The sequence below is a fragment of the Chiloscyllium plagiosum genome, unplaced genomic scaffold (assembly GCF_037043375.1).
Source record: "Chiloscyllium plagiosum isolate Xiang-an unplaced genomic scaffold, Cpla_swu_hap1 HiC_scaffold_8, whole genome shotgun sequence".
NCBI lineage: Eukaryota > Metazoa > Chordata > Chondrichthyes > Orectolobiformes > Hemiscylliidae > Chiloscyllium > Chiloscyllium plagiosum.
In genome coordinates, this window is record NW_028270146.1 from 46,701,822 (window position 1) to 46,990,179 (window position 288,358).

At 40.3% G+C, this 288,358-nt stretch overlaps 5 protein-coding genes, 1 long non-coding RNA gene and 1 other non-coding gene across 12 annotated transcripts; 4 read left to right on the top strand and 3 right to left on the bottom strand.

The window, feature by feature from the left end:
- Window positions 1–28,740: 28,740 nt before the first annotated feature.
- On the bottom strand, window positions 28,741–40,559 carry pkdccb (protein kinase domain containing, cytoplasmic b). Its single transcript, XM_043698469.2, has 7 exons — window positions 39,943–40,559; window positions 36,257–36,379; window positions 35,221–35,492; window positions 33,699–33,778; window positions 33,511–33,618; window positions 31,760–31,936; window positions 28,741–30,030 (listed from the first exon to the last, which is right to left on the bottom strand). The coding sequence occupies exons 1-7, from the start codon at window positions 40,513–40,515 to the stop codon at window positions 29,933–29,935; spliced, it is 1,431 nt and encodes a 476-aa protein (XP_043554404.2). The 5' UTR covers window positions 40,516–40,559; the 3' UTR covers window positions 28,741–29,932.
- Window positions 40,560–51,987: 11,428 nt separating this feature from the next.
- On the top strand, window positions 51,988–52,060 carry trnak-cuu (transfer RNA lysine (anticodon CUU)). The gene has a single exon. It is a non-coding gene; the product is annotated as a tRNA-Lys (tRNA).
- A 455-nt stretch (window positions 52,061–52,515) lies between these two features.
- On the top strand, window positions 52,516–100,296 carry znf839 (zinc finger protein 839). Its single transcript, XM_043697449.2, has 8 exons — window positions 52,516–53,830; window positions 61,680–62,597; window positions 72,055–72,186; window positions 78,111–78,203; window positions 81,032–81,187; window positions 85,993–86,130; window positions 91,656–91,794; window positions 99,070–100,296. Exons 1-8 carry the CDS (start codon window positions 52,712–52,714, stop codon window positions 100,179–100,181), a joined length of 3,807 nt encoding a protein of 1,268 aa, XP_043553384.2. The 5' UTR covers window positions 52,516–52,711; the 3' UTR covers window positions 100,182–100,296.
- Window positions 80,069–90,107, bottom strand: LOC148149389 (uncharacterized). The gene is made up of 3 exons (XR_015757890.1): window positions 90,017–90,107; window positions 81,836–82,011; window positions 80,069–80,158 (listed from the first exon to the last, which is right to left on the bottom strand). It is a non-coding gene; the product is annotated as an uncharacterized LOC148149389 (long non-coding RNA).
- Window positions 100,297–102,425: 2,129 nt separating the features above from the next.
- On the bottom strand, window positions 102,426–117,311 carry cinp (cyclin dependent kinase 2 interacting protein). Its single transcript, XM_043697451.2, has 5 exons — window positions 117,189–117,311; window positions 113,461–113,635; window positions 110,330–110,456; window positions 106,992–107,121; window positions 102,426–102,975 (listed from the first exon to the last, which is right to left on the bottom strand). Exons 1-5 carry the CDS (start codon window positions 117,193–117,195, stop codon window positions 102,773–102,775), a joined length of 642 nt encoding a protein of 213 aa, XP_043553386.1. The 5' UTR covers window positions 117,196–117,311; the 3' UTR covers window positions 102,426–102,772.
- A 294-nt stretch (window positions 117,312–117,605) lies between these two features.
- On the top strand, window positions 117,606–232,281 carry tecpr2 (tectonin beta-propeller repeat containing 2). 6 transcript variants are annotated; one of them, XM_087989782.1, is made up of 21 exons: window positions 117,656–117,704; window positions 118,470–119,493; window positions 122,159–122,392; window positions 122,674–122,802; window positions 123,413–123,541; window positions 125,067–125,224; window positions 128,353–128,671; window positions 149,802–149,934; window positions 158,520–158,966; window positions 160,577–161,598; window positions 162,294–162,477; window positions 162,750–162,923; window positions 177,475–177,655; window positions 179,422–179,563; window positions 184,391–184,631; window positions 187,254–187,343; window positions 191,422–191,655; window positions 201,771–201,919; window positions 219,656–219,797; window positions 222,493–222,642; window positions 229,012–232,281. In XM_087989782.1, exons 2-21 carry the CDS (start codon window positions 119,389–119,391, stop codon window positions 229,167–229,169), a joined length of 4,521 nt encoding a protein of 1,506 aa, XP_087845908.1. In that variant the 5' UTR covers window positions 117,656–117,704; window positions 118,470–119,388; the 3' UTR covers window positions 229,170–232,281. The 6 variants fall into 6 exon arrangements, with proteins under 6 accessions (XP_043553382.2, XP_087845908.1, XP_087845910.1 ...); XM_087989784.1 differs by having other exon boundaries at window positions 118,470–118,973; XM_043697447.2 differs by lacking the exon at window positions 118,470–119,493 and having other exon boundaries at window positions 117,606–117,704.
- A 41,587-nt stretch (window positions 232,282–273,868) lies between these two features.
- On the top strand, window positions 273,869–275,223 carry ankrd9 (ankyrin repeat domain 9). Its single transcript, XM_043698471.2, has one exon. The coding sequence runs from the start codon at window positions 273,979–273,981 to the stop codon at window positions 274,888–274,890; it is 912 nt and encodes a 303-aa protein (XP_043554406.2). The 5' UTR covers window positions 273,869–273,978; the 3' UTR covers window positions 274,891–275,223.
- The last annotated feature ends 13,135 nt before the right edge of the window (window positions 275,224–288,358 follow it).

The window sequence follows — 288,358 nt, forward strand, 5'->3', positions numbered from 1 at the left end:
AAAGAATCATTGACAGAAATTTTATTGCTGCTTCAGCTGAGTTAAGATAACTCAACACATAATTCCCAGGCCTCAGTAAGAATAAGTAAGGCAAGGTTTCCACTGCTGTTTGATATTCATTAGCTCCAAGTAGAAAGCATTGGATAGGGAGATATATAATTTGTCACATTGTACCTGACTTAGGAAAATGAAGAGTTTACAGATTCTTGCCATCTTTTTAGAGCTTTTTGGATATTTGTGTGACGAGCAAGGCCAGTATTTATTGCCCATCCCTGGTTGCCTGTAAGATGGAGAGTGTGCTGATAGATTGTGCAACAATAAAACTGTCTGATCTGTCCCAGATGCTTCCACACTTCATGCAACTGATAACTCATGCAACTCCGTCTTGGTAAATGAAAATATTCCACCATGTTCCTGATTCATTTCTTGCAAGTGGTAGAGCAATTTTTAGTCTGGAAGTGACCCGTTCACAACAGAATTCACAGTCTGTTCTTAAATCCACAACATTTATGTGGCTGGTCCAGTTGAATTACTCGTTACTAGTGACACCAAGAAAGTGGGTGGTGAGACATTCCACAGAGATAATGCTATTGACTAACAAATGGAGATACTCAGATTCTGTTTGGTCATTAGCTGGCATTGCGTGGCATAAATTATACTTGTCATTTACCCTGAAAGTTGTCAAGGTTTGTTGAATGTGGGCTTGAATTTCTTCATTACCTGAGGAAATACAAATGGAACTGAACACTGTGCCATTGAATACAAAGAGAAGGTAGTTAGGTTTTCATTAGTTGTTGAAAATTTTGTTTTACTTAATAAAAGTTGGATTGATTTTACAACTTCTGCTAAAGTAACTATTTTTAAACTGATCTTGAATTATCCATTTTAGGGACCAAATAATAATCATATATTAAAGTAAAGACTCCTAAACTTACCTTAGAATCACATCAACAAATGTCCTATACTTATGACGTAACATTGAAGAAATGTTATTTGAAAGCAATAGTCTACATCATACAGCTGCTTCTAGATTGTTCAACAATTTAAAATAGTTGCTGTAGGAGTAATCATGGTGCTTTAGTCTTTGTTGTTTGGAAAATAATTTTCCCTGATAGTGAACTTCATTTACCAGCTCAGCATGAGTAGGGATTAGTAAATCCCATTGAGTTTGTATAACATTTAAAATTGTGAAAAGTTGCAAGCATTTTCTGACAATTTTAATACCTTTGTAGTTAAATGTCTACATAGTACTAAGGTAGTTAACTGGACAAACAGTTGCATCCTTACTCCAAGAAATTACAATGCATACTATATTAGAGAATTACAATCCTACTGCCTTCCTTTCAATAGCCATAGAGTCCTACAGCACGGAGACAGGATCTTCAGCCCAAACCGATCCATGCCGACCAAAATGTCCACACTAACCTCATTTCCCTATACTTGGCCCATATCATTCTAATACTTTCCTATCCAGGTATTTGTCCAAATGCCTTTTAAATGTTGGTAGTATACCCACCTCAATATGGTGGCTCAGTGGTTAGCACTACTGCTTCACAGTACTAGAGACCCAGGTTCAATTCCAGCCTTGGATGACTGTCTGTGTGGAGTTTTCACATTCTCCCTACGTCTGTGTGGGTTTCTTCCCATGGTGCAAAGATGAATTGGCCATGCTAAATTACCCATAGTTTTCAGGGATATCTTGATTAGAGGAAGCATGGAGTAATCAGTAGAAGGGAATGGGGTCTGGGTGGGTTACTCTTCAGAGAATGAGTATGAACTGGCTGGACCAAATGGCCTGTTTCCACAGTGTAGGAATTCTAATTCAAATTCAACCACCTTCACATTTTTACACAGAGAGTGGTACACATGTGGAATGCTCATTCTCTATGTAAAAATGTTGTACCTCAGGTTCCCTTTTATTCTTTCCCCTCTACCCTTAAACTGATACCCTCTAGTCCTTGATTCCCTAATCCTGGGAAAAAGAATGAGTGTATTCCCCCTATCCATGTCTCTCATGATCTTATAACACCTTTATAAGGTCCTCCCTCAGTCTCCTACGCTCTAAACAAAAAAGTCCAAGCTTGTCCAACTCCCCCTATAACTCAGACCATTGAATCCTGGCAACATCCTTATAACTTTCTTCTGCACTCTTGCCAGTTAAATAACATCGTTCCTATAGCAAGGTGACCAAAACTGAACACTATGCTGCAAGTGCGGCCTAACCAACATCCTGTATAACTGCAACATAACTTCCCAACTTCTATACTCAATGCCCTGACTCGTGAAGGCCAAAAGCCAAAAGCCTCTTCACTGTCCTGTCTACCTATGACTCCCCTTTCAGAGAACTGTACACCTGAATTCCCTCTGTTCCATTACACCCCTTAAGGTCCTACCATTCACCATGAAACTCCTACCTTGATTTGACTTTACAAAATGCACGACTTCACGTTTAACTACATTAAACTCCATTTGCCATTTCTCGGCTCACTTCCCCAGCTGATCAAAGTCCTGCTGCAATTTCTGATAACCTTCCTCACTGTCCACGATACCGCCTATTTTGACATGATCTACAAACTTACTAGTCATGCTTTGCATATCTCATCCAAATCATTGATATAGATAACAAACAGCTATGGGCCCATCACCAACCCCTGAAGTACACCACTAGTCACAGGTCTCCAGTCTGACAAGCATCCTTCTACTATTACCCTCTGCTTCCTGCCATCAAGCTAATTTTGTATCCAATTTGCCAGCTCTCACTGGATTCCATACAATCTAACTTTTCAGAGCAACCTACCATGAGGAACCTTATCAAAGGCTTTTCTGAAATCCATATAGACTACGTCTACCAACCTGCCCTCATCAACCTTCCTGGTCACTTCAACAAATAGCTCTAATAAATATGTGAGGCATGATCTCCCACTCACACAAAGCCATGCTGACTACTTCGAACCAAACACTGTCTTTCCAAATGTATGTGTATGTTATCTCTCAGAATCTTCTCAAGTAATTTATCTATCCCAGTTGTACTAGGGGTTATAATTTTTTCTTTATAATGAGATTTGTTTTGCTTACTGCTTTTTTATATACCTGTTTTAACTTTGAACACTTAGAATTCAAATGTTACCAATGAACGAATTGCTTTTATCTGCCAGCTCCTCAGAGTGAATTGAAATAAAATGTATTAAACTGACTCGACCATTTGTTCAAAGGAGATACTAAATGTGTACATGCAGGGACGAAGTGACTTCGATCAGCCACGTGAAATACAGCTGTACATAATTGAATAATTCAAAGAGGATCTTTTTATGTATATATAGCTTTAATCTTCCAACCTACTTAAAGATTTAAAACTGACAGGCAATAATTTGAAACTAGAAAAGGCCTCTAGCAGAGTGGCCACAGGCCAATAGAATTATTGTACATACATTTTAATTAACATCTTTATATCAAAAGAGAAAATCTTAAACATTAATTACAAGGACATACTTGATTTTTGAGCAACATTATACCCACAAAATTACTGGTAACCTTGTTCTGAGAATCTTTCACTGAAGATGAACTCTATAACTTTAGTAATGTGCTTTACAGCAAAAAATGTCAAACACAGAACAATGTGTAATTTCACATTGTGATTCCCCATGAATGCAAGCAGTTTTTATACTTTATTGGATTGTTTTCCTTATTTGGAAAATAAAACATTCATTCAAGAATAATAATAGGACCTCTGAGGTTAGATGGAGTCTGGGGAAAAGTAATTAATTTTTATGTGTTCAGTTGTTGCAATCACTAAGACAACATTTTTAACTGCTTTAGTATGCTTTCCTTTTTGCTGTGCTGTGCAGAGGTCTGGTCTCCATGGAAAGGTGGTGACTTGCTTTCAGGGCTCTGTCAATGGTATGTTTCAGTTGTTAGCTAGATAATACATTACATTAGTCCAGTACAGTGCCGAGGAGTGGCAAATGGAGTTTAATTTAGATAAATGTAAGGTGCTGCATTTTGGTAATACAAATCAGGGCAGGATGTATACACTTATTGGTGAGGTCCTGGGGAGTGCTGCTGAACAAAGAGACCTTGGGCACAGGGTCATAGTTCCTTGAAAATGGAGTTGCAGATAGACAGGGTACTGGAGATGGCATTTGGTACACTTGCTTTTATTGGTCAGAGCAGTTAGTATAGCTATTGGGAGGTTACATAGCTATTGCAGCTACACAGGTCATTGGTTAGACACTTTTGGAATACTGCATTCAATTGTAGCCACCCTTCAAAGATGTTGTGAAACTTCAAAGTATTCAAAAAAGATTTACAAGGTTGTTGCTAGGGTTGGAGGATTTCAGCTATAGGGAGAGGCTGAATAGGGTGAGGCTGTTTTCCCTGGAGTATTGGAGGCTGAGGGGTGGCCTTATAGAAGTTTATAAAATCATGAAGGGCATAGATAAGGTATATAGCCAAAGTATTTTCCCTGGGGTGGGGGCATCTAAACCTAGAGGAGATAGGTTTAGGGTGAGAGGGGAAAGATATAAAAGGGACCCAAGGGGCAACAGAGGGTGATGCATGTATTAATTTATGATATCTGATCGGCATGGATGAGTTGGACCGAAGGGTCTGTTTTTGTGCTGCACATCTCTACAACTTTATAATAACATGGAGGCAAATATCTAGGTACCATTCTGTTCTTCTGTGCAACAGTTTGATCAGGATCTGAAACTCTCTATGTTAGTGATGAGTTAAAGCAGTACACAGTTACCCTGTTGTCACATGTTATAATGAAATGGTACATCAGTTTACTGCATGATTGGCTCCGTTGAATGCTAATTCTGGGGCATCATTGCACCAGAAGGATTTGAATAGATATTGTGAAAGACTATGTATAAGATCACTTGGTGTCTTGCATGTTGAAAAATTGTTGCATTGGTGACATGACTTAAGCAGAACAAGGAAACTTGGTAAGCAGTGAAGAGGGAGAGAGAACTTGCTTCAGGAGGGTGGGAAAGTCACATTTCCCTTTATGCTGGGAACACCAGTGGCAGTTACTATTGCAGTTTAGCCATTCTAAATTGTAAAACTGTGTTACCCTACTCATTAGGGACAAAGTCACCAAAGATCTGTGAGTACGTATTCAAATGACAATGGCTGTGTGAGTTTATCATATGTGACTTATGTGGAGCAGGAAGGTTCCCAAGCTGTGATTTGCACAGTGTTTGCTGGATAAAGATATGATGCTAAAATTGACCTCAGTTGTCCTCACTTTGGAGAGAGAAAAACATCCAAGGTTTCCATACAATGATTTTGTTCGAAATGTGAGGGCAGGATCAGGTTGAACTGGTTTTGAGGAAGGGTCACTGGACCCGAAACGTTAACACTGAAGCTGGCAGAACTGCTGAGCTTTTCCAGTGATTTCTGTCTTTGTTTCAAGTTGAGCTTCAAGTTGAGTTGGGGATAGCTGCTAAAACTCACTAACAGGATTTTCAAGTGAACAAAACTGCCACTTCAGCGAACTAAGAAAGAACAAGCTACATCAAGAGAATAATTACAGGAGAGCAAGAAGTCAAAGGTTCAGCTCACTCCTGGAGAGAAACTAAAAATCTGTGACACATCTTAATAAGACCTTCATAGTTCATCTGATTCCCTTTGTGAAATTGCAACTTTTTGATTGACCATCACCACATTTATAAACCTACAAGCTATTTGTGTCTTATTCAGACATGAAATCTGGCACCATGATAGTTTGAGAATGGCACATAAAAATGTGTTTTTAATTAGAAAGAGCATGAGGTTTAATGAGGGTTTCTTATGCATATGTGTATATACAATTTATACACATATGTCTATGAGGTTCACTCATGTCCATTAGGGAAGAGAATCTGTCATTCTTACCCAATCTGACCAACATGGACTCTAGATCCACAGCAATGTAGCCAACTCTTAAATACTCTCTGAAATAGTCTAACAAAGCACTTAGTCATATCAAACTGCTACACAGTCAAAAAGGAATGAAACTGGCTGGACTGCCTCACATCGAACAAAGCATCAGAAGTAATGCAGCACATCCAGCTGTACTGGCCCTGCAAAATAGCTACCACAGAGAAGGTCGAGAGAGGCAGATGCATGTAACGCCACCACCTGCAAGTTTCCTTCCAAGCCATAGACCTTTCTGACTTGGAATTATATCATCATTTTTTCATTATTACTGGGTCAGCAGCTTAGAACTAGTTTAACAGCATTCTAAGTGTCCCCAGAAACTCAAGGACTGCAGCAGTTGAAGAAAACAACTCACCCTCACTTCCTCAAAGTATGTAGAGTCACAGCATCATACAGCATGGTAATTAAGACTAAAAATGGGCCATTCAACCCTTCAAGTAAAATCATGGCCATCAATTTGAGTTCTGAATTTCACAAGCTTTAACGTTGACTTAGTTCTGCCCAGTGCACGTTTTTTAAAATTGAAAGTCATGTTTAATGTTGTGCCAAACCAGATCTCAGGCAGCTGTTCTTGTGAGAAGCTCACAAGAAGTCTGATTGTTTTTTGGAGGACTACCAGAAAGGGTTATCTTTGCTCCAATAGAGATGGGTAATGTTGGTAATGCTCAGTACATCTGCAGTGTCTATGCCGAGAGAGAAACAGAGGTCAATGAGTCTTCATCAGAATGTGTGAAGTTTGTGGACCTGAAGCAATAACTCTGTTTCACTTGCCACAGATGTTCCTGGCCTCCTGAGTATTTTCACATTCTCTGTTTGCATTTTAGATTTCTAACATCTGCGGTGCCTTAGTCTCCTGCTTAATGCTCCAAGTTAAGTATTTTTAAGTCTGATTGGTTTCAATTTAAACTGAGAAATCATTTTTCATTCAATGCAAAGTGTACTATTTCTGTTAACAAATCCAGTAATTTGGATGTGTTGCGTTTGGGCATTATATAGGGCCAAGTTCAAAGAAGTGAGTTGAATAATAAGGACAATCAAGCTGTTTGTAATTATCTGACAGAGACATGGTTGTAAAATCTATCACACTGACACCCGAGCTTTTGACAGGTTTTCTAAACAGCGTGTAAAAGCCAAGAGATTTTGCCAAATCTATCTAAACAGTTCAAACTCGGTGTTACCATAATTCAGGGCACCCCAAAGTTGTGAGTTGGGGTAGAGATAATGGACCTCAAAGCAGGGAAAGCATCTGATTTCTCTACTTGGGCCTGGTAAAGTATTGTAAGTGGACTGAAGTGATAACTTTATTGAGCATAATAGTCAAGTTAACAGGAACTGAATGTAGTACAACAGAAAAACTGTACAACAAAAAGAGTTCCACTGAATCCCTATCAAAGCTTTTCGTCAGAATAAGGATTAAGATTTGTAAAGCTTGTTAATGTACAAACCCTACTGCCTGTATCAGAATGTCCTGATCATTATCATCCTTTCAATTAACAGTAGATCTTGAAACTGTCTGTTAGTATAGAGGTCTGATAGATCACACATCTTTAAAAAAAACTACTTACTCAAGTTGTAACTTTCTGATGACCTGCAAAGATATACAGGAATTCTTTTCATCACTATTACAGTTAATTCTGTGAGTCTAGCACACTCATACCATCTCACTTTCAACATATTCTTAATAACACAGATATATTGTTGAACTTGTCAAACTTTTCATAAATTAAAATTCAGAAATTTGCACATTATAACACAGTTCCAAAGGAAGAGGGTGGAGGGTGGGTGGGGGTGTAGTGGGGTGGAGGTAAAAAGACAGATTTGGTTCTGAGAAAGATTGGACTGAGTGAAAAAGACTTAAGTCTAAACCATTTCTTTTCATTCTAAGCAAAATACATTACTATCTTGTAATGGGTACATTCATGGACTAAGGTGAAGTAAACCAATAATGAGGATGGCAAAGAACTCCGGTTAATGTGAAATTGACAGTATGACAGTGAGTACCAACATGTCACTTGAAATGCATGAAAATGGAACAAATAACTACTCTCTGCTGTAAGAGTGTTTATAAAGAGCTACACTTATGACCTCCCATTGATTTACTTTGTCAACATTTCTTGCTTCACAAAGAAAGGTATGAGTGTAAAGAACTTAAAAGCTGTAAAACAAAAGTGGAATTGTATCTCAAGGTGCAAGCTAATACAAAATAAACATTCTGGATGATTTACAGGGACAGGATAATGACAGCATATACAAAGACAAGGCAAATTAATTTTCTTTTCAGGTAACTCAATGTTTTTCATTGTAAGTTTTTTTGAATTAAGAGCTACAAGAATCAACAGTACTTGGATGAAGATAAGAAAAATCCTTACTTGGTATAAGCCTTGTCAATGATCCCTAATGGTTTCTTAGCAAAGAAAATCTAAGTAGAGATGAATTCCACAAAACAGTGTTTGCTGACAGGCCTGAAAACATTCCTCTGTGAAGTGAATGTTTATTTTAGCAACAATGGGACAGGTTTTCCAGATTCCTGATCCTGATATCAAGTTGAAGTCCACATTAAAAAACTATGAGGTATCAGCAGTGGGCACCTGGAAGTGGTTTTGTAGGAAGTGATCAAATTAAGTGACATCCTCTGGGAGCCCTGTTCAATAAGAGATTTCAGGTCCTTGACTTTTCTGCGTTTACGTTTTGAGTGCATGCCGAGGCATGGGGCAGACTCCTGAAGCTGATGATCAAATTAGAGACTCTCCAACACAAGTACATAAATAGAAAAAGAGCACATTTACTAGTCTATCATCCACTGAATCTGCTATTTGCAGGCATCAACTTCCTCCCTCAGATCTAGCTTCTTGCACAATGATGTAGGGTAGGAACATACCAACAAACAAGACACAGTGGCTGTGGGTGAGAAATTGCTCTCCTGCCTGTGTCTACAACCCAACTGAAAATTTGGCTCAATAGTACAAAAGTCATAATTATCCATAAGTATCTCTGTCAAATATATACTACACATCCTGGAAATTGCATTGGGCATTCAAGAACAATACCTGCAGCAACTCTAGCAAAGCTTTGGGAGTTGAAGAACCATGATGTTTGCATTTTAATCCAAATCATGTGCTTAGCTTGATTTTTCAAGTTGCGAAACTCTGTTGGTATTTTTGTTGTATCACAATATCTGACTTTCATTCCAGTTTATAGTTCAGATGGAAAAATTAGTAGTCTTTTACAATTTGCAACTGGTCTTTAAGTACAACCTGCCACCTTTGTACCCAGCACATTCCTGAGAAAATCTGTGGTGGCATAAAAGCACCAGTGCTGCGAGATTTTAGCCTACTCCACATCCATAAGTTTTCATTGCATCGATCCTGACAGGCTCTCAATTTGAAACATTAACACTGTTTCTTTCTGCACAAAAATTGCCCAAAAAGCTGAGTATTTCCAGTGTTTTCTGTTCCCATCAGAAATGTGTCAGGTTTAATATTAATTCTATCTGACTCACTGGTGGTGAGAGCGCAGAGAGATTGAGGAGGTGTGGGGGGCAGCGTAAAACATTGTAAAAGCTGAAAGAACTGTGGACGCTGTCAATCAGAAACAAAAACAGATGTTGCTCGAAAAGCTCAACAGGCCTGGCAGCATCTGTGAAGAGAAATCAAAGTCAATGTTTCAGGTATGGGACTCTTCCTCAGAACTGATGGTAGCTCGGAAAATGTCAGTTTACATGCAGATGATAGGGTTGGGGAGGAAGTATGGAGTAAACAGTAGGTGGAGACGGAGCCCAAAGAGAGAGAAGAACATTTGGATAGACAAAGAAGTCAGTAATGATCTAGCTGGGAGGACAAATAGCTGTTAATGGAGACTGTTAGTGCAATTGGTAGTGTGTAATGGCAGAATATGTGATAACAAGGCCTGGTGTGTATGGTGAGGGGACGAGGACTTGGGGAAGTTCAGGCCTTAAAATTATTCAAGTCAATATTAGGTCCAGAGTGCTGCAGAGTCCCCAAGTGGAAAATTGGGTGTTGTTCTTCCAGCTTGAGTTGAGCCTCGCTGGACCACTGCAACAACCCTGAGCCAGAGATGTTGGCCAGGGAACAGAATTGTGTGTTAAAGTGGCAAAATATTGTAAAGTATTTGGCACTGGAGTAGTTTGCAATAGTGGACTCAGGCAATTCCATGAAAAAGGCACAGCTAGAATACTAAAAACATTTCTATGATCTAAGGAAAGATATAGTGGCATTGGAGGCAGTGCGGAGAAGGTTCATTTGGTTAATCTTGGGTTTGGAGGGATTTTCTTATGAGGAACCATTGAGTAGCTTGGGCTTGTAATCACTGGAGTTTAGACGAATGAGAGGTAGCCTCATTAAAACATTTATGATTCTTAGGGGATTTGAGACAGGGTAGATGTGGGAAGCTTGTCCAGAACCAGAGTACATAATCCCAGAATATGTCCAAAGTCTTTTGGTTTTATGGCTGATCACCCCATGGGTACATAGTGCTACCATTGTCCTTATTATTGCTTGTTAGAAATGGATGAAAGGATCATCCAGGGTCTCCATGCCTGAGACCTTCTTGGAAATATTGGTAAAGGTTTTGAGTGAAGACAGAATCAGACTTGGCAGATGTGTATCTTGCTATTGTTTATCTTGCTGGCACTCATCAGCTCCAACATTGCCATGTAGTTTTGAAGCAGCTTTACTTATATAAGATATCCTAAGATACCTCAAAAAACAGTTATCCAGTTAGGAGGAGAGAGTCGGCAGGCCTAACTAATAGGAAAATGTTTTGCACTAACACAACACCTTCCACAAGACTTTATGAAGTGCTTCACAGCCAGTTTTATTGAAGGACACATGGCAGCCAGTTTGCATTCAGCAAATCCTTTAAACATCAAGCTGATAATGACCAGGTAACCTGTCTTTTGTGAAAATGATTGAGGGATGGATATTGGCCAAATCACCAGGGATATTTCCCTTGCTGTTCTTTGAAACCATGAGATTGTTGACATCTACCTGAGCAGGTAGGCAGTACCTCTGTTTAACATCTCATCTGAAGGTAGTGCCTCCAATATTGCAGCATGCTTTAAGCACAATATTGCACTGCTAAGTCAACCTTAGCTTAAGATGACTAATAACAGATGGGAAGAAGATGTTCTTGACTCTATTCATATGTGTATACACACGTTTATATCTTCTGCCTGATGAAAGTGGGTGGAAGAGGGTATAACCAGGATGGCAAGAGTCTTTGATTATGTTGGCTGCTTTCCCAAGGCAGCGGGAAGTATAGATAGAGTCAATGGATGGAAGGCTGGTTTGCGTGATGGATTGGGCTATGTTCAGAAAGCTCTGTAGTTAAACCCAATGGCTACCACATTGAACCACAGCTGTCAGTGCCATGACTTATCAAAAAGAAGGAACAAATTGAAAGTGGATTTTGAGGATGATGGATGAGTTTAAGCAGTGTTTTTCAAAGGGTGACATGTACAGACCTCAAGTAGAGTCATAGAGATGTACAGCATAGAAACAGACCCTTCGGTCCAACCCATCCTAATCTAATCCCATTTGCCAGCACTTGGCCCATATCCCTTTAAACCTTTTCTATTCATATACCCATCCAGATGTCTTTTACATGTTCCTGCCAATAACAGAGGAATGCTGGGAATTACACTCCAAGGTGATTGAAGATGCACCATAGGGCAGATTGGGCTGCTGTAAGGTATTTACTAGGATTTGGCACTAGAGTAGGACACAGTCGTGGATGTGGGAAATTCCATGAAAAGGCGCTGGCAAATAAAGTGATTACACTCTCTATGAGCACCATATGTGGGTTAAACTTTCCGCCATCCCTGCGCCATACAAGAGGAGGCAGGGATTCCTTCAGATGCAAGCTTCTGCACCTGGATTCTTAGGAACTGCCAAAACTGTGGCATGGATATACTTGATCTCCTCTGGATTAAAGCTGGGCTTTCCAGAAAAATGAGGAGGAAGAACAATTTTTATCCTTGTAATTTATAGTGTAGCCTCCTAACTCAGAGAGCCATCCTCAGCATGGATGGTAAATTGATCAACACAGGTGTGCTTCTGGAAAACTCTCTCTGAATCTGAAAGTATCACTGAGGTCAGTGACAGAGTTAGGTAGTGGGTATGATCACATTGTAATCATGAGGAATCCACTCTACAGATCTTTTATATCAATCAACCAGAAAGAAATCATTTTCTTTGGCAATCTTGTTGGGTTTAACAAGATGGGAGCTGCCAGCACCAGGAAATGAATACTTTCTTATTTCTGGCGATCCTAAATTATACTAGCTGCAGAGTAGTGTCCCTCCGTTTTAAGAGTAAGTTTCAACTTTTGTCCATTGAATTTAATAGAAGATAAATTGACACTCATTAAGAATCATCCCCCTTACCCTGACATCTGATATGATATATCCTATAAATCTGATGGTACATCTGATCTGATATGATATATCCTATAAATCATCACTGTGATATTTCCCATTTCACACAGTAATTGTTCAATGGCTTCTCTAAGTGAGATTGCAATGGACATCAGATATATTCTTCTCATACATGGGAAGTGGGTGTTGCTGGTTGGGCCACCATTTATTGAACACATTTTAAGGAGGTGGTGATGAGTTGTCTTCCTGAACCACTGCTGTCCATTTGGAGTGATTTTGACTCACCAACAATGGCGATATATTTCCAAGCCAAGGATGAGTAGCTTGGAGGGAAACTTGAAGGTAGTGGTATTTCTATTCTTGGGAATGTTCTGTTGTCCTTGTCATTTGGAAGGTGCTGTCTAAGGATTCTTGGTGAATTTCTGCAGTGTATCTTGTGGATGGTACACACTGCAGCTACTGAATTGGTGGTATTGGGAGTGAATGTTTGTAGATGTGGTATCAATCAAGCAGGCTGCTTTGCCCTGGATGAAGGCAAGCCTCTTGAGTGTTGTTGGAGCTGCACTCATCCCGACAAGAGGGGTGTTCCTGACTTATGCCTTGTAGATGGGAGATAGGCTTTGAGGAATCAGGAGGTGAGTTATTCACCACAGAATTCCTAGTCTCTGACCTGCTGTTATACCCAGAATATTTATATGGCTAGACAAGTTCAAATGTAACCCCAAGATGTTGACAGCAGTGGATTCAATGATGTTTATACTGTTGAATGACAAAGGGTGATAGTTAGATTCTCTCTTGTCATTGTCTGGCATTCGTATGACATGAATGTTATACACCAGGCCTTATTATCACATGTTGAGAGTGTGTTGCTGGAAAAGCACAGCAGGTCAGGCAGCATCCGAGGAACAAGAGAATCAATGTTTCGTGCTGGAGCCCTTCATCAGGAACCTGAGAACATGGCTGAAGAGCTTCAGGGCAGAGGAGAGGACTTGGGGAGTACAGTGAGAGAGGGACTCACTGAGATCTTTGTAGAGAGAGAAGAACTTCTTCAAGGTAGGCATCCTTGGAAGAGGCTTTGCAGTAAAGTGAAATCAACGAGGAGAATGTGAGGATTAGATTAGATTAGATTAGATTAGATTACTTACAGTGTGGAAACAGGCCCTTCGGCCCAACAAGTCCTCACCGCCCCGCCGATGCGCAACCCACCCATACCCCTACATTTACCCCTTACCTAACACTACGGGCAATTTAGCATGGCCAATTCACCTGATCTGCGCATCTTTGGACTGTGGGAGGAAACCGGAGCACCCGGAGGAAACCCACGCAGACACGGGGAGAACGTGCAAACTCCACACAGAGAGTTGCCTGAGGCGGGAATTGAACCCGGGTCTCTGGCGCTGTGAGGCAGCAGTGCTAACCACTGTGCCACCGTGCCGCCGATGCTGGAGATCAGAGCTAAAAAATGTGTTGCTGGAAAAGCACAGCAGGTCAAGCAGCATCCAAGGAGCAGGAGAATCGATGTTTCTGGCATTCCTGAAGAAGGGCTTATGCCCGAAACATCGATTCTCATGCTCCTTGGATGCTGCCTGACCTGCTGCGCTTTTCCAATAGCAGTGCACTCTCAATTCTGATCTCCAGCATCTGCAGACTTCACTGTCTCCTTGTCATCACGTGGTCTGCTATTACACATAACCCATTGTTTCCATGACTCGACCCCAATGGCAGCTATTCATTCTTCTAGGCTGACTATTATTCACTCCTTTGTCTGTCCAGTTGTTCTTCCCTCCCTTTTGGTTCTATTTCTATCTTTCATTTACTCCTCCCCCAGCCCTATCTTCTGCTCAAAAGCCAACCTTTTCCTACCTACCATCAGTTCTGAAGCAGGATCACTGGACCTGAACATTAACTCTTGACTTCTTCCAGAGATGCTGCTGGACCTGTTGAATTTTTTCAGCAAATTCTGTTTTTGCTTCTGATTTCCAGCTTCTACGGTTATCTTGTTTTTGTTTGGCTTGCTGCATTTGGATTACTGTATATTGTAATACTAGGTTAACACTTCCTCAGCTTGTTTCACCTGACAGACAAAAGATTTTTATCTCATCAGTCTACATGCATTTGACTCAGGTTCTGAAAAATAAGAACATAAGAAATAGGAGCAGGAGGAGACCATCTGGCCTCTCGAGCCTGGTCCACCATTTATTAAAACATGATTGATCTTATTGTGGCCTCAGCTCCGCTTACCCACCTGTTCACCATAACACTTAAATCCTTTACTGTTCCAAAGTCTGTATATCTTTGTCTTAAAAATATTCACTCAACTGTTTCACTGGGGAGGGAATTCCACAGATTCACAATCCCTTGGGTAAAGATGCTCCTTCTCAACTCAATCCTAAATCTACTCCCCTGGCTATGCCCCCAGTTCTATTTTCACTCACCAGTGGAAACAACCTTCCTACTTCTATCTTAGTTATTCTCCTTCATAATTCTAGGTTTCTATATGATCTGCCCTCATTCTTTTAAATTTCAATGAGTATAGTCCCAGTCTACTCAATCTCTCCTCATCAAGCAACTCTCCCAACTCTGGAATCAACCCAGTGAACCCTCTCTGCAACCCTTCCAATTCAGTATATCCAAGTGAAAGGTCAAAGTAGTTAACTACTACAATTAGTCCATCTCACTAGAAAAGGATAAGAAGGTGAGAAGCCATGGACAAATTGCAAGTGAGAACAAGAATTTTAATTTAGACCTGAATGGGGATTAAGAGCCAATGTAGATTGATAAACACAGGTCAAGGGACGAATGTGACTTAATTGGTGACAGAATGTTGGCAACAACAAGTTGAAAGGATGGAAATTTATGTTGGATCAGAAGTCAGCTAGAAAATAATTGAAATGGTCAAGACTGAGGTAACAAATTCATTGATGAAGATTGCAGCAGCAAATGGGCTGAGGCAGGGCTGAAGGTTTAATTTTGTCATTCAGTCCTACCCTATGGAACAGGCTATTTGGTCCATCGAGCCACATTAACCCTCTAAAGAGCACCCCACCCAGACCAACGTGATCCCTGTAACACTGCATTTCCCATGGCTAATCCATCTAGCCTGCACATCACTGAACACTATGGGTAATTTAGCATGGCCAATCCACCTAACCTGCATATCTCTGGACTGTGGGAGAATGTGCAAGCTCCACACAGACAGCCATGTGAGGGTGGAACTGAACCTTGGACCCTGGCACTATGAGGCAGCAGTGCTAACCACTGAACCACCATGCCACCCTAAGATGGGCAGTTTTACAGTGATGAAAGTAGGGTCATTCACCTAATGAAGAATGGGATAAAGGATTCAGTTTATGGTAACATGCAAAGCAGTATGAAGATTTGAACAGTTTGATTCATCCTGAGATAATAGCTTGTGAGAGTTATCAAATCAGCAAGAAGATGATACCATTTTTAGTAAAAATGGAAAGGGAAGAACACTGGTAGGCAAGGATGGAATTTATCAGGATGATCCATGTTTCTAGGTATCGAGGGAAGGATTTTTTTTATTCTTGGACCACTTAAGGAAGCATTTATCTGCTGTACCAGAGTTACTGGAATTACTACAAACTAACATTAGAATTGTCCAGAAAAAACAAGACCCCTGCCAAGTACTTACAATGCCTACCATGTCATTCCCCTTGGCAGCATGCAAGGATCCAAAAAACTCAAAGCCAAAGACATGAAAGGCATTACATAAGTACAAGTTGTAGTTGATAATAAGATCAGCTATATACACTATGTAGCAAAAGGAAAACAGATGTGAATTCTAAAGCTATTAATCATTCTGTATTTTTGTACAATGTCGACAACTTGTATTTATATACAGCTTTTATTGCAGAAGAAAGACCCATGTTGCTTCACAATCAATAAGATCTACTAATAACAGTCATCTTTTCTTTTGGGCATAACTTGACACTCGATGCTTATCCCATGGATGGAAACTGGAGGCCATAACGTCCACAGCAACCCACTTTCAACTATCAACTTCAGTCACTGGACAGTTAATGACAAGCCAACAGCAAGTGCACAGAAACGAAAGCCCAGATTGACCCTGGAGATGGGAGTGGGGCAGATTCAAGGACAGAGATGCTGCTGGCAAAGTTTCTCAAATGGATATTGTCAGTGTTTAATCACACTACATGGGGGCCTCATGGAGAATACAATCTGATGGGACTCCAAAGTTTCAAAAGTGTCAAGATATTGCTGAGTGTAAAAGTTCTCTTCAGCCAGTCTCATTGCCTCTGACAAACTTAACTCAGAGAATAGGCTAAAAAGTCTTACAATCACAGAATGCATCCTGCAGAGATGCCGGAGGAGCGTACACGCACAGCTCCACTACACACACATGAAGTCTTGTGTATCTTCCTCTCAGGTATCAATGAGTGGCAGGAGGTTCTTTTCTCACGAGATGGCAAAACAAGTATAAGCCAGGATGGATATGAAAGAGATTGTCAGCACCAGTGGGGCTGTAAATAGGAGCTGGTTGTAATGTTGGAAAAGGATGAATGACCTTCTACAATAAATGAGTAGGGAAGCCACTTGGCAATGCCAATGAGTGTCTCTGGGAGAATATTTGATGTGACTGGGAACTTCCTGCTGTGTATGCATAGTTTATTGCATGAATGTCCATCGTGCACCATGGGTTACGTTGTTTCTATACTTGATTGTGTTGGAGGTGCAACTGGAAAGGCACCAAAGCAGTAATTTGTGGTGCAGGAAGGTTGGTAATGAGGAGCGTTTCCTTGAGCAACTACTCCATTCAGACTTTGGTATCATTATTTTACATTTGTCTTAAAAAGAGAAGAGCACACGTTGTCCATGAACACTAATGACAGATGGTGGAGTGTCAAATTTCATAACAGTGACCTCTATGAGGGATGACTTGAACTGACTGGCCAACAGGACACGAGATTCATTGCCAAAGGAGAAGCAGAATTTTTCAAGAGGCTGCTGGGGGTGAAAGAAAGCTCTTGGAATAGAATCATAGCATCCCTACAATGTGGAAAGAGGCCATTCAGCCCTTCAAGTCTGCATTGACCCTCCAAAGACCTACCCACTCAGATCAAGCCCTCAACTCTATCCCCATTATCCTATATTTGCCATGGCCAATCCAACTAACCTCCGTTTCCCTGGATACTGCAGGACAATTTAGCATTGCCAATTCATCTAACCTGCACATCTTTGGGCTGTGGGAGCAAATGGGAGCACCCAGAGGAAATCCATGCAGACACAGAGAATGTACAAACTCCACACAGACAGGTACCCAAGGCTGGAATCACACCCAGGTCCCTGGCATTATGAAGCAGCAGTGCCAGCTACTGAGCCAAGATACCTCACTATCATCATTTCAAAAGTTACAATGGTGACTACAATAGTAGTTATGAGATGGCTAGTTATGAGATGCAGTTTTGGTATTTTCAAATTATTACTTGGAAATAGAGAACTTGAGTATTGCTGAAAAAAACACCCACTTTGTTGGAGTTTTATTTACCTTGTACTCATTCAGACACTTTGCAATGTGAAGAGAATTTAATCTCTTTACATTACTGAGAAGAGAGTTCTGCTTTGTTGGCAAATGGACCTTGAATTTGAAGAGACATTGCCATGGAGAATGCACTAATTAAATAATGACTGGCAGTTAACTGCCAAGCATAATTTAAATGCAGTATAAAAATTTCAGTGTCAGTGTGATCCTAGCTATCTAGAGTGTGTTTCACAAAGGCTGGTAGATCACATCAAACAGGTACACCTGCATCTGTTCACACAAACAAGATATTGAGACCCACTCAAATGTTGACTAGTATTCCTTCTAATTTTCTTTCTGTCTGCATGAGCCTCTAAAGTCTATGTGTGCCAATGACTTCCAGAATTGGAAGTCAACATTACATTCAGCGTGCAGATGCCAATCGCCATGTGTGAAACCCTGGAGTGGCTTTGCATGTGTGCGGCCATGCAGCTTAGCGGGACCATTGATGACCATCCTCTGAAGATGTTCAACAGGTGGCCAATGTTGAAGCTTCCGGAAGGAATGCACATCAGGGCACAGAGTGACGAAGTCCATTGTTAACAGATTAGCACCCCAAGGTAGACATTTTTTAAAAACTTTTAATTCCAAAATGTGTTTTTATTTTAAAAAGAAGGCTATTACAAAACAAAATAGCTGCAAGTGGAATTCACTAACTGTCTGGCAAACTGCTGTGTGAAGTTAGTGGAATGTCTCAAAATGCCACAAAACCTTAAACAGACAGAGACCTAACAAAACGATGTTACAAGGATCTGACCATTTCCACAAAGGCAGCCCCCAGGGCCACAACTTTGAGAACAGCCCTTTTTAAAAACCCTGCCTTGCGTGTAAAACAAAGGAATAGACTCACTCTCACTCTCACTCTGAGGACTGGAATTCAGTCACTGTCAGTAGGAGATGGGTCAGCATAATTTCAACCAACCCATTCTCTGGAGCATTGGAACTGAAAGGTGTCTTTATAGATGCTTATAAAATCATGAGGGGCATGGATATGGTGAATAGCCAAAGTCTTTTTCTCAGGGCAGGGGAATCCAAAACTGGAGTACATAGGGTTAAGGTGAGAGGGGAAAGATTTAAAAGGGACCTGAGGAGCAACATTTTCACACAGAGGGTATGGGATGAGCTGCCAGAGGATGTGGTACAATTACAATATTTAAAAAAGAACCTGGACAGGTACATGAATAGGAAGGGTTTAGGGAGATATGGGCCAAATGCTGGCAATGGGACTAGATCAGTTTAGCATGTCTGGTCAGCATGGATTAGTTGGACTGAAGAGTCTGTTTGCGTGCTGTATAACTCTATGACTTTACGACTGTGAAATTAGAATTTTGAAATCCACAACTCAATCGCCAATGTCAATGCTATGGGTGCCACCTAATAATGCTTTCAACATTTTCATGCCTGCTCTTCATGAACAATTCAGACAGTGATCTGTATTTTTTAAAATTTCACCTCTAATCTCTAATTTGCATGCAGTTTGTGTTACATAATTATCCCTTTCCTTTTTAATCATTAATAAACTCACTCTTTTGCTAATTCAACAAAGACTTGTTATATTAGCTCCTTATAATGCATTAGTTTATTTAGATCTGGAAAAAAGGTATTCACAAGGGAAGGAATCTTTTCTTGAATTAACACTATTGTAACCTCCTACACTACAGATGAACACCCAAGGGCAACCAGTTCATGCCTCCTCAGCTGGGAGCTTAACAATTTGAGATATCACATCTGGAACAATAACAAGCTGGGGAACCTTGCCTAGGATTCTGGTCATGAGACTGATTCAGCCATGAATGCTGCAATCACCTCGCTTCATTATGCAAGACATTCTCCATTAAGAGATTGGTGACCTTCATAGAGAACCACACTCAGCAGCTCAATCAGGAGGCTCTGACGAAGCATTCAGACTTATAAGCACATCTATTGTCAATGATATTAGCAAGGCATAGCCTGTGCAAGAGAAGAGCTCGATACCTGGAGTGCTAGCAAGGTTCCAGTTCACTTATGATGAGCAGGGAGGTTCCCATTAGTGTTAGTGGATGAGCCCCAGCTCTCCATATTTGGACGTTCTCTCTGGGCCCTGGATGGTGACAGCGGTTCCTCTGCTTCTCTGCCATTGACATCAGTGTGTCATTTGCTGCGGTGACAGGAGACTGTGTCACTGTGCAGCAATCACTCACTTTATCTGAGCCCTCACTGCCACATGACGCTTGCCGGACCAAGAGGAGACTAAATTCAGCAGCTGACATCCAACATGTTTGGCAGCTATGAGAGAAAAATCGCAGCACAGCACTCAGAAAAGGATAACAAAAGCCCTTTGAACATTAAAGGCTGATAGATGGATGTGGGAGAATCTCAAACTAAGCCAGAGAGCTGTGGAGCTTAAATCACTGAAAGGATTTAAAGAAGACATAGATTTTTGGAATATCTGAAAAGTTGAAGTCTCTGATGAGTTGAAAAAGAGGTTGAGGCCTGGGGCAGGTCATCCGTGATTTGATTGAATGCTGAGGCAGGCTTTTGGTTCTGAATGGTTTACTCCTGCTCCAATTTCTTACAATCTAATGTTCACAGAATTTTCGGGGGTGGAAAACAACCCTATTATCGCTGAAGAAACTTCAGTTCACAGAAACCAGCAAAGTTTGTTATAAGGTGCAGACAAGGAGAAAATGATTGAGCAGCACATGCCACTCAGGTTCATTGATCAAACTTTGACTGCAGTTGCTCTGGCACAAAATCAGCCTGGTTAGTAAATTGTAATAGCAGATTCAAATTTGAAGTCAGATGCTGAAACACAAGTTCAAGGAGAATATTTCAATTCTTCATCTTCTAAGGAATAATTATTAGTACCAGTGATAGAGCTAAGTCAGCAGCAACTATCAGGGGGAAGTCTGAAGATGGGAACATGTTGGGTTCATCAATAAGACAACTTAAGAGGGTGAAGGAAGATGTTCGACCTAATCAACAGGTTGAAATAAAGAGTTTATGTACGTCAATACAGATGTATCAGCAGATTGACAATGAAGATTTGCTTGCATAGATTGAAAATGGGCTGCATGCAGTTCTACAGAAACCAACACTGAGATGGAGGGCGAATGTTCACAGCTTCAAGATACTATCAAGAAGAAACTACCTTGCTCTGAGATCCAGAAAAACGACAAAAAGAAAGTAAATATTTCAATGGAACAGGGTAAAAACAAGGACTGCAGACTCTAGATTAGAGTGGTGCTGGAAAAGCACAGCAGGTCAGGCAGCATCCAAGGAGCAGGAAAATCGACATTTCGGGCAAAAGCCCTTCATCAGGAATGAGGCAGGGTGCCTACAGAGTGGAGAGATAAATGAGAGGGGTGGGGGGTGGGGAGAAAGTAGCATTGAGTACAATAGGTGAATGGGGGTGGGGATGAAGGTGATAGGTCAGAGAGGAGAATGGGGGAAGGTAGCAAAGAGTACATTGGGTGAATGGGGGTGAGGATGAAGGTCAGAGAGGAGGGTGGAGTGGATAGATGGAAAGGAAGATAGGCAGGTAGGACAGGTCATGAGGGCAATGCTGAGCTGGAAGGTTGGAGCTGGGATGAGGTGGGGGAGGGGGAAATGAGGAAATTGGTGAAATCTACATTGATGCCATGGGGTTGAAGTGTTCTGAGGTGGAAGATGAGGCGTTCTTCCCCCAGGCATCGGGTGGAGAGGGAGCAGCGGTGGAGGAGGCCCAGGACCTGCATGTCCTCGGCAGAGTGGGAGGGGGAGTTGAAATGTTGGGCCACAGGTTGGGGTTGATTAGTGCGGGCATCCCGGAGATGTTCCCTAAAGCGCTCTGCTAGGAGGCATCCAGTCTCCCCAATGTAGAGGAGACCGTATCGGGAGCAACGGGGGATACAGTGGAACAGCCTCCTACCATGAATGAACTCCATATGCTTATTAGTCCCTTAGGTGATATTGTTGGGCAACTACTTGATTCAGCCATTGTTCCACTGCAAAAGACATTTGGGAGAGTAAGAGTCTTCCAAATAAGGTAAAGGACCAAATACCTGATTTAACAGGAATGACATTATTAGCAAAGGGCATCCAAGGAATAAAACAAGAGTGTGAAGAGAATCTGTACAGTTCATGTCAGCTCAAGAACAGAACCATAGACAACAATCTCAAGATAAAACCTATCATTCTTCCAAATCTGCACAGAACGCATTTTGAGGTAATTATGAAACATCAACAAGTCCAGAATTTGTCAAGTCAGAGACTTGGGGAGAGATGGGACATTGGTCAATGTAATCACATACATGAATGCTAATAATGGGAAAGTTATAAAGTAATGGTTCTGAAAGGGTTAATGTTGAAAACTGCATTAAACATCACCCAACCTGATGATGACATACGGGTTTGGGTGGGGGTAAGACAAAACATCTTCTCATCGAATGCAAACCTATATGCACAGGTCTCCTCATAGACTTCATGGCAACACCTAATGAACTAATGAAACATGGAAAATAGATGCAGGAGTAAGCCATTCTGCCCTTCAAGCCTGCTCCACCATTCATTATGATTATGGCTGATCATCCAACTCAATAACCTGCTCCTGTTCTCCTCCATGTCCTTTGATCCCTTTAGTCCCAAGCATTATATTTAACTCCTTCTTGAGATCATATAATATTTTGGCCTTGAATGCCTTACATGTGAACAAATTCCATCGGCTCACTACTCTATAGATGAAGAAATTTCTCCTCATCTCAGTCCTAACTGGTTTACCCCGTCCCTTAGACTTACCCCTTAGTTCTGGACTCCCCCACTATTCGGAACATTCTTCCAGTACCTACACTGTCTAGCCCTGTTAGAATTTAATAGGTTTCTATGAGATCCCTCCTCATGCTTCTGAACTCCAGCGAATATAATCGTATCTAACTCAATCTGTCCTCGTAGGTCAGTCCCACCATCCCAGGAATCATTTTATTTAGCCTTCGCTGCACTCCCTCTACAGCAAGAACATCTTTCCTCAGATAAAGAGACCAAAACCTGCACACAATATTCCAGATGTGGTCTCACTAAGACCTTGTATAATTAAAGGAAGCTATCCTTGATCCTGTACTCAAGTCCTCTCGCTATAAAGGCCAACATACCATTTGCCTTCTTGACACCTGCTACACCTGCAAGTTTATCTTCAGTGACTGGTTTACAAGGATATCCACGTCTCATTGCATATTCCCCTCTCTCAACATATAGCCATTCAGATATAATTTATCTTCTTATTTTTGCTACCAAGGTGGATAACCTCACATTTATCCATATTAAACTGCATCTGCCATGCATTTACCAACTCACTCAGCTCATCCAAATCACATAGAAGCATCGCTGCCTCTTCCTTACTTGTTCCACCTAGCTTTGTGTCATCTGCAAATTTGGAGATTCTAAATTTAGGTCTGTCATCCAAATCATGAATATACATTGTGAATAACTCAAGTCCTAATACTGATCCATGTGGTAACTCACAAGTCACTGCCTGCCATTCAGAAATTGTCTGACTTTGTCCAATCCTGCCATTGTTTTCCAAATGCTCAGCTATTCTTTTATAATGGACTCTAACATTTTCCCCACTACTATAATGACTTTTATGTTAAGGTGGTAATTGTATTGGACTCTCCACAAAGATCCCCCAGAGATCCTAGCAAGAACCCTGAAGTGTAAAGGTTAAGGACAACATGCTCTTTCAGTGCTTCTAGCACTAGGTGCCTTCTCATATTGTTCCATGCTATGTTTTTATAAATCATCTTGCATATTAAAGTTACTGTCATGAAAGGCTCTTCTTCTACTCTACCTTGTACGTGTCATGTTCGGAGTACTGTCTGTAATTTCTTCCAGCAGGGTAGTGGCACCTCCACTGAGCTCATCTCTCAAGCATCCCTCACCGGCCTCTTTCCCTTTCAACAGCTCCTGGGCATGCATGTTGGCAAAAGTATTGCTGCTGCCTCCTGCCAGCTGGTGTCCTCTCCTTCCTTTTCCCTGCTCCTCAATTGAGTAACTTCCACTAGAATCACTCTTTGGCTCAATGCAGATTTAAGAGCTTCAACTAAACATTTTCACAGCATGTTCTCAGGCTCCCTAAAGATATGAGCTTTTGAAATATACAAGAGGATGTGACAAATAGCAATTGATGAAATAAAGAAACAAAGAAAGCCTATCAGACTTGTTGCACTCTTAGCGTCAGATTCCTAACCCCATGCTCTGTCATTTTGCTGAGAGCTTTTACCCTGCCCTTATTTAACAAAGAGCTGTCTGTCACAATTTGCTTTCACTGCTCAGCTCAACTTCAAAACTGCAGAGCTCCATACAATTTAATTCAATTGGCCAATAAACTGTAGATGAATTGGCTTTTAACTGAGTGTTCGTAAGTCTCTGACTTTTGATTGTGATCTTACAGATAGCGAACACTATCAGGCATGGTGAAGTCAGAAACTTCTCCCATCATCAGTCTTGATTTTATGGTGTACCAGAGACTTCATGGTGTACCAGGAAGGAAACTTGTGCACCCCTGCCCCACTCAATTCTGTCCCACTATTAAAGTGATGTGGACCAGAGTGGACGTATTGGATCAATCAGTGGCACCACCCTTTCTCAGAGCCAAGATCTCAAATCAAGTCTAGAACTGGATTGAAGTTTAACTTCATTCTCCACTTTCCCTTTATTGCTATGAATAATTTTATTGGCTCCAGACTCAACTGCTCTAATTTAATCTTTTCTGTATAAACCTCTGTGACATTTAATCCTTTTCAATATTTCTACGGCCTTGCCTTCTATAGAGTGAGCAATTTAAAACTGAAGTGAAAGTGGGTGAAACCTCTACTTCTTTTGAAACCTCTATCTCAGAAGGTTACGGAAGCTCCACTGTTGAGGAAGTTCAAGACAGAAATCCATAGATTTCTTGATAATAATGAAGTCAAGCGGTATGACACTGAAATAGATGATCAGTCACAATCTAAATGGATGATGAAGCAAGCTTGATGGGCTAAATAACATACTCCTGCTTCTAAACTCACTTAATTGCTAAACAATTCAATCCAGCTATGTAGTGTCCCACCAAACATTCGTATATACACTCATGCATGCATTTTCCTCACTTCCCATTTGGTGGCCTTATCGAGCGCAACCTGGTTCCCTTCTCTGGAATTCCCTGCCTAACCTCCACTGACTTAACTTGGTTCTCTTCTCCACTGCAAAGCTTTAGAAATTCAGCTCTTCAACCAAGCTTTAGTTACATCCTCTTCATTGCTCCTTTACTGCTCATTATCTTTAATCCAAACTCGCCTCATCAACTAAGTATCATGCTGTGCCCCTCTTGTCCATGCCAACTGGATTCTACCATTTGCCGTACCTGGAAGAATTTGCCACTGCCAGGTATCCTGGAATTGTCCAATATCCCTGGCATCTGTGATTCTTTACAAAGGCTATTGCACACCTAGAGAAGGACTGTCAGTCAGAGCTGCTCTGCACAATTCATGACATTTGCCCAGATATAGCAGATAAGGAAATGTTGGCATCCTATGATGCAGACAAGGCATCTGACAGTCCTGATGAATGAGGGCATGTAGGACTGGCAGAAGACACAATGCCATCAGACAGTGCGATCCTCATCCAAGGTTCCTACCTGGTTCATTCAGTATCAGCTGTCTGAAGGAATGCTCAGTCAGTCAAGGAAGGTCAAAGACCTTCTTCAAGATCAAGGTCTCCATGCTGTCAGCATAAATGTCATCATCTGCTTTCACTCTATTTCTCCTACTGTACCTCCTGCCTCTGAAGTCATGGTCTCCTACTGTAACTATTGCAATCAACATTTTCCCTCACTCGCTCTCACCTACCATTCCTACCTGTCGTGCACATTATTCAACACTATATGCCCTCTGTGCTGCCTATTTTCTCCCCGGGACACCTCATCATCTTCCCTCTACCTGCACCAGCATGAACAGCTGTGCAACAAGTTTTCATCTCCTTTTATACCTCCCTTTCTCTCATTCTAGAGTAAACAGTCCAAAAGCAGGCAGAAAGAACCATGACAGTACTGGGCTGCCTGACAATGGGCTCCTCACACTCTGCATGAAGAGAATCCAAACTCTGACTATCCATTACCAACTGGTTGACTGTGTCCAAGCCTCTGGACTGCTGTTGTTGTCTGCTATTCTGTTCTATTGTATTGTATTGTATTGTATTGTATTGTATTGTATTGTATTCTATTCTATTCTATTCTATTCTATTCTATTCTATATGGGACCAATTCATACAGAGCTCTGAATAACATGGGCTATAGCAAGAAATCTAGGAGAATCACATGAGAAGTTAGGAAAGGACTTTCTTGATATTGAGAACAATTTGTTGTATTTTCAAACAGAGTCCGAGGATCAAGTGACATTCTTGCGAGGGAGCACTGTGTCCTCTGCCAGTCTTTCATGCCCCCATTCATCACAACCTCCAGGTGCTTTGTCTGCATTGTGGGATGCCAACCTGCCATGTCTGGCTAAAGAGTGTTTCTCTGAACTTGATTGAGACCTTCTGACAATTATTACAAGCTTCCTGAGTATGTGTCTACACTAAAATGACAGACCACAAAAAGATAAGCAAAGCAGGAATGATAAGAGCATCCAAAGTGAGTGAGTTCTGAGAGGGTAAACAAAATTGAGATGCAGCCTGATCCAATTTGTGAGGTGGGTGCCTGCTCCTGCAGATAAAATGTCTCTATAGCAACATTTCTGTGATAGTTGCCAGTGACCCTGAATTCCAGCTTTAAAGTGTAGAAGTGGAGTGGGAATAAGCCATGATGACTTAATGTCCATGGAAAGCAGCTTGAGATGTTGGTGCATGGCGTCCAAGAGAAGCAAGCTGCGAGCTAAAGTCATCAGATACCAGCCCGACATTGTGTTGAAAACTGTTGATGTCTAATTTCCTTGCAACAGGTTATAGGATAGGAAGCTGCATATGAATGAGTTAAGATTTGTAGTTAATGAGACTGTAATAAACAATAGTTCCTCTTAATAGGCAACTTGCCGCTCCCTAGCAAGAATCTCACTTTGATGCCTCAAACTCTGTTTAAAAATACAACAAATTGTTCTCAATATCAAGAAAGGCCTTTCCTAATTTTGCATGTGATTGTCCTAGATTTTTTTGCCATTGCCCATGTCATTCAGAGTTCTATATAATTCAGTCCCATTTGGAATAGAATAGAATAGCAACTTATTGTCATATGCATTTCTGCGAAAAAAAAAAACGTTTATAAGTCACTGTAACATGGCACCTAAATTAATAACATAAATAGAAGACATAAATAAGGAGAATAAAATGTAAAAGTTCATCACAGTTCAAATAGTAGCTCCATGGCTCCATTGGAAAACAATCGGTCAGGCCAAGACTGCCAAACTAGGCCGAGAGTGCCCCACCATGTCACAACAAGACCTCCACGCTGGGACTAGACCTCCACACTGGGCAACTGGAAGGCCCAAAAGCAGCCTGGTACAATTGCAACATTTAAAAAGCATGAGTAAATGAATAGGAGGGGTTTGGAGGGATAGGGGCTGGGTGCTGGCAGGTGGGACTAGATTGAGTTGGCATATATGGTCGGCATGGACGGGTTGGACCGAAGGGTCTGTTTCCAAGCTGTACATCTCTATGACTCTATAACTCTATGAGATCTCCATGCCAGGACTATTCCTTCATGCTGGAATACCCAGGAGCCACTAAAGAAGATTTCCATGCCACGATGAAACCTCCGGGCTGGGACAAGACTGTTGGGATAAGGCCGAGACCACCCCTCCTAGACAAGGCCAAAACACCAGGATACCGCCAGACTGGGAAACCGTATCACCAGGCGCCATGGCAATTTTGCAATTCTGGGCCACTGCAAACTCCACACTAGGTCTGGGCTGGGAGAAGACGCCTTCCATCAAAGTTATTAAAAGTAGGTAAGGTACCATAATAAATTGACATGATTTGGAGATGCCGGTGTTGAACTGTGGTGTACAAAGTGTCTATCTATGTGTGTCTGTCTGTCTGGGTTGGGGGTTGTGAGTGTGAGAAAGTGTATGTGCGTGTGTGTAGTAAGTGTAGAGTGTCTAAAGTCTGTGAGGGGGTGCATGTGTGAGTGTGGTAGTGTGTGTGTCTGTAAGGGTGTGTGTGGTGTCAGTGTGCACGTCTGTGTATATGTGTGTCCGTGTGTATAGGAGTGCCTGTGTGTGTGCGTGTGCATGTGTGTGTGTGTGTAGGAGTGTCTGTGTGTGTGTATAGTGCAATGGTGGTCACCTGTAATGTGACATGAACCCATTTTGTCTTATATGCAGGGGCCATTACCAAAGGTTATTCCCAGTGTGGCACCTGATAGATATTCAATGGATTGATTTGTCTGTAGCAGGGATAATATATCAAGTTATGTTTTGCAAGAGGAGGGAACTAATTAATTTCTTGCAGGAGAGTTCCTTGTTTCCTTTCTATCTCCCCTAGAAATTCCTGCACATTGAAAACATTCAACATTTTAAAGAATTCAGTTTGCCATATTATTAAAAAGAGCTAACTTTTAAAAGAGCATTTAAAATAGATCAGAGGGTGCACAGAAGTACTTTATGAACCTAATAATGGATTCTTATCGCAGAATTCCTAGTTTATTTCTCTCAACCACACAGGTCCCCGAAAGTACTTACAGAGTTGCTAACAGCTTAAACAAAGCACCTGAGTTCAAGAGAATTGACAAGAGCATCTAGTCACTATGGGAACTGTTTAGGATCGATTCTGCAGAAAAAGGAATTGTCAAGTGAATGATAATTTTCACAATCCTATTTTCTTTGATAAAGTTCAATGATCATTGGAATATTTTAGAATGAATATTACAAAAAGGTGCATCATACAGTTTTAATGAAGGCAAATAACCTTACCAAGAGTAAATCAAAAAGTTACATTTTTCTCAATTTGTAATATTATTACTATAATTCTCTGACAAAATGAGTTTTCATGATACTATTTGTTAAAGGAAAAATACCCCTTTATACTTGTTTCTGTCAGGTTAGTTTTATTTTCTGCAGAAGTCAGAAAGGCATAAAATACAAGTTTGAAATGAAACTTTTGAACATATTACACTTTTTCATAGAAAATACAACTGTGACCTTTAAGGCCATTATTCAATAGCATTCTCAAAAATCTCCAGCATAGCTCAAGTTTTTTTCACTTTCAGTTTTCCTTCAGAAGCTTTGTGAATTTGGATGCTTGTAGGAGAAACACTTTTCTTCTCCCTTCAATTTGTCTTGTTGGAGATTATGACCACTTTTCCCTGTCTCTTCCAAATTTCAGGACTGTGCATGTTCCCAATCTGTCACATGTTGTTATGCCTTTCTGAATCCACATAGCTGTTCTTTATGTGTGAGCATGGGCCAACCCATCACAGGTAAGTCCAATCTGTTACCTTTATTTATACTGCTCCCCGAATGTCATCCAAGTTTGAAGACTCTGGCCAAGACTGTTCTCCAGATGGAAATACTGTATTGAGATCAATTGTAGAACCTCGACTAGCCCAGCTTAAACTAATATGTCAGCACAGGAAAGGAGCGTTGCAGGATGCAGTGCTGATTCCCAAAGCATAGCTGGTCTATTAAGCAAGTATCTAATTTAATGCTGTCTCAAAGTTCGAACTCTGAAATAATTTATATTACAAATGCAAGTGAGTCAACTAACCCTTCTTGAAAATGGTTAAAGCAGGAATGTTAGCCTGTTTGAAACAAATTCATACTTAACTTTGTCATATATATTATTGCAATACTATTGGCTAAATTCTATCACCTATACTAATTAAGAAACATTTTCCTTAAGACTCATATCATAATTTAATATTTTGGAAATCATCCTCAGATTGGTGATCATAGCACATCCTCCTATCTTTAAAGTGAACTATATCAATGTTCTCGCATTCAGCATCTGGTCTAAAAGTCTTGGAAAACTTGGCATATTGATCAACCAGCAGTTTATGAATTGCATTTAATTCCTGAAACTATAATTAGTTTCGGATTTCTTTCAAGATAAACTACTTCTATGATCTTGATTCTTCACATTGTTGCCCTTAAGCTTCTTGACTTCATGTAGACAGTTGAATTACTATCCAATACTAGCTTGGTGCTGCTTCTGAATGAAACCAAGTATCGCCCTGTAGAAAAATACATCAGTTATTAACTTGACTGTCTTAAACTCCCAAAATTATCCCTTGCTTTATTTTGTACCAATATTCCTACATTAAATCTAAACAGAAAAATCAAACTTTTCCATCTGTATAACAATCACCATCAAGATAAGATAGAGTTAAACAATGAAATATCATGCAATTTGCTACAGTCACTAATCATCTTAATTTATAAAGTTTAATTCAAACTTTAACCACGTTATTCTACTTAGTTTATAAAGGCAGAAAAGTACCAACATTTCCTTAGGTTCTCATCATTGTTAGTAATTCAAAACATTGTTATAGCCCGATAATCACTGCACCACAAATACATTTGAGCACATTTGTGTGGAATACTGACCTTCTGCACACAAAAAACACATGAGGAAACAATGTGACCACAGCTCTCGCCTTACATTGCTCAGTGTGGTGAGGAATACCTGGACCATGCATTTCTGACTACATGTTTTTAAATTTCTCAAGGCATGTTTGGATAAGCCAATTGGAATATTTTGCAAGAAATAATATTGTTTTTAATTTAAGCCATGACAAAAATAGCAGTGACTGAATTTTTTGCCATTTACAATCCACTGAATTTCTATCTCTTAGAGTAATAAGTTGCTCATGGATTTGACTCAGTTTAAAAGGATTGAGTTAAACTCTATGATACCAACAAAACCATATCTAAGTTGCTTAAGATTTCTTCGATTCACAACATGATTTTGCTTGCTGTCACATGCACATTAAACAGTTCACTAATTGGTGAATCCAGTAAAATATTTTTAATATTGTGTCCACGAGAAATGATCAATCTCACAGATACAATTTACTGTTACTAGATATTATACATTTCTTTCCCCCTTATCTGAGGTTGACTTCATCATGGAGATCTCATTTGCAAAAAAAAACTGCACTTACAATGTTGCCAGAGATTACAACTTACATTGGAACTGCAAGTCAGATTCCAAAGTCAGGCTAAGAGATCAACTGGCCCCACCTTTTTAGCTCAGCATCTTTAGCATTCTAGTGAAGTGGGAACCTGAAAGCAATGTTCAAGGTGATACTAATGAGTAGCTAAATGCGTGAGCATGCTACGTATCTTGAATGTTCTTCTCAGTTGTGACCTCCATGCTCAGACTCTTTATTCAAAAAGAAACATCAGCTCCTTTTAAAGTCTCCCTGGCTGTATTAGGGTGTTGGAAGCCATCATTCCACTCATTAAATTTTCATGTTAAGTCCTATGTTAGCTAAACTACTATTGCTACACCATTAACATACTTGCATGTAAAGTAAAACAATTCTGTCTTGTCCTGAGTAATTAAATTATTATCCAATTGCCTGCTTAATTCCTGTCTCCATTATTTTGTCAAAGTGTGCACCTCTGACTTTTCTGCTGCTGTCACACAAAAACAGTTGGGCTTAGTGAAACCAGTCCTCAACTGATAATAATTATCAGTTTATTATCATCATTAATAAAAAATCAAAGTTGAATCAATTCATTGCCTCCTGAATTTTCATGCTACTTTCTTTTCAATTTTTAAGTTCTTAATTTCCTAACAGTGTCATAATGGCTTTCACTTCTTTATACACATTATTATGAATAAATCAGATTCTCTCTGCTAGCACTGACTAGTGGACTATTTCATGAGATATTGATCCCTATTGAGCTTGTCATAACCTGTATCTATATTCAATGCAATAGATATGATAACAATACCAAGCCATGTTTTCTGCTGGGTAAAAGTGAAACTTTGGCACTGTTGTTGAGAGTGGCAGATTGCAGCAGCCTCCTCTGTATTGTGGACAGACAGCAAACAACCCTGGTGGTTGTAAGATGGCCAACATTTGTAGTCCAAATTATCATGAATGCGAAATCCTTCATATATCTTATAATCTGAAAGACAGTAACAGGAAAAGTGTTACACCTTCACATTTTTAATTTCACGCTTTGAAGTCACATTCCAGTTTGAAATACATAATTTTAGAATTGAAAATCTGAAATTACTTTGTTCTGTAATTCATTTAGGAGCTCCAAACACACAAATCATTGAATTGGGCCTACTTAATGAGCATTTATAACAAAATAAAGCCTTTGAAAAAACCTGCATACCTCTCTTCTGAATTGAACCTATTTTTGTAGTGATTTATTCTGGAATTAATTCCACAACTTTGTGGTACAAAATCACAAATGCATAATGTATATGGGATGAAGCAAAATCATATGGGTTCCAATTTACTCAGTTGCTATACCACAAAGCATTCTCTGGACTCAATGAAATATTACTCTTTCTCCACATTGGTAAATTTCAAACATAAAATGAATAACATATTTAATAGACAGGGACAAAGTACAGATATTAAAACAGCATTCCTCATAGCATGGCCACTACTCAGTCCTGATACGAATAACCCTATCTCCCGAGGTGCTGCATTTTGGAAAAGCAAATCTTAGCATGACTTAATGGTAAGGTCATAAGGGGTATTGCTGAACAAAGAGACCTAGGAGTGCAGGTTCATAGCTCCTTGAAATTATAGTCGCAGGTAGATAGGAGAAGGTGTTTGGCATGCTTTCCTTTATTGGTCAGAGTATTGAGTACAGGAGTTAAGAGGTCATATTGCAGCTGTTCAGAACATTGGTTAGGCCAGTTGTGGAATATGGCATGCAATTCTGGTCTCCTTCCTATCACAAGGATGTTGTGAAATTTGAAAGGGTTCAGAAAAGATTTACAAGCATGTTGCCAGGGTTGGAAGATTTGAACTAAAGGGAAAGGTTGAATAGGTTGTGGCTGTTTTCCCTGGAGCATCGGATGCTGAGGGGTGACGTTATAGAGGTTTATAAAATCATGAGGGGCATGGATAGGATAAATAGACAAAGTCTCTTCCCTAGGATGGGGGAGTCCAGAACTAGAGGTTATGGGTTTAGGGTGAGAGGGGAAAGATATAAAAGAGACCTAAACAGCAACTTTTTCATGCAGAGGATGGTACATGTATGGAATGAGCTGCCAGAGGAAGTGGTGGAGACTAGTATAATTGCAACATTTAAAAGGCATCTGGATGGGTATATGAATAGGAAGAGTTTGGAAGGATATGGACCAGGTGCTGGCAGGTGGGACTAAATTGGGTTGGGATATCTGGTCGGCATGGACAAGTCGAACCAAAGGGTCTGTTTTCATATTGTACATCTCTATGACTCTATCTATGATTTCTTTCTGATGATACAAAAGTGTATTTGGCCCATTTATAATAATACAAGGTTACATCGGTTCCAATACAAAGAAACATGTGTTTTCTTTTCCATCTAAGTTTGTACAGGTTGATATGCTTATAGAAACTGTAATTGTACTGTTGATTCACATAACTGTGGCCAATCAGTTACATTAAGGATTTCTATCTGAAAAGTTCTTGTTGTCCCTACTGAAGGAATAATAAATTGAGGGAGAGGAAAGAACATTAAATTCACAGCAGTACCTTCTAGCCAGGACTGAGAATGATTAATGCGGGGCAATCCAGATTTGTAAAGATACAACACTTCTTCAAAAGCTTCGAGTGTTTCATTAATCCCATATTGTAGGTCACCTGAGGGTAATATAAATTACAATCAATAATTAGTATTGTGATTACACTGTGGAATTAATGCAAGATAAAGCAATAATTACCTGTTGCATTCATAATTTTCCACAGGAGAGGTCTTAAGGTAGAGGGTGCACCATAAGGCAGCAAGTATGTTAAAAAAAATCTTTTAAAAAAATGAAAAAACATTATTGGAGAAAATACAGTCAAGGCAACATAATATTGAAAGATTATTAATACACAGGAATAATAGAAGTTAATTTAATCACATGTTTCAGCTGAAATAGCAATAAAATTGTCAGTGTTGTTATAGGCCAGGCATTTAAAACATTTCCCTTAAAACATTTCAAGAAGGTAACCCAGACCCTAATTTTCCAAGTTGTTTTAAGCAGGTGTGAGGTGGATATTCCAGGAGGGATGCAGCTGGTCAAACCACTCAGTTTTAAACAAAACAGAATTTACTTACAGACTACTGAATGAAACATAAGCAAAAGAAAACAGAATTTAGAGCAACAATTATTTGAAAACCTGACACAATATCTGCCTGCAACTTAACAAAGAGCTGCTCTGATTTCCTGCAACATCCCAGAAACACATCCCCTTGGCAAAAAGGTAAATTCAAACACAGGTTCTTACAGGAGAGATGTCACAGAGAGAAGCAGCAATGGAATCTCCTTTCACTCTAGCAGCAGTTTCTCTAGGTTCCCAGCTAAAACTAAACCACACTAGAAAAACTCCTGTACTGGGAGAACAGGCCAATCTCTAAAACCCTTTTCCTCAATTGTTGCCTTCTGTTAGCCATAATTAAAGTGACCTAATCCCAGACAAATTGGAACCTCGGCCCTTTCAACCCCACTCAAATAATAACCTTGTTAAAGGGGCAGCATCATCACAGTGTTCACTTTCATTTGTCCACTGAAGGTGACAACAATTTTTGGAGAATGCATATCCACACTAATGTGATCCAGAGATTCTGTCAGTGAGGCTGTTTCTCCAAAGAGTGCAGGATTGGGGCAGCACACTCTGCCTCCCACCACAAGGTAAAATCATTGGAAAAATCATTCAAATTGAGGAAAATGTTCAACCACACTGCTGATTTTATTGCAAAAACCCGGGAAAAATATGCAACATATTGAATGAGATGATACTAAATGGTCTACTACATCACAACTGCTCATAAGTCGCCTCGTTGACCTTGAGAAAGCGAGTTTTATGTTCATGGAACATAACATTTCTCAATACTGATGGTTAAAATGTACATGTATTGAGCTAATTTTAAATGTTGTTTTGAATTTCCATCACAATCCGGTTGAGAGATTCAGTTTAACAGCCTGGTTTGCTGTTTGTGGTCATTTTCTTGCTGACACCACTGATGGACACTCCTGAACATCCCTACCAGCACCGCCAGATTTAAACTACCATCAGGAAAAGGGAAAACAAATTCCACAAGATTGTTAGACCTTCCACTGCCGTACTCAACATCCAAGTTGTTACGGAGACAGAAATGACCACTTATGTTCACCCACTATACTAAAATGACAAGAGTACTTCGAAAGTTAAGAATGTGAGAACTTTCAACATGATAGAGACAAAGCCCAGCTTTGATACCTGAACGCGTTGTAAAGATTTCTCTTTTCATTTATTTTATGGCATTTCCCATCTGCTGCACATCGCAGACTGAAACTCCTGGTGGGAAATTCAATGACACAGTCGCTGTCTGTTGTACAGGGAAGTTCTTCCGTGCTGACGTCGTCCAAATCCGTCACTTTAAGCTCTCCGTCCACAAGGACAAATTGACGCGGTTGGAAATCTAACAGAAGCACCGATCCAAGTGGCGAGTGAGCTAAGTAATGGAGTAGCTTCATTAGGCTCAGGCAAATCTGAAACATAGTGCAGACCAGGCCAGCATCAGGAATCGGCAAACATACAGGAATCAAGGTGACATCTGCCAAACAGCCCTTGGGCGCTCACTGGCATCTAAAAGTACAAACGTTACCTGCGTTTTTTTTTCTGGAGAATCAGCAAATGTACTTTGGAGTTTGGTTTGATTTTTGATTTGCCTTGCTTTAATATTCTTATGAATTCTCTACTTGCCACATATATACGGTTCAGGGGTTCAGCTTACCTTCAGAATGGAACACGGAGCTAAGAAGAGCAGGCTAGTTACTGCCAAAACCCAGGCGTGCAGAATGGGCACTTTGGATCAGTTCCCGGCAGAATGTCATCTTCATTACGATGCAGTGAGAAATTCACGAGATATCGCAGGCGCATAGACTAAATGAGCGTTTCAACCATATGTTTTGGTTATGAAATTGCATGAACACCATTTTCTTCCTGAGTTTTGTCAGTGTGTTTGCCTGACTAAATAATAATTTATCTTCACCAACAGAGCTGAGTTTAGCAGGATATTTTGAAACTGTCAAATACGAATGTCTTGGAGGTCAGTTTTATTACCACGTTATCCTCATTAATGGTAGATTTAGAAATGATTTCTTTTTCTTTGCAACTTCTCTTTATGATGGTTTAAATGAGTTTTTTTCGCCCCCCCAGGGACATCTACTCCACAGAACTGACATATACTTAACACCACTCTTAACCGGTTTAATGCCCAGAAGGGATTGATAATTAGGCTTCCATTTCTTACCCTAAATCTCTCCTCCCAAGGAGTTTGCAAGAGTTGAATCATTTCCACTGGAGCTCCCTGTTCCACCACCGCGGTTATTACAGGTCCATCTTGCAAACTGCCGGAGTAGCATTGACCGTATAACTATACGGGAAAAAGGCAACATCCTAAACACACAGTAAAGGACGAACAATCTAAGCAGTGTCAAAATCATACAAAGAAATGATAAAATTGCTTGTCCATACATATTCTGTTCAGCAAACACAAAAGTTCCATGTATGTAAAAGTTTAATGTATATAAAAGTCCTGTGTATATAAAAGTTCCATGTATGTAAATGTTCCATGCATGTAAAATTCCATGTATGTAAATGTTCCATGTATATAAAAGTTCCATGTATGTAAATGTTCCATGCATGTAAAAGTTCCATGTATGTAAATGTTCCATGCATGTAAAAGTTCCATGTATGTAAAGCCTTTAAATATTGCAGACAACAATCCCAATGATTTTACAGAAGCGCAAATAGAGAAGAAATATAGAGCGAACCAAAAGTGATGTTAGACCAACAGTTTATTTAAAGATGGAGATAGAGTCATAGAAATGTACAGCAGGGAAACGGGCCCTTCTGTCCAACTCACCGTAACAACTAGGAGCAGCAGTCGGCCGTCCAGCCCTTCCAGCCTGCTCTGCCATTCAATAAGATCATGAATGATCTTTTCGTGGCCTCACATTCACTTACCCGTCCTCTCACCTTATCTCTTGATTCCCTTATTGTTCAAAGAATATCTACCTTAGCTTTAAAAATGTTTACTGAAAGTGGCGCCAACTACTTCCCTCGGCAAGGAATTCCATAGCTTCCCAATCCTCTTGGTGAAGAAGTTCCTTCTCAATTCCGTCCTAAACCTGATCTAATCTAATCTAATCTGTAAATAATCTAACCTAATCTCTAATCTTCAAGTTATACCCTGTTGTTGTAGTTTCACCTGCTAGTGGAAACATCCTCTCTACTTCTATCTTATCTGTTCTTTTCATAATTTTATATGTTTCTATAAGATCCCTCTCAATCTTCTGAATTCCAATTAAAATAATCCCAGTTTACTCAGTCTCCCCTCATAAACCAAATCCCTCAACTCCAGAACCAATCCAATGAACCACCTGTGCACCCCTCCAGTGCCACTATATATTTACTCAAATAAGAGGATCAAAACTGCACACGGACCAAAAGTGACCAAACCTCCTCCATACCGACCAGATGCCTTAAAATTAATCTAGTCCCAAGATATTAAGAAGCGTCATAAAGGAAAAGAGAGGTGGAGAGATTAGACTGTACAGAGCTTAAACACAGGAATCTAGAGGGTTTCCTTTGGATGATTTCTGTCAAATAATAATGTCAGCAAATTAGATGGTGCAAAACCTTGTGGAGTTTTAAGCATGTAGATTGCGCCCACTTTCTGCTGAAGGATCTAACATCCTTGCTATTACTTCAGCACCTGCCTTCTGACAAGGTTGACCACACCCCAGGTCGCAAAGGTGTCTTTCTGCCTAATGAAGAGATTCTTGAGATTGCGTCAGATCCTCAAGGCCTTGGGGTCAGCGCTCACAGTAACCCAACGTCAATCAAATCAATATTATGCCATTGGCACTACTTAATTCCAACAACCACTGAGATTACCATGAAGGCTTTCCGTCTGAACCTTCTCGTGCGCCCGCTTAACATGTCTGTAAACCATTGGGCTCACATTGAATCTTCCTCAGTTTCTATTCCAGCCTAGCTTTGTAACATCAGTCAATTTGGATACATTTCACTCGGTCTTCTCATCTATGGCATTGATATAGATTGTAAATAGCCAAGGGTGAAGCACTGATCCTCGCATTACTTCAATACAGCCTGCCAACCCAAAAATGACCTGCATATTCCTAAACCCTGTTTTCTCTTTGTTAACACATCTTCAATCAATACTAATATGTTACCTCAAATACAGAAGTTCTCATTTTGTTAGAATAATCTCTTCGGTTACAATTTAGCTAATGCTTTTTGAATTTCCAATTACATCTAATCATTCCATCTCATCTATCCCATTGTTAAATCAAAAATTCTAATTGATTTTTGAAACATGATTTGCACATCATATCGTCTACACACGTAAAGATTTTTAAAGTACCACATCCTTAATAAACTAACATTTTTATGGTCACCTTTACATTCCTGGAACACACTAAAATAGAACGCGCTGGAAAAACTCAGGGAAGAGAAACAGAACTAACGTTCCGAAGTTCTGAAGAAGAGTAACTGGACTCGAAACAATAACTCCATTTTTTTCCCACAGATGCTACCAGGCCTGCTGAGTTTCTCCAGCAATTCCTCTTTTTATTCGTCTCCAAAAAAGTTCTACTCGTTCTGAAATTCTGACACGCTTGTAAGTTCCCCTCTGATCCCCCACCGCCCTGGCGTCGCAATTTATCGCCATTCCTTAGTTGTCACGAAGTCAAAATCCTGAGACCATCCCACCAACCTCCCAAAAAGCATTGTGAGTGTCCATACACCACTACTGCAGGGCTTCAATAAGGCAGCTCGCACTATCTTCACTGAGGCAGTTAGAAGTAGACAATAGACAATAGACAATAGGTGCAGGAGTAGGCCATTCAGCCCTTCGAGCCTGCACCGCCATTCAATATAATCATGGCTGATCATTCCTAGTCAGTATCCTGTTCCTGCCTTATCTCCATAACCCTTGATTCCACTATCCTTGAGAGCTCTATCCAACTCTTTCGTAAATGAATCCAGAGACTGGGCCTCCACTGCCCTCTGGGGCAGAGCATTCCACACAGCCACCACTCTCTGGGTGAAGAAGTTTCTCCTCATCTCTGTCCTAAATGGTCTACCCCGTATTTTTAAGCTGTGTCCTCTGGTTCGGCACTCACCCATCAGCGGAAAATGGGGCAGAAAATGCTGGACTAGCGAGCCATGTCCATGAATGAATAGCACACAGTCTGTCTTTATTGTACCAAATTCCTGGCTGTGCTTTTGTCCCTGTATTTTAGAAATTGCAACTTAATTGTTTGCCGTTAGAGCCACCCGTTTAGTGACTGAAGAGTGAAATTCTGTTTCCGTCAGTTTTATCAGTTTTGTTTTCTGCGAGGGAAACCTGTGAATGAAATCTCATTAGTCGTTGCAGAAAGTTTAACTGATACAATGCAGGCACGCGAAGGCAGACGATGTGTTAGTCAACCGAGCAATAATAGATGTTCTGTAACTCACAACGCATTCCTCGCTGAATAGAGCGTGTCAGGAACTAACTAATGAATGATGCGAGTACAGTTAATATGAGAGTTAAATACACAATTCCAATCAACATTTACAATCATTCATTTGCCATGTGCCTCACTGTTTTGATTCAGTTTAAATATCACAAGGGCTGGACTGGAAATAAAAACTGAAAGAATTGTGGACGCTGGAAATCAGGAACAAAAACTGCTTAAAAAAAAGCTCAGCAGGTCTGGCAGCATCTATAGAGAGAAATCAGTGTCAACGTTTCGGGTCCAGTGACCCTTCCTCAAAACAGTCAGAGAATTGTAAGTAAATTCATTAAGTGAATGAAGTCTTTTTGAATGTTCTCAGGCGCGCTGAAAACATTTACGTAACGCGCGAATGTTGTCTAAGTATTAGTTCTTTCTCTGTACGACAATGTTCAGGAACAGCCCGGATTACCTGGATGATATTCGGATGTTGGAGCTTCTGGAGCAGAATCATTTCCTTGATGATTTTATAAGCTGCCAGTCTGAAGCAGCCTGTTTGCTGTCCATACCGCCGGAGACAGCGCTTCACTTCATCACCCTGACTGTTCACCGTTTTCAGGGCGACGGCAGTGCCGTCCTGCAGCGTCCCTTTCACCACGCTCTTAGTATAACCAGAGCCCAGGAATTCAATTCCCGTGATATTCCTGAAGTCATTGCAGCCCACAGTCCCTTTGGAGAGATTCCCAACAGCTCTCCGCGTTTTCTTATTGAAGCCAGCCTCAGCTCTTCCCAGCGAGGATTCCTGAAAGTGGGAGGAGGGTTCGGGGAGAGATTCCCAGTGAACATCTTGATAACGAATGATTTCATCCACCCTGCCTCGGAGTGCGTTCGCCAGCTCCCGCTGGCGGGAGGGACGAAGCGACTCCTGCTCGTCAGAAAGCGCAGCACCCTTTCGCCAGCGAGAGCGACCGGGGGCTTTCAGGGTCAGCAACGCCAGAGTGAGAAGGAGAACTGCAGAAACAGACACGGAGGAAAGCTTCCCCATCCGGACTGTCCCTTGTCCCGGCCTCGCTGCCGAAATGTATTCGCTTGTTAGCGCCTGTCACAGAAAACCCAACTAGGAAAGCAGCTATTTCCAACAACATCCCGGAGGTGTGTCTCTCTCTCCCTGCTCCTCCCATCCAACAGTGCAGACACATCCTCCCCAGTGTGCGCAGCCCCTTCCACTGGTATATCACTGGCAGGTTTCACTTCTTGTAGTATCATGGTTAGACTATTGAGGGAACGGTGGCTGTGGACATTTAATATGCTATTTCGAATCCTTAATTGCTTTACTCTTGTAACTGCATGTGTAGATCGTGAAAAATACAAGTAAAATCGCCCTACCTCGCTATTTCCCCCTTAATCTTTTCAAAACCAGTCTTTCCATCCAAATCTTTGGTCACATACCATTACCTCTTTTCCACGCTGCTCAGCACTCCTTCCTTTTAGCCATCTGATATGCTGAAAGGCACGAACGGTTCAGATGGAGAAGCTAACTCTGAAAGGCTGAAACATATAGGAGCGAAAATAGCACCAGGAGCAACCATTTGGTCCATGCATTTTTTTTTTAAAATGTGTTCATGGAAGATGGATGTTGCCAGCAAAGTTATCACTGCCCAACCCTAAAGATAGAGTAGAATAGTAATGGTATTGAACTGGACTGATCAAATAGCTGGACTATTGATGGAGAGACATTACCCATAAGGAATAGGAACAGTAGTAGGCCATTCGGCCCCTGGAACCTCTGCCGTTCGAAAGAATGATGGCTGATCACATTCACTTTCTTGAGTTCTCCCTGTAACCCTTGATTCCTGTTTGGATCAAGACCCTATCTCAGCCTTTATTATACACAAGGCCTCTGCTTTACAGTTGTCTGTGGCGAGGAGCGGCAAAGACTCATGGCCCTCTGAAGAAATGTCTTCACATCTCAGCTTTAAATAGACGCTCCTTTATTCTGAGGACATGCACATCATCACATCTCGGGATCTAAATTCAAATAATTAAATGAATATGAAATAAAAGCCTTATAACAATAACAATAACTATGAAAATATAGAGTTGTCACATTAAAAAAGCGTGAAAACAATGTCTGATTTATGAATGACCTCTCGAGCAGAAAATCTGCTGTCCTTACACAGTCTGACCTTTATGTAATTTCAGATGCACACTCAAACATGGTTGATACTTACCTGCCCTCTGAAATGGGTAAGCAGGAGAATCAGTTACATACAGTACATACATACAGATATACAGCATGGAATATGCTTCGGTCCAAGTTGTCCATGGTGACCAGATATCCTATATAAATCTAATCCCATTTGCCAGCATTTGGCCAATATCCTCTAAACCCTTCCTATTCATATACCCAGCCAGATGTCTTTTAAATGTTGTAATTGTACCAGCTTCCACCATTTCTTCTGGCAGCTTATTCCATACACACACCACCCTCTGTGTAGAAAAGTTGCCCCGAGGTCCCTTTTATACCTTCTCCCAATCACCTTAAACCTATGCCCTCTAGTTTTGGACTCCACCACCCTGGGGAAAAGACCTTGGAGAAAGTGAGAACTGCAGATGCTGGAGATCAGAGTCAAAATGTGTGGAGCTGGAAAAGCACAGCTGGTCAGGCAGCATCCGAGGAACAGGAGAGCCAATGTTTTGAGCATAAATTCTTCATCAGGAATGTTCACAATTCTGATGAAGAGCTTATGCTCAAAATGTCAACTCTCTAGTTCCTCAGTTGATGCCTGACTGGCTGTGTTTTTCCAGCACCACACTTTTTGACTGGGGAAAAGACCTTGCCTATTTACCCTATTCATGCCCCTCATGATTTTATAAGGTCACCCCTCAGCCTTCGATGCTCCAGGGAAAATAGCCCCAGCCTATTCAGTCTCTCCCTATAATTCACACCTTCCAACCCTGGCAAGATCTTGGTAAATCTTTTCTGAACCATTTCAAATTTCAGGACGTTCTTTCTATTGGAGGAAGACCAGAATTGCATGCAATACTCCAAAAGTGGCTGAACCAATGCCTTGAACAGCCGAAACAGTATTCAACATTCACCGTTTTCTGCTCAAAGGAAAGTAGGGATGAGCGGCAAATGTTGGTTGACCTGGAAATGGCCTCATTTAACAACTGAGTTAGAAAAGCATTGGCTTGACAATGTGCTGGGGAGCTGTCTTTCCTAATTCTTGCAATTTGCGTGGTGCAGGTACAGCAATGGTGTTGTTGGACAGGGTGTCTCCATCTTAGACAGTACCTTGAGATTGAGTAGCCCTTTTGTCCACTCCTTTGTTGTAGTTTGTGAGATGGTTAAACAGCTTAATATTCGATCTACACACTCTGGCACAGGTGGGGCAGGTGGTACTTGCTGGAGTGGATGGCGAGGTGGAACGTTTGCACATTCCATCCTCTGGCCTCCACTCTGGCCTCCCTGTCAGTCATGCTCAAAATGGTCAGCTCCTTTGAGGATTTTTTTTGCTAGTTTAAACAATCTTGAGCTAGAGATTCTCATCTTTTGGTGGGCATAATACTTTTTTTTTTCAGAGAAGTCTTGGACATTGTGGAAGCATTTCCTTGCCCTCATGACAACCACTTTACTTGGTGAAGTTCAGAGTCAGAGAGCTTGTTTTGGGAGTCTTGTGTCAGGCATGTGGATGATGTGGGCTGCCCAATGCAGCTGATTGATTGTAAGTAGTACCCTAAAGGAGTCTTCCGGGATTTTTGGACAATTGTGATATATTTCCAAGTGAAGAGAATGCATGTAACCTGGAGTAAATTATAGGTATTGGTTCTCTCTTAGTTCTTCTAGGTGATAGAAGTTGGGTGTTTAGCTAGTGTTCGCTGTTCACTGCAATGCATCATTACATGGTACATTACATATGTTTAGCACTGTGGATTCGTGTCAGTTAAGCAGTTGCTTTACTTTTAATGGTGTCTAGCTTGTTGAGTGAAGGTCCTGACTCCAGTTCTGAAGAATTGTAACTAGACTTGGAATGTTAACTCTGTTTCTCTCTACAGATGTTGCCACACATGAGTTACTCCAGCAATTTCTGTTTTTACTTGTGTCAGATCTCCATCATGTCTTTGTTTTATTTTAAATTCCTGCTGTATTTCTCTCTCTTTCTGGAATTGTAATTGTTACTTCTTAAATTCTAAGAAATTCTGGAACATCAAAACCAAGTAAACACTGTCCCTTTAACCATCTCTTTTAAAACTCGTGCTATCAAATTAGGCAGATTAAATTATCAAATTAAACAGGTTTAGAGGCTTTTCATCCACAATTTTCTCCAGTATATTTTTATTAAGATTAATTTCTTATTCTGAAGCTCCCTCCATCTCCAGACTGTTTTTTGTGACTTAAGTCATGAAGGCGGACTCAAATTATCTGTTTAGTATCATTTTTGAATTCCCCATTATAATTTCTTATTTCTGTAATTTCTTACTTTCATTAATCATTTCCTATTCATATGTCAATGGAAGCTCTTGAAAACCAGTTTTGATATCTTTGCTAATTTACTATAAAGTTCTGTTTTATCTTTGTTAATCAATTTTTGATATTGCTTGATAAATTCCAAAATTCTATCAATTATCTGCCTTACTGTACTTTTTGGCAAAATGATAAATTTCTTCCTCAATTCTAATAGTATGATAACAGATTTAAGGTGACAACTTCATTTTTACACAATGAATAGATGTGGAATACCAGTATAGCTGGTATTCAGCAGTAGCTTATAAAGAGAATTTTTAAACATGGCAGAGATTTAGAAAAAGAGTGGGGAGTGGGACAAACTAGCTTGCTGTTCAAAAAGAAGCCAGCACGGAGATGATGGGCTGAAAAGCCTAGTTTTCTCACTTCACACTTATAATTCTTCTCCTTCCCATATGTAAATTAGTTTGGATATTTCCACATTAAGCATGACCCATAAATATCATTGCATTCAGAAATGCTACATGGTATCCTTCTATTTCATATATAAGAAACCCTGTTCAAAAGAAACTTCAATTTTGATCAAAACAAACATTGAGTTAAAAAAGGACATGTGTCCAGTCATGTTTAAATATGTCTAGATTTGAATTATTTTGAACAACCATATATAACATTTTGTTCTTTCTTTAAACTGACTTGATTTTAATTGTTGTGAATTTTTTGCTCAGGAAGTAAGGAATGTTGGTATTTTTCACTTTGCACACCTGACACTAGATTTTAACACACGCTTTGAGACCTTGATGCTCAAACAAAAAGATCTTCTGAGCCCATGCTTGTTCTTTAAAAAAAAACTTCAAGGTTAGCCATTATAAATATTAACGAAACATAACCTTAATTGTGTTTCGATAATGAAATTCAGCCCCACTCAGAACAGCATAAGCTGCCTTGGCAATTATCCAAATTGATTCTCTGTCAATTGACTTTATTTTACAGAATGTCCTATGCACACCACTTCTAAGTGGTGCAAAGAGTAGGAACTAAGCCAACATTTTTTTTAACTGACAGGAAGCAGCTGCCTGACTAAAGGTGACACTGCAAAATGTAAAATAAAGTGCTTGTGTGACAAAAAACAGTTTGGTTGATTTTAACATTATCTTTCTTCTTTCCAACATACCTCTCCTTCTCCCACCAAGCAGCTTCTCTCTATCACCCATCCCTATAACTTTCCAGTCTTACCCTAATCTTTTCATCACTTCCAGTCAAAGAAAAGTAGCACTACATACAAGTCTCTCATTTCTGGTTGAAGCTCACACCCTGTCCCCCTATACACCCTACCAATATCCTCTCCTGTCACTGGCCTGCTTGCCCTCATTCACGTGGCAGCCTCTCCCAATCCTCAGTGTAGGCCTCATTGCAGAACTCCCCCATTCCTCCAGATCCTGGTGAAGGCCTACCCCTCCCCTGCCCCCAGTCTCCTTGCAGTTCTCCCCCTGCTCCCACTGCTGGCTTCCCATAGCTCTATTTGTAGCCTCCTCTACCAATCCTGGTGCACACAACCAACCTGTCACCCTCCCCATCACCACTGGTGTAGGCCTCCCCGCACTGCTCTTGATGCAAGCCACACCCTACTCCAAATGCAAGCCTCTTGCAAGGTCCTCTTTTGGTGCATGCCTATGCCTTCCCCATTCCATGATCCCATTCCTAGCCTTTGTCCCTACTCACACGTTTCTTCTCCAAACCCCTCATCATCATCACATGCGCTCATTATGACAGCACAGTGCACAAGATGCTGTGACTGGCACATGCTCAGACTCTGTCTGAGCTCTGCACTATCCTGTCCAGCTAATGTCATGGGCCATGTCATGTACCATAGGCATTTTTTTTTTGCCTTATGTAAAATTACTCCATCCTTCATATAGAAACAAGTTAGGCAGTTTTGTACTGCAGACTGTTACTCATGGGCTCAGTTTCCCTGAAATTCATTTCATAATGTATCCTAAACCTAGCACAGAGGTGAACATTAATTCAGTAATTTTGGGCTGGAATTTATTTTTACTTTCTTATACTCTTTTAGTTATTATTGTATTATTATTGAAAATAATAATCTTACTGCAGTTACTTTTGTAGTTAAGACTATAATATTGGACATTAAGGTATTAACATTAATGTTTTATGATATAAATAACTCCTTAATAGTACTAATTTTGAGTGTTGTGGAAAAAGAAACATTTGTCCAAGTTTTTTTGTATTGTATTCGACAGGACATTTGCAAGACCACCAATATAAAGGGCATATTTTATATTGTGTGAGAGAATGACGATTGGATGGCAAGTGGAATTTGATTGGGAGAAGTGTTGGTGTGAAGAATGCACTTGTTAAATGATGATTGTCAGTTAAATATCAAGCTTTGTTTCAATTTAAACCAGGCAGTTTGACCCTGATTTATCAAAACATTGCACTGAGGCACATTTTATATTGTATGAGAGAATGCTGATTGCTTGGCAATTGCACTTTGATTAGGAAAAGTGTTGGTATGGAGAATGCACCATTTAAATGATGACTGCCAGTTACATGCCAAACTTTGTTTGAATTTAAACCAGACAGCTTGACCATGATTAGTCAAAGCATTGCACTGAGGCATGAACTGGAGATTGACTGTGTCTATTTCATTTAGTCAAAACAGTTGCAACGAATATACATAGATAGTCAGTACCTTGCCTGTCGCGAATAGCCAAAAGAATATGCTGTTTGATACAATGTGCTAGTCTTTGGAATATGCGGTCTACATACCTAACATCACATCAGCACTGAAATTCATATACCTTTTCCTGTACCTTTAACTTTGGCCTTGTTTGTTTATTCAGGTGTCTGTTAAAAAATCTTGTTATAATATTATAATTGCAAAAGGAAAGACATGCTTTTATATAGTGCCTTCCATGAGTACAGGACATTCCAAGGTACTCTAAAGCCAATTAAATGTAGTCACAGTCCTTGATGCAACAACCAATTTGCCCACAGAAAATGCACATAGAAAATAATATTATGATAACCAAATAATCTGTTTTTTATGTTGTTGGCCATGATATCAGGGATAATACCTCCTGCTCTTCTTCAAAATAATGCAGGGATTGTTTGGGTTCGCTTGAGCAGGTAAGTGGGATTGAATTTTAATGACTCTTCCACAAAGAATTGTGATGTTCTCCTGGTCTTGACCAGATACAAACATTTCCTTACCGACCATTACTAAGACAATATCGCGTTTTTGCTTATGGAACCTTATGTGCAAATCGACGTTCGTTATTCTCTACATTACAAAACAAGTACGCTTTGAAAGTATCGTACTTCATTGGCAGTGTAACATTTCCAGATTGCACTGAAAGGGGAATGCAAATTCTTGCTTTATCTTGCTTTCTTATTGGTACAATTATTGAAAATTGAGTTTAAATGATGTGATAAAAGCTGTATTTTGGTTAGCTTTAATTTTATTCACAAAGTAATTGTAATTATCTGTCATGCTTCTAATTCGGGATTTTGATCAAATAGCAAGCGTATCAATGTACTTCCTGCAAATCAGTGAGTCAACCTATTAAGAACCCCTTCAGACACTTTTTGTAGTGCATTCTAATTGTGCTGCCTATGACCAAACTGAAACAAGCAGCTATACTGTATGGTGACTGTCATTTTGGTTGAACTGGCTGTCAGACAAACAGTCTGATAGTTGAAATAGTGGAGGCATGGAGAGAGCTAGTGGTGCAATAGAACTGGGTAGCATCATGTGGAAATTGATGTATTTTAGAATGCCTGAAAACAAAATATACTGGACATCACAGTGGGTCAGAGAGTATTCATGAAGAGAAAGCAAGCTAATGCTTTCAGTCTAAATGACGCTTCATCAGAGTTGTATTTTAGAATGTCCTCAAGAGGCAACATTTGATGCTAAATAGGAGACCTAGGACACAGCCAGGGAAGTACGAGAGGTAACTGTGCAGGAGCAGGAAGCAAAGATATAAGAAATGAATTTTTGGCTACAATTGGATAGTTAGGAATGACACGAAGTGAGAACAATCTTACCTCCCCTGGGCAATGCTGAAGAGCTGTTATAGGAGGATGGTCTATCATGTCCAAGACTGCAGGTAGGACCAGAAGTTTAACCATCAGAACATGCAGGAATGAGAAAGTCAGTTGATGACTTTCTGTGCAAGGGAGACTGATTTGGCAATTATTAACAAGTACCAAATTGTTTAGAGGCCCCTTTACGCTGATTATTATTACACATAACTTTCTACGAATCGATTAACGTGTCATTTATGTTTTGATGCTCTAATGTTCAACTTATGTCTCCAGGACAATCCAGATCAAAGATGAAATGCGTGTCTGCGCAGAAATACAGTGATCCAGGAATAAAAGTGAGAACTTGATAATAGCAAACGTTTTAGTACAGATGCTCTCTAATTCCCAAAAGAAAGGTTCGCTTAAAATGATTTCTGACGTTAGTTATGAGTGCGCTCATGTGCATCCTATGAGGAATGTAAGGATGGGAACTGAGCTGCTGATGCTGAATTCATTTCCGTCCAGGTATTTGATTATTCAGCTCATTTTTATTTGCAATGTCAGCAGCTGGGAGCTACTTTTTAAAATATATTTTTGAGGATTCTGCAAGGTTATTTGTTTCCTTCGGCTTGCCGAGTATCCAGCTTGCATCGACTGGATGATGTGGAGGAGGCATTTCAAATCCGCAGAAACCCTTTTTAAATATTTCACTGTCAAAAAGCTGCTTATGTGGCACAGTCAATTGCAAAGTGCATAGATATCAGTTTACTGTGCTTTTGGCAGTTTTCGACAGCCTCTTGCTGAATTGATATTGAGGTAGCGTAACAGATACTTTGTTTTGCCGGTAACCACAATCTCCGCCCCAACCAGAGGAAACAGGGTTAAACTTGACTCCTGGGTCCTAGAGACAATAAGTAAATTGATAGATTATTCGGCAGCTTTGAATTCGTGTATTAGATTAGATTAGATTACATTACAGTGTGGAAACAGGCCCTTCGGCCCAACAAGTCCACACCGACCCGCCGAAGCGCAACCCACCCATACCCCTACACCCACCCATTGCCTAACACTACGGGCAATTTAACCTGGTCAATTCACCTGACCTGCACATCTTTGGATTGTGGGAGGTATTGACACACTTCTGTTTTGGAAGGCATGCTGATACAAACCGAGATGTGACAATATGTACTTTGGTTGTCCCTGTGCCTCAGAAAGAGTACTACATAAACCTTCGTGGTCTCACCTGGCCCCACCTCTATTTTAGTCGAAGAGTGTGGTGCTGGAAAAAGCACAGCCGGCCAGGCAGCATCCGAGGAGCAGGAGAATCGACATTTCGAATGATCATTCCTGATGAAGGACTTATGCTCGAAATGCCTGATCGCTGTGCTTTTCTAGCACTCCACTCTTCAACTCTGATCTCCAGTATCGGCAGTCCTCACTTTCTCCACCTCTATTTTAGCCTATTGGTGGCTGAAATCATTTGCTTGCCTTCACCATGTTTAGACCCGAGTGTTCCAATACTCTATTTCCATTTGTCATTTTAAAATCTCTTTAATAGACACAACACTCATAGTTCTGCTGCCTAGTCATGTCCTTCTCACTCACTGATCCAAATTGCTTCCTAAGCTACCAGTGCTTCAAACTTAAAATTAACCCTTGTGTTGAACTTTTAAAATTCAGCCGTAGGATGTGTGCATCACTGGCTAAATGAGCATTTTTGTTTTGCTTATCTCTAATTGCAGTTGCAGTTAGAGCTACTTTCTTGAACTAATGCAGCCCACAGTGATGTTAGGAAAGGAGTTCTAGGATTTTGACCCAGTGTTGATGAAGGAATGGCAATATAGTTCCAAGTCAGAATGATGTCTGGATTGGACGGGACCTTGCAACTGGTGCTGTTCAAATGCATCTGCTGCTCTTTCCTTCTAAGTGGTAAAGGTTGCATGTTTGGACAATGCTGTCAAAGGAGACTTGATTTGTTGTTGCATCTTGTAATTGTACACACAATTACCAGAATGCTTTGGTGGTGAAGGGAATGAATTTTAAAGGTGATAAATAGAGTGCAAATAAAGTAGGCTGCATTGTCCTGAATGATGTTGTGATTCTGGAGTGTTGTTGGAGTTGCACTCAAACTTATAGATGGAGGATAGGCATTAAGGACACAGGAGGTGAGTTGCCACAGAATTCCCAGCCTCTAACCTTCTCTTGTAGCCAGCTGTTCATTGGTCCAGTCAGTTTCTGAATGTTGGTAGCATGCAATTTAGTGATGGCAATGCCATTGAAAGTCAAGGGGAAATATTTTGATTTTATTTTTAGCAGAGATGGTCATTGCCTGGCACTTGTGTGATGTGAATGTTACTTACCTCTTATCAGCCCAAGCCTCAATGATGTCCAGGTCTTGTTGAATTGGACACAGACTGCTTCAGTATCTGAGGAGTCATGAATGGTGCTGAACATTGTGTAATCATCAGTGAACATCCCCATCACTGACCTTATGATGGAAGGAAGATCATTCTTGAAACAGCTGAAGAGGTTTGGGCATAGACATCATCCTGAAGAGCTCCTGCTACTGATGTCCTGTGGTTGAGATGATACTTCTCCAATTGGAACTGTCTTTTGTTGAGTGTTTTCCCCTCAATTCTACTGACTCCTTGATGCCACACTATCAAATGTGACTTTGGCATCAAGGTAATCAGCTTCCCTTCCTCTCTTTTGAGTTCAGCTCTTTTGTCTATGGCAAAATACTAAGGCAGTAGTTAAATGGCTGTAATAAACAGAGGAACTGAGTGGACCTGACAGGAGCCAAATTGAGCATCTATAAGCAGGATTTGGAGGTGCCGGTGTTGGACTGGGGTGTACAAAGTTAAAAATCACACAACACCAGGTTATACTCCAACAGGTTTATTTGGATGCACTGGCTTTTGGAGTGCTGCTCCTTCAACAGGTGGTTGTGGAGTGTAAGATCATAAGACACAGAATTTACAATAGAAGGTTACAGGGTGATATAACTGAAATGGTATATTGAAAAAGACCTGGATTGTTTGTTAAGTTCTCTCATCCTTTAGAATGACCATGTTTGTTTCAGTTCTTTCAAATATAAATCCCAGAACTTTTTTTTAAAATTTACATTCTCAAGTGCACTTTAACAATAGGTGTCATGTCAGCTCAGATATTGCATTGAAGGTGTGAGGTTAAAGTCTGTCTGTCTCCATATTCAGACTGATTCTATTTCTACAAAAGGATTTACAGAAACTTATTTGGATTCATACAGTTTCTGAGCAAAATAAAATGTAATTCTGCATGTGCTAAGTTTGCATGATCACTTTCCGAACCTCTATCAGTAATGCTCTAACACTGACAGCAGTGGAAATGTCAGAATGTTTTCTCATACCCTTTCGGTGATATCAAAATCCAATGAACTATGTTTCTTCCACGCTTTCAGAAGCCACATGCCTCGGATGGGAAAAAAAATGTGCTCGACTGACTTAGTTTGCCAAACACAGACAAAAATATACCTATTTAATGTGCATTTTGTACTTGGAACATATGTGACAGAAATTTGAAAACCGTGCTGAAAAGATTTTCATCCCAAAGAAATCCTTACCGTCATTAGTTAATTCGTCTATTTCTTCATACACGTATCAAATTATATTTTTCAGGATTGAAGTACATGGATCCAAATCACAAGAGACAAATTAACAAGTACTTATTATAAGTTCTGTTGCAAAAACTAAAATCTCAATTTAATTTTACTGTCTCCTTAAAAAAAATACAGGATGAACTTCTCGCAGTTTGTTGTACTACATTGTTAAAACCTATTATAAATTATTTATTATTCCCTTCAGCTGTGGTTTTCCAAATCCATTAAACTTTTAGTCGTGATGGTTAACATGAAGTGCGTTAACCAACATGTTCAGAAAGCAAATCCGTGTAATATTCCGGACAGTAGGCATTTAGGAAAAGTAGATGTTATGAGGCATTCTATCAGTGAATACACACAGTGCCCGGCTAGCTCAGTCGGTAGAGCATGAGACTCTTAATCTCAGGGTCGTGGGTTCGAGCCCCACGTTGGGCGACTCATTTTTTTTCTTCTCAATTATATCTCAATTATTGTGTCAAGGTATAAAATAATATTGAGATATTTCAAATATACTTCTCGCCGATTTGTCATTTTTGATCGTTATTATGTTCCTCTTTCCAGTTACCCCCCCACAACCCAAAAAACATGCTTCTGCACACATGTACTGAAATGGGATCGCACGTAATCTTGTTTTAATACAGGCCGGGTGGGGGGAGGACGCCTCCTCATAATTATTTTAGGTTTTACTGGGGACGGATATCTGGGCCCCTTCGCAGCTCCTCCTATTCCCCATCCCACCACATCTTGAAGCATCATTTCGTTTTCCTTCCCCCACCCCCTCCCTCAGCAACCGCAAAATCCTGACGTCACAGCCGCGTTCTTTTTCAGCTTCGCCGGCTGCCGTACACCCGCTTTCCGCCATGTTGTCTCGACGCCTGTGACGTCCGCATAACGACTGCTTTTTTTGTGGAAAGGGATTAATCTTTCTCGCGTCCGTTTCGCCGTTTTTTTCGGTTTCGGTCGCTGTTCGGGGCTTGTTTTCTCCTTTTTCGACCTCGGCGCCGGCTCCGGGTTGAAAAAAAGCTCGATAGAGAAATTAGTGTTGGCGCTCCCGACTCCCTCTGCCTGAGAGCCAGGGCCGCCAACATGGCGGACGATGAGGAGAACAGGCTGACAACACAAGAGGGGGCAGCTCCCCAGCAGCATGGCACCGACAGCCTGGAGACTCTGGTACAGCAGAACCCTGCGAGCACGGAGACCGGCTGTGCCAGCGTGCCCTGTAAGCAGTTCGATGCCCACTCGTGCCAAGTGCTGCCGGAGGAGATCGTGCAGGTTGTGGTGGGAGGAGGAGGAGGAGGAGAGGCCACTCAGGCGGTCAGCACTTTAGCCGATGGTGCGGGCGGCCTCTTGAACGCCAATGGCATCATCAACTCTTTGGCCGAGGCCCCTCCAGTTGCTGGCACAGTGGCAGCGGTGGGCGCAGGTGACTTCACGGTGGCCGCGGAGGAGCTGGAGAGCATCTCGATCGAGTCCACCCCCAGCACTATTATTTATGTGCAGCCCGATGGCACTTTCGTGGAGGGCACGGGGCTGACCCCGGAGGAACAGCAACAACTGGTCGAGCAATTGGCAAAGCAACAGGGACTGGTAGAAGTAAGCGAAGGCGAAGCGGCTCAGATGTTTGGTAGTCATCATCAGGAACAGCAGGAACATGCCCAGTTTGTGCAGCATGTGGGTCTGACAGATGATCTCCAGCAAGTCATCGCTCACGTTACAAAGTCGCAGCAACAAGCGACGCAATTCAGCAAAAACAATGTTGTGCAATTGAACTCTGAGACTGCTGAAAATCAAATTCTACAGAAGACCAGTTTTGCATCATATGTTCCTCCGGAAACTCGAGTGCTTTCCACAGATCAGAACCAGATGTTACAAGTGCCTGAGTGCAATGCTACGATGCAGCAGGTGCATGCCAGTGTTCATCCGAGTCAAGTTGTCCAAAGGATAGATTCGTGCAACCCAACCCAAATTCAGCAAATAAATATTTCCTCCCACTCCTCTCCAGTGAACCGGCCTAGTCAACCTAAGATTCTAACGGCTGTTTCACAGCAGCCTGCTGTCTTTACTCAGCCGTTGACAATCATTCACAATGCAACGCGACAGTTGCAAAATGCTGCTCATCAGGCTGCTCTACAGCAGAGTATACAACAAAGCATTGCACGTGCACAACAAAAAATGGCTCCATTGAGAGTTACACCCTCAATCCAGGTACATGCATTTTTGATACTTAATTTCAAGAAACAATAATTCATAACTTCAAATGTCATTTATTGTGTAGTTAATAAAGAATTAGAGAACACTTGCTACATCTATATTCTATAGGCCTTGGTGAGACCGCATTTAGGATGTTGTGTACGTTCTTGATTGATCAGGAGCGATATACTTACACTAGTAGTTAGAGGGATTTTATTTTGTTGCTTGAAGGGGCTGTCCTCTGAGAAAAGTTTGAACTATAGTTGATCAGAGCTTAGAATTATTTAGTTATTGAAGCATTTAAGATTTCTGGGGCTTTCTGGACAAATCTAAAACTAAGGGCATTGTTAGAAATTTATTTACTCAAAGTAATCAGGTTTTGCGTTTTCATTCTCAGTCAGGAGGAGAGACTGGGTCACTGAATGTATTCAAGGCTGTAGTTAGACAGATTATTGATCAACAAGGGAGTCTTTGGGTGTGTGGAGTGAAAGTGAAGTTAAAAGGCCACTTTTGTCAGATCAATGATATTGAATGGTGGAGTAGGCTTGTGGGGCTGGATGGCCAACCCTTCCTATTTCCTGTGTTTTGGTTGTTCTGCACTTTGAAATGCCCTTTCAAAAATCCTACCTTTCTATTTATTTTCTCTTACTCAATTGTACTCTTGTATACCTTTAACTTGGTACCCAAAAGACCACTATTCTCTCTCTCCTTCCTTGTTTTATTGATACATTCCTTCACTTCCTTAAGTGCATGGGATACAAACTTGAAAAGTATGGCAGACAACTGGCAGTCACTGCCATTTCTAATGGCCAGCTGAAACACTTGTCAGGTCCTGCTCTATTCCAGAATCATCCAAGAATGCAAAGATAACCTGTGGCTTTTTTATTCTCCCTTATCAACCATTTTCTGAGACCCCTACCCTCTGTTCTCGCCATCTTTCTCTCCAGCAATAAGCGAAAGGAGCTCATTAACCTCTTTGTCATTAAGATTGAGAACATTCAAACAGCTGACACTACTGCATCTCTCCCTCCAGTAGTCTACCTAGCTAAACTTCCCTTTTATGATGTCCGTCTGCCTGGCCCTGAACTCGTCTTTGTCTTGTTTCTATCTTATCTCTGTCATGCTGTCACAAAACTTATCTTGTATTTGGATGTCATTCCAAATTCAGTACAGTAGCTGCTAACTTGATCTCTCTCCTTGATGACAGTCTGATATTCAGCCAGTTTAGTGTAGCATTTGATCCTGGGATGACATTCTAAACTCCTGTTTGCACTATAACTAAGACTGTCCGTTTCTACATTGCTTGAGTTTGTGCAGTCTTAGCTCATTTCCTCCAAAAAATTCTCCTTAATGCCTTTGTCATCACAGTCTTCAGAAAACCAGATAACTTTGGGTGTCTAGGAATACTTGGGACTGAATAAAAAGTTACAAAGGGAGCAAAACAGCAAAGGCCGTAGATGAGTATAGAAAACGTAGGGTGGACCAGAAGAAAGCAATTATGAGAGCAAAGGCGGAACATGAAAAATTGCTAGCAGGCAAGATTAGAGAGAATTCTAAAATATTCTACAAGTACATTGAGGAGAAGAAAAGGGAAAGATTGGGACCTATTAGGAAATCTTTGAGGAGAAAGTGAGGTCTGCAGATGCTGGAGATCAAAGTTGAAACTTTATTGCTGGAACAGCACAGCAGGTCAGACAGCATCCAGGGAACAGGAGATTCGACGTTTCGGGCACAGGCCCTTCTTCAGGAAGCTGAAGGCCATTCCTGAAGAAGGGCCTGTGCCCGAAACGTCGAATCTCCTGTTCCCTGGATGCTATCTGACCTGCTGTGCTGTTCCAGCAATAAAGTTTCAACCTATTAGGAAAACCAAGCAGATAATTTGTGCAAGAAAACATAGGATATTGGTCGAATTTTAAATGAATATTTCACATCTTTCTTGGGGGAAGGAGAATGCAAGTACAGAATTTGAAGAGATGGACTGTAATCCATTTTGGGCAGATTGATATAAGAAGTAAGGAGCTATTGGAGGTTTTGGCAGGTGAGCAAAAGTAGACAAATTAAAGTGGCAGGGCAAGTTAATAGGATAGTTAAGAAAACATACGGGGCACTTGCCTTTATCAATCGTGGCATAGAGTATTAGAGCAGGGAGTTCATGTTGGAACTGCACAGAATTTTGGTTCGGCCACAGCTGGAGTAAAGTGTGCCAGACTGGTTGCCACATGATAAGGATGTGATTGCATCTCCTCCAGTACAAAGGGGATTCACCAAGATGTTGTCTTGGATGGAGCCTATCTTCTACGAAGTGAGGCTCAGTAACAAGGGGATATAATTTTAAAGTAAAAGGTGGGTCTTTAGAGGTGATTTGATGAAAATCCTTTTCACCCAGAAGGTGTTTGAGGGGATCTATAGTGTACTGTCTGGATGTATAGTTGAGGCAGGAAACCTCACAACCTTTTAAAGTTTACGTAGATGAGCATTTGAAGAGTGATAACATTCAAAGTAGCAGGCCTAGTGTGGCAAAATGGGACTAGCATAGGTAGTAGTGTATTTTTGGCGATACGGACTTAATGGGCCAAAGGGCCTCATTTGTATGATTCTATTGCACTGTGCTCCCAGTTGGACTCCAAACTCTGCCCTCTAAATTGGAGGTCATCCAAAATGCCACCATGTCTTATCATGTACTGAGTCACATTCCTGCTTGCTGACCTACATTGGCCTCCAGTCCAGCAATTCCATGACTATTAAATTCTCATCTTTATATTCTTATCTCTCCGTGGCCTCATGTCTGGCTATTGTTCCTTGAGTCCCATAACTGTTCAAGATTTGTTTCTTGCTACTTGTTTATCCTTTCTTTTAATTGCTTCACTATTAGTGCTGTGCCTTCAGTCGCCTAGGTCTCAAACTCGCATCTCTGAAACCCCTCTGCTTCTTACTTATCATCCTTTAATGTACTGTGAGAAATCTACTTCTTTGGTTATCAGCTCTATTTGACAAGGTGCCTCACAAAATGTTAAGTCATAAGAGCCCACTGTGTTGAAGATAGTAAATTTGCATAGACAGGGAATTGGGTAATGGGCGGGAAACAGCAAGTGGAGATAAGGGTTCTTTTTCACGGTGACCTGTGATGAGTGGGATACCATAGGGATCAGTGCTGGAACTGCAACTGTTTACAATATTTTTGTAATGACTTGGAGGGTGGAAGGAAGAAAATGTGCTGAAGCCAAATTTACAGATGATACAGTAGGTGGAAAGGCTAGTTGTAAGAGGGATCCAAACAGTTTACAGAGAGGTTTTAGGAGATTAAGTAAGTGGGTAAGAGTTGACAAATGGAAGCTAATGTGGAAAAATGTAAAGTTGTTCATTTTGAAAGGGAGAACAACTGTTGAAAGCTGCCATACAAAGACTTCAGGGTACTTGTGCACAAAACATAGAAAGCTAACACACAGGTAATCAGAAATGTTATGGAATGTTGGTCTTTATTTCAAGGAAGATTGGACTATAAGAGTAGGAAAGTCTTACAAGGTGCTGATGAAACCATGTCTAGAGTACTGAGAGTTGTTTTGGTCCCCTTGTTTAAGGAAATGTATCATTTCATTCGAAGCAATTTGGAGAAGGTTCACTAGAATGATCCCCGGTATGGAGGGATTGTCTGATGAGCAAAGTTGAAGCAGGTTGGCTCTCTACTCACTGTTGTTTAAATAAATGAGAGAGATTCTTAAGGAGCTTGATAAGGTAAGTGCTGAAAAAGATGTTTCCCCACATGAGAGAGACTAGGACCACAGGGTGTAGTTGAGTAAAGGGGTGCCTATTAAGGCTGAGATGAGGAGGAATGTCTTTTCTGAGGGTTGAGTCTTTTGAACTCCTTGCCACAGTCCTGTGGGAGCAAAGTCCTTCAGTATATTTAAGGCTGAGATGAATCATTTCTTGATTCTTTGAGGAAATCAAGGACTGGGGGAAAATGCAGGAAAGTGGCTATGAGGAATGTCAGATCAGTTATCATCCTACTGAATGGCAGAGCAGGCTTAGAGGATTGAAGGGACTTCTGTTCATATTTCTTATGGTCTTATGGACCTCCATTGATTACATTGCTTAGAATCATGTTTTCTTTTATAATGCTTTTGTGAAGTGGCTCAAGATAGTTTCACTTAAAGATAATATATAGCTATAAATTGTTCTTAATGTTGATCTTTGGAGTCTTCTGTGAAACGTGACAAAATTTAAAGTCCGGTTTCGATCCGATTTTGGATGGTTATTTTCTTTCTTTGAAATGAAAGCTGTGACAAGACTGCACATTAATTGTAATTATTCCGAAAGTGCTGGTTTGCTTATTAGGCATCAATCCTAAGTATGCAATATTGATATAACTAGTCCTGGAGATATAAGTTACTGTCATTTACTCCAGCTAATCCAATGGAAATTATACCAGATGTTACAAAAGTTCACTTCAGGTTCTGTCAAATGTTAATTATTCGATGTATCCCTGTACTACTTTTCATATTAATTACAGCCACTGTCGTTATTGCGGTTCTTCATTTAAGTACTTTGGAGGATTGTGGAGGTTACAAGAAATTATTATTGCTAAAAATTTGAATATCTGCATTTAAGTTCAAACTGCTTCCAGTCATAATTTTCAGCTGTAGCTATTCTCATTAATTATGAGGAACATGATGCAAAGTTCAAAACCACTACTACTATTCTTATAGTGAATCTGACAATCGCCTTTTGCCTATTTTTGGCATAACAACCACTGAATCCCCATTATCCTTCTCTTACCTTTGCCAAACTTAACTAGACCAGTCATGTAAATATTATGGCTATAAGAGCCGGTTAAATGTTGGGAATTCCGTAGTGAGTAACTTGCCTCTTGACTTCCTAAAGTCTGTCCAGTTACAAGGCACAAATCAGGAGGGTGATGGGATATTCTTTTCTTGCCTCAATGAGTTTAGCACCAATGATGCTCAGGAATCACAATATTCACAACAAAGCAGTTAATTCCTGTCCAACCCCTTGAACCTTCACTTCCAAAACAACTAGCATCACAGCAAAGTATACAGGACCATGTTGGAGATGCAATGTAGCAAATCAGCAAGACTCCTTCGACAATACCTTTTGAAATGTGTGAAGAACATTTGAAGCTAAAGAACCAGGGCTGCAGATGCATGGGAGCAACTCCATCTGAACATTCCACTTCAAATCCTGAGTTGGAACTACAGTATTTTGCTGTACTTCCATTGCTACTGAGTCAAAATCTGAGAACTCTCTGACAGCACTGTGGATGTACTTATATCAGATAAATTACAGCAGTTAAACATGGTAGCTCATCACCAATTTCTTGAGGACAGTTAGATGTGGGCAATAAATGCTGGCCTTTTTCAGTGTGTCAACATTCTGTGAACAAATATTTTTTAAAAATTTTGCATAGGTTGCTTGTGAAAACTTCACTCCAGTTATGTCAATGTGACCTCTTGTAAAATTATCTCAGTGCACCTTCCAAGGGACCAGTGACAGTCATGTTGTTTCTTTTGACCTGACGTGCAGAGACCCGACTGAAGTGGTTATATTTTTATCACATTTGTACTGTCGGTGCATTGCTATTTCAGGGATTGAATTGATGTAGAAATGTAGAATTAGTGCCTAACCTGATTGCTACCTACACGGCTTGAATGCTGTACATTGTGTTTAAGTATGCATGTGCCTTTATTAGTCTTGCAATAACTTGAAATTTATTTTCCTACTTTAGTCATTAAAAGTCAAACTGCTGCACACCAACACTGCAGTGCGAATACAGTGCTGTATTGATTGATTACTTGAGTTTTATAATACTGGATTTGTAGGTAAAATTTAGTAAATTCAGGATTGGAGCATTGTTAGAGTTTGAAATTCATCCTGTCTGAGCACTTATTTGAAGTTTCACAGTACTCAAATTTGTAGTCACTGGCACCAAACCATATTATGAAAAGAATGGAGGGAGGTCACAGGAGGGGTTAAACTAGTGTAATTCCTTGGAAAGCTCTTCTGAGGCGCAACATTGTATGCATAACATTTAAGGATAGAACCATGTATAAGAAGTATTTTAATCATTCGTTTTAAGGAGCTTTTTTTTTCACCCAGTGTATGTAATTGTGCTCAGGAGAGAAAATGTTCTTGTTTGAAGTCGTAATTTTAATTTTAATTTCTAATTTTCCAATATATTGCATATTTGACCATGCCTATTCAAATTCATGCACTTAAGACAAGCATACTTTTTTAAATGCTGGAATTGGGTTCAAGATTTTTATGAGCTAGATTCCTCATATGATGTAAAATTGATTTTCCATATATTAACATGGTGCAAGTGCTCATACTGCATAACTGTAGATACAGTACATCATTAAGTAAAAATTCAAGTGTCAAATCTGAAAACTTGGTAACAAATTATCATAGCAAGTTTGTTTCAGTGTGAATTTTCTTCCAATTATCAAATGCCACGTCTATGGTTTTTGTTAATGCAGATTGATTTTTAGAAAATTACATTGGCTATTGATTAATGATGAGTTACAGAATTTTGGAATTACGTAAAATTGGGTTTCAGAAATTTAGTCTAATTTGCAAAATAATTTGATTAAAATATAATTAAAATTTCTTGTGTATATCTTTCCATTTTGCATCACGAAATACACTTTCTGGACAGTTTTAGAAAATATGTGTTGTCCTTCTATGTCTTTAAATGCGTAGCATACGTTTTGCTGATCTATAAGTTGTTTTCCCATAAAATTGGTGTAATGTTGGAAGAGCTTGTAAATTTATTTGACTAATTGTATCGTGAGCTCAGTTAGTTTTGTTTAATTTGAAACACTTCTTCATCTTTTCCATCAAGCTGAAATGTGTGACACTGAAGATTTAAAAGACAGTATGCTTATTTTCTGAAGCACAATTTTAACTGTTACATTTTATTTTCTTGGAGAAAAATCATACTGGATTCAAAACGTTAACTTTGTTTCTATCTCCATGAATGCTGCCAGACCTGTTGAGTTTCTGTAACAATTACGTTTTTATTTCAGATTTCCAGCATCTACAGTTGTTTGCTTTTCTTTGAAAATAAAATATTGCCAGTTTTCTGTCTTTGCCTGTCTTACTCACTATTGAGCTCTAGTGGCCATTCTTTGTGCAAACCTTGGAATTTTCACAGGGGCATGTTTGGGGAGGTTTTAAAGGTTGGGAATATTTGAATAGGATGAGAGTAACCAAAGAGAGTGTTGGCCTTGCAGAGAGTGGGTGTAGGATTAATGATGGAAAATAAAGAAATATCTAGGGCTTTGAACAGTATTTTGTGTTTTCATAGTAGAAGATTAAGAAAACTTCCAAAAGGGTTGGGGCACGATCTTAAAACGATCGCCATCAACAGGGGAAAGGTGCCAAAAAAAAAGTCGAACCTAAAGACTGACAATTCCCAAGGCCTGCATCCTTGACTCTAATGTGCTTGCACTGTTAGTAGATAAGTGGTTATAATAATTCAAAATTCCTTGGATTATGGCAAGGTCCCAATGGATTAGAAAATAGCAAGTAAAATACCTTCATTTTTAACCTTTGAAATCAATATGGTACTAGACCATTGAATTTTGTTACCTTCGTTGTTTATCAGTTTTAAACTGGTTAAACGTTATTCATAACTGTTATATTATAAACCCATTAAAAAGCTACATATTTCCATTATTAACACATTTGTTATTACGGAGGACAATGTTGCTGTTGTATCCTGGCTGAAAGAAGTTCATTCAGCACTCTGACTTTGGACCTTTCTGATCAGTCTCATTAAATAATTGCACTATATTTGTGAACTTTTAAGTCAGTGAATACTAAGTTCCCTCTCTCTCTTTTCTTGCAGCATCAACTAGAAACTGTCCAAGTTCATATACAGACAGTTCAGCCACAGGAGGAAAAAGATCGGCCCATGCCACCCCTAGCTGTAGTACAGTCCAAAACTGCAACATCTGGCCAGCCGGTTAACAAAAGGACCACTGTTTCAGGGGGAGTTAATATTTCTGGACCCCAGATCATTAGAATCCAGCCAATTTCAACATCCGGAACACAACAGTATATTTTGCATAGTTCTTCAGAACCTCCCATTCAGCTACTTGTTCAGCGGCAGCCTCCTCCACTTGCACCCGTAAATGCCATTCGTGTGATTCCAGGAGTGAGCATCAGTGGACAGACTAGTATTGCGAATACCAGTGTATCTACCATTACAACAGCTGTAGGAAATTCAGTTTGTTCCAGCCATACCAAGAAACATGAACCTAGTGATAAATCAAAGGAGAAAAAACCTGTGAAGATTAAAACTCGATCTGGTCGAATATCACGACCTCCAAAATACAAAGTAAAGGACTACAAGTTTATAAAAACTGAAGATTTGGCAGAAGGTCATCAGTCAGACTCTGATGATTATTCTGAATACAGTTTTGATGAAGAAGATGTGAAAACGAAAGTGGATGAGCCAAGCCTTTCAATGCCTTGCTCTTTCAAACCCAAGAAGTTCAAATGTGATACTTGTGAAAAGTCCTACATTGGAAGAGGAGGATTGGCTCGGCATTATAGACTCAACCCATTGCATGGACAGCTGGCTCCCGTCTCTGAGGAACAGAGAACTTCTGTGGACAAATCCAATGGTAATGTGATTATTGGGGATAACGAAGATGATAGGAATGGTCAAATGAACCCTGAACTAGTAGTATCATCCATAGGTACTGACACTGCATCTGTAATGGTGGACAGCACAGCCCCTTCTTCCCAAGACTTCCAGCAGGTGTGTAATGAAGTAATGAATTCATATTTTCTGTTCTCTGTTCTGAAAATGATGCACTGGAGCATGGTTCCAGGGCTTTTGCCAGTACCTACTAAACTGGGTATTCTTTTATGTGACTGTTTAGATTGGGTCTGAGGTGGAGATATCACAGAGTAACTCAAATAACTCAGCACAGATTTGTGATTAACCTTGGAACCTTCCTGGTCAGTTTAGCTAAGTATGAAAATATTCATGCATTCATTGCTTGAGATATTGAGAGGAACTGTTAATTTTCAAAATTATTGTCACTGACTAGGAAATGAAATATAACAGTGGAAGATACACTAAACATAATGTGTTAACAATTGACTCAATTTATAAAAACTAAATTCATGATTTATTTTATCTTTAAAAATCAATTTGTCATTTATTATTTTGAATTTATTGAGTGCCTTTGAACCTACATTTTGGTGGTCTTAGGTATTTTGTCTTCTATATTGACCTTGAGTGTAAATTGCTTCGAAACTGTCACTCTTTATGGTTCTGCATTGTTTGCTCAGTGTTTCAGTGTTATTCTTATGGTTGAGACTTTTATTGAAGCCTGTCTGGATATTGGTGTTTCATGAAAGTGCTGATGGCAAAAGCAATTAACACTTGAGTAATCATTTTAAACAGATATAGTGGAGGAGATGCAGAAATACTGATAGAGTAATGTAATTTTATGAAATGACTTTGAAAAATTATGTCCTGAAGGTTTTAATTATCACAGGTATTGAGAAGAAGTCCTTTTCTTTCTGATCCTATAAGTGGTCTCACATGTTATAGAGTCATAGAGATGTACAGCATGGAGACAGACCCTTCGGTCCAACCCGTCCATGCCCGACCAGATATCCCAACAAAATCTAGTCCCACCTGCCAGCACCCGGCCCATATCCCTCCAAACCCTTCCTATTCATATACCCATCCAAATGCCTTTTAAATGTTGCAATTGTACCAGTCTCCCCCACTTCCTCTGGCAGCTCATGCCATACCTGTACCACCCTCTGTGTGAAAACATTGCCCCTTAGGTCTCTTGTATATCTTTCCCCTCTCGCCCTAAACCTATGCCCTCTAGTTCTGGACTCCCCAACCCCAGGGAAAAGACTTTGCCTATTTACCCTATCCATGGCCCTCATAATTTTGTAAACCTCTATAAGGTCACCCCTCAGCCTCTGACGCTCCAGGGAAAACAGCCCCAGCCTGTTCAGCCTCCCTCTATAGCTCAAATCCTCCAACCCTGGCAACATCCTTGTAAATCTTTTCTGAACCCTTTCAAGTTTCACAACATCTTTCCGATAGGAAGGAGACCAGAATTACATGCAATATTCCAACAGTGGCCTAACCAATGTCCTGTACAGGCGCAGCATGACCTCCCAACTCCTGTACTCAATACTCTGACCAATAAACGAAAGCATACCAAATGCCGCCTTCACTATCCTATCTACCTGCAATTCCACTTTCAATGAGCTATGAACCTGCACTCCAAGGTCTCTTTGTTCAGCAACACTTCCTAGGACCTTACCATTAAGTGTATCAGTCCTGCTAAGATTTGTTTTCCCAAAATGCAGCACCTTGCATTTATCTGAATTAAACTCCATCTACCACTTCTCAGCCCATTGGCCCATCTGGTCCAGATCCTGTTGTAATCTGAGGAAACCCTCTTCGCTGTCCACTACACCTCCAATTTTGGTGTCATCTGCAAACTTACTAACTATACCTCTTATGCTCGCATCCAAATCATTTATGTAAATGACAAAAAGTAGTTGCAGAAACCGTATGAAACAGTAGATTTAAGGAACAGATTTCTTTCTATCATTACTGACTGTGGAGACAACAGAACAATCTGGTGTCAGTTGTTCCCAACAGTGGTCCAATGCACGATCTAGAAAAATATGAAGGGAAGAAAAGACAAATTGCAATTTGAAATTGTTAAAGAAGAATTAAGAGATTTTTAATACATTGACTATATTCTTTTTAGGTTAACAAGTGTTTGTTTTAAAATAACTGCTGTTTGAAACTTGTGCCAAAGGATATTCCAAAGAACAGTTGAAATGGGAGAGGAAACACGATGGCTGAGTGAATTGTGGTCATCGCAGACTTTATAACCTGCTGGCCTCAGGAACACAGTAATTGTCTGTTCCAGTGGCATTCAACTTTTTCTATTTTCAACCACTTGTATGTAGTTTGATTTCTACTACAGTGTGCTAATTAATTTAAATGTTAAGCATTTCTGTGTTATTCTGAATTCAGATTTTTGCAGTGGCAGGAATTTTTGCGGGCTTGTACTAAAAAGAAATATATAATACTTAATCAGACTGCATGTAGTAACAGTTTAAATTCTGAAAGCAGCAGACTATGTTGGTGTTTCCAGCTGTGTAAGTCAATGTCAGTATTTGCAGGCTAGCTGCTGACGTGCCAACAGTCATTCTGTTGATCTGTTTCTGCTAACATTGGAACTTCTGAAGCCAATGTATACACTAACCTTCTGACTAAAATGAAGTACCTGTTCAGTCTGGATCAAATTAATTCTGCTTTCAGTACATTTTTGTTCTTGTAGCTTATACCAGTTCTTTCAAATGTCCACCCTTTGCCTCTCCATTTGCCAGTTTTTCAGCTGTCATTGCTAAATCATTCGTCACCTTTGCTTCAGCAAAGTCGGTATCCTCCCTTTCCAGGAAGATTCATGAACATGCTGTCAACTCCAAAAATTTCCATCTTTACAGCAACCGTTTTGCTTTTTGGAATGATGTTTTTGCCCATGCTGTAGTACTGAAACTGCCAGGGCTGCTTAGCTCCTGATATCATTACAATCATGGTCCAAACATGGATAAAGGAGCTGAAATCAGAGATGAGATGAGAGTGCATTCCTTTGATATGAAGGCAGCATTTGACTAATTATATGGTTAAGTATCAGCAAATGATTCATTGCGAAATGTCTGGTACCATTCCTGATTCTCCAGATATTGAACGCTGTTCATGTCCATGTGCAATGAGACCTGGACAAATTAGAGGCTTAACTGATGAGTGGCAAACACCATTCACACTACATGTGCCAGGCAAAGATTATCTCCAACAGCAAAAAATCTATCCACCCTCCGTTGATATTCAGTAGTATTACCATTACTGATGCCCCTCACTGTCAAAATCCTGGGCTTAAGAATTGACCAAAAACTGACTTGGCAAGCCATATGAATGCTGTGGCAACAAAAACAGACCAATAGCCATAAGTTTTGCATCCAGTTCCTCCCCTCCCATTTTCCCGTTGACATCACTAACATGGTGGTGCTGGAGAAGCTGAAAGGTCTGAATTGGTTAAGTCACCTGGACAAGACTGACAACAGCACAGAGTTCTGAAGGAGGTAGCTGAGGAGATTGTGGAGGCATCGGTGATGATCTTTCAGGAATCACTGGAGTCAGGGAGGGTCCCAGAGGACTATAAAATGGCTAATCTAATACTTCTGTTTAAGAAGGGTGGGAGCCAGAGACAGGGAGTGATAGGGCCAGTTAGCCTCTAGTTGGTAAGGTTTTAGAGTTCCATTATTAAGGATGATGTGGAGGTGCTAGTGTTGGACTGGGGTGGACAAAGTGAAAAATCACACAAACTGGTTTATAGTCCAACACGTTTATTTGATGTGGAGGTGTGGGTGTTGGACTGGGGTGGATGAAGTTTAAAAATCATGCAACATGAGATTGTAGTCCAACAAATGTTTTTGGAAGTACAAGCTTTTGGAGCACTGCTCCTTCGTCAGAATTTAAAGTCAAAGATGTCATAACTGATGCGATATATTAAGCAAACCTAGATTATTGTTAAGTCTTTAATCACTTAGAATGGGGTTGCAGGTTTTGGTCATAGAGTCATAGAGATGTACATCATGGAAACAGACTCTTTGGTCCAACCTGTCCGTGCCGACCAGATATCCCAACCCAATCTAGTTCCACCTGCCAGCACCCGGCCCATATCCCTCTAAACCCTTCCTATTCATATACCCATCCAGATGCCTTTTAAATGTTGCAATTGTACCAGCCTCCTTCAACTCCTTAAACATACTCCTTCTGGTTTTATACTCTTCTAAGGATTCACTTGATCTATTCTGTCTATACCTGACATATGCTTCCTTCTTTTTCTTTACCAAACCCTCCATTTTTTTTTAGTCATCCAGCATTCCCTATACCTACCAGCCTTTCATTTCACCCTGACAGGAATATACTTTCTCTGGACTCTCGTTGTCTCATTTCTGAAGGCTTCCCATTTTCCAGCCGTCCCTTTACCTACGAACATCTGCCTCCAATCAGCTTTCGAAAGTTCTTGTCAAAGCTGGCCTTTCTCCAATTTAACAATTCAACTTTTAGATCTGGTCTATCCTTTTCCTTCACAATTTTAAATCTAATAGAATTATGGTTGCTGGCCCCAAAGTGCTCCCCCACTGACACCTCAGTCGCCTGCCCTGCCTTATTTCCCAAGAGTAGGTCAAGTTTTGCACCTTCTCTAGTAGGTACATCCACATACTGAATCAGAAAATTGTCTTGTACGCACTTAACAAATTCCTCTCCATCTAAACCCTGAACACTATGGCAGTCCCAGTCTATGTTTGGAAAGTTAAAATCTCCTACCATAACTACCCCATTATTCTTACAGATAGCTGAGATCTCCTTACAAATTTGTTTCTCAATTTCACTCTGGCTATTAGGGGGTCTATTATACAATCCCAGTAAGGTGATCATCCCTTTCTTATTTCTCGGTTCCACCCAAATAACTTCCCTGGATGTATTTCCGGGAATATCTTCCCTCAGTACAGCTGTAATCAAATAGACCACCCCCCTCCTCTCTTGCCTCCCTTTCTATCCTTTCTGTAGCATTTGTATCCTAGAACATTAAGCTGCCAGTCCTGCCCATCCGTGAGCCATGTTTCTGTAATTGCTATGATATCCGAGTCCCATGTTCCTAACCCTGAGTTCATCTGCCTTCCCTGTTAGGCCCCTTGCATTGGAATAAATGCAGTTTAACTTATTAGTCCTACTTTGTCCCTGCCTGCCCTGACTGTTTGACTCACTTCTTTTCTCAACTGTACCAGTCTCCGATCGATCTCTTTCCTCACTATCTCCCTGGGTTCCACCCCCCCGCACCTTACTAGTTTAAATCCTCCCAAGTAGCTCTAGCAAATCTCCCTGCCAGTATATTAGCGCCCTTCCAATTCCGATGCAATCCATCCTCCTTGTACATGTTACTTCTACCCCAAAAGAGATTCCAATGATCCAAAAATGTGATTCCTTCTCCCATACACCAGCTCCTAAGCTATGCATTCATCTGCTCTGACCTCCTATTCCTGCCCTCACTAGCTCGTAGCACTGGGAGTAATCCAGATATTAATACCCTTGAGGACCTCCTTTTTAAATTCCTGCCTAACTCTCTGTAATCTCCCTTCAGTATCTCAACCTTTTCCCTTCCTATGTCATTGGTTCCAATGTGGACAATGACCTCTTGTTGGCCCCTCTCCCCCGTGACAGCATTCTGCACCCTCTCTGAGACATCCTTGATCCTGGCACCAGGGAAGCAACACACCATTCTGAGTTTTCGCTGCTGCCCACACAAACGTTTGTCTGTACCTCGGACTACAGAGTCCCCTAACAAAGACAAATTATGACATAACAAGTGTCTCAATGGGTGCTTCTATAACAAATATTATTCTGTACTTAGATCGATTGATCTCTTGGAACCTGACATACCCCTCATTGCATTAGAGGCAGTCTCAATACTAGAAACTTGGCTTTTCGTGCCATGTTCCTCTGTGAATCAATCACCCCCTACATTTTCCAAAACAGCACATTTGTTTGAAATGTGGATAGTCACAGAAGACTCCTGCACTAACTACCTACCTCTCTTACCTTTCCTGGAATTAACCCATCTATGTGACTGTATCTGCGACTTTTTCCCCTTTCTATAACTGCCATCCATCACATGCTGTTGCTCTTGCAAATTCCTCATTGCCTTGAACTGTCTCTCCAACCAATCCATTTGATCTGATAGGATTCTTAACCAAAGCGTTTATTGCAGATGTAATCCACACTAACCCGTAAACTCTCCTTAAACTCCCACATTTGACAAGAAGCACATATCACTCTACTAAAGGCCATTTTTGCTCCTTCACAGACCTCGAAAATAACACCGTCTTATTCCTCTATAAAACACTGCTCCAGGTTAAATTAATAGTTATAGCTTCTATTTTAAGTTGAATCAAGAAACATATCTCAAAAAAGATATAATCAAGAAAGAGTCCACTCTACTCACTAATGCAGACTTTCTGTAGGCCACATTTCAACTGTTCACTTATCTGATTCTGTGCTGTGACTTCACCCAAACAGTTCCTCCAAGATCATTTGTGAATTTCACCGTTTGTTAATTTTCCCAGACGCACTCCGATGTCCAGTGATACATGAATTCAAACAGCAAAGGCAGTAACTGTGCAGGTTCACCATGATGATTCATTAATGTGTAAATCCAAGCACTTCTTTCAAGTCACATTCCCGCGATAACTTAAGGTTTTAGAAAAGAAAAGTGATAACTCAGCTCAGGCAATGCATTAAAGGTGTGCGCTTAGAGTCTTAAAGTAGGAATTTATAAAATGCCACATGGACTGACTGCCGGGTGAAACTTACAGATATTGAGAGGCCTGGATAGAGTGGAGGTAGAAGAGATGTTTCCACTAGTAGGAGAGACTGGGACACAGCATCCGAATGAGGGGCTGACCCTTTTACAACTGAAATGAGGAGGAATTTCTTCAAATAGAGGGTGATTAATCTGTGGAATCCATTGTTGCAGAAGGCTTTGGAGACCAAGTCATTGTGAATATTTAAGATAAGGATAGATAATAAGGGGATCAAGGATTACGGAAAGAAGGCAGGAGAATGGGGTTAAGGAATATATCAGCCGTGATTGAATGGTGCAGCAGACCTGATGGGCCAAATGGCCTTACTCTGCCCCTTTGTTATGGTATTTTTGTCTTATGGTCAATCGAACATCTCCATGGCACAAGTCAGGAGAATGATGGAATACTGTCCACTTGCTTATCTGTTTAATGCTTCAATAGCACTCTCTTGGGCACTTTCGAAGAGAAAGCAACCTGCTTGATTTGCACCCCACCCACTGCAGTAAACATTCACTCCCTCCACACCAGTGTACAGAACCCCAGCATAGTATATCACTAAAAGGTGCACTACAAATTTCCAAGGTTCTTTTGACACCACCTTCCAACCCTGTAACCTCTACCACCAAGTTGTGGAAGTGGAGCAGATGCATTTGGCATGTCAGCACCTGTGGTTCCTATCTAAGCTGCTTCGAACTATATTGTTATTTATACTGAAGTAGCATCCTGGAACTCTCTCCCGAAAAGCACTGCAATACTTTGACTCAGTGTTGGTTCAAAAGGTGGTTCCTAGATCATCTTAAGTAAGGATGTTGGTCTAGCTGGGCATCCACATCCCGTGAAAAGACAGAAATTCTGGATGTCTTTCTGTGATTGTGGTGCATTAGTCCCCATTGTGTCTTAGAAACCTTTGATGTGATTGAGTTGTTTCCTCTGTGTCTAGATTAGTGTGACTTCACTTTCATGTTTCAATTCTTATAATGTGATTTATAATTTGAGTATTTCTACAAGTAATATTCCTTCTCACCAAGAATATATTATCTGTTCTTTCCTCCACGTCAAATACATGGTAGGCTCTGGCTACATCATTCTCTGCCTATTCTGATATTGTGTCAAATAACTTGGCAATACCAGCAATATTTCTCCACAATTATCCGACATCTAGTCTTAATAAGCCATATATTCCAGCTGGTGTGGTAAGACTATGGTATTGCATTCTACACTTGCCACTGATTTCATCTACCCTGCTTATTGCCTTAGAGTTCCCTTAGAGATTGTTTCCCCAGCATCCTCCCTTTACATTGTATTCCATCTTCTGCAGAGACCACCTACTTCCTGCCTTTACTGTACCTCAGCCATCTTGTATTAAAGTCCTCATCCATGCCATTATTACTTTCAGAATCAACTGTTTTAGTGCTACCCTTCTGCATTATTAACTTCAGCTGACCCAAAATGTGCTGTCCTATGGCAGGAACCTCTTAACGAGTACCAATATGCTTGCTGATCTAAGTTGTTTCCAGATCTAAGAAACTGTAACTTGTTTTTATATTGCATAATAGGCTTGTCTGACTGAAATTTCCATTCTGACTTTGGCCTGTTCTGCAATCACTGCCCTCAACCCCCCCAATTCTTCTTTGGCACCATTTTGCCATTTAAGTTTAGTTGTCTATAATGTATTTTCTTTCAGCACCTAGTTACTTTACATTTTTCAAACAGTCACATGCATGTTATTTTTCTTCGCTAAGCTTGTGTTACTTTCTGGCTACTGCACAGCTTAACAGGAGCATTGATTGGCACCTGTGCTTTTAGCTTCATTCTCTGTGATTCTTACGCTTTGTTCTTTTAATACTCTATGAACTTCTCTTTGATCAAGCTGTTGATTGCCCATCTTTGCTCCTGGTGCTTCTGTGAAGTACCATGAGCTGTTAATTTCTGCAGTCTAAGTGCAAGTTGTTGGATGACCTTTTTATTGATGTGAAATGTGACCATGAAAGTTTTCAAGTTTAAAACAGAACTAACATTGTGACTGGTTTACATTTAACACGCAAGACTTAATTGCTCATTTGCATGCATTTGCACTACTTGTTTTCTCTTATTTTGTGCCACTTTAGATGTTACATTAATTCTTTCCATGCATATATAAATATGCACTGTGGTTAAGATATTTACAGAGCCCACAATGTAGTTTATGTGCACTTACGTTAATTTTAAATGGAAATAAATGAAACTTTTTTTTTCTTAATCAAAATTCTTCCTAGACTTATAATTTTAATGTATCTTAGCATGTTTCTAATATTTAATTCAAAGGTTGGTGTTGAGATGTTTAATGAGAAGGATAGAATGCATAATGATATGAACATTGTGCAGGTTATTCTGATGTGAAGCAAATGCTATTTTTGGGTGTCTTTGGTTTTTTTTGTGTACTCTGTTTTTGTTTTGGGCTAATGTGACTAGTATAATTTATTCAACTGGTTATTTACTTAGTCCATATGTAGTAGTTAGCTCATTTAGCTCAATGACTGGTTTGAGAGGCAGACTGATGCTTGTAACATGGATTCAGTTCCCATACTGGTGTATCATGAAGGACTCTTTCTCAACCTCTCTCCTCACCTATGATAAAGACTGGTAGTTTATCTTTACTTATTGGCAAATCATTTCATTATTCAGTTCCCTATGTTTTGTATCCAGTAACACTGCAATATTTTATTTGGAATTGAGTATTAGCCATGCCTGTACAGAAAAATAATTTGATTATTCGGTAACATGAGGTAAAATGTGCAAGTTTATTTTTCCTATAGACTGAAAAGGTTACATTAGCACGACATTTTCCTGGACGCCGACGGACTGTACGACGTGGTCGACCTCCAAAACATCACAACAACACTTATCATCAAGAGCAAATCCTGAAGAGAAAAGCAAGAATAAAAGAGGTATTTGTTTTTAGTGCACATGGCTTTGGATAAACCTGGTGCAAATTTTTAACTTCCTTTCGAAGCGTTCTAAAGTATTTTGTGAATCTTCAATATAATGCAGACCTTCTCTCCAATTTAATGTTGTGATGAATTTTATGTGAAGTGTATTTATTACTATACTTTCCATTGCATGAAACACATGGAGTAAATTCTGGTGCTGAAGATTGGGAGGTGAGAAGAGAACAAGCAAAGGAAGAGAAGAATGGAGTAAAGAGAGCTGAGAGAGTAGTAGATAGTGATGGGCGAAATGGAAAAGAGGTGGAAGGATGAGGGTGGGTTAGTAAATTTGCTGATGACACAAAGGTTGGAGGTGCTGTTGATAGTATCGAAGGCTATTGCAGGCTGCAGCACGACATAGACAGGATGCAGAGCTGGGCTGAGAAATGGCAGATGGAGTTCAACCTGGATAAATGTGAAGTGATGCATTTTGGAAGGTCGAACTTTAATGTTGAATATAGGATTAAAGACAGGATTCTTGGCAGTGTGGAGGAACAGAGGGATTTTGGTGTTCAAGTGCATAGATCCCTCAAAGTTGCCATTCAAGTGGACAGGGTTGTTAAGAAAGCATATGGTGTTTTGGTCTTCATTGTCAAGAGGATAGAGTTTAAGAGCCACGAGGTTTTGCTGCAGCTCTACAAGTCGCTAGTGAGACCACACTTGGAATATTGTGTCCAGTTCTGGTCGCCCTATTATAGGAAAGATAGAGGCTTCGGAGAGCTGCAAAGAAGGTTTACCAGGATGCTGCCTGGACTGGTGGGCTTGTCTTACAAAGAGTGGTTGACTAACTCAGACTTTTCTCTCTGGAGAGAAGGAGGAAGAGACATGACATGATCGAGGTATACAAGGTAATGAGCGGTACGGATCGAGTCATCATTTTAAGATATTAGGAGGAAGGTATAGAGGAGACGTCAGAGGTATGTTTTTTACGCAGAGAGTTGTGAATGCATGGAATGCATTGCTAGTGGTGGTGGTGGAAGCAACGACGTTAGGGACATTTAAGCGACTGCTGGACATGCACATGGACAGCAGTGAATTGAGGGGGTGCATGGGTTAAGTTATTTTAGATTAGGAATAATCCTTGGCACAACATTGTGGGCTGAAGGGCCTGTTCTGTGCTGTACTCTTCTATGTTCTGTGTTCTATGTTCTATGATGCAGAAGAGGGGAGAAACAAAGAGTAGGTAGAGAAAGGAAAGGATGAACGTTGAGATTAGGAAAGATAGTGTGAAACCATTTCCCGCAGGTGGTGTAACTGGAAAGAGTAAAATGGAAGAAATGATGGTGATTGCAAGGAGTGGTTTCTTTTTTGTTGTGGGGGCTGGTGTGAAGGAAATGAGAGAGAGTGTTTGTCTTTGCAGGGTTAAAGAGGGAAGCTACTAAACAGAGGATTTGTGCTTTAACTTGGACTCTGGAGTCGTGTATTCTCAGTAGGAGAGAGTGTGATCAGTCAGAACGGAGAGCGGATTGGAAAGGAGAGAGAACTCGGAGAGAATATGGAGAGTCAAAAAAATGAAAAGACAAGGGGAGTCTGTCAGCCAAGTGAGAAATCTGAGTTTCGGATTTTCTTCACATAGTATGTCTAGCTTAGATGAAAGTTGTGTCAAATTCCTTAAACGAAGTTTCCTGTTTGCCTGAAAATTGGTGGATGTGCATATAGTTTGATCAATGAAGGAAGTCTTTACAAAACCTCTTTAAAAAGGAGAGGCAGTGTGAGACTGACATACAGAGATTTAAGAAGGAAATCTCAAAGACACAATTGCAAATACTGGAGCAATAAAGCAAGAGATGCCAAGAGTCTGTTATTGAAGGAGCACAGAAATCTTGGAGGGTTGTAGAGCTCTACAGATCAGAGTTAAGGAGGAGAAAGTGAGGACTGTAGATGCTGGAGATCAGAGTTGAGAAGTGTGGCTCTGGAAAAGCACAGCTGGTCAGGCAGCATCCGAGGCGCAGGAGAGTCGACGGTTCGAGCATAAGCCCTTCACCAGGAGTTCCTGGTGAAGAGCTTATGCTTGAAATGTCGACTCTCCTGCTCCTTGGATGCTGCCTGACTGTGCTTTGCTAGAGATAAGGAGGGTTAAACTACGAAGAATTTGGAATAATCGTGTGAATTGTAAAAATGAGATTCCTAGACCAAAAACCAATTTGGAGAGTTAGGGAACAAAGGTGTTGGGTCATTGGAAATTTGACCAAATTAGCATAGAGAGAACAGATTTCTTTTTGATAACCTCGTGTTTCTGGAGATGGAAGACTGTCAACCAGCTAGAAAAGTGTTGAAATAATGGGGTCTAGAGGTGACAAACGTGTGAATGAGGATTTATAAGGGTACGCATAACCGATAAATTGCATTCCACCTTGCCAGTGGCAATTTCCTTTTTTCTTTCTCAAGACCACCCTTCTTTCATTCACAATTGATGATATGATTATGAATATTTAATCTATTTGTTTTGATTTTTAAAACTTAAAAGTATATGAATCAGTGTTGCATAATGTTGCAAATACTGCTTCACCCTTTTAATGGCAATACTCTAAAATTATTTTACAAGGTTATATTTGACTATATGTTCGTTCTTGTTTCTGTTGTCTTTTTCCTTTTTAAAATGTTGTCATACATTTTTTAGAGTCCCTCTATTTTCTAATAAATCTTTCCAGTTCTTTTCCAAATGAATTCCAAAGATGAGATTCCTGTCTTCCCTTGGGGTAATCTGTCACTAACATTTGGTTGTATATTGTTTTTACCATGCTTATGATAGGTGCAATACTTTGCAGTGTTTAGGCCCCTTATCACTTGAGATGTGTGGCGTTAGTTAGAAGTTTATTACCAGAGTATGATACGATTATAGGAAGTATGTCATTTGCCCGAAAAGCATCTTGTAAGCAAGAATAAGAAGCAGACAGACGTAAGACTTGAGATTAACACCAACATGTTGGTGGCTATCAAGAAATTTGCAAAACATGGCACATGAAGGAAACACAATTTTGATGTTACAGGGTGTTGGGCCTGATGTGGTAAAGATGCAGCTTTTGGTGCATATAGATTTATTGGAGGACAGCAAACACCTATTTAATTGAACTTTGTGCATTTAAATTTGAGACTGTCTTTGCTGCTGTAAGATTTTATGGAGCTAGCTGCCTACATCACAAAAATCCTGTTTAAACAATTTTAGTTTGTAATAGCACATAGCATCTCATTTAATTGATCACTGATATCATAGCATGACAAATCATGTTTATAAAAGGCATTCACAGAGTGTATGACACTGAAACAGGCCACTCTTCTAACCAGTCCATGCCAGATGTTTTCACTTTATTTGGGTTTCTTTCTATTCTTATTTACCTAGCTTCCTCTATAATGCATCTACTAACAATGTTAAATATCTCACAACACCAGGTTATAGTCCAACAGGTTTATTTGGATTTATATAAACATGTTGGACTATAACCTGTCGTGTGATTTTAAACTTTGTCCACCCCAGTCCAACACTGGCACTTCCACATCATGTCTACTAATAACATCAACTGCTCCCTTTAAAGGAATATTCTACATTCTTCCCATAGTCCTGCAATCCCTAATCTCAAGGATTATTCACTTCTTTTTGAGGGTTTGATTGAATTTGCCTTCACACTTTCAAGCAGTGCATTCCAAATGCAAACCACTAATTGCACATATATGTGTTTGCTTTACCATTATTTCTTATGTCAATAATCTTTAGTTTATAGTCTCACAATTTTGAATACCTTCATCAAATCTCCTCTTAATCTTCTCTTCTCCAACATAACAGCCCTAACTTATCCAATGTACTCATAGCGCTGAAGCTTCTCATCCCTCGAACCATTCTTCTCTTTTCTGAACCATCTCTAATGTTTTCATGTGTTTCCTAAAATGTGATCACCAGAACAGGACACAATACTTTATTTAAGGCTGAACCAATGTTTTATACAAGTGTGGTATGTTGTTTTATGGTATTATAATGTTATTATAATTTGGGATTAGGATTTGAAATGTGTTTTCATTTCTGTGAAGAATGACTTTTATGAGAGGTCAAAAGGTTATTTGGAATAGTGAACCAGAGACCATTCCTCAGGAAGGAGGAAAGATTCTGAGGGATAAACCAAGGAAGTTAAGGGGAGTTTTAAGTTTATGGAAAAAGCACATAAGGAGGCAAAAGTTAAAGACTGAAATAAATTCCAAGTCTAGGAAAGGAGGACTAAAAGATAATAGAGAACAAGCAATGAGGGCAAACCAGCAGGAAATATAAAAACTGAAAAGAGCTTCTTTAAACATATAAAAAGCAAGAAAGACGTTAATGTGAACATAGGCCCCATAGAAAGTGAATGTGAGGAGATATTTTGGGCAACAAAAAATGTGGCAGAGGTATTAAACAGATATTTTGCATTACTCTTTAAGATGGAAGATATTTCAAATGTCCCATTAACATAAAAGAATATGGGGGAGGAATTAAGTACCATCACCATTCTAGATAAGTACTATTAGACAAATGAATTGGGCTAAAGGTATATCAATCCCCTGACCCTGATGTCTTGCATGGGCGAGTTTCGGACCAACAGATATAGTCGCAGAACTCAGAGTACCAATGTAAGACTGAAGTGAGGAAGAACGTCCTCCTGAAGATTGTGAATTTTTTGAACTCCTTGCCACAGCTCTCTGTGGGTGCAAAGCCCTTGTGTATATTTAAGGCTGCGATAGGTAGGTTTCTTGATCAGTAGGAGGAATCGAGGGTTACCGGGAAAAGGCAGGAAAGTGGACGAGATGATTATCTGATTAGTCATGATTCTGTTGAATGGTGGAGCAGACTTGAGGAACCAAACAGCCTACTCCATTTCCTACTTCTTATGATCTTTCACTTGCCCATCCTTCCAATGATCTACGTCCTCTTAAAGTTTATTATTATCCTTACAATTCATAATATTTCCAGATTTGTGTCATGCATAAATGTTTAAATTGTCCTGTATATCCATGATTAAGTTACTAATACATATTAAAGAAAACTGTTATCCTAACAAGGAATCTGGAGATTCTTCTAAATTTTTTACTTGCTCTAAAAAAAACAGTTCAGCTCTAGTCAGTTTCCTGGAACTAACCAAATTCAAATCCATACAATGTTTTCTTCATGAGCTCTTTGCTAGCAATTCTGTGATGTTGCATTTCATCAATATGTTGTTTATTCTTAATGAAGTACCCTATTACCTCGACTCCAAACCCAACTTTTGTTTTAAAGTAGTCTTTTCATTCTGGTGCTATGGAGCTGACCTACTGAAATTTCAACACTTAGTTTTTTTGTTCTAAAGCTTTCTTCAACTTTTAATGCCAGAATGCTTTGTGGATCAAGAAAGTTACTCGGTGCAGTAAGGTCATTACAGATCTGATAAAAGGTCCTTGACCTGAAATATTAACTCTGTTTTTGTCTTTATAGATGCTTCTGAGTTTAGTGAGCATTTTCTGTTTTCTTTCTAATTATGAAAGTTCAACCCGCAGCAGGATTTTAAAACTTGTTTTGGAGCCGTGGGCTAGTCCATTTTCATAGGGCAACCAGATTGCATATAGACAAACCAGAGAAGATAGCTGACTTCCTTCCCTAAAGGACATTAGTGAATTAGATGGGTTGTTACGACAATGGTTGATATTTTAATTCCATACTTTTAAAAGTTATTGAATTCAAATTTTGCTACCTGCCATGGTGGGATTCAATCACATGATCCCAGAACATTAGGCACTGTGGATTACTAGTCTAGTTACTTTGCCAGTATGCAACAGCTACTTTAAGTGACTGTAGGACATTAATTTTTTGACTCAACAATGCTTTCATAAATGTAGAATGCTAAGTTATTCTGGCAGCACAATAATTAAAGTTATGTTTTAACTAGCTGCTCAAACAGTGTGATGACGAGGAATTGATGGAATTGGCTCTTCCTAGGCTTACAAAAGTCATTACTCTCTGGGAATTTCTGTTAATGAAGGTAAGCCACATTATTCTTGAAGCTTAATACTGGGTAACGCTGTGTGTTACATAACTATGCAGTGAAAATTCAAGTCTAGTGCTGAATATTTCATCCACAAAAACACAATGATCAGAATGTACTTTTTGTTATTAGATCCAAAATAAACTTTGTTTCTCATAAGACTTCACTGTTGTAATCTGCCATTCCAAGAAATGCACAGGTTGATTTTCTAATATAACTGATATAAAACATTTTGTATACTTTCCTAATGACTTATTATTCATTCAAAGTTCTTACAGTTATTGTAGTTTTAATGTGGAGAACTATAGCTGTGAAAAATCTGACAATTTTAAAAAAAAATCTATTCTCAAAACTATTTCTTCCCATGTGCTATTTTATGTTGAAGTACATAATGGTTTCACTGTAGGCCAAATAATCGGATATATTTTGGAAAAGTATTAGCCCAAATTTTATGGTTGTAAAGTGTGACTATTTTTTGCTGGCCTTCAAGAAGATTACTGATGACGTGTTCATGATCTCTGTAGCTTTCTGCTTTATTGGGTAGCAGTTTGAATCTGGTGCCAGGTCAAGGAGATATCTTTGTTGTAGCAACAGTGATGTCATGAAGTAAGTAATCGACTAATCACATTCAAATAATGAGATGACAAACAAGAAATTTCGAAGTACTTAAAAATCATGAACTTCTAAATATTCAGATATCGAAATATGTAATTGACAGATTAAATTGATCTTTAAATAAAGATAAACTTTGATAATAAGTTATACTTATTAAAAGAAGTTTGACATTCCCAAAATACGTAAATGGCTTTCAGGGCCAGTGAAGGTGTTTACCTGTAATAATGAAGCTCGCATGCCATTAAGATCCTAGTTGCACTTTATTCAACTAGATTAATCTTTCTTTCTGAAATATTTACATAGTGTGATTAATACTGGGGGGGGGGGGAGTAGAAATACTGACACTGGCTTTGGGTTTCCACATCATCTTGTCTGAGAACTGTCACTTCTTATTGAATAATGAACACTAACAGTTCTGCTTTAATTTATGACCACACAGTCTGTGCCCATTCTGTAATTCATTATTTTATTCATCCAACCTTATTAATACCATAACATGGGAAGCTAATAAATACCTTGTGCTTTTTTTTTTAGAGATAATAATGTAGTTTCCAGTTGTTGAATCTGTTTATTAAACTTGAATGTTTAAAAAATTTCCTGTTTGCTTAAAGATGCATTCCTTCCTGGGCTCCCTTAGAAATAAACAAATAGTTGCTTGGTAATATTTGCTTGCGTATTGAGAAGTTTGGTAAATTTGTGATTCTGATGGGTGCAAAATGAAAAGCTTCAACAGCGTGTCTCTTTTCTCACAAGTAGACAAATGCTGCTTGTTATTGCAGACATACCAGGCTTTGGAGGTCCCTAAAATAGATCTTTTTATTTAAAAGTTTCAAGAGTGCATGTGTACACTCAATTCACAAAGTTATTCATAAATCCACTATTTTGCAAGTCTTTCTGCCCCTATTGCAAACTGGAAATAAAGGTGACCGAGACAGAATTCTTGATAAGAATTGTTATCATACATCAACGGTGATGGTTTTGTAAAAGGACTGCCATACTGTGATGCAGTACTCAATGATAGACCTAGTAATTAAGGTGAGGAGTTTTGAGTTTTCTTCTTAACTACTTCCTGTCCTCCCCTTCAAAACAAATCTGAAAATAACGGGATTGTGGTGCAGTCACCAGTATAGAACCTTCCTTTCAATTAAAATGTGAACATTTGTTTTACCTTGGCTTTGGATGCGAAGAGGTCCATAGCTTGTTACTAATCCATTTTGGTTAATTTTTGAATTATTCATCTACAATGAAGAAAATGTATCTCATCCTGTTGGTGGCTCTGAATGCAAAACACACAGTTGAATTGTTCTGTGGTGCTTCGTCTATCGTCATACGGCCACCTGTCAACACAGAATTCCTTTTGAGCAGGAACACTTGAAAATTGTGACAAGTTTGTATTCACAGATTTTAATGGCTTCTGAATGATAGACTGAAATCTTCTCAAGCCTTTGGATAGGTGGAGTCAAAACAAATGCTAGGAATACAGAAGATCTGCAATCCCCTTTAAAAAGAAAAGGCAAATTAAAAGGCAAAATGGAAACTCGTTTGCACCAAACGGTTAAAACCAAAATATTCATTGTTCTTTTCCCATTCCATATAGAAATTGATCTATATTTCGAGTAATAAACATGTACAGCATGGAAATGGACCCTTCAGTTCAACTTGTCAATGCCAACCAAATATCGTAACCTAATCTAGTCCCACTTTCCAGCACTTGGACCATATCCCTCTAAACCCTTCCTGTTCATGTGCCCTCTTATACATTTCCTATTATTTGAATTTCCTTTTTGATAAGGGGCATATACATGAACACATCTTGCATTTGTAGTTTTGCATTTTGTTATTGCCACAGTAACAGCAGCTGATTGATATGCTTAACAATCTTTGTACCTAGGAGCTCATTATGAAGGAATGCCCTTTTAAGGTTTTTGCATATCTCCCAAGCTTTTGTATTGGAAATTAAAATACTGTGGATTCAGGAAAAAAAGTGCTATCGATCAACTTTGGCCTGATGAGAAACTTGTGCATGTAACAAACTTCTCAGTTGAGTAATCATTTTGAAATGCTATTATTCTGTCTGGTAATAACAGTTACTTTTTTGTTGTGTAGAGTTATAAAAACTGTACAAGTGAATTTTTGGATATTCGGGTCATATAAATGAAAGTTTTGCTCTGCAGTGTAATTGATTTTCATGTTTAGTGCTGAATTCCTAGGTGGAAAAAGGACGGCCTGCCAGACCACAATTTTCAGATGTGTATAGAGAATTTGAGATGCTACATAAACATGTGAAGAAAATGGCTGATGAGCACTTAAGCAATTCCAATAGGATGATAAATCCTCAACAGCCCTTGCAGATCTCTTGTACACAGGTGAATGCTTTTTACTTTTTGTTTATAGGCCATCAAACATGAAAATTACAGATTTGTTTCTTAAGTTCCCTTCCACCAATTATTCTGTTGTGTCTTTTCTGCATGAATATATTTAAGGCCAACATATATACAAAGGAATAAGTAAATTCCTCAATTCATTGGTCACTACTGGTACCCGCCTTGTTGCCGAGTGACAGTTTTAACTTTGCTTGGTATTACTGCTGATCCATGTTTACATGCACTTATGTTAATGGAGCCTACCTTGTGCTGTTTTTGATCATTTGAAAATGAAGGCAGTAAGCCTTAGGGGAATTTGAACTAAGACAAAATGTTGTATTTTGTGCACTTGAGCATCAAAATAAAAGTTTAAATGAGAATAAAGCATCTCTATGAATGGTCTAAGAAGGAGCCTTTGTCTCTTTCAAAGTAATTTTACTCATTCTAAAGCCGTCGTTTGGACAAAACACAAATTAATTCCTTTGGCAAACATATAATTTTGATCCTTGCTCAAAAGTGGAGAGCTGTCCAACCTGACCTATGAGGTGAAGAAAGCGTGAGCCTCCGAAACCTTGTGTTTTCAAATAAACCTGTTGGACTATAACCTGGTGTCATGGGATTTTTGAACCTGACCTAGCTCAGGTTACTCACCTCCACCTTGGCTGGCTTCCCCATCTGCTCCAAAGTGGAGGTGGAGTTTGGGAAGTCCTCTGATTCCTTTTCAGTGTGGCTGAGGGATGTAGCTGGGAGCTGGCAGTCCCAGTGACTCAGCCATAGTAGTAGGCACATTGGCCTGAAGCTGAGATCCCACGTAGGCTATGATGGAGCTGGAAAATAGCAGTACAGACAATGCTGGCCTGGTTTTGTAGAAGATTTCAAACACCAGTGTTAAAGAAAATGTAGTACATAGAGCAACCGCTTTCCAGATACTTTAAAACATGCTTTTGATGTCTGTATATCATCATTCCTTCCAATGACTTTAGAGATTTCAGTTTTAAAATGTTAGGGCAGCAATTATTGTGAAGTAAGTAAGCCTGTAACTAAGGATTAAGTGACTGAGCAGTTTAAAAGAGTACAGTGACTGAGCATCCTGAAAGAAAGTTAGCTAAGCGAAGAGGATATGTAAATGATAGATCATGGCTAACAAGCATCAGTGATTTTTTTTTTAAGTGATTAAAGTAATAGCCAGGGGAATGTTGACTAAATGGCTTTCCAAAAGACATCTGATAAAGTTTCTGCTAAGAGACAGTTAGCTATAGTTGAAGCTTATGGAATTCAAGTTACAGTTATCGACTCAGTTAGGAAATTGGCTCTGTCAAGAGACAGAGTAGGAATAATTGGCAGGTTCTCTTAAATGGCAGAATGCATGTGAATAGTTCCACAAGAGTATCTATTCAGGCCTTCATATGTAATATTTGGCTGTTATACTATCATGTCTATCAAAAGAAGAAAACCCTAAGACCCCATATTACTTTTTTTACTTGTGTTATGACATGACAGCATTTAATAAGAGCTGGTGAGATTTATGAAGTAGCCCTCAGAAATCAAAGAAAAAACTAGCACATGAGAAATTCTCTAGTGGAGCCCACAGGGTGAGGAGAAATATTTTGATCTCTGGTGCCAAGATGTCAGTGATTGAGTGGAGGTGGTCACTTCAGCACCAAGGCTCCCTTGACATCTTCTTTCGAGCCCGTGATCTCCACAATCTAGTATGATAAGGGCTGCACATGCATGTCACGGTCTTCAAATTCCCCTACAAGCCATAAACAATCCTGACTTGGAACCCTATCACTGTTCTTTCACTGTCATAGAATCTCTGCAGTGTGGAGGCAGGTCATTTGGCCCCTTTGAGTCCACATCGACCCTCTGAAAAGCATTCCACACAGACCCACCTTATCCCTGTAACCCTGCATTTCCCATGGCCAGTCCACCTAATCTGCATATGTTTGGACTGTTGGAGGAAACTGGAGTACCTGGAGGAAACCCAGGGAGCCAAAGGGACAATGTGTAAACACCAGACAGAAAGTAGCCTGTGGCTGAAATTGAACCTGGGTTCCTGATGCTGTGAGGCAGCAGTACTAGTCATTGAGCCAACATGCTTCCCCTGTCACTGGGTCAGAATCCTGAATAACACAGTTGATGTACTTGCACTACGTGACTGTATTGGTTCAAAAAGGTGGCTAACCACTACCTTTAAGGGAAGTTAGGTATTGCCAACAAATGCTCATCCACCCAGCGATGCCTACATTCTGCGAAACAATAAAATAAGGAACAAAAAATCTTTGTTCTCTGTCAAAGGCATTAATCAAAGTGCTTCACAGAAGGTTATAGAACAAAATTGGGCGCCTTGTCACAACAGGCAGTAGTAGGGCAAATAGCAAGATTTATGTCATAGAGGTAGTTCTGAAGAAGCATTTTAAAAAAAGAAAAATAGGTTGAAAGTCTCAAGATTATGGAGGGAATTCATAGCTTAAGGCTTGGGTAGCTAAAGGCATTGGTAGGGCATTTAAAAAGGTTGTTCTCCCTTTTTGAGCATTTTCAATATTAGTATTCAGGTCTGACCTTCCTTTTCCATTCTGCTGAAAAGTTATTGAAGTTTAAGTTAGTTTCTCTCTCCACAGATATTGTCAGACCTGTGAAGTATTTCCAGCATTTTCTGCCTTTTATTTCAACGGAAATGTGGACCAGGAGCTGATGTTACTAGGTCTGCAGTTTAGTGGGATTAAGGTCACGAACTCGGGACTTAGATCTCATGGACCAAATGGATGCAGAGGTGGTTCAAGGGAAAATGCAAATTCAGGGATTGGATGGTTTTGTGGAAGAGAGGGCATCAGCAGACAGTTAATTAGGTGTTGTTTGTGGTAAAGGTGGAAGAGACAGGAGAAGATTTTTAGGTAGAAGTTTGCGGCAGAGCATAAAAGCTTGGAATTATCTTTGACTTGCATCATTATTCGCTCTAATAGACGAGAGCAGGACTTGTTCAGTGTTTATGTGTGGTCCAGCTGGATCTGATGATGACTAAACCAGTTGTTTGCTACATCTCTTCAATCTGCATGTATTGGAATAAGGGAGCCAAGTTGTTGGCTTTGCTGGAGTAGTGGTCAGTTAACTGAATGGCAGTGATGCTAACAGTATCCATTCCTGCACCAGCTGAGGTAACCACAAAGAACTTTCTTCCCCCCCCCCCCCCCCCCCCCGAGGTGTGGTGACTCCTCAGGTTAAACCACTCCTCAGGTTAAACCACTGCCTCTCCCTAATGAGCGTTCTGTCCTGTGGTCTGTTAGGACGATAGCAACCTTACATTATTTTAATGTTCAGTTAATAGACATTAATCCTTTTAGGAGATGAGCTATTTTTCAATAGCTGTAGAAAAATTGTGGTGACTGAATGCTAAAGATAAGACAGTTGGGGTTTTGAAAGTACACGTGTAAGTATACTGCGGCATATTTTTACCAGAGGTGGAAACAGAAGGTGGTAGAATTCAGGTGTGGAAAGAGAGAGAGTCATACTAGAAAGTGATCCAAAGTGGTCTTATTCATTGTTGAAATGATGGGAGCAATAAAATCAAAGGAATGGCCATGAATAGAAGTTGAAATACTAACATGGAGAGATGAAATTTAGGGATACGAAAAAGGGTAGTGTAAGAGAGCACAAGTTGAGATGAGGTTGAACAATCAGGCTGCGAAGTTATTCAACAAAGAGACTAAAGGAGGAAAAAAAGGAATGAAGGTACCTCTTCGAGAATACATTTATGCTTGCTAGGAGGGCAGTAGAGAAAAAAAATGTTTATCAGAAAAATTCCTTGGTAGAATCGTGGCCTATTTCAGTGCTGAATTATCCTATTTGGCCCAGCAACTCCATGTTGGTAATTTTGTCCACATAAGCTGTCTTATCGAATCACTCTCCCCTGCTTTTATTCACATGATTCCTTTCCACACCCCACACCCAGAACCAATCATTTCATTATTTTCTTTTATGTTCCTATTACATAGCATAAAGCTTTTCATGTAAATAATCTTCACTTTCACTTCTATATCCTGAATGAACACTCTTTCCTCCTCAGTGTCCTTTTATCCATCTAAATTCTTATCTGTCGTAGATACATGTCCTGGTCTTTCAAAATAAATGTAGACCTTACTTGTATTTCTTCAACATTAGTTTCTTAATCACTGTTGATGGTGGTAATTAAAGATATAACAAGGATATGTAAGCAAAATATTGTGGATGCTGGGAATTTGAAAATAAAGCAGGTGTTGGAAACAGTCGACATCTGTGCAGAGCAAGTTCTAACATTTGAAGTCAGTAGCTGTTTTCTTTTTGCCCAAGACCTCCCAGACTTGGAGTATTTCCAACATTTTCTGTTTTGTTCACAGATCTCTGACAGATACCAGTTTGTGTGAGCAATTTCGATCTCATTGATTACTTCACCATCAAGATTAAAATATATTGTCCAAGATAGGCAAAATGTAACCATTTCCTCTCTCCAACTTAAACTATCATGACAATAACTTCCTTAAATAAGTTTTCATTACATTGTTAGTCTCTTTTAGTGTTGGCATTCTAGATGTTTTGCGTTCCAGTAACAGGCTTCCACATGCAAAACATGGCGAGAGACATTCTATGTGATTTTAATACTTTCTGTTTAAAACATCTTCTGTCCACCACAGTATTCAATGTAAATAAAACCACTTTTTACTGCAACATATTAGAGTTCACAAGTAGTGTTTAAATAACTAGAACATTAAGTTTGTTTCAGGAACTGAACAAAATTAAAGCTTATTGATGTTTCTTTCCTATAAATGTTCCAGGTTGCTGAGTCATTAGGAATAACTGAATATACAAACAAAGAAAACCAGCAAGATGCAAGTGTGTCCCTAACCTACAGATTAGTCACAGTAGATGACCAGAATCATCTCAATTCATCAGGAGAAAAGCATAGTATGGAGGTATTTGAAGGTTAATCATTTGATGCCGTGCAGTTTATGTATGTTGACTTTAATTGTTTTGTTGCTTACTCTTCTAAAAAAAATATTAATATCTGTTTAAATATACTGAGATTTGAGATGGAAAAACAGAATTCATGTTCAATATAACTGCAGTTGAAAGGTCCAGCAAGTAGAATATTCCAAACAAATTGTAAGGGATTTATAATCCCCTCTTTAAGTTCAGTATGTTTTCTTTGCTTTTTTTTAAAATCAGGTATTACCAAGTGCACCATCCAGATTGTTTTGTTCAACCAGTAGATGCATTGATTGTAATTTTCCAAAAATCATTGCATTTTTGAAGAAGTAACAAATAGTTGGAAAACTGCTAATGTCACGTCTCTATTCAAAAAGGGAGAGAGGAAAAAAAGTGGGTAGCTGCAGGTCAGTTAACTGATCATCTATTGTTGGAAAAGTATTGGAATCAATTATGAAGAAAATTGTAACAGAACATTTGAAAAATCATAATCTAATCGAGCAGAGTCAACATGGTTTCATGAAAGGGAAATCATGTCTGTCCAATTTATTGGAGGTTTTTGAGAAAGTCTGAAGAGTGGATAGAGAGGAAGTGGTAGATATTTTTTATTTGGACTTCCAGAAGGCATTCGATAAGGTACCTCATAATTTCTTATAAGAAAAGAACATATGATGTTGGAGGGAATATATTGGCATGGATAAAAAAATTGGCTTATCTGAGGAAACAGTGAGTGGGGATAAGTGGTTCTTTTTCAGGTTGGTGACATGTGATCTGTGGGGTTCCACAAAAATCCATTCTGAGACTATAACTGTTTACAATATGTATCAATGACTTAGAGGGAGAAAGTGAATGTACTATAGCCAAATTTGCAGATGACACCATAGATGGAAAGGCAGTTTGTGAGAGGGATACAAACAGATTACAAAGAGATATTGATAAGTTAAGTGGGCAAAAAGTTGGCAAATTGAGTATAATGTGCAAAAAATGCAAAGTTCATTTTGGAAGGGAAAACAATATTATTTAAATGGAGAGAAATTACAGAAAGCTGCAACTCAGAGTGGCTTGAGGTTGTTTATGTATGAAACACAGAAAGATAAGACACAGGTACAATAGGTAATCTGGAAGGGTATTAACTGCTCACAATGTGGTCTTGTCTACCTTGGGAAGACAAAACGCCAAGTAGGTAACTATTTTGAAGAAAGTCTTTGTCCTGTCAGCAAAAATGACCCCAGGCTTCCTTAGCCAACATATTTGTCACCGGCTTACTGCAGTGCTCCAGCAAAGTTCAATGTAAGGTGGAAGAACAGCATTTCATTTTCCACTTGGGAATCCTGTAGCCTTCAGGACTCAATATCGAGTTCAATAATTTTAGGGTGAGAGCACCTTCTCCCATGTCTTTACCCTAACCCCCACAAACAAGGCCTCATGATAAATAACCCATTATCACCTACTAATTATCCCTGTTAGCAGCTCTGAAGTTTCCGAGGGTGACTTTCACCCATTCCTTTTGTGTGTTGTCTCTGGATATCCTCTGTCGCACTCTCTGTCACATCACTGAGGGTGAAGGTTTTCATACGAACATAACTAGGAGCAGGTACAGGACATTTCATCCATGGATCTTGCTCTACCATTCAATAATATCATGGCCTCAACTTCACTTTCCTGCCTTGCCCTTATTCTCCTTTGTTTAGTTGTTAATCAAAAATCATCTCTCGATCAGCCTTTAATATATTAAATGAATCAGCTTCCCCTGCGCCATTGGCTAGAGAATTCTAAACATTAGTGAGCAAACTTCCTCCAGCCTCCTTATCAAAGGAAATTTCCTTGTTCTCACAGTGTCCCTTATTTCTAGATTCCTCCATAGGGAAAACCTTTTTGACAGCAATTACCTTGTCAAGCTCTCTTAGAATATTCATGCATCAATAAAATCACATACCATTTGTCTAAACTCCAGTGAGTTCAGATCCAAACTGCACAACTTTGTAAGATAACCTGGTTATTTTGAGGAGTTTCCCTGCTGAATTTGAAGTTTGTGGCAGAGGCATTGTTGATGGAATTTCTTTATCACTTGTTTCTGCCACTAATAGATAATGCAACACTGGAGTACAAGAGTGTAAGGACAACTGGTTTATGTTAAAACTGTGCTTTTCTTTGTTGTCAAATGGTTGCTAAATGAGTAAGCCATCTCTGAATTGCCTCCAATGCAAGTAAGTATCTGCTTAAATAAGGAAAGCTAAGCTTTAGGTGTGATCAATGCCCTGTGCAATGATAGCAATTCCTTATGTTTATGGTGTACTCTGTTGTTGTTAAAGTTTGCCTTTATAATTTCTTATTGAACCTGCATGCTTATTTTTGTGATCCATCTATGAGGACACCCAAATTGCTCTGTATGCTAGCATGCTGCAGTTTCTCTCCAATTAAATAGTAATCTGCTTTTCTATTCTACCCCCTCATCAGCTGAACCTCAGATTAACATGTACTCTGACACAGATTTCTTGCATGGATTACCTTGGAACTGAACAGGCTGATTCTCAACCTTCACAACTTTGGGCATATGGGGCAGGACATCCTATGAGATAGTGGGTCATGAAGTGCAGGATTTACTTCCTTTCTTTGCTTCTCTGCTTCATTTAAGATGATGTAATTCAGAGTGATGCAGCTTGATAGGCAAGTCACCATTTTGGACAATTGGTGGTGACCTTCTCCCGGTGATTAATTTCAATGCTGCCACACTTCAAGGAAAGTTTGGGAGTGCCATTTGGATCATTTTCTTTGTCTTCTGAAACATTGGGCAAATGAGAGTTGACAAAACTAGACTTATCTTATTAGTTCATCAAAATTGATTTTGCAGGTGTTTTGTAAATTGCATATTTTGAAAATTTTCTTTATGCTGGCTTTAAAAAGGACACTAGCATTCCCCCTGAATCTGAAAAAAGCTGAAGAATGTGGCAGACACATTGCTGAGGGAATTGCTGACCTATTGCGGTCACTGCGGTACAGGAATTTGACTGATGCTGACATAATCCAAATGGCCTCTTTCTGTGTTGCAGATATGAGTCTATGAAATAATGAGGGCATATTAAAAAGGCTCTACATTCAACTTCTTGTAGATTGGTAGAATCAATTTGGAGGAAGTAGCTACAATGAAGAATTCATTTGTGAGGTTTCGATACAGTTTCCTAGAATAGTTGTGGCTCAGACTAGTGAACTGGCTGTTTTGGATCTTGTAATGTGTAATGAGGCACATTCGATAAATGATTTCAGAGTGAAAGAACCCCCATGAAACCGATCATGACGTGGTAGAATTTAGCATTACATTTGAGAATGGGAGAATTCATTGGAAATGGCTGTGCTCAATTTAAATGTGTTATAAAGTAATGAGGGCAGAGTTGGTTGGAGCAGACTGGGAAGTGATTTTAATAGGAAAGATGGTTGAGGAGCAATGGCAGTCATTTAATAAAATGGTTTATGACTCCCAGCAAGGTGTATCCCAATAAGGAGGAAATATCCTAGGAAGGGGATTAACCAAGGAATTTAAGGATAACATCAAATAAGAAAAAAAAAATGTAATGTAACAAAGGTCAGTAGTTAGCCAAAAGATTGGATAAGTTTATAAGTCAATAAAAGATGACCACAAAAAGAAAAGATGATTATAACTAGAGGGATGTGATGGCTGAGTGATATTATTGCTATGCTATTAATTTAGAGAACCAGGTAATGTTCTGGGACTCCAGTTTGAATCATGTCGTGCCATGCCAGATGGTGGAACTGTAATTTGGTATATGAAAAGAAAACTGTAATTAAGAGTTGAATGATGATCTTTGTCAACTGTCAGAAAAAAATCCCATCTGGCCCTTTTAGGGAAGTTTTTACCTGGTCGACATGTGACTCCAGACCCACAGCAATATGGTTGACTATAAACAGCCCTCGAGGCAATAAATGCTGACCCAGCCAGTGATGCCACATCCTGTGAAAGAATGAAAAGAAAACTATGAATGCAAACTAGCAAGTAACATAAACATTGACAGCAACAACTTTTCTAATTAGTTAGAAAGGAAGAAAGAAGCCATAGTGATTAATAGACTCAGTAGAAAACAAGGCTGGGGAAATAGAGTTGAATACATAGTCTTATCCATCTTCATGATGGAGACTGCTTTTTCATCCACTACCTTCAGCATTCACTGCCTTCACTGGTGCACAGTGGCAATACTGCTTATGTTCTATAAGATCTTATGCAGCAACTCACCAAGGCTGCTTTGACAGCAGCTTTTATACCCATGACTACAACCAGCTAAAAGAACAAAATGCTTGTGAATACCATAATCTGCAAGTTCCTCTCCAAGCCACTCCCTATTATGACTCGGCAATTATTGCCTTTTCTTCACTGTCGCTGGGTCAAAAACACTACGAAAATTGCAGCACGTGACTGTTGCTTTCAGGACAATTTGTGATGGACAATAAGTGCTGGTCAGGGCAGCAATGATCGCATTCCCTTGAGTGAATTTTAAAAATGGATAAAGTAGGTAGTGAGGAAGCAATCTGAGTTTTAAAAAAAAAATGAACAAAAATTAGTTGTTATTTGTTTGCAATGCTAAATAAGATTATACAAAATAAAATTGCTTCAAATCAGGGTAGAGTTATCTCACAAATTATGGAGTAGACGACCAGAGATTAAGGTTCTGCTTTTCACTACGTTTTTTGAAAAGAATGCTAAAATCAATATGAAACCACAGGAAATGATCAGGAATAGGCATAAATGTAACACATTCCAAAAGTTACGATTGTACTTGTGCTGCTAGATTCACCTTGCCTGTGAAATTCCACTAATCAGAATTGAATAATGCAAGTATTCTTACTCTGTGGATTTATTGAATTATTTTAGGATGGACTCTGACCAAAGTTTTAAACATTGTTATAATTAATTGTGTCTCAGTATGACTTGAAATCTGTTTTCTGTACTCCTTTGGAAAGGCAAATGTAAGTGCAAGCTGTTGTAGTTCATCATCGCTCTTGAGATTTAGTGAAGTAATTTTATTGTATGGGCAATTACAAATGTGCAAGTTAACTGATTTTCTAAATGCTGCCTATTATATCATGCTTTCCTGTGAAGCATTTCATTTGAATATGAGGAAAATACTGATTTACTTTATGCCAATGTAAAGAAACAGATAAATATTCATTCATCTCGTATAAGTTAAATAATCTTTGCTAATAGTTGGCGTTGCTTTTTGTATGTAATAGTTAGAACAAAGAAAAGGCAGGTTTCTTTCCTGGCACAGTTTTAGTCTTACAACATCTTTCACATTCCTCTCTTCAGTTACATAATGTTCTTCATAATACAAGACTAGCAACCATGTTTAAGCTTGTCTCTTTAGATATTAATCAGCAGCATGAACAGCTACTTATTCGTACTTCAAAAACAATCTCGTGATAATTGCCCTTGAGAAATGTATTGTGAAAAACTTGTTAATGAAATTGATTTCCTTTAAACTGGCTTTATGGTGTTCTTCAGAGAGACTTTGGAACCTTATCCCCCTCATCAAAACGAATGAAAATAGATGACGCTGTAACTGTGACTGAAAACAACTTCAACCAAAATGGAATAGAGATAACTGGTGAAGTACAATTACAAAGCTTAACTACGGAAGAAGGTAATGTTTATATTGTCAATCATTTTTACTTAGGCAGTTATTCTTAGATAACATTGCCATTAACTGGGAAAGACACAACATGAAGTCCAGCCCTGGCTGACACATTTATTTGGTAATCAAGGTACATGACTTGCTTCCTAGCAATAGGTTTTGCACCTGGCACTTTATGATTACAAAACTTAGAACAAAACATTTTCCTGTAACTCAAACAGTCATAGCTTCATATTGGATGCTACAAAGTCATGGAACATTATTTCAGTAAACTTTGCATAGTCGGTCACCTAAGAGATAATTTAAAAAGTAGCCAATTTGGTAAACTGGTGGGTCTGTTGTCATCTCTTCTTCAAAATCCCCAACTATGACGACTCTGTCCTTAATAGCACCATCCCATCTCCACCCTTCTTTCCTTTCAAGTTCTTAAATATGCTTATATTTCAAATTCGTGCCTACCTTTCCAGGGCTATTTTTGAATTCTCCAGTTGGCTTTCTGTCACTGGCTACAATGCTCAAACAGGCCCTTTTTTAAAAAAAAGCACATATTGCATCCTACATCAATGTGACTATGGTGAAATATTGCACTTTGTCCTTCTCAATTCATCAAGAATTCTTTGATAGGGATGACAACACTGTCCTACTCCGCTACCTCTTATTATAGTTCAGTGGAAATCATATATTTTTACCCAAAACAAACACAATGCTGGAGAAACTCAGCAAGTTTGGCAGAGAATGCACAATTGAGGGGTTTATTTTCCCATTCCTGCATTGTTACCTCTAGATCCCCAAAAGATCTATTCTTGGTCCTATCCTATTTTTCATCTGCAAGATACTCCTTTATGAAATTACTTAAAAGTATGTCAGGTTCCAAGTGTACTGATGATGCCCAGCCACTCTTGTGCCTCCAAATTTATAGATAATAGATAAATGGCAGAAAATGTAACTTAGTGCTGTGTGTTGGTCTTCACAATGAATGACAATAGATGTCTCCCCTGAAATAATAAATATCTAAGGGTCTCATAAATGTGGAACTCAAAGTAAATGCATATCAGTCAGAAGGTAGTGTTGGAGAAATTAATGGATTGATGTTGTTACATTTACATTGGAATATTGAAAGAGATAGCTGATGCATTGGTGATCTTCTTTCAAAAGTTCATTAATTCTTAAATATTGTCTGCATATTTCCAGGTTGCAGATGTAACCACTGATTAAGAAAGAGGGAGAGAGAAAACAAAGAACTGTAGATCTATTAGCCTGAAGTCAGCAGAAGGGAAATTGCTAGAATATTATAAAGAATGTGATTACTGGATATTTAGAAAATAATGCTAGATTGGACAGAGTCAACATGGATTTACAAAAGGAAAATCATGTTTTTCAGTCTGAGTGTTTTGAGAATCTTACTAGCAGAATCAATAAAGAGGAATGAATGGCTGTGGTGTATTTGGATTTTAAGAACACTTCTGGTAAAGTCTAACATAGGAAGTTAGTAAGCCAAATTAAAGCATTTGAGATTGCAGTTAACACACTGGGATGGTTTGAAGATTGAATAATATAAAGCAGAAAGTAGGGATAAATGGGTCATTATCAGTTTGGTAGACTGTGACCAGTGGGGCATTGCAAGGAGTCACAAATGATTTGGATATAGGAGTTGATTGTGTAATATTTCCAAGTTTACGATATATAAAATTTGATGAGATTGTGATTTGAGGGGGATGCTAAAGAGAATTAAAGGGGATTTTGACAAGCTGAATGGGTGGGCAAAAGCAATGACAGATGGAATATAAGGTAAGTGTGATGTTTTCCACTTTGATGATGGTCATTAGCAGTCACGTGTTAACAAATATGACTATTTACGTGGGAAATTCCGTATCACTGGTTATGGGTTTATGGGTCCTTCCACAGCTGATGAGCCTGATGGTAGGTGGTATTAGTCCTTCGCCCTTGAGATTATTGGCATTCCTTCCACCGGTTCCTTTTCTATACTTCTTGCCACCAGGTGTTGTTGAAGAATTATGTCCCTTGTACATGAGTTTTCTCCAAGTTGATTTCTTCTGAATGGGGATCTCCCATGTATTGATATCTATGTTGCATTTCTTGAAGGAAGCTACAGCAGGGTCTTTGAAATGCTTCCTTTATCCTCCTCTCATTCAAACCTTCCTTGAGCTGGGTGAAGAAGATTTGCTTTTGGTAGTTGGAACTTGGGCATCCTAAGTACATGGCTGGGCCAGAGGAATTAGTCACAGATGGCCGTGGCCCCAATGCTGGTACTGTTAGCTGCTTCAAAGCTGTTGATGTTAGTCTGCCTGTCTTCCCATCTGATGAGGAGAATCCAACTCAAACAATGTTGATGGTAATTCTCAAAGCTCTTGATGGCATCTAAACATCTATAAAGCACTGAAACTTACAGAGGCATCACAGAATCCCCACAGTGTGTAAAGAGGCCATTTGGCCCATCAAGTTCGCACCAACCCTCTGAAGAGCATTCCACTCCCACCCTATCCCCATAACCCCACACTTTCACCTACCCTGCAATTCCTGCACACTATATAGGGCATTTAGCATAGCCAGTCCACCTCATCTGTATGTCTTTGGACTATGAGAGGAAAGAGGAGCACCTGGAGGAAACCCATGCAAACTCCACACAGACAATCTTCAAAGGCTGGAATCGAACCTGGGTTCCTGGTGCTGTGAGGCAGCAATGCTAACCGCTGAACCACTGTGCAGCCCCAGAGTCAGAAGATGATTGCGTTATTAGATTAGATTCTGTTAGATTCCCTACACGCCCTTCGGCCCAACAAGTCCACACCAACCCTCAGAAGAGTAACCCACCCAGACGCCTACCCTATATTTACTCTTGACTAATGCAGCTAACACTATGGGCAATTTAGCATGGCCAGTTGACCTGACCACATTTTTGGATTGTGGGAAGAAACCAGAGCACCCAGACAAAACCCACGCAGACATGGGGAGAAAGTGCAAATTCCACACACACAGTCACTTGAGGTGAGAATCAAACCTGGGTCCCTGATGCTGTGAGGTAGCAATGCTAACCACTGAGCCACCGTGCCACCCTACACAAAGGTATCTTCATGGAAGACATGGTCGAGGACTCTCATCCTTAGCTATCTAATGGTGGCACTTGCAGATTGGATATGATATTGGATCTCTGCATCAATGTCAGCTTGAGATGTGGGGTAGCTTCCCAGGTAGAGAAATTGTTACAAGCTTAGGAGCATTTTTATATTGATCTTAATGGAGGGATGTACTGGAATTTGACCTGCGTTGGTTGGTTTAAGGTTTGAGTCTTCCTGAAATTGAGGCAGAGACCAATTCTTAAGTTTGCTTCTGCGAAGGTGGAAGATTCTGTTTGAAGATTCTGCTCCAAGAGAGCAGAGGTGACTTTGCCATCCGCATACTGAAGATTCACAAGTGGGGTTGGTGTAGTTTTCTTTGAGGTTGAAAAGTTTTCCATTTATTGTCTAGACAATGTCCACACCACTGCGAGGCTTGTTCTTGACCAGGTGAAGATGGAGGAAAGGGTAGGGGTGGTGAGACATCCCTGCTCAACACTAGCCTTGAACCTCAAAGGATTCTGTTGTCTAACCATTGGTGAGGACTGTTGCCGACATGGTCAAGGAGAAGATGGAGGATGTTGCTGAATTTCACTGGACAGCTAGTTTTTGATGTGGTCTTCCATAGCACTACTTGATTTACTGAATCAAAAGCCTTAGTCACATCAATGAAGTCCATGTAAAGTAGTTGTTGGTGTTCCTGGCATTTTTCTTGGAGTTGCTGAGGAGTGAAAAACATGATCATAGTCCCACAGTTTGGTCAGAACCAACTCTGGCTTACAGAAATGATTTCCTCTGGGATTGGGAGAAAGTATCTAGTGAGGATTCAAGTGATGATCTTCCTGGTAATGGAGAACAGGGAGATTCCTTTGTCATTCCCACATTCCACTTTGTCTTCTTTCTTGAAGATGGTGGTGTTGGCACATCCTGAGTTTGTCAGAGATTTCTTCTTTGTGCCAGATTTTCAGGAACAGTTGGTCATGATGTGGTAAGCTCTGCTCCTCTAAATTTGAAAATCTTAGCTGAAATCCCCTCAATATAGATGCTTCAACTTCTACCATGCTAGGTGGGAATCCAAGATCTTCATTTATGGGCAGTTGGGGGATTTCCTCAAATGAGTCCATATCAACGACTAAATTGTGGTTTAGAGGTTCTTTTGATGTGTTTTTTCCATTGGAGGCTGATATTTTCAGTCAGTCAAAAGGGTGCCATCCTTACTCTGCACAAGTTTGAGGTCAAGGGTGTTAACTCCATATATTTCCTTGGTGGCACTGGAGAAACCCTGGGTGTCATGCTTGTCAGCAAGGAGTTGCAATTCCTTAGCTTTCTTAGTCCACCATTGGTTCTTGATTTCCCTAGTTTTTCTTTATAACTCTGCTTTTGCTGTTTGATGACTTTTCCTCTTTGCCTCAGTGCTGATATTGTTTTGCTCATGTTGAGTGCTCTCCCTCTCTTGTTGATGAGGTGTTGGATGATGTAGTCATTCTCGTCAAACCAGTGTTGGTATTTCCTGGTTTTGTAGCCAATGATTTCTTCACAGCATGAAATGATAGTTGTCTTCAGATCTTTCCAGATTTCTTCCACTCCATTAAAATGAACTTTCTAAACATTTTGGTGAAGACATTGTTGTAAGTTTGCTAATCTGCTTGGCTCTTGAACCTGCTCAGCATTAATATTTTTTCTGAACTGTTTCTTTGTCCTCATCTGCTTCTGGTGACATTTGATGGACATTGAGGAGCATATAAGCTGGTTGTGTGTTCCGTAATCATCTGCTTTGGTAATGAGCACATCCTTTAGATCTTGGGATTGCAAGGTGAGCGTAACAGATTCTGGAAAGGGCAGAAAGTAGTGAAGAAAACGTCTGTTCCTATTCCAAGAGTGACATGACTGAGTGAAACTCCTCCACCTGCCTGTCAGTCCAGAGCTGGAATTTCTAGATGTCTCAATCCTGTCCCCATCACTTCTCGCCATAGGACTTGTGTTGTCTGGGGAAGTTGCATTCTGTTAGGTGGAGGGGACATTGTGTGGGACATCATTTAACAGGGGAATGCTGTAGCACATCAGATACACTGTCCTTGAGAGAAGTTAGATCCAATTCCAGTGGCAATAAACTTCAAAGACCGAGGATCTTCCTACAGCTGCAGCCTTCATCCACTGTCACAGCTGTTGATATTGAACAAGTGTATTCTGCCTGGATCTCCGTTGAGGACTTGTTTTAAATTTTGTTTTGTCTGGTTTCTCCCCTCCGACATTACCATCATGGGTGGCTCTGCCAGGACTTGAGAACTTATAACAGTACCACTTTTGAAATCAACATAACACTCGAGCATCTCCACCACAACAAGGTGACAATCCACAGAAATGAAAATGCAGAGTATTTCCTAAATGGTAAGAGATTGGCAAGTGTTGATATCCAAAGGGACATGGGTCCCCTTCACTAATCACTGACTGCTAGAGTGCAGGTGCAGCAAACAATTTGGAAAGTAACTTGTATGTTAGCCTTTATCCCAAGAGGTTTTGAGTAAAGGAGTAAAGAAATCTTCCTTTAATTGCATGAATCAACGAGAGAGTGTCTGCAACATCTGGTACCTTAAGGAAGAATTGCCAGAATACTTGTCATAGAGGGAGCAAAGTGAAGGTTCACCAAATTGATTCCCGGGATGATGGGACCCTCCTGTGAGGAGATGGAGTCTGTATTCCCTAGAGTTTAGAGGAATAAGAAAGTATCTCACAGAAACTGACAGAATTATTAAAGGTGTAGACATAGTAGACACAGAACAGATGTTTCTCCTGCTAGTGGGATCTAGAACATGATCTTGAAACAAAAGGCAGGCTATTTAAGACTGAGATGAGAAGGTGGTGAATACTTGAAATTCTCCACCCCAGAGGGATGTGGAAGCTCAATCATTTTAGTAAGTTCTGGCAGAAATTTATGGATTTCTTGATACTAAAGGCCTTAAAAAATACAAGGCCAAGAATAGGACTATGGTGTAGAAGTTGATTATCAGCCATAATCCATAAAAGTTAGGCAGACACTGATAAAACATTTAATTATCTTGGGGCAGTGACTTGAAACAAATTCAGAATTTCCAACTTAATCAATCGAAACTTGCATGTCCTTTCTAACAGAGTTCTCCATTTTAGGTTTGTTCACTCCACTTACAGGAGTTGTATGATCCTTTGATCTCTCTACCTATAAACTCTGTGTTGGTGAGCCCTCTTTCACTGACGAAGGTGCGTCACTCTGAAAACTTGTGATTTCAAATAAGTTTGGACTATAACCTGATGTTGGACTATAACCTGATGTTGTGAGATTTTGACTTTGTTCACCCCAGTCCAACACTGGCACCTCCATCTGATAATAGAAAAGCAGGCCTGAGAGACGGAAAAAGGATTAGAGTAAGCCATTGTTCCTAATCAGAAGTCTAAACTTCATAGCCAAGTACAAGTGCCTGTGTGCAAACTCTACCTCCACAGGCATCCTATGTGCATCATGGAGTTAAGTCCATACTTTGCTGCTCTGGGTCTCTGATGATTTAAACCTTCGTGTCTTAATTGCATTCTCATAAGGGTTTTGCCACATCAGTGTGACATATTTACAGCATTTCTAAGAGAGGATTGCATTTCAATGCAAAAATGTGAACCATATAAGGCTTTTCTGCTAACTAAGAGGTAATTTGAATCAGGCAAACTATTTGTCCTGGAGACTTTTATACATTTAAGCTGTATTGAATTCCCCCAGAAGATAAAGAACAGTGTTGTAAACACTCTACTGCATTTACTACTTTGTTTACATTGTCTTAGAAATGTTCAGCTTCTTTTAAAAATAATAGTATTGAAATTATTACTTAAACCAAACCAGAAAGTGTTCTTGCCTTTGGATACTTGGCCCTTTTTATTTTACACCTGAAGTAAATTTGTAAGTTTTTTAACTTCTGCATTTCATAGCATATAACTGACCAGACAATAAATGCTGTTGCACTGTTAAGAAGTTTTAAAAAAAAAAATCATTATTTATTTTAAACCAGAAGTTTTATTTGGGTGGGTATTAAGTGGCAGAGAAATTGAAGAAAGATTGTGTGCTTTAAGTACTATGGCTGCATGAACTTTGTTTGACTTTTTTGTTGTAATTATTTACATGCAGCTGTATTGTATTAGAAAGTTTAATGTGTTTGGTGTATTTACTTAAACAAGATTTTGTTTTTTTTAGGCCAGAAACAAACTGAATGTCCTACCCTGAATGCTTGTGGGGCACAGACAATGTATGGACCAGCAGATGATCAAGTATTTGACAAGCATACAGATGATGGAGTGTTAGTTTCTGAGAATAACATTAAACATTCCAGTTCTGTAGAGCAGTCTACTTCTGAGGAATTGTGCTATCCGGTATCTCAAGTAACATTATCCAGTACTCAACTCCCTATGTTGGAGCAACATAATGAAGTTCTAAATAATAGTATAGAGGGACAAGATGATTTTTTGGCAATGGACACAGATATTACAGCAGAGGAATTGGTTCAAGAACAGTTGTCTTATCAAAGTATTCCAGAGCAGCTGAATGATACTGAACTAACCTCCACAGTACAATCAGAGGATGAGATGACAAGTCAGAATTCACTTCTTTCAGACGTGGCTAAGGGCAACCAAAAAGGTTCTGAAGCAAGCAACTCTGTTCAGATTTTGCAGCATCAACTGGGCAACCAGGATCCACTCGGCAATCCAGAACAGGCTGAGCACCTAAATGATTCTGATATAGCAGACCAGATGCAGCAGCTTGAAAAAGCATTGTCTCAGGATGTGGAGGTTTGCAGTTCTGAAAGTAATAATTTACAGCAGCACCAACCTGAACAGACTTTTGAAGCTGATATTTCTACTGAAGTAGATCTTGCTGGTCAGGTATCTCACGAAGAATTGAATGGGTTGCAAGTAGTGAATCACAATAAGATAATAGGTCACTTTGAACAGAATACTGATCAAAGCAATCAGGAAAATTCCGAAGATATTTTAGCAAGCACAGTGACAGAAGACGGAGCATTAGAATTTCAATTACCTGTTGGAAGTCAGGAACTGTTGGCTCAGGGACATGAACAGATATTCATTCAGACTTCCGAGGGCCTAATTGTATCACACGAAGGAACCGCTGTTGTGTCACAGACATCTGAAGGCATTGTTATAGTAACTAATGCTGATGGCACCACAATGCACATACGAACCCCTGATGGTGTTCCATTTGAAACTGTAGAAGCACTTCTTGCAATGGATTCAGAAGGACAAAGTGAAGGTCTGTTAGTTACACAAACGCCAACTGAAGTGGAACAGTAATTTGGTTGGTGTTGCCCCATCTCAGAAATAAATAACTACAAGAAACTTTGCTGTCCACTGAAATAAGAAAACACAAAAACAGAGCTGTAGTTTTTTTTTTGAAACAAAGTCTCAAGTTTCTTCCCGGTTGTTACATTGAACATTTATAGCATTTTATGTTGAACTTTATTGTCCCACAAGCCAACAAGACTGGTACAAAAGTAGGTGTAAAGTTTCAAGAATGGTTTACCTTGAATGTGGCATTATGCTTGGCAAGATATCTGTAGGTGTGAATGAATCCGGGTATTTTTGTTGAAGTATCCTGGGAGATAGATGTAACTACGATGGACCAGAAAATGTGATGATGTTGCACTGAATTTGAATGTTTTTTCTTTGCATTTTTGACACCTTATTGATTATTGAAAATGACCATTTTGCCAATATAGTGTTTGTATTCATTCTATTACCAATTCTTGAAACTGCCATTAAAAGGTGAATTGTACTTCCATGAAAAAGTCCCATGATTTGCTTCACTAATTGAAATATCTTAATAATTAACTTTGTAATTCATCTTAAAGCAGGAAAATACAAAAATTAATCTGTCCTTAATGTGTTACAAACTATCAGCTGTAAACTGTACAACATTTCAGTTCATTTAAATTTATGGAAGGCCTGCAGGTTGCATGAAAGCACTTGGTAGTTTCTGATTTAAAGTAGTGAATTTAAACTGCCGTTTTCAAATACAAGCATGTTTTGTTCTTTCTTTATTGTTTTACTGATGTAGACATTGTGATCACTTAATCAGGTTAAGAACTTATGGCCAAAAGATTTGGAATTAACTACAAAGATTAGAGAGCACAGTGCTTTTAGTACCAGTATTAATTTAATTGGGTAATCTACAAATGTTCAATTTAAAAGGTAAAGAAAACCATTTGACACTGTAATGAAGTTGAAGCTTGGGTTTTGTATGTGAAATTTTTCAAAAATATTATGATGCCAATGTATTTTTGGACTCTAAATGTTTTATTTTATGATCGGGTTCATGTATCTCTCTTTATTCTCAATTTAAGGTTTGGAGACAAATGTTTATGAACTGAGTTTTTTCTTTAATAGTAAATTCCTCTAAGTATATTCCTTTTTTTTCCAAACTTCCCTTTACCACAAAGACATTATCCTTTGTATTGCAAAATAATTGGCTGAAATGTCTAATTTTTAGTTTCCAGTCCTTTATCTGTAATTTTTATAAATAATTACAATTTTTGAGATGGAGCAGTTGCAGCCTGTAGTGCTTAGTTAATACTCAGATGTAAACTTTGTTAGAGAAAAGATGAAAGTCAGTCCTGTAATTTCTTGGCTACAGAATTGCAATTTTATTCAAAAGGTTTTCAATAGTGCCCTGTACACCTTCCTTTTTTTGCCCCCCTTCAACTGATGAAAGTGATGCGTTTAATGTGAAACTTGGTGTCCTTCAGCATTGGTTTAAGAGGATGTGTAAATGGGAAAGCTGCATTACTAAGCTATGTACATATCAGCTCATTCATTACCTGTGCAGGTCGTTTGTCAAGTGTGTATTCAGACTGTGTTGTGCATGTTGGTAGTTTCCGGTTTCTTCAATGTGCAACAAACCTTTATCAAAGTGCTGTAATTTGACTGTTGTAAATAATGAAAATATTTAAAGATTGATATGAAGATAGTAGAAAATGGAATTTATTTTCGATTTTTAATATACAGATATTTTGTAATGTCTTGCTTACCAGTACATTGTAATCTTGACAGATAGCTTTGTTGCCTTAATTGGGGTGTTTAAACACCATTAGTAATATTCTTCAGCCAATTGGACAGGGATTGTTATCTGACAATTTCATGATGGATTTGGCGATCAATCATCTCTTGCTTAAAACAAATAACTTTTTAAAGAGTTATTTCAAAATGGAACTGCTCTCTGTCAAGGATCAGTTTTGTAACAAACCAAAGGTGGGTTTGTACAGTGTATTATGAACCATTGTTAAACTGTTATAAATATTTGCTGTAGAATTTAATGCAGAGCACTTGTGATTTTCTCACTACGTGGGTCTGGATATTTTGGAAAGCTGCTGTGCTGATTTAATAGGGTGAAAAACTTACAAGTTTATCATCAAGCTCCATTAACCATTCGCAATATATGGGACAGTTAAAAATACGCCACCACAACAGCATTTTTTTGTTGCAGTTTTAGTATTTGTTTTTACATCGCTTGAGAATGCAAGACAAAATTATAACTTTAAATATCTTTCAGGACCATTGTTTAATAATTTCAACAAAATTATTTTTTCAGCATAAGTATTTCAGAGTTTCTAAAAAGAATAAATATATTTTTTCTTTGCCTTTTGTCACAAATCATTGTCTTATTGGATTCTGCCCTACTTTAAAAGTACAAAATTTGATAATGGGTGAAATCTCTTTTGCTGATCACGTAATTTCTGTTTCAACCATTCTTATAAGTTTCTAATTTGAGCCTAGTCACTTTCAGGTTAAAGTTCTATACATATCTAACTGTGCTAAGCCATTTAAAAACAATTGCATCCTTTTTAAAGTTGGAACAACATTTTGCAGAAATGCTTGCTCAGTACAAATTACAAAGTCCTGTGCCCAGTTTCCAATAACATGCTTTCAATGAGAAGTCTTGCCTTTTCTTCTATATAAGGCTGGTACAGCCAGGCAGATAGCTCCACCTTCATAAGATCATTGTTACTAGTGTGAGCAATCTCTTGAACAATTGCACGCTTCAGCTGCAGTTCTCGTTTGTACATCTCTGTTAACTGAACGGAGGCTTCATCTGAAACACAAAGGTTACAAATGAGTAATCTGCTGCATCTTGTTTAAATCTAGAATAGTATATTTCCAATCTATGTACATTGTGATGTAGTAATGCTGAAACATGTCCCTCTTACAATAACTTTTGAACAATAGTTATCTAATCCTATCGTGATTCAGTTGTATAACAGCTGGAGGGAAGGAGAGCCCAACACCATGAAATAATCTACATTGGACATATGTAGGTGTGGTTATCAAAAGATAGTATTGGGTTACATTATAATTTTGATTTGTGTTCATCCTGCTCAGTGTCACTTGCTAAATATTGCGAATAGCTACTTCAAGTTACTAGAATGCAGTTATTCCTGTGGGACTGTAATGCAAGAAGAGTTATGTTTTTGAGCATAGATGTGGGAATATTTGAGTAATAAAGAGGAGAATTTGAAAGAGAAGGGAAAGAATTATTTGAAATGGTAATTTAAGTGTTGTGGTACAACCTAAGCAGAAAGATTGTGGTACAACCTAAGCAGAAAGCATTAAATTATTCATTTAATAGAAGAACAATCTGATATTTTTAAATTCCCTTCAGGATATAGATCACTTTAAAAACAGGATTAAATTACTCATTTCAATCATTAAATAAAAAATGTATTCATTCTTTTTTTAGGAATGCATACTATCCACCTAACGAATCAACAATTTACTTACTTTCCAATTCTTGTACATGAACGGTAAGTTATAGGGAACCTTACTTATCGTCATACAGCACTGAAACACATCCTTCGATCCAACTCATCCACGTCAACCAAGGCTCCCAAACTAAATTAGTTCCGTTTACCTACATTTGTCTCATTGTTCTAAATCTTTTCTATTCATGTACCTGTTCAAATGTCTTTTAAATATTGCAATTGTAGATGCCTCTACCACTTCCTTTGGTAGTTCATTTCACATATGAACCACCCTCTGTGAAAAAGTTGCTCCTCAGGTCCCTTCAGAATCTCTCCTCCTCTCACCTTAAACCTATACCTTCTAGTTTTGAACTTCCCAACTTTAGGGAAAAGACCTATGCTATTCAATTTATATCCTGTGTGATTTTATAAACCTATAACCTCTCAATCTCCTATGCTCCAGTAAGAAAAAAGTGCCAGTCTCACTGTATTACTTAAATCATCCAGTCCCAGTAACATCCTTGTATATCTTTTTCGCATCCGTTTCATTTGAATAATATTTTTCCTATTGCAGGGTGACCAGAATTGAACATCCCAATTCCTAAACTCAATGGGCTGAGCAATGAAGACATGCATGCCATATGCCACCTTTACCACTGTCAACCTGTAACACAGCTTTCAATGAACTATGTACCTGAACCTCTAGGTCTCTGTTCTACCACACTGCCCAGAGCTGTATCATTACCTGTGTAAATCCTACCTTTGTTCGTCTTACCAAAATGCAACACCTTGCATTTATCTAAATTAAACTACCACTTCCACTCCTTGGCCCATTGACTTAATTGATCATGATCCCTCTGCATTCTTTGATAACCTTCCTCACTAACTACTATACCACTAATTTTTGTGTCATCTGCAAATTTACCAATAATGCTTCCTATATTCTCATACAAATTGTTTATATAAAATGACAAAAAGCAGTAGACTCGGCAGAATCCCTGCGGAACACTACTGGTCACCGGCCTCCAGTCTGAACATCAACCCTCACCACCACCCTGTCTCCCACCAATCCAATTGGCAAACTCTCCCTGAATTCTATGTGATCTAACTTAACTGACCAATCTGTCATGCAGAACTTTATAAAAGGCCTTAATGTTCATGTAGACAACTTCTACTGCACTGCACTCATTTTCTTGGTCACCTCCTCAAAAACACTCCATTAAGTTTGAGTGTCATGATTTCCCATGCTCAAAGGCATGCTAACTATCCCTAATCAGTCTTTGCCTCTTCAATTGCATGTAAATCCTGTCTAATGTCAAACTCTATTGTTCCCAGGCTTCTCTTTGCAGCCTTAAACAAAACATTAGCCACCCTCCGGTACCACTTCCATGGCAATAGATGTTACGTGTATTGCTGCTAGGAGGTCCTGCAATTTTTTTTCCCTAGCTTACCACAATGTCCTCGGATACACTCTATCAGATCCTGGAGATTTACCTACCCTGCTATAGGAAGGATGTTGTAAAACTTGAAAGAGTTCAGAAATGGTTTACAAGAATGTTGCCATGGTTTGAGGGTTTGAGCTATCGGGAGATTAGATTCCCTACAGTATGCTGAATAGACTGGGGCTATTTTCTCTGGAGTGGCTAAGGCATAGAGGTGACTTCTTGGAGGTTTATAAAATCATGAGGGGCATGGATAGGGTGACTAGACAGTCTTTTCCTTGGGGTGGAGGAGTCCAAAACTAGATGGCACAGGTTTAAGGTGAGTGGAGAAAGATGTGAAAGGGACCAAAGAGGCAATTTTTCAGAGGGTGGTGCATGTTTGGAATATGCTGCCAGAGATGCAGTGGAGGCTGGTATAATTACAACATTTAGAAGGCATCTGGATGCATATATGAATAGCAAGGGTTCAGAGGGATATGGGCCAGAAGTTGGCAAATGGGACTAGATTAATTTAGGATATCTGGCCAGCACTGACAAGTTGGACTGAAGGTAAAAACAAGGACTGCAGATGCTGGAACCCAGAGTCTAGATTAGAGTGGTGCTGGAAAAGCACATCAGTTCAGGCAGCATCCGAGGAGCAGGAAAATTGACATATTGGGCAAAAGCCCTTCATCAGGAATACAGACAGGATGCCTGCAGTGGAGAGATAAATGAGAGGGGGCTGGGGGTGGGGAGAAAGTAGCAACGAGTACAATGGGTGAATAGGGGTAGGGATGAAGGTGATAAGTCAGAGAGGAGGGTGGAGTGGATAGATGGAAAGGAAGATAGGCAGGTAGGACAGGTCATGGGGACAGTGCTGAGCTGGAAGGTTGGAACTAGGGTGAGGTGGGGGAAGGGGAAATGAAGAAACTGGTGAAGTCCGTATTGATGCCCTGGGGTTGAAGTGATCCGAAGCGGAAGATAAGGTGTTCTTCCTCCAGGCGTCGGGTGGTGAGGGAGCAGTGGTGGAGGCGGCCCAGGACCTGCATGTCCTCTGCAGAGTGGGAGGGGGAGTTGAAATGTTGGGCCACGGGGCAGTTTGGTTGATTGGTGCGGGTGTCCCAGAAATGTTCCCTAAAGCACTCTGCGAGGAGGTGCTCAGTCTCCCCAATGTAGAGGAGACTGCATCGGGAGCAACGAATACAATAAATGATATTGGTGGATGTGCAGGTAAAACTTTGATGGATGTGGAAAGCTTCTTTGGGGCCTTGGATGGAGGGGAGGGAGGAGGGGCGTGGACCTGACCAGGTAGTCACGGAGGGAACGGTCTTTGAGGAAAGCAGATAGGGGTGAGGAAGGAAATATGTCCCTGGTGGTGGGGTCCACTTGGAGGTGACAGAAATGTCGGATGATGTGGTTAATGCGAAGGTTGGTAGGGTGGAAGGTGAGCACCGGGGGGTTCTGTCCTTGTTACGGTTGGAGTTCGAGGGCAGAGGTGCAGGATGTGGATGAGGTGTGTTAGAGGACATCTTTAACCACATGGGAAGGGAAATTGCATCTCTAAAGAAGGAGGCCATCTGGGTGTACCACCAGTCACTATGTTTAAATTACTGAAATTGAGTGCTTTGTTCTTATTTAAATCTATCACTTAGAATTTTCTCAGTTAATTCTTTATTCTTCCTTTTGTTTTCTCTTTCACTTCCTCCTCTTCAGGTGTGCTCACTTTGTTCAGTGTACCAACTCTGACTAAGCTCCTTGCAGTGAAAGGTATCAGCTTTCCCACGTCGGTATTTCTTTGTGCAAGCACTGCAGTGACTTTAGCTATATTTGAGTGGGAGATTACCCAAAATTAACAGTTTTACACTGAGCAGATTTTGTAAATCCTGCATCAAGTTTAATACTTAATGTAGAGAATGATAAAAAGTGACATTAGTCATACTTGACCATACAGAAATATTTTGTGGGCCACGTATGAAAGAGGAGCATTTCTCTTCCTGTTTCACCATATTGATGGGTATGAAGGTCAAGTATTCCTTTCATGTTTGCACAGAGCTTTTCCATCTTTAATACGAGTTTAGTCTGAAAAAGATTATGCAAGAATAGTAATGTTTAAATTGCATCTTTGATTTTTTAGGGAACTGGCTTTAATTTTATCACAGTACTCAAATGAAACAATGGATTTGTTGATCTTTAGTACCTTGGCTGGAAAGAGCTTCCCTGAATCTTGATAAATTTTAAAAATAGGAAATGTATAGTTCTACACTGCTTAATTTATCTCTGATGCTTCAGAAAGTTATGTAAAGATTATCACAAGGTACAATCTATTCAATAAGGTGTAAATTTTAACAATGCAGTCTTAGAAACTATTACACTGATATTCTTGTAATCTATGATATATGTAGAACAGTAATATCATGCAAAAAACCTGCAGTTTAGCAGACAGAAGGATTTTAACCAATTGGTTAACTCACTCCCTCATTTTAAATTGGGTCATTCTGTGTGACATTTAATTGCTACAGTTTTTGATAGGGATTCTTCCTCATGGGCACAATTATGTAGCGATTTAACCTGCAACACTAATGTCATTTTAGGTGACTGAATTATGCATTCAGCAAAGTCAAGCATAGTTCTCTTCCTTATTTCTACAATTTCCAAAGAGTAGGTATGTTCTGTGTAGTATTTAGCATTTTGGTGATTCAATAGGTCACAGGAATCCACAGTTCCTAGTTCAAAGTCAGTTTGGTTTTGAAAACTCACTACAGCTTTCAGTATATCAAGTTAAATAGAACATTTTTGTGGGCTTAGTGATTATATGAAATGTAAATTCAGCTTTAATTTTTTTTTGCCACAAGCTTAACATTTTTTGGATGTTTATTTTTGCCTCTAGATCATGAGAAACTAGCTCCCCGTGATTAAGCACAAGCCACAGTCCAGAAAAGATCCTCTGGTGAACAGTCCGTTCTGTCATTTGACTTGATATGTTAAACCTACCCAGCAATTTGTAGGCCTGAAGGAGTGTTTGTTTAAAGGGCTTATCCCTCCACCATTTTACCCTCTTAAGCTGCAAGTTCTGAGCTTTGGTTTTCTTTTAAAAAGTTTGAGAGTTGTGGACTATCGACATCAGCTATCAACTTTACTTTAAACAGGTATTGAACTTCTCTGTCTGCTTTAGAAATAATTGTTTTCTGAGAAGGGATTGCTGTACAGGAGACCATAATTGCTATGGGTCTTCAATGTGCAAAGCATAAGGGACTTGTATCCTTGGTGAACTACATTAAAGGTCAACCAAAGTTCCAAACGAATTCACAACAAAAAGATTACTCTAGTCCACAATTTTAATGCAGCAGTTGACAGTCCCTTACTATTTACACGATAACATCAATTGGATATTCTAAAACAGGAGAAATACATGTGTCAGACACACTGCAGAGTACAGTAGATTTATCTACATTGTAGACTTCACCAGAGTCCAAGATATGATATGCTCTACACCTATTGTCTTCTGTGCTGCCGGTTGTCCCAAGGATTACATGGCACCTTTTAATCAGTAAAAAGGATACCAGTTCCTTAAGTCTGCAACACATACAAATACCTATTTTTTTTCTGGCAGTAATTCCAAATCATTCCATTTGAAAGGTAGCAATTATGGTCTCCTGTACAGCAATCCCATCTCAGAAAACAATTATTTCTAAAGCAGACAGAAGTTCAACACCTGTTTAAAATAAAGTTGATAGCTGATGTTGATAGTCCAGAACTCAAACTTTAAGAAAACCAAAGCTCAGAACTTGCAGCTTGAGGGTAAAATAGTGACTCACGCATGTGGAGGGATAAGCCCTTTAAACAAACACTCCTTCAGGCTTACAAATTGCTGGGCAGGTTTAACATATCAAGTCAAATGACAGAACGGACTGTTCACCAGAGGATCTTCCATAGCTTGCACTACTGAAAAACATGTACAAAAATCTGAAAACACTTAGGCTACTCAAGAGTGCCTCAAATGTCCAGAAAGAGGTGCAACTGGTTAGTAGCATCACAGATTGGCTACTTTATTGTAAGCCTCATCCACTGGAAATGTTCCTTATAACTTTGTTCAGGAACCCAAACAGTTAGTCTTTCTTGCTTACCAGATCTATCACTATTGTGGAATCCCTACAGTATGGAAGCAGGCCATTCAGCCCATCAACGAGGCAAAAGTGGGTACTGTAGATGCTGGAGATTAGAGTCAAGATTAGAGTGGTGCTGGAAAAGCACAGCCAGTCAGGCAGCATCTGAGGAGCAGAAAAATTGACTGTTCCTGATGAAGGGCTTTTGCCTGAACTGTCAATTTTCCTGCTCCTCAGATGCTGCCTGATCTGCTGTGCTTTTCCAGCACCAGTCTAATCTTGACTCATTCAGCCCATCAAGTCCACATTGACCCTCTGAAGAGCATCCTAACCAGAGCCACCCCTACACTATCCCTGTAACCCTGCATTTCCCATAAGCAATCTGCTGTAAGAGATGGTTCACCCCAGTGATCTTGAGCGCAACCTTGAAGCATTTTCTCAGCCCTCCTGGTAACTGCTTGCTGTGATGAAATTCAGAACAAAGTTAATTTTGTCAGGATTGAGGATGCCGTGGCCTGCTAACTCAGCTGATTGACAGCAACCCTGGGGATTTTGGTGAGCTATGGTAGCATATGACATGCAGGTTTGTCCCTGATGGGATTTTCCTGATGTTCCAGGTCCCAAAATTCATTGAGAGAGATTAGAAGATGCCTTTAACACTAGGTGGTCAGCACACACTACCAACCACACTTTCCTGGCACAGTAAGGCATTTGTCTGGTGGGAGAGATAGTCACAGACATTTACACACATCCATGTCTCTTTCAATTTGATCCTTAAAATCATAGAAGGCAACAGTTGTGCTTACTTGTGGGTCAGTGAAGCCCCCTGTGCATTGAGTGCCTGATGTCATATTGCAAGTTTCCAGCCTCCCTTGCTGTCTCTACCTTTTTCCATGTTGTTTCTCATTACAGGGAACCACATTGCTAGTGTTACACTTCAAGCTGGCTCTTGGTAGCAGTGGCTGTCCCCACTGCTGGTGTTATTATTCCTGCTGCTCCCCTGGCAGAAATATCTTTCAGCAGTTAGAATGTTTGCTTAGTTAAATAATTTATTTACAGAACAAAACAGTGTTCTAATTTAAATGTACGCTTTGTTTCGAGCACTCCTCCAGTCCAGGAAACAGGCTAATTATAGCTATAAGTTGACAGTTTAAGGAATGTTTAAAATTTTCCACTATTCATACCATTTTATCAAGGATGTTGATCAACTCAGTACAAGCTTCCTCCAGCTCTTTGTTATATTGTAATTTAGTCTTTTCAAGATTAGAGCTAGCTTCCTCCTCTTCAAATGCTTCCACTTCACTTTCTCTCCTAAAAATAAAAGTAGAATATCAATATCATGAATATTTTAAAGGCAATAGTCAGATCGTGGGCAAAATATTCTGTTCACTGCAAGTGAACTACAAATTTAAGAAATACCTAATCCAATTCACCTAGGATTGAAAAAGGGACACGAGGCACACTTGTCTGGAGTCATTAATGTCTAGCAACACACAATATTTCATTTGAGCTTTTTAAACAAGTTAAAAATATCAAATATTTATACATTTATTTATACTAGCAAGTTTTGAGAAGATTTGTAGCTCTATCTGAGGTTCTGGATGTAGGTTTGGTCATTGAGCTGGAAGGTTAGTTTTTAGACATTTTGTCACCATGCTAGGTAACATCATCAGTGAGCTTCTGGATGAAGCATTGGTGGTATGGCCCACTTTCTATTTATGTCTTTTGGTTTCCTTGGGTTGGTGATGTCATTTCCTTTTCTCAAGAGTGGTACATGGGATCCAAGTCAATGCGTTTGTGGATAGAGTTCCAGTTGGAATACCATGCTTCTGGGAATTCTTGTGCGTGTCTCTGTTTGGATTGTCGTAGGATGGATGTGTTGTCCCAGTCGAAGTAGTGCCTTTCATCTGTATGTAAAGATACTAGTTCAGAGTGGCTCATGTCTTTGTGGCTAGTTGCTGTTCATGTATCCTGGTGACTAGTTTGTCCAATGTAATGTTTTTTCCAGTTCTTGCAAGGTATTTTGTAAGTGACATTAGTTTTGCTTGATGTCTTTCAAGTTAACTAGCCGCTGTTTAACTGTGTTGGTGGGTTTGTAGGCTACATCAGCAAGGACAATATTCTCAAGCTAGTGGACCTATGCCTTACCACCCACTTCACCTTTAACAACAAAACCTACAGACAAACCAACGGAACACCCATGGGATCTCTGATATCAAGGTTCTTAGCAGAGCAGTAATTCAGAGACTTCTGCCAACCATCCTTCCCAAACTTTGGGTCTGCTTTGTGGATGACACCTTTGTCATCAATAAACAAAATAAAGTTACAGGAAACCTTCAGGACCATCAATAATATCCTTACCGGCATAAAATTCACTAAAGAGGAGGAAAACAACTACAAACTGCTGTGTCTCAATGTTGCAGTAGAGCAAACAGCCAATGGGGAACTTCAAACCAGCATCTGCAGGAAAACAGACCAAATACTGAACTACAGAAGCAATCATCCCAACACCCACAATCGAAGCTGCATTCGAAAATCATTTTAATGATCCACCACACACTGCAGCAGAGGAACTACGAAGAGCAGAGGTATTCAAAAAGAACGGTTAGACAATGAACACAGTCTGCTGATTTCTCAGCAACAAACCCAAACAAGCAGACGAAACACATCCAGAAGCCCAAGCCACTCTCCCCTACATCAAAGCCATCTCTGAAATGATTGCCAGACTATTCAGACCTCTTAGCATCATGGTAGCCCACAAACCCACCAAAAAACTAAAACAGCAGCTAATGAACTTGGAAGACCCTATACAGACAACAAGCAAAACCAATGTCACTTATAAAATACCTTGCAAGAATTTCCCTGGAGTGTCGGAGGCTGAGGGGTGACCTTATAGAGGTTTACAAATTTATGAGGGGCATGGATAGGATAAATAGACAAAGTCTTTTCCCTGGGGTCGGGGAGTCCAGAATTAGAGGGCAGAGGGTTAGGGTGAGAAGGGAAAGATATAAAAGAGACCTAAGGGGCAACTTTTTCATGCAGAGGGTGGTACGTGAATGGAATGAGCTCCCAGAGGATGTGATGGAGGCTGGTACAATTGCAACATTTAAGAGGCATTTGGATGGGTATATGAATAGGAAGAGTTGGGAGGGATATGGGCCAGGTGCTGGCAGGTGGGACTAGATTGGGTTGGGATATCTGGTCAGCATGGACAGGTTGGACCGAAGAGCCTGTTTCCATGCTGTACATCTCTATGACTCTATAACTGTAACACACACTACACTGAACAAACAAGCAGAAAACTAGCCATCAGGATACATGAACGTCAACTAGCCACAAAAAGACATGACCCTCTCTCACTAGTATCCTTACATGCAGATGAGGAAGAACACCACTTCGACTGGGACAACACATCTGTCCTAGGACAAGCCAAACAGAGACATGCACGAGAATTCCTAGAAGCATGGCATTCCAACCAGAACCCTAGCAACAAGCACATTTACTTGGATCCCATTTTATCACCCCCTGATAAAAAGAACAAGAGTTGATGTTACCAACCCAAGGAAACCTAAACACAAATAGAAAGCGGGCGATACCACTAGTGCTTCATCCGGAGGCTCACTGAAGATGTTACCTAGTATGGTGACGAAATGTCTGAAAGTGAACCTTCCAGCTCAGCGAGCAAACCTACATGCAGTTTATTTATGCTTTTTCTGGTTGTGAAAACAGTTGGCCTACTCAATATATTTAAAAAAAAAGAGTCGAGAGTATGGTGCTTGAAAAGCAGAGCAGGCCAGGCAGCATCCAAGGAGTAGGAGAATGGCTGATAAAGGGCTTATGCCCAAAACATCTATTCTCCTGCTCCTCCAATGCTGCCTGACCTGCTGTGCTATTCCAGACTCTCCAGCATCTGCTGTCCTCACTTTCTCTTACTCAAACAAAAAAAGAGCATGGTTAATTATGAATCTGCTCATTCATATTGTTCCCTTGTTACTTGACTTGCAGGTAAATAAAATGGTTCGAAGACAATTAGATTATGGAAACAGGTTTTACTGTAGCAATTGGAGACAACCAATCGTGGTGAAAATTTTTTAAATTATTCTGTTTTATTTTTTGTTTTGATAAAAGACTGTAGCACTGTAATAATGATTCCTATAAAAGCACAACAGCTTAAACAGAAGTATTGTAGAAAAACACCTGAGTTTATAATTAACTTATGAATCAATTCATCACTGAGGGAACAGGTTTTAAAATTAAATTTTTAACAGCTAAGATTTCTAGATACAAACCTTACCTCTTCAAGGCTAATGCTTACCTGTTGCTGATTTTAATATTAACAATTTTATTTGCTACTGAGAATCCTGCATCATTAAATGTTTCCCATTTCAGCATGGAATTATGCCAGTCTGCAGCACTGTCCTTTATTTTTCTGGAACTGTTATTCAAGTCTTTTCTTCTTGGAGTTACAAAGCCTGAGCTAGGACATGAAGCTATTATTAAAATAAAAAGATTTTATCAAAATTCAGCATTTAAAAAAATAACCAAATGCTTAAGTACAGATATCAACTTGCACATAGAGGACCTTCTAATGTCCCAAGGCACTTCAAGAGTATTAGAGTCTACCTGCATCTAGTGTGCACGAGATAGACAAGGTATATGATTCTGTTCTGTTTTCATAACTGTACCAGAAGCTTTGGCTTGATGGACACCAGTCCACAAGCAGCATAACTGCCCAGGAGATCAATGTTCTCCCTAATTCGTGCTAAACTTTGTTTCATTACATTGAAGTGAAATATATTTTATAGATACTTTTGATAGGACTTGAACCCAGGCCTCAGAGGTTGAGACACTACCACAGCATCACAAAAGTCCCTCTAGGACATTTTTTAGATATTTCTAATCAACCTGTTCAGAAATATTATGACACACTGCTGGAGCAGATGATACTTGAAGCCAGACCTCCTGCCTCAGAGGAAGGGACTTTTCTACAAGAGTCCCTTGAGAGCTTTTGTTTTAAGAAGTGAACAAAGTACAGGCAGGTTGGACTAGTTTAGTTAGTAATTATGGTTGGTGGGATTTGGTTAGACCAAAGAGTCTGCTTCCATGCCATTTCACTATGACCTGGACTATATCAGTGGACACCACATGCTAATCTGTCATTAAGTGTTTTCTAATAAACCTGTTTAAGAGGTGTATTAAAATGTGAAGGGTGGGAGCAACAAATGGAGAGAACCCTTAATGTCAAACAATGTACAGGATTGGAAAAGAATAAAAGGAAACAAGCTAAAAGGATATTAAAGTCTCAAAACAGCAGGCGCACTTCAAAAGGGTATAGAAAATGCAACAGGTTACTTAAACAAGAAATTAAGACAGCAAAACCCACTTGTGGGTAACATTAAACAAATGACTGGAAAAAGTTCTGAGGCACAAAATTAAACACCACTTGGATTAATCAAGGATAATGAGCATGGCTTCGTAAGTGGGAAAATCATGGCTAACAAGTTTGATTAATATTTTTGTGGCGATGACTTGTGTATAGATGAGGGTAGTATAGCTGATGTAGTCTAAATAGACCTCACTAAGGCAAGCTCTCGCATGGGAGCCAAGAGCTTGGGAGAAGCTCAGATTAGGGGTAATATTTTCATACGGAGGGTGGTGAGTGTCTGGAACAGGCTACCGAGATAATGGTGGAAGCGAGTACAATTTTGTCGTTTAAGAAACATTGAGATAGGTACATGGATGGGTTAGCTATGGAGGGATATGGACCAAATGCTGGCAAGTGGGATTAGTTTAAATTGTGAAAACTGGGCTTAATGGGCAAGTTGGGCCAAAAGGTCCGTGTTCATGCTGTAGACCTTTATGATTCTATCCCATTGGATCCAGAGCAATTTGGCAGGTTGTACCCAAAATTGACTTAATGGCATAGAGCACACAGGGATGATCAAAGGCTACACTGTGCTATGACTATAAGCCTGTGTCTAGTGGCACACCACATTGGATGGTGCTGGATCCCTTGTTGTTTGTCCTTACAGTAACAATCTAGAATCATGAGTCAGTCAGAATTCAGAAAGGAGGTGGAGGGCTTGGTGATGTAACCTCTCTCTCAATGTCAGCAAAACTAAAGGCTTCAACAACCGGTCCTGGATTTTCCATGTAGATTTGACAGTTAAGAAGGTACAACAATGCCTCTTCTTCCTCAGCAGCTCAGGAAATTTGGCATGCTCATAAGGACCTTCACCAACCCTTTTACAAATGCACCACAGAAAGTGTATAATGCATATTGGCCTAGTACAGCAATTGCTCTGCCCAGCATCATAAGAAACTGCAGAAGGTTGTGTGCACAGCCCAGACCATTACAGAGGCCAACCTCCCATTCATTTAGTTGTCTCATTGCCATGGAAAAGCTGCCAACATCGAAGACCCATCCCACCCTGGTAATACAACCTTTACCATCAAGTAGAAGATACAGAAGCTTGAACACACACACAGATCAGGAACAGCTTCTTCCCTGCCATTATTAGACTGATGAATGAACTCTCCAACTATAAATAATGCTGATCTTGCCTCACGCACATTCTATGCAGTGTAGCCTGTATGCCAATTTTTTCACCCTATGTTCTTGCTTACTATGATTTGCCTGTACTGCTCACAAAGCTTTTCACTGTACGTAGGTCCACATAATAATAAATCAATCATGAATTCATGAGATATATCAGTAAATTTATGACCCAAAAATTGATTTTGTAGTAAATAAAAGGAGGAAAGCCTTGGATTGCAGGACAATATAAATGGGCTGGTGCATTTTGGGTAGATTAACTAGGCTAGGGAATACATGTTGAATACCAGAACTCGAGGAAGTCCAGAGGGATCTTGACGTGTGTGTCCATTGATCCTTAAAGGCAGCAAGACAGGTGAAGAAGGCATATGGGATGTTTACTTTTTTTAAAAAGACAAAGTATAGCATATGAGAATAAGGAGGTCATGCTGGATCTGAATGTTATGTTATATGCAGTGCTAGTTGCCACACTATAGGAGGGATGTGATTGAACTAGAAAAGGGAAAAAAAGTCATTCACTAGGATATTGCCTGGGCTGGAGCAATTCAGAAATGCAGATAGATGAGTTTGTTTTCCTTAGAGCAAAGAAGGAAGAGGCACTATCTGATCGAAGTCTACAAAGTGCTCAGGTACATAGGGAGAAATGTTTCCCTTGGTAGAGGTGTGACTAACCAGAGGCACACAGCTTTTTAAAATAAGGTGCAGGAAATTTATAGGGGATTTCAGGATACTGATTTTCAGGCAGAGGGTGTAGGTATCCTACTGCCTGAAAGAGAACCTGCTGGTGTGTTTGTTCAACTCCTGATGAAGGGATTATGCCCGAAACGTCGATTCTCCTGCTCCTCGGATGCTGCCTGACCTACTGTGCTTTTCCAGCAACATAGTCTCGTGCCTGAAAGGGTGGTAGAGGTGAGAAACACTCAAGACATTTGAGAACTATTTAGATGAATGCTTGAAACGTTTTAGCACGCAAGACGACAGGCCAAGAAATAGAAAATAGGTCTAGAATACATAGGTGCGTGATGGGCCGAATGGTCTGTTTCCGTCATGGAAAGACTTTGACTATAAACGCATCATTGTTCATCATCTTCCGACTGTTTGGTTCATAAGGTGGATATTTTGGTCAAGTCTAGAATTTATTCTTCTGATTCACCTTCAGTAATTCCTTGAGCATAGCACAGTACAGTTTTGTTTGACACCATTCCCATGAAACACGTTGGTTGGGGCCTTTTACTCCATTACAGTCACCTCTAAGTGTTGATGGGTGTCCAATAACCGGACGGCGTCTCTTAAATTCTGAATATATTAATGTTCCCATGAACCCACACCACGTTACATGCTTTTACGTGTTTTAGATCCTTCAAAACAAAAACTGCCATCATTCACTGTCGGCTAAACTTTTGAAAATGCGACTGACGCAATACATTTTAAATCTTTCCAAATGCAAAAAAAAACTTAAACTTCAATGCAAAATAATTCAGTCATACCTTCCATCTTTACCACATTTACGCTAAAGTCACTTTATAACGTGCTCTAATTCACAATAACAGGAGCCGTTCTGAAGCCGTCAGGGAAATAGCTCCAATTCGTCAAAAGGGCCAGGATAGTTTTATCCTGATTGGTGGAGACGTCTGTGTTCTGATTGGGGGTGGAGCGGTACCAACACGTCATGATGGGGTGGACGTTCCATTCTGATTGCGGCGCGGACAGGGTGTTCTGATTGGTGGACACGTCCCACCGCTGTGATTGGAGGAGCGGACACGATGCTTTGATTGGTGGAATGGTTTCGATTGGTGGAATGGTTTCGATTGGTCCACGCTGCTCAGGGACCGTCATGATGGAGTCTCTGCTCTGATTGGTGGAGTGGTCTCTTCTCTCTGATTGGTAGTGCGGACGCTCGGGTCTGAAGCTTGAGGGGGAGGGGGGAATTGGTGTCAGGAGCAACATGGTGGCCGGGCCAGACTGAGAGTGTGTGAGGCTCGGAGGATCTAACTCGGAGCGTGGTAAGTGATGGTGATGGTAGGGAGTAGGTCTGATAGACGTATGTGTGTATGGCATTGACCTCGGCTTTAAGCGATCGTGGGGGTAATGGTGAAGCATTGTTGCAGGCCCGGGTGAGGACAGTAGTTTCTCTGGCTGTGGTGGTAGTGATCAGCTGATGTGTTGACAAGAATCTGCAGATAGATTAGGTTTACAATGTTAAAAACGATTGTCCAGTCGTTGTATTCCAGATGGTAGCTGAATGTTTTGTGTGAAAGATGTAAAATAATTTCTATCCGTCCTCCAGTATTTAAACAATATTGGAAGACATCTGTTAAATTGAAGTAAATTAGACATTTTTTTCCCCAGCACGCACATAACTATGCAATATCCTGAAAGCTAATTAAATTTTTAACCTCATGGCCTGGCACATTCCAGGCTCTCATAACCAACGAAAGGGAATCAACCCTGGTTTAATGAAGAGTACAGGAGGATTCCTAAAACGTAGACGTCAACTTGGTTCGCCAGACAACATAATCAGCAGGTGATAGACAGAACTAAGTGATCCCATAGCCCACAGATCAGATCTGGGCTCGGCGGTCCTGCCACATCCAGTTGTGAATGATCTTATACAATTAGACAACTCGTTGGAGGAGGAGACTCCACAAACATTCCCACATTCAATGATGGGGGAGCCCAACACATTAGTGCAAAACATAAGGCTTACGTATTTGCAACAGTCTTCAGCCAGAATTGCTGAGTTGTTTATCTATTTCATCCTCTTCCAGAGGTCCCCAACATCAAGATGCCAATCTTCATCCAAATCAATTCACTCCATGTGATATCAAGCAACAGCTGGAGGGACTGGGTACTGTAAAGGCTTAGGCCCTGACATCATTCCAGCAACAGTACTAAACTGTTCCAGGAGAAAGTGAGGACTGCAGATGCTGGAGATCAGAGTCGAGAGTGTGGTGCTGGAAAAGCACAGCTTTGATGGAGTTGAGACGAATCATGAGGGTCTTAGAAACACAAAATTCTAACTGGACTACATAGAGTAGACACAGGAAGAATGTCCATGATGGCGGGGAAGTCCAGAACCAGGGATACAAAAAGAGTGCACATCGGATGCTGGCTGACCTGCCAAACTGTTCCAGTACAGCTACAACACTGGCATCTACCCAACAATGTGAAAAATTGACCAGATATGTTCTGTACATAAAAGCAGGACAAATTCAACATTGCCAATTACTGCCCCATCAGTCTACTCTCAATCATTAGTAAAGTGATAGAAGGTATCATCAATTTTTGCAAGCAGTACCTGCTCAGCAATAACTTGCTTAGCGATGCCTTGTTTGGGGTCTGTCAGGCTCACTCCTCTCCTAACCTCATTACAGTCTTGGTTCAAACATGAATAAAACAACTAAATTCCAGGCATGAGGCAAGAGTGACTACCCTTGACAACAAGGCCGTATCTGACCGAATGTGACATTGAGGAGCTCTTGCAGAACTGAAATCAGTTTGAATCAGGAGTTAGAGTCATACCTGAACAAAGGAGGATGGCTGTGGTTGTTGGAGGTTAATCACCTCAGTTCCAGGATACCTGAGCAGGAGTTCCTCAGGATAATGTCCTAGTCCCAAACATCTTCAGCTGCTTTATCAATGACCTTCCCTCCGTAAGATTAGAAGTGGAGATGTTCACCAACACTGATGTTCAGCACTATTTGCGACTTCTCAGACGCTGAAGCTATCCATGTCAAAATGCAGCAAGACCTGGACAATATCCAGGCTTGGGCTGATAAGCGGCAAGACCCAGTATGATAAAATTGTACATTTATGTTTGAAAGTGAAGTACTTCAATCTGAAGCAAGGGTGTAAAGTTTGAATAAGGAAAAGTTATGAAGGCATGAAGTACAAATTGGCTGAAATGGCTTATGCCCGAAACGTCAATTCTCCTGCTCCTCGGAAGCTGCCTGGCCTGCTGTGTTTTTCCAGCACGACATTTTTCAACTCAGAAATGGGTTGGGGAAGTACATTAAAATATATAACTGTAAATACACAATGGATAGTTTTTAAAGAAATATTACATGCCTTACATTTCTTCAAAGTGCAAAAACTCAACCATGGCTGATAAAGGAAATTAAGGATTGTGTATGATTAAAAGATTTATAAACTTGTCACAAATAGTAGTAAATGCAAAGGTTGGGAGATTTTTAAGAGTACAGCAAAGGAGGACTCCTAAGGAAAAAGGGAATAGAATATGAATGCAATCTAGCAAAAATATCATAAGTGGATTGTAAAGGTTTCTTCAGGTTTGAGGAAAGGAAAAGTTTGTCTGAGGCAAATTTATTCTGTTTCAGGCTGAGACAGGTGAATTTATAATGGGAGAGAAGCTAAATAATTACTTTATGTCTCTTTCACTAGTAAAGATACAATAAGCTTTCAGCATTAGAAAAACAAGGAGAATCAGGAGTTGAACAAAATTAGTATTAGTAATTAGTGGGTGGCACAGTGGTTAGCACTGCTGCCTCACAGCGCCTGAGACCCGGGTTCACTTCCCGCCTCAGGCGACTGACTGTGTGGAGTTTGCACGTTCTCCCCGTGTCTGCGTGGGTTTCCTCCGGGTGCTCCGGTTTCCTCCCACAGTCCAAAGATGTGCAGGGTCAGGTGAATTGGCCATGCTAAATTGCCCGTAGTGTTAGGTAACGGGTAAATGTAGGGGTATGGGTGGGTTTCGCTTCGGCGGGTCGGTGTGGACTTGTTGGGCCGAAGGGCCTGTTTCCACACTGTAATGTAATCTAATCTAATCTAATCTAAATTGAACTGGAAAAATGAATAGGGCTGAAAGTTGATAAGTTCTCTGGACCTGATATTCTACATCCCACAAAAGTTGAAGGCAATGATTGTGGAGATAAATTCAATTGATTCTGGAATGTTTCTGGCAGAATATCACCGACTATTTAAGAAGGGAGTGATAGAGAAAACAGAACGACAAACCTGCTAGTCTTGCATTAATAGTCAGGAAAATACTATATTATAAAGGATGGGATAATAGATGCTTGGATAAAAATTATCTGATTAAGCATAGTCAACATGGATTTGTGAATGGGAAATCATGCTTGACAAGCTGAGATTTTTTGAGGATGTTACAAACAAAATTGATAAAGGGGAATCGATGAATATTGTATATTTGGATTTTCAGAAGGCTTCTGATGAAGTCCTCCACAGAAGACTGGTTAGCAACTTAAAGCAATGGCATAGACACTGGCATGGATTAAGGATTGGCTAACATGCAGTAAATGGACTGTAAGAATAAATGGGTCATTCTCTTGTTGACAGATGGAATTTAACACAGAGAGGTGAGAATGACCTCTTTAGGTTGGAAGTACCAAACCTGAGACTTTGTGATCTGCATTATTGTGTTCATTACCTAAACGCAGTGACCCATTGGGAGCAATATATAACTACAGTGGTTACAAGAACAAGCCAAGGCTGGGAACTCTGAGGGTCAAGTATGCATTGTCCTAGAATGGATGTGTTGTCCCAGTCATAGAATCAGCATGGAAACAGACCCTTCAGTCTAACCCATCCATGCCGACCAGATATTCCAACCCAATCTAGTCCCACCTGCCAGCACCCGGCCCATATCCCTCAAAGTGGTGTCTTTCCTCATCCCTATGTAAGGACACTAGTGAGAGTGGATCATGTCTTTTTGTGGCAAGTTGAATGTTCATGTATCCTGGTTGCTAGTTTTCTGTCTGTTTATCCAATGTAGTGTCTGTTACAGTTCTTGCAAGGTATTTTGTAAATGACATTGGTTTTGCTTGTTGTCTGTATAGGGTCTTTCAAGTTCATTAGTCTGCTGCTTTTACTGTGTTGGTGGTTTTGTGGGCTACCATGATGCCAAGGGGTCTGAGTACACTAAAACAGCAGCTAATGAACTTGGAACTTGAACTTGAAAAAACTTAAAACATCCATCCTAGGACAAGCCAAACCGAGACATGCATGAAAATTCCCGGAAGCATGGCATTCCAACCAGAATGCTATCAACAAACACATTGACTTGGATTCCATTTGCCACTCCCTGAGAAAAAGAACAGGAAATGATATTACCACAGGAAATGACGCCACCAACCCAAGGAAACCCAAACATATAAATAGAAAGCGAGCTACACCACCAGAGCTTCATCCGGAGGCTCTCTGAAGATGTTACTGGTTATGGTGACAAAATCTTCTGAAAGCGAACCTTCCAGCTCAGCGAGCAAACCAACATCCAGAACCTCAACCTGAGCTACAAATCTCCTCAAAACTCGCTAGGATTTGATATTTGTCTGAGATAACTGACCAGTGAACACTAATATTGTCTGAACTGTGACTATCTGATGTGCATGGATTGCATTTTGTGTGTAGTTTGTCTGAAAGGTATTAATAAGTTTTTCTAATTATATTTTCCTTTTGTTTGTTTTTCCTTTATTATCAGTGTCTTATTGATGCCATGGCATTGGATGTGCACTTCACAATGTTTAAGGAGTTCAGTCCATTATTTTACCTGCTTAATGCTATCCCAGCAAAAGTACAAAAGGGGTTTAGAAATGTTCTCGTACATCTCACAGCCCTTGATGCCAATAATGACTACATTGCAGTGGGCAGTGATATTGGTATGCTTTATCTCTACTGCAGACGGCTGAACAAGATGACAAAATATAATCTGGAGGTATGTTTGAACATTAACCTGTTGCTGTAGTTATGTGAACCAGAAGATAAATGGGAAAAATATTAGTTTTGTTAGCTCTCATATTTTCCCATTAGTGCAAAGGATTGAGAATAATATCAGTGATAAATTAGATTCATCCTTCTGAGATGCTGACATGTTTTAAGAAAGTAATAAAATGTACTGAAGTATATCTTCAAAGTAAATGAAATTAAATACTTTGTGTATGTTTCATTAAACTTGTGATATAGTTGTTTACTAAAAGAGTTTTCTTTCTTATTAAGGGTAAAACTGATACTATTAGAGTGGTGAAACTGCTGGCTTGTTTTGATGACCTTGTTGCTGTTGGAACATCTTCAGGAAGAGTGGTAGTTTTCCAGCTCGTTTCCCCATTACCTGGAAGAAACAAACAGGTAAATTAGAGTTTTGGAGGTCTGATTTAGTTTTTACACATTGAGCAGTATTTTAATCTTCAATGTAGTAGCCCCAGCAGATTTTCTTCTTTTTCCGCAAAGCTAATACAAGGTATTTTGCCAGTTTCTGTAGCTACCTAGGCAATCTGCTGCAGTTGCTCCTCCCTGCATCACTAATATGATTAACTAAAAAGAGAAACTGCAAGAGTACCCAGCTGATCTAGCAGCAGCTGTGGAGATAAAACATTTATTATCCCTGAGTCAAATATATCTCTCCTTCAGAATTTCTTCAGTTGATAATGAGTATTAAGTTGAATTCACAGTGTCTAATTATTTGCTTAAATAATAAAAATGCACTGTAAATTATTTAAAATATTTTTACTTCATCCATGATATAGAAATATTACAGTATTTTTATTTGTCAGTTGCATAAGAGCTCTAAGAAAAGCTGTCTGTATAATGTCTTGCAGCTTCCAAATTCATTTTCTACAATTTTGTAAAGCATTAATGTAGCAGAGTAGTTATATTTGGCTACTGATAAAGCTAGCATTTTTCTATAATGTAGACTCCCTTTTTTTCTTGACTTTTCAATGTGTTGTTTGCTTCACAGTTGCGTCGATTTGATGTGGGTATTCACAAAAGTAATATTACGGCACTAGCTTGGAGCAAGAATGGAATGAAGCTGTTCTCTGGGGATGATCAAGGCAAAGTAGTGTATGCTGCTGTGGACTTGGACCAGGTAATAATTCATAAATTGATATGTTGTGAACAGCTCGACTATCTGATAGGATTATAGATTTGTAAATGTATGGCAAATGCAATGATTTAAGAAACCACAGTTTTGCAGGTAGACTACATTTTTCGACTTTTTTAGGTTTTGTTTGTTTGAAATGTGTTGGCAATATTACTTTAATGGAAGAAAATTATTAATAGTACTAGTATTTCATTTCATCAGATTGTGATAAATTGATCATCTAAATGTTTAGTGGCAAGAATTGAGCATAAAAAATGAACAGTCCTCACCCAATTTGCAGAATTTCCAGCCAAGGTTATTTGGCATTATGATAAGGATCTTGAGGGATATGACTAAGTGGGATATTATCACCTTGGAGAGCTTCATTTTTATTCATTTATATTAACCAATTAAAGGAATGAATAGAAATTTATGATGACAGTAGTGTAAAAGTTAGGGAAGGTTGACCAGATCAACTGATTACAAAGGCATGGAGAGGGCAAGATTATGGCAGATTAATTAGTTTCATGGGGGGAATGTGTATTCATCTACTTTAGAACTGGGATCGGTCAATGTTTTTTACTCATACAGTGTAAGAACTGTGGTTTGACAAAATATTTTGGTACCATTTTTAACATGACTAAAAGCTATTGTACAAGTACAAAATGCAGTTAAGGCCAATGTAATTTTAGGAGAAAGTGAGGACTGCAGATGCTGGAGATCAGAGCTGAAAATGTGTTGCTGGAAAAGCGAAGCAGGTCAGGCAGCATCCAAGGAGCAGGAGAATCGACGTTTCGGGCATGAGCCCTTCTTCAGGAATCAATATAATTTTAGCCTATATCTTCAGAGGACTAGAATACAAACATGAGCAAGTGCTGCAGTGTACAGAGCCTTGGTCAGACCCCATCTGGAGTAATGAAAATTGAATTTTAAATTGTCCAGTTTGAAGATTTTCTGCTTTAACCTCACGGATATTATGTGCTTGCTATATGCATTTGCGCGTTCAGATCTTTGTTTTGCATTGTGGATGATGTAGCTTCACATAGCTTGGTTGACATTATATTGGAACTGTCTTTTTAGCTTAGTGCTGACACCCTCCTGCTTCCTCTATCTTGCTACCCTGCCCCATGTCCAGCAAGTGGAGGTAGGGAAGTGGTGAGCATGACAGTTGGTTGATACAAGAGATTTTCTTGTATTTAGCATTTATTAAGTTGGCAAAGAGTAATTCTACTGATGAAAGTTTGAGAAATTTCCTAAACCACTACTCAAGCAGATCAGCTGTAATCTCATGAAATGGTAGAGCAGGTTTGAAGGATCAAATGAACTGCTTCCATCTAAAGAGAAATTTCATTTATTTTATGAGCAACTGTAATAGCCTTTGATGGATGATGATTTAATAAATCTCTCTGATTTCTTCAGTATCAACAAACAAATAACATGACTGTAAAAAATCTAAATATGTTAATTTGAATGTTCAAATCAATGTGATTTGTAACAAGTATATTTATTTAACTTCTTTATCATGTTACAGGGTGTCTGTAATCCCAGAGTAATATTGGAAGAGTCATCTCCTATAGTACAGTTAGACTACACTCAAAAAGTACTGCTGGTTTCAACTTACTTGCATTCTGTTCTTATATATACTGAGCAGAACATTATCAAACAGGTTGGAACCCAGCCAAGGAAAAGGTGAGTACTAAATTTTAAATAAGCCCCAAACATAATACAGTGCATCAAGTAAAATTCATGTAACTTATAAGTAATCAAAATCATAACATTATTGATTTGGGCTTCTTAATGTTTCCATGGTTGTGATCATATTTAAATTGCAAATCATAATTGTTATGACACAGAGACCATTTGGCCCATCGGGTCCCTGCTGGCTCTCTATAGAGCAATCCAGTCAGTGCCATTCAACTGGTACTTCCCAAATATAAAAGATGTGGCAACCTACGAGGTCAGTGGCTAAGTTATTTTGTGTAGTGTTGTAATCAAAGTTTTTATCGAGGCCAAAGTATTGAAAGCTGTCAAGAAGCAGTTACATTTAGCTGTTGGAGCTTAAAGGATCAAAGGGAAAGAAACCGGGAAAAGGGTACTGAGTTGGATTACATTACACTACAGTGTGGAAACAGGCCCTTCGGCCCAACAAGTCCACACCGACCCGCCGAAGCGCAACCCACCCATACCCCCACATTTACCCCTTACCTAACACTACGGGCAATTTAGCATGGCCAATTCACCTTACCTGCACATCTTTGGACTGTTGGAGGAAACCGGAGCACAGGGAGGAAACCCACGCAGACACAGGGAGAATGTTCAAACTCCACACAGTCAGTCGCCTGAGGCGGGAATTGAACCCGGGTCTCAGGCGCTGTGAGGCAGCAGTGCTAACCACTGTGCCGCCGTGCCGCCCATGTGATGACCAGCCATAATCATGTTGAATGGCAAAAACTATCTCAAAGGACCGAATAGCCTACTGCTTTTCCTATTTTGCCCATTTTATCCTAGATTCCTGTGGTGTGTTGATTGCAGCTGGGACTATTGTTAATTTTAGTGTCTCCAAGATATGGAGGAGAAAAGAAAACAGTTTCTGATTGTCATCCAGTGAACCTGAATGAAAATTGTATGGAGAGGATTGGAGTCAATTGTAATACCTCCTGTACCAAAAAACCTGCAGACATTTTACTGTTCACACTTGTATATAAACAACTATGGATACAGATTACAGCTGCCTCTTGAATCTTTCTCATTGGTATGTCCCTCCCTTCTGGAGAATTGAGGATATGGCACAAAGGGAAATGCATTTTTTAGAAGTGTAAAAAAAAAACTAAGGCAGTCGTCTGTAGTGTATAGGAACCCCCCCACTGCCATTTATAAAAACAAAATCAGAGAAAGGATGTCTCCAGACTCTTAATTGAGCCTGCCTCAAATTATTGATATGGTTTCTTTTTCTACAAGCAAGTTTAGATGATATCTCCAGATAATTTTAATTTTATGATCTCCTGGTCTCTGTACCAAAAGCATTTGCTAAATAAATCCAGGTGAAATGCTGCTCTGATGTTGCAAATCATTGCAGACTGTGAGTAAATCTTAAGACTTGCTTACAATGTTTAACGTCTCCAAAGAATTGCATTTCTGCCTCATTTGAGAAGACAGTCCCTTAATTGTGACCACTGCATTGTCCTGCTCAGGAACTGTCATCCTTTCTCAGTCTCACGGAGGAAATTGGCCTCATTTCCACAACCTCCCTCAACTCCACTTCTAGAGCATTCCTCTTTCTTTTTAATTCCTTTCTTGTCCAAATACTTCCTCAAGACTCTCAGCAGTAACACTAGAAGAAATAAGGGGAAGTTGGGAGGCAATGGCATTGTTGCTGGATTAGTATTTGGGAGACCTAGGTAATGTTCTGGAAACTAGGTTGGAAACTCACCATGACAGATGGTGGAATTTGAGCTCAAAGCAATCTGATATTAAAAGTCTAATGAAGATCATAAAGCCACTATCAATCATCATAAAACCCAGATGGTTCACCAGTTACCTTTAATGTCTTGATGCACTGAGTCCAGACCCACAATAATGTGATTGCCTTTTAATTGTCCTCTGAAATGGTTGCCAAGCAAGTCATTCAGTTGTAATGAACCACTCAATGCAACCTAATCCATCACAAAAACCAGCCTTCCTTCCATTGCCCCCAATCTGCACTTTCCGCTGCCTTGGAAAAGCAACCGCCATAATCAAAGACGCCTTCCACCTCAGTTATACTCTCTTCCTCCCACTTTTGTTGGGCAGAACGTACAAATATTTAAAAACTCATCCCAACTGATTTAAGAAAAACTTCTTCCCTGCTGTTATCAGGCAAATTAAGAGACCTCTTATACATTAGAGTTGATCTTTCTCAGCACCTTCTCTGTAGCTGTAATACTATATTCTGCATTCTGTTCTATTACCCTGATATACTTCTATAAGTTATGATTTGTCTGGTTAACTACTTTTCACTATATCTCAGTACATGTGACAATAATAATAAAGCAAATCTATGACTCTCTGAGTACATCACTTTCAGAGCTCTTTTCAGACACTCTTGGGGTAATATTTTTTATTGCAGACCTTGGTGCAAGGATTGCAAGTCCAATTCAAAATCTAATAGAAAATATTCTGAAAGTATCGCAATTGTGTCACAAATGTTTCAAACATGTTCCTCTCTCCGTAGATCTCTCAGAATAGAGATCACAACTTTTGATTTTGTGGTTTTCTGCAAGCCTTCTCCCTCATCTTTATGTGCAAGACATTTTCATCCCTCACCTTTATTTCTGCCTTTGGGCCCCTCACTTCTTTCTCTTTCTACAAGCTTATATCCTTCTCTATTCCCTTTGTCAAATTTTCCAACATCTGCTCATTGTCAGTCAGAGATCCTGCTCTCGTTAATGCAGAATGCATTTTTATCTCCATTATGTATTTCTGTTCAGCAGTGAAGCTCTGCATTTATTCCATGCCCTTTATTTCACTCTAGCTGAGTATGCTGGCAGGTGGGATTAGATTGGGTTGGGATATCTAGTCGGCATGGACGGGTTGGACTGAAGGGTCTGTTTCCATGCTGTACATCTCTATGACTCTACAAAGAACAATACAATTTCTGATCTTCAGTTATTGATGTAGAAAGCTACATTCCTTATTTTTGAAATTGCAGATTTGAAAGTTAACACCATGTAAGAAAAATATAAAATTTCAAATGAGAAATTTTAATTTAATAGATGATCATTGGTCATGCAACTATAAAATAAATGAACTGAAATACCTTTAATCTCTTATGTTTCTAGTGCTGGCAGATTTGGAGCCTGTTTCCTACCAGGACTCTGTAAACAAACAAATGTGAATTTATATGCTTCAAGACCTGGACTTCGGCTGTGGAAATCGGATGTCCAAGGGGTTGTTCAGTCAACATTACTGTTAAAAAGTGTATTTACTTGTGGAGTGAAACCATTTGAACTGTTACCTCGAGCGAGTTTCTCACCTGCAAATAAAGCTGCTACTAAACCAGCTGAGAGAAACTTTGGGCTGTTGAAATGCTTTCTACATGATGGATGGGTTCTAAGCTGGAATAAGACCAGTATTTACGTGTTGGATGCAGTTAACCAGGTATGCACACGGCAAAGTAGGTATAATCTAAACAGCTAGATCGCTCTACCATTGTAATATGAATATTTGCTTGCTCATGTTGGTCATCACTTATCTTGATTTTAAGTGAAAATAGTATTCTAAAACACATAATCCTTGTTGGGTACTATTTGAGAAAAATCGGTTTGGAAGTTGAGAGATTTTAAGCAATTGATTGCACGATGTAACACAGGTTTTTCTTGATAGTACAGCTAGTAAACTGATTAACATGAATGTTGCATAAAGGAAAATACAGTGCAAAGAATTTTCAATATAAAGTCTCTGCTTTTTGCTCATACCCTGCTCCTGTTCATGATTTAAAAGCAGAATTCACAATCCTCCTGTTTTGTTTCAATTCTGTTAATTGAACTTCTATTTATAATAAATTACAGCCTGGCACCTTGTTGAGTCTTAGTTTAAACATGGACAAAAGAGATGAATTTCGGAGGTGAGAATGATTGCTTTTGTCATAGAATATTACAGCGCAGTACAGGCCCATCGGCCCTTGATGTTGTGCCGACCTGTGGAACCAACCTAAAACCTATCTATCCTGCACTATCCCATTTTCACCCATATATTTATCCAATGACCATTTAAATGTCCTTAAGGTTAGTGAGTCTACTACAGTTACAGGCAGTGCGTTCCCCGCCCCTACTACTCTAACTAAAGGAACTACCTCTGACGTCTGTCCTATATCTATCACCCATCAATTTAAAGCTATGACCCCTCGATGACAGCTCCATCTGAGGAAAAAGGCTCTCACTGTCCACTCTATCTAACCCTTTGATTATCTTATGTCTCAATTAAGTCCCCTCTCAATCTTCTTCTCTCCAGCAAGAACAGCCTCAAGACCATCAACCTTTTCTCATAAGTCCTTCCCTCCATACCAGGCAACATCCTAGTAAATCACCTCTGAACCCTTTCCAAAGCTTCCACATCCTTCTTATTATGTGGTGATCAGAACTGTACACACTACTGCAAGTGTGGCTGCACCAGAGTTTTGTACAGCTGCAGCATGACCTCATGGCTCCGAAACTCAATCCCTTTGCCAAAAAAAGCTAACACACCGTTTGCTTTCTTACCAACCCAATCAACCTGGGTGGCAACTTTCAGGTGTACATGGACACTGAGAAGTCTCTACTCGTCCATTGCCAAGAATCTTACCATTAGCCCAGCACTCTTAATTCCTGTTGCTCCTTCCAAAATGAATCACTTCACACTTTTCTGCATTGAACTCCATTTGTCACCTCTCAGCCCAGCTCTGCAGGTTATCTATGTCCCTCTGTAACCTGCAACGTCCTTCAGCACTGTCCACAACTCTACTGACCTTAGTGTCATCCACAAATTTACTAACCCATCCTTCTCTGCTCTCATCCAGGTTGTTTATAAAAATGACAAACAACAGTGGACCCAGAACTGATCCCTGCAGTACACCACTACTAATTGAACTCCAGGATGAACATTTCCCATCAACTACCACCCTCTGACTTCTTTCAGCTAGCCAATTTCTGATCCAAAAGGCTAAATCACCCTCAATTCCATGCTTCAGTATTTTCTGCAATAGTGTACATTGGGGAACCTTATCAACTGCCTTACTGAAATCCATATATATCACATTAACCACTTTACCCTCATCCACCTGATTGGTCACCTTCTCAAAGAATTCAATAAGGTTTGTGAGGCACGATCTACTCTTCATAAAGCTGTGTTGACTATCCCTCATCAACTTATTCCTTTCGAGATGATTATAAATCCTATCTCTTGTAACCTTTTCCAACACTTTAACCTCAACTGAGTAAGACTCATAGGTCTATAACTTCCAGGGTTGTCTCTACTCCCCTTCTTGAACAAGGAGACAACGTTTGCTATCCTCCAATCTTCTGGCCCTATTCCTGTGGACAATAACCATGTAACAATCAAAGCCAAAGGCTCTGCAATTGCCTCATTGGCTTCCTGGAGAATCCTAGGATAAATCTATCCTGCCCAGGGGACTTAACTATTTTCTCACTTTCCAGAATTGCTAACACCTCCTCCTTGTGAACCTCAATCCCGTCTCGTCTAGTAGCATGTTTCTAAGTATTCTCCTCGACAACATTTACTTTTTCCTGTGTGAATACCGACAAAATATATTCATTTAGCGCTTCTCCTGTCTTCTTGGACTCCACGTACAACTTCCCACTAATGTCCTTGTTTGGCCTTAATCTTACTCTATTCGTACTTTTATTCCTGATATACCTATAGCAGGCTTTAGGGTTTTCCTTGATCCTATCTGCCAACGACTTCTTAGGTCCCCTTCTGGCTCTTCTTAGTTCTCTCTTTAGGTGTTTGCTGGCTAGCTTGTAAATCTCAAGCACCCTAACGGAGCCTTCATTTCTCATCCGAACATAAGCCTTCTTCCTCTTGACAAAAGATTCAACTTCAGGAAGGGGATCTTGCCCAAAACGTCAATTCTTCTGCTCCTCAGATGCTGCCAGACCTGCTGTGCTCTTCCAGCACCCCACTCTCAACTGAGATCTCCAGCATCTGCAGTCCTCACTTTCTCCTGAGAGATTTAACTTCCTTAGTCAACCACTTCCTCTCTGCCTGACAGGTACATACTTATCAAGGACACACAGTAGCTGTTCCTTGAATAAGCTCCACATTTCAACTGTGCCCATCCCCTGCAGTTTCCTTCTCCATTCAAAGCATCCTAAATCTTGCTTAATTGCATCATAGTTGCCTTTCCCCCAGTTATAACTCTTGTCCTGCTGTATATACCTATCCCTTTCCAACGCTAAAGTAAACATAACCAAATTGTGGTCACTATCACCAACGTGCTCACCTACCTCCAAATCTAACATCTGGCTGGGCTCATTACCCAGTACCAAATCTAATGTGGCCTCACTCCTTGTTGGCCTATCTACATACCGTGTCAGGAAACCCTCCTGCACACATTGGACAAAAACTGACCCATCTAAGATTCTTGAACTATAGTATTTCCAGTCAATATTTGGAAAGTTAAAGTCCCCCATTCTCGCTCCTATCCAGAATAATCTTTGCTATCCTTTCCTCTACATCTCTGAAACTATTCAGAGACCCAACAGGGAAAATTCCCAACAGGGTGACCTCTCCTTTCCTGTTTCTAACCTCAGTCCAAACTACCTCAGTAGACGATTCCTCAAACGTCCTTTCTGACACCGTAATACTGTCTTTGACTAACAATGTCACACCTCCCCCTCTTTTACCATCTTCTCTGTTCTTACTGAAACATCTAAATCCTGGAACCTGTAACAACTATTCCCGTCCCTGCTTCTAACCACATCTTCGAAATAGCCACAACATTGAAGTCCCAGGAACCAACCCATGCTGCAAGTTCACCCACCTTATTCCGAGTGCTCCTGGCGTTGAAGTAGACACACTTCAAACCACCTTCCTCTTTGCCATTGCAGTCTTGAAACCAAATTTCTGACCTCACTACTCTCAACCTCCTGGGCATTGGAAGTACAATTTAGATTCACATCCCCCTGCTGAATTATTTTAAACCCTCCTGAAGAGTAATAGTAAATTTCTCTCCCAGGATATTTGTACCTCTGTGGTTCAGGTGTAGACCATCTTGTTCGTAGAGGTCCCACCTACCCCAGAATGAGCCCCAATTATCCAGGTATCTATCCTGTCCCATCCCTGTAGCTGCATGTTTTCTCTCTCTCTCTCTCTCTCTCTCTCTCTCTCTCTCTCTCTCTCTCTCTCTCTTTCTCTTTCTCTTTCTCTTTCTCTCTCTCTCTCTCTCCCAAGCACACTCTCTCTCTCTCTCTCTCTTTCTTCGCCTTCATAACATGTGGCACAAAAGATAACAACTCTTTGTTGTAGCACTACCTTAAATCCCCATCCCTTTCTGTACCTATGTTGTTACTGCTGCTCCCCCTCCTCCTCTAGGATTCCAAAAACACAATCTGAGATGTCACTAACCCTAAGAGGCAACACACGAGAATCTCTCTCTTGTTCCCACAGAACCTCCTATTTGTCCCTCTTGCTATGCGGTCCCCAATGACTAATGCTCTGCTTATCTCTCCCCTTCCCTTCTGAGCAACAGGGACAGACTCTGCTATAGACATCTACCCCATGGCTTACCCCTGGTAAGTCGTCCCCCAACAGTATCAAAAATGGTATACTTATTATTGAGGGGAACAGCCACAAGGCATCCCTGTGCTATCAGCCAGTTTCCTGACTGTAACCCATCTGCCGCCTTCTTGTACCTGAGGTGTGACTACCTCCCTGTAACTCCTCTCAACAACCCCCTCCTCCTCCCGAATAAGTTCATCCAGTTCCAGCTCCAGTTCCCTAACATGGTTTTTGAGGAGCTGGAGTTGGGTGCACTTCCCATCGATGAAGTCAGCAGGAACACGAGTGGTGACCCTTACCTCCCACATTGTGCAGGAGAAACATTCAACTATCCCATCCGCCATTCCCACTATTCTAACTTCCCAAAGAGACAATTGAAAAATAAATAATAAAAAAAACTATTTACTTTACCAATCCAGCGCACAAGGACACATCAAGGAGTCAAAGAGTCATAAAGATGTACAGCACGGAAACAGACCCTTCGGTCCAACTTGTCCATGCTGACCAGATATCCCAACCCAATCTAGTCCCACCTGCCAGCACCCGGCCCATATCCCTCCAAACCCATCCTATTCATATACCTATCCAGCTGCCTTTTAAATGTTGCAACTGTACTAGCCTCCACAGCTCATTCCATGCATGTGTCATCCTCTGCGCGAAAAAGTTGCTCCTTAGGTCTCTCTTATATCTTTCCCCTCTCACCCTAACCCTCTGCCCTCTAGTTCTGGACTCCCCCACCCCAGGGAAAAGACTTTGTCTATTTATCCTATCCATGCCCGTCAAGATTTTATAAACCTCTATAAGGTTGCCGCTCAGCCTCTTGACGCTCCAGGCAAAACAGCCCAAGCCTATTCAGCCTCTCTCTATAGCTCAAATCCTCCAACCCTGGCAACATCCTTGTAAGTCTTTATTGAACCCCTTCAAGTTTCACAATGTCTTTCCATTAGGAAGGAGGCCAGAATTGCACGCAATATTCCAACAGTGGCTTAACCAATGTCCTGTACAGCCGCAAAATGACCTTCCAACTCCTGTATTCAATACTCTGACCAATAAAGGAAAGCATACCAAACACCTCCTTCACTATCCTATCTACCTGCGACTCCACTTTCAAGGAGCTATGAACCTGCACTCCAAGGTCTCTCTGTTCAGCAACACTCCCGACGACCTTACCATTAAGTGTACAATTCCTGCTAAGATTTGCTTTCCCAAAATGCAACACCTTGTATTTATCTGAATTAAACTCCATCTGCCATTTCTCAGCCCATTAACCCATCTGATCAAGATCCTGTTGTAATTTGAGGTAACCATCTTTGCTGTCCACTACACGTCCAATTTGGCTGTCATCTGCAAACTTACTAACTATACTTCTTGTGCTCACATCCAATTCATTTATGTAAATGACGAAAAGTAGTGCACCCAGTACTGATCGTTGTGGCACTCCACTGATCACAGGCCTCCAGTCTGAAAAACAACCCTCCACCACCTACCTCTATCTTCTATCTTCGAGCCAGTTCTGTATCTAAATGGCTAGTTCTCCCTGTATTCCATGAGATCTAACCTTGCTAATCAGTCTCCAATGGGGAACCTTGTCGAACGCCTTACTGAAGTCCATACAGATCATGTCTACTGCTCTGCCCTCATCAATCCTCTTTGTCACTTCTTCAAGACACTCAGTTAAGTTTGTGAGACATGATTTCCTACCCACAAAGTCATGTTGACTATCCTTAATCAGTCCTTGCCTTTCCAAATATATGTACATCCTGTCCCTCAAGATTCCCTCCAACAACTTGCCCACCACTGACGTTAGGCTTACTCGTCTATAGTTCCCTGGTTTGTCCTTACCATCTTTCTTAAACAGTGGCACCACGTTAGCCAACCTCCAGTCTTCTAGCACCTCACCTGTGACTATCGATGATACAAATATCTCAGCAAGAGGCCAAGCAATCACTTCCCTAGCTTCTCACAAGAGTTCTACGGTACATCTGATCAGATCCTGGGGATTTATCCACTTTTATGCATTTCAAGACATCCAGCACTTCCTCCTCTGTAATATGGACATTTTTCAAGATGTCATCATCTATTTTCCACAGTAAATACTGATGCAAAATACTCTTTTACTATCTCCTGCGGCTCCACACAAAGGCTGCCTTGCTGATCTTTGAGGGGCCCTATTCTCCCCCTAGTTACCCTTTTCTCCTTAATGTTTCTGTAAAAAGCATTTGGATTCTCCTTAACTCTATTTGCCAAAGCTATCTCATGTCCCCTTTTTGCCCTCTTGATTTCCCTCTTAAGTATACTCCTACTGCCTTTATACTCTTCTAAGGATTCACTCAAGCTACCCTGTCTATACCTGACATATGCTTCTTTCTTTTTCTTAACCAAACATAGAACATAGAAGAATACAGCGCAGTACAGGCCCTTCGGCCCTCGATGTTGCGCCGATCCAAGCCCACCTAACCTACACTAGCCCACTATCCTCCATATGCCTATCCAATGCCCGCTTAAATGCCCATAATGAGGGAGAGTCCACCACTGCTACTGGCAGGGCATTCCATGAACTCACGACTCGCTGAGTAAAGAACCTACCTCTAACATCTGTCCTATACCTACCCCCCCTTAATTTAAAGCTATGCCCCCTTGTAATAGCTGATATGCCCCCTTGTAAAACCCTCAATTTCTTTAGTCATCCAGCATTCTCTATACCTTCCAGCCTTCCCTTTCACCCTAACAGGAATATACTGTCTCCGGACTCTTGTTATCTCATTTCTGAAGGCTCCCCATTTTCCAGCTGTCTCTTTACCTGTGAACATCTGCCTCCAATCAGCTTTTGCCTAATACTGTCAAAATTGGCCTTTCTCCAATTTAGAACTTCAACTTTTAGACCTGGTCTATCCTTTTCCGTCGCTATTTTAAAACTGATAGAATTATGGCCACTGGCCCCATAGTGCCCCCCCACTGACACCTCAGTCACCTGCCCTGCCATTTTTACACCTTGTCTAAGTAGGTACATCCACATACTGAATCAGAAAATTTAAGATCATAAGACATAGGAGCGGAAGTAAGGCCATTCGGCCCATTGAGTCCACTCTGCCATTCAATCATGGCTGATGGGCATTTCAACTCCACTTACCCACATTCTCCCCGTAGCCCTTAATTCCTTGTGACATCAAGAATTTATTAATCTCTGCCTTGAAGACATTTAGCGTCCCGGCCTCCACTGCACTCTGCGGCAATGAATTCCACAGGCCCACCACTCTCTGGCTGAAGAAATGTCACCGCATTTCTGTTCTGAATTTACCCCCTCTAATTCTAAGGCTGTATCCACGGGTCCTAGTCTCCTCGCCTAACGGAAACAATTTCCGAGCATCCACCCTTTCCAAGCCATGTATTATCTTGTAAGTTTCTATTAGATCTCCCCTTAATCTTCTAAACTCCAATGAATACAATCCCAGGATCATATGTTAGACCTACCATTCCAGGGATCATCCATGTGAATCTCCGCTGGACACGCTCCAGTGCTAGTATGTCCTTCCTAAGGTGTGGGGCCCAAAACTGGACACAGTACTCCAAATGGGGCCTAACCAGAGCTTTATAAAGTCTCAGTAACACAAGTGTGCTTTTATATTCCAACTCTCTTGAGATAAATGACAACATTGCATTCGCTTTCTTAATCACGGACTCAACCTGCATGTTTACCTTTAGAGAATCCTCAACTAGCACTCCCAGATCCCTTTGTACTTTGGCTTTACGAATTTTCTCACCGTTTAGAAAGTAGTCCATGGACACAATTAACAAATTCCTCTCCATCTAAACCCTTAACACTACGACAATCCCAGTCCATGTTTGGAAAGTTAAAAACCTCTACCATAACCACCCAATTATTCTTACAAATAACTGAGATATGCTCACAAATTTGTTTCTCAATTTCCCGCTAACTATTACAAGGTCTATACTACAATCCCAATAAGGTGATCATCACTTTCTTATTTCTCAGTTCCACCCAAATAACTTCCCTGCAAGTATTTCCGGGAATATCCACCCTCACTACAGCTGTAACGCTATCCCTTATCAAAAACACCACTCCCAGAGAGTGGTTGCTGTGTGGAATGCTCTGCCCAGAGGGCAGTGGAGGCCCAGTCTCTGGATTCATTTAAGAAAGAGTTGGATAGCGCTCTCAAGGATAGTGGAATCAAGGGTTATGGAGATAAGGCAGGAACAGGATACTGATTAAGGATGATCAGCCATGATCATATTGAATGGTGGTGCAGGCTCGAAGGGCAGAATAGCCTACTCCTGCACCTATTGTCTATTGTCCCCCTTCTCTCTTGCCTCCCTTTCTATCCTTCCTGTAGCATTTATATCCTGGAACATTAAGGTGCCAGTTCTGTCCATCCCTGAACCATGTTTCTGTAATTGCTACGATATCCCAGTCCCATATTCCTAACCATACCCTGAGTTCATCTGCCTTCCCTGTTAGGCCCCTTGCATTGAAATAAATGCAGTTCAATTTATCAGTCCTACCTTGTCCCTGCCTGCCCTGACTGTTTGACTCGCTTCTGTTCTCAACTGTACCAGTCTCAGATTGATCTCTTTCCTCACTATCTTCCCGGGTTCCCCGCCTTACTAGTTTCAATGGGAATTGTTTGCTTGTTGACACAAAGATGGTTGTGGTTGTTGGAGGTCAGTCATCTCTGCAAGAGTTCCTCAGGATAGTGACCTGGGCCCAACCATTTTCAACTGCTTCGTTAACAACCTTCCCTCCATCATAATGTTAGTGAAGGTGACGTTCACTGATCACTAAACGACATGCCTATTGGAGCAACTCTGAAGCAGCATTTCCAAATGCAGCAAGTCCTGGAAAGTATCCAGGCTTGGGCTGAGAAGTGGCAAGTACCATTTGTGCCACAGAATTGCCAGGCCATGAGCATCTCCAACAAGAGAGAATCTGGTTATCACTCCTTGACAGTCAATAACATTACCATCACTGAATTCCCTCACTATCAATCCTGAGGGTTACCATTGGCCAGAAGCTGAAATGGAATAGCCATACAAATACTGTGGCTACAAGAGCTGGTCAAATGTGAATAATTCACCTCCTGATTTTCCCAGAGCCTGTCCTGCATCACTAAGTCACATGTCAGGAGTGTGATAGAATGGGTACTTGTATGGGCGAGTGCAGATCCAACAACACTCAAGAAACTTGAAACAATCCAGGACAAAGCAGCCTGATTGATTGGCACCACATCCACAAAATGTCACTCCTTCCACCCCAATGCTCAGTAGCAACATGCGTATCAATTGCAGGATGCGCTGCAGAAATTCACCAAAGCTCCTTATGAAGCACCTTCCAAACTTGTTACTGTTTACCATCCAGCAGCACAGGGCAACAGATGTATGGGCACACCACCATTGACAAGTTTCCCTTCAAGCCACTCACCATCCTGACTTGGAAATATATCACCATTCCTTCATTGTTGCTGGAAATCCTGGAATTCCTCTCACGACATTGAGTATCGATTGACAGAAAATGGGCCGCAGCAGTTCCACTAAACAGCTCACCACTACTTTCTCAAGGGCATCTAGGGATAGGCCGAGCCAGTGATGTCCGCATTCCATTAGTGAAAAAAGAGAGTAATATATTAACAACCAACACCTGATTATTAAATTAAAAATTATGGACACTGGAGGAAAAACATATAATTTGTAATAACTTCTTTCATTGTACTTCCTTCTGTCCCATTTCATTTCTGAGAATTATGTAAATTTGTGACACTGATAACATGCTCCTGCAAATGTAAACACTGTATGAGCATATAATTGCCACATTTACAGAAGTGGTCCCTATTAAAAATATTGACGTTAATTCATAATGACATATAAAAATAAAGACAAATATGATTTTAGAATGGGTACTCAAAACTGTATCTGCACTGCCTCATTCAATTTCCCACAGCTCTTTAAGTCCATTACCACTGAAAACTGCACTCCATCTTAACTTTCAGATACAGAGCCTGGTGAAGTTAACTGATTAGTAATGTATTTAGTATCTTGCAAATGTAACACTTTTTCTGCATTTCAATTTTGTGACTACTTCTACTGGCATAATACTAAGTAAGAGGGCAGAGCAGTGGATGTGATCTATATGGACTTCAGTAAGGCATTCAACAAGTTTCCCCATGGGAGACTGGTTAACAAGGTTGGATCTCATGGAATACAGGGTGAACTAGCCATTTGGATACAGAACTAGCTCAAAGGTGGAAGACAGAGGGTGGTGGTGGAGGATTGTTTTTCATACTGGAGGCCTGTGACCAGTGGAGTGCCACAAGGATTAGTGCTGGGTCCACTACTTTTCATTATTTATATAAATGATCTGGAAGTGAACATAAGAGGCATAGTTAGTAAGTTTGCAGATGACACCAAAATTGGAGGTGTAGTGGACAGCGAAGAAAGTTACCTCAGATTACAACGGGATCTTGATCAGATGGGCCAATGGGCTGAGAAATGGCAGATGGAGTTTAATTTAGATAAGCGTGAGGTGCTGCATTTTGGGAAAGCAAATCTTAGCAGGACTTATACACTTAATGGTAAGGTCGGAGAGAGTGTTGCTGAGCAAAGAGACCTTCATAGTTCCTTGAAGGTGGAGTTGCAGGTAGATAGGATAGTGAAGAAGGCATTTGGTATGCTTTCCTTTATTGGTCAGAGTATTGAGTACAGGAGTTGGGAGGTCATGTTGCAGCTGTACAGGACATTGGTTAGGCCCCTGTTGGAATATTGCGTACATTTCTGGTCTCCTTCCTGTCGGAAAGATGTTGTGAAACTTGAAAGGGTTCAGAAAAGATTTACAAGGATGTTGCCATGGTTGGAAGATTTGAGCTATAGGGAGAAGCTGAACAGGCTGGAGCTGTTTTCCCTGGAGCGTCGGAGGCTGAGGGGCGACCTTATAGAGATTTACAAAATTATGAGGGGCACGAATAGGATAAATAGACAAAGTGTTTTCCCTGGGGTGGGAGAGTCCATAACTAGAGGGCATAGGTTTAGGGTGAGAGGGGAAAGATATAAAAGAGACCTAAGGAGCAAATTTTTCACGGAGAGGGTGGTACGTTTATGGAATGAGCTGCCAGAGGGAGTGGTGGAGGCTGGTACAATAGCAACATTTAAAAGGCATTTGGATGGGAAGGGTTTAGGAAGGGTTTAGAGGGATATGGGCTGGGTGTTGGCAGGTGGGCGAAGATATGGTTGGGATATCTTGTTGGCATGGACAGATTGGACCGAAGGGTCTGTCTCTGTGCTGTACATCTCTATGACTCTAAATAGTTTGTTAAAGGACTTTTCTTTTTGTTTATTGTGGGTGATGTCCTGCCACACGGTGGCACTATCAACCACAATTGGAGCTGTTTGTTTGATATGATGCCTTTGCTGCTCAAAAACAAAATGCCCAAGACTTTCACAGCAGTATTGCAAAATAAAATTTTATATTGAGCTCCATAAGGAGATAGTATGATGGGTGACCAAAGCTTAGAAAGGAGGTGAGTTTTAAGGTGCATATTAGAGGAGGAAAGAGACAGATAAAGATTTAAGGATAAATTAGGACAAGGACATCTGAAGGCAAGTTGAAAACTGGGAAGCTCAAAAAGCCTGCATTAGAGGAGTGCACATATCCTGGAGAGTTGTGGGATTGGAGGAGATTACAGAAATAGGGAGGATGTGTTCATGAAAGGTTTTGAAATCTGGGATGAGTTTTTGTTTTATAAGTGAAGTATTGTCTGATGTGGAGCCAGGGCAGGTCACAATGCACAGGTTGATGGATGAGCAGGATTTCATGCAAAGAAGCAATCAGAACATCTCTGCTGCTTTTATCTTTGGGTACTCAAAAACCATTCACAGTCATTTAATTACTTTTAACGTATGTTATGACATTGGCAAATATGTCAGTCAGTATGTCTGCACTGATAATATGGCAAGCTCATTCATGTTTGGATTTGCTTGATGAACACTGGGGGAACACTCTGCTCCTCAGGCAGATCTTATCCAATGCCTTATTCTGTAATGCGTTATTTGTCTACCAAGCTAAACTATTTAAAACTGACAGTGGGAAACAAAGCTAGTATTATAGATTAATGTGAAATTAGAAAATAAGCTAGCCAACATGATTTCTAGTGTGTGTCATGTTTCTCCCTCTAAGAATGGGATGCCATTTGATGTCTACAGTGGACTCCAAGAACCACAGTAAGGAAAGAGGAGTAGGCTACAGTTCCTTTACTTATTTCCAGGGCCTTCTGCTGGATATTCTGGCAAAGACCTGTTGGAGTGTGGCTTTGAAGTCATGCTCCCAATCCAAATGTTTTATGAACAAAGCTGTAGTAAGATTAATGATTATGCAAGTATCAAAAGATTGTTGATGACACTCTGTTCTGACTGTTGTCCTTGACAGTAATTAGGGAAGGACAGCAAATGCTGCCTTGTGAACCATGCTCACATTCCATGGTGGGGTGAATAAAAAAGTGGCTATGTTCAGATAAAGGGGAATGGGAAAATTGGAAAAGAGAAAAGTAGGGACAGAGTTTGTAGCAAACTAAAACTGCTGTTGTAAATGTAGAGTCATAGATATGTACAGCATGGAAACACCCTTCAGTCCAACTTGTCCATGCCCACCAGATATCCTAAATAGATCTAGTCCCAATTGCCGGCATTTGGCCCATGCCCTTCTAAACCATCCCTATTCATATACCTATACAGATGGCTTTTAAATGTTGTAGCTACCAGCCTCCACCACTTCCTCTGGCAGCTCATTCTGTACATGCACCACCCTCTGTGTGAAAAAGTTGCCACTTGAGTCCCTTTTAAGTCTTTCCCCTCTGACCTTAAACCTATGCCCTCTGATTTTGGACCCCCCCCCAGAGAAAAGACCTCGTATATTTACCCTATCCAAACTCCTCTTAATTTTATAAACTTCTATAAGGTCACTCCTCAGCCTCTGACACTCCTGGGAAAACAGCCCCAGCGAATACAGCCTCTCCTCTCCAACCCTGGCAACATCCTTGTAAATCTTTTCTGAACCCTTTCAAGTTTCCCAAGATCCTTCCTGTAGCAGGGAGATCAGAATTGTATGCAGTATTCCAAACGTGGCCTAACCAATGTCCTATTCAGCCGCAATATGCTCTCCTAACTCCTATACCCAATGCACTGACCAATAGGCAAGCACACCAAATGCCTTTTTCACTATTCTATCTACTGCAACTCCACTTTCAAGGGTCTATGAACCTGCACTCCAAGGTCTTTTTGTTCCCCAGGAGATTACCAATAAGTCCCACCCTGATTTGCCTTTCCAAAATGTAGCACCTCTCATTTATCTAAGTTAAACTCCATCTGTCAATCCTTGGCTCATTGGCCCATTTGATCGAGATCCTGTTGTACTCTGAGGTGACCTTCTTGGCTGTCCACGACATCAGCAATCATGGTGTCCTCTGCAAATTAACTAACCATACCTCCCACAGTCACATCCAAATCATTTATGTAAGTGACAAAAAGCAGTTGACCCAACACTGATCCTTGCGGCACAGCCCTGGTCACAGGCTTACAGTCCTTTTATACACTCATTCACTCAGTGATCAGGTCTAGTGAATGACAACATTTCCACAGAGACAGTCACATCAAGAGTTCCAATGAGTTTCAAAGTTCCTAAGAGGTGACCAAAATCTTGCCTGAAGAAGTGGATTATAAGGAATTTAGGAAAATGAAATGGAAAGGTGAAGAGGTTCAGACAGGAAGAAACAGAACATAGGATCCAGGCAGCTGACGGCACAGCCACCAAGAATGGCACGTTTAGGATTGGGGATGAAAGGTATCTGGCAATAGTGTTCCGTGTTTGTGACCCTGACACTCATGTTCAAGGTCCAAAGTTGAATGTTAGAACACCTTTTGACCCTGGTTCCAGAGGAACACAGTTCCATGGATAAGCATCTTGTAAGATCTGTGTTTGTTGATACTAAAAAAAAACGTGAGGACTAGTTGCGTTCTTTGTAGTTGTAGGGATTAACTTGTACAGAATTAATATCCTCCAGGTTTCACTGATGCAGTGAGAACATCCTTTTGTAGAGTTTAGGAAAAATCAGGAATTTTGGGTCCTCGCCACTGCATAACCTTGTCTGAGGAGGCTCTCTTTTATCCTGGTTCTTAACTGATGAACCCCTCTCTGTGGCCAGTCACAGCTCATATGAGCAAATCTCAGCTCATTGAATCACACGATGGTCTGCATATTTATACTATTCTGTTTTCCTTTATCCCAAGATTGCTGCACCCTGTTGGCCTTTATCCCACTGATGTCGCCGTATTAGCTTTTACAGACAGATGTCAGCAAATCGGGGGGGGGCATGGTGGCACAGTAGTTAGCACTGCTACCTCACTGCACCAGGGTCCCAGGTTCGATTCTAGCCTCAGGAGACTCTGTGTGGAGTTTGCACATTCTTCCCGTGTCTGCGTGGGTTTACTCCGGGTGCTCCGGTTTTCTCCCATAATCACAAAGATGTGCAAGCTAGGTGAATTGGCTATGTTAAATTGCCCATGGTGTTAGGCGCACTAGTCAGAGGGAGGTGGGTCTGGGGTTGGTTGCTCTTCGGAGAGTCGGTGTGGACTTGTTGGGCTGAAGGGTCTGTTTCCACACTGTACGGAATCTAATCTAAAAAATCACCAAAATGTTTCATCATGATAACTATTCGTTCGCAGGATGAGGGCATCATTGACTAGGTCAACATTTATTATTCATCCTTAATTTCTCAGAGGGCAGTGCAGAGTCAACCACGCTACTATGGATCTGGTGTCACATATAGGCCAGACCAGGTAAGGACTGTAGTGAACCAGATGGGCATTTCCCGTGACAATTAATTCACCATCATCATTAGACTCCGATTTCCAGATTTTTATTGAATTCAGATTCCACCTGTACCTGTGTAAGCCGGGGATAGAATGGCATGTCAGCAGATGGAGGCATTGTGTGGGCATTGTCTGGGGTTGGGGATTTAAGAGTAAGAAGTGAGAGACTGAGTGAAATTCCCACTTGGCTGTCTCCTTTCTCCATTATCCCTCTCTTGGGTCAACATCACACAATGCTCCCATTCTGCTTTGTGCCAGCCTGGTGGAGATCAGTGACAGGTTTGAAACAACCGGTATTATCCCTGAGTAGAAGGGATAATCCAGGTAATTTTAAACCAGTGAGCTGATGTCAATGGTAGGGAAGCTGCTAGAGAAGATACTGAGGGAAGAAAATGGGCTAATCAGTGATAGGCAGTATGGTTTTTTGTAGGGAAGGTCATGTCTTACCAACTTAATAGAATTATTTGAGGAAATGGCAAAGTTGATTGATGAGGGAAGGGTTGTAGATGGCATATACATGGACTTCAGTAATGGGTTTGATAAGGTTCCCCATGGTAGCTGATGGAGAAGATGAAGTCGCATGGGGTCCAGGGTGTTCTAGCTAGATGGATAGAGAACTGTCTGGGCAGCAGCAGACATTGGTAGTGGAAAGGAGTTTCCAAAATGGAGAACTGTGACCAGTGACATTCCACAGGGATCCGTGTTGGGACCACTGTTGTTGGTGATATACATAAATGATCTGGAGGAAGGTAAAGGTGGTCAGATTAACAAGTTTGCAGATGACACTAAGATTGGTGGAGTAGCAGACAGTGAAGGGGACTGTCAAGAGAATGCAGCAGAATATAGATAGATTGGGAGTGTTGGGCGAAGAAATGGCAAATGGGGAGTTCAATCCAGGCAAATGCAAGATGATGCATTTTGGATGATCAAATTCTAGAGCAAACTATATGATAAATGGAAAATTACTGTACAGAGAGATCTGGATGTTCCCTGAAGGTTGCAACGCAGGTCGATAGTTGATCAAGAAACCATACAGCATGCTTTCCTTCATCGAACAGGATATTGAGTACAAGGTTTGGAGGTCATGTTACAGTTGTATAGGTCTTTGGTTCGGCCACGTTTGAAATACTGTGTACAATTCTGGTCATCACACTACCAAAAGGATGCGGGTACTTTGGAGAGAGTGCAGAGGAGGTTCACCAGGATGTTGCCTAGTATGAAGGGTTCTGTGAAGAGAGGTTAGATTAGGACTATTTTCATTAGAAAGACAAAGGTTGAGGGGGACTTGATTGAGGTCTATAAAATCATGAGAGGATGGATAGCTTTTTTCCCCAGAGTGGGGCACTCAATTACTAGGGGTCACGGTTCAAGGTGAGAGGGGAAAATTTTAAGGGAGATATTCTTGGAAAGTTCTTTACGCAGAGGGTGGTGGGTTCCTGGAATGCGTTGCCATGGAGGTGGTAGAGGTGGGCATGATAGAATCATTTAAGATGTATCTAAACAGTTACATGAATGGGCAGGGTGCAGAGGGATACAGATCCTTAGAAAATAGGCGACAGGTTTAATAGAAGATCTTGATTGGCGCAGGCTTGGAGAGCCGAAGGGCCTGTTCCTGTGATGTAATTTTCTTTGTTCTATTCTTTGTTCTTTGTGGGAAAGAGCAGCTAGGACACACTCCTTACAGACCTTGGCACTAACCCACATGTTCAGTCATCGATGGGATGAACAATAACAACATCAAAATACAAAGTACTGTGAACAGGTCAGATGACAGACAATGAGAATACTGGAATGGTTTCTCCTTGTGTGAACACATTAATGGGACATCCAGTCCCTGGACATTTTAAAGGATTTCCCGTGGTCTGGACATTTAAAAGGCCTCACTTCACTTTGAACATACTGGAGTTTTGGCTACCTGATTTATATTAAAATATAAGTTCAAAAAGCTACAAAGGAAATACTTTTCTAAGATGACAGACAAAACAATAAACCTAGGAGAGAAGACATCCTAGCTTTCCCATTGAACAAAGCAGATTTTCAAAGGAAGGGAACTAATATAAATCCAGTTGTAACTTAAATGAACATTTAAACTTGAGTATAAAACTACAAGAAATCACAGAGAAAGAATGTTCAAGTGATGAATTTCCTCTCTGCCAAAGGAGACAACATATGTTTACATGTCTTGGAGAGCTAATCGTGATCACAGGATACAGTAGGTTTTGGGGTTTATGTGATAACTTCAGAACATCTTACAAATTTTAAACCATATTAGCTGGATACTGAATAAAACACGCGATGTAAATGACAGTGAGAAGTAAATTCTTGAAACTGCTCAGACATCCTATGATAAAAAGAACTGCAGGTGCTTCAGATAGGATAGTCATCCCATCGATGACTGAACATGTGGGTTAGTGCCAAGGTCTGTAAGGAGTGTGTCCTAGCTGCTCTTTCCCACAAAGAACAAAGAATAGAACAAAGAAAATTACATCACAGGGACAGGCCCTTCAGCTCTCCAAGCCTGCGCCAATCAAGATCTTCTATTAAACCTGTCGCCTATTTTCTCAGAGGATGAGAAATACATTACCTGAAGGAGAAAATGCACAATGCATTTGGAGCACTGCATTATCATCCTCAGCACCAGAGCTTTGTATTCATTTCCTATTGATAGGGTGAAAGTTATGAAAGTGACCTTTTCTATAAAACCTTTCAGGGCCCTAGATAGGTTCAGAACTTCTGACAGCAAAGTGCAAAAACACTTAGTTTAGTACTAAGTTGTCAATGTTCAGAGGAGATAAGGTATCGAAAATGAAAGTGTCACTATGGAGCATGCTTGGAATATTCATGTTCATAATGAAGTGGTTAAAAAATGATTTATTTCAACTAGCAATTGGAGGAAAAATTTGCTTCACTGTGTTTGTCTTTCAAATGGGTTTAGACCTAAACCATCATGGAACAAAATTAACTGCCCAGCCTTTTGTGGGTATGTTTTTGAATTGTATAGATGTTGACCATATCCATCTGAAAAATTCTAAAAGTGGAAAACTTATAGGGACTTGTACTGAAATAAAAACAGAAAATGCTGGAAGCAGTCTGTTTCTCTCCATCGATGCCATCTGAGTTCATGAATTAGATCAATAATCCAATAAAAACTGAGAAGAATTGAAAATGTAATAGAGGGGTGAGTTGGCAAAAGCACAAGACGGAAGGTCTGTAATACAGTGAGAAACAGGTGAGATTAAATGACAATTGTGCAAGGCCAAAGTGAGTGATATTGGGACAAGTGAAAAAATATAAGTTGTGTCAAGTGGTAATGTAAATAGTAGAATGATGAACAGCTGATGCCCAAGAGCAAAGAGTGAAACTACAAGTTGTGAAAAGAAAAGGCAGTAAAATTGGCACATAATCTGAAATTAGTGAACTCCATTTTGAATCTGGAGGGCAGTAAATTGCCTAATCAAGAAATGAATTGCTATTGCTTAAGTGAAAGTTAAAACATCATTAGAACACTGTGGGGGACGAGTGCTTGTAGACCGAGTGGAGGGGTTCTGCAAAACAGTCACTGGATCTGTGGCTCAGTGCAGTAGTTAGCACTGTTGCTTCACAGCACCAGAGATCTGGGTTCAATTCCAGCCTCGGGCAACTGTGTGGAGTTTGAAAACTCTCCGCATGTCGGTGCGGGTTTCCTCTGGGTGCTCCGGTTTTCTCCCACAGTCCAAAAATGTGCAGGTTAGGTGGGTTGGCCATGCTAAATTGCCCACAGTATCCAGGCATGCAGGACTAGCCATGAGAATTACAGGGATACAGTAGGGGAGTGGGTCTGGGTGGGATGCTGTTTGGAGGGGGGGTGTGGATTTGATAGACCAAATGGCCTACTTCCACATTAGGGATTCTATTATCTGAATTTGGTGTCATTGTAGGCAGTAAATACAGTAAACTAAGTTGAGATGTCATTATGAATCACCTTTTTAAAATCTGGAATAAATATTTGAAACCTTGGATGGTGAGACAGGAGGAGGAACAAAACAAGTGTTGCACCTTGTTCTTGTGGAAACTGCTATAGGAAGACTAAGTAAGGAGGGGACCAGAGTGCAATTAAGAAAACAGTCTTTTCAGGCTTTGATAGGTGTGTTTTGTGGTGCCATCCTGCTAGACATGTCAGAAATGGAGAACATTCAATAGTTGAGTGGGACAGAAACAGACTGAAAAGAATAGGTTTACCAGTGAAATCCTATTCATACATGTTGCGAAGGAAGTAGAAATAGGTTGACTGGGGTTGGGATCTGAGATTTTTATCTGGATAGGGAGTATTTCTAAAAGCGACGAGGTCTTTCATAGTCTGGAGACAATAGGGTGATGACCAGTATGGGGTCATGGTTCAGGAGGGATAGGATAAACTGTTACTGAATTGCATTCAGTCTCTGCAAGGTAAAGTTCAGATCAGCAGATAGTGTAGATAAGAGACAAAAGGGAAGTCCAGGTGGGGGTAGAAAACTAGAAGTAGAAAGGGGGGCTGTGAAACAGAAAAGTGGGAGCTTTTGGTCTATTGCTAGACTATTATTCTTCACAACCCAGGTAATGTTCTGGGGACTCGGATTTGAATCCCAGCATAGCAGATTAAGTTTTAATTCAAAACAAAAGCTGCTGGAATTACGAGTCTGAGTACAACTCTATGAATCTCTAAGCAAGAAACCATTGTCGATTGGCAGAAAAAACCTATCTGGTTCACTAATGAACTTCAAGGAAGGAAACTGCCATCCTCACCTGGTCTGGCCTAAACGTGACACCAGACCCACAGCAGTAGTTATGGATGTGCAATAAATGCTGGCCTCTTCAGCGATGCCCACATCCTATGTATGATTTTTTTAAAAATGGCTGCTGTCTAGAGAAGTGTCTAGGGCGGCTCAGTGGTTAACACTGCTGCTTCACAGCGCCAGGGACCCAGGTTCGATTCCTGCCTTGGGTGACTGTCTGTGTGCAGTTTGCGTATTCTCCCTGTGTCTGCGTGGGTTTTCTCTGGGTGCTCCAGTTTCCTCCCACAATCCAAAGATGTGCAGGTGAGGTGAATTGGCCATGCTAAATTGCATTAGTCAAGGGTAAATGGGGAATGGGTCTGGGAGGGTTACTCTTCAGAGGGTTGGTGTGGACTTGTTGGGCCGAAGGGCCTGTTTCCAAATTGTAGGGAATCTAATCTAATCTAAACTGGCTGAGGAGTCTAATACAAAGGAAGAAGAGCTCAGGATCATGCCAGCCTGAATTCATTGCAGTGGTTGTGTTTAATATAAGGTCTTTTCTAAGGACAGATCAGTTGTGGCCAGAGAAGATTAAGGGGTCTTGTGCTATAATGAGAATTGAGAACACCATTTTTCAAAAGTTACTTTTGTACTTTTAGTGATATTTTACAGAGTTTAAGTGAATTGAGACATTTTTGTTCTGCTTTTAAACAATTATTAAGTTCTAACACATTTCTACAGTAAAATATTAAGCTGAGCAGAAATCCTTTAGCCCCTTGGGACAAGCTGGGAGGTAGGAAGGCTGACAAAATGGCACAAGAAATGTCAGAGTAGAACGCTCAACACATTCCCCCTATCATGCCACGTTGCTAACAGTGGGAGAGTTGGCACATTGGTTTCTTGCTACAGCCCAATTTAAACACGTTGATCAATTAAGAGCCACTTCCTGTCTCCAGGAACATTTTACCTTGATTAGGTGAGCTTGGCACTGCTTAGGGAGACCACCCACTGAAACAAACCCCCAATTACTGTTGCATGCCTGCCTAGTCCCATCATCCCCGACAGAACTTTCTTTGAGGGCACTCAGCACTGAGGCATCATCTTCTTGCATCTGCAATATAAGCAGTGGCCAATGCTAGCATTGGTGCTGCCAAGCTCCTGCACCTTCTGGTGAGGGCTGCCATCTTTATTTAGACATTACCTACAGCGTCACTTCATTCATTGACTGCAGGTGGCAGTCTTGCCTGCCATTTTCATCCCTGGTGATGAAACATTGGCCATCTCTGTAAACTCCAGCCCCAAATGATCCTTTCTATCTAAACATGTTCTGTATTACTTAATGATGGAAATTTGTATAAGTCAAGTCAGTTAACTAACAACATCACATTTTAATATTTATTACATGGCATTTGCAGGCTCTGATTGGTGGACTCGAAGGGCTCAGTGCCATTGTGTCTGTTTCCTGTACAGATGATGAAATTTTCATGTTGACTGACGACCGTGATATAATTCGAATTTCCAACAAACCAGAATCTTTCAAGTTAATGGGTAAGGTTGCTTGATTATAAAACATCACTTCGGGCTGAGTTGGGTAAACCTGCATGTCTCATGGTACTATGGTAGATATCAGAAACATAACAATTTGAATGCTCGGTTTTCATTTGCTGACAGTCGGGAATTGATGTTGGTCTCTGTGCCAACCAAGTAGAGGATATCAGAAGTCCTCCTTCTGTAGTCCTTAATGTACAATGTTTAGCTAGCCCATGAAGACTAAAAATATGAATCTTGCTCTTTGATCTCTTTCATGGCTGGAATGGTTCATTATATTCATTATCTAGACCTATGCATGACATGACCACATGGTGTGTGCTAAAGAGCTATAGATTTCAGTGATCTGATCCAAGTATTATTCACAGAGCGGGAAGAAACTTAAAAGATCATAAAAATATTTAAGTTAAAGTGCATTCTGGCCAAGCAAATCTTTGGGAAAATTTTTATTGGGAGGGGATGATTGAGAACAGGTTTGGAGATCAGTCTGCTGTAAAATCTGCTGACAGTCCAAAAATTGCCACAGTCTTCTGTCACCCTAAGTTAAACTTTCTTCTTGGGTATAGTTTTACAGAACCCTGTTTTGATTTGTTTTTCAAGTTCGTAAATGTTTACACAAGATAGTATTTGACGTCAAAAGTTTATTTGTTGTGATAACCTGGTTGATTTCCACATTACAAGGATGTGCAGATTAGGTTAGGCTTTTTTAAGCCAGAAAACCATTGACTAAGAATAAAAAACATTTGAGGAACATTTGTAGATGACTGTACTTTTATTTTGTCTTAGTCTTCTGATCCTCAGGCACAACACAGAAGATGGATTTGAACATGTGCCCAATATTACTCTTATTTTACTAATTTCAAAAGTTGTTCCTAAGTACAGTTCTGCACCAGACCTCCATATTTGTGCTATAATCAGGATAGGGACCAATAACTTTTTAAAAAAGTACAGAAAATGTGAGTTTCCAGAGGATTTACTAAGACAGTGAAGCCACAGGATTCCTGCCTTGAATAAACTGTACTAAACAATGTTAGAACAGTTTTAGAACAAAAAAACAATACAGCACAGGAACAAGCCCTTCAGCCCTCCAAGTTTGTACTGCCACATTTTGCCCTACCATACTAAAACTGTCTTCACTTACAGGATCGATATCCCTCTATTCTTTTCCTATTCATTTATTCCTCCAGGTGCTTCTTGAATGCTGCTATTGTTTCTGCTTCCATCACCTTCTCTGGCAATGCATTCCAGGCACTCACCACCTTTTGTGTGAAAAAAACTGCCTCGCATGTCTTTTTTAAACTTCTCCTCTCCTGTGGCCCTTAGTAGTTGACCCCTCCACCCTGGGAAAAAGCCTCATGCCTTCCACTCCATCCCTGCCATTTATAATCTTATAAACTTCAATTGGGTCGCCCCTCAACTTCCTGCATTCCAGTGAAAATAAACCCAGTTTAGTCAACCTTGCTTCATAGCTAAAATCCCCCATACCTGGAATGACCTGGTAAACCTTTTCTGTACCTTCTCCAAAGCATCCACATCCTTCTGTTAGTATGGTGAACAGAACTGTATACAATATTCTAAGTGTGGCCTAACTAAAGTTCTATAAAGCAGCGGCATAATTTGTCTATCTTTATACTCAATGCCACTTTCAATGAAGGTACGCATGTTATAAGCTTTTTTTAACTGCCTTATCTATCTGCACTGCCACCTTCAGTGATCTGTGGACCTGCGCACCCAGTGACAATGCATGTAAAACTTCTTTCTAACACCCAGAATTAATCTGTCATAAATACGGGCACTACACTGAGGTTGGTGTGAATTGACAGGAACTGAAAGTACAGAGCAGGTTTCAGTGAGGATGTTTAAAAATATTTAAAAAGTGTAATTAAAATGTATGTCAGCAGTAGTTCAATTGGTAGTACTCTTCCTGCAGAACATTACCAGGTCAAGGCCCACTAAAGAACTTAGGAATAGAAATCTAAGCTGGCTCTCCAGACCAATACTGCAGTGGTGCTATCTCTCCGTTGGAAAGTTAACCTAAGGCCTTGTCACTCCATTCAGGTAGTTACTAAAAGACAAAATTACTCAATTTCAAGAAGAACATAATGTATCCCCTAAGATTTGACCAATAATTATCCATCAATTAACATTTAGCTATTATCATATTTCTGTTTGGAAGTGTTTGCTGTCCTCAAATAAACTGCTGCATCTCCAACAGTGAATACTCTTCACAAGGTAATTATTTGGCTGTAACACACTTTGGGACATCTTGTGACTTTGAAAGGATCAATATAATTCAATTTTAAAAAAAAAAAACCAAAACTGCCTGGAAATTTTATTGCAGCTTTGAAAGATCCTATGTAAAAGCAAAATTGAAGATATTGGGAGCCAACAACATGGTAACATCTAAGAATGTAGATGGATTCCAACATAGCAATTTATTTGACATATATATGTATAAAATTGAGAGGATTTGGGTTCATTGTAATTAACTTACACTCTCAATTGTGCATTCTTTTAGCCAAATAATTGTTTTGCACCTGCAATGGGTGTAAACATGAGGAATCTCCAAGCCTAAGCATTCTACAGAATATTGGTATAAAATGCTGTGTAGGTTTTGTATTAGCACTATGCATAATTACTTAATGCACATTGAATTCTGTGGTGGGATTAATGATTTCCAGATTTGTTTGACAGATGCTTTGAATCCTACAGAGAAGAAACTACAGTCAAAAACGTAATCCACTTTGTTGTTATTTTCAGTGCCACTTCATGCAAGAATTAATCTGATTTTATTGTGGGGTTCTTGACATACACAGTACCATCAAGCATTCACGTGGTCTGGTGTCTGTAGAACCTATTGTCATTCACAGGCATCTGGATAGGTACATGAATAGGAAGCATTTAGAGCAATATAGGCTGAATGCTGGCAAATGGGACTATATTAATTTAGGATATCTGGTCAGCATTGACATGCTGGACTGAAGGGTCTGTTTCCATGTTATGCAACTCTGTGACAAACAGTGTGGACTCTCATGTTGCAGAAAATAACCTGAGTAGGAGTTTCTTCTGTTCTCATTACTGGTTAAATTTAAGAAAAACTGTTTTTTTCTTTCCTTTGGACTTCCATTAAAGACTTATTTTGCTAAGTCTAATCCATTTAGTTCCTGGTAAGACTGATTCTGTGTTTTTAGAGAGCATTACCTCACTTTTATAGAGTCATAGAGGCATACAGCACGGAAACCGATCCTTAGGTCCAACTCGTTCATGCTGATCAGATATCACAATCTAATCTAGTCCCACTTACCAGAACCTGGCCCATATCCCTCCAAACCCTTCCTACTCATATACCCATCCAAATGCCTTTTAAATGTTGCAATTGTACCAGCCTCCACCACTTTCTCTGGCAGCTCATTCCATACACATACCACCCTCTGCATGAAAAGGTTACCCCTTAGGTCTCTTTTATATCTTTCCCCTCTCACCATAAACCTATGCCCTCTAGTTCTGGACTCTCCCACCCCAGGGAAAAGACATTGTCTATTTATCCTATCCATGCCCCTCATGATTTTATAAACCTCTATAAGGTCATCCCTCAACCTCCGACACTCCAGCGGAAACAGCCCCATCCTATTCAACCTCTCTATAGCTCAAATCCTCCTGTTTTAGTTTCCTTCAATTCTCCACATACCCTGTACATATTCTGTTCGTAGAATCCCTACAGTGTGGAAACAGGCCATTTGGCCCAACAAGTCCACACCAACCCTTGAAGAGTAACCGACACAGAACCCATTCTCCTACCGTATTGCTCTACATTTCCCCTGACTATTGCATCGAACCCACACCTTCCTGAACACTATGGGAAATTTAGCATGGCCAATTCACCTAATCTGCACATCTCTGGACTGCAGGAGGAAACCGGAGCACCCAGAGGAAACCCATGCAGAAACAGGGACAATATGCAAACTCCACGCTCAAGGCTGTTGTAGCTCTTCACAAAATATTTGCCACATTTGTCTTCTATATCTCTATTTATTCTTCACTTTCTATGTTAATTATGACTTGAGTATATACCGTATATACTCGAGTAATAGTTGAATTTTTTTGACTGCCTTTTAAAGTTAAATTTATGGGGTCAGCAATTACATGGATACTTTTGAGGGGCTGAAATTCATGCCCGTCAAAATTCATACCGCACTGTTGGAATATTGCGTGCAATTCTGGTCTCCTTCCTATTGCAAAGATGTTGTGAAACTTGAAAGGGTTCAGAAAAGATCTACAAGGATGTTGCCAGGGTTGGAGGCATGGGGCTGTTTTCCCTGGACCGTCAGAGGTTGAGGGGTGACCTTATAGAGGTTTACAAAATCATGAGGGGTATGGATAGGATAAATAGACAAAGTCTTTTCCCTGGGGTCGGGGAATCCAGAACTAGAGGGCATAGGTTGAGGGTGAGAGGGAAAAGATATAAAAGAGACCTAAGGGGCAACTGTTTCTCACAAAGGGTGGTACGTCTATGGAATGAGCTGCCAGAGGAAGTGGGGGAGGCTGGTACAATTGCAACATTGAAAAGGCATTTGGATGGATATATAAATAGGAAGTGTTTGGAGAGATATGGGCCGGGTACTGGTAGATGGGAATAGATTGGGTTGGGATATCTGGTTGGCATGGACAGGTTGGACCGAAGGGTCTGTTTTCATGCTGTACATCTCTATAACTGTAAGCCCAACTGGTCTCTAACTGATCTCATGGGGCGGCATGGTGGCTCAGTGGTTAGCACTGCTACCTCACAGCACCAGGGTCCCAGGTTCGATTCCAGCCTCAGGCGACTGTCTGTGTGGAGTTTGCACATTCTCCCCGTGTCTGCGTGGGTTTCCTCCGGGTGCTCCGGTTTCCTCCCACAATCCAAAAATGTGCAGGTTAGGTGAATTGACCATGCTAAATTGCCCATAGGGTTAGATGCATTAGTCAGAGAGAAATGGGTCTGGGTAGGTTAGCCTTCGGTGGGTCGGTGTGGACTGGTTGGGCCAAAGGGCCTCTTTCCGCACTGAAGGGAATCTAATCTAAACAAATAAAGAGAAATAACCAATGAATTCCGAAAACCTGGAGTGGAACACAACAGCCAGTGGACTGGAACACCATGCGTGGAGCAGAACAACTAGCAGACTAGAAAGCTGGAGTAGGATGTGATGGCCAGCATACTGCCTCATAAACATTAATCTGTTATCTGTGAAGAACTAGGGTCGACTTTTACACAAGATATGTGGAAACTTCCAGATTATTTGGCCAAAAGTAGAGGGTTGACATTTACATGACATCGACTGGTTTCTTGAGTGTATATGGTTGACAGCAGGTTTACTGAGTTGCCCATTGTGAAGCAGAAGTCTGGGATTCCCTCCTTGTGAATTAAACTCCAAATTTTAGAAATAGTAGATTCCTTGCCGAGTTTCCTTTTGTTTGCTGATTTCCTTGGATGGGTTGTTGTTGTGGAATTGAAATGCAATAGCTGTGTTATTGAAGGTGTATGCATGCACTCTGTGTGCATATGATAACTTTGTTAAGCGGTTCCATTGCACAGTTTTCAGTTCTTTTCCTGACCAAGCAAATAATGCACCTGCATTGCTTTTTGAACAGTTTTTAAAGAAGTTTGTGTACATTTATAAATTATTATGAATCAGTATTGTTCACATCTGTAAAGAAATGCTTTTAGTCTTGGATACCTCACAGATTCTTCATTTATTTTATTTTGTTCTTTTATGAATTTTCAATTTTGAGCCAGAATTGACCGTTGGACTTTGGGACAGTTTGGGTTAAAAAGGAAAGAACAGACTTGGCAAGCTTTGTTTGTTTGAAAAGCCAAACCTGGAGGTTAATTGTAGGCTGAGCCTTGATTAAATGGTTCCACCGACCAGCCTCCACCAGCCCCCACCCCAAAACTAGCTCAGGAAAAGCATTGTGTTTAAATAAGTAGCAGAAATTGGCTATTCAAGAGGCCAATACCTGAGGAGTTGATCACAGCAAGCTTGAGGGAGACCCTGTGTTCAACAGTTGCCAGATTTTGAACGGTGACTGAGACCTCGGGGAGATTCAGTCAGTCTACTGGGGTGAAATCAGAATTAAAGATTTTTTTAAGCTATGTTTTCTGTGAGATGGTTCTTGAAGGCTGTTGAGACAGTATGAAGATTTGAAACAACAACAGAAATCGCTGGAAAAACTCAGCAGGTCTGGCAACATCTGTGCAGAGAAAACAGAGTTAACATTTTGGGTCCCGTGACCCTTCTTCAGAAGAGGTTTGAAAGCTCACTGTCTAATCTGATGTGCCAGCGTCCAGAAACCCAAAGAAAGAAGTGTTGCCGCCTTTCCTTGAGTGAACTAAGAAGGTGACCCTGGTCAATGTTTCAGAAAAAACAGTTGCCTGTGAACAATGCACCATGAAGGATATTTAGGTAATCAGTTTTAATTATGCTTCAACTTTGTTTATTTCTGTCTTTTGTGTCAGAAGTCACATGACACCAGGTTATAATCCAACAGGTTTATTTGGAATCATAAGCTTTTGGAGTGTTGTTCTTTCATCAGGTGAAGTGGAGGGAGATGCATAGGCTAAATAACAAATTGTTGCAAATGACCACCCTGTCGACACTCCACTCACACCATTTGTACTATCTTTTGACACACTTAATTACCTGGAATTTTCTTGCAATGATCTCTCTGCCTATAAATTTCATGTCTGTCCACTTCTCTCTGCTTCACCTGACGAAGGAGCAGCTGTCTGAAAGCTTGTGATTTCAGATAAAACTGTTGGACTATAACATGGTGTTGTGTGATTTCTGACTTTGTCCACCCCAGTCCAACACTGCACTTCCACATCATGGTCTTTTGTGTGAATGGTGCTGAAAACAAATGTTTTGGGTTTAAAGCATAGACGTGTCAGCTTACCATGCTGATTACATTTTCTCTCTGCTAATGTTAGTTTGTATTTAATAAATTGTTAAGTCTTTTGTTTAAGATACAAAACTGGTGTCTAGAAATTAATTATTCACAAAATCTGGGATTGGTTAATCAAAAGTCTAGTTAGGACCTGTTGGAGTGACTATTTGGGAGTCTTCAAAAGTTTAATTTTTCTGCATTGTGAATACAGAGGTATAAAATATCCTTTTGGTTCTGTCTCTGTTTTATAACAAGTCAGTTTGGAAATCAGAATCATAAAATCCATGCAAAAAGAGATCATTCAGGCCATTGAGTCTGCATGGTCTGAAGAGTATCCCACTCAAATCCATCTCCCCCATCCAGCCATATCCCTGAAACCCCAGATTGTTTTTTATTTTACCATGACTAATCCACTTAAACCACATCTCCCTGAACACTACTGGGTAATTTTTCTAGCATGACCAATCGACCTAACCCACACATCTTTGGATGTGGGAGGAAACTGGAGCAGCCCCACAGAGACATGAGGAGAATGTGGAAACTCCACATACAAATGCCCAAGATTGGAATCGAACCTGGCTCTCTGGTACTGTGAGGCAGTAGCGCTAACCGCTGTGTCACCACGTGTACAATATTAATTAAACTTTTTTCATTATGCTTTATTGAATTAAGTTTTTTTTTCAACTTTAACCAGAATGTCTGAGACCTCGTGCTTGACTATCTTGCTCTTCCTCTGTGATATCATTCTCCCCAATAATGCTATTGGCACATTAACAGTTTCATACTGAATTTAAATTGATACTCAAGTCAGTAAGTATAATGTACAGATCTAAAACAAATGCGCACAAACTACTATACTTGATTTCAAGGGGGTCAGGTTGGTGATTCCTTGTTCTGTGGCCGAGTGCCATATTTTTGTAATTATATATTTAAAATAACAGAAGAAGATATGAAATTATTGGCCTAAATTTGCTTTTGTCTTTACATTCTGTTTCCGTATAATGTTCTTGGGTTTCTTCAGGATTTCCTTTTTTTTTTCCTTTTTCAAAGGCATGACAATGCAAAACCAGGTTTCTTCTGGTTAGAAAATCAAGGACTAGAGGTCATAATCTAAATATTACTGCCTGGTTTTCTTTAGGAGTGAAGTTCAGAAGCATATTCAAAGGGTACTAGGAGCTTGGAATACTTCTGTAAATGTTCAGTTGTTCATTTTAAATCCTAGGATTGTTCATTTTGTTTAATCCAAAGGTGGTTATAGGACAAAGTCAATGTGAATTAGGACACGCAAATTAGGTAGCTAATAAGCAGAATTATAGCACACACTCCAATGTCTAAATACCCTTTTTCTGTTTTGGTTTGGTTCTTGAGGTTTTTTTTGTAACTTCCATCTTCATGTGCGTGTTAATTTGATAGTTCTTATACATATAAGATTTACAAGTACAAGATATTATTTTCAAAATTCAGATGGACATTGACAATGTTAAGCTATCACCTTCAGCTTTTTTTAAAAAGGTTCAACAATTTGACAATCGCTTCAAGGCAAGGAAGGGTAAAATATTGTTTAAAATACTGTGAATAGAGGCCGTCCTGAATCTCCAGATTCTTTTCCTCGGAAAGTTTCTAAATCTGATGTAAACTTAATGCAGATGTAATTGCCTTTTCAGGAGTGCATTCACAATTAAACTCCCCGCTAACAGTCAGCTCCAGGGAATCAGTTCAAGAAACAGTGATTGCAACAGACTCAAAAGAAATGCGAAGTGAAAATAAAACTTCAGAAACTGATCGGTTTGAAGCACACCATTCGTCGTCTTCAGAACTTGAGCCAAATTTGAGTTCAAAAAACGAAATGGAAAGACATCCCTGGGACGAGACAGGAGAGGGAAGACATTCAGAAACAAGTGAGCCAAGGAGCAGAAGCAGCTCTACAAACAGTGGTATTAGTGTTTTTAGCCATGTAACATCTCCGGAACAGCAGATAGGAGCAATTTCCTCGCCTGTAGGATTAACAAAGATTTCAGATTCTGCAGAAAGATTCAGAACAATGAACATGGAAGAATTCAACCAACAGCTCATTGTTGTTCCTGTAAAAAAGAAGAAGAAACGCAAGCAAGGTATTTTTTTAATATAACCTTTTCCGCCAACTCCAAACAGACCCCACCACCAGGGATATATTTCCCTCCCCACCCCTTTCCGCCTTCCGCAAAGACCGTTCCCTCCGTGACTACCTGGTCAGGTCCACGCCCCCCTACAACCCACCCTCCCTTCCTGGCACTTTCCCCTGCCACCGCAGGAACTGTAAAACCTGCACCCACACCTCCTCCCTGACCTCTATCCAAGGCCCTAAAGGAGCCTTCCACATCCATCAAAGTTTTACTTGCACATCCACGAATATCATTTATTGTATCCGTTGCTCCCGATGCAGTCTCCTCTACATTGGGGAGACTGGACGCCTCCTAGCAGAGCGTTTTGGGGAACAACTCCGGGACACCCGCACCAATCAACCACACCGCCCTGTGGCCCAACATTTCAACTCCCCCTCCCACTCTGCCGAGGACATGGAGGTCCTGGGCCTCCTTCACCGCCGCTCCCTCACCACCAGACGCCTGGAGGAAGAACGCCTCATCTTCCGCCTCAGAACACTTCAACCCCAGGGCAACAATGTGGACTTCAACAGTTTCCTCATTTCCCCTCCCCCCACCTCACCCTAGTTCTAAACTTGCAGCTCAGCACTGTCCCCATGACTTGTCCTACCTGCCTATCTCCTTTTCCGCCTATCCACTCCACCCTCTCCTCCCTGACCTATCATCTTCATTCCCTCCCCCACTCATCCATTGTACTCTATGCTACTTTCTCCCCACCCCCACCCTCCTCTAGCTTATCTCTCCATGCTTCAGGCTCACTGCCTTTATTCCTGATGAAGGGCTTTTGCTCGAAATGTCGATTTCGAAGCTCCTTGGATGCTGCCTGAACTGCTGTGCTCTTCCAGCACCACTAATCCAGAATCTGGTTTCCAGCATTTGCAGTCATTGTTTTTACCTCTTTGGCTTTATAACCCTTGTTGACTTCATTAATCTAAATTAAGGGTTATCTAATTTAAATATGCAAACCAGCACTGAGGACTTCAATGATAATTTGCAAAAACCTGAAGTGATGCTGTTGATATTTAATGACAACCATCAAATTGGCATGCAACTTTTCAGAGTAGAATCAGATTTACTGCCTGCTAATTTTGGACAATTACAAGGCTATATTTCTAAGGTGGTTCTGCTTATTAATCTAATTATAATAAAAATAATGTGACACACATTCTCACAACTTGAACATTTTGGTGGGAAACACTGGAAAAGTGGTTGGAAAATTGATAATTGGATGGCATAAGTTTACTATCATGAAGAGAGAGAGAGAGAGAAGTTCAATTTTATTTTAAACTGGTTTGGAATTGCTCTGTTCAAATATAGTAATGTGATCCATAATTTGGAGAAGTGCACATAATGCCATGGAAAATTTTACAGCATTGTTCTAGATGAATATGGTTTCTGTATGATGGAAGGAATTTTTTTCGCTCATTGAGGATTTTATTTTAATTAATAATTTGTAATACGATGCTGCAATTATATATTGTAGTTACAGGTAATGTAAAATTGCTTTTTGATCCGATTTTCTGTTTTCCTGCTGCAAAGTGTCTCTGTTTATGAATAATTGCATGTTGTTTGTCATACAGCAAGTTCTGGATCTGAAGGCAGTCTTGTAAAACATGAAATTGACTGTTCCAATAGTTCCCAAAGTTCAGAGCCAGCACTGTTGAGTGACTTTGCTTTTGATGGCTCCATAACCACAACTTGTGACTTGTCTGATCAAATGAGTTTGTTGAGCAGCAGCCTGGATCACTTGATCACTGATTTTTCTGAACAAGAGAGCCAGATTGGTACAGAATTGGATACTTTTTTGCGAGAGGAGAGTAATTCCAATATTTTTGGCTCCATACAATCTCCTGAGTGTACATCAACGTCACAGGATGACCATCTCCCATCAGACAGTTTAGCAGAATCTTTGAAGACTGCAACTACAATGAATGAAAATACATATTCCTCTGATTTACATTTTGCAGAATGTTTAGATACTGTATCTTCTGTCAAATTGGAAACTTTAGACAGTTCCTGCAATAAAAACAAAGACTGCAGAGGCGAGGTTTCAGTGTCAAGTTCTGAACCAGTACTTAGACAACAAGCAAATTTAGTTAACACTATGTTTGATGTGGTTTGCAACAGTGAACCTTTGGAATTAAGATCTCGAGATCCAGAAAAATCTGTGTTGTCTGGTGGCCTAAATTTGCAAGGATCTTTAAGTGAAAGCTCAGAGTCTTTCTTGGATGAGCGTCATGCACTACTGATGAGAATTCTTTCACCAGACAAAGATCACAACAGACAAGAAATCAATGCATTTTCACAGTTATGTGTGTCATACAATGTACCCAATTTATCAGACAGAACTGAATCTCCGCAACCTTTTGAAACTGTTTGTTCAGTTGATAATGCTATCACTGACGAAAAGAAAGTCCAACAACAACTTTCATCTTCCAGTGATGATGAGGATATTTATGGCCATGGAGGACCTCCTTCATTATCTGAAACCAGTGTGACTGAACACATTCTCACTTCTGATGCTGAAAAATCACAAGGTTCAGTTTTTCAAGATCTGAATACTTCTGTTTCAGATGAAATGGAGCTTTTAAAATCGGATCAGGTGAAGCAAAATCTATATTTGTTTTTCTTTTAATGTTTACTCTTGAAATTAAAAATTCATAAATTACATTTGTTCTATTTTTAATTATCATCTGTTCTTTAATGTAACATGTTACCAAAGAAAAAGCAGTTGGCCAGGTAAGCACATGACATTGATTAGATTAGATTAGATTACTTACAGTGTGGAAACAGGCCCTTCGGCCCAACAAGTCCACACCGACCCGCCGAAGCGCAACCCACCCATACCCCTACATTTACCCCTTTAACCTAACACTACGGGCAATTTAGTATGGCCAATTCACCTGACCTGCACATCTTTGTGACTGTGGGAGGAAACCGGAGCCCCCGGAGGAAACCCACGCAGACACGGGGAGAATGTGCAAACTCCACACAGTCGGTCACCTGAGTCGGGAATTGACCCCGGGTCTCTGGCGCTGTGAGGCAGCAGTGCTAGCCACCATGTCGCCCACAAATTATTTATTTAAGAGTTTTGATGGCAATTACAAAAGTTTGAAATATTTTTGTCAGTTCTATGAATTCATTGTTAACTTAAATGTGGAAACTGAAAAACTTATTCTTGAATAAGGCGCATATGTTTTGAAATGAGAACATAGACACTGGTTCTTGAAAGGACAAGAAAAAGAGGAAAATTCATACTGAAAAAATAATTGACTTCTGTTTATTTGGTGTTTTTAGTTTGCTGAGAGCTGGATGGGTTACTCTGGCCCGGGCTATAATATCCTCAGCCTTGTGGTCTCTGAGAAGCATGTCTGGTGTTTAGACTACAAAGGTGGACTATACTGTAGCCCATTTCATGGTACAAGTTTGCGGTGGCAGAAGTTTGAGGATGGTGTACAACAGGTGGCTGTATCACCATCAGGTCAGTGAAAAAATGGTGTTGCTCTGTTGTGCAGAATTCCAGATATTTGTGGAATCGAAGATAGGAACTTGTCAGCTCTCTCATTATACATTTCTAATAGAATATAAATTATGTACACGCAAATAGTTAAAAAGTGCTTGAGGGAGAATGTAGGTAATTGTACAATTAGAATATATTCTGCGCCTTGTTTGCAAAGCATATATTGACTAAACTAAAACCTCCTGTATTTTAATTTTAGACATCTTTGGAATTATTTTACTTTTTAATAACAGGTGTGCTGTTATGGAAGATTGAACAAAAATCAAGCAAAGCTTTTGCCTGTGCTAAAGTGACAATGAAAGGGAAGAGACATTGGTATGAGGCTCTACCAAATGCTGCATATGTTGCTTTAAGTGATGACACTGCATGGATCATCCAAACTAATGGAGAACTCTATCTACAAACAGGTAGATACAAACAGTGATGCATTTATTATTGCAATCATGGATATTATCTCAAAGTGTTCGGAAATGCTACTGAACACAACTGGAACAGGTGAGACTTGAACTTAGTCCTTCTGGCTCAGGGATAGGACAGTACTACTGTGCCACATGAGCCCTTATTATTGCAGTCATGTGCTTGCAGCAGAAAGTGTTTTCCTCAGTAGGTATAATTAATCATTCACAGATTCCATCAAAACCGTGTTTCTCCTTAGTCGGTGCACTGTTTACTGCACAATTGAATGTGTTTAAAATAAATATATTTAACATTTATATTTCTATAGTTTATTTCGCAATCTCTGGCTGTGCTGTCTTTAGGCAATCCCATGAATTGGTTGTGTCCCCAGTAAATTAGGAAAATTAGCAAGATATTGCACTTAAAAAGAAATAGGACTTTTAAATTTTAAAGGCAATTTCTAAGGCCTATTGCATGATTATACATAGCAGAGAGGTTGGGACAAATTAAATAACTCTTTCAAAAAGACAAGTTGGACATCTGGGATGAACGTGTTATGTGATCTTGTGGAGGCCCAGCCTATAGTACTTTATCATACTAAATGAATATTGTAGGAAAAGCTTGAGCTTTTCCATTTAGGTTGGTGCCATTCTTTGCTCAAGGGAGGTGATGGTCGACTGGTATTAATGTTGGATTATCAATCCAGATACCCAGGTAATATTCTGAGGACCCAGGTTCAAATTATTGAATTTGAATTCAATAAATATCTGTAATTAGGGAAGGAAACTGCCATCCTTACTTGGTCTGGCCTACATGTGTCTTCAGACCCATAGCAATGTGGTTGATATTTAACTGCCTTCAGGGAGATTTATGGATGGATAGTAAATGCTGGCCTAGCCACTGATGCCCACGTCCTGTGAATGAACAAAAAAATTAGAAGTTCTGCAGGATGAAAAGAAAATCACGTGTCGCCATGCAAAAGAATTGTTATTTAACAAAAATTTCTTTAAGTCAAAATGTTCAAACTATTTCTAATCGACATTTTTTTGGGACTTGAACCCAGACCTCCTGACTCAATTGTAGGCATACTACCACTGCACTACACAAACCCCTCAAAAATATTTAATTTTTTCCATTAACCTATTTTCCTGATCAATCTGTCGAGAGCTGAGGCAGGAATTGAACCCAGGTCTCTGGTGCTGTGAAGCAGCAGTGCTAACCACTGTGCCACCATAGAACACACCAGATGGCCTCCTCCTTCAAAGATTGTGATTTCCCTTCCCACGTGGGCGACAACGCCCTCCAGTGCATCTCCACTTCCCGCATCTCCGCCCTTGAACCCCACTCTTCCAATCACAACAAAGACAGAACCCCTCCAGTCCTCACCTTCCACCACACCAACCTCCATTAGAGAGACAGGGCACCAACTTGCGAAATGTTTAGAGAATATCTCTGGTACACTCACACAGAACAAACCCACCATCCTGTGAGTGAACACTTTATCTCCCCCTCCCACTCCGCCAAGGACATGCAAGTCCTGGGCCGCCTCCACCACCAAACTCTAGCCACCCAATGCCTGGAGGAAGAACGCTTTGTCTTCTGCCTTAGGACCCTCCTGCCACACGAGATCAATGTGGATTTCATCAGTTTCCTCAGTTGCCCTCCCCCATCTTGTCCCAGATTTAACCTTCCAACTTGGCACTGTCCTATCTTGCTTCCCACCTTTCCACTTCATCCTCCTCTCTGACCTATCACCTTCACCCCAACCTTCATCTACTTATTGCATTCCCAGCTACCTTCCCCCTCCAGCCCCACACCCCTCCCATTTATCACACAGCCCCCCTTGGGCGACTCCCTCATTCCTGATGAAGATCTTATGCTCAAAACATTGACTGTTCTGCTCCTGTGCTTTTCCAGCACCACACTCTTCAATCTGGGTACATAATCTTAGGTTAAAAAGTAGAAAAATAAAGAAATAAGTTAAAAGGTTTATTGTTAGTTCTTGTCAGTATAAAGTAGTAAATAAGAAATTAAAATTTTGTTGTACATTTTTTGTCATACAGTAAATCTCAAAATATTTTTTCTCTTTATTTTCAATTGCTTCTTCCTGCTAGCCCTTTTCTTCCCATCGGCTTTCAACTCTTCATTGTTGCTGTCTGTGTTTCGAGCCTTTTTTAAAAAATCTGTGGCAGTGTGTACAAAGCCACTTCAGTACCATGTGCTTGATAGAAGGCTTTCATGTGATGTTCCCTTCCAAAAATATTTAAGATAAATACAGCTAATGTCATCGAGTTTCTATTTAAAACTGGATGAACAGAATGTGTTGATCGTGGTAAGTATCAACTTGCCATTTACTGGAATGAGGGGGAGAATGGTGGCAGCACTTAGTACTAAGATGCACATTGAGGTATTATACTTTCTGGGGAAGTGACAGAGATGCATAATTGTTGCATAGGAATGCAGGTATTTTATAGTATGGTTTATAGAATATAAAAGTCATGGTATATAATTAATTTATATAGAATTCTTCAGTGCTGTATGCAGTTTTCGGCTTCACCTCATAGGAAGGATGTTGATGCAAAGGTGCAGCATAAGTTTTTTTAGTCTGAAGAAATAACCTCAAAAAGAAAGACATAAATTTTGGAGCTGTTTGGAGAAATGGAGATTGAGGTGGCGTGATTGACTGCAAAATATTGGGAACAAAACAAAAATAACATATATCTTGTAGGAGAGTTGTGAAACTGGAATACAGTATCAAAGGTGACGATTGAAATGGAAACTATGTTGAGTTTTAAGAACATTGCTAAGAAAGAGACAGAACTTTGCACCTTCCATTCATCAAAACTGAAAAACAAACAAAATGTTTTTATTTTGTGTTGTCCTCCTCTTCCCTTTCATCATTGGTGAAGTAGCCAACAGGCTAACTTAAAAAGTTAAGGTTGAAAGGAAAGCTACTCAGTCCTTCGAAGACAAGTTGTAAGCCAGAAGATTGGGAACATTTTAGGAACCAAGAAAATATTACTGAAAATAAATTGGTGGAGAAATTAGAATCTGACAGTAAACGAGCAAAAAATTTAAAAGCAGACAGTCAGAGCTTTCAAAGTATAAATGAAGAAAATAGCTAAAATGAGTATGTCCCTCAGAGGATGAAGGTAGTGAACTACTAATAACAGTATACATATTATCAGAGGATAGGGATTAGTAGTATGGATCTGTATTCATATTTGGGCACAAAACGCATCTCAAAGTAACAATAGGAAAAACCACGGGGTAGAGGGACGGGAGGTACTTAAAACAATCAGTCTCTCCAGAAAAGTACTGCGAAAACTCATGAGATTAAAAGCTATCAAGTCCTGGGGCACTTTTCAATTCTGAAAGTGGAAGCATTTGTACAAACTTGTAAATGGGCCAATAAATCATAGGGTGCCTGATTTACCTCAAAATGTTAAGGATCTCTAAAGTTTAAACAAGCCATTTCACACTGCTACTACACAAGTGGTGTTTTTCACTAATAGGATGCTATTATCAGTCTGAATGGACATTCTGCACAGTTGAGCATTGTCATGCATGAATTGCCTTTAATGCCAGCTACAGAAGTCATACATTCTGATGATTGCAGATGACACTAAGATTGGTGGAGTAGCAGGTAGTGAAGGGAACTGTCAGAGGATACAGCAGAATATAGATAGATTGGAGAGGTGGGCAGGGAAATGGCAGATGGAGTTCAAACAAGGCAAATGCGAGCTGATGCATTTTGGAATATCCAAATCAAGAGCGAACTATGCAGTAAATGTACAGAGATCTGGGTGTTCATGTCCATTGTTCCCTGAAGGTGGTAACACAGGTCCATAGAAGGCAAACGGCATGCTTTCCTTCATCGGTCGGGGTATTGAGTACAAGAATTGGCAGGTTATGTTACAGTTGTATAAGACTTTGGTTCAGCCACATTTGGAATACTGTGTACCGTTCTGGTTGCCACATTACCAAAATGATGTGGATGCTTTGGAGAGGATGCAGAGGAGGTTCACTAGGATGCTGCCTGGTATGAAGGGTGCTAACTATGAAGAGAGGTTGAATAGGTTAGGATTATTTTCATTAGAAAGACAGAGTTTGAAGGGGGAACCTGATTGAGGTCCACAAAATTATGAGAGGTGTAGACAGGGTGAATAGCAAGGACCTTTATCCCAGAGTGGGCAATGCAATTACTAGGGGTCATGAGTTCAAGGTGAGAGAGGAAAAGTTTAGGAGAGATTTGCTTGGAAAGTTCTTTACGCAGAGGGTGATGAGTGCCTGGAACGCATTGGCAGCGGCGGTCGTTGAGGCGGGCATGATAGCGTCATTTAAGATGTATTTAGACAGATACATGAATGGGCAGGGAACATAGGGATACAGGCCCTTAGAAAATAGGTGGCAGGTTTAGATAGAGGATCTGGATCAGCGCAGGCTTGGAGGGCTGAAGGGCCTGTTCCTGTGCTATAATTTTCTTTGTTCTTTGGCTGAACAAATCAAATAATACGTTGCTCCATAATATGAAGGGCACAGGCAATATTCGACCAACTCATATGAAAAACCCAAACCAAAGCATCCACCGATGGATGTGGTTCTACAATTAACCAGCACTTTCTGAACAATCCTGAGTGTATTAATACCACACTAACAACTAATATAAAATAATCACTTCAGCTGAAAACCTGGCTGATTTATGCTTGCTACAGGCTACAAGTATGGATGATCGGGGACTCGTTTTCTACAAGCAAAAGAAATATATTGAAGCCTTACACGTTTTTCTGCGTTATCCAAAGCTACATTGCCTGTAGCTTTCTCCATGGCAATATCCCAGTCAATTAGTCAACTTGCTACCAATCAATTTGCACCCTTTTCACCTGTGGTATAAATTTCTACTGTTATGCCTGCCTGGGGTAGCACATTGGAAATCAAGTCTCTCTATTCCCAGAGATGTCAAAGAAGTTTAAAAACATTTATATGAACTTCCCAGTCTACCTGTCTGATAGACCTAAGTTAACAGAATATGGACCAAGTTTCTGCACCTAACTGAAACTACTATTTATAACACTTGTAGTTGTTTACATAGAACAGTGCAGCATCGTACAGGCCCTTCAGCCCTTGATGTTGTGCCGACCTTTTATCCTACACTAAGCATACACACCCTTCATTTTACTATCAGCCATGTGCCTATCCAAGAGTCGCTTAAATGTCCCTAATGCATGTGACTCTACTACCACTGCTGGCAGTTCATTCCATGCACTCACCTCTCTCTGTGTAAAGAACCCATCTCTGACATCTCCCCTAAACCTTCCTCCAGTCACCTTAATATAATGATCCTTCATGATAGCCATTTCCACCTTGGGAAAAGGTCTCTGGCTATCTACTCTATCTATGCCTCTCATCATCTTCTCTTATCATTTCTTCTCTCCAGTGTGAAAAGCCCTAGCCCCTTCAACCTTCCTTCATAAGACATGCCCTCCAGTCGAGGAAACATGCTGGTAAATCTCCTCTGCACCCTCTCTAAAGCTTCTACATCCTTCTTATAATGAGGTGACCAGAAATGATCACAATATTCCAAGTGTGGTCCAACCAGAGTTCTTTTGAGCTGCAACATAACCTCATGGCTCTTAAATCTTCCTGCTATGAAAACCAACACATCATACCCATTTTTAACAACCCTATCAACTTGGGTGGCAGCTTTGAGCGATCAATGGATGTGGACCCCAAAATCCCTCTGTACCTCCATACTGCCAAGAATCCTGCCTTTAATCGTGTAACCTCCATTCAAATTCAACCTTCCAAATTGAATCACTTCACACTTTTCCAGGTTGAACTCCATCCAGCTCTGCATCCTGTTAACGTCCCATTATAACCTACACTGCCCTCCACACTATGCACAACTCCACCCATCTTTGTGTCATTAGCAGACTTACTAACCCACTGTTCCACTTCCTCTCCAAGTCATTTATAAAAATCACAAAGGCCCAGAACAGATTCCTATGGAATTCTGTATACAGACAGCCAAATTTCCCTGTATCCCATGCTTCCTTACTTTCTGAATGAACCTACCATGAGAAACCCTATCAAATGCCTTGCTAAAATCCATATACACCACATCCACTACTCTACCTTCATCAATGTGTTTTGTGAGTTCCTAAGACTGACTGGTTTGTAATTCCCAGGATTATCTCTATTCCCTTTCTTGAACAAGGGAATAATATTTGCCACCCTCCAATCATATTTTACTACTCCAGTGTACAGTGTGGATGCAAAGATCATTGCCAAAGATGCAGCAATCTCTTCCCTCTCTTCCCTGGCTTCCCATAGTAGCCTTGGGTATATCCTGTCTGGCCCATGGGACCTATTTATCCTCATGTTTATCAGAATTTCCAGCACATCCTCCTTCTTAACATCAACCTGTTTGACCATAGCAGCCTCTCTCACGCTGTCCTCACAAACGGCAAGGTCCCTCTCACTAGTGAATACTGAAGCAAAGTATTCATTAAGGACCTCCTCCTACTCGAGGCACAAATTGGCCCTACCCTCACTCTGGCCATCCTCTTGTTCTTCACATAAGTGTAGAACGCCTTAGGGTTTTCCTTAATCCTACCCACTAAGGCTTTTTCATGCCCCCTTCTAGCTCTGCTCAGTCCATTCTTCAGTTCCCTCCTAGCTCCCTTGTAACCCTCTAGAGCCCTGTCTGATCCTTGCCTCCTCAACCTTAAGTAAATTTCCTTTGTACTCTTGACAAAATGTTCCATATATCTTGCCGTACAAGGTTCCTTCACCCTTCCATCCTTTCATTGCCTCAGTGGGACAAACCTGTCCAGTACTTTCAGTAAGTGCTCCCTAAACAACCTCCACATTTCTGTTGTGCATTTGCCTGAGAATATCTGTTCCCAATTTATGCTCCACAGTTCCTGCCTAATAGCATTGTAATTTCCCTCCTCCGTTAAATACTTTCTCATACGTCTGCTCCTATCCTTCTCCATAACTATAGTAACGGTCAGGGAGTTGTGATAGCTATGACCGAAATGCTCTCCCACCAAAAGTTCTGACACTTAACGTGGTCCGTTGCCAAGCACCAATTCTAATCTGGCCTCCCCTCTTTTCAGCCTATCTGCATGTTGAGTCAGAAATCCTTCCTGGACGCACCTGACAAAGTCTGCTCCATCCAAACTATTTGCACTAAGGAGGTTCCAGTCAATATTAGGGAAGTTGAAGTTACCCATGACAACAATCCCTGGTACTTCTGCACCTTTCCAAAATCTGTCTCCCAATCTGCACCTCCGTGTCTCTGTTGCTATTGGGGGGGAGTCTATAGAAAGCTCCCAATAAAGTGACTGCTCCTTTCCTGTTTCTAACTTACAACCATACTGACTTACTAGACACACCTGCCTTGACAACCTCCCTTTCCGCAGCTGTGTTATTATCCTTGATTAGCAATGCCACTCCCCCACCTCTTTTACCTCCTCCCTATTCCTTTTGAAACATCTAAACCCTGGAACATCCAACAACCGTTCCTGTCCCTGTGATATCCATGGCCACAACATCATATCTCCAAGTACTGATCCATGCTGTAAGTTCATTACCCTTATTCCTGACACTTCTTGCGTTAAAATAGACATAGTTCAACCCATCACTCTGCAACTTTGCCCTATCAACTGTCTGTCATTCCTTACAGACTCTCTGCACATCATATCTGCTTGTTCACCAGCTAGACCATCCTCTGATCCGTAGCTCCAGTTCCCATCCCCTGCCAAACTAGTTTAAACCCTCCAGCAAACCTCCCACCCAGGATATTGGTACGCCTCCAGTTCAGGTGTACCCCATCCTGTTGTACAGGTCCCACCTTCCCCAGAAGGAATCCCAATGATCCACATATCTGAAGCCCCCCCTCCTACACCAGCTCTGCAGCCATGTATGGTTACCTGTCAATGCATAACTCTGTAAGTTAAAACTCTAACTCCCTTCTAACAACACACCCCCTTCCTGACACACACAAACAGACAAAACCATTGGTTTTATGGATGCAGGGGAAAATCTACTGAGAAAACAGTGCAATGGCACATGTCCAGGATTTAGTGGAGGGGTTCCTTTGGTTGCCAAGTCCTTTAGTTCTCTGAACTATTCCTTTAGGTTCTTTCACTTCATCTAAGGAGGCACAGAAGGACTGGTTTACAAATTATAAAATCTCTGACCTATTGATTAAAATCAACAGCTTACAGTAACTGGTGAAAAAGCACTTAGATTTCTTTAACTTCAAGTGTTTTACTGGAGAAAGATGCACACCACCTTTCAGAGGTCTAAGGGCTCTTCACTGTTTCGTTCATGTCCACAAGCTGCAGAAAGTCAGACTTAATGATCCTTGACATCCATAACTGGCCATAACTCCACAAATCACTTTCTCTCTCTCTCTCTCTCTCTCTCTCTCTCGCGCTCTCTCTCTCTCTCTCTCTCTATATATATATATATATAGTTGTGCTATTTATTTCCATTTTCCCCATTGCTTGTAATGCAACAATGTAACATGACTACTAAAGAGTTTCAGAAACTTGCTTTTTTTTTTAAAGTAAAGCACTACTTTCCTCAGACTTCTGTTGTAAAACAGCCCTTTTCCCAATTCAGTCCACAATCAAAATTAAACATTGAGTCATAGAGACGTACAGCATGGAAACAGACCCTTCGGTCCAACTTGTCCATGCTGATCAGATATCCTAAATAAATCTAGTCCCATTTGCCAATATTTAGCCCATATGCCTCTAAACCCTCCTATTCATATAGCTATCCAATTACCTTTAAAAGTGTTGTAATTGTACCAACCCCCACCACTTCCTATGACAGCTCATTCCATAAACGCACCACCCTGTGCCCACAGGTCCTTTTTATATCTTTCCCCTCTCACCTTAAACCTATGCCCTCAAGTTTTGGACTCCCTGACCCCAAGGAAAAGACCTTGACCCTATCCCTGCCCCTATGTTTTTATAAACCACTATAAGGACATCCCTCAGCCTCTGACACTTTAGGGATAGCAATAGCAATAACAAGATGTGATTTTTAAGGCGTAATAAAATAATGCAGGTGCTGGAAATCTGAAATAAAAAATAAGAAGTGCTAGAGAAACTCACCCAGTCTGAGAGAGAGAAAAACAGCTGATGTTTTCAGCCTGATATGACTTCTTCAGAACTCACAGATCTTTACGCTGTTAAAATTTGGCATTATTGCAGTTATCCTGTTGAGTACAAAATGGACAGCTTTGGTAGCATGTCAACAATATTCAAATTCTGTACAAGCAGTCTCTGTTTTATAATATTTGAAGTGGGTCTAAGTCTTTTTCGCTCAATCTTTTATAAGTGTGTACGATTTAATCAAAAACAGGACATTGCAACTTTTTCTCTGACATTGACCAAATCATTTTGAAAAGCATCCAGATATTGATGATGATTGAGGAGAAGCGTTGAGTCAGTTGCAATAACTAAACACATTAGGTGCATCCTGAGAAGTTGTCATCTTGCACATTTGCGTAGTCAGATTGGTTTTCTAGCTCAAACTTTTTAAAACAGAGTGATACTTATTAGCAACTTGAATGTATATAGTGCCATTACCTAGTAAAATGAAAACAAAAACTGGCCTGCATATTGTGTTTTTCATGACTTTCAGCCATCTCAAATCACTTTTCAAAAGTACTTAAATAAAAGCAAAGTACTGTACATCTAAAATAGGAACATAAATTATTGAAGAAACTCAGCAGGGTCTGTGGAGAAACAAATAGCCTTTTGAATATAGTGTGATTCTACAGTTCCAAAGAAGAATCTTATTGGACTCAGAAGTGTTAACTCTATATTTCTCTCCCGATGCTGTCAAACCAGTTGTTTTTCTCCAGTACTTTTTTATTTCAAAAATCTTCATTGCCTGTACGATAGAAAACACAGCAGTTAATTTACATGCAGCACGGTCCCACAATCAGCAGTGTGATATTGATCAGATGGTCTCTTTTTTGTGATGTTGATTGAAAGATAAACATCAAATAACCTCATTATTCCTCACAATAGTTCTGCGAGATCTTTTACACGTACCTGAGCATCATCTCTTCCAAAAAATGGCACCTGTAACAGTGCAACCCAGGAGTGTCAGTCTTGATTATTATGCTCAAGTCGTGGAGTTGGACTCTAATCCGGAACATTGTGTTCATAAGGCAATGAGACTTGGAGCAGAAGTAGACCATTCAACCCATCAAGTCAATGCCATTCAATGAGATTTTTAATTTAATAATTCTCCACTCAACTTTGCTTCCTTTTCCATAACCCTTGGTTCCCTTACTAATTAAAAATCTATCTATATCAGCCTTAAATATCTTACAGCCAATCCTCAACAATTCCTTGTCATTAAAATCTTCCACAGATTGGCTACCCTTTGAGAAAAGAAATTCCTCCTCCTCTATGTCTTCAATTCGTCACTCCTCACTCTCTGAGAATATAGCTTCTCACAAGGGCAAATAAAGTCTTTGCATCTACCCTGTCAAGCCCTTAAGAACCTTTGTTTCAATAGGGTTGCCTGTCATTGTTTTAAACCACAATGTGCTGAACTCCCAACCCACTCAACACTTTTCCATAAAATCCCTAATAAGTCATTTTACTGTATCTTATAAAACCTGCCTCATTAACTACCAAATCCTCCTCTACAGCATATTTTGCTTCCAATTCCAGTTCCACTTTACTCCCCAGAACACCTTGTCATTTGAACAAAGAACCAGTAACCCTTGCAGCCATGCCATCTTTAAATGGCTTCTATGCACCCAGATGAACATTAGCGCTCCAAAGCTGCCCTGCTTGGTCAAGGATAGTTTCACAAGTTGTTAGAGACCTCCTAGATACCAAGACATCCATTTCCTTCCAACCCCCGAAAATATCATTCTTCATTCCACTGCAATTGTCAAAGTAATCCTGCTGCCAGTGTTGTTTATTGCACACCACTTCTAAACACTGGTCACAACAACATTTTTCTCTTTTTTTTTCTTGTTCATACCACCAGCATGTCTAGTACCGCCACATTGTAACAGCCAGCTACCACAGAAGCCATCTTTTTGACCTCTGAAGATCCTTAGATAAAGATACTGTTCACAGTATTCCAGGTGTGATCAGACTAGTGACATATAGTTACAGCAAGGTTTTCCTATTTTTATACTCCATTCCCTTTAAAATAAAGGCCAGCAATCCATTTGCCCTCCCTAATACCTGCTGAATTTGGATGCTATCTTTGCGTGATTCATGCATGAAGACCCCTAAATCAATTTATACTGCAGCTTTCTGCATTCTTTTTCTATTTAAAAAATATTCAGCTCATCAATTCTGCTTGCCAAAATCTATAACTTCAGATTTTCTCACATAGTATATCATCTACCGTACTTTTGTCTGCTCACAACCTGGCTGTATCCCTCCATAGATTCTTTGTGTCATCTACAAACTTGGTGATAGTACATTCACTTCCCTCATCCAAGTGATTCATAATGTATTATATTTAATTGGGGTAGCACTGATCCCTGTGGGATTCCACTAACGCAATTCTCTATCTTCTATTATTTAGCCAATCCTCTATCCATGCTAAATTGCTACTTCCATAGGCTATTATCATATTTTGTAACCTTATGTTATGAAACTGTGGGTGTACTGAACCTTTAAGAAAGTTAAAAGCTAGCAGAACTACCTGACAGCACCAGGTGTTCTGAACAGGATACAATGTAATCTTTTGGTCCAGCAGCTGGTGTAGCTGGTTGCCTGGAGACAAAAACAAAGTTGAATTAGGCCAGTTTAATTTATACCCCAAAAAAACCAAACTCCAATCAAGTTTGAATTTAGTATATTGACAATATTAAAATCCAATGACAATCCGGTGCTTTGGGGTATAAGTTGGGAAAAATTGAACAGTTGAGGGAGAACTGCCAAACCGGCAGCATGTACAGACTGCCCGAAACACAGCTCTCTTAAAGGCACATTTATCTATCAACGATCTGTGAAAGAACTCCTAAGAAGAAAATCTCCAGAGGAAGATACAAAGAGAAGATTCGATAGCTGCCTGGTTTTGAAATTTGTATTTTAGTAAATCTTAATCAGGGCCTTTATCAGACTAGTATTATCGATGGGGAAGGTAAAAGATAGTTTAGAGAAACGAGCTGTAAATAGTTATTAGTTAATTATTCTCTGTTATACTTTAAGAAATAAAGTTGTTACTTTTTACTTTAACTAGTTCTTAGTCTCACGAATTTTCACAGATTACCGCGCAGGTTAAATCTTTTCTGTGTTGCTGGTTTAAAATTAGCAGGCGGGATTTACCCCGTGTCGTAAAACGTATGAATGATGTCTTGTACAATATTTTTTGAAAATTCAAACATGTTAAAATGACTGCTTCCCCTTCATCTTTCCTGCTTGTTACTACCTCAACAATTATCTCCTCTAATAAATATGTCAGGCATTATTTCCCCATCCTGAAGCTGTGCTGACTCTGATTGGATTAATCGTTTCCAAATGCTCTACCATTATATCCTTTATAACAATCTTGAATATTTTTCCAATGTTAAGCTAACTGGCCTGTTGTTGCCTACTTCTCTCCTCTTGAATACAGGTGTTGCATTGGCAGTTTTCCAAACTGCTGTGACTTGCCCAGAATCTAAGGATTTTTGGAAGATTACTGCTAGTTCATTCATTATTTACGTAGCTACTTTCTTTTGTAACCTAGGATCCAACTAATCAGGTCTAGAGGAGCTTTAACCCCGTTAGTTTCTCTAGTACTATTTTTCTAGTGGTAATTTTTATATTTATTTCCTCCTGACCTTTTGCTGCTTGACTCTGTATCGCTCGAAGTCTTCTACCCTAAAGGCTGATGCAAAGTGTTTGTTTAACTCCTTTGCCATTTTCTGGTTCCCCATTGATTATTTCCCAACCTCATTCTCTAAGGGACCTATGTTCAATTTGGCCTATCCTTTTTTCAGATATTTAAAGGAGCTCTTATTGTATATTTTTGCATTAGATTTCCCTCAGTTTGTTTTCTCCTCCTTTCTTATTTTTTGTTTATCTTTTGTTGGCTTTTAAAACTTTTCCCATCTTGTAATTTAAATCTGAGAGTGCAGCAAGTGATCTGTAGCTATCCCCTAAAGCTACACTAACTCCCTTCTCTCACAGGAATTTAATTATTTAAAGATTCTAGTGCACAGTCTGCCTGGCTCTGTTGTATTACTTACAAAGGAAGATGGTTCTGATTGTGGAAGGTTCGTTCTCTCTACTCCAGTGCAGTTGTGCAAAAGTTCCACAGGGGAGTGACCTAGTTCGAACCATCTTCAGCTGTTTCATCAATGACCTTCACTCCGTCAGAAGGTGGGGATGTTTGCTAATTTTTCAGCACTGTTCTCGACTCCTCAGATGCTGAAGCACCAGGTCCAAATGCACCAAGACCTGGATAATACCAAGGCTTGGCTGACATGGCAAGTAACATTCGTGCTACACATGGCATATCCAGGCAATGGCTATTTCCAAAAAGAAAGACTCCAACCGTTGCCCCATGGCATTCAAAGGCATTACTATCAATGCATCCCACACTGTCAATATCCTAGGAGTGACCTTTGACCAGAATCTGAACTGGACTAACCATATAAATTCTATGATTACAAGAGCATTTCAGAGGCTGAGAATCCTGCTGTGAATTTCTGTCAGCCTGACTCTCCAAAGCCTGCCCAGTATCTACAAGGTACAAGTCAGAACTATGATGGAATATCCTCCACTTGCCTGGATGGATGCAGCTCCAAAACACTTGAGAATTTTATTACCATACAATCAAAGCAGCCAGCTTGATTGGCACCACATTCGCAAACATTCAATGCAGTGTAGCAGCAATGTATACCATCTACAAGATTCACTGCAGCGCCTTACCAAGATTCCTTCAACAGCACCTTTGAAACCCACAATTATTACTGTCTAGAAGGATAAGAGCAGCAGATACCTAAGAGTTTCACTCCGAACCACTTACCATCCTGACTTGGAAATATATCACTGCTCCATCATTGTCACTGAGGCAAAATTCTAGAACCCTCTTCCTAACAGCACTGTTGGTATGCCTATATCAAATGTACTGTTATAGTTCAAGAAGGCAGCTCACACCACCTTCTCAAGAGCAGTTAGGTACAGGCAATAAATGCTGGCTCAACCAGTAAAGCCTTCACCTCCTGAATGAATGAAAAGATATCCTTTATGCAATAAATTACTTCATAAGTTGTTACTGTATTTTGACTGTGGTTCTCTTTCTAATTTGGGGTGACACCTCAGAACAAAGGTTCATTAATTGACTCTTATGTACGATGGGTGACTAATTTAGCACCTTTAGATGTCTTAATGCAAGTTTGTTCCTCTTCTGTTCTCGCTTCATTTTCCTCTCATTTTTCCTGACTAAGCTGTTCATTTGTCTAATCTGAGATCTTCATTCTTTTCCTTTATGCATGTTTGTTTAACAAGCTGAGGTGAAGAATACAGTGGAATATAATTGTAATCAGCTTTGTTTCCCTATCTTGAGGTCTTAGTGCTGATCGACCTTGTGCGAGAGCAGTGAAGGTGGAATGCCCTTGTCCATTAGTGCAAATTACTTCCAGAAATAATGTGGTATGGGCATTGACGGAACAACGAACAACTCTCTTCAGGAATGGCATAAGCAGTTTTTGTCCAGAGGGTGAACACTGGATTTCTGATATTGTAAGGTAGACAAATTTATACTGATATGAAATGTTGTTCAGATCATTTAATTTTCAGTGTTTTCTGAAAATGTTTAGTTAATATCCATTTTCATTTTACTTTCGAGATTCTGATTTTCATACTGTAATTTCTAACCACATAATTGGAAACCATACTGTGGTATATGAAAAAAGTTGTAATTTGAACCAAAAATACTGTTTAACCTTCTGTTGGTACTTGTTTGGAATGTCAGAACTAAGCTTTATAAATAGGCCACATAAAATTATTGGCCCTGAATTTTCAACTGTATTGGTAGCCAGGTTTCCCATTCACACTGAAAAAGTTGCTGTAAATTCCATCCTCATTCCAATGGACTGCCTTAGAGCATTAATCGCCTTGAACTAGGCTTCCTGCTGTCATCTAAAGAGAATGTCCCAGCTTTGGGAGCTAACAGCCAGTCTGAGTGACTGGCAGCTCTCAGATCCACTACTAGGACTGCTTCAAGTACCAAAGGAGAGCCAAAAACTGCAGAACAGGTAAACTGGGTATATGGAAAGGGGAGTGGATTCTGGATGGACCTAAGATGGGGAAGCCTTAGTGTTAGGCAGTTGGAAACCCAGTAGGGGAGTGACACCCCTGTGGGGAGGGGCAACTTCATGGAATGGATATTCCTCAGATTAAAAATGCAGGCAAGTGAAGCAGACACTTACCTCTCCTCTTCCATTGTCACCAGGTCATGAGGTAAAATCACTAATTTATCATGACATAAAAACTATTAATGCTCTATTCTAGCTTTGTAAATATGAATGAAAATATTAAGCTGTGTTTAATCAAAAGGAACTACATTTTTAACAATTTACTAAGTGATAGTAGCTGCTAGGCAACTTTGACTATGAAGAGCTATTATCCTTCATTAATGCAGAATCCAGTCCCTTAAAATTTTAAAAATTGGAAATACCTTGTGAAGCTTCCTGTTTCATTAGCCCCCTCTGCCTGAAAGAAATCTACAGTTCACAGTTATATACCTTATATACTTTACAGTTATCACCTTTCGTTTGACTGATTGCTAGCTTCCTCACATTTAATTGCATTTTGTTTAAATTGTTTCATATAAAAGGGGTAGGTTTGAAATATTAGCTTTGTGTAGTTCACAAAGTATTAATATTTTAAAATGTAATTTAACATTAATAACTAGTACTTCACTGTGCTGCAGTACTACCAACAAATATTAAACAGAGTTGGGCTCTCCACTCATTTCAGTGCTTCAAGGGAATGTTAAGGATTCAGGACACTAATCAAAAAAGAACTGGTGCTCTGACCCACATCTTCCATCACAAAAGAAATGAATTGATCACTTCAATGCAGTGTTGTTAGCTCTTGCTGAATACAAAATTGAGGCTTGACCTGAAAAGTAGTTAATTTAGATAAAGCATTTTCAGATGTTAATTAGATGCTTTTTCTATGGAGTTGTCCAACTGATTTCGATAATCTATTTCTTTTAGCAAGTCGGTATAATGTAAACGACAAGGCAAGGTTTATTATTTTATTGCTGCAAGTGGTAATATTAAGGCATCTGGAACAACAGATTTGCCAAACCATGACAAAACATAAATACGTACAGAAAATTTGGGCATTTAAAACAGATTGTAACTATTGTTCACTTGCACTGATGCTGATGATTTTATATCCCTCATTATTATACTTCTTTCTCAAATAGACTTTGTAAATTTTCATTAGTTCTGCTGATCAAAAAAAAGGACTAAAGTATCTGGATTTTTCTCCCATTTTGTAGTGAAAAGCAGATGTTGGAGTTGGTGTGTATAGCATTGGGAGACCAGCAAACAGTCTGGGCTTTAGACACAAATGGCAACCTCTGGTTTCGCACTGGCATCTCTTCAAAGAAACCTCAAGGGGAAGATGAGCACTGGTGGCAGGTAAAACTTTAACTGTTCTCGTTGATTAATCTCTAAATGTTTATATTGGGTGTCAAAAATGCTGATCTAAACCTTGTGGCTAGTGGTTTTATAAATAATGTAGTGTGGAGCATTTACAGTGCACACATACAGACATGTTTTAAAAAGGCTGTTTTAAATGGCTTTAAGGTAGGCCATCTATGTAATAAATGTGGCTATAAATGGTAAGAATTTTAAGATCTGTGACCATCTTAAATAAGACTTCCTGTAAGGTGATTGCTGGGAGATATGCAACTTATATTAAATGTTCTACTGACAATTTCCACCATGAAAATAAGTCTGATGGAGTTTCTTAGTGTTAATGAATTTGATAGTGAGATATGTTTCTTTCATTTCTAGATATTCTAATCTGCGAAAATAGCAAACGTGAAATTTCATAACATTATTATCCACTATTGTTATGAAGCATTTGCTGAACTGACTTTGCACAGTTATATGCATTTGCACTTGTTGTAAAACTGGGTTGATCTCCATCCTTATTTTATTTACTATTAGAATTGCACTGTAAACATTTTAACAAGAGCTGTCAGTATTTCAGTGCACTAAAGAAATATTGTGGTTAGATATACTGTGTAGATTAAAGTCTTCCCCGCTTTGGCTTGATTTTACAGTCAGACCTTGAGGAAAGCTGCCCAGAAAAATCTAGTTATCCCTGAAGCATAGATTTCTGCTATTGTGATGTAACAGGCAGCAGACAGACTAAACTTCTTTGAGCCCACCTATCCATAATATTCACAGTTCTCAATATAATTCTGATTCTGGCACCAACTACAGTCAGTTCTTCTATAATGCAGTGGTTGCATTCTTGTGCAACCCCACATTATAGAAAAATCGCACTTTAGAAACAGCGCTTGAAGTGTTGACAATGTAATCATGTTACAGCCAATACAGGTTTTAAAAGTTTGCACAGTAGGAATAGCGTCCCCAATTCATCAATCATGAATTCATGTTGACGAAACGCGCACTACAACAACCTGTGCAGGGGATCACTGATATCCAACAATAATAATGTTATCAAGCAGACTAAGAGATCAGTCATATTTAAGAAATCTCAGACGACCAGAAAATAAAGTGCCCTGATTATGCTTCACTATTTGATCCTTTTATAGCAAGTGAAATGAAGATTATACAAATATTTATTACATTAACCCAGAAACTTACACAGAGAAAAATTTAGAAAAATATATTTTATTAAAAATTTATGAAATTCTCATCGTGGAGAAATAAGGTCCATTAATATAAGGCAAAACATAAAATTACTTTTTCAAGGTTGGAGATATCTTTATATGAACTGTCAATAATGAGTATGTGCCTACTAGCTGGTTCTGGTCAGTCACCTATTTAAATGAACAGAAACAGGGCAGCAATCTTTATATTTACTTAATGCTGGCTCCGGGGTCCAGCTTCAAGTTCTTCTTTTTCAATGAATGTGAATGATTGGCAGAGGAAACAGATATGCACAAATGACAGAATTTTTTAGAGTAACTAATAAACAAAAGTTTTTAACCTGATTTGGGAAACTGACCATTTTTATCGTCAGTAGGATATTTTGCCACATTATTTGGGTAATGTCCTGAAGATTAATTCCTGAAAACAGTAAGAAGATTAACAAACCCAGAGTTTAGCAGTAAAGAAACAGAGTTGTGGCTGAGTTAATAACCAATTTAAATATTGAGCAAAGAGGAAAACAGACTCCAAAGGACAACAAAATAGGCAGTGCAAAGGACCAGCCAGGACCAGCCAGTCCAACTCCCTGGACTGAGTCAGCGTGAGGAGCTGGAAGGGAATTCAAGAGCGGGGTAGCTGGTACGTTGACTGAGAAGACAATGGCATTATTGGTAGACTATTAATTCAGAAACTTGTGTAATACTCTGGGGAGCCAGCATTGAATCTCAACATGGTGGAGTTTGAATTTCAACAATAATCTGGAATTGAAAGTCAAAAGATAGCTGTTAAACCATTGTCAATTGTTGGAAAAACCCATCTAGTTCACTTGTATACACACCGTACAACCCCCCAAAAAAGATTTACTGATCCTTTCTGTCAACCCAGCAAATGCATAAGGCCAGGACCTGTGAACTTTCCCATAATTGTCCTGTAGGAGGAGCAAAAGCAACCCACTGCAAACTGTAGTGATGAAGGAATTGCCCAGAGATGTCCTTCGCTTTCCTTGACCGCATGCTTCACTCACTAAGTTGGCACTGGTTCTCATTGCAACACTGAAGACGGCTCTGAGATCTGGAGCCATGGACAGCCTGACTCATTTACATTGCATAAATTTCATCACAATATCTAAACATATTGTTTGTTGTTCAAAAGTGTAATTGCATGAAGATATTCCCTGATTTTGGTTGAGCTGACTGACGTGATGCTAAAAGACCGCCCAATCTTATCTTGACCCCTTGAGAAACTACGTAAATGTAATTAATTGCTCCACTCCAGGGAGTTGATGCAACCTCAATTTCATGAAACTCTGAAATGCAATTTGAATAAAACAAGAATCAGACCTGGCATTATTCCTTTCTTAGTGCTTCTGAGCATTAACACCTTGCATTATCACTAATGTTCTGATGGGTCTTTGATCCTCTTTTCTTCTCTATCTTACCCAGAAACTAATTAACTTAAAAATATGTGTTGTGTCTGAAATGTGACAGATCAGAATTTATCGATGATAAATGGAAAGAATAAGAAAGAAGGTAGCATTGAATCTCCCCTACATTGATTCAGCAGTAAAAACCAAAGGGAACATTTTAATTCCCTGCCAGAATTTTGTCAAATTTTCATTCAAAACAGTCTATTTGAAAGTCTCTGTCAGAGACCAAACTAGTATTTAACTGCTAGCTCTCATTTACATTCCACTTACCAGCTGCCTGTCTGAAAAGGGTATACACTTCAGGTAATTAGTCAGTCTGTGCTTACAAGAGCGATCATGCACTGAATTTTATGACATGCAACTCACTTCCTAAGTCCTCAAACATGTCCATCCACAAGGCGGAAGTCAGGAATGCGATGGATAGCTTTCTCTTTGACTTAATGAGTGCAGCTAAGAAGGTCAACACCATCCAGATCGAAGCAACCCATTTGATTGGCAACCCATACAACTCCTTCAACATTCACCTCCTTCAACAGCACACAGTGGCAGCAGTGTGTACCACCAATGAGATACACCACAATAACTCACCAAGCCTCCTTCAATACTTGCTAAACCTTTGCCCTCTACCACCGAAAATGATGAGAACAGCAGTCTCATGGAAACACAGCCACCTCCATGTGCCCCTCCAAGAAATGCTCTTTCCTGCTTTGGAAATAGATTGTCATTCCTTCATTATCACTAATTAAGATTCTGGAATTCTCTTTGTAACAGCATTATGGGTATCCCTACACCACATGGTCTGCAGTCATTCAAGAAGGTAGTTCACCACGATCTTCTCTAAGGCAATTATTGAAGGGCAATAAATGTTGGTCTAGTCGGCAAAGCAAAATGTCCCATGACTGAACTGTTTAAAAAAAATCTAGAAGGACAGGTGTAGCAGGCATATTACAACACCTTCATCTGCAATTCATAGAACATAGAACATAGAAGAATACAGCGCAGTACAGGCCCTTCGGCCCTCGATGTTGCGCCGATCCAAGCCCACCTAACCTACACTAGCCCACTATCCTCCATATGCCTATCCAATGCCCGCTTAAATGCCCATAATGAGGGAGAGTCCACCACTGCTACTGGCAGGGCATTCCATGAACTCACGACTCGCTGAGTAAAGAACCTACCCCTAACATCTGTCCTATACCTACCCCCCCCTTAATTTAAAGCTATGCCCCCTTGTAATAGCTGACTCCATACGAGGAAAAAGATTCTCACTGTCGACCCTATCTAAACCCCTAATCATCTTATACACCTCTATCAAGTCACCCCTAAACCTTCTTTTCTCCAATGAAAACAACCCCAAGTGCCTCAGCCTTTCCTCATACGATCTTTCTACCATACCAGGCAACATCCTGGTAAACCTCCTCTGCACCCGTTCCAGTGCCTCCACATCCTTCCTATAGTATGGCGACCAAAACTGCACACAATACTCCAGATGTGGCCGCACCAGCGTCTTATACAACTGCAACATGACCTCAGTACTCCGGAACTCAATTCCTCTACCAATAAAAGCCAGTATGCCATATGCCTTCTTCACCGCACTATTTACCTGGGTGGCAACTTCACCAAGTCACAACCATCCTGACTTGAAAGTGTATAGATGTTTAGAGGAATAAGCATTCATAGTTCTGTAGTACTGATTGTGTACATTAACAAATATTTTGTGTCTGTTGAATAAATTTTATTTTGATAAACTCATAATTGTGTTTAGTAAGAATACTGGTTAACAGAACTTCGTTTAAAACTTGATATAGACGATGTATTTAATTACTTATCTTACTAATTAGGAGAATTTTTTTAAATTTTGATTTGGATGTGAAGTGGTGGGACCAGAGCAATAATGCACTCTTCCAACCTTACTTAACGGCATCAAGTGTTAAAGTACTGGGGTGTTGAAATATACTCTGAATGCATTATATAATGTTTTTAGTTAAACTCTTCGTCTCGTGTATTATTGGTAGAAACTGGATATTAAATCTCTATTTATGGATTGGGGCACCATGAAATTGCTTTTTTGATACTTCGTTAAACAACTTTGTTATTTGAGTTCTTTCCTAGCAAAATGTACATTTCAAAAGTTGTTATTTTTAACAGAGAAATTTGGGTTCTTGTTCTTTTTTAAAAGGCATTTTGTATTGTAGGTGAGCGTTACAGATTATGTGGTCTTCGATCAGTGCAACATCTTCCAAACAATAATCCATGCAACACATACTGTTGCCACAGTTGCTCATGCTCCAGTAGAAAAAGTAGCAGACAAGCTGCGAGGTGCCTTATGGTCGCAACAGCCTCCATCTCAGCCAAGTCTCATCAGTGTTAACAGCAGTGGTGTGTGGATTACCTCAGGGAAAAATGAGTTGCACGTGGCAAAGGGAAATCTACTAGGTTTGTCATAATTTTGAATTGTAAATTAATTTTTTTATTGTTTCTCTATGATTTGTGGCCATATTTAAGAAAATAAAGTTTTGAATGTTGTCTTAAGTTTTATATTGTTGATCCTTTTGTTTCACTGACTTGGGCATCCGTCAAATTTCAGTGCGATGTATTTTTGTTAACTAATAGGACAGCAGTAACCTTTCTCTGGCTCAGCTAAGGTCAATTATGCAAGCTATTGGAAGGTGCACATCACTTCTGTGTAAACAGTACTGCAATTCGTTGTCACTGTTCTGAATTCTAACTTATCTACTGCTTCTCATCATAAAATATGGGATAAAAACATTTTTGTGCAATGCATGTCCTTTACTGAAGAGTTAATACCCACTGTTTTCTTTCTACAAGCTACATCAGAAAATATATCTGGAAAATAGTATTCAATTTATCTGGCATATCTAACTGTCTAGCAAAAGTATTGAGTAAAGTCAACCAGAGAAATCAATGCAATTTGACACTGTCTTAAATGTTTTAACAGTATCTGAGAATTAAAATGGAATGGTTGTTTTCTTCTAAACTCTTTGAAAAAGTTTTGAGTATCAGAAAATGCATCCTTGTTATTGAATGTGTAAATTAATTTATGTTTTGACTGTTACAACCAGCTGAGGAGGGGTACTTAGCTCCTCTCTTGCCAACTGACTCTTGATCGGTTGCAATAAGTATTTTTATTTCTTTTTTCGCATGCAGCTGTCACACTTCAACTAAAATGTAACTAACTAATCAAAATAAAGGAGACAAATTAATTTTAAGGCTTTCTTGAATGAAAAGAAAATGAAATTTTCTTCCAAAGTAGGGCTGTGGGAGTGTGAGGTGGAATGTCCATGGGGACAGGGTGGTAAAAGTAGTAGCAGTGCCAAGTTTTTAAAAGTGCTCAAAGTGTTAGATTTTAAACCTGGGTTCTGACTTTTAGCAGTTGTTTTGTTTCTTCAGCCATTGGCATAGTTTGGAAATCTTAAGCTGTCAGTGAATGTTATTGGTCCAAACTCCTTTTTTCACTGGGCACCAGAAAAACCAGAGCGAGAATGGCGGAGAGTCCATCTTCCAGTTCTCACTCACAAAACCATTTTAGTCTGGTCTCATCCTTAGCTGCCCAGAAGTAATTGGTGATATGGTCCATTTGTATATTCCTGAATATGCTCATTTTTTTTCCCAAAATTGCCTCTGCCAGCAGCCTTTCATCTCAATATGCAACTTCCTGCAAGTTGCAAATCAACCGGGAGATACAGATCTGAGATTCAGTACCATTTTATAACAATGTTAACTATGGTTTTGACTGGCATGTATTTATTGATTTCATGAGTTTGGTTCAAACTGGTCAGGTGATTACAGCAGCCATTTGGGTCCACGTTTGTGCCTGAAGGTATCAGATTTTAAGATAAGATGATGGAATGTCAATGTTGATAATCCATTTCACTACAATTTTAACAAATTTATAGCTGTTTCTTATTATAATGTTCCGTGTAGTCAGTAATTTTGTTCATTGTGATTATTGCATCGGATTAAAATACAGTAAAGCCCTGGTATTTGCAAGGGAATACATTCCCAGAAAAACCCTGAAGTAATACAACTGCAAATGGCACGCAAGTTTTATAATTAGAGTTAAGTAGATCAGTTCCCAAAATTTTGATATCAACAAACGTTTGTTTCTTTAAATAAAGATTATATTAATGGAGAACTTTAACAATTTCAAATATCAGTCTCAGCTGTAGGTTCAATGCAAACTTCTAATAAATGCCACGCCGATTGGATAACCTCACTTTGAACAGAAACAGTTAAGAGATTTGTTATTTTGTCCAAATGCAGTTTTAAAAAAAAAATCTAATGGAAAATTCTTATTTTCCTCATTCTCCCAGTTAATAGAAGCAATCTGATTCTGAATCACTGTGGGGATGAGGAGGCCAAAATAATTGTTCAGTCCCAGAATGCATGTTTTCAAATGAAGCGGACATTTTTGATATAAAATTAATTCACCTTAACAGAAAACGTTAGTTTTAGTTGGAAGGCAACAAATGATTGTAAGATTGAGACCAAGTGCGTCATGATCAACATTAGAGACTGAAGATTGAAATGTAGGTCATTTGTGATGTGATGTTGTATAGATTTGCAAATGACACTGTCCAAGGTGCAGTTATATGGTGTATTTTAGTCTGGGAGCAAAGATCAATTGGCGTTGCATCTGACAAAAAAAAAGTCATTTTTTTTATCATGACATGTCTCATTAAATCTTGTGGGTGTAGTGTATCCTGTGACAACTGTGGTTAAGCGAACATTAATGATGTAATGGAGTACAGTGCACAGAATGCTTCGCACAGTGAAGCGAATCCTCAAATGATAGACTTTGTTGTGTTTGATCTCTGTATTAATTTAGACTGTGAGGCAATTAAAGTGGGAATGTTCTAAACTCTATTTTTGAGGTGTTAATAATCATAACTAAAGAATATGTTATCGTCCAGTACTTACCCTTAAGCGGAGCTGCTATGTCAACATATTTTTACTTTTGTCTGTTAACACTGTGAGCTGAGTTTAACCTCTCCATGTTAGTAAGCTATTAAAATATTATTCTGTTTACTTCTATAGCAACATATTGGAAGACAATTGTACCTCGAGGAACTGTATCAGCTACAAAATGGGCTTTTGTCCTGGCTTCCATGTCTCCTACTAAAAAAGGTTAGTCTCTGCCACATGTAACTGTGTTAATAGTTCTTGCACTTGCATCTACTTTATATTGTAACTTTCACAGAGGCAAAAGCAACTTCTTGGCTATATTGGGTTCAAGAGCATAAGACTGCTTCTGTGTTCCACAGCTTGCCAAGTAGTTCCAGAATTCCCTTAATGTGTCTGAATACGTAGAACCTATCGAATCCCTAGAGTGTGGAAACAGACCATTTGGCCCAACAAGTCCACACCGACCCTCCGAAGAGTAACCCACCCAGACCCATTTCCCCTACCACTCTATGTTTATGCCTGACTAATGCACCCAACCCACACATCCCCAAACACGCTAGGCAATTTAACATGGCCAATTTACCTAACCTGCACACCTTTGGATTGTGGGAGGAAAACAGTGCACCTGGAGGCAACCCATGCAGACATGATGAGGGCATGCAAACTCCACACTGACAACCGCCCGAGGCTGGAATTGAACCCAGGTCCCTAGTGCTGTGATGCAGCAGTGCTGACCACTGAGCCACTGTGCCGCCCTAAGTGCTGACTTGCTTACAAGCGTAGTTACTGAGACAAGAAAAAGCTTAGAAAGGGAAAAATAGAAAGTTGAAAGGACAAAAATCTTGAAATGCACAGATCTGTTACTATCTGTAAGGAGTAAAGATGGGTTATCATTTTTTATGCAGGTTCTTCATCAGAATTGGCAAGTCACCACCCTCTTTAAAGGATGCAGCAGAAATTTGGAAGGCGAAGGGGACAAATTAAATGACAGTGGGTTTAATTCTGAGCTCTTGAGTTCAATTCCAGATCAGAATAATGAATGAATAGCTGCTTTAACTGCTGGCCATGTTTACTCATGGGATGTTAGGCCTCTCTCACTGTGCCTGCATTAATTGTTAGTCCATAATTGCCCTTAAACTAAGTTTCATACTGGGCTATTATAGATGGAAGATAAGAGTCAGCTACATTGCAGTGGGTTTAGAGTCATGTATGCCAGACCAGATATGGAAAGTAGGTTTCCTTCCCCAAAGGACATTAATGAAATAAATGGGGTATTTATAACTGTGGACAATATATACATGTTTGCCATTTTACCAGCTGTTAATTTTAGATTTTTGCTGAATTCTAATTTCAGCATCTGCCATAGGAATGGGACTTATATTTCCGCAATCTTCTTCAGGGATTCTGGATTATTAGCCTAGTGACATTACCCCTATGCCTACCGTGTCCCCAATAATTTCTTTGAGACGTTTTCACAGTTTAATATAACTGAGTGATTTTTAAGCCATCTCCGAGGGCAGTTGAGAGTCAATTGCTGTGCATTTATAGTTGCATGTAGGTCAACTTCCTCCCCTAATGGACATTAGTGTTTTTACCCATTAGTGAACTAGATGTGCTGTTTTAGGATAGCTGACAGTGCTTTTGTCATTAAACTTCTAATGCAATTTTTACAATTTCTAGTTTCACTTTCTGCCAATGGTGGAATTCAAACATCAGACTCAGACTATAGCCTGGGTTTCTGGATTATGCAACAATACCACTGGGCATCATTTCACTTGAAATGTAATCATTTCTCTTTGACTTGGCTTAACATATAAACAATGGCCTGAAATTGCTACCACTTGGCTATGTCATTTGCAAGCCAAAAGAGGTTTCTATGAGAAGTAGGAAAAAAGATCTCACACTGATCTGAGAATGGGGCTTTTTTGAGAGTTGGCGCTAAGACAGTGTAAAAGTTGGTAATTTTTCTTGGATCGTTGGAAAAATTAGATAGAAACCATGTTGGAGATGTTTGTGCATGATTTCAGCTACATGCTGTTTTTTTCTAATACGGAGACTTCTTTCCCCAGCCCCAACACTGAAGTAAAAGAAAATGATAGTTGGGAGTAGGAAACAAAAGTGAGGCTGCAGGGAAACCATAGTTACTGTAACTGTTATGAGAATAAAGTTATTAAGTAACTCAGTTTATTGTAAGATTTTCAAAAGTAAGAAAAGGGTAAACAAAGGCCTGGATAACGTTAAATAACCATCACAGTTGCGAAAGAACTAACTCCCCTTAGGTGTCCTACATTCTTATGGATCCTGTCAATTTACATAAAATGATACATCATAGACACGAGAACATCATACAATTTGCTATCATTTATGAATAGTTTAGCACCAGTGGATGTAAAACCGATCCCTGAAGAGGTTCACCAAATTTGCAAATGACAGCGGTGTAGTCCAACTTCCCAGGTGGTGTTTAGGACTGACAAAAATATATTTTTTAAATCATCAGAGAATTTACCATTAGTTCCATGAACCTCAAGTTTTCTTGAATATTTGAGTAACGTAACTCCATCATTTAGCTGTTATCTATAAAACTGGTAACTTCAAAGCTTTCCAAAACATGATTTATTGCTTCTAAAATCAAGAGTTAAAGCAGGTCATACAATTGCTGACACAAAATATTTTCATTTCCTCAAAAAATCTTTGCATTCTATCAGTATTTATAAGCACTTCTAACTAGTGCTACAGAAAGGAAAGATTTTGTACCTGCATAAAACTTAATGTAAATTGAAGGTACCAGATAGAATGAAAACCTGAGTACACTTTCCCATGGAGCTTTCTCCTAGGCAGCATATGGAATGATTGGCTAAATGCAGGAGTTAAGAATCTGAATTAGCAGTCCCTTGTCGACACAAGTGTGCTACAGCATGCATTAGGCTGCAAAACCTATTGCCTTTCAGTGCCCTTCTCTTATTCCTTTAAAGTTTTACCACTGGAATAAAGAGACTTGGTGTACAGGTCAGTCATAGAGTCATAGAGATGTGCAGCATGGAAACAGACCCTTCGATTCAACCCGTCCATGCCGACCAGATATCCCAACCCAATCTAATCCCACCTGCCAGCACCTGGCCCATATCTTTCCAAACCCTTCCTATTCATATACCCATCCAAATGCCTTTTAAATGTTGCAGTTGTACCAGCTTCCACCACATCCTCTGGCAGCTCATTCCATACACATACCACCCTCTGCATGAAAATGTTGCGCCTTAGGTCTCTTTTATATCTTTCCCCTCTCACCCTAAACCTATGCCCTCTAGTTCTGGACTCCCCGACCCCAGGGAAAAGACTTTGCCTATTTACCCTATCCATGTCCCTCACGAATTTGTAAACCTCTATAAGGTCACCCTTCAGCCTTTGATGCTCCAGGGAAAACAGCCCCAGCCTGTTCAGTCTTCCCCTACAGCTTAAATCCTCCAACCCTGGCAACATCCTTGTAAAACTTTCCTGAACCCTTTCAAGTTTCACAATATCTTTCCGATAGGAAGGAGACCAGAATTGCACGCAATATTCCAACAGTGGCCTAACCAATATCCTGTACAGCCGCAACATGACCTCCCAACTCCTGTACTCAATACTCTGACCAATAAAGGCAAGCATATCAAACGCCTTCTTCACTATCCTATCTACCTGCGACAAAGCTTTCAAGGAGCTATGAACCTGAACTCCAAGGTCTCTTTGTTCAGCAACACTCCCTCGGACCTTTACCATTAAGTGTATAGGTCCTGCTAAGATTTGCTTTCTCAAAATGCAGCACCTCGCATTTATCTGAATTAAACTCCATCTGCCACTTCTCATGATCTAATAAATGATGGATTAAGCTCAGCGGGTTGAATGACTGATTCCTGTTGCTATACTTTTAAAAGCTATTTTCTTTCTTAGAATTAACTCTGCCCCTCTGTTGTTCTAATGGCTGTGATGAGAATTATTAACCTGCTGTATTGCAGCATTTAGTCTTTTCGTATTAAAAATTATTACATTCTAAAGTAACATGACAAAAAACAATTAACTTTTAAAATGTTTGTTTCAAAATAATTTGTGTTACACAAACAAATTATAGTTTCTGAAAAGACTGCTAAATTATGGCCTGTTTCTTCCTTTACTATTTGTCTTGATAGGTCCATTTGTTTTACAACCTCCTTCTATGGAAATCTCCCAGGTGACTTTTTGTCTGCATCTGAGCTTATTGGAAATTTGGTTAATTTGCTATCGAAATAATGAACATTAGTTTCCTCTGTCATTTTATCTTCCAAAGGAAGCTTTCTGTGGCTGGGACAAAGCAACAAGGACCTCTTCTGCATCAGTGACCAAAATCCTGAGTTTCGCCCCTCAACTGTACAGTTACCTCCTGATGTAGAGATGGTGCAGATTTCTGCTAGCCATGACGCAGTCTGGGGCCTGGACTTGCAGGGCAATATTCACATTAGGACATTGTCAGAAAACTGCCCAAGTGGGATGCACTGGACCAAACTGGATCTTACACAGTTAGGTAAGGTTTTTGTTTTAAATACCATCATGTTACAAGAAGCTCTTTATTTTCTGAACAGTGCACATACGTTGGCTATGTCCAAATGTATTTACTCCATCTTTCTCCTATCTGCACATTCAGTACGTTGAGAAGATGTTTCTACTCTTTACGTCGATGTTTTTCTAGTTTTTCTGAAACTGTTGAGTCATATCAAGCTCAAGACATTGCCTTCACCCCCACTCACTGTGTGAGTCCAGTTGACTGTGTGGCCTGCCTTGGGCCAGGATTTGGGATGTCTGCTCAGTGCTGAGTAGGACTTTGGAGTAGGAGAGGAAGAATATAGTTGTCATAGTCCAGTTAGTAACGACAACGGAGGAAGTTCTACATAGAGTGTATGCGGAGCTAAGTACAAAATTATGAAGCAGCATATTAAAGGTCATAATATTTGCATTATTACCTGAACCATATGCAAATTGACACAGTCATAGATGTCATAGAAACATAAAGAACAGAAACAAAGCCTTTGGTCCAAACTGTCCGTGCTGACCAGATATCCTAAATTAATCTAGTTACATTTACCAGCATTTGGCTCATACCGCTCCAAACCCTTCCTATTCATATACCCATCTAGATGTCTTTTAACTGTTGTAATTGTACCAACCTCCACCACTTCCTCTGGCAGCAAATTCCATACATGTACCATCCTTTGTGTGAAAATGTTGCCCCTTAGGTCTCTTTTATATCATTCCCCTCTCACCCTAAACCTATGCCCTCTAGTTCTGGACTGCCCCACCCCAGGGAAAAGATCTTGTCTATTTACCCTATCCATGCCCTACATGATTTTATAAACCTCTATGAAGTCACAACTCAGACTCCGATGCTCCAGGGAAAATAACCCCCACATATTCAGCCTCTCCCTATAGCTCAAACTGTCCATCCCTGGCAACATTCTTGTAAATCTTCTCTGAACCCTTTCTAGTTTCACAATATTCTTCCTATAGCAGAGAGACCAGAATTGAATGCAATAAGCAATGTCCTGTACAGGTGCAACATGACCTCCCAACTCCTGTACTCAATGTACTGACCAATAAAGGCAAGCATACCAAACACCACCTCCACTGTCCTATCAACCTGCAACTCCACTGTCAAGGAACTATGAACTTGCACTCTAAGGTGTCTTTGTTCGGTAATACTCCCCAGGACCTTACCATTAAATATATAAGTCCTGCCCTGATTGGCCTCTCCAAAATGCAGCATTACCCATTTATCCAAATTAAACCCCATCTGCCACTCCCCAGCCTATGGCCCATCTGATCAAGATCCTGTTGTACCCTGAGGTAACCTCCTTTGATGTTCACTACACCTCCAATTTTGGTGCTATCTGCAAACTTACTATACTATGTTCGCATCCAAATCATTTCTATAAATGATGAAAAACATTGGACCCAGCACCGATCCTTGTGGCACACTGCTCGTCACAGGACTCCAGTCTGAAAAACAACCCTCCTTCACCACCCTCTGTCTTCTACCTTTGAGCCAGTTCTATCTCCAAATGCCTACTTCTTTCTGTATTTCTAACCTTGCTAACCAGCCTCCCATGAAGAACTTTGTCGAATGCCTTATTGAAGTCCATATAGATCACGTCCACTGCTCTGTCTTCATCAATCCTCTTTGTTACTTTTTCAAAAAACTCAATCAAGTTATAGGGCAAATTGGGGAATTGAGTCGGGTTGGAAGACTGTTAGTTAATGAGGTAAATTAGATTAAAGGATACATCAATTGAGATGCTGTGGCAGGCACTTGAGGGGTATTTTAAAATATGCAGAATAGATATTAGGAGCATCGGATTCTGGTTTGTGGGGCATTGGCACCTGTGCTGGGAAAGTGAGGTCTCAGCCAATGAGATAGTCTTGTGCTGGGCCAGTATTCTTGCCACCCATAAGACTATGGAAGTAGCGATGGGGCAAGAGGTGAAATTTGGAAAGATGTGATCTATCAAAGAGCAGATCCAAGGCCAAAGAGAAAGTTATTTATAAGGGACGAGGTAAACCAACCACGATGGGGAGGGAAGTAATGTGTGAATCTCAGAGTAATGCGTCAGATAAGATGAGAATTTGCAAAGAGTAAAAGTAGAGGCAGTGTATCATTACACACACAGCATTGAAAGCAAAACAAATTAACTGAGAGCACAAGTGGAAATGAAATGAATAAATATGATCTGATAGCCATCTCAGAGATATGGCTGCAGCATGACATGGATTAAGATCTCAGTATTGAAGGGTACAGGAAATATAAGAAACTAAGAAAAGGTGGTTCTGTTAGTTCATGATGGAATTAGCATAACGGAAAGGGATGACCTGTGTTCAGGAAAGCAGGATATGGAAGTAGTTTGGCTAGAAATCAGAAATGATAAAGGCAAGGATTAACTTGTGTGAGTGGTGCACAAGACCACCTAATAGTAACCATATGGTAGGGTGGAGCACAAAGGAAAAAATAGTGAGAGTTTAGCAGAAAAACATCATGATAATTATGGAGATGTTAATTGATACATGGACTGGAAAATTCAAAGATATCTTGGTGAGTTTTTGGAATATCATTAGGATAGTTTCTTAAGGCAGCATGATCTCAAGTTGACCTGAGAGTAGACTATTTTGCATTGAGAGAGGATTAGTTAATGATCTTATAGTGAAGGCACCTCTAAGTAGCAGTGGCTATAATATAGTTGAATTTTATGTTCAGTTTGTAGATAAGAGGTGTGGGTTTGAAACTATTCTTTAAAACTTAACTAAGGAGAATAAAAGATCTTAAAAGCAGAACAATGAGGTAGGTTGGCAAGTTAGGTTAAAAAATACATCAATCAAAATGCTGTGGCAGGCACATGAGGGGTATTTTAAAATACACACGAATAGATATTATACACCTGAGTAAGAAATATTTCAAGGGACAGACCAACTATCTGTTAGTAACTAGAAATTGTCAAACATAGCACCAAATGAAGGAAAATCATTTAATTTTGCAAAGACAAGTGGCAAGTCAAAAGATTAGACAGAATATTAAACAAAAAACACAAACAGACCAAAAAATAATTAGAAGGCAAAGCTATCCAGAATTATAACAGTCATTCAATGAAAATAGTTAACAAAATGAACGTTCTATGAAAAGTGAGATGGATAATTAATAAGGAAACTTGGAGAATTGGCAGATAAGTGGAATGGGTATTTTGCATCAGCCTTTACGATCGAAGATATCAGGAATAGTGTTAAATCAAGAAGTAGAAGGGAAGGGGGGAAGGACCTCAGGAAAATCACAATCACCATAGAAGCAGTATTGAGTAAATTGTTGGAGCTGTAGACTGACAAGTGCCTGGATTCTGATGACTTTCATCCTAGGCTGTTAAAATAAGTGATTACTGAGATAGTTGATGTATTGGTTTTAAGTTTTCAAAGTTTCCTTGTTTCAGGATGGTCCCATTAGATGGAAGATTGTGAGTCCATCTCCTTTATTCAACGGGAAGGGAAGGAAGAGAAAGCAGGAAACTTAAAGTTAATGAAATTAACATCTGTCATCGACAAAATGTTAGAAACTATTAAAAAAGGCTACAGCAGTACACTTGGATATGTTAAAGGTAATGAGGTAGAGACAACATAGTTTGTGCAAGTGAAGTTTTGTTTGACCAGTCTTTTGGAGTTCTTTGAGGAGCTAAAACCTACTGTTGATAAAGAGGAACTAATGGATGTGACGTGCTTTGATTTCCGGAAGGCATTTGATAAGGTACTGCATCAAGGCTATTGCAGAAAATAAAATCTCAAAATGTAGGGAGTGACATATATTAGGATGGCTAGAAGATTGGCTAACAGGAAGCAGAGTAGACATAAATGGGTCGTTTTAAGTTAAGCAAGATGTAAAGAATGGTGTAACACAAGGATCAGTGCTGGAATCTGAACTGTTTTCAATTTATACTTACATGAAGAGACAGAAGGTGTGGTTGCCAAATTTGCTGATGAAGCAAAGGTAGATAGCAAAATAAATTGTGAAAAGGATACAAGGAGGTTAAAAAAAAATAGCGGTAGGTTAGGTGAGTGAACAAATGTATGGAATATGGAGTATAATGTATGAAAATGTGAACTTGTCCATTTTGGCAGGGAGAATAATGAAACAGCATATTATCTAAGTGGTGAGAGATTGCAAAACTCTGAGATGCATAAGGATTTGGGTGGCCTCTTGCATGAATGACAAAAGTTGAAACTTTATTGCTGGAACAGCACAGCAGGTCAGGCAGCATCCAGGGAACAGGAGATTCGATGTTTCGGGCACAGGCCCTTCTTCAGGAAAGGACCTTTCCTGAAGAAGGGCCTGTGCCCGAAACGTCGAATCTCCTGTTCCCTGGATGCTGCCTGACCTGCTGTGCTGTTCCAGCAATAAAGTTTCAACTTTGATCTCCAGCATCTGCAGACCTCACTTTCTCCATGAATGACAAAAGTAAGGTACAACAAGTAATTCGGAAAACTAATAGAATGTAATAATTTTTTGAGAGAGAAATTGATTTCAAAAGTAGAGAGGTTAGCTTCAGTTAGACAGAGCACTGATGTGACCATGTCTGGAGTACTGAGTACAGTATTGATTACCTTATTCAAGGAAGGATTTACATACATTGGAGGCAGTTCAGGGAAGATGTATCAAACTGATAGTTGGAATGAGTGGGTTGTCTTATGAGGATAAGTTGGACAAGCTAGGCTTGCATTTGAGTTTAGCAGAGTAATAGGTGACATTATTGTAACACGAGAGAAGTCTTGGCATGGTAGATGTGGAGAGAAAGCTTTACAAATGTCAGTGTTACAAAATAAATGTCATCCATTTAAAACTGAGAAGAGATTTTTTTCTCAGAGGATTTTGAGTCTTTGGAACTCTTCCTGAAAAGATGTTGGGTTCATAGATCTTGAATGTTTTTAAGCCAAAGGTAGCCAGGTTCTTATTGGGCAAGTGGGTGAAAGGTTATTAGAGATTAGTGTAAATGTGGATTTGAGTTTACAATTAAATGAGCCATGATGTTATTGAGTGGTGGAACAGAGTTGAATTTAACATTCAATTTCAGAGGCAGGAACTTGAGTCAGAAGCAACACTGCTAAGCTTGAATAGGGTTTTACAAAGGAATGAGGGCAGACTTAGGTGCAGTGGATTGTGAAAGGAGCTTAGCAGCAACGATAGTTCAGGAACAATAGCAGATATTGAAAAAACAAATCCGTTAAATGGCCTGTTCCTCTAGTTTGTATGTTCTGTCCTGTAGATGGTGGACAGGTATAGGAGAGGGAGCAGGTTAATTACTTATGGGATTCCTAGCCTCTAACCTGCTATTGTAGTCACAGTATTTAGATCACTAATCCAATTCATTTTGTGGTCAATGGTAACTTTAAGGATGTTGATTTTGGAGGACTCGGCAATCATAGTGTATTAAATAGATTTGTTGGATATGGTAATTGCTTAGCATTTGTAAAGCACAATTTTTATATGCCGTTTGTCAACCCAAGCCTGGATACTGTCCAGGCCTTGCTTCGCTCTGGCATGGAATTAAGAGGGTAATGATGACACTGAAATTACTGTCAATTGTCAGAAAACGACCTTAGCCTTTGCCAATGCCCTGGAAGGAACCCATGAAGGAAGCTGCTGTTCTTACCTGATCTACCCCACATGTGACTTCAGACTCACAGCAATGTGGTTGACTCTTAACTTCCCTCTGGGCAATTAAGGATGGGCAAGAAACACTGGCCCAGCCAGCAATGCTCACATCCCTTGAATAAAGTAAATAAAATATTACATGCAGGTTTACCCTCAAGATTTATTTTCTGGGTTTTTTTGGTTTCTTTTGTTAGATTTTAAAACTTTCTGGTTTACCTCTCAATTTTGCTACATTTGTTTTTCTTTCAATTTGATACTATCCTTAATTTCTCCGATTAGCTCTCATTGGCTTATGTAGACTGTTTCTTCCTCATTGGAATGTACCTTTGCTGTGAAGCTTGGATTCGTTTTTTCAATATCTGCTAAACTCCTTTCACAATCCACTGCACCCAAGTCTGCACTCATTCCCTTTTAAAACCTTATTCAAGCTTAGCAGTGTTGTTTCTGACTCAAGTTCCTGCCTCTGAAATTGAATGTTAAATTCAACCATGCTCTGATCTCACTTTACTAGGGGGCATTTTACTGTGATATCATCTGTTAAAACTTGCATCATTGCACATCACCAGATCCAAAATAGCCTGCTGCCTGGTTGGATTCGCAATACATTGTTCAAGGAAACTATCCTGAAAACATTGAATTCTTCCTCATGGTTTTTTTTCTCTGCCAATCTGAGCATCCCAATCTCCAAGAAGATTAAGGTCATCCCTGATTAGTGTGCTGCCTTTGTTACATGCCCTCATTATCTCTTCATTTGTTCTCTGTCCCACCAATTTAGCTACTATCAAGGGGCCTAGAGACACCTACTGGTTGATTATCCTTCCCTGCTGCCTACTTATTATTTATACACTTAATAGTTTATAGGAACAAATAATTTGATTAGTTTTTGTCTGTGTGAAACAGGGCATGTATGTGATAATTTCTGGTGTCCTTGTTTACAGTCATTATGCAGATTTAGTGGGCCGTCTTGAGTGTTCTGTGTGAAGGCAGCTTTTTGGCGCATTGAGAGATGCTGCTATATAGAATCGAATATTTGTTGCTGCAGATCATGCAAATTAAACATAGATTCTTGAATATGAAGGAAATAAGATGTTTTATGGGTAGCTTAACATTACTATTCAACAAGCAAAATCGAAAGTCTTTTTTCTCATTGCTTTAATCATTAGTTTATCACTTGAGATGATCTGAGAGTAGTTCCTTGTCATAATCCAAAAATAGTCTTGACAGACTGAACAAAATTCATTCCGTAGCTTAGTCATGGCCTCCTTCATTAATTTGAAAATGCAAAAACAAACTTTAAAGTTATATAATAGTGCTTCAACTAATCAAATGAAGATTTATTACAGTACTTGTAGCTATACAGAATTCATAAATTATCAATAATCTTCAATGTATCAGCAGAAATAGAAATGGAATGTAAAGCTGGGGAATTGTTGATGATTTTATTTGTCGGTGGAAGAGCTCGTGGGCATTCTTCTATCGAGAGAGCTTACTGTGTGTTGCAGCATACCTCAAATGGAAAACTTAAACAGTGTTGCAGAGTAGGTGTTATCCGACCCTGTGCTTTGGATCATGGTGACGTTGTTTAAAATCAAAACATTTTAACAGCTGTGTCATCATGTGATTAGTCTAGTGATAGCCAAAGCGTATGACATGTGACATTTTGATAACTGCTGATGTAGTAACCTTGCGTGAAAATATCTAAATGCCAAGTTGTGTCCACTATTCAAGGTTTTTTTCACATTCTGTATGATTTAAGGTAGATTATTGAATCTTTCATAAGCTATTGTGAACCATTGTCCAATTGTCATAGTAATCTGATTATTTTACGTCTTGCATGCTTAAGTCTACATGTTTCTAAACTGAGCAGCGATTCACTTGTCGTAAAATCAGTGATTTCACAGAGGGAGAAAAAAGTGTATATGTACGCACATGTGCACATGCTCAAGCTTACATAGACGCTTGGATCTATTCATAGCTGGGGCCTCATTCAGTTGACAACATTATAACCTAAGTCAGAAAATGGAGTGTTGAATTCTCACAAGTATAGTGTTCCTTGTTCCCTCTTTAGTGCTGAGATGCGATAATTGACAGGCACTATCTTTTGACTGAGAAATTACAAGGAGTCTTCTCTGCTTACTGTGGTGATTGAGACATGTGCAAACAACCCCATAGTACTATTGCAAAGCAATGAGGAATTACAGCCATTATTCCTCCCTCAATGTAAACTATTAAAACTGGCTTACCCACTATTTTATCTAATTTCTGTTGTGAGCGTCTTCGTGTGCCAAGGATAACTGCTGCATTCAACTAAAATGTGTGAGCTTCCAAATCAGTTATTTGATTGCTTTATTCTGAGGCCATTCCTATATAAATTGAAGTTTATTTTTAAAAAGAAGCATGCTTAAATTACTGCATGCAATCTACATCAGCCATACCAGTACAACTATGAAATACTTCTTAGAGACACTAGTTTAGTGATTTCCTTTTTATGTCAGTAAAAATGCATCATGTTTCAACATCTCTGCTTTATAACACAGTTATATTTACAAACCAATTCACTCTATGCACATAGTTGAAAAAGCATTCCAGAGACAAATGGAAAGAATTTGTCGTTGCTGAACCATGATGCTGCTGATGGAATGTTAACCTTGAAATATTTAGCTGTATGCAGCTTTTGAAATGCTGCTTCTGGCTAAGTCATATGAAATACTATACAGTATAATGATAGCTATTCTAGTATTTGTACCATGATACTTCTGTCAGTGTGGTGAAAGTTCTTTTTTGTCTCTTAAACTGTCTGTTCCTGTAGCAAAGCTTATTATTTAAATTGAAATTTAAATTGCCTCTGTTCAGTGAACACTGTCTAAATTACGTTATATTGAGAAAGTAGTGGTGAGCTGCTGCCCTGATCTGCTGCAGTCTTTGGAATGTAGGGGCATCTGCAGTGCTGCTGGAAGGGAGTTTCAGGATTTTTACCAGCATTAGTGAAGGAATAGTGAAATTTCGACTCAGAATGGTGTGTGGTTTGGAGGGAAACTTACGGGAATTCCCATGCGTCTTGTCCTTCTGGGTGGTAAAGGTTGTGAGCTAAGAAGGTGCTGTCAGAGGAGCTTTGGTGAATTACTGTGGTGTGTCTTGTAGACAGAACACTGTATGTTGATGGTGAAAGGGGTGAATATTGGAAGGTAGTGGATGTGGTACCAATAAAGGGGGTGTTTTGTCCTGAATTGGAGCTCCTTGTACATTCTTGATTTGTACCATGCAGCCAAGTGGAAATTATGCCATCATATTCATGCCTTGTGCTTTGTAGATGATAGATGAGTAGTGGGGATCCAGGAGCTAAAATATTCTCCACAGAAGTCCTAGCACCAGACCTGCACTCGTAGCCATGGTATAGAGTAGATCCAGAGGTAAAAACAATGACTACAGATGCTGGAAACCAGATTCTGGATTAGTGGTGCTGGAAGAGCACAGCAGTTCAGGCAGCATCCAAGGAGCTTTGAAATCGACGTTTCGGGCAAAAGCCCTTCATCAGGAATAAAGGCAGTGAGCCTGGATCCAGTTCAGTTTCCAGTCAGTAGTAACCCCTAAAATGTTGACAATGGGTTTTCAACATATAATGCCATTGAACATCAAGAGTATTCTCTCTCATTGGAGATGGACATTATCTAATATTGTATTCTTCTTAGTTTATCTTTACGCATTCTTTGCTCCCCTTTGGGGAAATTGGGGAAGTGGTGGAAGAATTCATTGGCCATGGAATAAGAATTCATTTGGCCTAGAAGTCCAGGTGGGGATGGAACACAGAACTTCTGGCTGAGACAGATACTATCACTACTACAGTACCTCCAAATAAAGTATATTGAGCTGAACATATCACCCTGGCTTTCTACAGAATTCAAATAAGTCTGCCTTATCAACTACTCTCTACATCTCTACGAAAGATGGTTATTTGCAGTATGAAGTTAACTGATCTTTAGTCTCTAACATCTAAGATATGTTATTTCCAAGGAAAACTGAAACTACATCAAAGCATTTCTTTTCAGGAATATTTTTCATCCTACTTCAAATAGTTCCTTTTGTCTGCTAGGTGCAAGTACTATTTGTGGGGCTTAGCTGTTCTAGCTATAGTGAAATGATGGCACAGGTAATTCTGCAGATAATCATTGTTTTAGGTTATACTTGTCCATATCCTTTAGTTTCCTAAACATTTGCTGGAGCCTTAGGTAGTTGGTGAAAATAGAGCAGAATAAAATGATGCAGGTTAACAACTGCATTTGCTTTCCTCTCTCACTGTCACTTTCGCTGTCAATTTTTCTCTCCTGCTTTGAGATTTAACTTCTCTCCAGCATTTAATATCACTTCCAACTATGTTTCTTATCTAAAACTTCAGTGCTAAGTGCTTTATTTTCAGATGCAGAATTGCTGCATTCTGTGTGACTAAATATTTTTCCTCTCTTCAGGCAGTATAAAACTATCAAGCTTAGCATGTGGAGGGCAGCACGTATGGGCTTGTGATGTTGATGGAATTATTTACTTCCGCGTGGGGACACAACCATTGAACCCCAGCATGATGCTTCCTGCTTGGATAACCATTGAGCCGCCAGAACAGGTAAGCACCTAAAATATATATCTATCTTCATTTTGCTTATTATAGCAAAGGATGTCTGTAATGGGAACTGAACTGCTTCTGCACTTTGGAAACCCAGCATTAAGAATATCTAGCTTATGTGTAAAGGTATGTGCCAAATTCATTGTTGACTACTCTAATATTACACCTTAACAAAAAAAAATTCAATAAATACATCGGTGTCATTTTTTTAACTTCCCAAATTAGCCCTGTTTATCATTTCTCAGTCACTCGTCATTAGGGAAAGTTTTGCACTGCACTGAGAAGCTCCAATTGCATTTCTTCTGAAAAAATGAGACTCCACACACACACACAGCTATTTGCAGGATCATTGAGCTTGTTCAGCAGTAATTATCATAGTGCCACAGAACTGTTACAGTGCAGGCTGAGGCCATTCGACGCATCATTCCTGCACCAGTTCTATTACCTTGTGCCAATCTGCTGTATTTTCCCCATATCTCTACATACTATTCCTACCCAAATAATCATCCAATGTCCACTTGGATGCTTCAATTGGACCCGTCTCCATCACATTTGCAGGCAGTGCATTCCATACCTTAACTACTTACTCATATCACCCATGTTGTCAATTTGCTACATTTGCACATCACTTTAAGCCTGTGCCCTCTAGTTCTTTTCTTCTGATATGAGCAGGAAAAGTTTCTTCCTGTCTATTCTATCTGGCCCGTTCATGATTTTGAAACCTCAACCAGATCACCTCTTAAGGAGAACAGTCTCAACGTTTTCAATCTATCCTCATAATTAAAGTTGCCTATTCCTGGAACCCATTCTTATAAATTACTTCTGCGTGTGCTTCAATACATTCACATTTTTCTGTAATGTGCTGCCCACTCTGTACACAATACTTCACCTTGTAATTTCAATACCACCTCGTTGCTCTTGTATTCTATACTCCTATTAAAGCGGAGGACACTATGCTTTATTAACTGCTTTCTCCACCTCTTATGCCACCTTCAATGAGTTCCGTTCATATGTACCCATCTCCTACTGCTCATGCACCTTTAAGAAGTGTACTCCTTATAATTTGTAGGAAATCTCTGTTGAGCTCTGTTGCATTTAAAAGGAAGGTACAGAATTACAAGGGAGAAGGGTGTAGAGTCATAGAGGTAAAAACAATGACTGCAGATGCTGGAAACCAGATTCTGGATTAGTGGTGCTGGAAGAGCACAGCAGTTCAGGCAGCATCTAAGGAGCAGCAAAATCGACGTTTCGGGCAAAAGCCCTTCATCATTCCTGAGGAAGGGCTTTTGCCCGAAACGTCGATTTCGCTGCTCCTTAGATGCTGCCTGAACTGCTGTGCTCTTCCAGCACCACTAATCCAGAAAGTAGAGTCACAGCATCGTAGGGATGTACAGCACAGAAACAGTCCCTTCGGTCCAACCCGTCCATGCCGACCAGATATCCCAAACCAATCTAGTCCCCCTTGCCAGTACCTGACCCATTTACTTCTAAACCCTTCCTATTCGTATTCCCATCCAGATGCCATTTAAATGTTGCAATTGTACCAGCCTCCACCATTTCCTCTGGCAGCTCATTCCATACCCGTACCACTCTCTGTGTGCAAAAGGTTGGCCCTTAGGTCCCTTTTATATCTTTCCCCTCTCAGCCTAAATCTTATCCCTCTAGTTCTGGACTCCCCCCTCCCCTACCCCAGAGAAGAGACTTTGTCTGATTCCTGAAGAAGGGCTTATGCCCGAAACGGCGATTCTCCTGTTCCCTGGATGCTGCCTGACCTGCTGCGTTTTTCCAGCAACACATTTTCAGCTCTGATCTCCAGCATCTGCAGTCCTCACTTTCTCCACTTTGTCTGTTTATCCTATCCATGCTTCTCTTAATTTTGTAAACTTCTATAAGGTCACCCCTCAGTCTCCGATGCTCCAGGGAAAACAGCCCCAGCCTATTCAACCTCTCCTGACCTAAACAGTCTGCTTATATATAATAAATCAAAGAACTACCGATACTGGAATTCTGAAACAAAAACAGAAATTGCTGGAAAACTCAGCAAATCTGGCATAATCTTTGCAGAGAGAGCAGAGTTAACATTTTAAGAAGGTGAGTTCTTCAGAATTGATAGTAGCAGTATATAAAGGTGGTACATAAGCTGAAGACAAGGAGTGGGAGTGTGGGGAAGGAGTGAATGAATAGGTGGCAATGGAGTCCAGAAGACCTGCATCTGTACTTTGAAATTTTATTCCATTCTAATTCCTTAGCCTGGTCAATTTGCTACTTGTTCCCTCTTGTTGTATATTGCTTAGATTTAAATAGCAACACAGAGTGAGTACAGTGATGTCACTGATTGCATTTGAAGCTGTGAACCATAATTTATTTTTCCAACGTTCCATTCTTTCATTTCCCCATACTAAAATCCACTTTTCTCATTGCTTGAGATCAGTAAGTATTGTCTCATTTGGAGCTGTGATTCCATAAGTGCAGTTTTTTTTGTGTGTAACCTTAGAGATTTGGGTAGCCTGTTTGACTGCAAAAAGTGAGCACAGTTTTTACCTTTGCCAGCATCGGTATGCACACTTTACAGTAGAGGATTGTAAATGTGACCCAAATGATAGAACATAAAGACTGGTGGATTACTTTTCCCATTATCAAATTCAGGTCACTGAGGATAATTGTAGCTTCTGCTATATTTCACTGGTTGAGATCAATTAAATTTACTACAGAGAATAGGTACTTTTTAAATTTATATCATTTACTGAAACTCTGAATAATTTACTTTGAAGGATACCCTAAAGTCTATTTTTAAAGCTTAATATTAAAATAAGCCTGTTCGTGAGTCATATTAAAGTTCAAACCATACTTAGAGTAAAATATTCATACTGAGGACCAAATGGTATTCCTGATAGCTTTATTTAGAAACAGCACTGGCATTGTTTCACAACGCAAGTCCGCAAGTTGGCTACATTGAAGATGGTATGGAAATCTATGTCACTTGTAAATGTAACTCTTACACCACATTTTGTCCTAACTACTGCATGGCTTTGTAACTGATGCAAGTGATTTTCAGTACACCTTGGGTTTTCTGCACCTGTACAGATCAACTTTATCCAGAGTAACTGTTGCAAAGTTAATTAAGATTGTGGATCTCAGACTGAATAGGGTAAGCCACCTGCATATAAGAAATAAAAATTGTTACAAATGGGGTTCATAAAGTTCCGGTAAGGGCTATAATGGAAAGCGAAAGACAAGGATTTACCCAAATTCAGGCAGCACTGACACCTGATGAGAGATTAGATTGATTAAGACTGCATTGTGTTACGACAAGAGGTAAACCCTCCTGCTTAATTTAAACCAGCAACATGGAAAAGATCTACCCTATGTAGTAACCTGTGAAAATTCGAGAGGCCAAGAACTATTTAACATAAAAATTAACAACTTCTTAAAGTATAATAAAGAATAATCAACTAACAACTATTTACAACTCTAACCTATCTTTTACTTTCCCTTCTATAATATTAGTCTGATTAAAACCCAAGATTAAGATTTACCAAAAATTTAAATTTTCAAAACCAGCCAGATGTCGAATCTTCACTTATATCTTCCTCAGTCTTCTTTTCTTCTTCTTAGGGATTACTGTTTCACAGGTTACTGATCAATAAAGGACCTTTAAGAGAGCTATTCTCCGAGCAGTCTGCAGATGCTGGTGGCTTAGCAGTTCTCCTCCCAACTGTTCAACTTTCTCCGGTCTAATACCCCCAAAGCATCTGATTGTGTCATTGGCTTTTAAGATTGTCAATATACTAAATTCAACTTGATTGGAGTTTGGTATTTTTGGGGGTATAAATTAAATTGATTGGCCTAATTCAAATTTGTTTTGTCTCCAGGCAACCAGCTACCCTGGCTGCTGGACCACATTACATTCTATCTTGTTCAGAACATTTGGTGCTGTCAGGTAGTTCTGCTCGCTTTTAACTCTCTTAAAGGTACAGTGCATCCACATCTTCATGATGATTGACTCGAGTTTAGAAAAATGAAGGAGCTTAAAAAATCGTTTAAAATTCTAACAGACTAGATAAGGTAAACACAGGAAAGATGCTCCTGATGACCAGCGCGTTCAGAATCAGGGCTCGCAGTCTAAAAATATGTGGTGGGCCATTTCGGACTTAGATGAGGAGAACATTCTTCTCCCAATGAATGATAAGTCTGTGGAATTCTCTGCCACAGAATTCTCTAGAGGTCTAAAATTTGAATGTTTTCAAGAAGGTGTTAGATGTAGTAGTGATTTGGATCATCAGATCGAATGGCAGAGCAGGCTTGAAAAGTTGAATAACCTGTGCTTCTCTGGATTTGAGGAGATTTTGCGTTAAGAAAACGACAATGAGAAGATAGTGAGAGCTGATGTATGGTTAATCTTGCATGGTTTCCGTTGCAATTATTCATGGGTACTATTTCTGGCCCACTGCCTTAGCACAATATCAGTGGACATGAGGTTAGTTTCTATATTTATACCAAATTTATCCCACTCTGTCTCATCCTGGCATTTCTACTGCTCCAAAACAGAAAAACACTAAAGAATGAGAAGTGACCAAAACCCACTCAGAGCTGATTTTCTTGTTTGAAGAGTCTTTAAGAATATTGATCTTCTGATAATATTTATCAAAGGTACTAGACTAATTAGTTAAACTCCTTGTGAGCAGCTGTTTACAACCATTAATATCCAAATTTGAGTTCCTAAATTATTTGTATCAACATTTCAGGCAATATTAACATTAATGCTTCCCAACTTCCTTTCATGTTCCATACAGACTCTTAAACAAATAAAATTAATTATTTCTTGGTAATTTATTGAAGTCAGCCAATATTCAGGAACTAAAGTTAGAATCATAGCTGTTGTTAATGTAAACATTGATTAGGAAAATAATTAGGTTCCGAAGGTTTGGTTGCAGTGATTCGGCTTTAACTATTAACTGATGGACAATCTGCAGTTGAGTTTTAAGGTGAATATAAATTGGTGAAATTAATATTAGATTGAAGAATTGATAACAGCACTAGATAACCAGAATATTAAATAGATTAAACCCTATGTGTTAGTAGTTAGCAATGTTAGCAGAGCTTCTGTGACCTGGTCTTTATGAGCTGATGTGGTTGAGTGGTATTAGCCTTCTGAGACATTATAGGTATGAACCTCTATTAGTGCTAGATTCCCTGCTTCTAGCTAAGTTTGTCTTATGCCCTGGTAACCATATTTGAACTAACTACCTTAAATTTCACATTTAATTAATCTTTTTGACTGGGGAAGCTGTACAATCTTAACATATGTGATCTCCCCACCCTTAGAAATGCACATTCCTATTTTAGACATAGCTGCCCATATAACCAAAGTAATACAAGCTGAACCAGAAACTGAAGATGCAACTTCACTGTCAAAAACATTATTGTGCTCATATACAATTTCCAAATTAAATTCATCATTTGTCTGACATATTGGAAGAGTTCAATGCTCTTGTGCCAATTACCTTACAAAGTCCTATTCATAACCATCCAGATAACATCAGATTAATGTGACACCATAACTTGGATATGCCAGATTACTTGTTCATTCCTTGCATCAGGCCTTTGCGAAGAAACAATCTCCAGTCTGTAATTATGATTTTAATTTTGTTGTACCTAAAATTACCTTCCAGCACGTAATCTTCAGCATTGTAGTCAGAGGTGATATTGACAACTATGATCTGGCAGACTAACTAAGCATTTGCTTTGTAAATGACCTTTGTAAGATTAAAAGTGCCATTCTGAAAGTAGGTTGAGAAAACTGGCCCCTTGCATTATCTAAGCATGCATTGTGTATGATAATTTTCATTAGGTTTTTCTTTCAGTTCAAAACTCAACTTTCGAGTGGTTTTTAAAAATTTACCATATTGTTGATTATCTCAAGTGATGAATTGTAAAGCTAGACGTTTTTCATGAAGCTCTTGGACTTTAGATCTGTGTGAAGTTTTGTGTCACCTAGGAAATATTTTGGGGTCTTGTAACAAGGTATGTCTATGAGTGGACATGTAGAGTCCTTACATGCATCAACAGGACCGTCTAGATGTTATCTAATATGTAGAGTGCTTAGGAGTGCCATTAGGATCGAACAATTGCTCCTAACTTAAGAATGCTGTACAGTAAGACTTGATCTATATTCATCCAGGGTTCATTTATTCTAGTTAATTCAGTATTTTATGGACAACTTTTACATAGTAAAATAGTCAGGCTGTAATCATCCTTTCATAATTTAAAAAAAAATCTCAAATTCAAATGTCAGGAATTGATTTGAGTGGATTTGTCAATAGGGAACTTCAGAAGTAGTATTTATGATTGAAATAAATAGAAGTTTGTTTATTTGCAACATTGATAAATATCAAAATGTTTTTAAGTCAAGATAAGTAAGTCTTGCAGCAAATGAGTGAACTCCGTCTCTGCGATAAAAATAACTAAAAGTAATTCAATAAAACTGCAAACTTCTTGGCTATTTGAGTGCTCCACGGAAAATAATCCATGCATTCTAGTCACACACATTTTGAAGGCCTTTCGTCCACAAGGCATATTTAGTAGCACGTTGCTTTTAGAACATGATTTGGAGATGCCGGTGTTGGACTGGGATGTACAAAGTTAAAAATCACAACAGGTTATAGTCCAACAGGTTTAATTGGAAGCACACTAGGTTTCGGAGCGACGCTCCTTCATCAGGTGATAGTCCTTCATCAGGTGACTATCATCAGGACTATCTCCTGATGAAGGAGCGTCGCTCCGAAGGCTAGTGTGCTTCCAATTAAACCTGTTGGACTATAACCTAGTGTTGTGTGATTTTTAGCTTTTAGAACACTTTTTCCACCTACGTAAGCTGGAATTCTTCTATTGAAGGTAATTATTGTGTAAATGTGTAACAGTCAGCATGTGACAGCAAGTTTTCAAAGGGAGTATCGATGTTTTTGTTAGGAAAATTCTCTTCACTGAGATTTTATTACATTTATGGCAGTTTCTTATCTGTAGAAAATCTGTTGTACTGAATGAGCCATCAGTTCACAGTCCCAATTAATCCTGGTTTTAGCACACTATGATTTATTTCTTTTGGAAAACAAAATCAAGCATTACACTGGAGACAAGAAAAAAATTGTCCGAGAAGCAAAAAAGGAAATATGACAAGTTAAATAATCAAATTCCCTTCATCCTAAGGCCTCAACGGTTTACATGGGCTTAGAACTAAACAAAACAACACAAGTCAAATATTTTGCTAAGCTGATGCTACTTGAATGTAGTCCACATTCCTTATGGCCATGGTGGTTTGTTTGTGATTTGAAACCGTGCAACTTCATTACATGTTCAGATTTCGGATCTTTCTTGGCACATGCTAATGCATCAACTAAATAATGCAATGCTAAGGGAAGTATAACCAAGTTACCAAAAGACTAGATGTGACTATTTTATTGGTTGTTTGTATTCATTCTGATCCTGTAACTTTGTTTCACTGTGTTTAGAACAATACTTAGATTAAAGCAGCATCTCCCATTCTGACCCACCCTGAAAGCCCATGAATTATTTTCTGGTGCGCAAGTCATTGCAAAATAGTTAGACTTTCCTTGGTGGTCTGTAGTTGTAAAAGAGGGGTAGTTTGCTCTTATATGCCTAGATGTAACTCCAGACCCACAGCAATACAGTTGATCCTTAACGTCCTCTGAAATGGCCAAGTTAGCCACTGCAAAGAAGTCAAATTAGAATAAAACCAGACTTTAACTTGGACACAGAAAAGATAATGGCAACCCCACCTAGCTGACCTGCAAATTCCTCCTCACTAACACCTGAGGATTTGTACCAACATTGAGAGAGCTGTCCCATAAACTAGTGAAGCAACAATCTAACAGAAGTTTTAAAATAGTGATGGAAAAGGAAAGACCAGACCTAAAAATTGAAGTTCTAAATTGGAGAAAGGCCAATTTTGACGGTGTTAGGTAAGATCTTTCAAAAGCTGATTGGGGGCAAATGTTTGCAGGTAAAGGGACGGGCTGGAAAATGGGAAACCTTCAGAAATGAGATAACGAGAGTCCAGAGAAAGTATATTCCTGTTAGGGTGAAAGGAAAGGCTGGTAGATATAGGCAATGCTTGATGACTAAAGAAATTGAGGGTTTGGTAAAGAAAAAGAAGGAAGCATATGTCAGGATAGATCGAGTGAATTCTTAGAAGAGTATAAAGATAGTAGGAGTATACTTAAGAGGGAAATCAGGAGGCAAAAAGGGGACATGAGATAGCTTTGGCAAATAAGGTTAAGGAGAATCCAAAGTTTTTTACAAATATGTTAAGAACAAAAGGGTAACTAGGGAGAGAATAGGGCCCCTCCAAGATCAGCAAGGCGGCCTTTGTGTGGAGCTGTAGGAAATGGGCAGATACTAAACGAGTAGTTTGCATCAGTATTTACTGTGGAAAAGGACATGGAAGATATAGTCTGTAGGGAAATAGATGGTGACATCTTGAAAAATGTCCATATTACAGAGGAGGAAGTGCTGGATGTCTTGAAATGCATAAAAGTGGATAAATCCCCAGGACCTGATCAGGTGTACCCTAGAGCTCTGTGGGAAGATAGGGAAGTGATTGCTGGGCCTCTTACTGAAATACTTGTATCATTGATAGTCACAGGTGAGGTGCCAGAAGACTGGAGATTGGCTAACGTGTTGCCACTGTTTAAGAAAGGTGGTAAGGACAAGCCAGGAACTATAGACATCGGTGGTGGGCAAGTTGTTGGAGGAAGTCTTGAAGGACAGGATGTACATATATTTGGAAAGGCAAGAACTGATTAAGAATAGCGCTACTGCTGATCAAGCTGATAACATACTAAAGGACGCTATTGCTCGACAATGACATAGTGGGCTCACAGAAGGTGATGAGGGATTAAGAGGGAAAAACATACTTAAGCTCATCCTCACCAATCTGCCAGCTGTAAATACACCTGACCATGACAATATGTTAAGAATAATTTCTGCATAGTTCTTGTGGAGATAAAGTTCTGTATTCATATTGTGACTCCACAGATCCTGTTGCATCCATATCCTGAAAATTTGTGTTGCATAGTTTCCTGCACCCAGCCTGCTGTTCCAGTACAGCTACAACACTGGCATCAATCCAATATATGGAAAATTGTCCAAGTTTAGACTGTCAAGTGGCAAATAACATGGCACACAAGTGCCAGGCAATGACTATCTCCAACAAGACAGAATCTAACCATTTTCCCTTGACATTCAATGGTATTAGAACCACCAAATCCCTCCTTACCAACATCTTGGGTGCTGCTGTTGAGCAGGAACTAAATTGAATCAGTGATATAAATATTGTGGTTACAAAAGCTGGTCTGAGCCAGAGGTCCTGCAATAAGTAACTCACCTCTTGACTCCCAAACACCTGGGCGGCACGGTGGTTCAGTGGTTAGCACTGCTGCCTCACTGCACCAAGGTCCCAGGTTCAATTCCAGCCTCGGCTGACTGTGTGGAGTTTGCACATTCTCCCCGTGTCTGCGTGGGTTTCCTCCGGGTGCTCCGGTTTCCTCCCACAGTCCAAAGATGTGCAGGTTAGGTGAATTGGTCATGCTAAATTGCCCATGCTAAATTGCCCATAGTGTTAGGTGCATTAGTCAGGGGTAAATGTAGGGGAATGGGTCTGGGTGGGTTGCTCTTCGGAGGGTCGGTGTGGACTTGTTGGGCTGAAGGGCCTATTTCCACACTGTAGAGAATCTAATCTAATCTAATCTATCCCCAAGTTGCAAGTCAGAACTATGATGGAATATTGCCTGCTTTCTTGGATGAATGCGGCTGCAATATCACTTGGCTTGACACCATCAAAGACAGAACAGCCTGCTTGATTAGCATCACATTCGTTCGCTCCACCATCGACACATGTAGAGGTAGACCATCTACAAGATGCACGATAGAATTTCACCAAGGTTTCTCAGACAACGTCTTCTAAATCCATGACCACTTCAATCCAGAAGTATAAGGGCAGTTGATATGGGAACACCACCATCTGCAAGATCCCCTCCAAGATATACTTGGAAATGTGCTCCTATCCTTTAGTATGAAGGAAAAGCCTACTTGACCTCTCCCACCAATCTACCAGGTGTATCTGACCAAGACAGTATTGATAAGAGTAACCACTACCTAGTCCTTGGTAAAACAAAGCCCCATCTTCAGGCATAAGGAAAATCTCTAGCATCTCAAATGGCACAATCACCATCATGCTAAATGGGATAGATCTGTTCTGAATCTATCAGTTCAAAACTGAACAATCATGAGGCACTGTGGACTGTTAGTAGCAGAAGAATAATATTCAAACACATTGGTCACCTCAATGGCCCAACTCGACTAATACTTTCAAGTAGAGGATCAATACGAGTTGATTGAGAAATGCAGGAGAGCATGCCAAGAGCAGCACCAGACATATTTAAAATGAAATGCCAACCTGTTAAAGCTACAAATTGAGATCCGAGCAAACCTTGCCTTTCTAAATGGTTGGGTAGACAACTTCAGTTTGCATAAACTCTCCTTGTAATTAAACCCTTGGAGTTCACGGATCTTTCTGGTAAGTCTATAGTGCACATCCTCTAAGGTCACGACAGACTTACTAACTTGTGGTGGCCCAGGACTGCAACAGTACTGCAATGTTGGTCTAACTATATATAGCTGAAATATGACTCCTGCCTCCTTGTAGGCTAGTTCTCGAGTTACAAAAGCGACTGTTTATGTATTTTTTTTGTTCAGCGGTTCATAATAAGTTAACAGTCTATGTACCTAGACTCCCATGTCTTCTAGAACCTTTACTGCTTCTAACTTTTCATCAATTCTACACTTTTTATATCACATTTACTTGCATTGAAATGTATTTGTCACAGGTTTGCCCTAAATTTATTTATGATATTTAATGCATAAATATTTCTTATTGCATCCATCTACATTGGTTACAGTATCAACAATCTTTGCATCATTTCATCATCTGTGTTCTTCACATAATATCTGTGCAGGAATAAACCATTTAGACTTTCATGTGTGCTCTCTTGGCACTATTTTTCCAGGTTATCCTCACATTCCTTGATATTATTAGCTACTAGAAATCTCTTAATTTCTGTTGAACATACTCAGTGACAGCTTCTACAGCCCATGGGGTAGAGAATTCCATAGATTCACTCCCATCTAAGTGAAGAAATTCCTTCTAGTCTCAACCCGAAATATTAAATGGTTTGCCTGTTATTCTGCGATTGTGTCTTCTGGTCCTAGATCCACCTGCAAGCTAATTTAGTGACTAATAAATAAGGACAGCTAATCTCTCACCATTTTATGAAATACTCTGCACCTCTATTCCTCCTAGCAAAGTGGATAACACCACATTTATATGCATTATATTCAATCTGCTATGTTAAAAACATTAGGAACAGGAGTAGACAACTCAGCTTGTCTATGTTCTTGCCCACTCATGTAGCCTATCAAAATCCCCTTAAAGCCTCTTTGCATTATTCTCATAGTACGTATTCCCAACAAGTTCTACCAACTTAGAAATATTGCACTAGGTACCACATCCACATCATTGATAGAGATTATGAACAGCTGGGACCAAAGAAAAATCCTTGTGTTACCCCTTTGCTGACAGTCTGGCAACCTGAGAATGGCCCATTTATTCTTACACTCTGTACGTATGAAAGATTGAACCAAATTCAGAGGGTTTATTTCTGTAGACCAAGAAGTAGATTTGTAGCATAAAGAAGAGGAACAGACATTTTCTAATATGTATAGACAAGATGTTTCTTGATTAGCTTATTTCCAAAAACAATGCTGGGTCTAATTTGGGGAATGAAGTGGATGAGAGGTTAGTATGGGATTATTCAGGGAAGTGATTTTTTTAAAAATTCATTAATGGGATGAGGGTGTCACTAGCTAGGCCAGCATTTATTGTCCATCCCTAAGTGCCCAGAGGGCAGTTAAGAATCAACGACATATAGATAAGGAGGTGAAGAAGACATTTAGCATGTTTGCCTTCATTGCTCAGACCATTGAATATAGGAGTTTGGACTCTTATATTTGAAGTTGCACAGAACATTGGTGAGGCCTTTTCTGGAGTACTGTGTGCTGTTCTGGTCTCCATGTTATTGGAAGGATATTATTAAGCTGGAGAGGGTTCAGATGAGATTTACCAGGATGTTGAGGTTTATAAAGTAATAAGGGGTATAGATAAGGTGAAAGAATGGCAGGTGTCTTTTCCCTACGGTGGGGGATTTAAAGTGTAGGGGGAATATTTCTAAGGTGAAAGGAGAAAAATTTAAAAAAGACATGAGAGGCCATTTTTTGACATAGAGTGGTTCATGTATGGAATGAACTTCCAGAGGAGGTGGTGGATACGGCTACAGTTACAATGTTTAAAAGACATTTAAGATCAGTTTATGAATAGAAAATGTTTGTAGAGATATGGGCTAAGCACAGGCAGGTGGAACTACCTTAGTTTTTAGATCATAAGACATAGGAGTGGAAGTAACGCCATTTGGCCCATCGAGTCCACTCTGCCATTCAATCATGGCTGATGGGCATTTCAATGCCACGTACCCACACTCTCCCCGTAGCCCTTAATTCCTTGCAAGATTAAGAATTTATCAGTCTCTGCCTTGAAGATATTTAACGTCCCAGCCTCCGCTATGTTCCACGGCAATGAATTCCACAGGCCTACCACTGTCTGGCTGAAGAATTATCTCCTCATTTTCGTTTTAAATTGACCCCCTTTAATTCTAAGGCTGTGCCCACAGGTCCTAGTATCCCTGCCTGACGGAAACAAATTACCAGCATCCACCCTTTCTAAGCCATGCGTTATCTTGTAAGTTTCTATTAGATCTCCCCTCAACCTTCTAAACTCTAATGAATACAATCCCAGGATCCTCAGCCATTCATCGTATGTTTGGCCTGCCATTCCAGGGATCATCCATGTGAATCTCAGCTGGACACACTCCAGTGCCAGTATGTCCTTCCTGAGGTATGGGGCCTAAAACTGGACACAGTATTCTAAATTGGGCCTAACCAGAGCTTTGTAAATTCTCAATAACACGTTGCTGTTTTTACATTCCAACTCTCTTGAAATAAATAACACCATTACATTTGCTTTCTTAACCACAGACTCAACCTGCAAATCAACCTTTAGAGAATCCTAGACTAGCAGTCCCAGATCCCTTTGTACTTTGGCTTTATGAATTTTCTCACCATTTAGAAAATAGTCTGTCCCTGTATTCTTTTTTCCAAAGTGCAAAACTTTGCATTTGCTCACATTGAATTTCAATGCCACTTCTTGAACCACTCTCCTAAACTGTCTACATCTTTTTGCAGCCTCCCCTCCTCCTCAGAACTACCTGCCTGTCCGCCTACCTTCGTATTCTTGGCGAACTTCGGCAGAATGCCCCCAGTCCTTTCATCCAGATCATTAATATATAAAGTGAATAGCTGCGGCCCCAACACTGAACCCTGTGGGACACCACTTATCACTAGCTGCCATTCTGAAAAAAACCTTTTATTCCAACTCTGTGCCTTCTGTCAGACAGCCAATCCTCAATCCATGCCAGTAGCTCACCTCGAACACCATGGGCTCTCACCTTACTCAGCAGCCTCCCATGAGGCACCTTATCAAAGACTTTTTGGAAGTCTAGGTAGATAACATCCACTGGTTTTCCCTGGTCTAACCTCTTGTTACCTCTTTAAAGAATTCTAACAGGATTATGGTCGGCAAGGACTGGTTAGACAAAGGGTCTGTATCCATGGTGTGTGACTCTGTCTCCATGACATATAGGCCTAGAGTCACCTGTTGGCCAGACCAGGCAAGGACAGCATTTTCCTTGAAGGACAGGAGTGACCCAGATGAGTTTTTCCTGACATATGGCAGTGGTTTCATGGTCATCAGTGGACTCTTAATTCCAGATTTTTTTTTATTGAATTCAAATTCCGCCATCTGAACATTACTTGGGTCTCTGGGTTAACAATCCAGCAATATTATCACTAAGCTTTCACCTTCTCTGATCATATATCATAGTGTTTAGGTTAGCAATAGAAAAGAACAAAGAGTAATCTAAAGTAAAAACATTTAATTGGAAGAGGATCAGTTTTAGTGGGTGGAGAGCAGATCTATCCTGGGTAAATTTGAATTAAAGATTGGCATGAAATAGTTAATTGAACTGAGGTGTTCCTTTAAAGAGGAGGTGGTGCTAGCATATTGGAGGGTCATACCCACAATGGAGGAGGTTAGCATCAGTAACCTGGAGTTCGAAAAGAGGGTAAACCTTAGATTCTCTAGGTGGAAGAAAATAAGGGACTGTGAGGTATATGATAAATGTCAGATTAATAAAACAAAATAAAACCAAGCTGATTATAGAAGATTTGTGTGGAAAGTGGTGGGGAAGGAGTGGAAGTGTTGGTGGTGGGGTGTGGGGAACAAAGACAAAATATGAAAACTACAACTTTCATGAAAGGAAATTCAAAAGTCTTCTACAACCATGTATGGTAGTTCAAGCCAATGAGGGATCGGAAAAGAGACCTAAATGTGGAGGCAGAAACATGGTTAAGGTAATAATTAGTACTTTGCACATCTCTTTATCAAAGAAGTTAAAGTCATAATGAGAGAAAAGGTAATTAAGATATTTGATGGGCTAAAAGATTATGAAGCCCAAATGAAACAAAACAAAAACAATGAATCATGCAATTATATAGCGCCTTTCAGAACCATCAAACCCTCCTCAATGCTTTACAGGCATTGAAGCACTTTGAACATGCAATTGCTGTTGTAACATAGTAAATATGGTACCCACTTTGTGCACAGCAAGCTCCCGCAAATTGCAATGTGATAATAGTCCAATGATCTGTTCTTGTGGTGTTAATTGAGGAATATCATTGTTTGGAGCACAAGAACTCACTCTCCTGCTTTTCTTCAAATAATAGTGCTTTGGGATCTTTTACTACAACCTGAGAGGACAGACAGGACTTTGATTTAACATCTTATTTGAAAGACATCACTAAAAAGCCTGGCTACACTTAAATAAGTCATCACGATCTGATTGGCGCATCTGAAGTTTGTGCGAGCACTCAGGATTTTGAGGATGGAAATTGCAGGCATGTTGGCCCTAATTTTCCAACCCTCTTTCAACATGGTTGGTGCCAGAGCATTGTATATCTATTTTTTTTTTTAAAAAGAGTATGTGAATAAATACAGTAACTACAAGTCAATCACTTTATCATCTTGGTTGGAAGACTTTTAGAAATGACAAACCAGGATGAAATTAATAGTCACAGCAAGGCAAGAGTGGAACATGCTGGTTTTCCTTAATTTGACTTTTCTTTAAATAAAGCATAGAGTATAAAAACAATAAAACTATGAAGAATGTGTGTGCATGCTTGATAACCTTTTCCTGAACTACATTAGATGAACTGCATTTATTATTAAATACTTGGTGCTATTTTGAACCATGAAATGGAATACTGCTTTGCATTATTGACCATGACTGTTTTGAGATACAGAACAGCACATCATTTTGATATGAAATATCCGTTCCTGCAAAATAAATAAATAAATGCCATCCTACAATTCTTTCTTTGGCTTAGGTTTGCCCTAAGTCTGATTACTGTATGTAGGATTTCAAACTAATTTGAAAAGTATTTTAATTTTTAGTATTTAATTATCTTTTGTACGAGCCTTCTTAAGGTTTGACCTATCACAAACGCTGTTTAATTATCTTCTAATATCGTAGTGGAACTGTAATGTCAGGACTAGATTTTATTACTGACATGATAGCGTGCTACATAAGTATATACTCTTAAGTTCCCTGAATTTCTGTTTTGTTTGACTTCCATCTCATTTGCTTTTATAATCTCTCTGACAGTTCCAGCCCTCACCAGGATCAGGATACAAAAGATCAACTGAATCTTCAGTATGATGGTGAAAGATTCTGTACTATTAAAGATGCAGTCATTTGGAAGAAATATTAAACTGAGCTTGTAAAAGAGATGTTGCCACTTATCAATAACATATGAATATATGAATTAAGAGCAGGAGTTGACCCCTTAAACCTACTCTGGCATTTAATAAGATTTTAGCTGATTACTTCATAATCTCACTTCTCCTCAGTGACATTTCACCCTCTTGCTTATCAAAGATCTATCTAATGCTGCCTTAAATGTAATTAAAGACTATGCTTCCATTACTTTTTCATGAAAGGAGTTCCAAAAACGCTCAAATCTTTGAGAAATAAATTCTGCTCAGATCTGTCTTAAATGGGCCACCCCTAATTTTAAATTGCCCTCCAAGAAACATATCTTTTCCATGTCTACCTGGTCAAGATTTCTCAAGATCTTGTGTTTTCTTTTTCTAAACTCCAGTATATAAAAACCTAGCTGATTCAGCCCTTCATTAGCTTTCCTAATTACTTGCTGTACTTGCATACTAAGCTTTTGTGTGTCAAACACCATGACAGTCTCATCATTCTGCATCTCAGAGTTCTGCAATCTTTCACTATTTAGTTAATATGCTTACTATTTATTCTACCTGCCAAAGCAAATAAGTACACATTTTCCGATCATTGTCCACTATCTATATCCTTATGTAGTCTCCTATGATTTCTTCACAACTTACTTTCCTACATATCTTTATGGTTGCTACATTTGCTGATGACCTGTGTATCAGTGCAGGTCTACTAATTCTTGAGCAAAAATAGTAAGATATGGAATGATGTATAAGAAACTTATGCATTTAAGAAGCACGTTTTCTTGCAGAGTACCAGTTATGATAATATTATCATGAACTACAGTAAAGGCTGCAATAAGATATATTGTAAATGCCGTAAAACCTGCAACTCTGTCATGATGCTACCGGCAGTACATTTACAATGTAGTCAAGTTTCAGCAAAAAAAGAAACGCTACTTATCCTCCTGTCTGCCTGTGACTGGAGTGTGCCTTCCAGAAAGGAGCTCTATGCGTGTCCATGTGCAGAATGCAACTTAAAGAGCAGGGAGAAGTGAAGCTCTTGAAGAAGTTGAATGATATTTTAGTGCAGTCATCATTGTCAGTGTCCCTGATAAAGCATTCTGTGTTGTATATCAGAAAGCAGTGTGTTCTCTGATATTCCTCTAAAGACTGAGTAAGAATGAGAGAGTATGTACTTTTTATATTCATTTGCAACTTATCATTAAACAAATGCACTTCGGGATCATTTTCTGTCACACTTCATTTATTGTGACACATTCCGATTATTCTCTTCCTGAACAAATAAATATTTTTGCATAAAACTAGATAATGCTGAAGAAATTCAATAGATCGACAGCTTCTTCAGGGAGAGAAACAGAATTTATGTTTTGAATCAAATATGACCCTTCTTTTGGAACTGAAGAGAGAGAGTTTTGGAAATTTTTTGTGGGAACAAAAATGCTGCAGCCTCTTAACTGATTCAACCTAATGATTTCCAAAAAAAAAACACAATGCAGGCAGGCATCTGACTCTTGAATAGCAGGGAATGCGCCAAGTGATGTGTAGCCATGGGCTTTGTGCCCTTAAAAATGCACTGGTTTGCTGAGTAAGGTGTAGCATGCCATTCTAGTGGTTATGCAACAATTCATCTGTTTGTGTCTATATATAATTAGGTATAAAAGTAGTTTAGGATTTTGATTTTCCTTAGATTTTAATGCGATATTTTCAACAAACTCTTTCATTTAAAGCCATTAGGAACACAACTGATCAACATTTATTCCAGCCCTAATGACCAGATGGTTTGGGCAGTTGATAGTCGAGGCAACATCCATGTGCGACTTGGAATTACAGAGGCAATGCCTGTCGGCACTGATTGGGAACATGTGCCAGGTAAAAGAAGACATCATTATTTATCTTTATCCAACTATGTGTCTAATAGTTTCACTCTGTTTATGTATTTATTAGCAGAGATAAGGTTAGCTGCCCTACAATTTCCTATTTTATTCTTGTCTCCAATGTAGAATGATATTTGTAGTCCAATGTAGTAGAATCATAGAGATGTACAGCACAGCAGCAGACCCTTTGGCCCGACTTGTCCATGCCGACCAGGTATCCTAAATTAATCTAGTCCCATTTGCCAGCACTTGGCCTATATCCCTCTAAACTCTTCCTATTCATATACCTATCCAGATGTCTTTTAAACATTGTAATTATACTAGCCTCCACCACTTCCTCTGGCAGTTCATTCCATACACACACCACCCTCTACATGAAAAGATAGCCCCTTAGGTCCCTTTTATATCTTTCCCTTCTCACCCTAAACCTATGCCCTCTAGTCCTGGACTCCCCCCCCCCCCCCCCCCCCCCCCCCCCCCCCCCGGAGAAATGACCTCATCTATTTAACCTATCCATGCTTCTCATGATTTTATAAAGCTCTATAAGATCACCCATCAGCCTCCAAGGAAAACAGCCCCAGCCTATTCAGCCTCTACCTACAGCTCAAACCCTCCAATCCCGGCAATATCTTTGTAAATCTTCTCTAAACCTTTCAAGTTTCACAGCATCCTTCCTATAGAACAGAAACCAGAGTTGCACGCAATGTTCCAAAAGTGGCCTAACCAATGTCCGGACAGCTACAACATGACCTCTCAACTCCTATACTCAATACTCTGACCAATAAAGGAAAACCTACCAAACTCTTTCTTCACTATCCTATCTACCTGCAACCCCACTTTGAAGGAGCTATGAACCTGCACTCCAAGATCTGTTTGTTCAGCAGTACTCCCCAGAATCTTACCATTAAGTTTATAAGTCCTGCCCTGATTTGACTTTCCAAAATGCCATGATGTGGAGGAGCCGGTTTTGGACTGGGGTGTACAAAGTTAAAAATCACACTACACCAGGTTACAGTCCAACAGGTTTATTTGGAAGCACTAGCTTTTGGAGCGCTGCTCCTTCAACACGTATCTGGAATAAACCTGTGGGACTATAACCTAGTGTTGTGACTTTTTAACCTTTACCAACATGCTTAAATACTTGTTCAGAGAATTTGTCAAATTGTTGACAATGCCACTTCTCTTTCACCTCAATTTTTTTCTCAAGTATTCAAATTCAGCTGCCACACCTCTCACGAAGCTTGATACTATCAGTTCAAAGCAGCCCATTTCATAGGCACCGCAACCACCACCTTATACATTCACTCCCTCCACTACAAACATGCAGTTGCATCATTGGGTAACATCTAGAAGACTCTGTGCAGCAATTTACCTTGGTTTGTTGAACAAGCCTATGGTCTCTTCTTCCAGAAAGATGAGGAGCAGTAGTTTTTGGCTCACCATCACATTCCCCTTCCAAGTTGCACACCATCCTCATTTAGAAATATGTCACCATTATCTTTCTGGTACTTGGTTAAAATGCTAGAATTCTCTCCTTAACAGGGCAGTGATGTACTTATTCACATGGCCTGCAGAAAGATGGCTCACCATCAACTTCTCAAAGGCAGTTATTTCTGGCGTTAAAGAATAAATAAAACGTTTATGATGATTTTACAATCTTAGTAACGATCTTCTGTCTGAAAAATGTTCTTGGTATTTATGCCATCCTTCTGCTCTCCACTGTAAAGTTGCTTACTTCATCTGTTAGCTGATGTATCTCTACCATAATTATGTTGCTTATTGTCTGCATCTTTTTTTTTTAAATGTCTGTTGTACATGACTATTGTACCAATTCTTTCTTATCTTCATGTTAGGAAGTTTAATAAATTCCTTCATTAAATGAATTTAAGAGTAGGGAGGTTGTGCTTGCAGAGCATTAGTAAGATTACATCTTAACACGGAATACTAAATATAGCATTGGATCAATGCAAATACATTGAAAATAGCACAGAGGAAGTAAACTAGACTAATGCCTAGGATGAGTGGATTATGAGAAAAGGTTGGAGAATTGAAATTCAGAAGAGTAGAAGGCTAGTTGATTGAAGCTTCTAAGAGAGATCCTGACAGGGCAAATGTAGGCAAGATTCTTTTCGTGGGAGAATATGGAACGTGGGGCCATCATTTGCAAAAGATAATGTGCTCGCCATATAAGATAGATAGTGAGAATTCTTTCCTTAACAGGGGATCATGAGGCTTTAGCGCTCTCTTCCTCAAAAGGTGGTGGAAACAAGATCTATGAATAATTTTATGGCCAAAGTAGACAGATTCCTCATAAGTAAACGGTGAGAGGTTATTAGAGGTAAGTGGGAATATGGAATAATCAGATTAACCATAATGTCATTGAATAGTGGAATAGGATCAAGAGGCTGGGTAGCTTAGTTGTATGGTGATATCTTGCTAATCTCTTTTGTTTCATTTTCCTCTACTCTTTGTACTGATCCTCATTATACTTTCAGCTTCCCAAGTGACCCCCAACAGTGGGTTTACCTGTATTTTCTTACCAGAGCTAGGTTTCTTCTTTGTTGAAGTAGTCATTGAATCATAGTGTGTACTGGTAAATGACCTGTTTAAATACTAGAACATCATCAGAAAATTTAGTATGATCCATGTTTTACAATCACTTCTATACAATAACTAGAACATTTTTGTAGGTTTACAGGCAAGTCAGTTAACTGTGAGCTATAGAACAGTGTGGGTACGTTGTTCTAATGGAGATATAGCACGTCGCTATGGAATAACTAACAAAAATCCTGCAGGCGATTATTGGAAGAAGATTCCTGGTAATGTGATTTGCTTGACAGGTAAGGAGATCACACATTCGTTTTCCTCCAATAAATAAATATAGTCCATTATCTAATTTCTAGTTAAAGTTGCAAATGTTCACTCACCTTTTTTTGCAATAGCCCCCTAAAATTATATTTATGAGATCATAATTTATTTTAAAAAATCTGCTATGTCTGTTGTAACCAAATCCGGATAATTCAAGTCAATTCTTTGAGACTAGCTTATGTTTTCTGGACCTAATAAGCTGTTCCTGTTTGTAGAAATATTTACAGAGACTGTATAACAATTGGAATAATAACCATAAAATCTGTCAAGATCAAATTCTGTGAATGCTGTTCCCACACAATCTTAAGTTGTAATGATGTAGATATTAAATTTTAATACATTGAATGACAGCTCGTGTATGCATTATGCACAGAAATACTGACACATTTTTATAGTTGGTGATAAAGTTCTGCTAAGAATTAAGTTGATCATCGTTTTTGAAATGGCAGGGAAAATCCAAGCACACTCAATTGTGGATGAGCCAATTGTCTGTCCATGCGCATCTGAACTTCCAGATTTAGAATAGATTATATAATTCTTCACTGAGTTCTTATATATTGAAAGTGATTATTTCTGGCAATAAAAGTCATCAAGCATTGCTTCAGAAGTTTCCATTATAATCACCCTCCTTGAGGCAGGAGAAACAGCCTGATATGATAGCATACTTTAATAGTCTATGGTGGCGTCTGGGCAACTTTACTTCCACAATTTACAGTCTGCAGTGGTGAATTTGTAATCTCATTGTGTAAATTTGAAACTTTTATCTAGATTATCCACTTTTCCATGGTATTCATTACCAATGGTCTTCTAATATCAAGCTTACCATCTTCCTGCTCCCCTCGATATTAAATATTTTAGCTTAATTTCAGTTCTCACAGCCAAAGGTAATGCATTTTTTAAAAAACATCCAAACATCTGCACACTCAGCAGAGAATCATGTGAAAGCAATTTATAAGAGTTACATTCCTGTCTCCTGCTCTATTTCATTGGAATTGATAGTTATTCCTGAAATCTGTGATTGTGCTGACTGAAATTGGACTCCTCAGCAGTGATTAGGTTTGAATTCTGCAATCTCTTGGTTTGAATAATATTGCATGTCAGCAATGTTTACCTATTCACTACCTTATCTGGTTTATTGCTGTTAGCATTGACCTTTACTTTACAAACATTTTACATGACTGGTGAATTAATTCATTGACAATTGTATTACCTTGCAAAAATATTATTCAAACGAGAACATATTGATTTTTTTTTTAAGTGCACCACAGACATTTGCCACAAGAAGAAAATGCCTTTGTGAGGATAAAATATCAGATTTTCTCCTTTAAAGATGTTGTTATATAACCAGGAAAATCTCTTCTAAAGGAGTGGGCGATATAAGACCCTTTGGACTTACTTGTTCAAGGGCTTCTTACCTTTTTTCTTAAATACATTGCTATTAAAAAAAGGAAATTTCTTCATTTGAATATTACAACAAATACAAAACCAAACAATTCAAGCTAATAGTAAAAAAAAGCCTGTTAATTACGTAAATAGATCTCAATTAATAACTAAGCCAGAAAAGTCTTAACAATAATAATGATAATAACCATAACACAGCTCAGCAAACAAAGCAATAACCCTCTATTATTGAGCACATAAGTTTATACATATTCCTATGTTTGTAGTTCCTCCCCTCTGGACACCAGATTCATTACCTAGAATTGCCATGGCTATATGAAGGCTGTTTTAATATGGCGGACAAATCTGTACCCAGGTAGTCCAAAAAGGGCTGCTATGTCTTATAGAAATTCTCAGTTTTATGGTGCACCGTACTTGTAAGAAAGACCGAGGGGATGTGCTCCACGACTAGCTTACGCCAGCCCGTCAGCCCCAGGGGATTGTCCGACACCCACCCTAACAGAATGTTCTTTCTGGCACAAGAAGTGAGTATACTGAAAAGCCTTTTTTTGTGTGTGCATCTAATGAAAATGAATTAACAAAGCCAAGAAGAGGAGACACCGGGTCCATCTCCACCTCTGTCCCCCAAGTCCTTCTCTATTTCGCCTACCACAGTGCTCCAATATACCCGCAGTCCGTGGCAGGACCAAAGACAATAAGTAAGCGTGCCCATGCTCACTTTACATTAGGACACATTGGTGATGCTCCCGCTTTAAATTTAGTGAGGCGGCCTGGGGCCAGATGGAGCCAGTGGAGAATCTTCAATTGTAAGGCATCGGTCCTATTGCAAATCGAGATCCTTCATGCATTTTCCCAGATATCCTCCCATACTTCAGAAAAGATCTCGACAATCAACTCCCTCTTCCATACCTTACAGAGCCATTTGGTCTTGTCTGAGGGAAGGGCATGTGCCCGAAACGTCGAATCTTCTGTTCCCTAGATGCTGCCTGACCTGCTGTGCTGTTCCAGCAATAAAGTTTCAGCTTGTCTGAGGGACCCCCTCCCAACAGATAATAAGCATTGCTAACAGATAATGTATCCTCAGCACTCAGCACCTCTTCTCCATTTTGGACCTCTAAGGATCAGTTAGAAGTGTGGTCTCTTTTTGTATGATGTTTCTAATTTGAAAGAATCAAAAGAGGTCCTTACTGGGTAATTCATATTTCCGAGCCAGCTAGTCAAAGGACATAAATATGTTCCTTTCAAATAAATCTCCCAGGCAAGACACGCCCCTAGCTGCACATAGTTTAAACCCAGAGACCATCATCCAGGCATACCAACTATGGGTGTCAAAAATGATGTTTTGGAAATATTGCCCTCACCCTGACTCATTGCCCTCCACGCTTTGACAGTATTGATTACTGCAATTGACTGCAATTTAGTCAATTTAATTAGGAGCCGCTTGTGATACCAGATAGAAGAACTAAACCAGCTGCTCAGTTTTCTAAATATTTGCTTAATAAAAAGCAGAGGAAGCATTCACATAGGATACAACAGACTGGGCAGAATGTTCATTTTAATGAGGGCTGTCCGACCTAACCAAGAGATCGGAGCGCCTCCCATCTACAAAGGTCCTGCTTGATCCTTTTGAATAAATGGGCAAAATTGGCTTTAAGTAGCCAATCAAAAATGGGAGTGATTAAAATACCTAAGTAGAGAAAGCCCTCCTGTGACCATCTGAAAGAGAACCTAGATCTGCCCTCAAGATCAGGCACTCTCGGGAGACCGCCCATAGACATGGCCTCTGGCTTTGCAAAATTGATATTATAACCCGAGAAGCCACCAAATAGATTGATGCATTGTATCAGGTGTGGCACTAAGACTGTTGGGTTTGATAAGAAGACAAGGACTGCATCCGCATACAACGCGATCTGTGTGACTTTGTCTCTCTTAGTTGTGTCCTCCTCCCACCATCTCTGTGAGTCATTAAACATACTAAGCATTGCCCTGACAATATACTTATAAATTCCTTATAGAACTCACTGGGGAACCCGTCAGGACCCGGCGCCTATCCATTCTGGAGCTGCCTCACTGCCTCCTGCATCCCCTGTCTGACAGTGGGCCATTGAGGAGAGACTTTTGTTCAGGGGTCACTCCCGGAAGGTTCAAATTCTTAAAAAAAGACTCCATCCAAACCCGCCCACTCTACAGCTTTCAGATTGGTATAATTCAGAGTAAAATTTCTGGAATGCTGCATTACTCCTTTAGAATCGTAAGTCAAATTTCCAGTGTCTTCTCTGATTGAGGTAATGGCCGGCGGGGGGGGCACTTTTTTTTTCCCTAGCAAGATATGCTCGGTTCTTGCCCGGCTTATCCCTATGCTCAAACAGCCTTTGACTTGCAAATGTAAGCTCCCTCTTGGCTGTCCGTGTGAGCATGGAGTTAAGCATAGACTGAAGCACCATGTTCCTTTGCAGTTTAACAAGTGAGGGCCTGTCAAAATATGCCTTTTCAGCTACTTTCAGACGCGCCTCGAGCAAGCGCTGCTGCTCACTCACCATCACTTCTGACTGGCCGAATAGAAAACAACCAACCCCCGAGCATAGGCTTTAGCTGTTTCCCAAAGGATGGATGGGCTACTGGCTGAGCCAGAATTAATATCTAAAAAAGCCCTGAACTCAGTAGAAAATAATTCAATAAACTTGCTATCATTGAGAATGAAGGGGTCCAGTCGCCAGTGCTTGGAACCTACTACCGTTACTCTTAACCATTAAATACACTGGGATGTGATCAGAAATAGGGATATTGCCAATTGTACATGACACCACCGAGCCCAGATGTGCTGCGGGGGTCAGAAAACGATCAATCCTGGTATGGCATTTATGTGGGTTTGAAAGGAACATGATGTCCCTGGCATTAGGGTGAAGGTGCCTCCAAACATCTACCAAACCCAATCCAGCACGCAGATCCCTTAATTGTTTATGTTGCAAAGAAGATATCGGCGGCAATCTGTGTACAGTAGGATCGATGAGACAATTGAAATCTCTCCCTACGATGATATGTTGAGATGCAAGGTTAATCAGTCTAGAAAGTGCATTTGTGAAGAATTTAAGAGGGTGGGGTGGGGGACAGTAAACATTTAAGATCCCATATTCTTCTCTATGTATCAAAGCTTTAAGGATTACAAATCTCCCATTTATGTCTTTAATGCACTCTAATAACTTAAATGGGAGGTTCTTTCTAACTAAAATAGCCACCCCTCTACTGTTCGTATTGAAAGATGAAAAATAAACCCATTCTGTTGCAGATTCAAATGCTCTGCATCATCCAAGTGTGGTTCTTATAATAAGGCAACATTCACCCTCTCCCTTTTAAGGCTCTTCCTTCCTCTTGACAGATGAATGACTCCCCTTAATATTCCTTATAAACATTCTTAGCCATAACCTTCTATAGCACCATTTAGACTCCAGAGAGAAAACTACACAGACTAAAATAACTACACCCAACAAATCTGCAAAATTTACAAAAACTATATACAGCAAAAACAGAAAATTGCCAAAGGCACTAATTGGAGAAATATACCTCCCATTCAAAAGGGTTACGTACACATCCTACAAACCTACTAACCATCCCAACGGCCCCCTCAACTCCTACCAGCTAGGGCCACTCCACATACACCAACCAACGGATAGAGATAAAACAAACACCCAAAAGCAAGGTTAGTACAATCTACAAGTAAACTAAAAATAAGTATGTCAACCATCCCTTAACATAACTTTGAGATTAAAGATAAATGCGCTATCCATCCTGGACATCATTTCACGCAATGTATTACTAGAAAGGAGACTCCATCAAGTCCTTTTTAAAGAAGAGCAAACCCAAACAGCTCTGTCCTCTCCGCCTATTCGGCCATTCGACGTATGTCAACATGTCCACAAAGTTCTTCACCTTCTCTGGTGAGACGAACAAATATATGGATCCATTATGATTGATCCGAAGCATTGCTGGATATCTTAAAGAATACTGGATGCCAAACTCTCTGTTTCCTCTTGACGTCATCGTAGGACTTCCTTTTCCAGACCACTGTCACCAAGAAGTCTTGAGAAAAACATGACCCTGGAGCCGCCACATACCAACGCCCTCGAATCCCTCCCCAGACTCTAGAGGCTTCCATGACCCTCTTCTTGTCTTTATAGCGATGGAACCTTACCAGGACAGAGCGTGGGCGCTTATCCGCACTTGGCTTTTGTGCCACGATCCGGTGGGCTCTTTCAATTGTTATCCTTCCCTTCTCAACCTCCAAACCAAGGAACTCCGGGAACCACTTCTCGAAGAACTCCACCGTCCGTTCACCTTCTATCCCCTCCGGTATGCCAACAATGTGCAGGTTCTTTCTTCTGCCCCTGTTTTTGAGATAGTCTACCAGAACCAGCAGACCTTTGCTTCTTGGGCTTCAGTCGGTTCTTGGAGGAGTCAGTCTCTGCCTCTACCCCTGCAGCCTGGCACTCTAGCTCATCAGTCCTTTTTCCCAGGTCTTGCAGCAGAGCAGATACAGGAGGCAGCTTCTCCCTGATTTTTTTTCCTGAATATGCATCCCCAGGACTTTGCAGGATTTAGCCAGCTCCTGAACCAGGGTCTGGTGAGTAACCAAGCCCGCTGTTTCAGTGGGCTAGGCCATGGCCCTGGCCCCAGGCCAGCTTCCTCCTTTCTTCGGCATTTCCAGCTGCAAGGACAAAGGTCGGTAGATTTTTTTCAGGTTTCTAGCTCCTTCACTGTTTTTTTTGCTCACAGTAAAGTGTTTGGGATGGGCCCTGGCTCTGTTAGGTCAGTGTTGCAGCGCAGAGCTTCTTACCTTAATATCAAATAAATTGTAATGTTTGTTACTGTTTTACAATACTTGAGTTACTTCAATGCTTGTTTTCAAGCTTTTTAATTATGTTTGCTGTTCTACTTTCTCATAGTTACACCTCAAGATGACCTGTGGGCCATTAGCACTGGAGGCTCACTTCTTCAACGACTTACCAAGAATTTTAATCATACCGATGCACTAATTAATCCTAACCGTATTGCTCTTTTGGGTCAATCTGAGGACTTTGATGATGAGTGGGAGGTCATCTGAAAATGACAGAAATTGCAGCATTTCTTGGATCATATAACCAAGCCATGAATATTACCTTTTCTTTTATTCATTGCAGATTCTTAATCCCATTAGGGTTAACAATTGCATTCAGACAAATATTTTGCATAAATTTCTTTGCGGTTACAGTATAAATGAAGCAAATGCATCTTTTGTGACTCTGCTAGCATTAGAATGCAAACAGGTATATCATTCAGCAAAGAAGCTGAAAGACTTGAAATGCTACCTTCTAACTGGGAGCTGTTTTCTGAGTATGCTTTTACAACAGAAAACCCCATTTGGACTGGTTTTCTGTTACCATTCACTTACCATGTTGCAATCCATATATCAATCTCTGAATGTAGATTTTGTGTAGAGGTTTGAGATACCCACATAACGATTGTTTTGTTAATTTATGTAAACTGGACATTAAACACATCAGGAACAAGAAACTTGCACAGCCAATAGCAATAAGAGCAGAAGATGGGTCATTTTATTGTTTAAGAAAGATTTGTGGCTATAGTTAGGTTATTGACGGTTTCTTTTTGTTAGCACCTTCCTGCTTCTGTTAGGAATAGAAATATTCTTGAATGAGTGGTGTCACTGTTTACACACACCGATAACTGATCAAAAATACATGTATTTTTGGAATGGTGTTATTGGTGTTTTAGCCACACTCAAAGCAACAAGGTGGCCAGCTTGAATGGGAAATGGCACCCATATTTAATTCCAAGGAAGTTGAGATTCAAACTTATCTTTAATTCCTATGACTGAAGCAATCTCCAGCTTAAAAAAGCTTAAGAATAAAGCATTACATTGCATTATAGTATACAGTGATACTGAAACAGTTTTTGTTTAGTGTATTATTATTTAAGGTGCTTTTAACTGCCAATTGTAGTCTGAAAGTTTTTGTTAATATGAATTGTAGGTGACTAAGTAGAATATTACTAAAATATCCATCTATCTTAAAGCCTTGTGGATGCTAGTTTTACATAGATCAGAATTCATCAGTTGATTGTGCTACCTTTGAAAAAAAGCCTTACTAATATTGTGTTTACTGTAAATAGTATATGTGCAAAACTATAATAGTAATTTGAAGTTCAATTGCTATTTAGCAATTTTTTTAATTCCCTTTAGAAACTGACAAATTGGTCCTAACCAAATTATAACCAAATGTCATTAGTGATGCTTTTGTGTTGGAGAAAAGGACAATGTTTACACTTGCCAGATATATTAATCAGACTCTTGTATATAGATTACATACAGTTTGAGTCCATTCTGAGAGTTCAGTCTGTTGAATTTTGCACTTTGAACTTTTCTCGAGGATACCTTGTGAAAATCAGATACTCCAGAGCTTGTGGCAACTGTCAGTAACTGATTTTATTAATTGTACAGTATATTATGTTCCTATTAGCTTGAAATGATTACTAACTTTATTAGTTTAGATCCAGGAGTCCATGAATGACAATTAATTTTCTTCTGTGTAAACAACTGAAAATATGAAATATCTTAAAATGAAAATAAATCGCGCAATGGAAGGCCATATATCTCACTAACAAAAATATATTTTTTAAGAAGATAACTAATTGCTAAAATTAGTTATTTGAATATTAGTAGCACATTGTGAAACATAAACTCTGTTATGCAGTCATTTTGTTGGTCTATCAACTTAAATTCTTTAATGTATTAATGAGATGATGCATTATGTAGAGATACACTGCAGTTCCAACTAATGAGCTATAAAAATAAGGAAATGGGTGATGCAGTGGATTACCAGACAGCCCAGTCTACAGTCTTTGAATTCAATCCAAACAAGTAACTGACATTTTTTTTTAACCAGCCATAATGGTGCATCTTCAAATTAGCTTGTGTAGTGTCATCTCTGCTCATTGTGTTTACAGATCAGTAGCAAAAATCTGTATAATTGAGCAAAGTCTTCTGCATTATAAACCCAGAATATTCATTGTGAGGAATAGAAATAATCATTTGATCCCATAGGAGGTGCTCTGTCCTGTGAATAATATAGTTGATCATGAAGCTCAAGTGCTAGATGTGGAAGTGTTCTGTTGCACAAACTGACTTTATTGTACAGAAAACAATATGAATGCAATGCAGAATGAGAGGTTTTGAATTGTTACTTTCCCCTCTCTAAATGTGATAGTGAAATTATTGTAAAAGTCTTGACAGATGTCAAGAAAATGGTTTGCAAATGTAAACAGCTATTAATTTGTTTAGGCCAGCAAAGTATACCATTTTGTTTAAAAATATGAATGATTTATTTGCTTTTTTAGAAGTTGAATCTCTTAATAGAGCTTTCACTTATTGAATATATGCTTAATAATTGTTACCCTTAGAGATTTTAATTTTAAAATGTTTTAAGCTGTTTAATAAACATGCCTCTATCGTAGTCCATTGAGTTGAATTCAATTCAGTGATTGTTATATCCTGTGATGAGTAGGATATTTGTTTGAGTAACTAACTTTAATATTTTCAAAGGAACGCATGCATATATGTGATACTGCAGCTCAGCTTGATTGTGGCCTTTTTGATGTAAAAACAATGACTGCAGATGCTGGAAACCAGATTCTGGATTAGTGGTGCTGGAAGAGCACAGCAGTTCAGGCAGCATCCGAGGAGCTCCTTGGATGCTGCCTGAACTGCTGTGCTCTTCCAGCACCACTAATCCAGAATGTGGCCTTTTTGATGTAAATCAAAATTTTTACAGCCTGGAATAAATGCATTAAAGTGTAAATCATAGATTAATTGCACAGTAAATTGAAAGACTGGCTGACTAAATGAATTCACTGGAAAGAGCTCTAGTGATATTCACGTTGTACCAGAAGAATATTACATGCATGCTCCTGTGTTGTATATTTAACTATTTATGATAGGTTTCCAATGATACCTAACAACAAAACTTATTAAAAATGTTTATAACGTTTTACATTGTGCATCAAAGCTGGTACTATTGCTTAAACAGTCCCTGTATATGAGTGCATACCCTTTCGCAAAAATGAAATAAAGATACTAAACAAATATTTTCTATATACATATTTAATAATACTGTTAAAATGTATTGTTTTTGACTAGAAATAAATATATAGCTGCCAATCCATTTTTACAGGAGTTAGCATATAATGAGGTTGCATTCTGTCCATACAAATAAAACAGCAAGAGGATTATTAACTTTTAATACTTCTAGAACATGTTACTGCAAGAATTCCTTGACCACTGTGTGCAGTTTCTTAACGTCATGACAGAATTTCTTCAGCGTGCGGAAGGATCAATGGATTTTGTTCATTCTGCTTTTTCTTTATTGCTGTTATCCTGTAATTAAGCCAAGAAGAGACTTATGAATTTAGATTCACATTTTTTAGAATACAAAGCTTCCAGCGATGGTTTTGTACATTCACAAGCATTATTGTTCTGATAAATCTATTATTAGTGCTGAAGTCAGTAAACAAGTTTGAGGTGAAGTCTAAAATTTCAGGAACACTTTTTCTGATGCTGATGCTTATATACTTGATCTTTTAGGATTTTAGTATTAAATGTCATCTTCCTGGTGCTATAATTTTGATCCATACTCCTATTCAAGTCTTAAGAACTTTTTAGAAAGTCAGAAAAATCTTAATTATTTTACCCCAAACGATAGTTACTAGGTTTGATGGATGTTCCTTCCATTAACTGCAAAGCCACTAAAACCAATTAATTCTTGCTACTTGTTCTGCCCTAGCAGTAGTATTATTGCCAGGCTTTACTATTCTCAAAGCAATCTGAATGAATGCTGTAGTGCTTCAGGTTCCTTATTCATGGCGACAAGGTTTTCATGTATTTTTCCTGGTTTGTCCTCTGAAAACTTTAGTTCTTGATGATTCCAAGTCCCAGGTACATTGGCAGCTGCCCTCCATGCCAATTCTTTCTGTATTATCAACAAAATGCTGTTTTTATGACATTTAAATGGTGAATACCATTGCTACCAGACTCCTGTATGATCACACAGCTGAACTGGCAACTCTCCTTCTCCCTCTAAAATTGCTTAAGCTACTGAGATTTTCTTTTTCCAGCATTAGTTTTTTTTATTTTGATTTAGTTAAGTTAGGTTTAGTTAATGCTTGAGTGCATGCTAAAAACTGAAAAAAGAAACAAAGTGCTGGAGAAACTCAGCATCTCTGCCAGCATTTGTGGAGAGAGAGAAAAACAAAGTTAACATTTCAAGTCCAGTGACCCTTTGTCAGAACTAAAAGCAGCTGAGAAATGTTGGTATTTTATGCTGATGATGGGGATAGGAGTAGAGAATGGGTGGAGTGAGATGCTCCTGACACTGAGATGAACTTCAAAGGACTTACCTCTCATCTTGATTCTGCCACGAATCTTATCAAAACCCATGTCACTCACACCCATATAAGTTTTCACCTAAAGTATTCTGAGAGCAAAGAATAGAGGGAGATGGGGTGGCATCACTGATTAGGGAAGCAGTTAAGTATTGGAATAAAGGAAATCCTCACTGGGACAAGAACAGAATCCGATTCCTTAAAATTAAGTAGCAAAGAGAGTATGATCACACTACTAGGAACAGGAGGAGGTATTCTGAAGACATTTTAAAATCAAGAAAGAGAAGAAAATCTGTCAGGAAACCAGAATGATGTACAAGAGCTGTTTGGAGATTTTATTTACTTAAATGTTAATTGTGATAATATACAAATAATAAGATGGGGGTGGCAGAAAGGAATATCTGAAAGGTGTTCAGGAGAATTTTGATCAGTATGCTCTCAGTCCGAGCAGGAAGGAGGCATTGCTAAATTTGGTGCTGGGGAAACAAGGTAGGTGAAGTGAATCAGCTGACATATCATTTGGTTTGGATCAATAATGGAGAAGACAACAAATCGAAAGTAGAACTTCCCAAATGGAAGAAGGTGAACTTCAGTGGAATCAGAGTGGATCTCGCCTGGGTAAAATGGGACCAAGGTATGATGGGAATGTCTGGAACAAAGCAACGGATATCTTTAAGAGGAAATGTACAGGCACAGAACCAGAACCAAGTGAGCCAACATGACACAGAACCAAGTGAGCCAAAACTAGGGCTCCTTGGATAATGGAGAAAGCAGAGAATGTGAATCAAAAAGAGATGTAATGCAAATCAGGTGAAGAACAGGCCAAATACATTATTCCCATCCAGTCCTCCCTATGTTTCCTCAAATCCCATCCAACAGATCCCCTATTTTTACCTCCTACCACTCCCAACCACCTAGCTGCCTCCTACCATCACCCATACCTCTCATGACCAAATAACCTAACCTCTTCTACCTACAATCCCTTCCTCCTACTCGCTAGCATAGCCTATCCTCCCCCATCACTTTCACTACTAACACTTTACCCTCTCAACCTGCCATCCTTCCCCCTAGCCCACACTATGCGCTCACCTGCCCACATAGTCTTTTCAACTTTCTGACACCCTCCTTTCACATTTCTTCCATCCATTGCAAGTTCCCCCCCCCCCTTAATCACAGCATTTTCTAGTCCCCATTTACCCCCAACCCTCATATTTACAGACATGCCCTTCCCTCTCCTAATATCTACTTTCTATCTATCCTTCTATCTCATAATCTTTCTATGCACTTCCCCAACCCTCTCACTGCTTCCTTAACCCTTCACTATTGCTTTAGCTCTCACTCTTCTCCAGCCTCTCATTATTCCTTTAGCTATCAATCTTCCTCTACACCCTCCAAGCCTATACCTTATACCCTACCCCCTACAATCCTTCCACCTCCTCCCCATCTTCCTCCCTTCTTTCCCCCATCTACATACCTTTTGTCCCTCACCTCCCCTCATCACCAATTCCTGTTAGTGTCCATCTCCCATTCCTACCACTTTCCATTCCCCCCTGTCTTCCCATGTCCCACTTCTCCCTTCTCCTGTTCCCTCCTCCCCACTTTTGTCCTTACCTTTCCCCTCCCTTTTCATTGTCCTGTTCCATTTTCCACTTTCCTGTCATTATCCTTACTTCTCCTTCTGCACTCCACCCCAAATTCAATCCAACAGTTTGTCAGCAAATCCTTACTTGTCCTCAAAGATTTGCATTTTCTCATGAACCCAAAAGATATATATTTCACTGAACAAATCTCTCAAACTACCAACAGTCTGTTAATTCTTCAGTTTCAGATTCTTATCCTAGAAAACAGCCTTAACCTTCAATCATACTCTACTGGATCTGGACTCCACACCTAGGTTCACAAAAGATTGAAGCGAGGTTTCTAAACTATGGAAAGGAATCAAAACATTAGTGGCATCAACTTTGCAAGCAATGGTAAAGGGACATCCCACTGCTTATGGACGAAAGGGCCACAAGGCCAGCATAGGTCAATTCCAGGGAAGTTTGAAACCATTTCAGGACAAAACAGCCTACTGCATGGAACTAAATCCACAGGTAGTCAGTCGATGTGTCACAATGCACAGTATCAGCAAAGATATCGGCAAGATGCACTGCCGAAATTCACCATGGCTCCTTCGACAGCATGTTGCAAACTCATGGCCACTACCATATTGACCTGACTTGGAAAAATATCCGTGTTACTTCAGTATTGCTAGGTCAGAACAGTGCCCTTAACAGCACTGTGGATATCCCTACACCCCAAGGAATGCAGCATTTCAAAAAGGCAACTGATTACTACCTTCTTAAGACAATTAGTGATAGGCAATGTTTTTTGCCTATCTAATGCATCCTCTGAATGAATAAAGTTCTATGTCAGTCATATGGTTATGGAGACATCATCAAAACTGTTTTAGAAGGATAGGCCTTTTCTCCATGAGGAGAAACAGGTGCTAATTGGTTTGCAAGTAAACTGATTGGCCAAGGTGTTCTTTTCTTGTTTCTCCATCACAATGCCTCCACCAATCATAAGCAATTTGCCAACCAATCTCCTTTTCTCCTTTAGTATACATTGTTGTGTCTATTTGAAATTTGGCATTCTTGAATTTGTCTTGTTAACTGCCAACATGTCTCTTGTTCATCAAGAATCAAGAAAATTATATTTACACATGTCCATACATTAGTCTGTGTTATCCCCTTTGGAAAGTGTGTTATAATAAACTAAATGTAAATGAATTGAGTCTTATATAGAGCCAAATGTCAAAATTCACTGTAAATCCATATAATGGGGCTGGCCACTCCAAAGCAGCAGTAGGTGGGAAAGTATATCATGTGAGAGTGTGAGAAGTTGATCATTTTTTTTCAGCTCTTGATTCATTACATGAGGATGTCAATCTCTCAGTGATTACAGACTGACTCCTCTCTTTCTTACCACAGGGTCCAATTCCATCTCATTGTCAGCAGTCCATATTAGCCAATTGTTCAATTATTTTGTTCTTCTTATCTTTCCAATACCTTGTAACAGACATCATATGTTCACCTGAATTGACTGATGAAGCTTATTTTCATCAGAATCCAGATCCTCCAAATATTTTTGTCTGATCTTGTCTTTCATCACTTCTCACTTTGGTGTAACAAACTTGCCATTAGCTCATCAGCAGGGGAAATCCATCATTATCCGAATGTATTGCACAGCAGGGTGTAGGCAAGATGGACAGTAAAGAGTGTGACTGAACATGACCTTAAAGTGGGCAAGTTTGATGTTTGCAACATTCTAACTGCAAACACAAGGAACATATATAACTCATAATAATGTTAATTTTAATTCTTCCCTTGACCAAGTACCTCTTTCCTTCATTACAAATGGCCTGTACAAAGCCAACTCATGTTATCTCTCTCAGCTACAAAAACACAGCATCAGGAAAGTGCTGCCGTTGAGGCCTAGGCTGGGTTTTCACCACAAATATAAGAACTCAAGCAATAGGAGTGCTGCTGAGATGCAACAGGTTGTGACACTTTGGAATGCCACCTTGCACTGAATTCCATTTGCTTGGAGATAGGGCTGACAAGGGCAGCTGCAGCAGGATTGCTCCCAAACATATCCCCACCAGTGGGGACAAGGGTAACCCCCTGATTGCTGTTGGCTGCATCACAGGCATTCCAGACGGTGTCATCCCATTAGGTTGTAGCACCATTTTCACTGCTGACAGCTCTGGCCTTGGGATCCCCATTTTTACCCAACATAACTGGTACATACTTATCAAAGACCCGCAGCAGCAACATGTGCTAGCGAAGCAAGAAATAGGGAGAGACAGGAGTTGAACATGTGGCTGCAGGGATGGTGCAGGAGGGAGGGCTTTGGATTCCTGGATAATTGGGGCTCTCTCTGGGGTAGGTGGGACCTCTATACCTGAACCAAAGGGATACCAATATCCTGAGGGGGAAATTTGCTAATTCGCTTCAGGTGGGTTTAAACTAATTCAGCAGGAGAAGGGAAGCAAAATTGTAGTTCAAGTATACGGGAGGTTGAGAGTAGTGAAGACAGAACTAAGATTTCAAGATCGCAAGAAGGCACCGGCAAGCAAGAAATTGAAGTGTGTCTACTTCAACGCCAGGAACATCCAGAATAAGGTGGGTGTACATGCAGCATAGGTTGGTATCTCGGTGGCACAGTGGTTAGCACTGCTGCCTCACAGCACCAGAGACCCGGGTTCAATTCCCGCCTCAGGTGATTGTGTGGAGTTTGCAGATTCTCCCCGTGTCTGTGTGGGTTTCCTCCGATTTCCTCCCACAGTCCAAAAATACGCAGGTTAGTGGAATTGGCCATGCTAAATTGCCCGTAGTGTTAGGTGAAGGGGTAAATATAGAGGAATGGGTCTGGGTGGGTTGCGCTTCGGTGAGTCAGTGTGGACTTGTAGGGCCGAAGGGCCTGGTTCCACACTGTAACTAATCTAATCTAATTTTGATGTTGTGGCCATTTCAGAGACATGGATAGAGCAGGGACAGGATTGGTTATTGCAGGTTCCGGGATTTAGATGTTTCTGTAAGAACAGAGAAAACAGCAATAGAGGGGGTGGTGCCGCACTGTTAGTCAAGGACAGTATTACAGTTGCAGAAAGGACGTTTGAGGCAGTATGGGCTGAGATTAGAAACGGGAAAGGAGAAGTTACCCTGCTGAGAGTTTTCTGTAGGCCTCCAAATAGTTCCAGAGATGCAGCAAAGATGATTCTCAATAGGAACGAGACTGACGGGGTAATTGTTATGGGGGACTTTAACTTTCCAAATATTGACTGGGAATACAATAGTTCAAGTACTTTAGATGGGTCAGTTTTTGTCCAATATGTGTAGGAGGGTTTCCTGACACAGTATGTAGACAGGCCAACAAGGGGCAATAACACATTCGATTTGATACTGGATAATGAACACGGCCAAGTGTTAGATTTGGAAGTAGATACACTTTGGTGATAATGACCATAATTCAGTTGTGTTTACTTTAGTGATGACAAGCGATAGGTATGTACCACAGGGCAAAAGTTATTGCTGGGGGGAAGGCAATTATGATGCGATTAGCCAAGATTTAGGATGCATAGGATGGGGCAGGAAATGGCAGCGGATGGGCACAGTTGAAATGTGGAATTTATTCAAGGATCAGCTACAGCGGATCCTTGATAAGTATGTACCGGGTCAGGCAGGGAGGAAGTTGTCAAGCGCGGAAGCTATGGTTTATGAAGGAAGTTGAAGCTCTTGTCAAGAAGAAGGCTTATGTTAGGATGACGTGATGGCTCAGTTAAGGCGCTTGAGAGTTACAAGTTAGCCAGGAAAGCCCTCAAGAGAGAGTTAAGTATAACCAGGAGGGGACATGAGAAGTCAGTGGTGGATAATATCAAGGAAAACCCTCTTGTTATATCAGGAATAAAAGAATGACTAGAGTAAAATTAGGGCCAATCAAGCATAGTAGTGGGAAGTTGTGCGTGGTGTCAGAGGAGATGGGAAAGTACTAAATGAATAAATTTTGTCAGTATTCACACTAGGAAAAAACATTGTGATTGAAGAGAATACTGAGATACAGGCTACTAGACTAGATGAGATTGAGGTGCATAAGGAGGAGTTGTTAGCAATTCTGGAAAGTAAAAAAAATAGATAAGTCTCCTGGGCCGGATGGGATTTTCCTAGGATTCTCTTCCCAAGCCTTTGGCTTTGATATTCATGTTGTCATTGCCTACAGGAATAGTGCCAGAAGACTGGAGAATAGCAAATGTTGTTCCCTTGTTCAAGAAGAGGAGTAGAGTCAACCCTGGAAACTATAGACCAGTGAGCCTTACTCGGTTGAGAGTAAAATGTTGGAAAGGGTTATAAGAGATAGGATTTATAATCATCTAGAAAGGTATAAATTGATTAGGGATAGTCAACACAGTTTTGTGAAGAATAGGTCGTGCCTCACAAACCTTATTGAGGTCTTTGAGAAGGTGACCAAATAGGTGGATGAGGGTGAAGCAGTTGATGTGGGGTATATGGATTTTAGTAAGGCATTTGATAAGGTTCCCCATGGTAGGCTATTGCACAAAATACGGAGGCATGGGATTGAGGGTGACTTAGCGGTTTGGATCAGAAATTCGCTAGCTGAAAGAAGACAGAGAGTGGGAAATATTCATCCTGGAGTTCAGTTACTAGTGGGCTACCGCAAGTATCTGTTTTGAGTCCACTGTTGTTTGTCATTTTTATAAATGACCTGGATGAGGACGTAGAAGGATGGGTTAGTAAATTTGTGGATGACACCAAGGTCAGTGGAGTTGTGGATAGAGCTGAAGGATGTTGTAGGTTACAGAGGAACATAGATAACCTGCAGAGCTGGGCTGAGAGGTGGCAAATAGAGTTTAATGTGGAAAAGTGTGAGCTGATTCACTTTGAAAGGAGTAATGTGAAAGCAGAGTACTGGGCTAATGGTAAGATTCTTGGTAGTGTAGATGAACAGAGAGATCTCGGTGTCCACACATGCAGATCCTTGAAAGTTGCCACCCAGGTTGATAGGGTTGTTAAGAAGGCATACAGTGTGTTAGCTTTTATCGGTAGAGGGATTGAGTTTTTGAACCATGAGATCATGCTGCAGCTGTACAAAACTCTAGTGGTGCTACATTTAGAGTATTGTGTACCTCATTATCAGAAGGATGTGGAAGCTTTGGAAAGGGTTCAGAGGAGATTTACTGGGATGTTGCCTGGTATAGAGAGAAGATCTTACGAGGAAAGACTGAGGGTCTTGAGGTTGTTTTTGTTAGAGTGAAGAAGATTGAGAGGTGACTTAATTGAGACATATAAGTTAATCAGAGGGTTAGATTGGGTGGACAGTGAGAGCCTTTTTCCTAGGATGGTGATGGCTAGCATGAGGGGACAGCGTTAAATTGAGGGGTGATAGATATAGGACAGATGTCAGAGGTAGTTTCTTTACTCAGAAGTAGTAGGGGCATGGAATGCACTGCCTGCAGCAGTAGTAGACTTGCCAACTTTCAGGGCATTTAAATGGTCATTTGGATAGACATATGGATAAGAATGGAATAGTGTAGGATAGATGGGCTTCAGATCGGTTTCACAGGTTGGTGCAACATTGAGGCACAAGGGCCTGTACTGCACTGTAATGTTCTATATTTTATCAGGATCTCAAAACCCTAGCTGAGAGCGAAGACAGCAATTCTCAGGATTATGAAAGGAGAGATATATGATAGGAAGTGGAACAGAAAAGATTGATCCAGAATACTGTTCAGAATTCAGTCACAATTCAAGAGTGGCTCTATATTTCCATTCTTTCATTGTCCCAGGAACTCCCTCCCTAGCAGCACGGAGAGTGCGCCTACACCACACTGACTTCAATGGTTCAAGAAGATTCAAGATTTCAGTTTTCATAAGGGCAATCAAGGATGGACAATAAAAGTTGACCTAGCTGGTACATGTGAGAGAATTCCAGGAAGTATGTCTAGACTGGTAGAGGTTAATATTTCCCAATCCGTCTGTTCAGGGATAAACTTCTAGACCAGGTAGAATTTGAAACCAGGTCCTCCTGATTCAGAGGTAGGGACATACCACTGCACCACAACAGCCATTCAGACTGGAAGTCATCAGCTTAGTTCTAACTTCAGAAATCAATTATTCACATACACAGTGATTCAGTTGGATTAATGAAGGCAAACAACAGGAATAGCTTTGTGGATTGAGACAAAACTAAAAGATGTTGAAATGTGGCAAGTGTATTGCAACTTCTTGTGATGCTTGAAACCATTTGAATCCTTCTAACAAGAAACAGTATCAAATGCAAAAAGTGGAGTGATCATGCAGAGAATATCAAGTGACAGGACAATTAAGGTTATGATGAGAGTCCATGTGGTCAAAAATTCAAAATAACATCATGAACCAGTTAAGTACCAAAGAAAAAGCTCACTCCAAAATGTATCATTGAAAATTCCCAAGTTGGGCAAAGGTATAAATCTTTTTACTACACTTTATAAAATAATCCTTGGATAGGATCTGTACTCATTCAATACTAAATGAAGCTTCCTCTGCATTGATCCATTAAGCATTTCCAGGATAAGTGCAACATAGTTTAAACACAAAGAAGGTAAAGTTGCTTATGTGTCCTACGTAATAATCAGTTATCAGGATTTTCAACTTCTGTCTACAATTCACATCCTCACTTTGACTAATATTTCAGTGCTAATTATCTTTGAGCGAGTTTCCATTTCCTTTGTAAGTGGCCTCTTCAGGCTTAATCAGGAGCGGCTGTTGGCTCTGGCCTGAACCGTCGATTTTCCTGCTTCTCGGATGCTGCCTGACCTGCTGTGCTTTTCCAGCAACACACTCTCAACAACTGTTATTATCTTAGTCTACAGCCGTTTCAGATTACACCTGAATGACAAACATTTCTAAAATGGGTATCTGGTGAGACTCTTCCACATTCTGTGTGATCTGCAGTCCATCTGTTTGGAATGCAGTTCCTTAAGCTACACATTTTGCTTTCTCATCTTCACTTCCTTTTGCATTAAATAGTTATTTGAAGCAAATGACATGCCATTACCTGCCTCTACAAAGGAAATCCAACATTCTTACTCTGGATTGTTAATTCTTCCTTTCCAAAGTCAACGTAAGTTTCATAATACATCAATCACTATCCTCTAATGTTTTCCATTGACCTATGATCTAAGTATCCCACCTTATTCTCAAGAAACAGGTCTAGCTGTGCTTTCTTTCTCATTGGACTAGAAACATGCTGTTGTGGAAAGTTCTCCTGAACACATTCTGGGAACTCTTGCCCCTCTCTGTCCTTTGCAATACTACTAGCCCAGTCTAAACAGAAGGACCTAGAGATGTAGGTGCATAGTTCCTTGAAAGTGGAGTCATAAGTAGAAAGGGTACTGAATAAAGTGTTTGGCACACTTGCCTTCATTGGTCAATGCTTTGTCAATGTGGCTCCTTTAACAAGGTTAGTTGTTCTTGGATTTTTCTCAAAAGGGGTTGTAAACGACAGAGGTTCCGATTTGTCTGGGTTAGGCCACTTTGCTAATGGCTGACAGATACTACCTAGGCAACAATCAGGGAAATGACTTTTAGGGTTTTTTTTAAACAGTTGTACAATGAAGGGGGAGTGGCCAGTTCTAGTTCAGGGATTCTTTTTCTAGTTTGGTTTAAGTTTTTAGCTGGGGACCGAGAGAAGCTGCTGGGAAAAAAAGGGGTTCCATGTTTCAGCTAATGATACGTGCTGATCCTCTCTGCAATCTCTCTCTCCTGTAAAAGCCTGTGTTTGAATTTACCTTTTTACCAAGGGCTGTGTTTATGGGATAATGCCGGAAATTGGAATAGCTCTTTGTTAAGTTGCAGGTGATGCCATGTTGGTCGGGTATTCAAATCATTGTTTTTCTAAATTCTGTTTTCTTTTGTTTGTGTTTCCCTCGGTGGTGTGTAAATAAATTCTGCTTTACTTGAAGCGAAGTGGTTTAACCAACTGCATCACTCCTGGGATATCCATCTTACATCGCCCTGAAACAACTGGAAAGGTTAGGGTCTGGGCTACCTTCTTAGAATGTTTTGAGAGGGTCTGGCCTGGTCTATAACAGTGCATTGAGTTGGAGTTATATGTTGCAACTGTACAGGACATTGGTAGTGCCACTTTTAAAATATTGCATTCAATTATGGCCTCCCTCCAAAGAAAAAGATGTGGTTAAACTTGAAAGGGTTCCGTAAAGATTTCCAAAGACGTTGTTGGGCTTGGATGGTTTGAGCTAGAGTGAGAGGCTGAATAACTTGGGCCTTGTTTTTCCTTGGAGCATCAGAGGATAGAGGCTTATAAAATCATGAGGCTCATGGGTAGGGTGAATAGCCAAGGTCTTTTTCCCAGGAACGGGAAGCCCAAAACTAGAGGGCATAGATTTAAAAGGAACCTGAGGGCATAATTCTTTTACACAGAGAGTGATGCATGTCTGGAACGAACTGCCAGAGGAAGTGGTGAAAGCTAGTACAATTATAACATTTAAAAGGCGTCTGGATGGGTATATGAATAGAACAGTTTTAGAGGGTTATGGGCCAAATGCTGGCAAATGGGACTAGATCAGTTTCAGTCTGCATGAATGAATTGGACCAAAGGATCTATTTCTGTGCTGTATAGCTCTATGACTTTAGAAATTCAGATCATCACTACTCTATAATTCTTGCACTACTCTGTCATTTCCTGGCAAACGTATTCCTCTGTATCCTTCCTGCTAATTGGTGACCTATAGACTATATTGAGCAATGTAATCCTACTTTGTTTGTCCTTAGTTCTGACCCAATCAATTCTGTCCTTGACCTTTCTGGGACATTCTGTTTCTCCAGCACTGCAATGCTCTCCTTAATCAATACACTAATCCCCTTCCCTGTTTTCTCCTTTCCTACTTTACCTGAACACTTTGCATGATTATCTAATAACAGCCTGCCATTTCTTGAATCTGTCCTCTGTTATAGCCACAACATCAAAGTTCAATAAAGCAATCTGTGCTTGGAACCTATCAATCTTATTTACCAGTCTCTGTGCATTCATATACACACGCAGAGTAAGCTTTCTCTGACTCAATTAAGTTATTTTTCCCCTCTTCTCTCCTGGTATTTTGTATACCTTGGCATTCCCCTCTGATATTGCCTCCTGGTTTACACGCCCTTTCTGAGTTATTTTAAACCCTCCCCAGTTATGTTAGGAAAATGTCCTGCAAGGAACTCAGATGTTTAGGTGCAGCCAATACAGACCCCATCTCCCCCAGTGCCGGTCCCAATATCCCAGAAATCTAAAGTTTTTCCTCCTGCACTGCTTGTTAAACACAAGTAATTCAGAGGTAACTACTTTTAAGGTTGGCTTGCTAATTTCCTGCCCAACTCCCTGAATTCTGACTGCAGGATCAGATCTCTCTGTCAAGGCCCACATCTGTCTGTGTTGTTGGTACAGGTGTGGGCCTTTAGAGTTAGCTGTTCCCTTCCCACTCAGGGCACTCTGTAGCCATGCAGTGACACTCTTGACACTGGCAAGGAGACCTCAGGGAGGCAAGTGTGGCATCTTAGATTAATGACTATATTACAATTGTGAGGGCATGTGGGAAAGTTGTGTTCAAGCCATAATCAGATAAACCATGATGTTATTAAATAGCAGCTGGTACAACAGACACAGCTAGACACAGAACAGACCTAGCTCAATAATGTCACATCAATCACTCCCAGAGCAGGATTAAACCTGTTCACCTTTTTTATCTGAATGCAACTTAAGAACATAAGAAATCGGAGCAGGAGTAGGCCATCTGGCCTGTCGAGCCTGCTCTGCTATTCAATCAGATCATGGTTGATCTTTTTCTGGACTCAGCTCCACTTTTCCACCCATTCACTATAACCCTTAATTTCTTTATGGATCAAAAATATATCTTTGCCTTAAAAAACATTCAGCGAGTTAGCCTCAACCGCTTCACTAAGCAGGGAATTCCACAGATTTACAACTCTTTGGGTGAAGAAGTTCCTCCTCAACTCAGTCCTAAATCAGCTTCTGCTAATTTTGAGTTTCACTCAGCAATAGAATCAACATCCCTGCTTCTATCTTATCTATTCCCTTTGTAATTTTATATGTTTCCATAAGATTCCATCCCCCTCACATTTTTCTAAATTTTAGTAATTGTAGGCCTAGTCTACTCAATCTCTTCTTATAAGCCAATCCTCTCAACTCCGGAATCAACCTTTTGAACCCTGTCAGTACATCCTTTCTCAAGTAAGGAGACCAGAAATGGACACAGTACTCCAGGTGTGGCCTCACCAGCACTCTATACAGCTGCAGCATAACCTCCCTGTTTTAAACTCCATCCCTTTAGTAATGAAGAATAATATTCCATTTGCCTTCCTAATGCCACCTGCAAACCAATTTTTTGTAATTCATGCATAAGGACACCCAGGTCTCTTTGCACAGCAGCGTGCTACAATTCATCATCATTTAAATATTAGTCCATTTTGCTGTTATTCCTATCAAAATGGATGGCCTCACATTTACCAACATTGTACTCCATTTGCTAGACACTTGCCCACTCACTTAACCTATCTATATCCCTCTGCAGATTTTCAGTGTCCTCTGCACACTTTGCTCTAACGCACATCTTAGTATCATCTGCGAACTTTGACATACTACACATGGTCCCCAACTTCAAATCATCCAGTCAAATTGTAAACAATTGTGGTCTCAACACTGACCCCTGAGGCCTACCACTAGCCACAGATCACCAACCAGAAAAACACCCATTTATTCCCACTGTTTGCTTTCTGTTCATTAACCAGTCTTCTATCCATGCTAATACATTACCCATAACTGCATGCACCTTTATCTTATGTAACAGTCTTTTGTGCGGCACCTTACCAAAGCTTTCTGGAAATCCAGATACACTACATCCACCAGTTCCCCATTGTCCACCATGCTTGTAATGCCCTCAATGAATTCCAGCAAGTTAGTTAAACATGACCTGTCTTTCAGAAACCTTTCACGATGAGGTAGTTTCTATAGACGTCTCGCTATTTCTTGCTTAATTATAGATTCAAGCATTTTCCCCACTGCAGAGGTTAAACTAACCGGCCTATAGTACCCTCCTTTTGTGTATGTCTGTATTTAAATGGTTCTTCTTTTGTTCTGAAGTCATATTAGACTGGAAATGTTAACTGTTTCTCTTGACACAAGTGCTGCCAGACCTACTGAATTTCTTCAGCAGTTTACTTTTATAAGGAAAGAAAGGCTTGTTTTAAAGTGAGAATTGCAGAGGGATTTTTGTGAAATCTTGAATTAAAATGAAAGGGGGAATTGGAAAAGCTTATTTTAAAGTGTAAAGAGGAATTAAGAAAACCTGCTTTCAAATTCAATGGAAACATAGGGTAATTTGCTTCAGAGTGGAAGTGGGGTGGGGATTGAGGGAAGCTTGGAGAAAGTGAGGACTGCAGATGCTGGAGATCAGAGCTGAAAAATGTGTTGCTGGAAAAGCGCAGCAGGTCAGGCAGCATCCAAGGAACAGGAGAATCGACGTTTTGGGCATAAGCCCTTCTTCAGGAATGAGGAGGGTGTGCCAAGCAGGCTAAGATAAAAGGTAGGGAGGAGGGACTTGGGGGAGGGGCGTTGGGAATGCGATATGTGGAAGGAGGTTAAGGTGAGGGTGATAGGCCGGAGAGAGGGTGGGGGCGGAGAGGTCGGGAAGAAGATTGCAGGTCAAGAAGGCGGTGCTGATTCTGAGGGTTTGAACTGAGATAAGGTGAGGGGAGGGGAAATGAGGAAGCTGGAGAAATCTGCATTCATCCCTTGTGGTTGGAGGGTCCCTAGGCGGAAGATGAGCCGCTCTTCCTCCAGGCGTCGTGTTGTCTTGGTCTGGCGATGGAGGAGGCCAAGGACCTGCATGTCCTTGGTGGAGTGGGAGGGGGAGTTAAAGTGTTCAGCCACAGGGCGGTTGGGTTGGTTGGTGCAGGTGTCCCAGAGGTGTTCTCTGAAACGTTCCGCAAGTAGGCAGCCTGTCTCCCCAATGTAGAGGAGGCCACATTGGGTGCAGCGGATGCAGTAAATGATGTGTGTGGAGGTGCAGGTGAATTTGTGATGGATATGGAAGGATCCCTTGGGGCCTTGGAGGGAAGTGAGGGGGGAGGTGTGGGCGCAAGTTTTGCATTTCTTGCGGTTGCGGGGGAAGGTGCCGGGAGTGGAGGTTGGGTTGGTGGGGGGTGTGGACCTGACAAGGGAGTCGCGGAGGGAGTGGTCTTTCCAGAACGCTGATAGGGGAGGAAGGAAATATATCCTTGGTGGTGGGGTCTGTTTGGAGGTGGCGGAAATGACGAAGGATGATATGATGTATCTGGAGGTTGGTGGGTTGGTAGGTGAGGACCAGTGGGGTTCTGTCCTGGTGGCGATTGGAGGGGCGGGGTTCAAGGGTGGAGGAGCGGGAAGTGGAGGAGATGAGGTGGAGAGCATCGTCAACCATGTCTGAGGGGAAATTGCGGTCTTTGAAGAAGGAGGCCATCTGGGTTGTTCGGTAAAGTAAAAGTGGGATTTAAGGAATCTTGTTTTAAAGAGTAAAAGGGGAAATATTTGAACGTGCTTTTAGGTTTGAAAGAATAATTGGGGAAGTTTGACTTAAAGTGTGAAGGGGAAGTTAGATGTATTCAAAGTGTGGTGGGGGCGAGATAGTGTGGGAATTAAAAATGTATTTCAAGCATCAAAGTGAATAAACTGATTTGTTGAAACTGAAGGGGAAATCAAAATACTAAAAAGCATAAAGAAAAAAAAAAGACAGTATAAAGTGCAAAGCAGAATTAGAAGATGTATTTGAAACATTAAAAATAAACAAAGCTCATTTAAAGTGTGAAGGGGATCTAGAAGATATATTTAAAACATAAAAAGGGAAGGAAAAACAGGTTTGTTGAAAGAATGAGGGATTTATTCAGACTTTATAGTGTGTTTGTTCCACCTGGAACCCAGTCAGGGTTGCACACTCCTCAGCCGGAAGAGCCATGGGGAAGGTTTGGGGGCGGTGCACGGGTTGGAACCAAGCGGTAAGGGGCCGAAAGTGGAACGGGCATTTTTAAAAAAAGGGGGCAGCACAGTGGCACAGTGGTTAGCACTGTTGCCTCACAGCGCCAGAGACCTGGGTTCAATTCCCGTCTCAAGCGACTCTCTGTGTGGAGTTTGCACATTCTCCCCGTGTCTGCGTGAGTTTCCTTCGGGTACTCCGGTTTCCTCCCACAGTCCAAAGATGTGCAGGTCAGGTGAATTGGCCGTGCTAAATTGCCCATAGTGTTAGGTGAAGGGGTAAATGTAGGGGAATGGGTCTGGGTGGGTTGCTTTTCGGAGGGTCGGTGTGGACTTGTTGGGTTGAAGGGCCTGTTTCCACACTGTAAGTAATCTAATCTAAACAATAGCATCACATTTGTTGTTTTCCAATCTGCCCCAGAGTCCAGTGAATTTTGGTAAATTACCACAACTGCATTTGCTATTTCCCACACCATCTCTTTTATTACCCTGGGGTGCATTCCATCAGAGCCAGGAGACTTGTCTATCTTTAGCTCTATTAGCTTGTCCAACATTACCTCTTTAGTGATAGTGATTGTTCCTAAGTTTTCAACGGCCAGGCTTCCTTGTCATCAATTATTGACATGTGTCCTCCACTGTGAAGATCGACACAAAATACCTGTTCAATGCCTCTGCTGTTTCCTCATTTCCCATTATTAAATCCCCCTTCTCATCCTCTGCAGGACCAATGTTTACCTTAGATATTCTTTTTTGTTTGATATATTTGTAGAAAAGGTTGCTATCTGTTTTTATATTCTGAGCTAGTTTACTTTCATAATCCATCTTAACTTTCTTTATAGTATTTTTTGAGGCTTTCAGTTGACCTTTAAAAATTTCCCTATCGTCTAATTTCCCACTAATCTTTGGCATGTATTAGCTTTCAATTTGATATCCTCATTTATTTCCTTAGTTATCCATAGCTGATGATCCCTTTTCACTGGTATATACTTCTGCTGAGCACAGTGAAAAATCACTTTGAAAGTCCTCCCACTGTTCCTCAATTATCCCACCATACCAGTCTTTGCTGTCAGTCTATTTTAGCCAACTCCTCCCTTATCCCATTGTAGTCTCCTCTGTTTAAGTAACGTGGTGGTGGGGTATGTTGGAGTTGGGGGAGTAAGAAGCGCAGGCAAACAATTCATTTCCAAGAAGTGGGTTGGTCATTGAAATATTGTCAAGTTGCTGCCCAATTTCACGCTATGTAGCCAGTCTCTGTCTGATTGCCTCTCACTTGCTTTCCTTAGCCTTAGAAAAGCTGAACTCAGTCAAATGAAAGGTCATACTAAGAAGTGATCCATGGTGTGAGTGTTTTTATAGCACTGCTTATTGGTCAAGAACAGAAGGAATGTTGCCTCCAGTCCCCAAAAAGCTAGAAACTAAACCAAACCTCACAACCAGCATTCTCTCTTCCCTCACCCAACAACCTTTTAACCCCTCCACTTAAGCAAACATCTCCCCTCCCTGAACATCCTCTCAGATATCACCATTTCTTCCTCTACCTCAGTATACATTCCTGTTCTTGTAGGTTTCAGTTTCATTTACAGGCTTCCCACCTGTAAGGTGCTTGACCTGCAGATAATGTGTCTCTGCATGTAAATGAATGTCACTTCTAGATTGGATAAGTGAACCATTTTTTGGAAGTTCAAATGATTGTATTAAATTATTTGTCAGTGTAATTATTAGCACACTCATATTATTAAGTACTGCCTAGTCTGGCAGTAAATGTTTTGCTTTGACCTTCAGAAGTATGGGCTGATTGTGCACACTTTGTACACTGCCTATTACAAACAACCCAAAGAATATTTTAGAGTCATAGAGTTATACAGCAAGAAATAGGCACTTCGGCCTAAACTGATCCATGCTGACCATGGTGCCCACTCAGCCAGTTCCAATTGCCCACATTTGGTCCATATCCCTCTAACCCTTTCCATCCATGTACCTATCCAAATATTTTTAAAATATTGCTATTGTATCTGCCTCAACCACTTTCTCTAGCTGCCCATTTCATATATGCACCACTCTCTGTGTGAAGAAGTTACCTCGCAGGTCCTTCCTAAATCTTTCCCCCTCACCTTAAACCTATGCCCACTAGCTTTCAATTTCCCATGCCTGGGAAAAAGACGACAGGGTGACCTCCTTACCCACAGGTCTAGTTTCCGTGGTGTCAGTTACCTGTGGTTTACCGCGGCCAGAACATATTAAAGGGAACATTCCAGAACCAGTGACCAGGTAACTTTCCAATTTAAATGAATAGTTTAACTCCAATTTGCAGTTTCGGGCTTCCACAGTAGGTGTTGGAACGTATACTCCATGGGGGATTACTGTATATGCATTCATCCAATCTACACCCCTTGTGACTTTATTGCGTCAATAAGGTCACCTCTCATTCCCCTATATTCCAAGGAATAAATTCCTATCCTGGCCGACTTCTCTTGATAACTCAGGCCTACAATCCTGGCAATCTTCTTGTAAATCTTCTTTGAACTCTTACCAGTTTAACTATGTCTTTCCTATAATAGGTTGACCAAAACTGTACACAATATCCCAAGTGCAGCCACACCAATGACTTATACATCTGTAACATAACATCACAACTCCTATACTCAATACCTCAACTGATGAAGGCTAGTATGCTAAGGCCAACCCTCTTCACCACCCTATTTACCTGTGATGCCACTTTCAATGAACTATGTATTTGTACTCTTAGGTCCCTCTGTTCTACAACACCCCTTGGGATCTTACCATTTACTGTATAAGTTGCCTTAGTTTGACTTTCCAAAATGCAACACCTCACACTTATCTGTATTGAATTGCACTTGTCAATCCTCAGCCCACTTGCCCATTTGATCAAGATCCCTCTGTAATTTTTGATTAATCTTCCTCGCTATCAACCATGCCTCCTAATTTTGTTCCATCTGCAAACTTACTAATCATGCCTTGGACATTCATATCCAGACTCTGGTGCGGCCGCATCTGGAGTATTGTGTGCAGTTTTGGTCGCCATACTATAGGAAGGATGTGGAGGCACTGGAACGGGTGCAGAGGAGGTTTATCAGGATGTTGCCTGGTATGGTAGGAAGATCGTATGAGGAAAGGCTGAGGCACTTGGGGCTGTTTTCATTGGAGAAAAGAAGGTTTAGGGGTGACTTGATAGAGGTGTACAAGATGATTAGGGGTTTAGATAGGGTTGACCATGAGAACCTTTTTCAACGTATGGAGTCAGCTATTACGAGGGGGCATAGCTTTAAATTAAGGGGTGGTAGGTATAGGACAAATGTTAGGGGTAGGTCCTTTACTCAGCGAGTCGTGAGTTCATGGAATGCCCTGCCAGTAGCAGTGGTGGACATTCCCTCTTTATGGGCATTTAAGCGGGCATTGGATAGGCATATGGAGGATAGTGGGCTAGTGTAGGTTAGGTGGGCTTGGATCGGTGCAACATCGAGGGCCAAAGGGCCTGTACTGTGCTGTATTCTTCTAAGTTCTATGTTCTATGTAAATAACAAATAACAAAGGTCCCAGCACTGACCGTTGTGGCACACCACTACTCACAGGTCTCCAGTCCGAGAAACAACCTTCAACCATCACCCTCTGCTCCCCACCTTGAGCTAATTTTGAATCCATTAACTAGCTCTCCCTGGATCCCATGTGACCTAACCTTCATGACTAGCCTATCATGCAGGACCTTGGCAAAGGCCTTACTAAAGTCCATATAGACAACATCCCCTTCCCTACCCTCATCTATCCTCTCGGTTACCTCTTCGCAAAACTAAAAGATTTGTCAGACACATGTCTTCCAGTGCACAAATCCATGCTGACTATCCCTAATCAAATCTTGACTGTTCAAATGTAGTTGATCCTATCCTTCAATATCCTCTCCAACAACTTGTCTACCATCTGATGTCAGGCTCACTGGCCTTAGTTACCTGGCTCATCTTTTCTACCTTTCTTAAACTGTGGAACATTAGCCACCCTCCAGTCTTCCGGAACTTCTCCAGTGGCTAAACATGAAACAAAAATCTCCACAAGGGACTGTGCAATTTTGTCCCTTGCATCCCACAATATCCGAGGATGGACTTGATCAGACCCAGGGGATTTATCCACCTTAATGCATTTTAAGGCTGCAAATACCTCCTCCCTGGTATTATGTATGTGGCCATAGAGTCATAGATCATAGAGATGTACAACTCGGAAACAAACCCTTCGGTCCAACCCGTCCATGCCAACCAGCTATCCCAACCCAATCTAGTCCCACCTGCCAGCACCCGGCCCATATCCCTCCAAACCCTTCCTATTCATATACCCATCCAGATGCCTTTTAAATGTTGCAATTGTACTAGCCTCCACCTCTTCCTATGGCAGCTCATTTCATACATGTACCAACCTCTGTGTGAATGGGTTGCCCAACCATCCCCAACTGTTTCCCTTATTTCCTGAGCATCCATGATTCTCTCCTCAGTAAACTCTGAGGAGAAATATTGATTAAAAATCTCCTCCATCTCCAGTGGCTCCACACATAGACAACCATGCTGATCTTTAAGGGCACCTATCCTTTCCCTAGCTCCCTTTTACACATAATAAAGCTATAGAACCTTTTGAGATTAACTTTATCTGCCAGTTCCATCTCATACCCTCTTTTAGCTCTTCTGATTTCACTCGTTTGATGTGATCAACCAGATGGTGGGATTAAACTGCTCTAAAATTCATGCATGATGTTGCTCAATTGTGTGATGGTTGGAAGTTGGTTTTGGACTTAGAAATCATCAAGGACATTCAGTAATCTTGTTCACTGCCCTCATAACAGCCCCCAACCAGATTTTCATCCCAACAAATACAGAGCTGGTGTCAAATCCAGCTCCCCTCACGGTGACATCCCAATGATGGGCCATGACCAGAGGCCATGACCTGTCTCCAGGTGTCATCAGAAAGGAGCCATCAGCCAATCACACAGTAGCCAGGAATGATGTAACCAAGCAGCTGAGGCCCCTTCCTGAGGTTGACATCCAGCCCGAGCTCCATACCAACCATTTTTGTTTTAAGTCAGAAGTCATGTGACACCAGGTCACAGTTCAACAGGTTTATTTGAAATCACAAGCTTTCATAGCGCAGCCCCTTCGGCAGGCGAAGTGAGAGAAAAGAACGCACAGAACACAGAATTTATAGGGAGAGTGATCAAGGGTACGGATCAAACGATTGTACAACTGATGTGATTGGAGTGTCGAATAATTAGCTCTGCAGGTGACCAAACGTGTTAGATTGTGTGAGTAAAGTGTCAACAGCTGAATAACAAGCAAAGGGATGACCTATAAACCAATTAAATGAGTCAGAGAGATATTTACAAATAAATTACCTACAAGGTGGTGCTGGAGACAAACCAAATGAGCCCAATACCGGCACCTCTACATTTTTGTTTACAATCTCAGGACATTTGTCTCGCAATGCCACTTGGCATTATAACCCATAGTTTAGAAAGTCTGATGTATTGCTTCAAACAAACTTTCTCACCTTTCTTTACTCTCAAAAACTTTGTGGCAATTCTTCCTTTGCAAGATCCTTAATGTTTTATCTACATTAAAGGCATTACATAAATGCAAATTATTCTTGAAGCAATAACATGCAACAAAATAGTGCAGGCTTGAAAATGATTCGTACTCTTAATGCATTTGGAAGTTGGTTTTGGACTTAGAAATCATCAAGGACATTCAGTAATCTTATGCTTTCTACATAAGTTTACCATAGCTTGAATCTAGTACACAGTTTGGAATGATGAATGAAATGCTCTGAATTTCATAAAGTAATGGTATAATTCCACAACAATTTTCCAACTGTTTTGCTATTTTATGGAGAAATTCAGTAGAACATATCTAATGAATTCTAAAATACTAATCCCACTAACCAATCAACAGTCAGTACTTAATGAAAAAACTTAATTTTTAACAACATCTTTGTCATTTATAAGTTACTTTTGTAATGGTAATTTAACTTTGCATCAATCCTTAATGATGTAAATTTCTAACATTTTTAGTAAAAGATCAATATTAATGAGTCTCATGATGTGTTGTCCTATGGCTACAATACATGTAAAGATCAGGTCACCACAGTCCCACACATAAGAGAGACAGCTGGTGGTTGTTTAACCTGAGAATCACCATGTCTCAGGAGAAGGAAGAGGTTGAGAAGAAGTAGCCTTCATGGTAATCTCAGCCAGTGCAGGAATTGAACCCATGCTATTAGCACCATTGTGCATGACAAACTAACAGCCTGACCAACTGAGCTAACTAAACCCCTCTGTCTGATCTATATTATTCAAGTAATTTCTGTTTACTTATATAGTCTTTGTAATTATTTACATTATCACTAATTTTCTGATTATTGAAGTTAAGATGGTAGCTGAGTGAGCAGCGACCAGACTCAGCCTGGGACTCGCCATTTACATTCTTCTCTTTTTAAAATTTATTTGGTTTTTTAAACTTACCTTGTGAGAGAGTAGCTATGAAGGCATTGGAGTGTTGCAGCAGCTGAGAGCCCAGAGCAAGATAGTTAGTGATCTTCGGGCACAGAGCAGAGCAGGACAGTTGGCGGGCACAGGGCAGAGCAGGTTGACCAGCGGTCAGCGGGCACAGAGCAAAGCGAGATGGTCAGCTGTTGGTGGGCACAGAGCAGAATGGCCATTGGTCAGTGGGCACAGGCAGAGTGGGATACCCAGCAGTCAGCGGGCACAGAGTGAATGAGATGGCCAGCCGTTGGTAGGCACGGAGTGTAGCAGGGTGGCTGGTGGTGGAGTAGAATGCAGCAATCAGTGGACTGGGGGCCAGAGTGGAGCAGGGTGGCTGGCAGTCAGCAGACTGGGACCCAATGTGGTCAACCTGTCATAGCTGGCACTTATCGGTTTTCAAGCCCAGTTGGGGTCAGCCTAGCACAGGGGAGAATGAGACGTGTGTGGAAAGCCGCCAGCGTGGGATGACTGCAAGTGATAGAAGGACTGTAATGTCTATCTTTTAACTTTATTTCTTTATTTTCCTCATTTATACTATGAAAAACCATAATGTAGAACTTTTATCTTTTTTCTTTGTTTCTCTAATTTTGTAACAAATCTATCTTAAGTACCTAAGATTTGTATCTTGGTCCACTGTACCTAAGGTGGTGCTGTGTACAGTGACATCATACACTTCACATTGTACTTGTGTACTTTTATACTTGAGTCCACATGGCAATAAAACCTAATTCTAATTCATTATTACCATCCTCCTGACCAAAGTCTGAATTTCACAAATCAAACTGATCTAAACAACTGACTGGAATTCCATAGCCATAACTCATCAGTTAGAGTCTGAATCTTGGTATTTGTAGAAGCGTTCTTGAGATTTCTTTTGATCCCAAAACCATTGCCAAATGCTTATAGCCTGTTTGAAATTGAAACATCAGTTTTATGAAGTTGCCTGTCAATTTTTCACATCCCTGAGTAACTGCTCATGCTTCCTTCTCTGTACCCAGTCTCCATCAAAGTTCTCAATGTAAAATAGACTAGTATTTGAGTTCACAACAGTTTCTATTTGAAGAAGGACTACTCCCAGACCTATAGATAGTGCATCAACAGTGAATAAGCCTTGATTTGATTTGATTTATTTATTGTCATGTGTATCTCTGGTGCCACTCTTCAGCAGCATCTTAAAATATAGAAAAATGAAGAAATGAAGAAAAGGAGTCCAACTTTAAAGTCCTTTTTGTTAAGTGCTCTATTCTGGGCCTGGTGACCAGGCACAAGTCTCCATTGTCGCACCATCACCACAACCGGAAGAAAAGCTGCCAGTCTTCAGCACCATCTCACCTCTACTGACGCCCATGCCACTGAGTCCTCACTGGATCTTGCCAATGCAGACAACATTGATGCCATCCAATGGCCCAAACTCGCCTCCATAGCTGCCAGATGTCTGCTTCGGACCTAGCTTGCCGATGCAGCCATTTCTGATGCTGCTGAGTTTCGTAGTGGGCCCAAATTCATCTTAGACCCACTGCCACGAATCTATTGGACCTACTCACCACCAAAAAATCAAGCACCTTACCAAGAGGTAAGTAAAATCAAACAGAAAGTGAACAAAATCTAGAGGAGAGGACAAAAATGAAAAGCTAAGTGGAAAGAGCAGACAAGCCCTGGGCTCAGAAGCCCTTCTCCACCACCATCTGTAAGGTGCTAAAATATTTGTTGAAAGTAAGTTGTCGCATTTACAAAAACCGCAGTTTGTTTTTGATCCCAATGTTGTTGCTTGCCTTTTTCAAAAGCTCTCCTGTGCTTTGAGTAAGGCTAGCTCAGTTAATAAGATAACCTTTTCCACTTGATCCATCATGTCTAAGAAGTGCTGCACATCATTTCTGCACGTCAGGGCTGGAAATTCACGATGGCTCTTTTCTTCCTTGAATACACATTGATGTCTTGTGCTTTGATAATACACCCAATTTTGTCATTCTAGAAATTTGGCATTTCTCATTTAGTGTAAGGCCCGCATTCTGTGATGCACTCAACTCTCTGGTTGTGTTCCTTCTTTATGTTATCATGCACTAAAGTGCCATTCAAATGGAAAATAGTCTCCAGTTTCTCTTGCAGAATTCTAGGCATTGCCTTTTGTAAAAGAGGAGATCCCAAATTGTATACCTTTGAAGCAATATCACATGAATGATGAAAGAAATGCTGTCAGCAACCTTGATAATCTATGAAGAAAACTTCAGTCTAGAATGAGCATGTGAAGATAGGAGTGTTAGGCATCAGAGTATTTGGTCTAAGAGTATCTGCCAGACTCCACTGTTGTTATTAAGTGTTGTGAATAACATGTTTGTGCCAATTTTGCCATTCTGTCACCAACAGATGAAATAACGTGGATTTCCCTCCCAACTGTTTGACCAACTGAGTGAACTCCACACACACACATTTTGTTCTGCATTTACTTTAGAAACAGTTAGTAGTTCTTAGTACCTGTGTCTGTTGTCATTGGTGATATGACCCAACACTTTCATGTACTCTAACTGAAATCTTTTCTTCCATCAAAGGTTGAGGACCTTTCCTGGAAGGTTTAGCATCTTCTTACAGGGTAATGTGATATTTCAACTTCAGTTTTCCTAAATCTTTGAATAGCTTTGAAAATTCTTGCTGAAATTCTCTCCCATCTTGTATTCCCTCTTTCCAAGAGATCTAGACAAATTCAGAGATGCATTTCTATTCAACAATGAGGTATTCTGATTCTTTGGTATATCAGCTATTTCATGAACGTTTCATCACCTTTGCCTGAGCTTTGTGGTGATTTGCCAAAGCACCTGATTACCTGTGCCTCCTGGATCTTGAGGTTTTATGTTAGCTGATCTGACTCTTACAGCCTTTAAACGTGACAAGCTGACTGCCAGTACTGAAACAGTTATTGCTGTATCCATTTGAAATTCTATTTAATATCCATGTTCTAAAATACAGCTCTTAACTCTAATGTCTAACACCCCTGTCTTCACGAGCTCATTCTGTCTGATGTCTTCTTTCTTCCAGATGGCAGCACCATGTGATTAGTTACAACATCACGATTTACATGAATATTATTATATCACTTTCAAAATTTAAGGCCACTTTAAATGTGCCTTCGCTTCTTATGTTCTAAACTTTGTTGATACACCCAATATCTGATAATGCTAAGAACCTGGAAATTAAACAGAAACCACTGTCTTCATTATTTGCTACTTTATAATCTCCTATACTTCATAAAGTTGCATTATAAACATAATGGCATTATAATGCATTATAGCAACTGGGTTTGCCATAAACCACAACGGCCAACATTATAGCAAAGATAACACAGCCAATGACAAAATCGTCAGCAATTAATTAGTGTTTCCTCCTCAAATAAAAAAAATTATGACACTTAACTAATTAAATAGATGTTAAGCCCTAACTGGTGTTTGTACAATAACATTTTACATGTAAGGCCTACAGAACACTGAAATGCCACTTCCACATGTAAGTTAGTACAACAGAAGGATATAAACTCCCAGGAATAAATTGCTGGAACCTTATGAGTCTCACCTAAGAGCAAACAAAATGTATCCCTAACAATTGTGTCATTCAATTATCAAATCATTTTATTCACTTAAAAACTTAAGAATTCCACAATTAATAAGAAGGGTGAGGAATATGAAGGGTGCAGTTACATTGTTAGGGCTATGCTACAGGTCTCCCAACAGTGAGCGTGAGGTAGAAGAACAAACAGGTAAACAGATTATGGAAAAATTTAGAGGCCTCAGGGTGGTGGTGATGGGAGATTTTAATTTTTGAAACATTGCCTGGGATACACTTAGTGTCAGAGGTCTGGATGGGGCAGAATTTGTAAGGAGCATCCAGGAAAGTTTTCGAGAGTAGTATGTCAATAGTCCAACTAGGGAAGGGGCCATATTGGACCTGGTGTAGGGGAATGAGCCAGGCCAGGTGGTAGAAGTTGCAGTGGGGGATTTCTTTGGCAATAGTGACCACAATTCTATAAGTTTTAGAATACTTGTAGACAAAGATGAGAGTGCTCCTAACAGAAGAATACTTAACTGAGCCAAGGCTAATTTTATCAAAATTCGGCAGGAGCTGAGAAATGTGGATTGGGGCAGCTATTTGAAGAGAAATCTACATTTGATATGAGGGAGGCTTTCAAAGGTAGGTTAAAGATAGTGCAGGATAAGCATGTCCCTTTGAAAACAAGGGATAGGAAAGTCAAGATTTGTGAACCACGGATGACAGGAGAAATTGTGTGGCTAGCCAACAGAAAAAGGGAGGGATGCATAAGGTCCAGGCAATTAAGAACAGAACAGGCTTTGGAGGAATATCGGGAGACTAGGACCAATCTTAAATGAGGAATCAAGCGGGCTAAAAAGGGACGTGAAATAGCTTTAGCGAGCAGAATTAAGGAGAATCCCAAGGCCTTTTATTCTTATTTAAAAACTTGAGAAAGGGTTGGTCCACTAAAAGATAAGGAAGGAAGGTTATGTATCAAACCTGAGAAAATGGGTGAGATTCTCAATGATTACTTTGCATCAGTGTTCACTGAGGAGAGAGACATGATGAATGTTGAGATAAGAGATAGAAGCTTGTTTACCCTGGATCATGTTGACATAAGGAGGGAGAATGTGTTGGGTAAGCTAAAGATACTAAGGTGGGCAAATCCCCAGGACCGGATGGGATCTATCCCCAGTTGCTGAGGGAGGCAAGAGAGGGGCCCTAACAGATATCTTTGTAGCATCCTTAAACACAGGTGAAGTTCTGGAGGACTGGAGAACTGCTAATGCTGTCCCCTGTTTAAGAAGGGTAGTCGAGATATTCCAGGTACAGACCAGTGAGCCTGACGTCAGTGGTGGGAAAGTTACTGGAGAAGGCACTAAGGTATAGAATCTATTTATGGGGATCCAAGATGGCAGCGACCCAGTAAGACTGAGTCTATAGTGCTCCTCCCAAGACTTGGGCACAGTGGGTCACCTACCCCCTACCAAGCTCACCAAATCATTTATAAATCATTTATAATAGTTTAGTAACTCAATTAGTTGTGTAATATTACATTTAAACAACTTAATCCTAAGTTAAAATGACTAAAGGGAAGGGAGCCCGCAGCTCTCAGCAAACAGGAACCCCTCCCCCACACTCTCCAGCTGCAGCAGAGGCGACCACAGCCGCCCCGGGGGACTTACCAACAGTAGCAAGTCTTGCAGAAATGCTTTCCAAGCTTGACTCGAAGATCGATGCTTTCATCGTCGAATCCAGAAACCGTTGGGAGTCACTCTCGGCCGCGCTGCAGAAGCACGACCGTGAGATTGAAGAAATTCAACGCTGAGTCGGAGGGGCGGAGCTAAAGGCCGCGACCTCCGAGACAACCGCTCAATCGGCCGTGGATCAGGTCCGGACTCTCGAGCAGCGAGTCCGGACCTTGGAAAATCATATTGACGACCTCGATAATCGAGGTCGCCGAAAAAATATTCGTTTGCTGGGCCTTCCCGAACGGGAAGAGGAAGGCCAGCTTACAGCATTCCTGGAGCAGTGGCTGCCACAACTTTTAAATCTGCAAGTTGGATCAGGCCAGGTAAGGGTGGAATGGGCCTACCGGGTAGCAATACGCGGGCCCGGCTCGAACCAGCGCCCACGCCCGGTCCTTTTCCGGCTGCAGAGCTACAGGGAGAGGCAGATACTCCTAGAAGCCTCTAGAAATCTCGGAAAAGACCCCCAAGCTATGATCTACAAAGGATCCAAGATCATGCTATTTCAGGACTTTTCCCCGGCTCTGGTTCGAAAGAGGAAGGCATTCGACGAGGCGAAGAAGCGTTTAAGGGACTTAAATGTTCAGTACTCCTTACGCTACCCAGCGATGTTACGCTTTAACCATGAAGGATCCGTATATAACTTTGGATCACCAGAAAAGGCTAAGGAATTCTTGGACTCTCTTAGATAAACTGTAGGACATAATGGATGTTGGTCTGCCTTTCCCCCCCCCACTGCTTTGGTTTATATCCCCTCCCTTTTTTTTTCTTACCTTACTGCTTAATATTATCATGGGGGGTGGGGAGAGGGATTTGATTTTCTCCCCCCCCCCCCTTGGAGTTGTTTTCTGTTATTATTTTATGTATATATGAGGGGTGTATGTATATGTGTGTGTATGTGTATATATGTATATATATATATATATGTGTGTATGTGTATGTATATATATGTATATATATATATATAAGCTGGGGGATTTGGTTAATGTTGGTAGGGGGAGGTGGTTACCTTATTCGATTTTACCTCTGTCTTTAGGAGCGGGGTTGTTTTTCCCTTCGTTATTTTGTATTATCATATTTAATTATTATTTGTTGAAGTGGTAATTTTATAGTTATATGTTTATATATGGTATTAACATTACCAAATATACCCAGGTGTTGGTATGGGTGGGGGTGGGGTGCTCACTGTTAAATCTAGCTTTGTATAATATTTGAATTCTCCTCATTTTATTGAGGAGTGCCTGGGTCAAGGGTGGGGCATTGGTTGGGAGAGGATATGAGGGATTTTTGGAGAGGAAGTGACGCCCCCTGGGAACAAGGGGGAAAGTCTCCACTTAGATATGTTTTATATTTTTTTTATTTAGAAATAGTTTTTTACTGTATTGTTGTGGGTGTATTAAAGAGGCTTTATTTTTGTAAATTTTACATGTTCCACGCTCGGGATGTTCTGGATAGGGTTCCCCCTCCCGAGGGGTCTCGGATTGGCCCAAAGGATTATGGTTGATCAGTCAGTTAAGTGGTGCACCTGGAATGTCAAGGGGAGTAATTCGCCACTTAAAAGGAAGAAAATATTATCAAATCTTAAGAAGGAAAGAGTTGATATAGCTCTCCTACAGGAGACACACCTGTCAGATAAAGAACACTTGAAATTACGACAGGGCGGATTTGATCAGGCCTTTTTTTCTTCTTTTAGCTCAAAAAGCAGGGGAGTTGTTATTCTTGTTCGGAAGAATTTCCCTTTCAAAATCCTAAAGCAGATAAAAGACGAATCTGGACGATATATCTTGATTAAAGCCCTCATAAATGGAGAGGAATATGGGATTTTAAATTTGTACTGCCCCCCGGCACACCCCTTTAAATTTATAACGGAAGCCTTTTCAAAATTGATGGCTTTTGATGCCCGTCATATAATTATAGGGGGAGACTTTAATTGTATTATGGATCTGGAAATAGACAGGATTCCCAAGAGTACTGCAGGAGTATCTCCCAGATCTAGACAATTGATGGATCTGAACAAAGAATTAGGATTAGTAGATGTATGGAGATGTCTTCATTCACAGGGTAGAGATTTTTCTTTCTACTCTAATCCACATAAATGTCATACTAGAATTGATATGTTTTTTGCCCCCTCGATTTTTTTAAATTCCATATCATCCTGTAAAATAGGTCATATAGCAATTTCTGACCACGCTGCTGTATATATGGAAACTAAGGCGAGGAACAGTGGGACATCCCCTCGGCATTGGCGTATGGACCCCTTCTTAATGAAAGATAGTAAATTTGTAAAGTACTTCTCTCAAGAATTTAAAACTTTTTTAGAAATTAATTCAGGTACAGCTAGCAACCCGTCAATGATGTGGGAGACCATCAAAGCTTACACGCGAGGCTTGATCATCTCCTACTCAGCGACCCAGAAGAAATTAAAGGGAGAACAACAGCGTCTGCTTGAAGCCCGCTTAAAAGCGGCTGAAACAGCATACACTGATAGACCTTCTATTATTAAATTGCAAAGGATTACAGCTCTTAGGACAGCGCTAAATACTACACTTACTCAAACGGCTAAGAGGGAAATATTATTTGCAAAGCAAAGGTTATATGAATATGGCGACAAACCGGGTGGATACTTAGCATTTCTTGCAAAGAAAAAAAAGGCCCCTCAGACTATTATGTCTATCAAGGAAAGTACGGGTATTTTGACCTTTAGAGAATTCTATTCTGAGTTATATAAATCTCAGGATTGTGAAGATAGGACGAAGAGGATGCAGTCATTTTTTAAAAATTTGACTTTTCCAGACCTAACTCCGGAACAAGTATCGGTCCTAAATGCTCCTCTTACACCCCAAGAAATAGTTGATGCAATTAGGCACCTTCAAAATGGTAAGGCGCCGGGCCCAGATGGCTTTCAAGCTGAATTCTATAAAGAATTTACAGAAATACTGGTTGGTCCACTTATGGACATGTATAACTATGCATATAGTCAGGGCTGTCTCCCGCCTTCGCTGAAAGAGGCAAATATCTCTCTTATCCTTAAAAAAGGAAAGGAGCCAGAAGGTTGTACATTATACAGACCAATATCCTTGCTAAATGTCGATTTTAAAATCCTCTCTAAAACGTTAGCACTGAGATTAGAAAGGATACTGCCACATATTATAAAGGAGGATCAGACGGGGTTTATTAAGGGCCCTAGATCATCCAATAATGTTAGAAGGGCTCTGAATATGATTCAAGCTTGTCATCAGGGAAAGATACCAGGAGTAGTGGTTTCATTAGACGCGGAAAAGGCATTTGATAGGGTCGAATGCTCATATTTGTTTTACACATTGGAGAGGTTTGGTGTTGGACAGGTGTTTACCAAATGGGTCTCAACATTGTATAGTGATCCCAAAGCAGTTGTGGTTACCAATGGATTAGGCTCGGATAGCTTCAGTGTGGGTAGGGGCTGCCGTCAGGGATGTCCCCTCTCGCCATTGTTATTCACGCTAATAATTGAACCACTAGCAGAAGCTATACGAGCTGATCCTAATATAGTGGCCCCAAGGATTGGTATAGGTAAACATAAAATTACCCTTTATGCAGATGATGTTCTTCTATTCCTCAGTAACCCTTTGATGTCCATACCTCGCTTAATCCAAGTTATTAATACATTTAGTGCATTCTCAGGCTATAAAATTAATTTTTCAAAATCGGAGGCTATGCCAATGGGTGGCCTTGCTGTGATACCCCGCTTAGCGGACGGTTCCCTTTTTCCCTTTCGCTGGTCCCTGGAGGGTTTCTTATATTTAGGCATTTTTATTACTCCAGTATTTGGTCAGTTGTATAAGGCTAATTTTGTGTATTTATTGGAAAGGATAAGGCAGGACCTCCAGCGATGGGAGACCTGCCAATTTCCTGGTTGGGTAGAATAGCATTAATCAAAATGAATATCCTGCCCCGTCTCCTATATCCTATGAGAATGCTTCCGGTGATGCTGCCGAGGACGGCTTTATGTAAATTATACGGCTGGCTGAGTTCCTTTATCTGGAATCATAGGCGGCCCCTCATTAAGCTGAAGAAGCTACAGCTTCCACAGGCAAGGGGTGGATTGGACTTCCCAGATTTTAGGAAATATCAATTAAGTTCCCTATTAAGTTACATAGCTGATTGGGTCTTGTCTGATCCAAAATCAATCTGGTTGGACATCGAGGCTTCTCAAGTAAAATACCCACTTATTAACCTTTTATTCTCAGACAAGAGGAAAATCAGTACAGATCACTGTAAAAACCCTATAATACTAAATACAATCAAGGCTTGGAATATAATGCGGCAAAATGAGGGTAATTCACATAAAACATCCCCCTATGGAATCCGGGGTTAACAGATGCCACTTTTAAACTCTGGAGATCCAGGGGTATCTCATGTCTCGGGGATTTATTTAAAGATGGGGTCCTGATGTCTTTCGGACAGCTGCGTCAGAAATTCGGATTACCCAATGGAGACCTCTTTCGATACTTCCAAATTCGAGATTATATACAGAAGAAGACTACGTTATTAGATAGTCTTTATAAATCCGATAGAGAATGTAGTGTCCAACGACCAGTGGGGGTATCTTCCGTCAGTAATATTTATCATTTACTACATGATGAAGTATCGGGAGATATGGATAATCTGCTTAAAACATGGGATCAGGATCTGGGACTAGAAATCTCCACAGAAACGTGGAATGATATCTGGGAAAATGCTAGAAGAATTACTATTTGTAACAGAACCCAGGCTATCCAGCTGAAGATACTTCATAGGGTCCATATAGCACCGGTTCGATTGGCAAAATTTAAGGCAGGAGCATCTCCAATGTGTCCTAAATGCAAAATAGAGGTGGGCACTCTTGTACATTGCTTATGGACCTGTCATAAGATCCGTAGATATTGGACTAAAGTAGCAAATACCCTGACAGAAATTTTAGGAACGGAAATAAAAGTGGACCCCGTATCTCTCCTCTTGGGCTTTTCGAACTTTCCCTCCCTGGACACGTACGGGAAGAGACTATTTTCTATTCTTTCTTTCTGTGCAAGGAAAAATATTTTGATGAACTGGGTGGCGGAGGGCCCCCCTGGACTTTCAAATTGGCACAGACTAATTATGGAATGTATTCCCCTTGACTTCCTTACAAATATGGTGCACCGAAAGACCGAATTATTTTATAAAATATGGCAGCCCTTTTTGAATTACATAAATACAGATATTTCGGCTATCCTAACAAGGGCTTTTATTTAATTGAGATTACAAACCTGGCTGGTCCGCGGCCCCTCGGGGGAGGAATCCCGCACGAATACGGGTTTTATCATATCTGATGCTAACACATCCCGAGCATGTAAGAGACTTAAATATACACCCTGGTTAGTTGTAGGTTAGATTAGTAGATAGTTGAGTTTTGTTTGTTTGTTTTTTTTTTCTTTTTGGTTTTTGTTTTGTTGTTTTGTTTTTTTTGTCAAATTTTGGCTATTGTATATTTGAGCTAATTGTATATCAATGTTTATATCTGAGAGTTTTGTTTATTTTTGTAAACTTGTAAAAATGTTAAATTTCTAATAAAAATATCTATTAAAAAAAAGAATCTATTTATATTTGGAAGAGAATGGGCTTATCAGTGATATGCAACATGGTTTTGTGTGGGGAGATCATGAGTTCTTTGAGGAAGTGACCAAGTTGATAGATGAAGGAAGGGCTGTAGATGTCATATACTTGGACTTTTGTAAGGTGTTTGATAAGGTTCCCCATGGTAAACTAATGGAGAAAGTGAAGTCACATGGTGTGCAGGGTGTTCGAGCTAGGTGGTAAAAGAACTGGTTGAGCAACAAGAGTCAGAAAGTAGTAGTTGAAGGGAGTTTCTCGAAATGGAGAAAAATGACCAGTGGTGTTCCGCAGGGAGCAGTGCTGGGGCTCTGTTGTTTATGATATACATAAATGATCTGGAAGAGGGCATTGGTTGTCTGATCAGTAAGTTTGCAGATGACATGAAGACTGGTGGAGTAGCAGAATGCATAGGGGACAGTCAAAGAATACAGGAGAATATAGATAGACTGGAGAGTTGGGCAGAGAAGTGGCAGATGGAGTTCAATCCGAGCAAATGTGAGGTGATGCATTTTAAAAGGTCTAATTTGAGAGCGAACTATACTGTCAGTGGAAGAGCCCTGGGAAAAGTTGATGAGCAGAGAGATCTGGGAGTTCAGGTCTATTGTACCCTGAAGGTGGCTGCTCAGGTGGATAGGCTGGTCAAGAAGGCATATGGTCGGCTTGCCCTCATCAGACGGAGTATTGAGTATAAGAGCTGGCAGGTCATGTTAACATTGTACAAGACTTTGGTGCCAGCTATGAAGAGAGGTTGAGTAGGTTAAAAAAAAGGAGATTGGGAGGGAGGGACCTGATTGTGGTCTACAAAATCCTAAAGGTTATAGACAGGTTGGATAGAAATAAGCTTTTTCCCAGGGTGAGGGATTCAGTAACGAGAGTTCAAGGTGAGAGGAGAAAAGTTTAAGGGGAATACACACGGAAAGTACTTTACACAGAGGGTGGTAGGTGCCCGGAACGCATTGCCAGCAGAGGTAGTAGAGGCAGGCACAGTAGATTCATTTAAGGTGCTTCTGGACAGATGCATGAGTAGGTGAGGAGCAGAGAGATACAGATGCTTAGGAATTGGGCGATAGGTTCAGACAATGGATTTGGATCAGCACAGGCTTGCAGGGCTGAAGGGCCTGTTCCTGGGCTGTAAATTTTCTTTGTTCTTTGTTCAAAGTTATTTTAATTCAGTGAGACAAATACCAATTGGCATATGTTGCAGATCAACTTAATTTTGACTAATTTCAGACCAAAACTGGGTGTCTAATAATTGAATTTCCTTTCTCTTCCCACACCTTGTGGTGTATGAGAAGGATAAAGCATGTTGTCCCTGGAACAGTTCGCCAGCCTGTCAGCAGACTGACTGGGAGATCCTCCAGCTCTTACCATCTGCCAGGGAGAATTGATGTGTTGATAATCAAGTTGTGTAGCCATATTACAAGTGCACCTTCTACATGCATCAATTCTTGGAGTGGGACTCAAATCCTGAGCTTCTGTTTCAGAGACAGGTACGTGACCCATTGTGTGACAACATCTCTTCCAATGGATTTTACTGCTTGATAGTAAAATGTAATTTCATTGGAATAATGGCTTTGCAGTGAACCTTTGAATTGTAGACTTCAATATACATTCTTGGAATTTGGGCTTTGTTGTTGAGGCGGACATTTATAGTTCAATTTTCACTTTCTTGATAGGGTGGTGATGAGCTTAAGAGAAATGTGGGGCCTGGCTCACTGTGCCAGTGGCACTTCTGAAGCTAATTAAATTTCTACTCTCTGAAGAAATTTTCTAAACTCAACTCAGTAATTTATTTTGAGAAAACAAAAATAATTTCCATGATCTTCCTTTGTGTTTACCCATAAGTGTAACTAACTGTCTGAAGTCAAAATGAGACGGCATGGTACATTGGTGAGACCAAGCAGAAGCTCCGGCGACAGATGAATGGGCACTGCACAACAATCTACAGACAGGAGTGTTCCCTCCCAGTCGGAGAACACTTCAGTGGTCCGGGACATTCAACCTCGGACCTTTGGGTGACCATCCTCCAAGTCAGACTTTGGGACAGGCAACAGTGCCAAGTTTGGTACCCATGGGGATGGCCTCAACCGGGACTTTGGGTTCATGTCACACTACAGGTGATCCCATTGCACTATACACACACAGACACTCCTGCACACACACACACAAACACAGGTACTCCGACACACATACACACACACACACACTCACGCAGATCGTCTCTCACTCCCACACACACCCTCTCACAGACTTATACCCCTTTGCACTCACACTCACACACATACACACACTCTCACAGACAATCATAACCCCATCACCGCCCCACCCCCAACACCCCCCACATACACACGCATGCACACATACACACACACAGACAAACGTATAACTTTGTGGGATGATTTTGTACTTGCAGAATTACATTTTACTTTGCTCAAAAACTGCATGAACCGTTTTTTAGATTAGAATCAGTCTGACCATTGTGGCAGAGACAGCCCCACACAGGGAAGCTAACACCTTCAATACATTATCTGGGCCGACATGACACCAGTTGTAAAAGTTCACTTGCAACTTTTTAAAAAGGTTTTGCGATTTACATATGAAAGAACTGAAACCAAAATGGTCATTCTAAAAGATTTGAGACTTAACAAACAATCCAGGTCTTTTTCAATATATAATTTCAGTTACATCACACTGAAAACTTGCGTTATAAATTCTGTGTCTTACAGTCTTATTCTCACAACTACCTGATGAAGGAGCAGTGCTCCGAAAGCTTGTGCTTCCAAATAAATCTTTTGGACTATAACCTGGTGTTGTGTGATTTTTAAGCTTTTAAATAAAGGCTTATTGATTATCTACTTTATTAGTGTTGTATTCAATTTGTTTGTGCACAAACAAAAAGCTCAAAAATGATGTAATATAGAGTCATAGAGAGGTACAGCATGGAAACAGACCCTTCGGTCCAACCTGTCCATGCCGACCAGATGTCTCAACCCAATCTAGTCCCACCTGCCAGCACCCGGCCCATATCCCTCCAAAATCCTTCCTATTCATACACCCATCCAAATGCCTTTATACGGCAGGGAAATTTGGTAGAGCTGCTCGGGAGGATTTAAACTAATAAGGTGGGGGGTGGTGGACCCAGGGAGATAGTGAGGAAAGAGATAAATCTGAGATGGTACAGTTCAGAACAGAAGAGAGTCAAACAGTCAGGGCAGGCAGGGACAAGATAGGACTAATAAATTAAACTGCATTTATTTCAATGCAAGGGGCCTAACAGGGAAGGCAGATGAACTCAAGGCATGGTTAGGAACATGGGACTGGGATATCAAGCAATTACAGAAACATGGCTCAGGGATGGGCAGGACTGGCAGCTTAATGTTCCAGGATACAAATGCTACAGGAAGAATAGAAAGGGAGGCAAGAGAGGAGGGGGAGTGGTGTTTTTGATAAGGGATAGCATTACAGCTGTACTGAGGGAGGACATTCCCAGAAATACATCCAAGGAAGTTATTTGAGTTGAACTGAGAAATAAGAAAGGATGGTCACCTTATTGGGATTGTATTATAGACCCCCTAATAGTCAGAGTGAAATTGAGAAACAAACTTGTAAGGAGATCACAGCTATCTGTAAGAATAATAGGGATGTGGTAGGGGATTTTAACTTTCCAAACATAGACTGGGCCTACCATAGTGTTAAGGGTTTAGATGGAGATGAATTATTAAATGTGTACAAGAAAATTTTCTGATTCAGTATGTGAATGTACCTACTAGAGAAGGTGCTTGAAAATGTGTTGCTGGAAAAGCGCAGCGGGTCAGGCAACATCCAAGGAGCAGGAGAATCGACGTTTCGGGCATGAGCCCTTCTTCAGGAATCTTGCCCAAAACGTCGATTCTCCTGTTCCCTGGATGCTGCCTGACCTGCTGCGCTTTTCCAGCAACACATTTTCAGCTCTGATCTCCAGCATCTGCAGTCCTCACTTTCTCCTACTAGAGAAGGTGCAAAACTTGACCTATTCTTGGGAAATAAGGCAGTGCAGGTGACTGAGGTGGCAGTGGGGGACCACTTTGGGGCCAGTGACCATAATTCTATTAGATTTAAAATAGTAATGGAAACGGATAGACCAAATCTAAAAGTTGAAATTCTAAATTGGAGAAAGGCCAATTTTAACGGTATTAGGCAAGAACTTTCAAAAGCTGACTGGGGGCAGATGTTCGCAGGTAAAGGGACAGCTGGAAAATGGGAAACCTTCAGGAATGAGAATATCTAGATGTAATTGGTCTTTTCTTCTTAAGAACTAAAAATTGAATGTTTATCATTTGGACATTAACAAATAACACAACTCTGATTTCAAAATCTGCTTAGTCTATAGCAAATTTATCATTTTCATTCTTGGAGAAGTTGCATAGTCGAGTCAAAGGAAATTTATGGAATATGTTTCCCTCACATTGTACCCTAGCAGCATTGCCTTTGTGCTTGCCTTGCATTCTGAGTTATGGTCAAAGTCTTGGGCTAGATCTGTCTCCAAACTTTTAGCCTAGTCCAGTGATGTAACCATTACACCATCATGTCACCCTAACAGTTAATATTGTATACCTAACCAGAAAATAAATACAATATTGTTTACAAACATTAATTCACAGCTAAATATTTGTTAATATCCAAATCTATCTTTTTAAAAGTTTAAGTTCTTGAAATAAAGGGAAGAGTAAGAAAAAAAATTATGATGGGTGTGTTCTGAAGATTTAAACTTGATCGACACTAAAACTAAAACTATTTATTAACCAAATTTAATCTGTTGTCTTCATGCATTTTAAAATTATCTGAAGAAGAGATGGCAGATGTTAGAACAAGGTGTAGTACCAGAGGACTGTAAATTAACATTCTATCTATATTTTAGCAGGAAAGTGGAAGGTCAAGCAAACAGTTTAGCATCAGCAGTGGCAGAGACAAATAGAGTCCCTACCATGGGAAAAAGATTAGATATACATATACATATACCAGAAATATGTGAATGCATAATAATATGAATGGATTTCTTCAGTGGAAGTTTTGCGTGACCAGCCAATTGATATTTTGGAAGTAACACCAGGCAGAATAGGCTGTATCATCTGTTAGATATCACAAATCTAATTTCCAAGAAAGCCTATGAGGCATTAAGTAATAGAAGAGTCAACATTGCAGAGTTTAGGACAAGTATCAGAATGGTTAACTAGCTTGTTACAAAAGCAGGGAGCAGGAATAAAAAAGTAACTACTTCGAAGATGGAATCCCATAAGGAGCAATACAGGATCACTGTTCAAACAACTTAAGCATTAGGATTTATTTCTTATTGGGTAAAATTAACAATTGGAGAAATTATGCTAAACTTGTGATGAACCTTGAATAAGCCACATAGGAATTTACGTTCAGTGAGCTCTATCTAGCAGGATAAAGTGAACAGACTAATCACTACCCTCTCCCGAGGAGACAAATGGGAGTTGATAAAATCGAGGTCTTTATGTAAGGTTTTGATAGCAAAGACAGAGCAAGTGTTTCCACATGTGAAGAAGAATAAAACTTAAAGCAATTAAGAGTCAACTGAAAATCAAAAAAAAAATTCAGAGGAAAATCCTTTTCATAGTGAATGATAAGAATGTGGAAAGGTCAAAGAATATTGCGTGCAATTCTGGTCTCCTTCCTATCGGAAAGATTTTGTGAAACTTAAAAATCCCAGAAAAGATTTACAAGGATGTTGGAGGATTTGAGCTATAGGGAGAGGCTGAACAGGCTGGGGCTGTTTTCCCTGGAGCATCGGAGGCTGAGGGGTGACCTTATGGAGGTTTACAAAATTATTGAGGGGCATGGATAGGGTAAATAGACAAAGTTTTTTCCCTGGGGTGGGAGAGTCCAGAACTAGAGGGCATAGGTTTAGGGTGACAGGGGAAAGATATAAAAGAGACCTAAGGGGAAACTTTTTCACGCGGGGGGGGGGGGGGGAGTGTATGGAATGAGCTGCCAGAGGAAGTGGTGGAGGCTGGTATAATTGCAACATTTAAGAGACATTTGGATGGGTATATGAATAGGAAGGGTTTGGAGGGATATGGGCCGGGTGCTGGCAGGTGGGACTAGATTGGGATGGGATATCTGGTCGGCATGGACGAGTTGGACCGGAGGGTCTGTTTCCATGCTGTACATCTCTATGACTCTATAAATACAGGTTGATGTGATAGATAAATAAGAACAGAAAGAACAGCAATTATAAAAATATATGAAGCCATTTTTGAGTTTCTACTCAGCATTGACCTAGTCTATATTTGTGGCTTGTATTGCAGTTGTGTTTTCTTTCTTCCTGTATCTTATTTCAACAAACAAACATAAATGACAAAAGAGTCAATAGTGTAAGTCCAAATGGGACAAGTAAAGACGTTTGTGTCTAGAGAAAGACTGATGAACATTTGGAGACTGGGCAAAGTCATTTCAGGAAATGTGGTTGAGGTAGTGGGGGTCAAGGATTTCATTGTGAATATTTATTAATATATGCCCAATCCCCAGAAATAGAGATAGAGTCGGAGGAAGGAAAGAGAATGGTGAAATATTTTTTAATCTCAGTTTTCTCTTTTTATCGGGTGGCATCTGTGACACCATCCACATTCCCCTCAGCACACATCACTTGCTTATTGCTCATTACCACTCCATTTTCCTTGCACAATCAACTTTTATCCTTTAATCACACTTATTTTCTACACTATCTCAGTTCTCTTTTGTTTCTTTTACCCGCTCCGTATTTAACATACACTACCTTTCTGGTGAAAGAGTGTTGATCTGAAACATTAAATATTTCTGTAAAGTTTGAGTAGCTTGTGATCTTGAATAGAGCTTTCATTTTTCTGTGGTTCAATTTTCTATTCCTTCTACTTCCCTTTCCAGAACCTCTTCCCCCTCTTAATGTTACAAAAAAGTAATAAGTTGATCTGTTTCAAGAGATGTCAACATTGCACTAAACAGCTGTTGCCTGGACAGAGGGGAAACCTGATTATGATGTACAAAGTTATGACAGGAAGAGTTAAGGAGAATCCTTTCACCTTAGTACAGGGATCAATAACCAGGGAGCACTGCTTTAAGGTAAGAAGCAAAAGGTTTCGAGGGGATTTGAGAGCTTTTCACCCTGAGGTGAAAAACCATTCCATTGTCCCTACTATCAGATATTATCCAACACCCCTGCCATGCTCCCCCCCCCCCCCCCCGCCAAGCCAGGTTGGATTGACCAAATTTCACCCCTCCCCTGCTGAAACCAATGTTCCCAGCACACCCTGACCTACCCTAAACATTAGCCTGCTCTCCACCCCCACCCCACCCACCCCCGTCATCTTGCATCCCGGCGCCTTCCCATCCAGCACTCATCCCTACACATCAGGTACCCTAACTCTACCCCAGGCGGGTACCATATCCACCTGGCACCCTTAGCCTAAAATTATAACCTTAGTTTACACATATATTCGCTAATCAACCTGTTCTGAGCTATCATTGTACATCTCTGGCACAGGTGGGACAAATGCCGGTCTCCTGGGTCAGAGGTAGGGCGCTGCCAACGAGATTGTCCCACATGGTCAGCCAGCATCTGTGGAGAGAAACCAGAGCTAACGTTTCGGGTCGCGGTTCTCAGTTGTTTCGGGGTTTTTTTTCATGTTGTAAAGCTGAGGTTAGCTGCTGAGAAACAGAGTTGATGTGTTCGGGGAGTGTGGCGTGCACGAAGGATATGGAGACGGAATAATGTCCATGTCACAGAGATGGTTGTGTTTTGGAGATTTTTACATAAAAGGACCGGTCTCCTTTGCACGCGATGCGCTGCCTCTGGGGGAGCGGCTCCGCGCCACCCTCTCGCGAGGCGGCTCCCGGTACAGAGTGTCACCATCGGCGGGAGGGGGGTGGGGGGTGGGGGCGGTGAAGGGGGCGTGTCCTGGGTAGAAAGGGGCGTGTCAAGGAATAGGAGAGGGGTCCAAGCCCAAGCCGGAGGTGGGGCGTTGGCAAGGAGTGTGTCCGCATGTGGACTAGGTTGGAGGCGGGGCGATGGAAGGGGGCGTGTCCGGGGTGGTGGAGGGATGTTGGGATGTTCAGGCAAGGGGGATGGGAGAGGGGAAGGGGCGAGACGGGAGGAGGCGGGGTCAACGTAAAAGGGGTGGGTCTTTAGAGGTGAGTCAATGGACGGGGCGGGGCGAGAGAAGGGGCCTGGTCTATGGGCGGGGCCAGAGTAAGGGGCGGTGCTGGGGGCGGGTTCGAGGGCGGGGCGCGGTTGAAATCGGCCAATGTTTGAAGGCGGCCCTCGGCGCTGCTGCTACAAAGAGAGTGTGGGAGGCGCGGCGCCCGGCTTCGGGGACTATGACCCGGGGAGCGGTGTGTAATTGAAGGCAGGAGCAGGAGCAGGAGCAGGAGCAGGAGCAGGAGCAGGAGCAGGAGCAGGAGCAGGAGCAGGAGCAGGAGCAGGAGCAGGAGCAGGAGCCCTCGGTCCGGGACTCCGAGGCCCCCCGGCCATGCCCTGGAGTCTGGGCTATTGCAGCCCCGGGGGCGGTCAGCAGGAATCGCGGTGGCGGAAACGCTGCAGGAAATCATCGTTTGCTTTTTACCAGGCGGTGCGGGACCTGCTGCCTGTCTGGATGCTGGAGGAGATGAGGACCATGGAGGTGTTCCACTGGGAGGACAGTGGCCGCATCAGCAGCTACTCGCCGTCCGAGGCTCTGCTCTATGCCCTGGTGCACGACCACCAGGCGTACGGCAAGTACCTGCTGAGCGAGCACCCCCGGGCTGCCCTGGCTATGTCCAGCACCAGCTTCTGTTGCTGCTCGGTCCTCGGCCAGCACCTGGCCATGGCTGTGCGCTACAACCGGGTCGCCACCCTGTCGCGGATCCTCGACAGCCTGCGCCGCTTGCCGGAGGGAGAGCGCCGCCAGTACATCGACCGCCGGGGCTGCGAGCATGTGGAGAGCGGCAAGACCCCACTGCACTTGGCGTGCGAGCTGGTCAGGCCCGAGTGTTTGACCCTGCTGCTCGGCCATGGCTCGTCTCCTTACATCAGGGACTGCCGCGGGGACACGGCTCTGGACACCTTACTGCAGCAGCTGGGTTCCAGTCCCCTGGACAATCCCAGGATGGCCAGGTGCCTGCATCACCTCCTGCTATTCATGCCCGAGCTCCAGTTTCAGATGAAGACGACGCTGAAGGACAATGCCAGTCTCTGGCGGACCGTTCTGGGGACACCGCTCTTCCAATGGCTCTCGGGCTACAGCCCCGCTCCCCTCTTCATAAAGGCCATGCAAACTTTAATCAGGACGATAGACCCCGAGAAATTCCCAGAGGGTCTGGACGAACTACCCATATCCCATCTCCTCCGAACTCTGGACTTTAAACTGACTGCAGGCGGCACTGTCCGTTCAAACTTCGAGTGATGCCGCTTTTAACCTTTAATGCGATTTTATATATAGACTTTATATGTATTTATATATTTTAAAAATGCTGTTTAGAAGCTTATAAATGAACGGCTCAATGAAGTGCCAAGCCGATATGTAGTGAACTTCAGAGTTGAGAATTCTCCAGAATGTAAGCTTAAAAATGTGTTGCTGGAAAAGCGCAGCAGGTCAGGCAGCATCAAAGGAGCAGGAGAATCGACGTTTCGGGCATAATGTTCAAAGTGCATTGAAACTGTAGAGTCCTACAGTTTCCAATGTAGTATTGATTCAACTTTTTTTTTGCGAGAATAAATCTATTTTAACACACTTGGCTATGAACTGTGTCACTGCATCCTCTTGTACTCGGCTTGTATTACCATGCCGTAAATAATTTATCAAAATGCGTTGTGGGATTCATGTTAGGTCGGCTTTGTTGCATTATGTACACACTATACATTGCGTCCAGACCAACGCGATAATGATGTCAATTCGACAGTTTCTGCTGCTCACTCACTCTTCTGGCATTTCCCCATTGGAAAAACGTGAAATCTTTCACATTCCGATGGGCGCTTCCTACCAATTGCTCCACTATCATGAAGAGAAATAGAAACTGAAACCCGAGGCGCTTTTCCAAAGCAACCAGGGAGCTGAAGTATCGGGTCGTGGCGACAAACTGGCTTCGTTACTATAGAAACAGTTGTAACATTACAACTGTTCAATCAATGTTGGATCCTTTAAGCTGTTGTCAGATTTAGTGGAATATATATATTTCTCATATATTGTATGGTTTGCTACAAGGAATAGTCAGAATTCTGCTTGCAAATTGTCAAATTACGTTGCGTTGTTGTGGATTATTGCAAGTGTTGGTACTATATAGCAGAATACGAATCTTTGCATAGAAGTATCAATCAGTAGCCTTAAGGCAACTTCAAAGTTTGACAGGCTAAATTTTTATCTTTTACTTCCGTGAAAAACGAATGTACACAGGAAAATTGCGAAATTCAGAAAGCAGCTTTAGCACTATTTCTTTCATGCCAGGCAGCCGTGTTTAAATTGTGGTTGCTATATAAACCAACTTCAGATTGCTGTAGTTCCCTACCATGCTGCCCCGAGTGAACTGATGCACTGTATGGCTAGCGACCTGAAGTCTGACGTTTACTGAGAATGGAGCACCCACTCCCACGGCCCCCGCCCCGCTATACTAACATTCGTGTGCAGTTCCTTCAAAATTAAGAAGTTGGCATGAAGTTTAGACACTCTGCTGCTCTGACCATTTCCCTATTGATATCGATATCATAGTAAACTATAAGAAGCAGTGTGTCCTATTTGACGCGCTAGTACATTTTATTTAAAATCAAAGTGCAATCAACAGATGTATTTTCTAATGTAGCTTATCAGATTGAACTGAAACACTGCAAGCGACTATAACTATTGATTTAAAGTTAATCCTAATGATAGTTCACAGCTTTATTGAAATAAAATCCAGGAAGCGCTTTTTTGTGAAAGTAATACAATAGTCCTTCGCATTAATGGTACCAGTTTCCTTCAACACGACTGTGTAAGTGACTGAACGTCAGATGCTCTAGCTTCCGGGTTGAATGGGGGACGGACAATCAGCAGTATAGATGAATCTTGCAATAAGAAATCTGGTAGTTGCAATCAAAAAGGAATATCACGAGGTTTCTGAAATAAAAGCAAAGTGCTGGAGAAATTTAGTAGCATCTATGGAGAGAGAAACAGTTAACGTTTTGAGTCCAGTGTGATTAATCAATTTTGAAATCTTCTGAAGGGTCATACCGAAGTCAGTGTTAACTTTGTTTCTCTCTACAGATGCTGTCAAACCTGCAGAGTTTGTCCAGTGTCCTTTGTTTCTATTTCAAATTTCCAACATCCACAGAATTTTACTTTCACTGCTTGTTACCTCATAAATTTGATGATTGGTATTTAATTTATGGATATTGGTGAATCAATATCCCAAGATAGAAGGTCTTCAGGCAAGATGGGGAAAGAGTTAAGAGGGGATGGTGTCGCAATGTTGATCAGAGAATCAATTACAGCAATAAGGAGGGATTAACTGGCGGAGGGCTCATTTTAATAAGATTACTTATGATTTGGCCAGAATGGTTTGGGAGCAGATATGATGAGGTAAATCTATGTCAGAGTAATGGGACACATTCGAGAAGAAAATCGGTAGATTAAATAATTTATCAAAATATGTGTTGTGGGATTTATGTTAGGTCTGCAGAGAACAGTTTTGGTTTTACTGTTGTACACTCGTCTGCTCCGTCCATTTCCTTTTTTTCTTTCTTCTCCCGGCCTGAGTCAGCACAGACCCAATGAGGCAGCCTCCTGGTCTAGTGTGGTGGCCTCTTGGCCTGATATGGCATCAGCATGGACTTCTGGTCTTGAGGTGATTCCTTGAAGTGTGGTCCCACTGTGGCTAAGCACTTAAGGAAGACGATATGTTTGAACTTTCAGCTTTATTTCTTTATTTTCTACTTAAAACTAAGCAGGTATAACTCTATAATGATTGCTAATTTTCTAATTTTATTTAATTTCTAATTTTATTTTTTCTTGTTCTTAAAACTCTGTACCTAGGTACTTGTGTCAAAGATGGTGTCTTGTATGGAGACATTTATACATTTTTCACTGTACTCCTGTACTTTTGTACAATCAAATCAACTGTGTTGATTGATTGCACCAAGACTAACGCAATAATGATAACGTGAATACAGCAGATTCTGTGGCATGAGAGAAATAGAAACTGAAACCCAACATCTTCCAGTAAAGACAACAAATCTTGTGAATCCTGGATATCAAGGAATGTAGAGAATTGGAAGAGGAGAGAAAAGGGAGGTTTGTGGCAGATACTAAGGGCTCAAAATAGTAGAAGCCTGAAATACAGAATGTGCAAGAGGAAACTTTAAAAAGGAGAGCAAAAAAAGGGGCATGAAGGAATAATAACACTTAGAATAAAGAAAAATCCTGAGTTACTTTACATGTACATTACCTCTGGAATTCAGCTCTTTTGTCCATGTTTGAACTAAGGCCGAATTCTGGAGCTGAGTCCCTAGCAGAACCCAAACAGGGTGTTGGTGAGCAGGTTATTGCTGAGCAAGTGCAGTTTGATAGCATGAATGATGACACCTTCTATCATTATACTGACAATCAAGAGTAGACTGATGGGGTGTTGATTAGCCTTTTGGATTTGCCTTGCTTTTTGTGTACAGGACATACCTGGGCAATTGTCCACATTGTTTGGTAGATGTCAATGTTGTAACAGAACTGGAAGAGCTTGGCTAGGGGGGCAGTACAATCTGGAGCACAAGTCTTCAGTTCTATTGCTGGAATGTTGTTATGGCCCATAACCTTTGCAGTATCCAGTGCATCCTACCGTTTCTTTATATCACATGGAGTGAAACAAATTTGCTTAAAACTGGTATCTGTAATGCTAGGGACCATTGGAGGAGATGGATCATCCAATTGGCACTTCTGGCTGAAGATGGCTGCAAATGCTTCAGCCTTAACTTTTGCATTGATGTTTTGAGCTCCTCCATTATTGAGGAAGGGATATTTGTGGAGCTGCCTCCTCCACTGAGTTGTACACCACCATTCACAGCTGGATGTGCCACTGCTGGGTCTGTCCAGGCAGATCATGTTTCTGGGATGTTGTGTGTAAGGTATGATTCAGTGAGTATGACTATGTCAGGCTGTTGGTAGCTTCCCCAGTTTGACACCTCAGTTTTAATTATGCCTGGTGCTGCTCCTGCACATTCCATTGAACCAGGGGTGATCCCCTGGCTTGTATGGGGGAATATGCTGCACCATGAGGTTACAGATTGTGCTGGAGAACAATTCTGCTGCTGTTGATGGCCCACAGTGCCTCATGGATGCAGAGTCTTGAATTGGTAGGTCTATTTGAAGTCTGTCTCATTTAGCATGGTGATAGTGCCACACAGTACATTCTCAATGTGAAAGCAGGACTTTGTATCCATGAGGACTATGCGCTGTCGCTGTTGCCAATACTTTCATGGACAGAAATATTTGCAACCGGCAAATTGCCAGGGATGAATTTGTGCTGAAAATGTGTTGCTGGAAAAGCGCAGCAGGTCAGGCAGCATCCAAGGAGCAGGAGAATCGACGTTTCGGGCATGAGCCCTTCTTCAGGAATGCGCTTTTCCAGCAACACATTTTCAGCTCTGATCTCCAGCATCTGCAGTCCTCACTTTCTCCAGGGATGAATTTGTGTATGATTTTCCCTCTTTGCCTGCCATTGATCCAACCTGTCCTTTAGGACCTGATCATCTCAATCAAGAGTGCTGCTGCTGAGCCACTCTTGGTGGTGAACATTTAAATCCCCAACCAGTGTATGTTTTGCACCCTTTCCACCCTCGGTGCTCTTTCCAAGTGTTGTTCCATGTGGAGGAGTATCAATTCATCAGCTGAGGGAAGATAGTATGTGGTAACAGCAAGAGGTTTCCGTGCCCATGTTTAACCTGAAACCATGAGACTGTGTGGGTCCAGAGTCAATATTGAAGACTCTGGGGCCAACTCCCTCCTGACTGTATCGCCATCTCTGCTGGGTCTGTCTTGCCAATGGGACAGGATATACCCAGGGATGGGTATCGTGATGTCTGGGACATTGTTTATAAGCTATGATTCCATGTGTATTTTGGCACCAAAGTAGGAAGTACTTTGCAGGGTCGACAGGGTAGATTCTGCTATTGTCTTTTCTGGTGCCCAGGATGATATCAGGTGATCTAAAGTCTTCTCAAAGAGACTTTGGTCAGTTTAAACTATTTCCTTTATCAGAATATGACAGCTGGTGCTGCAAAAGTGAGATTCTCTTTGCTGCTCTCTGTGAGGACTTCTGCTTATCGTGGGTTTCTCTGTTCGAAGATGGACCTGAAAAATTGCTGTTAGATTGAACAGGTAACTTTTTGTCTTAGATTAGAAGACTTGGGCCTCGCTGATAACTGACAACGGGGAGCCAGGGAGTGGTCGTGTGCTGAGTGCTGACTGTTAGAGTGCATTGAAACAAACCGCTCTGCTGGCCAAAAACAGGGTCTGAAGAAAACAGAAAGCTATAAGTTGTGCACCTTCTCAGCACACTTTCTTCAACTGCAGTAAAAGCTGCAGGGACTGCCACACCAGCATTGACTACCATGGCACAAACTATGACTGGGCTGCCATAAATGTGAAACCTGCACTTAAAGGCAAAAGCCTCACTTAGAAAGAGCTAAACTTGAATGACACGGTGACTAGCACTGCTGCCTTACAGTGCCAGAGATCCGGGTTCAATTCCCGCCTCAAGCGCCTGACTCTATGGAGTTTGCACATTCTCCCAGTGTCCGGTTTCCTCGCACAGTCCAAAAATGTGCAGGTTAGGTGAATTGGCTATGCTAAATTGCCCGTAGTGTTAGGGGAATGGGTCTGGGTGGGTTGTGGACTTGTTGGGCCGAAGGGCCTGTTTCCACACTAAGTAATCTAATCTGTAAACTGGTATGGAGTGTTCAATTGAAGAATTTCAACCAAACAAAAAACCAACCCATTGAGGAAAAGCAAAGGGAATTGTCAATTAAGGCAGTGTTATTTTGTTGTTCTAGCTTCTGAATCAAAGGTTCAACTCGGTGTACATACAGGATCCTGTGGCATAGTATCAAAAAGTATCAGGAATTCTCCCTATATCCTCGACAACATTTCTTCCTCAACCAATACCAGGAAAAACACATCTCCTCCTTGTATAATCATGCAATTACTTACATTCACCTCTATGACAGTGACAAGATTTCAATGGGAATTTATTGGATATGTAAAGCTTTAGGCTGTACTGTGATTAAGGTGAAGAAGTTAAGGCCCTGTATTAAAATGTTGAATAAAATCACAAGGTTCTTTTGATACTCTTTCAAGTCCCTGAATGGAGACACTATTTATCAAGCAAAATATCTTCTGTGTGCATACGTTCATAAGAAAGCTCAGACATGAGAGTTGCCATGACAATTGAGCAAATGTGCCCTAGAAACACACCAACATTGAGTAGGATTGCTACCTAATATATTTTGGGGGGATGTTTCACAGGTAGAGGGCACTCCCTCAAACACAATCCCACACACTTCATTTACAGTAATGCTCGGCTTCTGGTAACATCAACTTAATGTGCAGTTAACTGGTTTTGATTAAATTGAAAACTGAAATATAAAACATCCAAATCTAAGGTTTTAGATTATTTTAATTTGTACACCTTCCATGTAACGAAATAAGAACAACAGAAATTAGTTCATTTTCCTTTTATTTCCTATAAAAACATATTCTATGTGTAAACATGAATTTGAGATTAATTCATATGCTGCATACACTAGACCACACAGGAATAGGACAATCTTTGAAAATGGCAGTCAGACAAAATGGTTTGAATTTAATACATCAGAAATGGAGATTGAGCAACATGCAAGTTGTCACAGAGAATTGAAATACCCTGAATGGTGTATAGCTATTAGAATTTGAAGCCTGAGAGCTGAACCTGCTGAAACACTGAAGATCCTGAGAGGACTGGCTTTGATTGATGCTGGGTGGAGCTTTTTCTTGTAGAAAAGATTTGAATTTTAGAACATAAATTAAAAATATGAGGCTTCCCTTTTAAGAAAGAAATGAGAAAAATTCTTGAGTGCTGTTTGTTGCTCATCGATGGAATTCCATAGAAACCAGTGCAGGCGGGTTCACTGAATTTTATTCAAGGATGAGTTAGAAAGATTTTTGTCAGACAAGGGGCTCAAGGATTATGGAAAGATAGTCAGGTGGAGCTGAGATCATAGTCAGATCATACAAAACGTTATTGAACCAAAAACCAGCCTTCCATCCATTGACTCCATCTATATTTTCTACAGCCTCAGGAAAACAACCAACATAATCAAAGATCTCCCCCATCCAAGTTATACTCTCTTCCACCCTGTTCCATTAGGCAGAAGGTTAAAAAAAGTTTGATTATAGGTACAAACAGATTCAAGAACAGCTTCTTCCTTGCAGTTATCAGACTTTTGGACGGGTCTTTCAATTAACAATTCTGATTTTTCTCTCTGCACTTTCTCTTTGGGTGTAACACTGTGCATTGTATTGTTCTGTACTCTGTCCAGCTATCCTGAATCACTTTGATGGTATGATCTGCTTGTACAGAGCACACAAAACAACACTTTTCACTGTATCTCAGTACACGTGACAACAATACATTGAACTCAAACTCAAACCTGAACAGGCTTCAAGGGCCAAATGAACTCCACCTGCTTCTAAATCCCATGTTCTCATGAATAACTAAGGATAATGGCAAAGAGTGGGTCTCTCAGTTTTCTCACGTTATTTTACTAAGATTAAACAGAGTCGCCTGAATTTTCTTGCACAGAATTGCACTTTGATCTTGTAGATGGAAATTCATGGCAAAAGCTGCTGTGGAGCTCAGTTGAAGGCCTAGCTGTCTTGACAGAGGATCCAGAATTCTGTTAGGCACCTTGTTAAGGAATACAACTCATAAAATGGGACCAGTATTGTTCCTTAGCTGACTTCACTAAAATAGATTATCTGGTCATTATCGCATTGTTGTTCGTGAGATCTTGCTGTCCACATGAGCTGCTGTTTCCCATATTGCAACAAAAGTACTTTATTCAAAGTGTTTTGGATCATCCCGAGGTCAAAAAAGGCATGATGTAAATCCAAGTCTTTATGTTCTTTCTTCAACAAATGGTGCTAAAAATACCTCCTAATTTCTAATATTTATGTAATCCACATTCAGAGACAAGAATAGTATTTTTGTTTTCTCTCTAATCATCTTGGGAATGCAACCGAACATTCTGTGCATTGTCTTAAAAGCCTCATAGTACTGACATAAAACTTTATTGATTGGTTACTGTAGCGTCAAAGCCCTTCTCTTAAGTCTCAAATGCTTTCCTCAACCCTCACAATCAAAACTGGGTAGTGGCTAAATTTTCCTCTGTGTCTGGTTTATAAAGTAACTTAGGAAAATGAGCTCCAAGGTATGGTTTACTCAAACCTGATGAAGGGTTCCTGCCCGAAACGCTGTTTTTCCTGCTCCTCGAATGCTGCCTGACCTGCTGTGCTTTTCCAGCACCACTCTAATCTTGACTCTAACCTCCAACATCTGAGTCCTCACTTTCATCTTTACTCAAACACTGACAGACACCTAATGGGAGACCATCACTGTTTTATACACAGCTAGACCAAGCATCCAATACATACTTGCAGCTAATCAAGGACAAATCAAAATCCCTGTCATAATCACCTTGAAAATGAATTCATATCAACAGTACATGTCAAGTCTGCTTAGTGGAACACTCCGCAATAAGATTAGCAGATGGGCATCCATTGAAAACTTATTAGCACTGATAAATGATAACTGCAGAAAAACAAAATAGAAATATTCTCTACATTATTCTAATGAAGAAGAACATTTTTTGAATGTTGAAGGTGAGGTTGAAATGTTTGTGTTTATGAAAGAAGGAAATTGTTTCCAGGTATTTTCCAAGGAGAAACAGAGACAGTCATTTTTTTGATTTGATAGACAAGCCAATTGAGAGCCTTCAATGCTTTCAAAGGAACATGGAGAAAGTCAAACAGGGTTTTTACTCTTATCATGCTCTGGAATGGGTCAAGTTATTGGAATCATATGACATTAGTCGGGGAAATAGTTATGACAAATGCGATGAAGAAAATCGTTGTTCTGCTCAATTGAAACTGTTCACTTATAGAGTCATAGAGTCATGCTGAACATAATCCCAAATTTCACTAGTCTCATCCATCTATCCTGGCCCATATCCCTCCAAACCTTTCCTATTCATGTACTGATCTAAGTGTCTTTTAAAAGTTGTAACTGTGCCCACATCCACATCAAGAAGATCTTTCCATATGTTAACCATTCTTGCATTAAAAAATTTACCTCTAAGTCTCTCTCTAGTGGGCGGCATGGCGGCACAGTGGTTAGCACTGCTGCCTCACAGCGCCAGAGACCCGGGTTCAATTCCCGCCTCAGGCGACTGACTGTGTGGAGTTTGCACATTCTCCCCGTGTCTGCGTGGGTTTCCTCCGGGTGCTCTGATTTCCTCCCACAATCACAAAGATGTGCAGGTCAGGTGAATTGACCATGCTAAATTGCCCGTAGTGTTAGGTAAGGAGTAAATATAGGGGTATGGGTGGGTTGCGCTTCGGCGGGTCGGTGTGGACTTGTTGGGCCGAAGGGCCTGTTTCCACACTGTAAGTAATCTAATCTAATCTTTTTAAATTCTTGTTCTGCTCACCTTATAAATGTGCCCTGTAGTCTTGGAATCCCTCATCCTAGGGAAAAGAAACATGCCATCAACTCTATCTATATCCCTCACGATTTTATAAACCTCTATAAGGTTCCTACTCACCTTCCTACTCTCCAGTGAAAATGTCCCAGCATATCCAGCCTTTCTTTATAAATTAAACCTTCCATACCTGGCAACATCCTGGTAAATCTCTCTGAACCTCACCAGCTTAATAATATCCTTGTCTATAACTAGATGACCAGAAATGGATACAATCCTCCAGAAGAAGCCTCACCAATATCCTGTACAACCTCAACATGACTTTCCAACTCCTATATGCAAAGGACTGAACAATGAAGGCAAGTGTGCTAAATGCCTTTTCAACCACCCTGTCTATATGTGAAGCAAGCTTCAAAGAATTATGTACCTGCATCCCTTGGTCCGTCTGTTCTACAACACTACCCAAGGCCCTACCATTAATTGGAAATAAAACTGTAGAATATGCATGAACACATATGTTGCTTTTCCGGTCTTCATCTTTGTTCAGAAGTGTATTTGATAAATTATTACTTTTTATATTGCATTGTTGGTATCCTCTTGAATTTCGACAAAGGCAATATTTCACTTGACAACACCTCCTAGTGAGCTGTACTAGCTTGAAGAAGAAAGGATGATGGAATATGGGAGGAGCACCAATTGAAAATTCTCCTCCAGCAGTGTCCTGAAATTGTCCTGACTTGATATTAAGTCACCATTTAGTCATGGTCACTGGGTGAAAATTCTGGAACTCCTCACAAATAGGCAATAAGATGTAAGAGCAGCAGTAGGCCATTCAGCCCAACCTGTCTGCCATTCAATGAAATCACAGCTGATCTGAGAGCCCTGAACTCCACTAATTCTCATATGATCGATTCCCTTATGATTAAAAACCTATCTATCTCAGCCGTGAACAGCCTCCACAGACTCACTGAGCTGAATGAAAAAAAATAATCTCTCCTTTAAATGGACGACTTATTCTGAGATGATGCCCTTTCATCCTAGATTTTGTACCTATCCGCCAAGCCCCTAAGATTCTTTTATGTTTCAGTAAGATCTCTTATGTTCCTAAAGTCAAGCCCAAACTTCACATAATCTTCATAAGAGATCCCCTATACCAGAGATCAACACAGTGAATCCTCTTTACTTCCAAAGCCTTAGATAAGGGGACCAAAACTATTCACAGTATTCCAGCTGTGGTCTGACCAGTGCTTTGTACACCTGTATCAGGACCATCCAATTTGCTTTTGCCTTTAAAATGAAAGCCAATGTTCCATTTGTTTTCTCTGTTACCTGGTAGAATTGCTAGATTTTTTTGTTCTCATGTAATAGTACGCCCAAATCTCTCTGTGCTGTAGCTTTCAGCAGTCTTTCCCCAATTAAATAACATTCAGTTGCTCTATTCTTTCTGCCACAGTGCATAACCTCATGCTGTAATTCGTCTGCCAAATTTTTGTTCACTACTTGTCTATATCCATCTGTAGACTCCTTTTGTCATCCTTACTATTTGGTTTCCCACTTGTATTTGTGGCATCTGCAAACCTGGCAATAGAACCACCACTTTCATCATCTAATTCATTAAGATATATTGTAAATAACTGGCCCCAGCACTGATCCCTGTAGCAGTCTACTATTTATAAGTTGCCATCCTGAAAATGCCCCCCTTATCCGCACTGTTTTTCTTCTGTTAGTTAGGTAGATCTCTATTCATACTAATATGCTACCTCCATCAGGACATGATCTTATTTTATTAAGTAGTCTAATCTGTGGTATTTTATCAAATGCCTTTTGAGAATCCAAATAGATTATATCTAATGATTCCCCTTTATTTATCCTGCTTGCTACTTTCTCGAAGAATTGTAATAAATTTGTCAGGTATGATTTCCTCCTTATGAAGCCATGCTGGCTCTGCTCTATCTTATTATTTGTTTCTAACTGCTCTAGTATTATATCCTTTACAACAGACTTGAACATTTTTCCCAATGTCACATGTTAAACTAACTCAGAGTCACAGAGATGTACAGCACGGAAACAGACCCTTTGGTCCAACCGTCCATGGTGACCAGATATCCCAACCCAATCTAGTCCCACCTGCCAGCACTTGGCCCATATCCCTCCAAACCCTTCCTATTCATATACCCATCTCGATGCCTTTTAAATGTTGCAATTGTACCAGCCTCCACCACTTCCTCTGGCAGCTCATTCCATACACGTACCACCCTCTGTGTGAAAAAGTTGCCCCTTAGGTCTCTTTTTATATCTTTCCCCTCTCACCCTAAACCTATGCCCTCTAGTTCTGGATTCCCCGACCCCAGGAAAAGATTTTGTCTTTTTATTCTATCCATGCCCCTCATGACTTTGTAAACCTCTATAAGGTCACCCCTCAACCTCTGACGCTCCAGGGACAGCAGCCCCAGCCTGTTCATGCTTTCCCTATAGATCAAATCCTCCAACCCTGGCAACATCCTTGTAAATCTTTTCTGAACCCTTTCAAGTTTCACAACAGCTTTCTGATAGGAAGGAGACCAGAATTGCATGCAATATTCCAACAGCGGCCTAACCAATGTCCAGTACAGCTGCAACATACCTCCCAACTCTTGTACTCAATACTCTGACCAATAAAAGAAAGCATATAAAACGCCTTCTTCACTATCCTATCTACCTGCGACTCCACTTTCAAGGAGCTATGAACCTGCACTCCAAAGTCTCTTTGTTCAGCAATACTGTCTAGGACCTTACCATTAAGTGTATAAGTCCTGCTAAGATTTGCTTTCCCAAAATGTAGCACCTCGCATTTATCTGAATTAAACTCCATCTGCCACCTTTCAGCCCACTGGCCCATCTGGTCAAGATCTGAGGTAATCTCCTTCGCTGTCCACTACACCTCCAATTTTGGCATCATCTGTAAACTTACTAACGATACCTCTTATGCTCACATCCAAATCATTTATATAAATGATGAAAAGTAGAGGACCCAGCACTAATCCTTGTGGCACTTCACTGGTCACAGGCCTCCAGTCTGAAAAACAACCCTCCACCACCACCCTCTGTCTTCTACCTTTGAGCCAGTTCTGTATCCAAATGGCTAGTTCTCCCTGTATTCCATGTGATCTAACCTTGCTAATCAGTCTCCCACGAGGATCCTTGTCGAATGCCTTACTGAAGTCTATGTCAATCACATTTACCACTCTGCCCTCATCGATTCTCCTTGTTACTTCTTCAAAAAGCTCAATCAAGTTTGTGAGATGTGACCTATAGTTACATTTTGTCACCCTCCCTTTTTGAATAAGGGTATTACACTGGCAGTTTTCCAAACCTTTGGGACTTTCCCAAAATCTAAGAATTGTTGAAAGACTATTACCATGCTATTACTATCTCTGTAGCTACTTCTTTTAATACCCTACAACACAACTCATCAGGTTCAGGGAATTTATCGGCTTTTATCTCCATTAGTTTTCCCGCAAGTTCTTGCTGGTGATAGCTATTGTGTTGATTTCTTCTCCCCCTTGGCTATTTAGTCATTTTGAAAAGCTATTAGTGTCTCTTACTGTGTAACTATTAACACTCAATACATAGTAGCTCCTTCTATATTTGGAAATATAGAAATAAGAATTCAGTAAGTAACATGTAAACATAGTCAAAAGTATGGAATTCATTTCATTAACCATTTTGCAACTGAAAGTGTAAAGGTCAGGCTTCACAATTTCAATCAATGAAGTATTTAAACACAGCGGTGGAGAGTTCCCAGCCCTGACTGTTGTGGGCTATGTTGAGAATGGAAAATCGGGAGATATGTCCAACACAGGGCTTCTCAACATTGAGAGCATTTTCCAACTGAGTGTTGAATGGCAAAGTGAGATTCGCACTAGTGAGTGGCAAGAGGCCTACCTACATGTATTCATATGCATTAGTACTTAATTACTCGTAAATCTCACCTCATTAATAGGAAATTTCCCATTCTCCAACCAACCAAATAAAAACTTGTTGCTGACAATTCCCAACATGAAAAGGAGAGTGATGAACACACAACTGCAGCTCACTGCTTACTCTTCTGGACCACCATCTCAACCAGTTGGCACCAGTGTTTGAGGGTATTCCCCATGGGCAGTGACCACAGCACCTGCGTCCACAAATCCTAGCAT

Bases quoted from the DNA above. Each gene is read 5' to 3' on its own strand.
- pkdccb (XM_043698469.2), bottom strand. From the start codon at position 40,515: ATGGGGAAGCTTTCCTCCGTGTCTGTTTCTGCAGTTCTCCTTCTCACT. The intron at 35,493-36,256 runs GTAAGAAATGGA...ACTATGTTTCAG, and splicing joins CTTGGGAGGAGAGATTTAGG to ATTTGCCTGAGCCTAATGAA. The intron at 33,779-35,220 runs GTATCAAAGCTG...TTTTTTTAAAAG, and splicing joins AATCTTTACAACGCGTTCAG to ATTTTTTTTAACATACTTGC.
- znf839 (XM_043697449.2), top strand. From the start codon at position 52,712: ATGGCGGACGATGAGGAGAACAGGCTGACAACACAAGAGGGGGCAGCT. The intron at 72,187-78,110 runs GTATTTGTTTTT...TGTTTTAACTAG, and splicing joins GAAAAGCAAGAATAAAAGAG to CTGCTCAAACAGTGTGATGA. The intron at 91,795-99,069 runs GTAATGTTTATA...TGTTTTTTTTAG, and splicing joins AAGCTTAACTACGGAAGAAG to GCCAGAAACAAACTGAATGT.
- cinp (XM_043697451.2), bottom strand. The intron at 110,457-113,460 runs GTAAGCATTAGC...TTTTATTTTTAG, and splicing joins AATATTAAAATCAGCAACAG to GAGAGAAAGTGAAGTGGAAG. The intron at 107,122-110,329 runs GTATGAATAGTG...AATCTTTTTCAG, and splicing joins TCAACATCCTTGATAAAATG to ACTAAACTCGTATTAAAGAT.
- tecpr2 (XM_087989782.1), top strand. From the start codon at position 119,389: ATGTTCAGCACTATTTGCGACTTCTCAGACGCTGAAGCTATCCATGTC. The intron at 125,225-128,352 runs GTGAGTACTAAA...TTATGTTTCTAG, and splicing joins GGAACCCAGCCAAGGAAAAG to TGCTGGCAGATTTGGAGCCT. The intron at 179,564-184,390 runs GTAAAACTTTAA...TTTGTATTGTAG, and splicing joins AAGATGAGCACTGGTGGCAG to GTGAGCGTTACAGATTATGT.
- ankrd9 (XM_043698471.2), top strand. From the start codon at position 273,979: ATGCCCTGGAGTCTGGGCTATTGCAGCCCCGGGGGCGGTCAGCAGGAA.